Source organism: Chlorocebus sabaeus, chromosome 4, assembly GCF_047675955.1.
Source record: "Chlorocebus sabaeus isolate Y175 chromosome 4, mChlSab1.0.hap1, whole genome shotgun sequence".
Taxonomy (NCBI): Eukaryota; Metazoa; Chordata; class Mammalia; order Primates; family Cercopithecidae; genus Chlorocebus; species Chlorocebus sabaeus.
In genome coordinates this window covers 93,700,165-93,942,716 of record NC_132907.1, presented here as the reverse complement: position 1 = coordinate 93,942,716, position 242,552 = coordinate 93,700,165, and the positions used below count along the sequence as shown (strand labels likewise).

The window sequence follows — 242,552 nt, the reverse complement described above, 5'->3', positions numbered from 1 at the left end:
GTAGCCAACATGGTGAAATCGCATCTCTACTAAAATTCAAAAATTAGCTGGGCACGGTGGCAGGTGCCTGTAGTAATCCCAGCTATTTGGGAGGTTGAGGCAGGAGAATCGCTTGGACCCGGGAGGCGGAGGTTGCAGTGAGCCGAGAGTGAGCCATTGCACTCCAGTCTGGGCAACAAGAGCAAGACTCTGTCTCAAAAAAAAAAAAAAAAGAATTGTCAAATTACCACCCCTAATGCCCTGGTTCTCTAACCTGTGTAAGAGGATCACCTGGAGGGACCCCACCCCAGACCTTCCGATTCAGTCCTGGCGGGACCCCACCCCAGACCTTCTGATTCAGTCCTGGCGGGACCCCACCCCAGACCTTCCGATTCAGTCCTGGGGGGACCCCCACCCCAGGCCTTCCGATTCAGTCCTCGGGGGACCCCACCCCAGACCTTCTGATTCAGTCCTGGCGGGACCCCACCCCAGACCTTCCGATTGAGTCCTGTGGGGATCCACCCCAGACCTTCCGATTCAGTCCTGGGGGGACCCTACCCCAGATCTTCTGATTCAGTCCTGATTCGGCCTGAGAATTTGCATTTCTAACATGTCCAGGGACCACAGTTTGAAAACCTCCAATGGCAGACATGGTCCAATAAATGAAGGAATAATAACAGGTGGCAACCTCAGACAGCTTCCTCCCAACCAGTAAGAAAGTAAATCCTTTTGTAAACTAAGAGGAAGTATTAATATGGACGTTTGAGCAGACATTTAAGTGTCAGGACAAAGAATTAAAAACTAGCACAGGCACCCCTGAAGCATGATAGGATGGCAACAGAAGGCTGATTTAGTTTCCGAGAAATAGCTGACAGGCAGTGTTGTGTGTGTGTCTACTGCTTAGGAACCCAGAACAAACCTTCAGACCGTTTTCATGAGTACTGAGACCAAGAAAACCACTGGGCAGTGGGTGGTCTGGAAATGGAAATGTTTATGGTACTCCACTCATGAGTCGTGGAACCATGTTTCATACCGAAAACGTTTTGTAAATGTGGGCTTCAAGGTTTCAAAGTGAACCCATATGTGTTAGGAGAAAGGACACACCAAAGACGTAAAATAATTGGGTCAATATAAAATGAAAGTAGAATATTGCCCAGAGAGAAGATGTGGGTAATTGCTAACACGGATCAAAGGCACCAAAAAGCTGAGCTGTGTTTAAGATATTCAGACCCGCACCGTCCCGAGCAGCAGACACGGCGGCCGCTGTGTGTGAGATGCTCAGACCTGCCCCGTCCCGTGCAGTAGACACAGTGGCAAGTAGCCTCCGCACTGGAGAGTGCAGCTATGGAACGATGCTATCACCGGAAAGTTCCATCAGCCAGCACTGACGCAGACCTTTGCAAATGCCCCCTCACACCGAACAGCACCTATTTGATAGATTGTCCACTACTCAGTGAAAAGCCTGTGTTAAAAGCGGTATTTGGTAGAAGAGCAAAACGGGAAAAATTAAAAGTGGCAGGTCATTGTCTTCCATACTGAATTCTGGCAGAAGAATGTTGCAAGGAAGACGGGAGCCACAGGAGAAAGTATCCTTGTCCCAAGACAGGAGGGGGTGCCAGGCACGGTTGGCTCTGTCCCTGGAATTCTATGGCCGGAATCTGGAAAAAGGAAAAGTGACTGGAAAAGGAAAGATTCTGTGTGCAAATGTCATGATGCAGCCATCAGTGATCCTGAGAAAATAAGTGAACCAAAGTGGCTTTGGAGGGATGCTGCTGGATACATGTACAGATACAATGTACACTTGCATATGCTTGTTCACACAAAGGACAGGATGGTCATCCGCTCATTCAACAAATACTTGTCAAGGGCCTATATGTGCCAAAGACATCAGATGCACAAGAGGGTGCACTGTGGAACACATGCGCCCAGAAACGCTTAGAAAAATTCTAAGGAAAACAGAAAAGGCATTTTCAAATTAGAGAAATGAGACCACAGTAAAGACTGACCCAGTATTTGGATACATTATGTGATTAACCTTAACACAGGGAGGAAAGTGTTATCTTTCAGTTAATTTCTCAACTTCTGGAAAGCTTAGAACAGACCTGGCTAGGAGGAAACTGAATCCGAGGCAGGTGAGATCGTGGTGCCTGGATGCTTCCAGTGATTGGGTCAGCAGAACCAGGGGTGGGAGACGATCTCTCTTTTTGTTGGCAGATGGCGGTCTCCGCTGTAGCTTTGTCCCTGGTGACGGGACTCAGGCAGCATCCCCCATCAGTGGCAAAACCCCCGCCTCTGAGAATGTGGAGAGGACTTGTGAAGACAATGTTGTCCCACGCAGCACAGCCCAAGTGCTGGCAGGATTCAGAGCTAGAGGTTTCTTAGAGGGCAGGGTTGCGGAAGAGGCAGGGACTGCAGCTGCATAGTTTGTGTATATATCAGGCCAGTATCTCTTGTTCTAGACACATCCATTTGTGCATTCGTATGAGTATGCACGCAGGGTGTTTTTTCTTCTTTCCTTTTTTTTTTTTTTTTTTTTGGGAGATGGAGTCTCGCTCTGTCACTGAGGCTGGAGTGCAGTGGCGCCATCTTGGCTCACTGCAAGCTCCGCCTCCCAGGTTCATGCCATTCTCCTGCCTCAGCCTCCCGCGTAGCTGGGATTACGCTAATTGTCTGTAGTTTTAGTAGAGACGGGGTTTCACTGTGTTAGCCAGGATGGTCTCGATCTCCTGACCTTGTGATCTGCCTGCCTCGGCCTCCCAAAGTGCTGGGGTTACAGGCGTGAGCCACTGCACTCGGCCAGGGTGTTTTTTCTTTAAACCTTAATTTCATAGTAATTAACTTCCCTTTCAAGAGTCAGCTGTGCTGCCACTGAGATGAGGTAGAAAAGGCACAAAAGGATCTGGGCTTGAATCTCCTCTTACTGCATGCTTGGCTTTAGGCAAGTTACTTTCTCAGAACTATAATTTTATCTTCAGTAAAATGTGGATGTGGTGCCTTGGCATGGTGAGGACTAAACAAAGTCACATATTTAAATGTTAGAGTGGATTCTAGCTGGTTGCATTCATTAAGTATGTCCTCTCTTGAATGAAGGCATTTTCTGCCCCTAGAACTAAGGGAAAGCATCACGGAACACTCCTGGGTGCCATGGGTGATGACGGCTGTGGTACTCCAGGTTGGAGACTCGGCCAACAGTCAGTACAGCCCAACTCACTGTTGGGATATGGAGGCTGAGGCCTGCTGCAGTCACTGAGATGCTCCCCACTTTTTGAAAATTTAAAATAGCCCAAGCTAGTCTTAAAGTTCTGGCCTCACGCGATCCTCCCACCTAAGCCTCCCAAAGTGCTGGGATTATAGACGTGAGCCACTGCATCCAGCGCTGAGCTGTTTCTTGCTGAGGTGTCCCTGTAAGAGGAACTTCCAGATTGGGTCACAAAATCATAGTTGTTAGTATTTTCAGAGTTCTGGAGAACAAAACAGGAGCCAGTGATGGGAAGGAGAATAAAGATGGACTTCAGAAACTACAGATCAAAGAACTGTGGAAGATTCTAGAAAGGATTCTTCAACAAGTGATATGAATACTTTGTCAATGAAAAGACTGAAACTCTGTGAATACTTGCAGAGATTTATTCTGAGCCAAATAGAGTGGCCACGCCCATGACACAGCCCTCAGGAGGTGGTTGGGGTGCAACTTGGTTTTACGCATTTTAGAAGGTCATGAGACATCAATCAAATCTATTTAAGATATACCTTGGTTCAGCCCAGAAAGGCAGGACGACTCGAAGTGGGGGCTTCTGGGTTATAAAAATGTTCTGATTGGCAATTAGTGGGGGCTTCTGGGTTTTAAAAATGTTCTGATTGGCAATTAGTTGAGAGTTATTACCAACAGAAAGGAATGTCTGGGTTAAAAGAGGTTGTGGAGACCAAAGTTTTATCAGCAGATGAAGCCTTGGGGTAGCAGGCATCCCCTGAATTCCAAAAGGGGGGAGGGCATAGTCAGCCATGTCCCACCCCCGCTTCATGGTTTTCAGGTTAATTTGGAGTGCCCTGGCTCAGAGAAGGGGTCCATTCAGATGGGTGGGGCCTTAGAATTTTATGTTTGATTTACAACTTTATGAAGAGAACACTAGAAACCACTTGAATTCACTACATCATGAAAAAAAAAAATCCACATTGTAGAAGAGGTTTGTAGATTAACACATTAAGTGAATGCCAAAGCCACAAAATACCTAAATTTCTTTGAGGAATTTGAAAACTCTCAGGTATATGCCTTGTGGACAAGAGAGACAGAAAAATGGGACAGAGGTTGAGATGGTTTGGAGAATGGATAGCTGATCAGATCTATAGCTGTGCCTAGAGTGCTGAATAATGGATTTGCGTCCACAGGGAAGAAAGTCTCAGGTGCCACTGATAAAAGACCACGTCGTTGGCTCTGGGTCCATTCAACATCTTGGCAGGCAAATTAGTAAAAATTCGGAGACAACGCTTGGAACTACGAGGATGAAAAGAGCATTCGTGGAATGAGGCATTGAAGAACCTGAAAAGCTGGAAAAACCCCACGAAGAAATGAGAATAATTGTAGTATCCTGAACCAGGGATGGACACAGGACACAGGACTGGGGTGGAAGGCGGCAAAGACCCAGGGATCAGTGGCCCGAAGCTGGGCACTTCCCAATTGCGGGGATTGGTGCTACAGGCACTCCAGGCTCCACCGCAGAACTGTGTCCAGCACGGAGGCAGTGCTGTCTCGGGGGAGGCAGGGCCGCACCACCACGGGGCGGGAAGGGACCTGGCAGGGAGGCGCCCAGTGTTGCCAGCTGCAGGGCGTCGGGGGCGGCGCTGAGGCAGAGCGCGGGGGCGCAGGTTAAACCTAAAGGAGGGAAGCTTTTACGGGCGGAACAGACAACCGAGAACGCTGCACACTGTTCTTCCCACCCGAAATGCGTTTTCCCTTTTTTTTTTTTTTTGAGACGGAGTTTCGCTCTTGTTGCCCAGCCTGGAGTGCAACGGCCTGATCTCCGCTCACTGTAACCTCCGCCTCCCGGCTTCAAGCAGTTCTCCTGCCTCAGCCTCCCGAGTAGCTGGGAATAGGCGTGCGCCACCACCCCCGGCTAATTTTGTATTTTTAGTAGATACGGGGTTTCTCCATATTGGTCAGGCTGGTCTCGAACTCCCGACTTCAGGTGATCCACCGGCCTCGACCTCCCAAAGTGCTGGGATTACAGGCGTCAGACACTGCGCACGGCCTGCTTTTTTTTTTTTTTTTTTTTTTTTTTTGGCAGAGTCTCGCTGTCCACCGGGCTGGAGTGCAGTGATCTCGGCTCCCTGCGGCCTCGACCTCCTGGGCTCAGGCGATCCTCCCGCCTCTGCCCATGGAGTAGATGGGGCCACAGGGGCCTGCCACCACGCCCGACTATTTTCTGCAATTTTTGTAGGGATGGGGTCTGGCCACGCTGCCCAGGCTCGTCCGAACTGCTGGGCTCAAGAGCTCCGCCCGCCTCCGCCTCCCACAGCGCAGGGATCACAGGCGTGAGCTAGCGCGCCCCGCCCAGAGTTTCCGACTGTTAGCCTGAATCACATTCACGTCAAAACTTCTCTATATACAAGAACTGAAAGGCTAACTAACTCCCTGCTCCATCACTTCCCGTCCTGGGTCGCGGAGCCAGACATTTTCTCCAAGCACCTTCCCAGCACCGCTAGCCGGCTGCCTGCTCCAGAGCTCTGGCTTTCTCCAGGCGCCCCGGACCGCACAGGCCCCGCAGGCGCCAGGGCGTTGCTTGGCAACTGAGCTGCGAGGGGATTGGCCGCGCAGGACCCCGTGACCATCCCGGAGACTACGCATTTCCTGCGCCCCCGGAAGTGGAGGTAACGCCAGGCCCTGCCCCCTGCAGAGCCGGAAGCGGAGTCGCCCTGAGAGGTCGCACGTCTAGTAGGCGCCTCAGCCCAGCCGCGCGCCTTGGCCCATGGCCGCCTACTCCTACCGCCCCGGCCCCGGGGCCGGCCCAGGGCCTGCTGCGGGCGCGGCGCTGCCGGACCAGAGCTTTCTGTGGAACGTCTTCCAGAGGTGCGGCCTGGCACCGCCCCAGCACCTCCCGCCTCCGCTGCCGCCGCCCCAGAGTCCTGCCCCCACCGCCGCGGACCTGGTTCACTGCCGGTTCCCCCGCGGCCTTCTCTGTCCCCTGTCGGGTCCCCCGCGGCCTCCCCCGTCCCCTGCCCCGACCCCCGCGGCCGCCCCCGACCCCTGCCCCGACCGTCGCGGCCTCCCCCGTCCCCTGCCCCGACCCCCGCGGCCGCCCCCGACCCCTGCCCCAACCGACCGACGCGGCCGCGTCCGTCCCCTGCCGGGTCCCCTGCGGTCTCCCCCGCCCCCTGTGGGCCCCCTGTGGCCGCCCCCGCCTCCTGCCCGGTCCCTGTCCTGTGCGTTGGGCCCTTCCAGAGGTGCAGAGCAGCCGCTGCAGACCCGAGGTCGCGGCCACCGGCTCCTGGGCTAGGCCCTTTTTCTCGCCTCAGGAGCCGCCGGGTGGAGGGTCTCCAGGGGTGCTTGTTCGGGGAAAGCGGAAACGGACTGCCTGGGCGCTGTTAAGTGTCAGCAGCCGAGGAAGCAGCAGCGACCTGGCGTCTGCTCGGGGCAGGTGACCTTTACGCGGCGCCTTCTGTCCCGGGTCGCTTTTCCACGGAATGAATGACCGAAACTGTAGTGACTCATGGCCAGGGAATGCCTTAGTTATCTGAGGGAATCTTTTCTTGTTTGTGAAAAAGGGAAACTGGTGCAAATGTGAATTCAGACAGGCCAGGAGAGGAAGGAAGGGAAGGATTGAGAGAAAGATGATTGGCCTCTTAGGGGAAGACCCCGCTTGGACGTGGGCTCCGGGGGCACTTCCTTGATTCCCGTGTCCTCCTCAGCGGGATGGGAGAGGCGGGGGTTCCCGGAGGCTCCGAGCCTTCCAGAGTCGGTGCAGGGTTGACAGGAGACGTTTGTTTTGCTTTTCCTGAACTTTGGATCGCCAGCTTATTTGGTCTTCTTGATGTTGTAGGGTTGATAAAGACAGGAGTGGAGTGATATCGGACACCGAGCTTCAGCAAGCTCTCTCCAACGGTGAGTGGGCCAGTGGGACCTGGGTCCGGATCCAGAAGCCTGCTCTGCTCACAGTGGATAACTTTCTTTCTGAAGTTCATTTTCCAAGGACAAAGGGATCATTAGGACAAAGTATTATTACTGCTTCATGGTGGAGATGCTTCTGGTTTGTGTTGTGGCTGCCGCTGTTATTGGAGTGTCTCACCAGGCCGGCTAACAGCTGCGTGCATGGGCACAAGGAAAGGCTTCTTGAGAAATGAAAACTAGGTTGTAGGTTTAGGAGGGGAATAGGAAGCTTAGCTCTGTACAGCCGGAAGCCTTTTGGTAAGCTGGGGGTCCTTGAATTTCCTCGGTAACTGCATCTTGGTGACTTCTCTGAATAGACCTTCGAGGGCATTGGGGGGTGATTGTTGGAGGGCTTGGGGAGCTCAGGCAGCACTTGTGTGGGAACGTGGCTGTTACAGGAGCCGCAGAAACGGGGACTGCATTCCTGGGGAAAGGATTGGGGGTGCTAGAGGCGCTGGCAGGGGAATTATGAGGAGGTGTTCTTATCAGTGTGCGAATACTGGGCGTTCAGGCGGCGGGAAATCCGGGTCCTTGGGTGTTGTGAGCTCCCTGGAGTTACCTTCTTGCCAGTTTCAGCTCAATTGATCCCCCCTCCCCTGGGAAGGTCACGTTTTACTTCATTGAACACCTGACTGCCGCCTTTTCTGTAATCCCTTGGGGGCAGTCATCTTTTCTGATTCTGTGTATAGTTTCCCTTTCCAGATCCGTGCCATTTAAGCTCGAAAAGGGGTCGGTTTTGAGATGTTGTGAAAATGTTGAAAGGCTCCTCGTTATTAGTGGGAAGTACCTGATGTTGCCAGAGACTGGACTGGGGCGCGGGGAGCACTAGGGCTGCTGGACACTGCCTCACTGCGCTGTGCGTGGGGGGATGCTTCATTCAGCCTTACTGCCTAATGATTTGTGAGGATTTGTGTTTTCACAGTAACATGTTTACCTTATATTCTGACATCAGTTCCTGATATGTGACGTGTGGGCCACAGATGCTGGTGTATTATTTCACATGCATTTATATAGATTGTTTTCAGGGAATTCAGAAATTCTATTATTGGCACTAGTGATTGTGCTTTCTTGATTTTTCTCTTTTCATTATTCTTAAATCCTCCTTTTTTAAATTTGCATCTCAGTTCCTTTATACTTGGGAAGTGCAAGACATGGCTACTGGAAAAAGATGTCAAGAGAACCTGGAATCCAGTAAGCTACAATTTGGCAAATCTTAGCTTAAAACGTCCTAAATGTTGACCACAGTGGATGCAGATGGCTCTGTGCATCATCTGTGAAATGTGGTCAGACGACCACCCAGGTTCAAGTGGTTTGTCACCAGGGTGATACAAGCCACACAGAGTGCCCTCCCCAGAGGCCATGTTGCAGAGACATTTATTTTGAGTGGTTTTCCAGTGAGTGATGCAAGGTTCATGATCCATTTTAACAGCCTGCTTTCTGTGCGTTTGCTCAGGTTTTTAGCTTTTAGGTTTAGTTGTAGGTTTTCTGTTAAACTTGCTCACCTAGGAGTGGTGGTCAAATACTGGACCTCATTAGCATGAAAGCCTGCCCACCTTGGCAGGCTCCACTGGAGTGCTTTGGGGCCTGCCTGGATTCCAGTCCTGGCTCTACCAGTTTTGTGTCCTCTCTGTTACTGGGAGGGAATATTGAGGAAATGCATGCGAGGTGCTTCCCGTGATCCTGGCACGGAGCGAGTGCTCAGTGACTGTCAGCTGCGATTATTAGTAGTGGCTAATACATGACCACTGTTCTTGGCCAACAAGCCCGCTCAAAGCTTTGATGGTTTTCCGTCACCTAATGATGGTGATGGTTTCCACTTACTGAACACTCACGTGCTGGGCTAGGCACTTAACCCAAATCCAGGGTCAGCATTATTGTTTGGGGTTGGGGGCAGACACCTCCTGCTCTGACTTGTGTGTTTGGGTTCCCGTATTTTCACCAGAGGGTGTTAGTCCTGCCCCACTTCAGCTGGTCCTCAAAGCATATATAGCTCTTTAATCATCAGCAAGTATCTGTCGGAACATAATGTTGGTTTCAACTGCTACTAAATATCTACCAGGAGCCTGCTTGAGAGAGAGAATTACCTGACAGGTGCTGAGTCCACCATTCCTGAGATACTTTGAAATCAGTGTCTGGCTTAACCCAAGCTGTGCATGGGGACCTCTCACTGTGTTCCCAATGGAGTCACTTTTCTTAGGCACCCCCCTTTACCTTGGGCTCTGAGCTTCCTCTGCCTTTCATCTCTGTAGGGTGAAGCCCACATGCCCTTCAGGATGCAAAACCCTCTTCTCTAAAGTGCCTGCCGGGCCAGGTGCAGTGGCTCACGCCTGACCTCCCAACACTTTGGGAGGCCAAGGCAGGGGGATCGCTTGAGCACAGGAGTTTGAGACCAGCCTGGGCAACATTGTGAAGCCCTGTTCCTTGAATTGCCCTGGGAGATTTCCTCAGCTTGTGCTGGGGGCATGTGGCCCCATGAAGCCCGTAGTCACTGTCCACCCTGAGGGACGCTGGCTTTGGGGCTCACATGCCTGCTGCGGGGCAGCCCCAGGAGATGGCCGCCCTGTTCCTCCCTGAAGCTGGAGCTGCACTGTGTGCTCAGCAGCTGTGGTGGCTGTTCTGTTGTTTTCATCTTATAAACCATTTACCTGATTACAGTTTCCTCTTCAATTTAGCTGCTAGAAAATTTAAAGTGCGGTTGGTGGCGCGCCAGTAATGAGAGTTTAGAGTAGAGGTAAACTTTGTGACAGAGTCTTAGACCTCTTCACTTTCTCCTCAGCCAACATGGTTAACATTTACTGTATTTTGCTGTACTGTGTCTTTGTGTTTCCTGAGTTCTCTCTGGAATAAGGCAGGTCATTAGTAAGCACAGGTTTCTGGTCGTCTCACAGCCTCAGGCAGTGGGCGGTGCTGTCCGTGCTCCCTTTCTGGTTGCCTGTGGTAGCTCTCAAGTTGCAGGGCTGCGATTTGAAGCCTGATTCAGTGCACCGTGTTTCTGTCGTGTTCTGTGGTGGTTTGCTCCTCACGTGTGAGCAGTCACCCTGTGGCCCTGTGTTTTTCCACCACACCCCTGCCTGGTGGCATCCTACTGGATGTCTCAGCCGAGCCACTCTGTTCTGGATGCCCTTGTCCCCAGCCCCTTTGCTCTGGGCTCTGAGCTGCTTCTGCCTTTCATCTCTGTAGGATGAAGCCGCACCCGCCCTTCAGGATGCCAGCCTTGGCCACATCGTGAGACCCTGTTTCTACAAAAAGCCAACAAAAGGAACCCAGTGTGGTGGTGCACGGCTGTAGTCCCAGCTTCCTGGGAGGCTGAGATGGGAAGATCACTTGAGCCTGGGAGGTTGAGGCTGCATTGAGCTGAGATCAAGCCACTGCACTCCAGCCTGGGAGACAGAGCAAAACCCTATCTCAAAAAAACAAAGAAAGTGGATGTGTGCTGCCCCTGCCACTGGGTCATCGCAGCATTTTTCTTTTCTCTGATGCACACCTTTTTCCTCATCGTGGGGTCTCATGTTTTCGTAGTTCCCTCTCACTACTGGATTGTGAGCTGCGTGAAGGAAGGTTCATAGTTGTGTTGTATGTACAGGCACACACAATTTGTCTTTGGACAGACACATATCAATCCGCTTCCTTCTCCTCTCTGAATTTCTTTATATAAAAAAAAATTAGAGATGGAGTCTCACTGTCTTTCCCAGGCTGGTCTCAAACTCCTAGGCTCAAGCGATCGTCCCGCCTCAGCCTCAGCCTATACTAATATGAATTCCTCTACTAATGTGATTGAAATTAGTGTGACTTCTATAAAAATTGTTCTCCCAGATTGGGCTTCTGTTTTGATAGTAGAAGTAAATTATTAGGCTATTTCACGAAATTAATATATTACTGGTAGAAAAACTGAAGCTACAGAATGGCCGGGTTTCTCACTTCAGTTAAATTTGTGCTTCTGAGTGTTTGTATTGTAGGTGAAACTGCACTGAGAAGGTATTTGTGGCCCGTACACTGATTCCTTGATGAGACTTGTTTGCACAGGAGAGCTGCTAAAAATTACTGCTCTCAGGGAGGTCTGTGGTAACAGGTATGAAGAAGAAAACTGTTCTCTGCCCTTCTTTTTGCAATAAAATGTTACAAACTATCTTGAGTTCAATCCCTTTCGGGTGTTTGGGTTTTTTTTTTTAAAACATTCACATATTTCTTGGAATCATAAGAAATTAACTTTGTGCTTCTGAAGTAGGTTTGCCTTAATATAACACTGATGTATTTGTAAGGGGCATTTTTAAAGCTGTACTTTAAAAAATAATAATTCTTACGTTCTTTTGAAGGTTTTTTTTGTTTGTTTTTGAGACGGAGGCTCGCTCTCTCGCCCAGGCTGGATGCAGTGGCGCGATCTTGGCTCACTGCAACCTCCATGTCCGGGGTTCAAGCGATTCTCCTGCCTCAGCCTCCTGAGTAGCTGGGATCACAGGCTGCCACCATGCCCAGCTAATTTTTTGTATTTTTAGTAGAGACGGGGTTTCACTGTGTTAGCTAGGATGGTCTCGATCTCCTGACCTCTTTGCCTGCCTGCCTCGGTCTCCCAAAGTGCTGGGATTACAGGCGTGAGCCGGGGGCCAATATGGTGAAACCCCATCTCTACTAAAAATACAAAATTAGTCGGGAATGGTGGTGTGCACCTGTAATCCCAGCTACCTGGGAGGCTGAGGCATGAGAATCACTTGAATCCGGGAGGCAGAGGTTGCAGTGAGCTGAGATCGCGCCACTGCACTCCATCCTGTGGGACAGTGAGACTCCATCTCAAAAGAAAAAAACAAAAAAAAAAAAATGGAATAACCCTTGTTTAGGTGTTACAAAATCCAGGCCAGACAAATCTAAACTTAATCTCACACCCAGTTCCTAGATTAGTCCTTTCTCCAGCTCAGGTTTGGCCTAAGCCTCAGGGGTCCTTACTTGGTGGGCGCCACCTGCTCCCTTCCCCACCTTTGTTCCTGTTTTTCCTCTGCTGGCTCCTCCGGGGTTGGGTGTGTTCAGAGGTGGAGACAGGCTAAAGGTCTTTGGCTTTTAGGTTCTATTGATGGGTGAGTTCCAAATACTAGCTTTCTCTTGTAGGATATTTCATTTAGTTATCTATTAAAAATATTTATTTAGAACACACCATTCATGTGCCAGACACTGTTCCAGGCGCTTAGGGATAGGGTAATAAATGAGATCAACAGAAACACCTGCCCATGTTAAGCTCCTGTTCTAGGGAAGACGAAAAAGAGAGAAAATACACGTGTCCTTAGTACGTTAGAAGGTTCCAAGTACTGTAAAGAAAAATAAAGCAGGCTGGACTCAGTGGCTCATGCCTGTAATCCCGGCACTTTGGGAGACTGAGGTGGGAGGATTACTTGAGCTCAGGAATTTGAGACCAGCCTGGGCAACATGGCAAATCCTGTCTCTACCAAAAAAAAAAAAAAAAAAAATTAGCTGGGTGTGGTGACAGGCATCTGTAGTCCCAGCCACTGGGGAGGCTGAGGAGGGAGAATTGCTTCAGCCCAGGAGGTGAAGGTTGCAGTAAGCCGAGATCGTGCCATTGCACTCCAGCCTGGGTGACAAAGCCAGACCCTGTCTCAAAAAAAAAGAAAGAAAATGAAAAAAAGAAAGCAGAGATGGGGCAAGCAGGGGAGAGGGCTGGGGACACAGGGGAGGGGTTGAGAACACGGGGGAGAGGCTGGGGACACAAGCTTGCCTGAGTTCCCACAGTTCTCTGCCCCTCTCCTGTCACACAAGGCGTGCCCCCTGGGGCTTGTGGTGGTTTTGCGCCAAGCTAATATCTTGTTCTTCCCAACAGACAGAGGCCCGCTGAGGCTTCTCTCTCCTCCACAGGGAACAGCATTGGCCTAAACCTGCAGACACCATTGCAAAGGGAAGTCAGCTCAGGCGAACCCGCTGGTGAAGAATGATTCCAATGTGGGGACACAGAGGCCGACATTTCTTGCCATGGGTGATTTAATGTTGGCCCTCAATTTTTCACTCCCCTGTAAGAGTATGACACAGCTCACAGCTGCAGCCTAGCCAGGGCCCGAGGGAGGGTGGACGGACTTATCATCCCATAGGTGTTGCTTGTGGCTGGGTGACTTGCTTCTGCCAACGAGATTTGCACGGACACAGCACAAGCAGAAGCCTTGAATGTGCGGGCACTGCCAGGCCTGCCCTCTAAGGCTCTTGATTTTCCCCACGAGATGCGTGTGCCCCGGGGAACACCGGCTCTGGCTGCAGGATGAGAGGCGTGTGGAGCACACATGGTTCCCACGCTCAGCCTGGAGTCAAGCCCAGACTAGATCAGCCTAAGCCCAGCCACGCCACAGGTGCAGGAGTGAAGAGCAAATGCTAACTGTCCATGACAGTGGCTTTCAAAGGGGCATGTCATGTGCCTCATCCCAGCAACGGTGACGGCATTTCTCTGTCAGTCAGTCAGTAAGTGATTATTGACAAACAGTGTGCTGGGAAGCTGGAGTGATTTGAGTAGATTTGGCCTCTGTTCTCATGGAGCTTCCTTTCTAGAGGGGAAGGCAGATGATGGATGAATAAATATAAATGATTCTAATAGGTTGGGGCAGCAGTCATTAAAAGTAATGGCAAAAAAAAAAGGGAGGAGCCAGTGCTGCAGTTTGTTAATAGTAATGGCAAAAACCGTGATGACTTCTGCACCAACCTAACACAGTAATCATGGGTGTGCAAAATGTGGCAATGGGGAAGTTCCAAGTGCTAGGATGGCATCTGGCTTCCTGGTGTCAGGAGATGGGTTGGCAACCTAACCAAGGTTAAGTCCCAGTGCGGGGGTGGGCAGGGAGCGATATTTCAGTGGAGACTCCAAGGATGAATGGTATTTAGAGAGTAAACCCCGATAGTGAGAGGGGGAGTGTGTCTGGCACAGAGAAGAGCCTGTGCCAAGGCTGGTGGGGCGGGAGGACACCATGTGTTCATCCACCTGAGGGGCGACCAGCAGGCTGGAGCTGAGTGAGTTAAGAGGAGGATGTGGAGCTGGGGAAAGGCACCCCAGGCAGAGGGCACAGCAGGGGAAAGGTCCGGAGTCAGGCCTGAGCCTCTGTGGTTTGGGGAACTGGCAGAGGCCTGTCCGGGAGGAAGGGAATGGCAGAGGGGAGAGACCTTAGGCCAGAGTAGACTGCAGGGCCGTGCCGGGCACTGTGGGCTCTGGATGGGTGCTGGCATTTAAGAGGGGAGACCATAAGCCAGGACAGGGGGGTGAAGGGCCGTGCCGGGTACTGTGGGCTGTGGATGGGTGCTGGCATTTAAGAGGGGAGACCATAAGCCAGGACAGAGGGGTGAAGGGCCGGGCTGGGCACCAGAGTGAAGACCATAGGCCAGGGTAGAGGGCAGGGCCGTGCTGGGCACTGTGGGCTGTGGATGGGTGCTGGCACGTAAGAGGGGAGTCCACAGACCAGGGCAGAGGGCAGGGCCATCCTGGACACCTTGGGCTGTGAATGGGAGCTGGCATTTATGCTCGGGTGATGGGAACATGTTAAAAGATTTTAAGGAGGGGAGTAACATTTGGGATTAATGTGTATTCTGGGAATCTCAACAAAGTAAATTCATAGTTTGAATTTTCACAAGACTTCTGTACAGGCAGAGAGAAATAAGATCGCGTCTACGGCTGTGTGTTGATTATATTAAAAATATTTCTAAGTTTTTAAACGTCATTTCAACTGGTGTGTTTGTCTCACATTGGACATAAGTAGATTACAAGGTTAATGGAAAGTGGAAAAGTTAAGTCATGAACATAAAAGATACATCGATTTGAAAACAAAACATTTATTCATTTACTTCCGCTGCAGTTTTCTTGACTGCTGAATTTCGTGAGAAGGGATTGTTCAGGGAGGGTTGTGGGGCTGAAGACCCGGACAGGAGCTGGTGCTACCGCTATTCAAATCTGAGGGTGGTGGAGCTGGAGCCTTGGGGAGGAGCCGACGCTGCCTTTTAAGTCTAAGAGTCGTTGAGCTGGAGGTCCACGGAGGAGCTGGTGCTGCCACTGATGTCTTAGGTTGTGGAGCTGAAGACAGTGAAGGAGCTGGTGTGGCTGTTCCTCTGTGAGGGTCGTGGAGCTGGAGATCCAGGGGGAGAGGTGATCTAGTTTGAGGTTCATGCAGCTGCAGACCCAGAGAGGAGCTGGCGTTTCTTTAGTTTGAGGGTTGCGCAGCTGTAGAACCCAGGAGGAGCTGGCATTTTTCTAGTATTAGTGTTCTGCAACTGGAGAGGAGCTCATGTTCCAGTTTGAGGGCCGTGCAGCTGGAGACCCGAGGGGGAGCTGATGTTCCAGTTTGAGGGCTGTGCTGCTGTAGATCCGGGGGGAGCCGATGTTCCAGTTTTAAGGTCCGTGCAGCTGGAGACCCTACGGGGAGCTAATGTTCCATTTTTAGGGCCATGAAGCAGGATACCTGGCAGGGAGCTGATGTTCCAGTTTGAGGCCATGCAGCTGGAGACCCGGCGGGGAGCTGATGTGCCATTTTGAGGCCGTGCTGCTGTAGATCCGTGGGGAGCCGATGTTCCAGTTTGAGGGCCATGCAGCTGGAGACCCGGCGGGGAGCTGATATTCCAGTTGGAGGGCCGTGCAACTCGAGACCTGACGGGGAGCAGATGTTCCAGTTTGAGGGCGGTGCAGCTGGAGACCCGGGAGAGAAATGATGTTTTAGTTTCAGGGCCGTGTAGCTGGAGCCTGGGCGGGGAACTGATGTTCCAGTATGAGGGCCCTGCACCTGGAGACCTGGGGGGCAACATCAAACTGGAACATCAGCTCCCCTCCTGGTCTCCAGCTGCACGGTTCTCAAACTAGAACATCAGCTCTCTTGCCATGTGTCCAGCTGCACGGCCCTCAAACTGCAACATCAGCTACCCCCGGGTCTCCAGCTACATGGCGCTCAAACTGGAACGTCAGCTGCCTGCCGGGTCTCCAGCTGCACGGACCTCAAACTGGAACAGTTGGAACTCGGTGGGGCAGCTCCTATTCCAGTTTGAGGGCCGTGCAGCTGGAGCCCAGGGCTGAGCCGATGTTCCAGTTTGAGGGCTGTGTAGCTGGAGACCCAGCAGGGAGCTGATGTTCCAGTTTGAGGGCCGTGCAGCTGTAGATCTGGGGGGAGCTGATGTTCCAGTTTGAGGGCCGTGCAGCTGTAGATCGGGGGGAGCTGATGTTCCAGTTCGAGAGCCGTGCAGCTGGAGACCCAGGGGGGAGCTGATGTTCCAATTAGAGGGCCGTGCATCTGGAGACTCATCAGGGAGCTGATGTTCCAATTAGAGGGCCGGGGAGCTGGACACACAGGGGTAAGCTAATGCTTCAGTTTGAGGGCAGTGCTGCTGTAGACCCAGTGGGGAGCTGATGTTCCAGTTTGAGGGCCGTGCAGGTGGACACACGGCAGAGAGCTGATGTTCCAGTTTGAGCACCATGCAGCTGGAGACTCAGCGGGGAGCTGATGTTCCAGTTTGAGGGCCGTGCAGCTGGAGACCCGGTGGGGAGATGATGTTCCAGTTTAAGGGCCATGCAGCCGGAGACCGGGTGGGGAGCCAATGTTCCAGTTTGAGGGCCGTGCAGCTGGAGACCCGGTGGGGAGCTGATGTTCCGTTTGAGGGCCGTGCTGCTGGAGAACTGTGGGGGAGTTGATGTTCCAGTTTGAGGGCCGTGCAACTGGAGATTCAGGGTGGCGCCAATGTTCCAGTTTGAGGGCGATGCAGCTGGAGACCCGGTGGGAGCTGATGTTCCAGTTTGAGGGCCCAGAAGCTGATGTTCCAGTTTAAGGGCCATGCAGCTGGAGACATGGCGGGGAGCTCATGTTCCAATTTGAGGGTCGTGCAGCTGGAGAACTAGGGAGGAGCTGATGTTGTTTTCATTTGAGAGCCGTGGAGCTGGACACCTGGAGAGGAACTGGTGTTCTAGTTTGGCAGTTGTAGAGCTGGGGATGCAGGGAGGAGCTGTTGTCTTTATAGTTTGAGGGCCGTGGAGCTGAAGACCCTGGGAGGAGCCGTTCTAGTTTGAGGGTCTTGCACCTGGACACCCTAGGAGGAGCTGATGTTGTTGCAGTTTGAGTATTGTGCAGCTGGAGATCTAGTAGGGAAAAGGTCCTGCGATTCGAATCTGAGGGTCTTCGATCTGGAATCTACAGGAAGAGCCAGTACTGCCTCTCATGACTTAGGCTGTGGAGCTGGAGACCTGGGGAGGAGCCGTTGTTGGTGTTTCTCATTGAGGGTTGTGGAGCTGGACATATAGGGTGGAGCGTTGTTTTCTAGTTTGTGGGTCGTGGAGCTGGAGACCCGTGGAGGAGCCGGTGGTGGTGTTTTGCGTTGAGGGTTGTGGAGCTAGAGATATAGGGTGGAGCGTTGTTTTCTGGTTTGTGGGTTGTGGAGCTGGAGACCCGTGGAGGAGATGGACTTGGTGTTTCTAGCTGAGAGTCGTGCAGCTGGAGATCCATGGAGGAGCTGGAGTTGGTGTTTCTAATTGAGGGTCATCGAGGTGGAGATGGCGGAATAGCCACTCTTGGTGTTTTTCCGTGAGGGTCGTGGAGCTGGAGATACAGGGTGGAGTGTTGTTTTCTAGTTTGTGGGTCACGGACCTGGAGACCCGTGGAGGAGCTGTCGATGGTGTTTCTGGTTGAGGGTCGTGGAGTTGGATACATGCGGAGGAGCCATTTTTGGTGTTTTTAGTTGATGATCGTGGAGCTAGATACCCGCGGAGGAGCCGTTGTTAGTGTTTCTCGTTGAGGGTTGTGGAGCTGGAGATACAGGGTGGAGCGTTGTTTTCTAGTTTGTGGGTAGTCGAGCTGGAGACCCATAGAGGAGCCGGTGGTGGTGTTTCTCATTGAGGGTTGTGGAGCTGGAGATACAGGGTGGAGCGTTGTTTTCTAGTTTGTGGGTCGTGGAGATGGAGACCGGTGTAGGAGCCGGTGGTGTTGTTTCTCGAGGATTGTGGAGCTAGAGATACAGGGTGGAGCGTTGTTTTCTGATTTGTGGGTCGTGGAACTGGAGACCTGTGGAGGAGCTGGAGTTGGTGTTTCTAGTTGAGGGTCGTGGAGCTGGAGACCCATGGAGGAGCCGGAGTTGGTGTTTCTAGTTGAGGGTCATCGAGGTGTTGATGGCGGAATAGCCACTGTGGGCGTCCTTGTTTGAGGGTCGTGGAGCTGGAGATACAGGGTGGAGCGTTGTTTTCTAGTTTGTGGGTCGTGGAGCTGAAGACCTGTGGAGGAGCTGTCGTTGGTGTTTCTGGTTGAGGGTTTGGAGTTGGAGACAGCGGAGGAGCCATTGTTAGTGTTTCTAGTTGAGGATCGTGGAGCTGGAGACCCACGGAGGAGCCATTGTTGGTGTTACTTGTTGAGGGTTGTGGAGCTGGAGATACAGGGTGGAGCGTTTTTTTCTAGTTTGTGGGTCGTGGAGCTGGAGACCTGCAGAGGAACCGGTGGTGGTGTTTCTCGTTGAGGATTGTGGAGCTGGAGATACAGGGTGGAGCATTGTTTTCTAGTGTGTGGGTCTTGGAGCTGGAGACCCGTGTAGGAGCTGGTGGTGGCGTTTCTCATTGAGGGTTGTGGAGCTACAGATACAGGGTGGAGCGTTGTTTTCTAGTTTGTGGGTTGTGGAACTGGAGACCCGTGGAGGACCTGTCGTTGGTGTTTCTGGTTCAGGGTTTGGAGTTGGAGACAGCGGAGGAGCCATTGTTAGTGTTTCTAGTTGAGGATCGTGGAGCTGGAGACCCACGGAGGAGCCATTGTTGGTGTTACTTGTTGAGGGTTGTGGAGCTGGAGATACAGGGTGGAGCGTTTTTTTCTAGTTTGTGGGTCGTGGAGCTGGAGACCTGCAGAGGAGCCGGTGGTGGTGTTTCTCGTTGAGGATTGTGGAGCTGGAGATACAGGGCGGAGCATTGTTTTCTAGTGTGTGGGTTGTGGAGCTGGAGACCCGCCAGGAGCCAGTGTTGGTGTTTGTAGTTGAGGGTCGTGTTGATGGAGACCCGGTTAGGAGCCGGTGTTGGTGTTTCTAGTTGAGGTTTGGGGAGTTGGAGACCCGTGGAGGAGCCATTGTTGCTGTTTCTCGTTGACTGTTGTAGAGCTGGAGATATAGGGTGATGCGTTGTTTTCTAGTTTGTGCTTTGTGGAGCTGGAGATCCGCAGAGGAGCTGGTGGTGGTGTTTCTCGTTGAGGGTTGTGGAGCTGGGGATACAGGGTGAAGCATTGTTTTCTAGTTTGTGGGTCATGGACTGGAGACCCGTGTAGGAGTCAGTGGTGGTGTTTCTCGTTGAGGGTTGTGGAGCTAGAGATACAGGGTGGAGCGTTGTTTTCTGATTTGTGGGTCGTGGAGCTGGAGACCTGTGGAGGAGCTGGAGTTGGTGTTTCTAGTTGAGGGTCATGGAGCTGGAGACCCATGGAGGAGCCGGAGTTGGTGTTTCTAGTTGATAGTCATCGAGGTGGCGATGGCGGAATAGCCTCTGTGGGTGTCTTTGTTTGAGGGTCGTGGAGCTGGAGATACAGGGTGGAGCGTTGTTTTCTAGTTTGTGAGTCGTGGAGCTGGAGACCCGTGGAGGAGCTGTCGTTGGTGTTTCTCGTTGAGGGTTTAGAGTTGGAGGCACGCGGAGGAGCCATTGTTGGTGTTTCTAGTTGAGGATCGTGGAGCTGGAGACCCGCGAAGGAGCCGGTGTTGGTGTTTCTAGTTGAGGATTGTGGAGCTGGAGTCCCGCGGAGGATCCGGTGTTGGTGTTTCTTGCTGAGGGTCATGGTGCTGGAGACCTGTGGAGGAGAAACTGTTGGTGTTTCTAGTTGAATGTCGTGGAGCTGGAGACCCGCCAGGAGCCAGTGTTGGTGTTTGTAGTTGAGGGTTGTGTCGCTGGAGACCCGCAGAGGAGCTGGTGTTGGTGTTCCTAGTTGAGGTTTGGGGAGTGGGAGACCCGTGGAGGAGCCATTGTTGGTGTTTCTCGTTGTGGAGCTGGAGATATAGGTTGATGCGTTGTTTTCTAGTTTGTGGTTTGTGGAGCTGGAGACCCACGGAGGAGCCGGTTTTGTTGTTTCTAATTGAGGATCGTGGAGCTGGAGACCTGTGGAGGAGCCCGTATTCATGTTTGTAGTTGAGGGTTTTGGAGCTGGAGACTCGCAGAGGAACTGCAGTTGGTGTTTCTAGTTGATGTTTGTGGAGCTGGAGATACAGCGTGGAGCGTTGTTTTCTAGTTTGTGGGTCATGGAGCTGGAGACCAGTGGAGGAGCTGTCGTTGGTGTTTCTAATTGAGGGCAGTGGAGCTGGAGACCCATGGAGGAGCCGGAGTTGGTGTTTCTAGTTGAGGGTCCTTGAGGTGGAAACGTCAGAGTAGCCGCTGTTGGTGTTTTTGTTTGATGGTCATGGAGCTGGAAATACAGGATGGAGTGTTGTTTTCTAGTTTGTGGGTCATGGAGCTGGAGACCTGTGGAGGAGCTGGAGTTGGTGTTTCTAGTTGAGGGTCGTGAAGCTGGAGACCCATGGAGGAGCTGGAGTTGGTGTTTCTAATTGTGGGTCATCGAGGTGGAGACGGCTGAGCTACCGCTGTTGGTGTTTTTCTTTGAGGGTCGTGGAGCTGGAGATACAAGGTGGAGCGTTGTTTTCTAGTTTGTGGGTCATGGACCTGGAGACCCATGGAGGAGCTGTCGATGGTGTTTCTGGTTGAGGGTCGTGGAGTTGGAGACACGCGGAGGAGCCATTGTTGGTGTTTCTAGTTGAGGATCGTGGAGCTGGAGACCCGCGGAGGAGCCGTTGTTGGTGTTTCTCGTTGAGGGTTGTGGAGCTGGAGATACAGGGTGGAGCGTTGTTTTCTAGTCTGTGGGTAGTGGAGCTGGAGACCCGCAGAGGAGCTGGTGGTGGTGTTTCTCATTGAGGGTTGTGGAGCTGGAGATATAGGGTGGAGCGTTGTTTTCTAGTTTGTGGGTCATGGAGCTGGAGACCCGTGGAGGAGCCAGTGGTGGTGTTTCTCGTTGAGGGTTGTGGAGCTAGAGATACAGGGTGGAGCGTTGTTTTCTGATTTGTGGGTCGTGCAGCTGGAGACCTGTGGAGGAGCTGGAGTTGGTGTTTCTAGTTGAGGGTGGTGGAGCTGGAGACCCATGGAGGAGCCGGAGTCTGTGTTTCTAGTTGATGGTCATCTAGGTGGCAATGGGGGAAGAGCCACTGTGGGTGTCTTTGTTTGAGGGTCGTGGAGCTGGAGATACAGGGTGGAGCGTTGTTTTCTAGTTTGTGAGTCGTGGAGCTGGAGACCCGTGGAGGAGCTGTTGTTGGTGTTTCTGGTTGAGGGTTTGGAGTTGGAGACATGTGGAGGAGCCATTGTTAGTGTTTCTAGTTGAGGATCGTGGAGCTGGAGACCCGCAGAGGAGCCATTGTTGGTGTTTCTCGTTGAGGGTTGTGGAACTGGAGATACAGGGTGGAGCGTTGTTTCCTAGTTTGTGGGTCATGGAGCTGGAGACTTGTGGAGGAGCTGTCCTTGGTATTTCTGGTTGAGGGTTTGGAGTTGGAGACACACGGAGGAGCCATTGTTGGTTTTTCTAGTTGAGGATCGTGGAGCTGGAGACCCGTGGAGGAGCCATTGTTGGTGTTTCTAGTTGAGGATCGTGGAGCTGGAGTCCCGTGGAGGATCCGGTGTTGGTGTTTCTTGCTGAGAGTCATGGTGCTGGAGACCTGTGGAGGAGAAGCTGTTGGTGTTTCTAGTTGAATGTCGTGGAGCTGGAGACCCGCCAGGAGCCAGTGTTGGTGTTTGTAGTTGAGGGTCGTGGAACTGGAGACCCATGGAGGAGCCGGCGTTGGCGTTTCTAGTTGAGGTTTGGGGAGTTGGAGACCTGTGGAGGAGCCATTGTTGGTGTTTCTCGTTGACTGTTGTAGAGCTGGAGATATAGGTTGATGCGTTGTTTTCTAGTTTGTGGTTTGTGGAGCTGGAGACCCACGGAGGAGCAGGTTTTGTTGTTTGTAATTGAGGATCGTGGAGCTGGAGACCTGCGGAGGAGCCCGTATTCATGTTTGTAGTTGAGGGTTTTGGAGCTGGAGACTCGCAGAGGAACTGCAGTTGGTGTTTCTAGTTGATGTTTGTGAAGCGGGAGATACAGGGTGGAGCGTTGTTTTCTAGTTTGTGGGTCGTGGAGCTGGAGATCTGTGGAGGAGCTGTCGTTGGTGTTTGTGGTTGAGGGTTTGGAATTGGAGACACATGGGGGAGCCATTGTTGGTGTTTCTAGTTGAGGATCGTGGAGCTGGAGACCCACAGAGGAGCCATTGTTGGTGTTTCTAGTTGAGGATCGTGGAGCTGGAGTCCCGTGGAGGATCCGGTGTTGGTGTTTCTTGCTGAGGGTCATGGTGCTGGAGACCTGCGGAGGAGAAGCTGTTGGTGTTTCTAGTTGAATGTCGTGGAGCTGGAGACCCGTCAGGAGCTGGTGTTGGTGTTTGTAGTTGAGGGTCGTGTCGCTGGAGACCCGCAGAGGAGCCGGTGTTGGTGTTTCTAGTTGAGGTTTGGGAAGTTGGAGACCCGTGGAGGAACCATTGTTGCTGTTTCTCGTTGACTGTTGTGGAGCTGGAGATATAGGGTGATGCGTTGTTTTCTAGTTTGTGCTTTGTGGAGCTGGAGACCCGTGGAGGAGCCAGTTTTGTTGTTTCCAATTGAGGATCGTGGAGCTGGAGACCTGCGAAGGAGCCCGTATTCGTGTTTGTAGTTGAGGGTTTTGGAGCTGAAGACTCGCGGAGAAACTGCAGTTGGTGTTTCTAGTTGATGTTTGTGGAGCTGGAGATACAGGGTGGAGCGTTGTTTTCTAGTTTGTGGGTCGTGGAGCTGGAGACCTGTGGAGGAGCTGTTGTTGGTGTTTCTGGTTGAGGGTCGTGGAGTTGGAGACACGTGGAGGAGCCATTGTTGGTGTTTCTAGTTGAGGATCGTGGAGCTGGATACCCGCAGAGGAGCCGTTGTTGGTGTTTCTCATTGAGGGTTGTGGAGCTGGAGATACAGGGTGGAGCGTTGTTTTCTAGTTCGTGGGTCATGGAGCTGGAGACCCGTGGAGGAACTGTTGTTGGTGTTTCTGGTTCAGGGTCGTGGAGCTGGAGACCCGCGGAGGAGACGGTGTTGGTGTTTCTTGTTGAGGGCCCTGCAGCTGGAGACCCACGGAGGAGCCGGAGTTGGTGTTTCTAGTTGAGGGTTGTGGAGCTGGAGACCCACGGATGAGCTGGAGTTGGTGTTTCTAGTTGAGGGTTGTGGAGCTGGAGACCCATCCAGGAGCTGGTGGTGGTGTTGCTAGTTGTGGGTTGTGGAGCTGGAGATACTGGGGGAGCGTTGTTCTAATTTGTGGGTCGTGGAGTTTGAGACCCGCGGAGGAGCTTGTGTTCGTGTTTCTAGTTGCGGGTTGTGGAGCTGGAGACCCACGGAGAAGCCTGTGTTTGTGTTTCTAGTTCAGGGTTGTGGAGCTGGATACCCACGGAGGAGCGATGTTGGCATTCCCAGTTGAGATCTGGAGATATAGGGGGGAGCGTTGTTGTTCTAGTTTGTGGGCCCTGGAGCTGGAGACCTGGGGAAGAGCTGATGGTCTAGTTGAGGGTCGTGTAGCCGGAGACCCAGGGAGGAGCTGGTTCTTCTGTTGTGTAAATCTGAAGGTCGCCGAGCTTTAGATCCAGGGAAGAACTAGTGCTGAGGTTCAAGTCTGAGAGGCTCGGAGCTTGAGCCCCTGGGAGGAGCTGGAGCTGCCACTGTCTTAGGTTGTAAAGCTGGAGACCCGAGGAGGAGGTGGTGTTGCTTTTGTAGTGTGAGGTTTGTGGAGCTGGAGACGGGAGGAGCTGGTGTGTTTCTAGTTGGATTGTCGTGCAGTTGGCGACCCGGGGATGAGCTGATGTTGTCCTAGTTTGAGTGTCGTGGAGCTAGAGACCCACGGTTGAGCTGGTGCTGCTGCTGTTTAAATCTGAGGGTGGTGGAGCTGGAGATCCGGGGAAGAGCTGGTGCTGTGGTTCAAGTCTGAGGCTGTCAGAGCTGGAGCCTCCGGGAGGAGTAGGTACTGCCACTGATGTCTTAGGTTTTGGAGCTGGAGACCTAAGGAGAAGGAAGGCTGGTGTTGTAGTTTGAGGTTCGTGGAGCTGGAATCCTGGTCAGGAGCCAGTGATGCTGTTTAAGTCTGAAGTTCGTGGAGCTAAACATGCAGCTGATGTTGGGGAAGTAGAGAGAGAGAGAGAGAGAGAGAGAGTTACAGTACCCCACTTGAAACTGTACATGTAGCTGAATCCCAAGCAAGTTAAGCCTGGGAGCTTCTCAGTCCTCGTGATCATTACATTCCTTTTTCTTTTACACAGTTTGCATTTGTTTTCTGTCTCATGAGACAGGAAGACCCGGATTAATACCCTCAGGAATTGAAAAGCTTAAAAAAAATTAAGTGATTTTGCTATAATCGTAATAATAGAAATTAAACTATGATTATCATGACAGACAAAATCAGACACCACACACAATATATATCTTTTCAATCAGTTAGTAAAATAAAATATAAATTGAAAAATAGACCCATGCAAAGCTATAAAAATTATTTCTTGGAGAAGCGATGGATGACAGAGATTAATCTGAGAGTTACTATTAATGGAGAAACTTAGAACTTACCATTTTTCCTGTGAGGTTTCGGTGCTGATACTGATACTGTGTGAGTTCTGGCCGCTGGGTCCGTTTGCACAGCCTGGCGATGCAGCAGGTTCACAGAAGGGCCCTGTCCCAGCTGCTCCTGCTCCAGTATGATGGTGCGGCCTCTGCTCTGTGTCGTGAGGGGAGACCAGGCCTTTGATCACAAGCGTATCCATGGTGAGGTTCTGTGGATGGAACCTCATGGATGTTCCTTCCTGATGTTCATCGGCCATCTTGCTATTTAATGCATCTTGTTTATAACTGTCTTCTAAATATTGAATAGAAATAAAGCATTGGTACAATATGGGTAAAATATAAAGAATATCGACACATTGGACACAGAGGACCTCCACCAAGTTTAGGGAATAGAATCTGAAGAGACATAACTTCAGATATTCCCTGGAGGCCCTGCCTGAGTCCCAGTCCCTTCCCTTCTTCTACAGAGGGAATCACTTCCTGCTTTAATCTTTATTGTTCCCGTACTTTTCTTCACAGTATGTTTCTTTCACCGCATATGTGTACATTCCAAAAAATATGCCATTTAGTTTTTGAACTTTCTGTTTTCTTTTTGAGGCAGGGTCTTGCTCTGTTGCCTCGGCTGTAGTTTTGAACTTTGATGTGAGGAAATTCTCCTGTGTGGCTGCTCCTACGCTGCATGGCTCTGAGCATCTGCTCAATGTCTGTTTTTGTCTTCCATTCTCCCCCTGAGACCTACCCACACTGATGTGGTTCATTTTCATTGTGTGATCTCCCATCTCCATTCTCCCCCTGAGACCCACCCACACTGACGTGGTTCATTTTCATTGTGTGATCTCCCATCTCCATTCTCTCCCTGAGACCCACCCACACTGACGTGGTTCATTTTCATTGTGTGATCTCCCATCTCCATTCTCCCCCTGAGACCCACCCACACTGACATGGTTCATTTTCATTGTGTGATCTCCCATCTCCATTCTCCCTGAGACCCACCCACACTGACGTGGTTCATTTTCATTGCTGCGTGATCTCCCGTCGTCTGAGGGGAGCACGGGAAATGTCTTCATTTTCCTGTGGGTGTTTGGCCAGGTTGGGGCCCTTAGGACTGTGTTTTGCTAGGAACGTTCTTGGGCATTTCTTTTTACACACGTACAAGTTTCTTCGGGTCAGTAGCTTTCAAGTTTTAAAATTTCATCCCAGGTAAGAAATGTAATTTTCCTCATAACCCACAACACACCCCCTTTCATATACAAGCGTAACAAAAATAAATTTCATAACCATTCTTAGCAGTGCCTGGTGTTCCTGCTACTCTCCATTCTCCCCAACACTGGCATTGATTGGGTTGTGGGATTTCTGCCAGTCTGGTGAGTGTCACATGATATCTCCCCGTTAGGCTGAGCCCCTCTTCGTGTTTTCATTAGCCGTTCTTCCACATCTCCTCTTCTGTGGAGGGCCGGTTCAGCTCTTTTGCCCGGTTTCTGTTAAGTTGTTTGAATTTTTGCACTTTTCTTTTATTATTCCAATTATTATGTTTTTGAGACAGAGTCTCACTCTGTCACCCAGACTGGAGTGCAGTGGCGTGATCTCAGCTCACTGCAACCTTCACCTTCTGGGTTCAAGTGATTCTCCTGCCTCAGCCTCCTGAGTAGCTGGGATTACAGGCACACGCCACAACACCCAGCTAATTTTTGTATTTTTACTAAAGATGGGGTTCCACCATGTTGTCCAGGCTGGTCTGAAACTCATGACCTCAGGTGATTCTCCTGCCTCAGCCTCCCAAAGTGCTGGGATTACAAGCGTGAGCCACCATGTCCAGCCTGCCTTTTTCTTTTTCAAAAGGACTCTTTATAGATTATACCTATTCATTCTGGTGACTATCTGTGTGGCAAACATGGGTTTGAATCCACCAGGATGAACATGGAGGATCTCCTCTCTGGTGGCAGAAGAGACAGAAAGGGATAGGAGGGGAGGGAGAATCAGAGCCAAGAGGAGGCTGAGTCAGGTGGGTGTTGCAGGCTGCTGTGAGGACTTGGCTGCTTCTCTGAGTCGGGTGGGATTAGCAGGGGATTTAAACAGAGGAACCGTGGGATTTCCCCTGTGCATTTCTGCCATGGTTGGCTCAGCTGAACACACCTCTTGAACAAGACTTGGCCTTGGACACCCAGAGGCCCTTGGGTGAGGGTTTACCTCCTGACCTGGCCACTGACACATCCACGTTTGGCGCCCACACGACTGGGCGGCCCCGAGACCTGCTCTGCCTGGGCTTCCCCTTGGTGGCATTTCTCACGTTTGTCCCCTCTCAAGTCTGCCCCATCCAGAAAACCAAACACCTCTCTCTCCTACATGGAAACCCCGTCAGAACCTCCCCGACTCACAGCATCCCGTCAACATCACAGTCCCGACTTTCCCACACGGACAAGCTCAGCACCTCCCCGACTCACAGCATCCCGTCAACATCACAGTCCCGACTTTCCCACATGGACAAGCTCAGCACCTCCCCGACTCACGGCATCCCGTCAACATCACAGTCCCGACTTTCCCGCACGGAGAAGCCCATGGGACCCCCTGATGGACCAGGACAGCGTCAGCACTAAGACACGCCCTGAAACTCACAGAAAGAGCGGACCAAGAAGACGGGAACTGCACGGGGCACTGAGAGCTGCAAACACCCAAGATACTGTCAGAGACGGAAAAAGGTATGGCCGTGGCTGACACAAAATGTTACTCAACATTTATCACAGGCCTAAATGGAGAACATAACACTATAAAACCATTAGATAAAACACAGGGGAAAATTTGTATGGCCTGGGGTTAGGTGAAAAGTTCTTAGACATGACACCAAAGGCATGATTCATAGAAGACTGACAAATTAAATTTAGTCATAATTTAAAATTATAATTCTATAAAGCAATATAAAAATCTTAAAAGAATGAAATGCAAACTATGGGCTAGAAAAAAATATTGGTTAATCACACATCTCACAATGTACTGGCTGGCACGCAGAATATACGAAGAACCGTCAAAACTTAACCATAAGAAAGTAAAAACCCCAGTATTAAAGAGAAGGCAAATATTTTAATGGAGCCCTCATCAAGGAAGGTATAAGGAGGGCATATTGCCCGAGAAAGAGGCTCAACATCATAGAGATGCTGGAGAAATGCCAGTCAACAGTACCTCTGCAAATCTATTAAAATGGCTAAAAACAGACAAAAACCACGGGCCAACCCAGCTTCTAGTGACGATGCAGAGGAACCGGGACCCTCATAAGCGGCAGTGGGAATGGGAGGGATCCCGCCATGCTGGAACGTGGTCCGGAGTTTTATTGAGTTAAGCACATCCTTACCACGTCATCCAGCAACCCGACTCCTGAAATTTCCCCCAAGAGAAAACTTAAACGTGCACACACAAACCTGCACTCAAGTGTTTAGGCCTCATTGCTCATTGCCAATAACTGGAAGAAAACAAATTGTCCATCGGCAGGAGAAGGCGTGAACCAACACGGATGCTTCCACACAGGGGGCACCAACCAGCAGTGGAAACATGCACCCAAAATGCCCCAGGTCTCCCAGGCCACATGCCTGGTGAAGAAAGCTAGTTTTGGTGGGCACAGGCCGAAGGATGCCGCCACATGACACTTTGGAGAAAACAGTGCTACCGTGTTGGGAAGCAGGGCAGTGGTTTCGAGGGGCTACGGGTGGAGGGGCAAATGGAGGTGCTCTCTGGGGCGAAGGCTGAGCACCTGCACCTCACCGTGGGCTGCGGCTGAGAGGCTGTACAGCAGACACTGGCTTCAGTACATGCAGACTGAAGGAGGAAGGTGCCCACAAGTCAAAGACAGAGGGTGTCACCTCCATGAAACAAAAACATTTAAAAAAAAAACCTTCTAAAATTAACAAAAAAACACAAAAAGTATTTCTTAAGCACGTTGGACTTTGAGTTGACACAATCTGCCTGGGAGCATGGAACAAACCACCGGCTTGGCGACCCCGGAGGGAGAGGGTGGAGGGTTTAGACCTCAATTGAAGGGCTCAGTACCTGGCTATAGGAAATAACAGATTTCAAAAGCAGCAGGGAGGAAATAATTTCTGCTGATGAGATTGCATTTCCCCAGATAGCTGGCAGAGTAAATTAAAGCAATATTGTAAAACAATGCACATCTTGATGGAATCTCAGGATCACAAGGTTGTGTTGAAAGAGATTTGAACATGTCCAGGAAAGAAGACAAATGAGCTGAATCTTGCAGCTGCCCTGCAATGGGGGCATGGGCCGGGTGGCCGTGATTCTCCGTGACATTGCAGGAATTCTCCTGGTTGGGTCTTCAGGAGCCTTTTCTTCTTGTCCACACTCACCTTTGGGGGTTGGTGTGGGTCCTTGGTAGTCATGACTGCACTCGGGGCCGGGGGCCTGCTGAGGCTGCTCTCCATGTTTCCAAAATGCAGGGGTTTGTTCCAGATCCTACTGCTCAGCACACAGAAAGCCAGTCACTGAGACGATGGTTACTGCCAGTGAAGAAGGCGTGCATCAGGAGCTGCAGGCTAGGAGATGGGAGGTCAGCCTCAAATGCATTTTCCTGACTGACTGTATAGCAGGGAAGAAATGTGACTATGTGTAAGGAAAACAGGAATTAGGGGGAGAGAGGAAGAGGAGTTGGTCAGGAGGAGGCAGGTGGCTGATCAGGCACTCATGATGGGTGAAGGGTTTGGTGTCTCACTGACCAGATGCCGTGATCTGCTGAGTCTCTGTTCCTTCACACTACCCGGGAGGCCTGATGGTCAGTTTCCTGAGAAAGGAACTCAAATAAGACACATGTCACATTCTCAAGTTTCAAGACCACAAGGATCCATTTCTATGTTATTCAGAGAAACCATGAACATCAGTTCTCTGCGACAATCAGGTCAGTTCAACACCAGACCCGATCTGCCATGACGCCTGCTGCTCGGCCCTCAGATAAAGTCCAGAATCCAGTGTCCTCTCTCCAACCCCAGCCTGGTCCCACACCCAGACCTCCCCGCTACGCCCTGGGCCTCATTGCTGTCCCGCCGCAGAGGGGTCAGGGAGCTGCACACACCCCGCGTGCACCTGGGCATGTCGCATATTTCAGATGCACCTGGTGTCACTGTTCACACAAACCGGAGTGGGAAGAGATCCAAATGCTCGTTCACGGCAGATGGGTGAGGACGTCCCAGCAAGTCCGTCAGGGGAGTCAGCCAGCGCAAGGCGAGTGAGGGACCTCCGGAGACATGAATGGGTCTCAGACAGTGAGTGAGTGGACGAAGCAGCAAAAACACACACTGCTAGTTCAGTCAGTTCTGTTGAGCTCAGAATAGTCCACATCACGTTGATGTTTCTAACCTGGGGCTCACATTCTTCATTCAGAATATGGCAAGGACTTTAGAAGTCATCTAAAGTATCAATAATTTGAAGTCCTTTAATACAAAAAGTATAGAATATTACCTTTGTCACATAGCAACAGGGAAATGAAAAAAGAAAATTGACTTATGTTCTTTAATGGCTAGAAAATGTTCTTAAAAAGGTATTTCAAGCACAGGTGAATCTAAGAAATGACCAATTTCTTTCTTTACATAGATAAATATAAGGTTCGATCCCTGTAAATAAATGAAGCCATTAAGGGTAGAGTCCCACAGATCACAGAACTGACCCAGCATCCAGCTCTGCTCACGATTTCAGGGAGTAATTTCCAGGCACAGGTCGAGCTGGAGAAGCTGGGGACCCTTGTGGCCCCACTGTCCTTCCTGCCTCACAGGGTCTCTGAGGGGTGCCTGGAACATTTCCTCTTGGGCTTTGAAGATCATTTCACTGAAACGCGACATTTTCCAGGTGCCATGGGCCTGAGCCCAGAAACTTCACCTGCGACAGTGGCTCCCCAGGAGTGAGCACCAGGCACTGTCAGGGGTTCTCTCCCAGCACTTTTACAAGGACTTGATGGGTTCTTCTTCCTTCAGGAGCAATCCCAGTGGGCAGAGGGAGGGGACGGGAGGCCTGGTAAATGCTCCTCCCCAGCTCCGTTCCGAGCTCCATGGGGCTCTGGCAGGCCTGACGTCTCGTGCAGATGAGGGATTAGGGTTCCTCCCCTGCCTCACTGCTCTCAGGCCCTCATGGCACCCTCCCCACCCCCGCAGCCGGCGGACCCTGCTCCCACCCAGCTGTTCTCAGGACTCTCATCCTTCCAGGACGACGCCCTACCTGGAGCACCCGTTCCTGTGGCGCCCCCAGTCCTGCACTGCAGCATTCACCCTGTCACCTCCATGGCGAGACCATCCTGGAACCGTGATCAGCCCATCGGTGTCATCCACTGTCCTCCTAGCCCATTTTCTGTGCTTGTTCCTCATTCCCAAAACATCCTGAAATTACAAGAAATTAACTTTTTTCAAGTCTCTGTGCTTCTGAAGTAGGTTTGCCTTAATATAACATTGATGTATTTTTAAGGGGCATATTTAAAGCTGTACTTTAAGAAATATTTCTTACATTCTTTTGAAGTTTTTTTTTTTTTCTTTAAGACGGAGTCTCACTGTGTCTCCCAGGCTGGAATGCAATGGCACGATCTTGGCTTCCTGCAACCTCCACCTCCCAGGTTCAAGTGATTCTCCTGCCTCAGGCCTCCTGAGTAGCTGGGAATTACAGGTGCACGCCACCATGCCCAGCTAATTTTTGTATTTTTAGTGGAGACGGGGTTTCACCATGTTGGTCAGGCTAGTCTCGAACTCCTGACCTCATGATTCATCTGCCTTGGCCTCCCAAAGTGCTGGGATTACAGGTGTGAGCCACCATGCCTGGCCGTTTTTTTTTTTTTGTTTTTTTAAATCAAATACAGTTGAGGCTCTATTGGAGATCCCACATTAAAAAGAACTGAGACAAATCAGACCTCAGAGGCAGGACAGTGCCCTGTGAAGCACATGTCCAGTCCCATCACTGTCCTTCCCTCACGTGGGCCCAGGGATGTGGGTGATGGTATTTGTTGCCCCGGTGATGGAGCAGATTTGATCTGCCTGTGTGGGAAGGGGTTAACTCAACAGGCCTGGATTGCTCAGACCCTGCATGTTCCCAGGAGGGGCCCTTGACTGGCTCCTGGGAACTGAGCTCTTGCAGTGTTCTGACTGATGAGAGAGACTTGAGCCATGTTGCACTTCTTTGCCTGGGTAGTAATTGACCAACAAGGTGCTGGATGGCAAACACCTGCTTTCCCTGTGGGTGGCTGGAACTTCCCTGACTGACCCCCAGGTTCAGGAGAGCCTCCCTGGTCCGCACCACGGCACTAGCTGTCCCAGCTCCTTAATCCGGTGCACCCTGTGTGACTCCGCTGGGAGGGCTCTGGAAGCGCCTGGCTTCCCCAGCAGCCCTTTCCCTTGGCTGGTTTAGTCTGTACCCTTTCAAGTTGGAGGGTGGTCTCAGGGACCCCCATGCAGTCTTTCATGCTTGCTTTCGCCAGAAACTCACCTTGGCAGGGCTTCAGGGGAAGGGTTGGGATTTGGTGACAAATGACTCCATGGCCTGGGGCCAAGCACAGCATCTACTTAGGTTTTCAGGCGGATGCCCAGGTATGTCTAGCACCTAATGTAACTGAGGCATGAAATGTCTGTGCGCCACGATGCTTCAGCTTGTTACGGGCAGTTAGGCCTTGTGGTTCTCTCTTGGTTTCTGTGGAGAAGCCAGACCCTGCTGTGGTTGGCAAGGAAGGTGAGTGGAGATAGCAGGAGTGTCCATCCCTCAGGAGCCCTTTCTAGTGGAGCGGCTGCCTCTCTCTGATCCTTGATTCATCCCAGGGCAACCTCTGCTCTCCTGGGCAGTTCTTAGAATACTCCAGAAGACCCCAGTACAGCTGTCCGGTTCCTCCTGGACCCCAGCTCTCAGGAATGCACCATCTCTGCACACTGCATGTGCGCCCATCCAGACGGCACCTGAGCTTCCCCATGCCTGCGCTGCAGGGTTAACATCTTGCTTGTGTTTTAACCTGTGTTGCTTTGGTTTAAAACTTGTTTGGCCGTGTTATTTGCTGAGATGGCCCAGAGAAGCTTCTACTTATGATCAGGACACCTCACAGTGCAGCCTTCACTTGAGGACTTAGGTCTCATCCAGGTCCACACAGTCCAGGGCCACGGACGCAGAAGACAGAGGATTGATTGCCCAGGAGGCTTCCAGGGCTTTGGCTCCTGGGGCTTCTTGTCAGCGCTGGGTCAGAGCAGGTCACCCTTGTGTGCAGATACTAGGTTCCTGTACACAGCAGTGAAGAATGGGGGAAGACCAGATGGATTTGGGTGAAGCAGGGATGCTCCTTGGTGTTTAGAGTTTTCCTCTTTCTTTGCCTTGTTGGTTCTCTGTAGTTTATCTTTGTTTTTTGTAATACTAGTTTCCAGTAATTCTGACCTTTCCGAATACCTCTCTCTATATATATGCCTGCCTACTCTCCCTCCAGCTACCTGTAAAGCCTACCGAAACGTATTCCTGCAGATTATCACTCTATTCAGTCTAACAGATGCTCGTGGAGTGTTGCTGTGTGTGTGCCATGGGTTCAGGGTTCACATGCACCTGCCTTTGTGGGAAGAGCACAGCTTCCCTGCATAACAGCTGGAGGGTGGGATCTTCCCAAGGGGAAGTTGGGAGGTGCTCAGGCAGAGTAAATGGATTTAACTTCTGGGCTGGGAGAACATGGTACCCCCGTGGAAGGCTCCCTGAGGAAGGAAAGGAAGGAGCTGGAGGGAGGGTGTGTGCGTCTTAGGAGGGGATGCACTTCAGGTGAGAGCAGGCATGGCACTAGGAGGAGCCCCATGAGCCCAGAGTGATGACTCGTAGAGGCCTAAGGGACCATGCCAGCAGACCCCACCACCTGTGCTCCACCGGGAGCCTGACATTGTTCTCTGAGATCGGGGGCTGTCTCTGTGTGCTGCCCCGGACTGTGGCAATTTTGTGTATAGAAAAAACAACTGTGTGTCTAATACAGATGGGGTATGAGGAGAGCCACTGGTTTTTCCTGACATTAGCAATATGTTTTTAGTTGATTTTCAGTGAGTATGGAAGTTATTGAAGGTACAGATCACTCTGAAAATAGGCTCTTGTGTGTGAAGGTCATCAGTGAATCTTCACCCTCATAGTTGGTAAATGGTTGTGAGCCCTCAAGGGTATCAGATTCTACAGTGAATCCGAGGATAGCACAGCCTTCCTATTCAGTTTCAGGGAAAATCATATAAAGCCCAGACCGTAATTTGTCAGGAATGTTTGCAGTGTGGTGATAGATGTCTTCACCGTGCTTTGGGATGATTGCTGAGGGAGAACGGAAGGAGGGGTCTGGTACTTGCACCTTTCGGTAGAATTAGTGTGAATGCCACAGCGACCGAGCTGTGCTCAGGTGTCTGCCGGCAGTGGTGGCCTTGACGATGGATTTTCTGAAATGGGAATTTGTGAGGTTCTCTAACAAAAGTAAGTGCGAACTTCTTAACTTGGCTAGTGGCTGCATCCTTGAAAAATTCTGTGTGTAAAATGATACAGAACCATTTCTCAGTTATCTGTTAAATAAGAGTACGCGTCCAGCCACGATGACTGTGGACGGCCATGGAGGTCTGGCAGGCCACGGAGGACTCCCATACTCAGCAGGGTGTGACCCCACCAGACAGTGCTTTGGCTCCTCCCAGGAGTCATGGCAGCTGACACGTCACCTGGAGTGTCTAGAAAACCACTACCCTAGATCCCCTACTGCCTTTCCCGGGGCCTCCAGCTATAGATCAGGAACTCAGTGTCCCAGAAAGATTTTCCTTTTACTTTAACTCCTGTTGTTTGTTTTCAGGCACGTGGACTCCCTTTAATCCAGTGACTGTCAGGTCGATCATATGTAAGTATCAGCAGATGGACACGCCTGGGCTTCTTTGTATCTGACCCGCTTGGGTACCCGCTTGTATTTCCTTTGTCTGTGGGTCTGTATCACTTTTCTCCCTTCTGGAATTCCGCTTAGATGAGCGTAGGCCCTTTCATCCCTCTCCCCCCGTCTCTGTACCTTTTCATGTCTCTCCGCGTCTGTTTGCTTTATTCTTTATTCTGATTATTGTTAATGTACTGTTTGTTTAACCTGTCCTTTCAGTTTCTAATTCTAAAGATGACATATATTTAAAATTTCTAAATTATTAGTTACTTTTACATCTTATCTGGGTGTTTCTGATAGACATTGCTTATTTATTTTTGTGATTCCATCCTTTATTTATTCAAAAAAAATTTTTTTTTTTGAGATGGAGTCTCGCTCTGTCTCCCAGGCTGGAGTGCGGTGGCCTGATCTCAGCTCACTACAACCTCCGCCTCCCGGGTTCAAGCAATTCTCCTGCCTCAGCCTCCTGAGTAGCTGGGACTACAGGCGTCTGCCACCACTCCTGGCTAATTTTTGTATTTTTAGTAGAGATAGGGTTTCACCATATTGGCCAGGCTGGTCTCAAAATCCTGACCTTGTGATCCACCTGCCTCAGCCTCCCAAAGTGCTGGGATTACAGGCTTGAGCCACCACGCCCAGCCGTATTCAAATATTTCATATGATAGTCTTCAGTTTTAAGAACATGTTTTTATTGAAAAGTGCTAGATATTTGTGACATGGAGCTACCTGACAGTGTGTCTGAAGTCCTTGGGAGGGTGGTCTACAGCCGATTGTTTCTCCTGCTCAAGCCCACACAGAGTAACCAACTTCCTTGATGTTTCTGTAATTGTTTGTTTTATGGGTTCATGTGTAGCCTTAATGTGAGGGTCTGCATCATTTCTTTGGGTCCAGGGTCTCCCCAGCTGTACAGGTAGCCGGGTTTTTGCTTGTTTCTTTTAAGAGACAGGGTCTCCCTGTGTTGCCCAGGCCTGGTCTGGAATTCCTGGGCTCAAGCAATCGTCCTGCCTCAGCCTCCCAAAGAGTGGGGATTACAGGTTTGCACCCCCATGCCCAGACGGTAGCTGGGGTGGGAGCTGCAGCTCCAGGGGCAGGCAGGTATTCAGGAGAGTCGTGCTGTGTCTCCATCCCCCGTAGCCGGGTGGGAGCTGCAGCTCCAGGGGCAGGCAGGCTTGGGATGCAGGTGTTCAGGAGAGTCGTGTTTCCATCCCCACCCCACTTGATTTCTGGAAGGTTTCCTTTGCTGGGAGGTGCAGCCCCCTTCACGCCTCTTTAATATGGAATCCCAGGTTCAGTTCTGCCTCACAGGGACCACAGCAATGTGTCTCAAGGTTTCCCAGAGCAGCCTGGGGCTTGTTCCTTCATCTCCCATCCATGCACGCGTTTTAGTCTTGTGAGGATTCCCTGAGTTCCTTGCGAAGCCCGTGTGTGGTAAGGCGTCTGAGTCCTAGTGCTGGTGTAGCTGGGGGGCTTTTCCAGATGGTTGTGCCCTGCTGGTCATGCAAATGTCGCCACGTCACACTGATGGAAGGAGAGAAAACTTGGAAGCATAGTAGTGGCAGGGCTCAGCTTTTAGTGCTAGAAAAGGTGTTGATAGATGGGGAGCTACCTCCCCCTCCAGAGAGGAAGGGCCTGGGAGCCACTCCTCTGTGTAACTCTCACCCTGGTGTGCAGCTCACCCAGCACCCTTCCCTGCTGGTGTCTGGTGCACAGTGGGTCCTGCACGCACCAGCATCGTCCACACACACCGTGCACGTTGTGGAACGGTCCTGTGAAAAACAGCCCCTGGTGGCACACGGGGTTGTGGACTGTTGGAAGGAAGCATCGATGCTGTTTCTCATATGATTTTTCATCCTGTGGATTTTCATTCAGTTGTAACATATTTCCAATGAAACCAGGAGTGGTCGTATTGCAGTCCTATATTAACCTCTGTTCTTGAAAAGAGACCACGTGATGTATCGTTTTCTCTGCAGCAGTAATTCAGATTGAATTTTTCTATGGTTTTTAACCATATTGCGACTACGTGTAAAGGTAGTTGCAGATTGTTTTGTATTTGTACCTGGAGTTAGACTGAAAGCAAATAGGATGTAGGCGAGGGTCTGTTTCTAATTAAAGCAGGTTTTCCTGACAGGGCTGTTCCGAGCCTCCACCAGTGCTGTGGGTCCTGGAGAGTCGGAGGGTCAGCTCTGGGAATTAGATTCGTGTTCTAGGCCGAGGCCCAGGAGCCAGAGGAGCTGGGGCCACTCACCCTCCGTGCGCCTCGGAAGCTGAGTGTGAAGCTCTGCTCTTCTTTCCGTCGTGGCTGCGGCCGGATTTCCTCGCACATCCCATAGCATGGCCTGCCTCACAGCTGCAAGCGCACCTTCTCATGGGACTTAGGGGGCCAGGGCTGGGGGACAATCCCTGACACCCCCACCCAGGGCGAAAGTGACAAGACTTTTAGGGATATCGCCCCTATTCACAGACAGGCATGCATTGCCCAGCCCCTGGGTAGTGATCAGCAGTGGGCCCCGCCAGGCTCTGAGGGCTGAGGTCTGGTGGGAAGCCTCGAGTGAGTTTGCTGCGACTGATCTTTTGTTGCTTGACTGTTCCTCTCTGTCTCAGCCATGTTTGACCGTGAGAACAAGGCCGGCGTGAACTTCAGCGAGTTCACGGGTGTGTGGAAGTACATCACGGACTGGCAGAACGTCTTCCGCACGTATGACCGGGACAACTCCGGGATGATCGACAAGAACGAGCTGAAGCAGGCCCTTTCAGGTTTCGGTAACTCACTCATCCTGGCTTGTGTAGCGTGTTTCATTTTGGAACCTAGGAGCCGCTGAAGTTTTTTAAACCTTGTTGAACTTAACTGATTGTCTAACCAGGCTATGTAAAGTTTTTGTTGACATCATGCAGGTTCGTATTTGATATTGCTCATGTCGGAAGGCGATCCTTGACACGGATACGTTTGTGCAGTTTTTTGTCCAAAATGAGATAAGGGCTATGCAAGCCATTCGTCTTTTGTGAAGTGGAATGATGTTATGAGCAAAACTGAGAGTGTGGCTTTTGAAATCATTTAAAAGTGAATCCGTGAAAATACCGTGGGGCAGGGCAGCTTGTATTTCATGATAGATCAAAGCGTGTTGAAAAGGTGACAGTCAACCTAAGAAACAGCTGTCAGTCACCAGGTCCAAACCGTGCGCCTCAGAAGGGGCGTTAGGCAGAATGCGTGCCCATTCTCAAGTGTGCTCGGCGTGTGTGCTCGGCGTGTGTGTGCACACACGTGTGCCGTGCACCTCAGAACAGCATCAGAGAGGCGGAGCACGTGATCATTCTCAGGTGTGTTCCGCAGGTGCGTACTGTGTGTATGTGTGTGCTCAACGCGTGTGCACACGTGTGACAGTGTGCCGTGGGTCTAGGAGTGTTTACAGGGCCCATCCAGAGTGCGTCCATAGGGCCTGTCCCCGGGGCTTCCTGTGCTAGTCTCAGGTCTGAGAGGAAGCAGGAGTTCTATTTACAGAGGAACAACAGACATGTTTGGGGCCAGCCTGAGGCTCTTGGTGGCTGCACCAAGATTCTAATCCAGGCGGATTTCATCTGGCCCCTGGTATGAAGCCGCTTCCGTGATTTACTTAAAAGGCTCCTTAGAAACAGTGAGGAAGATTCGATTCTACTTGAGTACCTCTGAGATAACTGGAGTCTCACTTACCTAAGCACGCCGCCTCTCCTCGTGTTTCCTCCCAGCATGCACTTTATGGCTGCCTTTCTTTCTCTTCTCTTTCTCACCTTACAAGCTTGTCCACAGGGCTGGCTATGCACACTGGGTCTCAAGAAGCAGTTCTGAGCTGACCAGCTGCGAGCCGGGATTTGGGCTGGATGGCTCTGAATTGGCCCTTGGAATGCAGCTGACCTTGCTATGTCCTTGGGTGGGGGAAGTGGAGGGAACCCTGGCTGGCTTCTCTTCCCTGGGGCAAGTATGGAAGGGCTGGGAGGGAAGGATGCCACCCTCCACAGCGGTCCTGGGGCAGGGAGGCCAGTGCTACCGAGTGCGGCCAGGGCCACATGGACTTCAGGACCAGCCTGGAGTTATTTTTAGACAAGCGACCTCTGGTGCCACAGACATCTTTTCCTAACCTTGTCAGGCCCCGGAGCTCCCTTTGCCTCGGGCCGGTGACCACCGGTTCTCAGAATGCGCAGTGGAAGTTGCTACGGACGGTGCTCCCTGCTCTCTGAGGCCCTCTTCGTCCTGGTCTGGCTAAGGACTGCCCAGAAAACTGTGCTGAGCTGTGGTGGGAGGCACGGCCGGTCACACAACCTTCCTCGTGCCCCAGAGCGGGCAGGCCTCCTTGTGTTGCGCGGTGGCAGAACCCTTCCTGACTTCCAGGCTTTTCCTGGGGCGCGGTTTCCCATCGCGGCGTTTTCTCTGGTTACCCTAGCAAGTGTCCTGCGTTTGGTTCTTGATGTCCAGGGCCATCTCCCACATCTTCCGTGGAAAGGGGCATCGTCATCCTTTTTGTATTTTGATTATTTCAAAAGATTTCCTATAATAACTGTTAGGAAGTCGGCCCCTGAAGCAAAAATTCTTCTTTTGTCTTGGCCCTTACGAGCAAGTGTTCTGCTCTCAGATGAAGCAGGGAGGCTGCACTTGAGCTCAGTGGCCGGCACGAGGGAATCACCAGGTGGTGGAGCCTGCGAGATTTCTCCCCAAGTGTCTCTGACGGGGCCACGTGTGGATTTTATAATCCAGCCGTTCGTTTTTTTAAGCCTTTATTGTTAACATCAACTGTGTGCCACGCTCAGAGACCGGAAGTGAGAAGGTGAGGAAGGCGTCCGCACATTCGGGCACCCATCACCCCGCACCGGGCCGGCCGACTCAGCACGTGCCGTTAGGTTGCCGTAAACAGCCAGCCAGATTCTCCCTCTGGTGGGCGGTGGGTGTCTGAGAAAGGCAGGTGGGCGGAGAACAGTTCCTCCACCGTGGCCCTTTGCCACGGTACCAGGCCGCCCAGAGCTGGGGGAGCCCCAGGGAGCCTCATCCTGTTGAGTGGGGGCAGCTTGTTTTTCCTTGGAGGTGGAATGGATGAGATTTCCAAGGAGGCCACGGCTCTGCTTGCTCGTTCACAACATTTCAGAGAGTCCGAAAGAGGAGAATGACCTTGGAAACGGGTGTGTCGGGGGCAGGCCCAAGGGTGCTGGTCGTCTCACATGGGCTGACTTTCATTAACAGAAACTCAGAAGCAGTTGCGGTTGGGTTTTGGCTTCTCAAATAAACATTCTTCTTGTAGTTCGTTTGTTCCTCCCTCATTTTACTAGTCTGACTTTGCCTTTGTTTTCCCTTCACTGTTACTGATGACCAAGGACGCTGGAAGTTAATTCCAGAGGCAGCGGGGTTGCTCCTGATGTCTGTGCAGACTGAAATTCCTGTGCCTCTGTCAGCATCTCCGCTGTCCTTCCCCAGCCTTGGCAGGAGGCCAGTAATGACCTCTGTCCCCTGTGCACCCCTTGTGATGGCCTCTGACCCCTTGTACCCCAGTGATGGCCTCTGTCCCCTGTGCATTCCCAGACAGGGGTGTCCCTGTGGCCGTGTCCCAGGCTCTGTTCTCAGCAGGCCGGGCTCAGCCCCGGTACAGGTGCAGGGAGTGAGGAGGTGGGAATAGTAGGGACCAGAAGAAGTGGCAGCTGTTCACAACTCTGCCATTTCTTTCTGAATGTAACGGGAGGTCCTGTCTTCTCAGCTTGCAGGGAGGGAGGGTCCGAAGCAACTCCGCTGTTGCACGTTTAGGGACCCCTGAACTTAAATGGCAGAGCGCCCTGACCACTCTGGAAGGCACTGTGTTCCTGTGTGTGTGCTTGACTCTTTATCCGTGAAGGGGCTGTTTGTGCAGATGATTAACTGTGAGATTCAGACAGTAGGTGCACACATCCCTGCAGAGATTCCAGCAGGGCTGAAAACCAGTAAAAACAGATCAGCACCTGGATCTTGCCTCCTGAGTCAGTAAGGATGCCACAGTCACGAAGGCAGTGGGATTTCGAGGGAGGGAAGGGAAGGAGGCAGGCGGGGTGTGCTCTCCAAGGTGCCCGAACACACCTGCTGCCTCCACACGTCTTCAGAGCCCTCTCCCTGTGGGAGGCCTTTTTCAGGACAGGCTCGGTGAACTGGAAACGAAATCCTAGTCCTTGGTGGCCCTGCAGTGACTTGGACCTTTCCGAGGTCACCCTGCCAATGTGCCCATCAGTCCCTCATGGCACATCCCCCAGACACTCCCATTTCTTGACATTGACACTTTGTATAACTGGAAACCTTCTGTGAAATTTTAGTTTTCAAAGCATTGTCTGGTGACAAGCAACCCAGGGTGGCGAATCATTCAGAATTTTCTTATCTAGGTTAATAAACATAATAAAATCAATAAGGACTTTGAAAGAAACTCCACTGGGTTCACGAAACTGAGCGTGGCCGCCCTGTGGGGTGGGGTTGGTGAGTGCTTCCCTGGGGTGAGTAGTTAATTCACGAGAGTGACTGATGGCAGCGTCCCACTCACTCCTCCTTCCAGGGTCATGGTCTCGAGGGGTCGCTCCATGCACTGCAGATGTGAGCCCATTATCCAATGACATATTCGGGAAGCGTCTCAGTTCTGAGTGCCTTTGAGTGAATTTGCACTTCCGTTCGCACCCAGCCTTGCATCGTGTGTGTTAGAGGCTGTGGGCCTTGGGAGGGAGGGGTGGGCGTTGGCACATACCTCCCGTCTCTCCCAGCCCTCTCTGACTCCGACTTTCACTCTTCAAGGCTACCGACTCTCTGACCAGTTCCACGACATCCTCATTCGAAAGTTCGACAGGCAGGGACGGGGGCAGATCGCCTTCGACGACTTCATCCAGGGCTGCATCGTCCTGCAGGTGACGGAGTGGCTTCGCCTGGGTTTGCTGTGGTGGTGGGAGGGGTTCGCTTGCCAGCGTGATGCACCTGACCTTCAATCCAAGGAGTCAGGCGTATGTAGACTTAGTTTTTGGAGCTTGTAAGAGTGAGTCTCATCTTTGGAGAAGTAGCTGGTTAGTGGAAGTGTAGACAAACATGTTTTCCTCCCCTTGGAAATGGCATAGAGCAGCCCATCTGGGAGACGCTGTTTTTGCAGTATCCAGTGGGTTAGTTACACGTTTGTTCTGGTGTTTTGATTTTTTTTTTTTTTTTTTTTTTTGAGACCGAGTCTCGCTCTGTCACCCAGGCTATGGCACGATCCCGGCTCACTCTCACCTCTTCCTCCCGGGTTCAAGCGATTCTCCTGCCTCAGCCTCCCCAGTAGCTGGGATTACAGGTGACACCCAGCTAATTTTTGTATTTTTAGTAGAGATGGGGTTTCGCCATGTTGGCCAGGCTGATCTCAAACTCCTGACCTCAAGTAATCCGCCCGCCTTAGCCTCCCAAAGTGCTGGGATTACAGGCATGAGCCCCTGTGCCTGGCCAATGATGGTGTATTTTTGCAAAAACTTTTATTCTGAGAAAATGGGCACATTTTCTGTTGTGGTCATCACTGTGTCCTGCCGTCTTTGTGTGCGAGGTCAGCTGTGGAGCCTGTGGGCACTCGGGCAGCCCTCAGTGGGGTCTCCGAGCTCTTCCTGTGCACACCAGTGTCTGCAGGAGCTTGTAATGCATCCTGACCTGCAAGGCAAGCTCTTTGGTGACGTCTCTCCTGCTGGGCTCTCTTTGAGACCCACGGAGATGGGGAGGAGGGCTCAGGGGACCCGCCTGGGAGCTCCACACAGACCCCTGCTGCTGTGTGCAGGTGGAGATCCTGGTCTCTACCCAGATTCCTCAAGGTCCTGCCTTGGTGGCCTCGCAATTCCGTGAGAGATGGGAACAGCATGGGGTTTTTAGAAATAATGGGGAAATTCGGAAAACGTTCCCAAATTGTTTATTCTGTGTAACAATTAAAATGCTAGATCTGTAAAAGTGAGTTTCCTCTGATTTATGGATCCATCAGTCCCTCCTCTTCAGGGATTTGTTGGAGAACCAGGTCTGTGAACATGGAAGCTTCAAAACTCGACGGTGGGGGAGCCTTTCCTGCCCTGCCTCTTGGGGTTCCTGCCACGTTGGATGACATTTTTACAGTGTTCTCTGAACACTTTCAAAAAAGTGTAGGCTGGGCCTGGTGTCACCTGCCTGTGGTCCCAGCTACTCAGGAGTCTGAGGCAGGAGAATCACTTGAGCCTAAGAGGTGGAGGTTGCAGTGAGCCAAGATCACACCACTGCACTCCAGCCTGGGTGACAGAGCCAGACACTGTCTCACAAAAAAGAGGGAAAAGATGCAGTGTAAAATCTCGTTATGTACCGTGACTGAATTGCTGTAGGATTCAGATCTTCATTTGAGACTGTGTTCTGTAAGTTAACGTTGATCTTGTGTGAGCTTTCGGTAGCTGGAGTAACACTGGCAGCCTCACAGTGACCTCTCCAGCGCCTTCCAAGGCACATCCGCAGCAAGCGTAGCTCCTCCTGGGGGGTGCTGCCTCCCCAAGGCCCAGCTCCAGACTGCGTGGGGAGGGCCTGACAGCCAGTTCCCATGCTGTCCCCACCCTTGGAGAGTGACCCTAAACACTAGACAGATGGGGAATGGGAAAGAAAAGAAAGCTGCAGACCACAAGTTAATTCCCTCAAAAACGTTTTGATTCATCTGCTTTTTCCAAAAGGATAAAGGCTTTTCGAAAATTATTTTTTAACAAATAATATGAACACTTTTAGAAACCCTAGACAAAAGTATTCAAAATAGAAAGAAAAATTACCCATTATTCTTTAAGCCAGCATTATCCATTGCAGGTGTTTTTGGAGTTCGGTGAGGCCATAGCTGCTGCTAAGTCCAGGAACCTGGTGTTGCTGTGGCGTTCCTGCAGGGTTGTTTTTTTTTTTTTTTTTTTTTCCTTTGAGATGGAGTCTCGCTCTGTCACCCCAGCTGGAATGTGGTGGTGTAAACACAGCCCACTACAGCCTCGACCCCAAGTCTCAAGCGATCCTTCCTCCTTGGCCTCCTGAGTAGCTGGGATCACAGGCGAGAGTCACCACACCCTGTCCACGTTCTGATATGCGAGGACTGCTGTTTTCTTCCCTTGTCACATTTTCTTCTTCTTCTTTCTTCTTCCTTCTTTCTTCTTCTTCTTCTTTTTTTTTTTTTTTTTTTTGAGAGACCCTTGCTGTCTATCACCCAGGCCTGAGTGTGGTGGTGTGAACACGGCTCACTGCAGCCTCAACCCCCAGGCTCAAGGGATCCTCACGCCTTGGCCTCCCAGAGTGCTGGGATCACAGACGAGAGTCACCATGCTGGCCTGAATCTTCGTGGTATTTTACGGCTGCCCCAAGTCCATCATCTAGAAGTGGCACTTACTTAACCATCCCTGTTAGGAGGGTGTAGGCCGTCACCCTGTCTCTGCCGCTGACCTGGCCTGGACCCTCGGCTGTCAGAGGGAGGGGCGGGCGGGGCTGGAGGAGCCTGAAGCCCTCGTGATGTCACAAGATCCCCCGCTGTGTCCTGAGCTCCACATGGCCCAGGTGGCCCCACAGCAGAGGCGAGCCACTGGGTGGAGGGCCTCCACGGGACGGTGTTAAGGGGCAAAGGAAGGGCCCAGGCCCCCAGGAGACTCAGGAGACCAGGGCCTGGGATCAGGGGCTCGGTCAGGGGCTCAGCCAGGGCTGGACGTGGTGGAGCCAGCCTTGCACCCCTGTGTTCTTCCCACTCCCACTGTCCATGTGAACAGCTCCAGCCCCACCTGTGCCTCCCTGTGCTGGGCTCCATCAGGAGATGACATGTGTGCTTCTGAAATTGGGTTCCTAAATGCCTTTGTCCCAGTGCACCTTGCTCCTTCTGTTTACTATTGAGATTTAAATGCGTGTTTTCTCCCCAGAGGTTGACGGATATATTCAGACGTTATGACACGGATCAGGATGGCTGGATTCAGGTGTCGTACGAACAGTACCTGTCCATGGTCTTCAGTATCGTATGACCCTGGCCTCTCATGAAGAGCAGCATGACATGGCAAGAGCCGAAACGCCAAAGTTCCTGCCTGTGAGGGAATGGAACCCAGATGCAGTTAGATGCTGTTCTTCCTTTAGATTTTACCATGTGGGGACCCAACTGTACATATGTGGATAAGGTGATTAGTGTTTTCCAACTGTGATAGTAGCTGCATCATAATGCAGACATTGGGTTTGGTGACTGTCTCATTGTGCCATGAGGTAAATGTAATGTTTGAGGCATTCTGCTTGCAAAAAAATCTATCATGTGCTTTTCTAGATGTCTCTGGTTCTATAGTGGAAATGCTTTTATTAACCAATAGGAATTTTAAAACAATATGGAACTTGCACAAAAGGCTTTTCATGTGCCTTACTTTTTTAAAAAGGAGTTTATTGTATTCATTGGTATATGCGACGTAAGCAATAAAGGGAATGTTAGACCTGTGGTCTGCCTTCAGCTCTTCAAATCAAATAGGTCCAAGAACCAGGCCCCACGCCCTGGTCCTGCAGACAGTCGCTGCGTCCGATGTGCTGGCTCGTCTGGGACCTCCCAGGGTCCTGGGCACCTTCTGGGACATCGTCCAGCCCAGCGTGCACAGCTCTGCTTGTGAAAAGCCAGAGGGACTCTCACTCTCTGTTCAAGAGGCTACATTTCATAAAACTGCTCCGTTTAAAGAAATCCAATTTGGTGTAGCAGGTTGCGCATTTCCATCATTAATGATTTAGCCACGCTGTCTCCGCACGTGGCCTACAGCACGTGGCCCCCAGCGCATCCCCCTGCTCACCTCGGTCCACTGCCAGTGCTGCCCGGTCCCCCTCCCTGCCTCGCTGTACAGCGCCGGGCCCCCCTGGGTTGACACTCCTGAGCCCCAGCCTCATTCTCTGGACGCTTCCCTTCCACGGTGATGCGTCTGGTTTCGGGGCTGCAGCCTCTGCTCAGAACGCCTGCCTTGACGCTGCTCGTTCCACACAGTTCTGCACGTCTTTTCTCTGTTTTGGTCTCTTGGGATCTGCTGCCTGCTCAATCCCTGCTTGGTGTGTTGAGGGGTGAGGGGCAGGGGGCGTGGTTTCCTGGAAAAAGCCCCAGTGTCTTAATGCTCGGCAGGTGTGTGCTGTGTGTGTGGAGGGGTGGGGGGGCTGGGCTGCATCTGTGCTCCAGGTGAGATCTCCCCAACTGCCCACCTGCACTTGGCCTGGGGCCTCTGGATACGGCTCCCTCTGGAGCAGGCGCTCCCGGCTCCCTGGGGATGGGAGGAGGAGGGATGTGGGCTTGGGGGCCTGGCTGCTCCCTCTGGCTACACCGCCCATCTGTGCTGGCCCCTTCTCAGGTGCCCAGGCCCCATGTGGCCCCCGGGTTGGTGTGGGGCCTGCACTGCGCTGTCCTCGTCTGCTCCTGGTTGGCTACTCTGCCGGTCGCACCACCTGCCAGGCTGCCGGGGGTCCTTTCCCACAGCCGTCTGTGCTGCCTGTGGCCTTGTGGTCTGTCCTGCGGTCCTGGCTGGTGTGTGTGTCCCCCGGCAGCACCTGCAGCGTTGCTCCCTGCATCCCCTCACAACCCCCACCCCTCGCGCTGGCACATGGCCTCCCCTAGAACCTGAAGCCAGAGCTCGTGTGGGAGAAGTGGGTGGGGTATTCAGATTTCAGATTTGGGTTCTGGTGGGTGTCACTGATAAGAAAGTGGGGATCTGTTGGCCTGTGCTGGCCACGGGTGGGGCCTGGCACCGTGGGTTTCCCATCTGTGGTGCCCGTGGTTAGTGGATTAGAACATCACTGGACAGGAGGCCCGGGTGTGGCAGGGTCAGGCCCAAGGTATGTAGGGCTGGGACTGACCTTGTGACCTCAGTCATGGGGATCCCAGGGCAGTCTCTGAGGATCCCCAGCCATCCACTGGGTGCCTTGCTAGACTTGACACCCCATGACTGCAGCAGATGGCCCCAAGCTCCACTCCATGAGGTCAGCTGCCTTGCCCAGGCCCCAGGCTCCCAGTTCCATGAGGTCTTCCTCACCCAGGCCTCCACGGCCAGGCGCCCAGCAGCTTCTCCCTCGCCTCACGGGCACCTGGACTCAGTGTCAGGCCTCCATGGCCAGGCGCCCAGCAGCTTCTCCCTCGCCTCACGGGCACCTGGACTCAGTGTCCAGTAGCTGCACCCACCCCACCCTGGGAGCTGCCCTCACTCTTCTTCAGCCTCAGGCCTGTGAGGTCTCCGTGCTTGGGGTGAGGGCAGCTGCTGTGGCCACCTTGCAGCCCTCCCAGCCACATCTCCAGGCCCTTGCCCGTGCTGTCTCCCTTTGCAGTGAACAACCCCCACTCCACACCTGCAGCTTCTCTGGCCTCTGGATTCCTACCTGGGTCAGGGAAGCCAATGCTACTCCGAGGAGCTGCCAGCCCTGGTGAGACACCTGCCTACAGGTACACGATCAACGTTTGTCCTCCATGGATGATGCGGGCCAACAGTTGATGCTGAGGCCAATGTGCTCATCCTGTGTATCAGCTGCTGGGGAAGGAATGTTGTGTGTGTGCGGTTAGCTCCGTATTCCTAGAGAGCAGGCAAAGGCAGGTGAGACGGAGACTTTTACAGAGAAAAGGTCAGATTGTGGATGAAGTTTCCTTCCTTCCTTTTCGCAGCAATGAGATGTTCCTGATGGTGATAAAGTGTTTCTCAGCATGTCACGTGTGTGGGACAGACGCACAGGTTTGTGGTATGCTCAGGCGTGTGGCAGATTCACAGGTGTGAGGTACACTCAGGTGTGTGGTGCAGGGACCCTCGGCTACTCTGCACATGGCTGCCATGGGGGCTCCTGATCTGCCGGCAGACTCTGGGAGGCTGCCTTGGAGAGGGGCCTCCATGAAGACTCACGAGAACAAAAGCCGCTGAGAATTCGGGAGCACAAGTTCTTCAGCAGAAGGTGAGGAGGGCGGTGGGGCCGCTGCACCGCATGCTGGGAGGACCAGCAGGGGTAGCACGCTGGACAAACGCATGTCAGGCCGGCCTGCTGGCAAGGAAACCCCCGGATGCAGAGCCTGTGTGGGGCTGGTGGGCTGTGGCTGTCGGGAGGGGCATTTCCCCGGGACTCCCAGCCACCAGGAGTCAAGGGGAGGCCGTGAGGAGCATCTTGCAGTGGAATTGTGGAGGGGGAACTCCCCTGCTCTCCTGGTGGGAGTCACTGATACAAAACTGGGGGTCCCTGGAGGCCAGTGAGCTCACAAGTTGTGAAGGATTCTCTGTGGAGGGGGTGCCGTGCCCCCTGCCAGCCACACTGCCAGCACAGACCCCATCCTCAGGCGCCTGCAGGGAGAGCCCATCAGCTGCACACAGCCCCGGCCACGTGGGGGCAGTGCGGCTGCACCACAGGGCTCCGGGAGCTGCTGACTGACCGGGTGGACCTGCCAGACACAGCCATGGCATTTGTAGCTACAGAGAGACCACAGAGAGAAGGGCCTTCACCCTTTCAGCTCTCCCTTGTCAGGCAGGCTGTGCCCTGTGACCCTTCAGAGCCTGGGTTTGGGGGTGGAGGGGGTGGACAGCTGACCAGGTGCCTGGTGCAGGCCCAGCATGGTGAGGCTGGGTCTGGGAGGCCAGGCCAGGCCAGTGTCGCTTGACCCCTGGTCCCAAGACCCAAGACAGCAGGACATGGTGGCACAGCCATCTCTGGGGGCCGCTACCTCCCTCCGCTCTGGGTCCTCACAATCATCGGTGCAGACGTGGAGGCACAGGTGCACGCCGTCGACCCTCACCTGGGGCCCCTGGCCTGTGCCTCCCCACGCTCCCTACCCTGCATCTCCCCACACAGTCCTGCACTTCCCCCATCCTGTACCTCCCCACTTCACCCTCCACCTCCCCCCGACCCTGCACCTCCCCACATCCTTTACCTCCTTCCTTCATCCTGCACCTCCCTCTATCCCTCACCTTCCTCCTCACCTGGCACCTCCCCCCATCCTGTTCCTCCCCCCCTCACCTCCACCTCCCCCCTTATCCTGTACCTCCCCCTCACCCTGCACCTCCCCCTCCCCCTCCCCCCTCACCTCCCCTGCTCATCCTCCACCTCCCTCCCACACCCTGCACCTCCCCCCCCCCGCACCTCCCCTCATCCTTCACCTCCCCCCGCTCACCCTCCACCCCCCCACCATGCGGCAGGCAGAGAGCTGACTCCAGCACAGTGAACTTGGAATGATGGAATGCACCCTGGAAGCAGGAGCTCTGACGGGCGCCACCGTGACTGTGCCCAGCAGGGAGCTACCTGGTGGTTTTTAACAAAAGACAAAATTCCCCAGGTCCTTCTCTGTCCTCCAGGAGAAAGTGGCATGGGAGAGGGAACCCAAGCATGACCAGGGCTGCCCACACGGCTCCCTGTGAGGCATCAACGCTGGGAGCCACAGCTGTTGTGGGGAACCCGGGAAACCTAGCCACTGTCAGAGAGTCAGAGAGCCACAGGCACCTGCACCGGGTCCTGGCCCAGACCGAGGGGTCCATGCACCCCGTCTGCCTCTGAGGTCAGGGCCCTGGGGTCCTGGCCTGGTCTGCCTGTGGGAGGCAAAGGTGTGGCCAGGAGGGGGCAGTGGTGGTCACCACTCCTGGAGGCCCATGAAGAGCAGCTTTGCCCCCACACTTCTGGGAAGCCAACTTGGGTGTGTTTGGGAGGGGCCTGGCGCTGCAGCTGGCCGTGGGCACCTGCCTGTGGCCGTCCACTGGGGGCCGAGTCCAGCTCAGATGGCTCTAGGGACCCGCTGCACCCACGACTCCTTTGTGGGTGTACCCAGAGCTGGGGGTGGCTCCTTGGAGGCTTCCAGTCCTGCTCCAGCTGCCATCCCTGCCAGGTGTTAGTCCCTCTGGTTCAGAGTCCCAGGAGGACCAGTGGCCCAGGAGAAAGGGGTGTGTCTCCAGCTGCTGGGAGTGTGGGTGGGAGCCAGAGGGCTCAGTGACAGTGGGGACGGCAAGTCCTGACTGGAGGGAGACCTCCTGAACAGGGTCCCCAGCACAGAGGCAGAAAGGAGACTGAGTGGGGGTGTCAGCTGCATCTGGACCTTCGTAGTGGGGAGGCAGGCACGCCTGACAGCCCATCTGACCGGGAGGCGGCTCGGGGATCCCCCATTGTGCGGGTGGGGTGCCCAGAGACTCCAGGACTCCACGTGGGGCTCTGCCTGCTGGACCCTGAGACTTTAGGGGCAGTGCCTCCCACAGCAGGGTCATCCTCTTTCTGCACAGTCCCACTGGCTGCCCCAGGTCCTGCAGAGACCTGAGACTCTGGGGACAAGCACAGGGGACAGGTGGGCGTGGACGGCCTGTGCCAGTCGAGGGCAGTGGGAGGGAAGGAGGAGCCGTTTCCTTGTGTACTCAGAGTAACGAAGTGTCTCATTCCAGTTGGTTCTGGTGGGACAGGGTAGGTGGAAGGGACCCGTGCTTGCCCTGAGACATGGGGGCGCTGTCTTCCTGTGCAGGGGGGTGTGGCTCACCACCATCACATTCCACCCACAGCTTCTTATTTTAACATCACAGAGGTACTATGTGCTTCTTGCAAAAATTTACAGGAATTGTAGACTTTTTAAAAAGTAAAAAGAAATTAAAGTTCACCTGTAACCTCACAGTTATCCAACTACACATTTCCTGTGCATAATTCACTTTACAAAAATTGGATCCAGATACAACTAATGATTGTTTAAAATACAGCAATATAGTTGCGCATTGTTCCATATCAAAAAATAAATGTGTACACTCAGGGCTCCTGGCTGCCCCAGTGGCACAGTGGCTCATGCCTGTAATCCCCACACTTTGGCAAGCCGAGGCGGGTGGATCACCTGAGGTCAGGATTTCGAGACCAGCCTGGCCAAGATGGCAAAACCACATCTCTACTTAAAAAATAAAAATAAAAAATTAGCCAAAAAAAAAAAAAAAAAAAAAAAAGCTGAGTATGGTGGCGTGTGCCTGTATTTCCAGCTACTTGGGAGGCTGAGACATGAGAATCGCTTGAGCCCTGGAGGCAGAGGTTGCAGTGAGCTGAGATCCTACCACTGCTCTCAGGCCTGGGTGATAGAGGAAGACTCTGTCTCAAAAAAAGCCCATTTACTCAGCCCACATTTTTGAGCCTCTGCTATTAGGAACCAGAGGTGAGCAGAGCCGACCTGGTGACCCTGGGGACGGAGCAGGAGAACGCAACAGCTCCGGGCTGCCCTGCAGGAGCTACAGCCTGGGAGGGGCGGTGGCCACTTGGGGGCAGGGGGGGCTTCTCAGCTGCGCCCACCCAACCTTGGGAGCTGTGTCTGGGAAAGAGACTTCTCCTGAGCCGACAGCAGACAGAGTGCGAAGTCCCCAAGGCCCGCACGCCTCATTCGGAGAACAGCGGGAGGCGCGGGGCGGGTTGGGGGCGTCAGGGAGACGGGGTTGCACTGAGAGCCTGGGGAGCGCCAGTGACAGCCTCGGCCGCGCTGCTGAAAACCGACCGTGCGGGATGGGGGGGCGCGGATGCTGAGGAGCGGACTCCAGGGACCACCGAGCGAGCGGCCGGGAAAGGAGGAGGGGCGGACGGCCCCATGGCCGGCCCCAGCGAGAGCGCGAACGGGTGGAAGCCGGCCAGAGTCTGGAGACGTCGGGGTGCGAGGCCAGGCTGAGGGTGTCCCCAGGGATCCCCGGAGGGTACAGGGAATTCAGCCAGGGCCTGCGCGCCGGGACGGAGGACTGGAGGGGGCCAAGGACCTCCGGGAAGGGGAAGGAGAAGGCGCAGCCCGAGGTAGGAGGGGCCGGCGGGCGCTCAGAGCGCGCGGGGTGAGCCCTGGGGACCCGCAGGGAGGACCCGGCTCTCGGTCGCGTGGTCCCAGGTGCCGACCGGCGGGGTGGGCGGGGCTGGGGCGTCCAGGGCCGCGCACCTGCCGCGTGGGACCCTGAAAAGTCCAGGACGAGGAACTTCGCACGGGCGACCCTGCGGTGCCTGGCGCGCGTCCGCTTCCTGGGAAGCTCAGGATCCAAAAGTATCTTAATATTCTCTATGATTCACAAAAACCATGACTCCTTTTCCATTTTCGAAACGACCTCATGGCGCAGGCGAGGGGCCTCGCTCTCCTCAGTTTACCTGTTCGGGTCTGCACCACCCGGATCTAGGGCCAGCGGCTCAGCAGAGCCCGCGGCGAGCGCTGGGGAGGGGACGGGGGCGCGGGGAGAACCGGGGGGGCCCTGGGCGCACACAGACCCCGGGGGAACGCAGGGCCTGGAGGGGCGCAGGGCGCGACCCCCGCCTCGGGGCACGGAGACTCCGGGGGATCACTGGGACGCGAACGGCGCAGGGCGGACCCCGGGGGAACCGGATGGCGTCTCGGGTTCGCTAGGGCAGCTGGGGCAGCCGGACCCCAGACAGCCGACCCGCGGGCGCCCTCTGCCGCCTCCCGGCCCTGGGTGCTGCGGGGCGGGGCGGGGCGGGCGGCTCGCGTGCCGGGGTGGGGCAGTCCCTGGAGCCGCCGCGGGTCCCCGGGATGCGAGCGCCGGCACCGCCGCCACAGCTCCTGGCCAGGGCGCGCTGCCCCGCGGGTGCGCCTGAGCCTCCGCGCCCCGCCGGCCCTGGGTAAGTGTCCTGGGCGCCCCGCCGGCCCCCGCCGCGTGCCGCCCGCAGTGGAGACGGGATGCGCTCCCGGGTGCGGGGCTGAGGGGCGGGCGTCGGCGTCGGGACCCTCCTCACGCCGCATCCTGGCGCCGTCAGGCCCGGCTGCCCCGGGACGGGGCGGACACTCTGGGGTGCGGCCGGCGGGTCTCACTTAAAACTCGGACCTTGGAGGGAGCCGCGGCGCGTCACGGTTCGTGGTCCTCGGCGCCCCCTCGGGAGTGTTCTGAGCCTCACTCCGGGGCGTTCCGTGCGGGCCGCGCTCCCTGGGGCTGGGCGGGTGCGGGCGGCGGAGCCGGGCCCCGCTGTCGGGCCGAGGGCGCCAGGCCCGGGGGTCTCAGCCCTGGGAAGGGCCCACGTTCAGACTTGGTTTCAGTAGCACCTAGAAATGTGTTCACTGAAGTCTTACTCTGAGCGGCCAGAATCCCACCCGGATGCCCTGAGAGCGATGCGGAGCCTGAGTCGATGCTGGGACCCCTATTGGGAGGGGTCGCCACGGGCGCGTGACTGGCAGGGGCCACCCTCTGACCTCTTCTGGGAGGCCAGGGGCCTTGTGCAGAAGCGTCCACGGGCCCGTCCCACGGGCCTGTCCCACGGGCCTGTCCCGCTGTGGCCTCCGGGATGTCAGGGGCAGGCAGGGAGGGGCTTCCTCCCGGGACCTCGGTGCGGTCGCACTGGCTGTCGTCTGCGGGGCTCTTGCAGGAGGGTGTGCGCGCGCATCCTCCAAACGCCACCCCCACGGGGCCCCACAGCCGCCCTGGCCTGGCAACTGTCACCCATTTTACGAATGAGGACATCAAGGCAGGTCACTCATCCAGCCTCTCAGAGCGAGTGGCCGGTGGCGTCTGGACTCGGGCCGAGTGTGTCATATCCATCCCGCACAAAGCCGGGGCTCGATGCGGCCCCAGAGTCGCTGAAAAGCCATGAGTAACAAGAACTGGAGAACAACATAGGATGCTGACGGGGCGGACACCGCCGCCTGGGGAGGGGCTTCGACGTGGCGGACACCGCCGCCTGGGGAGGGGCTTTTATTTTTGTTTTCTTACTTACCTGTATTTTCTAAAATGAACAGATATGAGTTTTACCACAGGAGAAAGGTTCTTATGAAAATTCAGATTTCTCAGAGAAATGCTGTCAGCTCACAGCCTGGTGGGGTTGGGAGGCCCATAGATGGCCCCTCTGTCCCGTGTGGGACCTGCCTGTGAGCAGCACCCAGGAGTCTGTCGAGGCCCCACCCGTGATCCCCAGCTGAGCCCCTGACTGCAGTGGTAGGGTCCTTCCCTGTCCCCCAATTGCCTATAAGGCGTCTTTGACCCGTGTCCCAGGTGGAGAAGAACACTGCCATCAGGAGGCGGGGGATACCTGAGTCTTGTCTCACAGGGCCATTTCTGTGGGGAGTTTGGTCCAGTCCAAAGGAGGCTCCATCTGGTGAGGTGAGTTCATGAGTATTTTGTAAAATGGGACAACCTATTGCGATAGCATCCATCCTCCTGTATTTAGGCTACATAGGGCAAGAACTGAGACACGCTTCCCTGCCCCCCCCTCGCATCTCCACCAGTAGGGCCAGGAAGTTCAGATATGCTCAGGTGACCACCTGAACACCATGAGGCTTTTCCCTGAAGTATTATCAGCAACTATTTCTCAAACTACTTTATCTTGATCCTTGTGCCAAATTATTTATTTCCGGCAACTGTGAGGCCACCTCCTTCATGTGGCCTGGTGTTCCCAGGAGCAGGCCTTGTGATCGGAGGGAGACGGCTTGTTGCTCAACAGGGTCTTCCCACCTCATTCACCCGTGCTGGGTGCTGAGACGCCGGGGGAGGGGGAGGCAGCTGTGGTTCTAGCCATCGTCATTTGCAATGCAGTTGGAGAGATGTGACTGGGTGGCCCTGACCAGTGTTAAGTGGTTAATACGACACAGCAGCGGGAAAGCATCATGTGGTCTGGGGTGATCAGGCATTGAAGACTCAACGGAGCTCCTTGAGGAGAGTCGCCTCATAGACAGGCAGGAATGAATAGGCCTATCTGGCAGGGGCTGATGACTTGGGTAGGAAAGACTTGGAAGCCCTGAAACATCTTGCCCAGCTCGTTCTTTCTCTCTCTTTCTCTCTCTCCGTCTGTCTCTTTCTTTTCTTTCTCCCTCCCTCCCTCCCCCCCCTTTCTTTCTTTCTTTCTTTTCTTTCCCTCTTTCTTCCTTTCTTTTTTTTTTGAGACACAGTCTTGTTCTGTCACCCAGGCTGGAGTGCAATGGTGCCTTCTTGGCTCAGTGCAACCTCTGCCTCCCGGGTTCAAGCAATTCTCCTGCCTCAGTCTCCCAAGTAGCTGGGACTACAGGTGTGTGCCACCACATCCGGCTAATTTTTGTATTTTTAGTAGAGACAGGTTTCACTATGTTGGCCAGGCTGGTCTTGAACTCCTGACGTCGTGATCTCCCCGCTTTGGCCTCCTAAAGTGCTGCGATTACAGGCGTGAGTCACCGTGCTCAGCCGCCTAGCTGTTTCAATGCGATGAATTATAGCCAAAGGTGCTTCTGCTTGGAAATTTTTTTTTTTAAATAAAAATATATTCATTTATATATATATAAAAAGAAACTGAGGCACAAACAAAAACCTGAAACTGGGCCGGGTGTGGTGGCTCACACCTGTAATCCCAGCACCTTGGGAGGCTGAGGTGGGTGGATCACCTGAGGTCGGGAGTTCAAGACCAGCCTGACCAACATGGAGAAACCCTGTCTCTACTAAAAAAAATAAAAAAATTAGCCGGGTGTGGTGGTGCATGCCTGTAATCCCAGCTACTTGGGAGGCTGAGGCAGAAGAATTGCGTGAACCTGGGAGGCGGAGGTTGAGGTGAGCCAAAGTTGCACCATTGCACTCCAGCCTGGGCAACAAAAGTGAAACTCTGTCTCAAAAAAAAACAAAAAACAAAAACGAAATTGGTTATTCGGGGGTCACTGGCTGTGGGGAGGAGGCAGGCAGGCCGGCTCCTTGGATTTCCTCTGGGCCCCTCCCCTACACCACCCACAGGGAATATTTACCAGCTCCTGGTGATTTTTACCAGAACTCTTGATTTTAGGGCCTTTCCAGCACTGAGCTGGAGACACCCAGGAGAACGTGGCTTTGCCCGAGCGTTGCAGAGCGAGTAGTCACTGGTGTGTGAGGCTGAGGAGGGCAACGAGGCTTCCGTCTCAATTCTGGCTACTCGGAAGGGAGTTCGGGATGTTGGGGACAAGAAGGATCTGCACTAGCCCCACCTCTGACAACATCCCCTGTCCCCCTTCATCTTCCCAGCTGTCCTGCCACCCCCCGGCCCGCTCCTGCCCTGTGGCTCTGCACTCATTTGGGGACGAGGGTTAGTTAGGCTGGTGGTGCCAGGGCTCAGGGTCTTCTGGGGCTGGTGTAGGTCACCCTATCCCCTTCACCTTCCTTGACCTCAAGGGGTGGTCGAGCGGGTTTGCTCTATGCCCAGCCCGCCTTGGGGTGCTGGGAACCGTCCCTGGTCTATTCTCCCCACCAGGCTGGGGCCAGGCTTGGGTGCGGCTTGGGAGTTTCCTGTTTGAGTCGAAAGGCCTTGCAGTTCTGATGGGATGGCCTTGCACGCTGGCCTCCAGCCACCAAGTGCCCAACCTGGTTTCTCGGAGAAGTGCACTGGGCCAGACACGTGGCCATGACGGAGGGGAGGCTGGGCATCCCACACCACCTCGAGGGGAGGGTCGGACCCTTCCGAAGCATCCGTCCCACCCGCCCGCACTGCTTCCACCCACCCACGGGCATCTGTCCCTGCTCCAATCTGCCATTTGCTTTCTTTCTTAACATTCCAGAGATTTTGCTTATATTTATTTGTAAATTTGTGTTCTATGTGTTACGTGGTGTTTGTTTTTTGTTTCTTTTTTTTCTCTTTCTTTTTTATTTTTTTCTTGAGATGGAGTCTAGCTCTTGTTGCCCAGGCTGGAGCGCAGTGGCGCGATCTTGGCTTACTGCTACCTCCGCTTCCTGGGTTCAAGCGATTCTCCTGCCTCAGTCTCCCGGATAGCTGGGATTACAGGCACCCGCCACCACGCCTGGCTAATTTTTGTATTTTTAGTAGAGATGGGGTTTCACCATGTTGGCCAGGCTGGTCTGGAACTCCCGACCTCAGGTGATTCCCCGCCTCAGCCTCCCTAAGTGCTGGGATTACAGGTGTGAGCCACCGCAGCCAGCCTCTATGTGTTTTCTTGTTGAGGCAAAAATGCGTGTAACATCAAATTAACCATTTAAAAGTGAACAGTTCAGGCGCATTTAGTACATTGACAAAGTTGTGTAGCCACCACCTCTCTCTAGCTCCAAAACATCTTCATCACCTCTGGCAGTGCCCACCCACCGAGTAGTCACTCCCCAGTCCCCGCTCCCAGGTCCCGGCTGCCATGAACCTTTTAATCTGAGTTTGCCTACTCTGGATATATCATGCAATGGGGTCAGCGTGTGGCCTTCTGTGTCCGGCTTCTTTCACGCAGTGCAACATTTTCAGGGTCCCTCCACGTGGCAGCATGTGCCAAGGCTTCCTTCCTTTTCACAGCTGAATAATATTTCATCATATGAAGATGCCACGTTCTGTTTACTGGTCCCTCAGTTGATGGACATTTAGGTTGTTTACATTTTTTGGCTACTGTGAATTAATGATGGGCATTTGTGTGCAGGTTTCTGTTAGAACAAATGCTTTCACTTCTGTTAGGTATGTACCTAGGAGTGGAGTTACTGGATCATATAGTGATTCTGTGTTTAACTTTTTGAGGAAACACCACACTTTTCCACAGCAGGTGCACCATTTTACATTTTCACCAGCAATGCACCAGAAACAGTTCCAATTTCTCCATAGCCCCACTGACACTTATGTTCCATTTTAAAAAAATGATAGCTGGCCCAGCGCGGTGGTTCACGCCTGTAATTCCAGCACTTTGGGAGGCTGAGGCAAGCGGATCACCTGAGGTCAGGAGTTTGAGACCTGCCTGACCAATATTGTGAGACCCCATCTCTACCAAAAATACAAAAATGAGCCAGGCGTGGTGGCACGCGCCTATACTCCCAGCTACTCGGGAGGCTGAGGCAGGAGAATCTCTTGAACCCAGGAGGTGGAGGTTGCAGTAAGCTGAGATTGAGCCATTGTACTCCAGCCTTGGCAACACAGTGAGACTGTCTAAAAAAAAAAAAAGACATAGCCATCCTAGTGCTATGAAATGGTATTGAATTTTGGATTTTTGTTTGCTTGCATTTCCCTAATGATTTACAGTGCTGAGAATTTTTTCATGTGTTGACCATTGTGTATATTCTTTGGAGAAATGTCTCCTCAGGTCCTTTGAACATTTTTTAAATTGTACACATTTATGGGGTACATGTGTAATTTTGTTACATGCATAGATTGCATAGTGATCAAGTCAAAGTTTTTAGGGTAGTCATTACCCAAATAATGTACACTGTACCCCTTAACTAAAATCTCATCAGCCAGGCCCCTGTCACCCCCTCATCCTTCCAGGTCTCTGTCGTCCATCATTCCACTCACTACATCCGTGTGTATACCACTTCAGCACCTACGTGTGAGTGAGGACGTGTGACATTTGACTTTCTGTGCCTGGCTTGTTTCACTTGAGATAATGACTTCCAGTTCCATGCATGTTGCTGCAAAAGGCATGATTTCATTCTTTGTTAATGGCTGAGTAATATTCAATTGTGTATATATACCACATTTTCTTTTTATTGATCCACTGATGGACACCTAGGTTTATTCCATCTCTTCGCTATTGTGAATAGTGTTGCAATAAACATATGAGTGCAGGCGTCTTTTTGATATATTGATTTCTTTTCCATTGGGTATAGACCTAGTAGTGGGATTGCTGGATTAAATGGCAGTTCTGTTTTTAATTCTTTGAGAGATCTCCATTCTGTTTTCCATAGAGACTGTACTAGTTTACATTCCCGCCAACAGTGTATGAGTTCCCTTTTCTCTGCATCCTCACCAACATCTGATTTTTTTGTTTTTTGTTTTTTTGAGATAGCGTCTCCCTCTGTCACCCAGGCTGGAGTGCAGTGGTGCAATCTCAGCTCACTGCAGCCTCTGCCTCCCGGGTTCAAGTGATTCTCCTGCCTCAGCCTCAGAGGTGCCCACTACCATGCCAGCTAATTTTTGTGTTTTTAGTAGAGATGCAGTTTCACCATGTTGGTCAGGCTGGTCTCGAACTCCTGACCTCAAGTGATCCACTCACCTCGGCCTCCCAAAATGCTGGGATTACAGGCATAAGCTACTGCACCTGGCTGTCTTTTTAATAATAGCCATTCTGACTGGGGTAAGATGATATCTCATTGTGGTTTTAATTTGCATTTCTCTGATGATTAGTGATGTGGGGCATTTTTTTCATATACCTGTTGGCCATTTGTATCTCTTCTTTTAAAGTGTCTATTCATGTCATGTCCTTTGCTTACTTTTTAATGGGATCACTTGGGTTTTTTGTTGTTGTTGCTGTTGTTCAACTGTTTGAGTTCCTTGTATATTCTGGTTACTACTCCCCTGTTGGATGAATAGTTTACAAATATTTTCTCCCATTTAACAGGTTGCCTTGTCACTCTGTTTATTATTTCTTTTGCTGTGCAGAAGGTTTTTAGTTTAAATCCCATACTATAGTCTGTGGTGTAATTTGAAGTCATGTAGTGATACGGTTAGGTTTTGTGTCCCCACCCAAATCTCATCTTGAATTATAATCCTCAGGTGTTTAGGGAGAGACCTGGCGGGAAGTGATTGGATTATGGGGGCAGTTTCTTCCATGCTGTTCTCGTGACAGTGAGTGAATTCTCAAAATATCTGATGGTTTGATAAATGGTAGTTTTTCCTGCACTGACACACACCTCTCTCTCTTTTTTGGTCCTTATGAATTTTAGGATTATTTTTCTTTTTCTCTTTTCTTCTCCTCCTCCTTCTTTTCTTTTTTTCTTTGAGACGGGATCTTGCTTTGTCACCCAGCCTAGAGTGCGTTGCCACAATCATAGCTCACTGCAACCTCGAATTCCTGGGCTCAAGAGATTCTCTCGCCTCTGCCTTCTGAGTAACTGGACTATGGGTGTGTGCCACCATGCCTGACTAATTTTAAATTAAAATATGTTTTTGTAGAGATGGGGTCTCACTGTGTTGCTTGGGCTGGTCTCAAACTCCTGGCCTCAAACAATCTTCTTGCTTTGGCCTCCCAAAGTGCTAGGATTATAAGTGTGAGCCACCATGCCCGGCCTGAGATTGTTTTCTCAAATTCTGTGAAAAATTACTTTGGCATTTTGATAGGGATTACACTGAATCTGTAGGTTGGTTTGGGCAATGTGGTCATTTTAATGATGTGAATTCTTCTGATCTATGAACATGGATGTTTTCCTGTTTGTGTCATCTACAATTTTCTTTCATCAGTGTTTTGTAATTTTCCTTGTAGAGATTTATTCCCATGTATTTTTTAATGGTTATTGTAAATGAGATTGCCTTCTTGATTTCTTTCTCAGCTAGATCATTATTGGAGTATAGAAATGCTACTGATTTTCGTATGTTGATTTTGTATTCTACAACTTTACTGAATTCACTTATCAAATCTAAGAGTTTTTTTGGTAGAATCTTTAGGTTTTTCTAGATACAAAATCATATTGGCAGATAGGAATAATCTGACTTCCTCTTTTCCAGTCTGAATGCCTTTTATGTACTTTGTCCTACCTGATCGCTCTGGATAGGACTTTCAGTATTATATTGAATAGGAGTGGTGAAAGAGGGCATTTTTATCATGTTCCAGTTATTAGGGGAAATGCTTTCAACTTTTCCTCATTCAGTATGATGTTAGCTGTGGGTCTGTAATAAATAGCCTTTATTATTTTGTGATATGTTCCTTCTGTGCCAATTTTTTTGAGGATTTTTATCATTAAGGGATGCTGAAATTTATTAAATGCATTTTCTGCATCTATTGAGTTGATTGTATGGTTTTTGTCCTTGATTCTGTTTATGTGATGTATTATGTTTATTAATTTGCATACATTGAACCATCCTTGCATCCCTGATACAAAGCCTACTTGACTGTGGTGTATTATCTTTCTGACGGGCTGTTGGATTCAGTTAGTTAATATTTTGTTGAGGATATTTTTTGAGACAGGGTCTCACTCTGTCACCCAGGCTGGAGTGCAGTGGCACCATCTCTGCTCACTGCAACCTCTGCCTCCTAAGTTCAAGCAATTCTCATGCCTCAGCCTCCTGAGTAGCTGGGATTACAGGTGCACACCACCACACCCTGATAATTTTTGCATTTTTAGTAGAGATAGTATTTTGCCATGTTGGGCAGGTGGCTGGCCTGGAATTCCTGGCCTCAAGTGATCCACCTGCCTTGGCCTCCCAAAGTGGGATTACAGTGTGAGCCACCGTGCACCGCGGAGGATTTTTGAGTCTATGTTCATCAGGGTTATTGGTCTGTAGTTTTCTTTTTCTGTTGTGTCCTTGGCTGATTTTGGTATCTGGGTTATATTGGCCTTCTAGAATGAGTTAGGGAGCATTCTCTCCTACTCAATTTTTTTGAACAGTTTCAGGAAGATTGGTCTTAGTTCTTTTTTTGTATGTTTGGTATAATTCAGCTTTTTTTTTTTTCCTTTTTCTTTCTTTCTTTTTTTTTTTTTTTGAGACGGGAGTCTCGTTCTGTCACCCAGGCTGGAGTGCAAGGGCGTGATCTTGGCTCACTACAAGCTCTGCCTCCTCCCGGGTTCGTGCCATTCTCCTGCCTCAGCCTCCCGAGTAGCTGGGACTACAGGCATGCACTACCACGCCCAGCTAATTTTTGTATTTTTAGTAGAGATGGGGTTTCACCATGTGGGCCAGGATGGTCTTGATCTCTTGACCTCGTAATGCGCCCTCCTCAGCCTCCCAAAGTACTGGGATTACAGGTGTGAGCCCAGCTGGTTGTGGGCTTTTCTTTTGGGGGAGGTTTTTAAATTACTGATTAAATCTGCTTTTCATTACCTATCTGTTCAGGTTTTCTATTTATTCCTGGTTCAATCTTGGGAGATTGTATGTTTCCAGGAATTTATGCATTTCCTCTAGGTTTTCTAATCTGTGAGCATATAGTTGTTCATAATAGTCTCTGATGATCTTTTGTATTTCTGTGGTGTTAGTTGTAATGTCTCCTTTTTCATTTCTGATTTTGTTTATTTTGTCTTTGTTATTTCCTTTCTTTTGCTGATTTTGGTTTGGTTTGTTCTCGCTTGTCTAGTTCCTTGAGGCACATACTCTTTCTACTTTTTTGATACAGACATTTAATGCTGTAAACCAGGGGTCCTCAACCCCCAGACCTCATCCCGGCACCCAGCCATGGCTTGCTAGGAACCAGGCCAAACAGCAGGAGTTTGGCCAGTGCTGGGATTACAGGTGTGAGCCAACGTGCCTGGCCAAGACTTGTTTTGTGGCATAACATATAGTCTATCTTGGAGAACGTCCCATGTGCTGATGAAAAGAATGTATCTTCTGCAGTTGTTGGGTAGAATATTCTATCATGTAAATGTCTGTGGAGGCCTAAAGTCCAGTTGAAATCCCATGTTTCTTTGCTGATTTTCCATCTAGCTGATCTGTCTAATGCTGTGAGTAGTGTGTTGAAGTCCCCACTATTACTGTATTGCTCTCTCTCTCTAGTTCTAGTAATATTTGTTTTAAATCTGGGTGCACCAGTGTTGGATGCATATGTATGTAGAATTGTTATATCCTCTTGCTTAATTGATCCCTTTATCATTATATAATGACCTTTGTCTTTTTTTTTTTTTTTTTTACTGTTTTTGACATAAAGTCTGTTTTATCTGATATGAGTATAGCTACTCCTGTTTGCTTTTGGTTTCCATTTGTGTGGAATGTATTTCCCCTCCCCCCCCACTTGACTTTCAATCTATATGTATCTTTTTAAAAAAATAGAGACAGGGTCTTGCTATGTTACCTAGGCTGGTCTCAAACTCCTGGCCTCAAGCAATCCTCCCATCTTGACCTCCCAAAGTGCTGAGATTACAGGCTTGAGGAACCATGCCCAGCCTATGTGTGTCTTTAGCGGTAAAGTGAGTTTCTTGTATGCAGCAGATAGTTGAATCATGCTTTTAAAAATCCATTCTGCTAATCAGTGTCTTTAAAGTGGAACATTGGTCTGGGCATGGTAGCTCACACCTGTAATCCCAGCACTTTGGGAGGCAGAGGTGGGTGGATCACTTGAGGTAAGGAGTTCAAGATCAGCCTGGCCAACATGGTGAAACCCCATCTCTACTAAAAATACAAAAATTAGCCAGGAGTGGTGGTGCAGGCCTATAGTTCTAGCTACTCAGGAGGCTGGGGCAGGAGAGTCACTTGAACCTTGGAGGTGGAGGTTGCAGTGAACCAACATTGCACCACTGCACTCCAGCCTGGGTGACAGAGTGAGACTCCATCTCAAAAAACAAAACAAAAAACTGGAGTGTTTAACCTGTTTATATTCAAGGTTAATATTGATATGTAAGGTTTGGTTCCTGTTGTATTGTTAATTGCTTCCTAGTTGTTTTATAAGTTCTTTGCTTCTTTCTTTTCCTCTGGCTGTTTGTCATTGTGGTTTGGATGAATTCTGTAGCAGTGCCATTTGATTCCTTTCTCTTCGTCTGTGATTGCTTTATGAGTGAGTTTTATACTTTTGTGTGTTTCCATAATGGTGAATGTCATCTTTTCACTTCCAAGTTAGGGCTTCCTTGAGCAGTTCTTGTAGGACTAGTGATGATGAATTCCCTCAGCATCAGCTTTTCTGGGAAAGACTTTATTTCTCCTTCATTTATGAAGGTTAATCGTGCTGGATATCAAATTGTTGGCTGAAAGTTTTTTTCTTACAGCGGTTTGAATATGTCACCTTATTCTCTTCTGGCCTGCCAGGTTTTTGCTGAGAACTTCACCGTTAGTCTGATGAGGTTTCCTTTATAGGTAACTAGATGCTTTTCTCTTGCTGTTTTTAGAATTTGCTCTTTCACTTTGACTTTGGACTGATTCATGGTGCACTGTGGTAGTGTCTTTTTTGCATGATGTTTTCCTGGGGATTGCTGAGCCTCCTGTGTCTGGATACTTAGATCTCTTGCTAGACTTGGCAGGTTTTCATGTATTACTTCGTTAAATAGGTTTTCTAAGCCTCTCAATATCTCTTCACCCTCAGGAAGACCAATAACTTGTAAATTCAATCACTGTATATAGTCCCAGGTGTCTCACAGGCTTTGCTCATTCTTTCTCATTCTTTTTGCTTTGTTTTTGTTTGATTGGATGATTTCAAAAAGCCTGTCTTTTAAGTTCTGAAATTATTCTGCTTGGTCTAGTCTATTGTTGGAGCTTTCAGATGTATGTTGTAATTCTGTTTTTGTTTGTTTGTTTGTTTTTTAAAATACATCTATCTCCTTGGTAAACATCTCATTCATATTCTGAAGTAATCTTCTGAGTTCTTTGTATTGATTTTCAGACTTCTCACACATCTCATTGAACTTCTTTAAAATCAATATTTTGAATTCTTTATCTGGGATTTTGAGGTTTCTTTTGGTTGAGATTTATCTACTGCTGGAGAACTGTGTTTCTCTGGGATTGTCATATTACCCTGCTTTTTCATGTTTCTTGTGTCTTTATGTTGCTTTCTGCACATCTGGTATAATAGTTGCTTTTTCTTATTTTGGGGTGTACTTTTGTTGTTGGAGGGCACCTTTTACTGGAGATGTGACTGGGATGTTGGTTGGGTAGGGCCCTTTGGATTTACTTCTGAAGCATGCAGCAGTGAAGCCTCTGTATGATTTATTTGGCTATTAGCAGTGTTAGTGGTATCTGTGGCTTCCTTGGTTAGGGTGTAGTTATTGGTGGCGGCTGTGGTGAAGTTGTGCTGGGGACTGGGATGCTGGGTGGGCCCATCTTCAGGCTTCAGTGGTAGCAGTTGTGGGCTAACCATGTGTATCCTTGTGCCCCATGGTGGCACACACTGGCACCTGTGTTGGCAGTACCAGGCAGGCTGATTCTTGGGCCTCTGGGTGGCTTTCTCAGAAGCTGGTTATAGTAGCAGTGTACCGTGCAAGTGAGCAGACTTCCTAGTTTCTGGGCAGCCAGAGTGGTGTGGGCAATGGTAGTGGCAGTGATAGTGAGATGCACTTTTGGGTCCCAAGCTGTGTGCATGTGTTGGCAGTGGTTGCAATGGGCTGTGCTGGCCAGCCTCCAGGCCAGCAGCTGGCACTTGCAGGTAGATGCCAGCTGAGGTGGTAGTGACAGGGTGTCCCCTGGAAGAAAGGCTCAGTGTCCCAGGTGGTGGACTGGGTTGTGGATCCTCCTGGTCCCTGGATCCTACACTCTGTCTTGTGGGCAGGCTGGGGAAGGGGGATGCTGGGCAGAGCTGGACCAGGCAAGCTTGCTCTAGCCCCCTGAGTGCATGTACCAACTGTGACAGGTGCCACTGGGTGATTTTCAGGGCCCATGGCAGAATGCCTGGATGTGGGCAGCTGCCACAGGGAGGGTGGGGCCAGTCCCAGCAGCCAGAGCCTTGGCCATGGATGGAAGACCTGCATCCCTTTCATGCCCCAGTCGCCATGTGGCTTGCTCCACCATCCTGGCTGTTGGAGACAAAACCTGTTCCATCAGCCTTGGCAGTTTGTGCCTGGCCCACAACTCAGCTCCAGGCTGTAGGCCCTGCACAGCTCAAGACCAAGCCCCCATGGCAACTCTCATCCTGCTCAAGTCCTGGGGGTAGTGCCTGCTTCCAGTGCTGGGAGCTGCAGCCCATGCCACATTTGCCTCTTAGTCCTGGTCCACTCTCACACCTCAGTTCCACAAGCAGCAGTCCAAGTCCAAGTTTCCCTAATGCCTCGGATTGGCACTGCTTGTAACAGGAACATGCACCGTCTGCTAAAAACTGGGATGGAGAACGGTGTCTTGCTCTAGCTGCTTAAATTTCAGAAAGGGTATGAGACCCAGGGCATGTTCCCTCCCGGAGCACTTCCTTCTTGGTCTCCCTAAATCCGATGCAGAGATTGGGAGGGTGGAGTTGCTCTCCTGTGTCAGGGACTGCATGAATCTCGAGTGGGAAAGTGGACTGCGGGAAGACCCGCCCTCACCCTCTCATACTGGGGAGTCACTCCCAGTTCCTAGCTGCTCTTGGCCACATAGGCTGCCTGCTTTCCTTCTTCCTAAGTTTTGCTTTTTCCTGTCACTTTCCTGCTGAACTCCCATGTTGTCTCTTGGAAAATAGATTCAAAGTGTGATCATCTACACATTATTTTGGTTCTTCTAAGTGGATGAGATGTGCTTGAAATGCTTCTAGTCAACCATTTTTTAAAAAAAGCCTTTGCCCATTTTAAAATTGGGTTGTCTTTTTGTTGTTGAATTGTAAGAGTTATTTGTCTATTCTGGACACTAGACTCTTATCAGATATATGATTTGTAAATGTTTTCTGCCATTCTGTGGGTTGCCTCTTCACTTTCTTGGTAACGTCTTGTGACACAAAAATTTTTAGTTTTGATGAAGTCCAATTTATCCATTTTTTTTTCTCTTATTACCCGTGCTTTTTGTGACAAATCTAAGAATTCACTGCCACATTTAAGGTCATTATCCAATCAAGGTCATTAAAGATGAATTCTTATGTTTTCTTTGAGAGTGTTATATTTTTAGCTCTTACATTTAAGTCTTTAGTCAATTTTAGGTTAATTTTTTCATATTGTGTGAGGTAGGGATCCAACTTCACTATTTGGTGTGTGGCTTTTCCCACCCCCACCCCCCAACCCTTAGAGACAAGGCCTTGCTTGCTATGTTGCTCAGGCTGGCCAGTTATCTCAGCACCATTTGTTGAAGAGATTGTTCTTTCCCTGTTGAACAGCCTTGGTGCCCTTGTGGAAAATCAACTGGTCATTGGTCATAATCAGTTAGTATCTCTATTCTTATGCCACAGTTTCTTTCTTTTTAATGTTTTTTTTAAAAGCCAAACATTTTATTATGGCACTTTTCACATATTTTACAAAAGTGGAGAGAGAATTATATAAAGAGCTCAGTATTTTCATCAGCTGGCATAGGTAATCAACTATCAATATTGGCTGATTCAGTTTCATTTAAAGTCCAGTCTGCCAGTCTCAGACCATTTAGACTCCACTGTCCTCCCCACTTCATAGAGAAGCAAATCCCTAACATGCCATTTATTTCATATGTGTTTTAATGTGTATCTCTAAAATGTGGATTTTAAAAAAATCAGCTCTCTCTCTCGCTTTATGTGTGTATATATATATATACATACATATGCATACTGGGTCTTGTTCTGTCACCCAGGCTGGAGTGCAGTGGTGTGATCTTGGCTCACTGCAGCCTCGACCTCCCAGGCTGAAGCAATCCTCCTGCCTCAGTCTCCTAAGTAACTGAGACTACATACATGTGCCACCATGCTTGGCTAATTTTTAAAAATTATTTTTTGTAGAGATGAGGTCTCACCGTGTTGGTGTTTTATATTTTTAATTTGATTTTTTATTTGAATTGAAAAACTTTAATATTAAGAAGTATTGATAGCAACAGTGGCGCAGCTATGGAGGGTGGTGGAGAACTCTGGATGGTGCTCTGGGGCCCCAGAGGCCCCTAAGGAGCGCGCTTGGAAGGGAGCTCCCTTCCCAAGGCTGGGGCTCGAGCCTCATTGGAGGAGGTGTAGCTCCGTCCCCTGGAGGGCAGGGAAGTTTGCTGAGTTTCCCTGTCTATGGCAGTGGTGAGCAGAAACACAAAAAAGTGGGAAGCACTGGAACCAGGAGAGTCTCCTTCTTCCTGCAGGGCTCCTCCAGGGCCGTATTCAGGCCAGTGCAACATCATGCCCTCTATAGGAAAAAGTGCTGAAAGACTGAGGCTTATTAATGCAGAGCAGGCAGGACGGGGGGTCTGGAGCCTAGAGGCAACAAACGGGCAGCTGGCACAGCTTCTGAGTACTGTCACCCCACTTTGTGAATGCATGTCTCCCCTCCTGGATCTGTGTAGCTGCCATATACTTTATGTCCACGTTTGTTGTGAACCCCACAACATGCTGTTATTATTGCTGAAATAGTCACTTATCTTTTAAAGATATCTAAGCAATAAGAACAAATTATGCATATTTAACCCTCTAGTAGTCAGTTCCTGCGCTTTTTGTACCACGTTGTAGACACATTTTACAATCTGGTATCATTTTCCTTTGGCCTGTAATATTTCTTACAGTGTGCGTCAGCTAGTGATGATTTCTTTCAGCTTTCGTGCATCTGAAAGCTCTTTATTTCACCTTCACTTATGAATGATGTTTTCATAAGATGTAGAATTCTAGGTTTCAGGGTTTTTTCTTTCAGCTTTAAAGATGTTGCTCCACTACCTTCTTGTTTCTGATGAGGAATCTGCTGTCATCTTATTTTTTATCCTTTGTACCCAATGCCTGTTTTCTTTGGCTTTTAATATTATTCTAGGCCAGGTGCGTGGCTCATGCCTGCAATCCCAGCACTCTGGGAGGCCAAGGTGGTGGACTGCTTGAACCCAGGAGTTTGAGGCCAGATTGGGTAACATGATGAAAACCCATCTCTACAAAAAATACAAAAATAAATATTATTCTACTTGTTATTGGTAATGAGCAATTTGATTATGATATACGTTGGTGTAATTTTCCTGTTTCTTGTGCTTGGAGTTCACTAAGCTTCTTGGGTCTGTAGGTTTACAATTCTCATTACATTTGGAAAAAATTTCTGCTGTTTCTTACATTTTTCTCTTACCTCCTTTCCCCTCCTATTCATTAGGGGTCCAGTTACACAAATATTAGGTCTCTTGAAATACCTATTTTATTTTTATTGGGGTGCTATTGTAAATGATACTGGTTTTTAAATATCTGAATTCTAGTTGTTCATTGCTAGTATCTAGAAATACAATTGATTTTTGTGTTATCATCCTTTTACTGTGTGACCTTGCTGGTCTCAGTAAATAGTTATAGATGATTGGTTTTAGTAAAATTTTTGGAATTCGCTCTCTCTAAGAGACAGGGTCTTGTTCTGTCACTCAGGCTGGAGTGCAGTGGTACAATCACAGCTCACTGTCACCGCAGCCTTGATGTCCTGGGCTCAAGTGATCCTTCTGCTTCAGACTCCTGAGTAGCTGGGACTACAGGTGTGTGCCACCACACCTGGCTAATTTTTTTGAAAAGTATTTTTTGTAGAGATAGGGTCTTCCTACATTGCCCAGGCTGGTCTCAAACTCCTGGGTTCAAGTGATTCTCCTGCCTTGGCCTCCCAAAGTGCTGGGATTATAGGTGTGAGCCACTTCACTCAGCCTTTTTGGAATTTTCTACATGTAAAATCATGTCTGCAAACAGATAGTTTTATTTTATTTTTATTTCCCAGTTTTATGACTTTTATTTATTTCCCAGTTTTGAGACTTTTACTTATTTTCCTGACTTATTGCCCTGGCTAGTACACAAATAATTTTAGTGGGAATGGGGATACAGCACAGCTTTGCCTTGTTCATGGTCTTGGGGGGAAGCATTTAGTCTTTCACCATTAGCCGTGATGTTAGCTATAAGCTTTTGTAGGTGTTCTTTATCACGTTAATTAAGTTTCCTTCTGTTCCTAGTTTGATGAGAGGTTTTTTGGAAAAATTATTATGAATGGATTTGGATTTTGTCAGATGTTTTTCTGAAAGATTGAGATGATCATGTGCATTTTCTTTTTAGTTTATTATTATAGTGGATTACAGTGATTGGTGTTTGGATGTTCAAGCTGCCCTGAATTCCTTGGATAAATCCCACTTAGTTGTGATGTATCATCCTTTTTATATATTGGTGGATTCTATTTGCCAATACCTATATTTAATTGAGGATTTTTATGTCTATGTTCATGTAGGATGCTGGTCTTTAGTTTTCTTTTCATGCAATGCCTTTGGTTTGGCATCAGAGTAATGCTGAATTCATAAACAAGTTGACAATTAAAAAATTTTTTTTGATATTTTTTGCCAAGGATTGCAGATAATTGGTATTATTTTTTTACATTGGTAGATATACCAGTGAAACCATTTAAGCCTGGGTTTTTTGACATTGTTGGAATAGATATAGAGCTATCCAGATTATCTGTTTTTTCTTGAGTTTTGATAGATTGCGCCTTTCTAGGAATTCCTCTATTTCATCTAAATCATTTAATTTTTCGGATAGTATTTGTCTTATTCTGCTTGGGCTTCCATAACAAACTACCATAGACTGGATAGCTTAAACAACAGAAATTTATTTCACACCATTCTGGAGGCTGGGAAGTCCAAGATCAAGGTGCTGGCTGATTTGGTTTCTGGTGAGGTCTCTCTTCCTGCCTTACAGATGGCTGCCTTCTTGCTGCATCCTCACATGGTGGAGAGAGAGAGCTCTGATGTTTCTTCTCTTTTTATAGGGCACCAGTTCTATAGGATTAGGGCTCCAACCTTATTATCTTAATCACTTATGAGGGTAGGGGCTCTATCTCCAATACAGTCACATGGAGAGTTAGGGCTTAACATAGGAATTGTGGGTGGACACATTCAGTTCACAGCGGTATTCTCTCTCTCTCTATATATATGTGTGTGTGTGTGTATGTATATATGTGTATATATATGTGTATATATGTATGTATATATATACGTGTGTGTGTATATATAGATACATATTTTTTTTGAAATGGAGTTTTGCTCTTGTTGCCCAGGTTGGAGTGCAATGGTGTGATCTTGGCTCACTGCAACCTCTGCCTCCCAGGTTCAAGCAATTCTCCTACCTCAGCTTCCCAAGTAGCTGAGATTACAGGCATGTGCCACCATGCCCGGCTAATTTTTTGTATTTTTAGTAGAGATGGGGTTTCACCATGTTGGCCAGGCTGGTCTCTAACTCCTGACCTCAGGTGATCCTCCTGCCTCGGCTTTCCAAAGTGCTGGGATTACAGGCTTGAGTCACTGCACCCAGCTTTTTATTTTTCTTTTCTTTTTCTTTTTTTTTTTTTTGGCCAAGTCTCACTATGTTGCCCAGGCTAGAGTGCAGTGGTGTGATCTCGGCTCACTGCAACCTCCGCCTCCCAAGTTCAAGCGATTCTTCTGCCTCAGCCTCCCAAGTAGCTGGGACTACAGGTGCACGCCACCATGCCCAGCTAATTCTTGTAATTTTAGTAGAGATGGGGTTTCACCATATTGGTCAGGATGGTCTCGAACTCCTGACCTCAGGTGATCCACCTGCCTCAGCCTCCCAAAGTGCTGGGATTACAGACGTAAGCCACTGCGCCTGGCCTCAGCTCTGTAATTTTTCTTTTAATGTCTGTGGTATCTGTAGTGATGTCCTCTCTTTCATTCCTGATATTGGCAATTTGTCTTCTCTGTTTCTTGATCAGTATGGCTAGAAGTTTATCAATTTTGTTAATTTTTTCAAAGAACCAACTTTTGGTTTAATTTATTTTTCTTTCTTTCTTTCTGTTTCTTTCTCTTTTTTTTTTTTTTTTTTTTGACAGTCTCACTCTGTCTCCCAGGCTGGAGTGCAGTGATGTGATCTTGGCTCACCGCAACCTCCATCTCCCAGGCTCAAGCAATTCTACCTCAGCCTCCAGAGTAGCTGGGATTATAGCCGTGAGCCACCAAGCCCTGCCAATTCTTCTTTTTTTGTGTGTTTTATGTCTTATAGACTTATTTTTATTATTTCCATCCTTCTGCTCAATTTGGGTTTATCTTCTCTTCTAGTTACTTGTTAGAAGCTTAGATTACTTATTTTAGGCCTTTTATTTTCTCAAATATAAGCACTTAATGCTATCAGTTTCCATCAAAGTACTGGTTAGCTGCATCCCACAAAGTCTGATATGTTTGTATTTTCATTTTTGTTTAGTTCAAAATATTTTTAAACTTCTTTGTGACTGCCTCTTTGATCCATGCTTGTTTAAAAGTGGGTTGCTTTCCAAATATTTGGAAAATTTCTGGATATCTTTATAGTTTAATTCCATTATGTCAAATAACATACTTCATACAATTTCTGTTTTTTTTTTGTTTAAAAAAATGTTAAGGATAGCTTTAAGTCCCAGAAATATGGTCTACCTTGGTGAATGTTACATGTGCAAAAACCAGATACTCTTCTGTTGTTGAATGGAGTGTTTTATAGATTTCCATTAATTCAAGTCTGTTGTTGTTGGATATCCTTACTGATTTTATTTACTTGTTCTATTGATTACTGAGATAGAAATGTTAATGTCTGCCATGAATTGTCCTTTTTGGTTTTATTAGTTTTTGCTTCATGTGTTTTGAAGCTCCATTGCTAGGTACATTTACCTTTAGGATTGTCAGATCTCCTTGGAAAATTGATGCCTTTACTATTATAGAACATACCTTTTTGTTTCTGGTGATATTCCTTGTTCTGAAGTCTCCTTTGTCTGGGACTCATGCAGCTGCTTCATTTGATTAATGTTTGCATGGTGTATCTTTTTCTATCCATTTACTTTATCTACCTAAGTCTTTATAGTCAAAGTGGATCCATGACACATTTTTGACATTTTTATGGCACTTTCCCACCAGGTGGATATTGTGTGAGTCTGCGTCCTCTTCCAGGCTGCACTCACTTCAGGTCAGGTGAGGGCTCCTTAACTTCCTCCCCAAGGCTTTTGGCCCAGAGCCTGGCATACGATGGTTACTGCACACAGGTCTGCAGGACATTTGTGAGGGCTCAGCTGCACCCATTGCAAGGAAAATCAAGATTCTGTGAAAAGAAGGGTGATGGCCTCTCTAAGATGGGTGACAGGCGAGCTGACCAGCCTGGGCACAGATACTGGACTTCTCCTCAGGGGCCCCGCTAGGAGGCACATGCCTGTGTCCAGCACTGTTGGTGGCAGCTGGTGGGTGAGTCAACTGGACTCAGGGCGCTGTGAGCTAGTGACCTAAGTGGAATCCCAGGACTACAGAGTGGAGTAGAATTTTACATAGAAAAGGGGAAGCCTGTTGGCCTAAAGCAGAAGGCTATCAAGGGCAGAGATGAGAAGAGCAAGAGCTGCTACAAACACCACAGGGAGATCACACCACAGAGAGGAGATTATGCTGCTGCCCTGCATGTGCTCTTGGGGATGATGGGATCATGTGGCCCTGTGTGTCCTCTCCAGGTGACAGGAACATGGGACCTGAGGACCCTCTTGGGGGTGACAGAAACACGGGACCCCACATACCTTCTCAGGGTGATGAGAACATGGGACCCGTGTACCCTCTTGGGGGTGACAGGAATGTGGGACCCCACATACCTTCTCGGGGTGATGGGAACACAGGACCCACGTACCTTCTTGGGGTGACGTGAACGTAGAACCCCACATACCCTCTTGGGGGTGACAGGAATGCGGAACCCCACATACCTTCTTGGGGTGACGGGAACACAGGACCCACGTACCTTCTTGGGGGTGATGGGAACACGGGACCCCAAATATCTTCTCGGGGGTAACGGGAACACGGGACCTGCGTGATGAGTGTTTCGAGGCTGCAGGCTGCCCAGGCCTTGGCCGCGCCCCGCCCGTGCGTGGCTTCCTCGATGGCTTCCTCCTCAGGACGTCTCCCGCCATGGCGCCCTGAGCCAGGCTCCAGAGCGGGCCGCTTCTCTGGGGGAGGCCGGGACCCGCCTGCCACCGAAGGGAGGCCCAGGCGTGACCCAGCCCCGGTGCGTTCTCAGTGCGGGGTGCTGGAGAGCCGAAGTCCCGGGCCAGGGGGTCCCACGAGGAGGAGGCGTGGGGGCCTCGCGGGGTCGCGGGTGTGGGGCTCCCGGACCGCGCTGAGGGGCCCGGGGCGTCGCGGCGGGACCAGGGCGCATGTGGCGCTTTCCGGTGACCGGGTGCCCCGTGTCTTCCAGGCCGAGGACGATGATCCCGCCGGGGGAGTGCACGTACGCGGGCCGGAAGCGGAGGCGGCCCCTGCAGAAACAGTAAGTCTCCCGCCTCTGCTTGTGTGGGTTATTTTACCCATGGAAGGGGAGGCCTGGGGTTTGCATTGACAACGGAGTTTTAGGAACAGAGCGAACCAGGAAGGCTTCGGGAGCCTGGCGGGCCGGGGCCGCGCTCTGGCGCGGGGGAGGAAGGCGCGGGCGGCGCCGGAGTGCTCACCCCGCAGCCTCCCGGTGCCGGGAGCCCCCAGCGAGGCTCGTCCCTGCGCCCTCGGGGCCCTGAGCGGTGGAGCGAGGCGGCGGGCACCGTGAGGGGCTGAGGCCAAGGACGCGGGCGGAGCTCTGGGCGGCGGAGGCGGAGGCGGCGGGCCCATGGCAGCTTCCCAGGCTCCGCAGGCGAGACCGCCACCCGCTGGGACGGAGGGTGTGGCACAGCTGGGTGTGTGCGTGTGTTGCGAGGCTATGTGAGGCTGTGTGTGTGCGGGGTGTGTGTGGGGGCTGTGGGGGGGGTGTGTGTGAGCCTGTGGGGGGGCTGTGTGTGGGGTGTGTGTGTGACTGTGCGGGTGTGCAAGGCTGTGTGAGACTGTGTGCGAGTGTATGGGGGCTATAGGGAGCTGTGTGGGGGGGTGTGGGGGGTATGTGTGAGACTGTGCGGGCGTGCAGGTGTGCAAGGCTGTGTGAGACTGTGTGTGCAGGTGTGTGTGGAGGGCTGTGGGAAGCTGTGTGTGTAGGGTGTGTGTGTGAGGCTGTGGGAGGCTGTGTGTGGGGTGTATGTGTGTGAAGCTGTGTGTGAGGCTGTGTGTGGGGTGTGTGAGGCTGTGGGGGGCTGTGTGTGGGGTGTATGTGTGTGAGGCTGTGTGTGAGGCTGTGTGTAGGGGGGCTGTGTGTGTGTGTGGGAGGTGTGAGGCTGTGTGTGTGCCGGATGATGTCCCTGGCTGTGTGTGGGGATGTGTGTGTGGGGGTGTGTGTGTGGGGGGTGTGTGTGTCAGATGATATCCCTGGCTGCAGGGGCTGTAGGATTCTGTGCAGATTCACAGCAACACCGCCCTCACCACCCTGATACCTGCTGTGATGCTGAGGTTAGGCCCCTGGGTGCCTGGATGTGTCAAATGCTGGGCCTTAGTGTGCGGCCATGGTGCCTCCAAGCACTGCAGGGCCCAAGGAGGAGCTGGGGCTGGGAAACGGGGAGGTAAAGCCTCCCTTGGGAAGGAAGGACCTTATTTACTGTTTACATCTTGTTTAGGTGTCTTGTTACAGTAAACAATAAAGAGAGCCCTTGTCCCACAGGGAGACCTTACCTTGTCCCTTAAGGCTGCAGTTTGCGGCCAAGGCCTCGCACTCTGTGCATCAAACACCAGCATGCAGTAGGCTCAGTGCCCAGGCTAACGCTGGCCCAGCAGTGAGCACATGTGCAAAACCACGCATGGGGCCAGGCACTCAGCTGAGGCCGGGACCAAGGGCTGCAGAAGAAACACAGCACAGCCCTGCACTGATTGCAAACAAGCTCTAGGGTGGACGGCAGTAGATACGGATGCTGCAATTCATATATAAAGGGAGGAAACATAAATACTGTGCATGCATATTTGCTAGTTTATTCACAAAATGTCTCCGGACAGAGTCACAGAAAACTTAAAATCAGCTGCCTCCAGGCAGGGAGCCAGCCTGAAGACACTTTCCTCTGAGTTTTGAAATAGGTGAGCACGCTAGCCATTCAGAACACCAATACATAAAATGCAAAGGCCTAAAAACTCCTTTCTCAGGCCTTTGCAGTGGAATAAAAACACAATCAAAGCAGGAAATTTAGTTCTGATTCTTCCCTAGACTGCCCTACCATGGGGACTGCATTTGTAGCTGTGTGGCAAAGCTATTTCCTCTCCTTATTTAATGTGCCAAATACATCTGCTACCCAAATCTCTCAAGTGCACAGACTCAGGAGCACATCCCATCGCCCACCCCTGAGGAACACAGCTATAAAGCGTCTCCCCCCTTCCGGCTCCCTATGTACACCCCGCTTCATCCTCCTTGGCCCCTAGGGATGGCCGCCCTTCACCTGCAGACCTCGGCCTCCCCCTGTAAAAAGTTCAGTCTTCCTTGGTTGCTACAAGAACCCACTGCACATGCAGCGTCAGCCAGGATGCTTCCACATCCCCCCGCGGGACTTGGGGACCTGGGTGAATGATGAACACGTGGAACTCACGTGGCTTGCTGTGCCCTGAGTTGTAAGCCCTTTGTCTCCGCCTCCGGGGTCTCATGTCTTCTTCCAGGGTCCACGAAACAGAAACGAGTTGTTAGCTTGCAAGAGGTAAAATCAAATCCCCCACACTCACATATTGGGAGGATGAAAACCTAGATGTGGAATCGCTCAGCTAAAACATGGACATTTGTAATTTCAATAGTTGTTCCCAAACCTCCCAGCATAAGAAGTTAGGGTTAGAGTTCCTCGTCAGTGCCTCCTCCCCAGGCCCCAGCACTTAGTGTATTTCAGATACTGGTGATTTTAATTTGCATTCTCGTATCATAAGTGAGGTTTAAGAGTGACTTGCATCTCCTTTTCTGTGAACCGTGTTTACATCTTTTGCTCATTTTTCTAGTAGATTGTTTATGTTTTGTACCTCTTGATTTGTAAGAGCTTGCAAACTAAGGAAATTAATTTTTGAATGGGTTTCAAATATTTTACCCCAGTTTTGATTTTACATATAGTGTTCTTTGCCATGCAGGAAAATAAATGAATTTGTATGAAGTTGAATTTGTCAATCTTTACTTTTTTTTTTTTTTTTTTTTGAGACGGAGTCTTGCTCTGTCGCCCAGGCTGGAGTGCAGTGGTGCCATCTCAGCTCACTGCGAGCTCTGCCTCCTGGGTTCACGCCATTCTCCTGGCTCAGCCTCCCGAGTAGCTGTGACTATAGGTGCCAGCCACCATGCATGGCTAATTTTTTTGTATTTTTAGTAGAGATGGGGTTTCACCGTTAGCCAGGATGGACTTGATCTCCTGACCTCGTGATCCGCCTGCCTCGGCCTCCCAAAGTGCTGGGATTACAGGTGTGAGCCACCGCGCCTGGCCTCAATCTTTACTTTTGTGGCTAATTTTACATCACGATTAGGAAGATCTCCTTTACTTCAAGTTTATAGGAGAATATTCCCATTAGTTCTTCAAATGCATTCCTTAAAACATATGTATTTACGTTTAAAACTTTTTAGCACTTAGGGAAGAAAGAGGAAAAAAGAGGGAAAAAAGAAAACCAGTTGTAATTTGAGGGGCAATGAAAGACAATGAATGACTTGAACAGTCATGAAATGTTTTCCAACTCAGACACACACACCCACTGCACGCACACACTAGGTAAGGTGATGGAGGCTGGCATGTCCAAGCATGGGCATCTCTGAAGGCTACTGTGTCTTTCTCCATGGAGGGGCTGCTGGGCATGTGCAAGGGTCCTGGGAACCCCTCTAGGGACCTGCTCTGGGAAACTGGAGGTAAAACACTGTTTTGATGTTGAGTCTGGGCACCCATCCTGCACCCCCTGCTGCCTGCTGGGGTGGGGACCCCCTCCACTCTGGCCATCCCAGCTGTGGCCCCTGATGCATCTGAGGGCCGTGTCCAGAGCTCTGGTCTGACTGGCTCCTCTGCGGTGGTGGGGGATAGGTCTGTGTGTGGCCCAAATTTTGTTTGGAAGGGGTGGCTGGTAAAGGCCGTGGAGCATGCCATTGGAGGTGGAGTTGGTCTAGAACCTGCCCCTGAGAGGCCCCCGCAGGCACTGAGTGCAGAGGGCAGCTGATGTGGGGAAGCTGGGCAGCCGTCTGAGACAGCCCTCCCCTTGGCATTGTCCTTGACTCCCCGCAAGCCTCGGTATCCTTTGGGTGACGTGGGTGATCCTGAATTCACAGCACTCTCCCAGGAGTGAATGCCCTGTGCCACCAGAAGCCTGTTTGATGCTCCTTGTCTTTTGGGATTCCCCGGAGTCCTCAGCAGGGACAGCGCCTTCAGCTCACGACACTGTGGAAGCCACAGGGATTCCTTTTTTTTTTTTTTTTTCCCCTGCGTTTTGATGTTTATTGGGTATAATTGAAGTACACGTATTTCAGCTGACCTGCACTTTTAAGGTGTGCAGTTGGGTCCGTTTTGACATCTGTGTACATCTGTGAAGTCATCACCAAAATCGAGAGGAAGCGTTTCCATCTCTCCAGGAGCTTCTTTGTGGCCCCTCGTAATTCCTCCCTATAGCTCTGCCCCAGGCAACCTCTGATCTGTTTCTGGTCGCTGTAGATGGTTTGCTTGTCCTAGCATTTTGTGCAAATGGAATCACACAGCTTTTTGTCTGTCTGCATGCACTTGGCATAAAGGTTCTGAGATTCATCCATGTTTCTAGCACCAGCCATTTGTTCTTTTTTATTGCTGCGAAGTGTTCTGTTGTATGGATAGACCAAATCTGTTTATTTACCTGCGGATGGAAGTTCAGGTTGTTCTCCGTTTTGGACTATTACAAATAAAGCTACCATGAACATTTTTGTATAAGTCTGTATGTTTTTATTTCTCTTGGATAAATACCTAGGAGTGCAGTTGCTGCGTGACACAGCAGGTGCGTGTTTAACTGTTTCCAAAGCAGTGGTGTCATTTCCCATTCCCAGAAACTGTGTGTGAGAATCCCAGTTTCTCTGCACCCCCACCAGTGCGTGGTGTGCTCAGCCTTCTTGGTTTTGACTGTCCTCATGGGTTGGTGGTATCTCATCAGGGTTTTAATGTGCATTTCCCTAGTGACTAACGGTGTTGAGGGTATCTTTATGTGCTTCTTCACCATCCATGTATCTTGTCTGGTGGTGTCTGCTTAAATAATTGCCTGTGTTCTTATTGGCTTCTTTGTTTTCTTATTATTGAGTTGTAAGAGTTCTTCACATGTTCTGGATATAAACCCTTGTTGTGAATATTCCAATCTAAGGCTTATCTTTTCAATTTTCTTGATACTGACTTTCAAAAGACATTTGAAAACCTTTTGAGGAAGACCAACTTGTGAGCCTTCTGTCATTTTGTGTTCTAAGAGTCCTGTGACTACCCGCAAGGTCTGAAGGATTTTTTCACATTTTCTTGTAAAATTTTACAGTAGTTTAAACCACTGTGAAGTCTAGACTCCTTTTCTGAGTTAATTTTTGGGTATGACATGAAGGTAGAGCTGGTGTCCATTTGTTTTCTTGGATATACAGTTGATCCAGCACCATTTATTGAAGAGATTTTCCTTTCCCTATTGAATTGCCTTAGTATCTTTGTGAAGTAAATTGTCCAGTGAAGACCCAAAGAAGACCCAAAGAAGTCTATTTCTAGACTCACACCATTCTTTTCTATTCATTTATATTTCTATGTTTTCTCTAATACCCACATCATCTTTAATATTGTGGCTTTAGAGAGGGCTTAAACTCAGTAGGGAAGGTACCCAGCTGTGCCCTTCTCTTTAATTGGCTATTGTAGGTCTTTTGCATTTCCATGTAAATTTTAGGATCACCTTGTCAATTTCTGTAGAAACTCCTGTTGGGATTTTAATATGATTACATTGAACGTATAGATCAGTTTGGGAAGAACTGCCATCTTAACAATATTGAATCATCCAATCAAAGAACATGTTATATCTTTCTGCGCATTTAGATCTTTACATTTTTCTCAGCTGTGGTTTGGGTGTCTTTTGTTAGGTTTGTTCACAGGCATTGCATATTTCGGGGCCTCTCCTTCCGCCTGAGCTGGCTTGGGGCTCCTCCAACACCTGTTTCTGTGCCGGCGGCCTTGGTGAATCCTCCTGCAAGTCTCCTCTGCTCTGGAGTGAACTGGAGCTTCTCCTGCATGCCCTCAGGGCTTCGAGACTTCTCGTATCCTGTTGTGCCCTGCGTCCTCCTGGCTGTCCTCTCCCCACTGCCGCTGGCCATCTCTCCCATCTCTCTGGCGCCCCCATTCTGTGGCCTCTCCCAGCCGCTGTCTGCCTACTAGGGGCTCCCCTTGTTTTCTGGGGAGGCCGTGGGTGTCCTTCAGTGACAGGTGGGCCCCTCCAGCCAGGGGATGCCACTGCACACAATTGCAGGTCCAGGTCATCCCCAATTCTTCTGCCTATTTACATCTTGGCTGGCAGCGTGAGTAATTTTTGGTGGGTGTGACATTAAAAAAAAAAAAAAAAAAAACAGCAAACCAGAAAGAGGAAAGGTAAGACACAGAATGGGAGACAATAAATACAAATCATATACTCAGTAAGGGCCTGGTATCCAGAGTATTTAAAGAATCCTCACAACTCAAAAACAAAAAGATAAACAACCCAATTTAAAACTGGGCAAAAGACTTGAATAACCATTTCTCCAAAGAAGATATGAAAATGGACAACAGGCATTTGAAAAGATGCTCAACATCGTAAGTCATTAGAGAAATGCAAATCCACACCCACCAGAATGGCTGTAATCAAAAAACAGAATATAACAAGTGTAGGTGAGGATGTGGAGAAACTGGAGGCCCGCTACGTTGCTGGTGGAAAGGAAAATAGTGCAACCACCATGGAAAGCAGTTTGGTGGTTCCCCAGAAAATGAAACAGAGTTAACATATGACCCAGCAACTCTACTGCTCAGTATATGCTCAAGAGAATTGAAAGTATATATTCAAACAGAATCTTCTAGATGAGTGTTCACTGCACCGATATTCACAGCAGCCAAACAGAGGAGATGACGCAAACGTCCATCAGCGGGTAGACAGATAAAGCAACGTGGCCTATCCATACACGGGAATATTACTCAGCCCTGAAGAGGAAGGAAGCACGGACAGCTGCAGCAATGTGGATGAACCTTGAAAACATTAGGCTGTGAGAAAGAAGCCGGCCACAGAAGGCCATGTCTTGATTCCATTTCTACCACATGCCTTTAGTAGGAAGGTCCGTGCTGAGAGCTGACTGGGGGCTGCCAGGACTAACAGAAGGGGAATTAGAGAGACTGCTGATGGGTAAAGGGTTCTTTCAGGGCTGGAACTAAATAGAGGTGAGGTTTGCACGGCTTAGTGGCTGCCCTAAGCAACATTGAACTGTTCACTTTTAAACAGTTACTTTCATGTTATGTGGATTATATCTCAACTGAAAACAATAGCTCTGGGTTTGGCGCTGTCAGGCTACTCTGTGACTGGTTTACAGCGTAGGTCGTTAGACAATGAGAAATGGAGTTTGTGCCGCGGAGTTCCTGACAGACCAGATTGTTTCAGACTTACAACTTGCATGTGTTAGCTCACTCATAAGTGCAAACACCTTGGAAAAATAAGGAACTCCTCGACAAAAGAGACCCAAACCCCTGTAAACAGCAGGCTCACTCCTGTATGTGCCAAGGTCCCAGGAAAGGTTAGTGTGGAAAGTCAGGTGGCTGCATTCCTGTGGTCCTGCTGGTCACTGGCCCCGCTCAGTCTCCCCACGCGGTCCCAGTGGACTCCATACTGTGCCATCCTTTCTTTCGGATGATTGCATGTGGACATGATGTCTAGAACAAGATGTCAGTTGAAGTGGCTTCTGTGCAGTGATGGTTAAATGGGTCAGCCGTAGGGGACGGTCACTCTGAGGTTAAATGGATCAGCCGTAGGAGACGGTCACTCTGAGGTTAAATGGGTCAGCCGTAGGGGACGGTCACTGTGAGGTTAAATGAAATGGATCAGCCGTAGGGGATGGTCACTGTGAGGTTAAATGGATCAGCCGTAGGGGACGGTCACTGTGAGGTTAAATGAAATGGATCAGCCGTAGGGGACGGTCACTGTGAGGTTAAATGGATCAGCCGTAGGGGACGGTCACTGTGAGGTTAAATGGATCAGCCGTAGGGGACGGTCACTCTGAGGTTAAATGGATCAGCCGTAGGGGACGGTCACTGTGAGGTTAAACGGGTCAGCCGTAGGGGACGGTCACTGTGAGGTTAAATGAAATGGATCAGCCGTAGGGGATGGTCACTGTGAGGTTAAATGGGTCAGCCGTAGGGGACGGTCACGCTGAGGTTAAATGGATCAGCCGTAGGGGACGGTCACTGTGAGGTTAAATGGGTCAGCCGTAGGGGACGGTCACGCTGAGGTTAAATGGATCAGCCGTAGGGGACGGTCACTGTGAGGTTAAATGGATCAGCCGTAGGGGACGGTCACTGTGAGGTTAAATGGGTCAGCCGTAGGGGATGGTCACTGTGAGGTTAAATGGGTCAGCCATAGGGGATGGTCACTGTGAGGTTAAATGGGTCAGCCGTAGGGGACAGTCATTGTGAGGTTAAATGGGTCAGCTGTAGGGGACGGTCACGCTGAGGTTAAATGGATCAGCTGTAGGGGACGGTCACTGTGAGGTTAAATGGGTCAGCTGTAGGGGACGGTCACGCTGAGGTTAAATGGATCAGCCGTAGGGGACGGTCACTGTGAGGTTAAATGGGTCAGCCATAGGGGACGGTCACTGTGAGGTTAAATGAAATGGATCAGCCGTAGGGGACGGTCACTGTGAGGTTAAATGAAATGGATCAGCCGTAGGGGATGGTCACTCTGAGGTTAAATGGATCAGCCGTAGGGGACGGTCACTGTGAGGTTAAATGAAATGGATCAGCCGTAGGGGATGGTCACTCTGAGGTTAAATGGATCAGCCGTAGGGGACGGTCACTGTGAGGTTAAATGGGTCAGCCGTAGGGGATGGTCACTGTGAGGTTAAATGGGTCAGCCATAGGAGATGGTCACTGTGAGGTTAAATGGGTCAGCCATAGGGGACGGTCACTGTGAGGTTAAATGGATCAGCCGTAGGGGACGGTCACTGTGAGGTTAAATGGATCAGCCATAGGGGACGGTCACTGTGAGGTTAAATGGGTCAGCCGTAGGGGACGGTCACTCTGAGGTTAAATGGATCAGCCGTAGGGGACGGTCACTGTGAGGTTAAATGGGTCAGCCGTAGGGGACGGTCACTCTGAGGTTAAATGGATCAGCCGTAGGGGACGGTCACTGTGAGGTTAAATGGATCAGCCGTAGGAGACGGTCACTCTGAGGTTAAATGGATCAGCCGTAGGGGACGGTCACTGTGAGGTTAAATGGGTCAGCCGTAGGGGACGGTCACTGTGAGGTTAAATGAAATGGATCAGCCGTAGGGGATGGTCACTGTGAGGTTAAATGGGTCAGCCATAGGGGATGGTCACTGTGAGGTTAAATGGGTCAGCCGTAGGAGACAGTCACTGTGAGGTTAAATGGGTCAGCTGTAGGGGACGGTCACGCTGAGGTTAAATGGATCAGCTGTAGGGGACGGTCACTGTGAGGTTAAATGGGTCAGCCATAGGGGACGGTCACTGTGAGGTTAAATGAAATGGATCAGCTGTAGGGGACGGTCACTGTGAGGTTAAATGAAATGGATCAGCCGTAGGGGACGGTCACTGTGAGGTTAAATGGGTCAGCCGTAGGGGACGGTCACTGTGAGGTTAAATGAAATGGATCAGCTGTAGGGGACGGTCACTGTGAGGTTAAATGGATCAGCTGTAGGGGACGGTCACTGTGAGGTTAAATGGATCAGCCGTAGGGGACGGTCACTGTGAGGTTAAATGGGTCAGCCGTAGGGGACGGTCCCTCTGAGGTTAAATGGGTCAGCTGTAGAGGACGGTCCCTCTGAGGTTAAATGGATCAGCCGTAGGGGACGGTCACTGTGAGGTTAAATGGGTCAGCCGTAGGGGACGGTCCCTCTGAGGTGAGAGGGTCACATCAAGCTCCTGTCATTTTAGGGTAGGTTGGGTAAGTGGGGTCAGCTCCCTCCCTCTCTGGGCTCCGTGGTGTGGAAGTCCCACAGGGTGGTCCCTTTTTGTGGGTAGAGCAGGCTGCCATGGCTTATTAGGAGAATTGGGTAATGGCCCTCACTTCCCCTTTGTGGGGCCCCAGAGGGGCAGGCACCCGGTCTCATTTGCCCTGGGGGGTCCCTGAATATTCTCCCCTCAGCCCCAACATGTACAGGAGAAACCAAAGCTTGGAGTGGCCTTGGGCGCCTCGAAGTGCAGGCCTGGCAGCTGCACGCCCCGGCTGATGCCAGGAGGACCTTTTCATGTTTCCTGGAATGTGTTAGGTTTTGTTCAGACACCGAGCCAGCTGCGGCCAGGCATCCTCCTCCCTCCTTAGGGATCCGTAGTGGAGAGGTGGAGAAACGTGCCCGTCCCACAGCCAAGGGTCGTGCCCTGTCTCTGTGCTCTGAGCTGCGGTTCTCGGGCTGGTTTGCTCCTCCTCTCTGTGTCCCCTCCAGATACCGAGCTGTGCTTGGCTGCCGTGCACTGTGGTGTTTAGTGTCTACGTCTTGAGGCACGGGTGAGCTTTAGTCCGATACCGAGCTGTACTTGGCTGCCGTGCGCCATGGTGTTTAGTGTCTGCCTCTTGAGGCACGGGTGAGCTTTAGTCCTCTTCCCGCTTTTGTCCTGGCAGCAGCTTAGATGCTCCTAGTAAGGTCACTGCAGAGGATGGTGTCCGCCCCAAGGGGCCTGTGGCTTCTGGTGGAGAAGCCCACCTGACCCAACCATCTCCCCACAGGAGGCCCGCCGTGGGGGCAGAGAAGTCCAACCCCTCCAAGCGGCACCGGGACCGCCTCAACGCCGAGTTGGACCACCTGGCCAGCCTGCTGCCGTTCCCACCTGACATCATCTCCAAGCTGGACAAGCTTTCTGTCCTGCGTCTCAGTGTCAGTTACCTCCGGGTGAAGAGCTTCTTCCAAGGTAGGACTCTCACCTGTGCCCACCCCTTCACTTGAGTCGGGTTGTGTCTCCCCTGAGTCCACCTGGGGCCCCTGTGGCCAGGTAAAGTGCGTCTGCTGGGTTGCACCGTGTGCACGCCCTTCTTCCCCCATGCTACCTACCCCCGGACTTACCTGGAGACTTGGTCCCTGGCTGGGCTGTGGATTTTCCCTGGTGCCAGGTCTGGCCCTAGCTGTCCTCGACACTCTCAGGGTGCCGCAGTTTGCTGGGATGGGCCAGTTTGCTCCTTGGGTCCTTGGTTCGCTGAAGCTGCGCAGCTCCTGTGGGAGGGGCTGGGGCTGTTCCTCCCCATGCTGGGCCTCACTGGGGCTTCCTCACAGACCGCAGCTCTAGGGAATAGGGGGTCGGCTTCGTGGATGAGCAGAGCTGGGCATGGTCAGGAGGCTGAGGCAGCTGACTTGGCGGGACCTGGAGGCTGCCCTGGGGTGCCGGGCACCTCCCGCTGCCCATGCCAGGCCCTGCCTGGACACAGCTGCTGGGGCTGCCCTCTCGTGGGGAGGGGCTTCCAGGGCTCCTGCATCTCGGGTGGGGCCTCCCCAGGCCTGTGCCCCGTCTGTCCTTGGAAGCGTGGCGTTTCCTTAGATTTCCGGTTGTTGCTGCCCTGGGAGCTGGGATCGCTCCAGAGAACGCGCAGGTGTAGACCGTGGGGCCTTTGGCGTTGCGGGAGGGTGGGAGAGAAGCTGCTTCCATCTTCGGTGTTGGGTGACGTGCCTGCACGTGGTTTGATTGCAGCACTTCTAGAATTAAAAACGCTGTGACCAGCAGTGTGTGGCAGTTGTGCCCGGCGCCTGCACTCCTGAGTTTGAGTCACGGTGGGGGCCTCCTCTAGGTGGGGGCATCTGTCTCAGCGTGCGAGAGGCTGTCAGTGCCTGGACCCTGCAGGCCTCTGCGCACCCTCAGACACCCCCAGGGAAGGACGCGGCCCATGGGACGCCGAAAGGAAAGCCACGGTGACACTCAGCATCACCCCGCATCCTGCTGGTGCCGGCCCCACACTGAGGGTCCTCCTGGGTCCTGGCTGGCCGCAGCCCCCATGGAAATCGAATCCCACAGCTTATCTGAGTGGTGAGGTCACAGCAAGTGTTAGTTTTCCATTCCAGGTTTTCTAAGTTGATGTTGAAAACTATTAATTTTATATTTATCTCCGTTCCCAATCTGGGCCTCCCGGTGCTCGGGGCTGCTGGGTGGTGTTGGACTCAGTTTACCCGAGAGACCCGGGTTTGCCACACGTGCAGGATGGCAGCTTTTCCAGGAGGGTTAAGATGTGGTGCGGTTGGTGTGGTCTGGTGTGTGGAGCGGGCACCACCCTGCACGCACCCGGGCATGGGCGCCAGCGTGGAATCGAGGGCAGGCTCCCAGGTTTGCCTTGTGGGGCGCGCCTTTCACGGATGGGGCAGTGTGGCTCAGCGGCGCCAATGGCAGGGGGCAGTCCCCGTGTCTGGACAGCGCAGGAAGGGCTGGGGCAGCCGGTGGGGAGGCTGTGTCCAGAGCTGAAGACGTGGTGCATCGGCTTCCTGCCACCGACACCGCACAGCCTCGCCCTCTCGCTGGGAGGTTGGAGAAGAGGCCAGGTCACTTCCTCTCCGCACGGGTCCCACTGTGCCCAGCCAGGCCAGGGCTTGATGGCCTCAGAAAGCCTTCCATTCTGATGTTTTCAGCAAGTTTGGATGTCTGGTTCTTCTTAACCTGCCAGTGAGTGAGCTTCCCATCCTGCGCCCCGAGCCGGGGCGACGGCACTGGGTGGCCATCCTGTGCAGGGGCACCCTGCATGCTTCCTGTTGCCCTGCCGGGAGGTGCCCACCTCTGCCACAGTTGCAGTGACTCTCAGGGAGCCACCGGCTTACAAGAGTGCTGCAGCTTTCACAGGGAAATAAACTTCCTGATTTTTCTACCAAGGATTGTGATTTTTGTGATCCCCTTCAGGCTGTACATTTTAGAGGAAATTCTAAAAACTTTTCTGAAGTCATTTCCACTGTATAATTAGAAACAAGTCAAGCTATAAAAGTTGGATCTTAAACTATGCCTCTTGACTTAGAGATTACGGCTGCCATAAAAAGTTGCCTTTGGGAAGGACATGAACCAGGAGCTTTCACCTCAAAGGGTGATGATGGCCTGAGCATTTGCTTATGATGTTTAATGTTGACCTTCGCGACTTTTTAGAATGCAGTGGGTTTATTTTTGTTTGGGGATTGGCACTTTAAGTTATAAAACTCTTAGCTTCTACCCTTCTCCTGGGTGACTGTTAAGGTTGGGATTTTCCACTCTTGGGGATTTTACTATTCACACCAGGGGAAGTCAGGCACAAAATAAGAGGGAAGGAGGTAGTGCGGAGGAGACAGTGGCTGCCGCCTTGAGAGAGCTCTCTGCCCTCCTGTTGTGGGGCAGGGAGGGGAGTTGGGCCCATTCTAGGCTGAGCCCTGGTCACAGCCTGGGACGTGGGACCCTAACACTGACCAGGAAGGGTGCAGAAGCCCCGGCTCTGTTGCTGAAGCCCAGCTGTTGGTCAGGCCACCCTCCCAGAGCTCCTTGGGGGTCCCTGCATTTCCCAGGACCCCTGCATTCAGCGACTGAGGAAGAGTGCCCGGGAGTGGAGGCCCTCAGGCACGGAGTCCATCCAGGCCTGGCATGGGGCTGTGTCCACCTCTCTGTGTGGGAGCTGGAGCGCTGACAGTGCACAGACGTGTGTGTTCTTGTTGCTGTGTAGAGAAGTGTGGAGTAGAACAGTCCCAAAAACAAAGCGGCAAGGAGAGAAAGTGGCACAGCCTCACTGTGAAAGCCTGGGGATTTTCCTTTCAGGATGACACTGCCCCCTGCTCCCTCCACTCATCACCCGCAGCGGCATCAGAGTCCTCTTGTTCCTTTGCATCTGCCGTGCTCCACTGTGGGGCCTGAACACACACCTGTGTCCATCCTGGAGCCCCTCCTGGGGTCAGTCCTGGCTCTGAAGACCCCCGGGCTGAACGGGCACATCCGCTTCACCCCACCCTGGGTGGGCAAGAACAGAGGCCCCACAGCGCCATGAGGTGTCCTGGGATCCTGAACTCTGGAATCCCACGCTTGCTAGTAGGTCAAAAGTTCTATGGTCCTTGAGATTATGAGTGAGTGTGTAAACCGAGGCTTGAAGTTACACGTTATTAAGCCAAATCGTGCTGATTTTCAGCTTTCGCTGAAGATTTGCCTTTTCCTTGATGATCGTTTTATGGACTGGATGTTTGTCTCATTCCTTCACCTATTCATATAGTGAAACCCTAATCCCAGTGTGGCTGTATTTGTAGGTGGGGCCTCTTAGGAAGAAATTAAGGTTAAACAACGTCATAAGTGGGGCGGCCCTGAACTGATAGGACCGGTGTCCTTAAAAAGGAGACACAGAAGAACCCTCCGTCCACCTCTGTGCTGAACACCCCCAAAGAAGGGCTGTGAGAGAACACGGGGAAGGCGACTGTCTGCAGGCCGGAAACAGCCCTCACCAGAGCCAAACTAGCTGCACCCTGATGACAGGCTTTTAGCTCCAGAACTGTAGGAAAACCAATTCCTGTTGTTTAGGCCCCCAGGCGGTGGCGTTTTATTATAAGCAGCCCAAGCAGAGAAGTGGGGTGCCCCGCGTTACATACCACATACCTAAGAATGTGGAAGTGACTTGATGGGTGGAGGCTGGAGGAGTTTTGAGGTGGGTGCTAGAAAGAGCCCCGATGGCCATGAAGCAGTTGTTGGTAGAACTATGGGTGTTAAAGGCGTTGTTGGTGAGGGCTCAGAGAGAAGAGCATTGTAGGGAGAGCTGTGGTCGTAGAGAACACACGTACCCCACGAACAGAACACTGGTAGAAACGTGAGGATTAAAGCCGATCCTGGTGAGGAACGTGCCTGTGGAATGCAAGGAAAGTGATTCTTGTTATAAAGTGGCACGTACTTGGCTGGACTGAGTTCCAGCATTTTGTGGGAAGTGGAACTTGCGAGTGATGAAATGGGATGTTTTGCTGGTGAGATTTCTAGGTGTTGAAATCCTTGCTTCTCCTTACTGCTTATAGTGAAACGTGAGAGGAGAGAGATACATTGAAGGAATTGCCAAAAGAAAAGGAACCAGAGCTTGAAGATTTGGAAAATTATCAGCCTATCCACATTGCAAAAAATGAGAAAGTGGGCCGGGCACAGTGGCTCACGCCTGTAATACCAGCACTTTGGGAGGCCGAGGCGGGTGGATCACGAGGTCAGGAGTTCAAGATGGTGAAACCCCGTCTGTACGAAAAATATAAAAATTAGCCGGGCATGCTGGCGGGCACCTGTAATCACAGCTACTTGGAAGGTCGAGGCAGAGAATTGCTTGAATCCGGCGGGCAGAGGTTGCAGTGAGCCAAGATCTCGCCACTGCACTCCAGCCTGGGCGACAGAGCAAGACTTTGTCTCAAAAAAAAAAAAAAAAAAGAAAAGAAAAGAAAGTGTCTGGACGGACTTGCATGCGGTGGAACCATTTGATGGGGAGACTGGGTGTGAGCCAGGAGCCCAACCAGGAAGCCTCCTCAGCAGAGGCCAGGAGTGGGGACGGGACCAGGCCCGCAGAGACACTGTCAGCTTGGCCTAAGGAGAACAGAGGTGGTGCTCTCCAGCGGCTGGCATGCTTCATCTTTCCAGAAAGGGGAGAGTGCCTGCGGGTGATTCAGAGGTAATTGGGTAACTCTTCCACCACAGGCACAGGGCAGGGCTGTCTCCTCCTGGGTTTCGGCAGGTGGGGCCGCTGAGAGCTGGGAAAGAGGTTGGGCCTCTGGGCAGAGCATGGAGCCGAAGAGGATTGTCCCCAGGCCTCCAGGTCTCAGGGGCTTTGTCTTGCTAGATGTGTGACTTGCCTGGGACCCGTCTCCCCTCTCTTCCTTCTGTGACCTGCCTTTTGCAATGGGGAGTTCCATCCCATGCCTGTTCACCGCTGGATTTTAGAAGATCGTGGCTTGCCTGGCTTCGCAGCTTCTTGGCTGGAGAGCAGGTCTGCTTTAGGAGAAATTGTACCTTGAGTCTTACCCATTTCTGATTTAGACGGTAGTTAAATGAAACTCTGGCTTAGACTTTAGAGTTGATGCTGGAATGGGTTAAGACTTTTGGGGCTGTTGGGATGGAATTAATGTATTTTGCATGTGAGGACATAAATGTTGGAGGCTAGGATTGAATGTTATAAACTGAATGTTTGCGTCCCCTAAAACTCATATGTTGAAGCCTTAGCCCCTGGTTTAGTTGTATTTGGAGAAGGGGTCTCTAAGGAAGTTAAGTTTAAGGTTAAATGCAGTCATAAGGGCAGAGCTCTGATCTGATGGGATTAGCACACATATAAGGAGAGACATCAGAGGAAGCACAGCAGGAAGTTCATGTCCACAAGCACAGCAGGAAGTTCATGTGAAGATGCAGCAAGAAGGTGGCTGTCCACAAGCCCAGAAGAGAGCCCTCACCAGAAACTGAATGTGGTGGTACCTTGATCATGGGCTTCTAGCTTCCAGAACTGCAAGAAAACAACTTTCTGATGTTTAAATCATTTTGTCACAGCAGCCCTAGAGGCTAAGGCAAGCCCTCATGGCAGGGCCACAGGTCTGACACTTGATTTTTCTCATCCTGCGGCAGGCATGAGCACATGTGGGTCGTGTGCCTTCCAGCTCTCCAGGCTGTGCTCCAACCCTTTCTCTCGCCCCCTTCCTCTCTGTCACTGGTGCCTTCTGGAAGATGGCTTCCCCTTGGGGAGCATTTCCTGCAAAGACTCCGAAGTTTAAAATAACTTACGGTATTTCTCTGTACTTGAGAGCCAGGAGAGGATAAGAGCTGGTCCTGCCCTGATGTTGTGAGGCCACTCCTGCCTCAGACCCTGAGGCCCTCAGGAATGGTTTCCCGAGCACTGTTGTAGTTGTATGACAAGATCCCTCTGATGATTTTAGGAGCTGATTTTACTTTTCCTACCTCTTTTAACTGCTTCCAAAAGATGAATCTGGCCAAGAAGAGCAGGGGCTCATTCACTCATCTACTCACTCATTCCTGGTGCTTGAGTTTATTCCTGAAGGAAGCTGGCCAAGGGTTGAGAGAAAACAACTTTGATTTTTCTCATGTCTGCCCAGCAAACCTCCTTTGTGGACTGATTCTCCTTCTGTGCCTGGAAGAAACCGGGATAATCCCAGAACTTTTCTGGTCCCTTCTAGGTAATTCAGTGTCTTCCACTAATGTGGCCCCAAGCAGGCTGGGCTTGTTGATTAGTATAGGTCCAGCAAAACAGTTAAAACTCTACTTGTCTTCCGCATGTGAACCTCTTCCCAACCTCACCTGGTGCTGTGGCAGGTGGGAGGCTGGGTGTCAGGCTGGCTGCTGCCCCCTGGGTCCTCCTCCACTGGTAACTATGGCTTCCAACCCTCTGGTGGGAAGAGCAAGAGGGATAAAAGGTAAGGACAGGAGAGGTTCTGTATGGCTGGCATGGCAGAGAGCTGGCACATGAGGCTGGCAGGGAATCCAGGGGGCTCCGGGGGCATTCTCATGGTCTCCTGAGTGACCACCATACCCTGGAGTGTCTCTGCCACAATTGGCCAACTCAAGCAGTGCATCCTCTCCAGCTGGTCCCTTATACTCACTTCCTTAGCCCCAGGTGGCCGTGGTACCTCTAGCCTCTTGCCAAGGTCTGCCCTCACATCTCCAGGAACCCTTCTGGGCAGGATTTAAGACATCCCAGGCCAGTGTTCAGGCAGTACGACCCCACCTGGTCCACAGGAAATCTGCACCTTTGATCCACTGGGTTAGCATTAATTTCTACATGCAGCCCAGTTGCCTACTGGGAGCTCCAGGAGTCTCCTTTTGCCCTTTGCATTTCTTGAGTGTAAGAGGGACACCGGGTCTCAGTGCCCCCCACCAGCCTCAGGAGGCTCACAGTAGGCACTTGCAGGCCTTGTGAAACCCCTCTTGGAATGAAGTGAGGAGAAAGTTGCCCATCCCTCTCATGGTGCAGGTGGGGTGGGGACAGACTGAGAGTGCAACCCCCCTCTCCCAAGGAAACCCTCCTGTCAGACTTGAACTTCTCTCATCTTCACCTCCTCTACCTAGGTCACCCAGGATTTCACTTGGGAACAATTGGCACTTCTTGTCCTGGGGCCTCAGCTAAAATTCAGACTGGAAAAGTTCCATATTAATATCCTGTTCTAATGCAAGTAAAAAAAGAGCTGCTATGGTCTTTGCTTCCTGGCATTTAGAGTCTAGTGGGAGAATATTGACTACTTAACACAGTCTCTTCCATTTTCAATATGTAACTGAGGCATCCTTCTACTGATAACAGCCAAAACTTCAAGATAAAATATTTTAAGCCTTTAAAAATACATTTATGGGCTGGTAGTAAATTAAGGAATACTCAGAGACAAAAACTAAGTGAAGCTGAGAACCCAGAGATAACTTTATTAAAGGACATTATTAAAGATACACTTCACGCAGAAGGAAGAGAATTCCAGGTGGAAGATTTGAGATACAAGCGGGAATGAAGAACAAGAAGGTGGTGACTATGTGGGTAAATCAAGTCAAACACATTGTGTAAAATAATAATGGTGATATAAGAATTTTAAAAAGATAAGTATATAGTCATAATATCATACAAATTTGAAGAGGATGATGAGTTAAAAAGTTCTAAGATTCTTGTAGTAACTTTGGAGGATGGTTATCTAATTGATAATAAAATTTTCAGGATAATCAATCGTAGAAATGGGGTTGAAATTTCAAACTAATGGAAAGAAAAAAGAGTGAGAAAATGTAATCAGTCAAAAGGAAAAGACTAGGAAGGGAAGGGAGAAAAGAAACACAAAAGAGGTGGAACAAAAGTCCAAATATATCAGTAACTACAATAAATGTAAATAGAATAAACATAGCAATTAAAAGATAAAGATTATTAAAGTGGATTACTATATACTGTTTACAGAAAACACATCTACACTCTCAGGTACAGAAAAGATGAAAGTAAAAGGATGGGAAAGGGTATACTGGGGAAATATAAACTGAAAAAAATATGATGAATCTATATTAAGTAAAAAAATTGATTTGGGGGTAAAAAGCACCACTGGAGATAGAGAAAATCAATACATAATGATTAAACAATTCATTTCATCAAGCAGATAATATAATTTTGAATTTTTATGCTTTCCATAACATAATTTCAAAATCTATAAAGTAAATATTGACAGAACTATAAGGAAGAATATATAAATTCATCATCAGAGAAAAATATTTTAAATACTGTAACTCAGGATTTTATAGAAGAAGTAAATAAAAGCCAGTAAAGGTTATAGAATGTTTGAACAATGCAAAGGAAAAAAAAGGTTAATTTAGTGGACATACATAAATCAGTATACCCCCAAACTACAGAATTCATGTATTTTCAAAGCCCACATGGAACTGGTAAATATATGGAAACCTTATTGGCCAATAAAGCAAGTCTCAGTAAATTTCAAAAGATAAAATATTGAAGAATAATGAGGTGGGAACTCAATGCAAATGAACTAGAAATCTGTAATAACAAGATAACTTGAAAACCCTTATATTTGGAAATAAATAAACACACTTGTAAATAATGCATAGGTCAAAGAAGAAAACATGATGTAATTTAGAAATATTTAAAATGTGTGGGATGTAGCCAAAGCAACACTTAGAAATAAATAATCTTAAGTGTTTACGTATAAAAGAAGAAAGGCTAAATATTAATGAGCTAAGCATTCAATTAAGTAGTTCTGATAAATAACAGTAAAATAGAGAATCAAATAAGGAAAATAATAGAAGATATTGATGAAATGGAAAAGAAACATACAATAGAGTTCTTTTAAAATGATAAACTTTACAAAGATCTGGGAAACTGATCAAGGAAAAAAGAATAAGGAATATTAGGAATATAAAGAGAAGCTCTTATGAACAAATAATGCCAATAAATTTGAAGTTTGAAAACATAAATGAAAAAATTCCTAGAAAATATAACTTATTAAAACTGACTCAAGAAGAAATAGAAAACCTGAATGTCAGAGGACCATTAAAGAAATTGATTTAGTTGTTTAAAATCTTTGCACATAGAAAGGTCTAGGCTCAGATAGCTTTAAAGCAATTTCTACCAAATAGTAAAGAAAAAAATAATTCCATTCTATCAAATCCTGTGATGTTGAATTGGAATTGGAGGTATTGGTGTGAACTCATGGTTTTCAATATATAAAGAGAGACATGAATATGTATGTAAAATGTGTGTACACTCACCCCCCCGGCCCCCCCACACACACTGTCACCTGAGAGGGCCTCGGAACAGTGACACCCCAGCAGCAGCAATTATGCTTAACGTTCAGATGTTGGTTTCTAAATGCTTCTTGCCATTAAAAGGAACTAGGGCTTTTGGGGGCTCTTTCAAGAGCTGGAGCAGACGAAGTACAAGGTACTTTATACTTACCTCACGCCAGAAAGCAAGGCAGTGGTCACCAGCGATGAAGATGTGTCACAGGACACAGAAGCCATCTTGAAGGGGCTCCCACTGGCCATGTCTGGGACAATTTAAGCATTAAAATGAATAATGATAGTAAAGGGCTATACCCAAGTGAATAAAATACGATTTTATAAGGTCACACTTATATAAATGAATGAATAAATAAGTAAATAAGTTTTTCCTCACAACAGGCTAATGAATAACTATAAGAAGAGAGATGACTATAGAAAGAAGAGGTGAATTGCAAATCAAATTTGGTAACCACTAGAGTCATAATTCAGGCAAGAAATATCAATTAGTGCTAAAATTGGTGGTGAAAATGGGGTGAGACAGAATTTTTGTAGTCTCGAACAAAATATCTATTAATTATGAAGCAGAAAAGCCCAGCATTCACTGTCCTAAGTGATCGATCTGACGCTGCCAATAATGGAATAAACCGGCATTGCGCACCACGCAACAGGATAAGTGGAGCACGGCATTAATGGAATAAGCCGGCATTGTGCATCACGCAACAGGATGCGTGAGTGGAGCACGGCATTAATGGAATAAACCGGCATTGCGCATCACGCAACAGGATAAGTGGAGCACGGCATTAATGGTATAAGCCGGCGTTGCGCATCACGCAACAGGATGAGTGAGTGGAGCACGGCATTGCTTTGCTGATACTCCCGCTGGAGGTGCATAACTTCAGTCAAATCACGAGGAAAACAGACCCAAACTGAAGGGCAGTCTGCAAAATAACTCACCTGTAATCTCCAAAAAACCCGGCAGGCCATGAAAGCCAAGGAGATACTGGAAGGGATGGAGAGGTGGCAGGGACTAAGGCAGCATGGCGATGGCTCCTGCCGTGGTCCAGCACCACCTTGGCTAAAAGGATGTTATTGGGACACTGGTGAAACTCATCCGTGCACAAGGGCTATCTGGGTGCTTTATATTATTCTTAGAGCTTTTCTGTAAGTTCGATACTGTCTGAAAGCATAACCAGGAGGAACAAGGAAAACTAAAATGGAGAAGTTGCAGGGTGTTCACATGAGCTCTGAAGTGAGTCCCTGCGGGGGCGCAGCAGAGCCCCGGCCACTCCCACCCGGGAGGAGCTGGGGGGAAGAGCAAGTGCCCAGAGAGGCGGGGGAGAGCGGGAGGTCGTGGGCGCGCCATGGCCCTTAGCATAGCCAGATGTGGGACAGCGTGGTGTGTATTTGCATGTTTGTGAGGCAAGTCACGTCTTTTAGGGGCAGTTGTCATGTTGGGCAGCTGGGCCTTTTGCAAAGAGAAAAACAAGAATAACCAACACCTTCCTCAGCGCCCATCACGACCACCCTGCCCCATAGACACGGGTCTGAGCCGCAGTGCGTGGTCAAGGGCACAGAGGAGTGGGCAGCACTGGCCGTGGGGACTGGAGAAGCCAGCCTGGTGGGGTTGAATATGGCACGGCCAGGCAGTGATGCTCTGTGGGCCTTGCTGGGGGCAGCATCCGAGGCTTGGCGCATCTGTAGCTTTTGAAGGCCATGCCTCCTTCTGGGTCTCTTGTCTTCACCCCTCAGGAGGTCTTCCCCGGCCTCATTTTTAACATCACAGCCTCTGCCCCTCTGACCTGACACTGCCCCCTCTGCTGCTCGTTCTCTCCTAGTGCTTAACTTGTGTGGTGCTGGGCTCTGTTCCCCTCCTTCTCTGTTGTATGCCCAGGACAGGGGTTGGCAGTGGCAGATCCTGAAGACGTGGATGACCACGCAGGCGAACGAAGGCCCATGTCCTTCAGGAGGCCCCAGACATTGGACACCAAAGGCCCTGAGACGTACTCAGTTCGGTCTGCATCTGTTGATGGTAAATATTGCAGGACTGATGGCCACAGCCTGCCTGTAGTGATGTGTGAGGACCGTGAAGGCAATGGTGATTCTCAGGCAGCTCAGTCCCATGTAGGTGTTAGTTGTAAATTCATAGTTACATAACTTAATAAATTTACTTACAAATTCGTTATTTATAAACAAATCAGAGACTCTGACAGCTGAGCTGGCACTCCTCGTTGATGTGAAAGTTGACAAGCGAGGCAGCATCCATACCTGTGGGTAGACGGCAGAGGACTCAGTGAGGGTTCGGCGCCCTCTTCCGCGGTAGGAGAGGCCGGCGGGGCTGCTCGTGAAGGCTCCCTGGGCGTGCACCACGGCACTGTATTCTGCCTGAGGGTGTGGGCCAGGGCTCTCTCCGGCTGCGGCTGCATGGGGTCAGCGGCCTGCAATGTTGCCTGCTCACTCGTCTGTACACCTGTGCACTGCACACTGATTCACTGAACATTTGATGGTTAAACAGCACCGGCACAGTTTTTTGGGTTTTGTTTTACAAAATGTTTCTTGAACCCTTGGCTTGTCCCTGCTGTGCTTTTCTTTGATATGTTGAAATGTAACAAGAATGCCCAAATAGTTTGCTTGTGCCAGATGTTTTGCATCATGAAGAGAATATGGATTTGCAATGTGTGCAAGTATTCTTTTTTCCCCAAAGAGCTATTTTTGGTTGCATCTTCCACGATAACATGGGGTTCCAAGGCCAGGGCGTGTTTTCCTCTGCAGGACGAGCGTGCGACTCTGGTGACTGCAGAGCCCCCCCGAGGCCCCCGGGTTCTGTGATCTCAGAAAGTGGTTAGAGGCGCATTCTCTTGACCAGAGAAATGCGTGGGCACTGCCAGCTGCAGCCTCCCCAGTCTCCGCGGGCTCAGAGGAAATGCATTTTTTTGTGGTTCATTTTGCGCTGTAAGGAAGTGTGAAATCTCTAAAGCTCTCCGATGCTTTTTGAAAAATCTAGAAATTCTTGCTATAGGAAATTCAACAACTTGACGCAGTATAGGTCTTACGGGTGCCCCCCGTTTTATAAATATCGTGTCTGTGAAATCAGTGTGTTTATTTATACTCCTGATGCTTTTTCTTGCTGAGGGGAATTTGGGACTTTGAAGGGCATTTTTAACCCCCTCTGCCACACAAGTTGTAACGAAGGATTTCGGAAGGACACTCGCCCACCCAGCACTCACTTGCTGGAACCCCTTCTCACGTGCTGCTTCTCTCTGCCCACAGTGAGCACCTCGAATGCATTCCCTCACACTCCATTAAATATACACCCGCCCGTGTGTCAAGAGCAGCACGGCACAGTCATCCACTTCTCACACCCTTCCTCTCACCCTCTCTCTTCCTGGGCATTCTGTCTTAACCCCCCAGCCTGGTGCCTGCTGTCTTCTGGGATGCCTGAGGGCTCTCCGGGACCCTCACAGTCCTGGTTCCCTCCTGCCCACAGCCTGCCGGGGCAGCTTTGTCCACAGGGTGGACTTGCCTGCTTTGCAAGGCTGGGGTGCAGGCTCCTTGCAGATGAACAGACCCACATCTAGGCAAGCACACAGCACAGCCCGACTCAGGAGCTGAGGCCTCCCACGGCATGAGCCTGAGCCCCCTGGCTCCCTGGGCTCCCTCTGTGGGCATTTGCTTTGCTCTGAGTGTTTCTCACCTGCCTGAGTGCTCCTGATGCCTCCTGGGCCACTGGGGAGAGCCGTGCTTGTCCCACGCTCCAGCACAGAGTGTCCGTCCCAAGTGTTTCCTCTAAACCTTTCCTGTACAGAAGCTGGGACAGAATTCTGTGCATCCCAGTGCAGAACACACCTGTTCAGAAAGTAACTGGGTGATACAAATACAATTTGAAGCCATCAAGAATCGCTGAATGACATTTTCTTCCAGAATGTACATATTACATTTCATCTTCAAAAGGCCAAACGGTTTTGTCATCCAGTTCTTGAGAAGTGAAGGAAGGGGGAGTTTGAATATTTGAAAGCCTTGAGGCTGTGGTCCCCTCATTTGATGTAAAACTTGCAAAGGCATTTGTAGAAACGGTTGGGGTGTGGCAGCAGGGGTCAGAGGTGCCCTCCTGGGAATGTCTTGGCTCTGAGAGCACTGCCCTGTCCTCCCGGGTCCTCGCTGGTGCCCCGTCCTCCCGGGTCCTCGCTGGTGCCCCGTCCTCCCGGGTCCTTGCTGGAAGCCCCGTCCTCCTGGGGCCTCGCTGGTGCCCCATCCTCCCGGGCCCTTGCTGGTGCCCCGTCCTCCCAGGCCCTTGTTGGAAACCCTGCTCATTTACTTCCCTTGTTACTGTTGTGCTGCATTTCCTGGATTCACAGTCAGGTCAGGCAATTCTGGCGAAAGCAGGCATCGGGGAATGGTTGGGTGGACGTCCCAGGCTTCTCAGAGCATCCCATCCAACTCCTTCATCCAACTCCTGGATGGGAGAGTGTCTTAAGGATCTTCAGGAGGGAGCCTGAGCAGGGAGCAGGGGCAAGTGAAATCAGGTTCAAGGGAAATTTTCATCAAGGTTATCTACCACCCCCAGGACCCTCAGAGTCTCACAGTGGGTACGGCCCCAGGCAGGTGGTGGTGCCCAGGGGACAGCCCCCAGGAAGGTGCAGGTGATGGGAGGACAGTCCATGGGAAGGCAGGGGTGATGGGGGGACAGCCCATGGGAAGGGGGGGTGATGGGGGGAGAGTCCATGGGAAGGCGGGGGTGATGGGGGGACAGTCCATGGGAAGGGGGGGTGATGGGGGGAGAGTCCATGGGAAGGCGGGGGTGATGGGGGGACAGTCTGTGGGAAGGCGGGGGTGATGGGGGGACAGCCCATGGGAAGGGGGGGTGATGGGGGGAGAGTCCATGGGAAGGCAGGGTGATGGGGGGCCGTCTGTGGGAAGGCGGGGGTGATGGGGGGACAGCCCATGGGAAGGCGGGGGTGATGGGGGCACAGTCTATGGGAAGGTGGGGGTGATGGGGGGACAGTCCATGGGAAGGCGGGGGTGATGGGGGGGACAGTCCATGGGAAGGCGGGGGTGATGGGGGCACAGTCTGTGGGAAGGCAGGGGTGATGGGGAGACAGCCCATGGGAAGGCGGGGGTGATGGGGGCACAGTCTATGGGAAGGCGGGGGTGATGGGAGGACAGTCCATGGGAAGGCACGGGTGATGGGGTTGGGGACAGGTCTTGGGAAGGCACGGGTGACAGTGTGGGGTGGAGGGGCAGCCCACGGAAAGGTGCAGGTATCCGTGGGGGGAGGGGGACACGGAAAAGTACGGGTACGTTCCCATCATGCTTGTCCGACCTCCCTGGGTGGCTGGAGGAGGAAGTGATCCAGAGGAGGCCTGCCTTGGAAGTACCCAGAGCACAGAGGCCGGGCCTAGTGCGGAGCTCTCGGCTGACCTTGGGCCCGGCTTTGCGGGGCATGTCAGTTAGGGCTCTGCAGTAAAACACAACCGACCGGAGACAGATATGGGGAGGCTTATTATGAGCAGGTGGTTCAGACAACTGCGAGCTGGAGACCCAGGAGAGCTAAGGTGTAGTTCAGTCCAAGCCCAGAGGCCTGAGGGCCACGGGCGCTGGCATAAATTCCCGCCCGTGGCCGGAGAAGGGGAGATGGGCTGATCCGGCTCAAGCTGTGAGTCAGGAAAAGGGGGTGACTCCTCCTGTCTAGTTGTCTCCAGCCCCCCCACGGACTGCCCAGCCACACTGGGGAGGACTGCTGGCTTCCAACACAGCAGGCAGGATTATTTAATCAGAGCACCTGGTGCTGCAGGTGGTTGACGTGTGACGTCGGTCAGCACACTGGGCCTGTGTCCTCATTAGCTCGAGGGCCGGCTGTGACTGCCAACAGCAGCTGCTTGAGTCGGGGTTTCAGCCCAGCCCTGCTCTAGGCTTTCTGAGGGAGTCTCTGGGGCTTGCAGGTGGTGGGAATCCTGCGTCCCATTCCCTGGGCAGGTGCAGCAGGGGCTGGCAGGCTGCCTCATGCATGGGTAAGCCCTTGTGTGTCCCACAGTAGGACTGAGCATCTGGGCCCACCTGTCCTGGGCTGACCTGTCCTGGACTCACTGTCCAGGACGGTGGAACCGACTCCCGTGGTCGCTGTTGAAGCCCTCTGTGGTGAAATGCTCCCAGGAGCTGCAGATTGCCAGGCAGCTTTACTTAGGACGATTCCCTAGAGGGAGTCCTAAACCGAGTCAGCCTGGGGGCCGCCTGCTCCCCTCTCCCTTACGCCCCTGTCTGTGGACTTCTGTCCCTTCGAACGAGGATGCTTAGGGTCGATGTGCCTGTTAAGGACTGGGTGAAAACGATGGAGAAGAAAGGGATCCCGGGCCTTCCTCTCATTTGGCCGCTTTCACCACTCAGGCCCTGCTGAGGGCTCTGCGGAGAGGCGGGGCAGTCCTGCCACTAGGGACCTTCATGAAGCACCCACGTTCCTTACCACCTTCTCCAGCCCTCACAGGAAGGAAGCGGCAGGGTTTCTGCTGGTTGAGCTCCTCCTCCAGGCTTCCTGGATAGGAAGCAGTGGTGCTGCTCAGCACACAGCCCCTCAGGGCCTTCCCTCTTCCGCCAGGGCTGGGGTGGGCTGGGGGGGCCACCCCTGCTGGTCCATCCCTTGGCTTCTGGGCCCAGCTCCCCTGACTGCACAGGGGGGATTGTGGAGCTGTGGACTGGGGCCTCACGGAGGCATGTCCTTCTTCCCAGCCACGGTGCTGGGATCCTGACTGTCACCTGCCCCAGATCCAGCCTGGGCCCTGTCCACCCTGGGGTGGGTCACAGGAGGCCTGAGAACCGGGTCCAGGCTGCGGTTTGGGTGAAGGACAAAGGGACGTCTCTGCCCGCTTTGCCTGTTCTGCTTCTTCTGTTTCTTCATCTCTCCTCCTTTTCAGCTCCCCCTGGGCCCAGCTCCCTGTCCAGCACTGAAGACCTGAAATGGACCTTACTCAGCCCTGCACACAGCAGGAAAGTTCAGCCGCAGTCGCTGCACAGGGCTGGGGTGTGTGATCTCCAGTTGCAGGGCTGACCTCCTGCCCTCCATCTGCACCGCCTCCCCCGCCCCTACCAGGGAATTGGCTTCAGGGGACTGGGAGCAATGTGGCTTCGTTTCTGCGCATCACGGCATCACCCAGACACAGAGCTGGACCCGCCTTCTGGCTTCTCTTTCACCAGGGACAGTGGGTCAGACCGAGTCACAGGTCCAGGTGCCCATGGTGAGGGCCAAATGAGGTGGCCTTGGGTTCCCGGTGACACCTTGTTCTCAGTCTCCTCTGCGTGAAGAAACAGAGAGCCCTGAGCAGGACCCCATGGGAAGCCTGAGCCTCCAAGGGAGCCACTCTGCTCCAGCCCTTGCTGTGGGCACAGGGTCACCCGAGGCCTCGGTGCTGACTTCACATTCTCACTATTCCAGATGAGCCCCTTCTTGGTTGCAGTGAACTCTGCAACAGTGGGGGAAGGGCTGGCACTGGCCCTGAGAATCTCTAACTTGGCTGAGGTTCTGCGCAGTAGGCAGAGTGCTGGCAGGACACAGAGGGTGCCCAGGCTACAGATCCGGGTTCAGGCCCAGCCGTGTGGCCTGTTCACCTCTGAGAGGGCGGCCCTGCCCAGCGGCCCTGGCCCTGCCCGTGCCCGGCTCGGTCTCATCTGACATGCGGCCCTCCAGCTTCTCACTGCCCGCAGGGCGGGCCCTGGGAGTGGTCCTGGCAGGGCCCCTCTCTGTAGACCCTGCAGGACCAGCAGGCCGGGCGGTGGCTGGGAGGCAGGGGACAGGTTGGCCTCTGCAGTCTTGGGTGCACAGAGCTCCTCCCGCCCTGGCCCTGTGGCCCCCCGCGCTGGCCCAGCTGTGCCTTGTTAGGGCCACGGTGATGGCCCATCCTTCTCACCAGCCCCCAGGAACACCACCACGCTCCCAGCTCCCTTTTTCCCCAACCCGTCACCATGGGCAACTGCGGTGGTGTGGGTTGGGGGGAGTCTCTCCCTACATCACAGAGGAGGAGACTGGGGCTGGAGAGGGGGGGATGGGAGCTTCCTCCCGGGGCGGACCCTCAGGTGGGACCCCCAGGCGCAGGGAGGGCGGGGGGGACCTGGGGAGGCCGCGGGGACCTGGGGAGGCCGCGGCCGGGTCCGCCCGCCTCGTGTGCACCTGGAGCGCCCGCGCGGACCCGGAGCCCCCTTCCCCGCCACGCGCCTGGCGCTCCCGGCGCTCCTGGGGCTCCTGGCGCCCTGCCCGGGCGGGCGGGGGCGGGAGCGCTGCTCGCACGCGAGGCCTGGCGGGGCCCCATCGCGTGACGGCGCCGGCGGCTGCGGGGGAAGTGGGGGGAAGTGGGCGGGCGCCCGCGGGGGGCACGCGATGCCGGGAGAGGCTCGCCCCCGCCCCCGCACGTAGGAGTTTCTCGGGGAAAAGGCCGGGGCAGCCGGTCTGCATTGCTGGTGGGGCGGGGTCGGCTCTGCTGCGGGAGCGACCCCTGCAATGGGGTTTGGCTGCACCGGCCGCCTGGGTGGTCGGAGTCTGTGCGCGGGTGACAGAGGCGTGCGCCCCCAGCCGCGCCGCCCCAGCCCCCTGGACCTCGCGGGGAGCGCCGAGGGCCAGCACGGGGGTCACGCGGGGCGGCCCCAGCAGCTTCTGCCCGGGTCTCTCCCCGGGCTCGGGGTCATCTGCTGGGACATCCGGGGTGCCTCTTGCGCTGGCTTCTCCTGGGTCTGCACTTGGGAGAAAGATCTTGGTTTTCATTGTTAAAAGCCTTCAGCTTTCTGAACATGCATGTTGTATGAACTGTGGAGTCTCTGGCTGAGCCTGGAGGGCAGGAGGCTACGATGCTGGGGTTTCCAGGTGGGAAGAGGCCGCCCCTACCCCAGGACTGCCCCCACCTCGGCGGACTGTTCATGCCTCCTCGGAATAGTCCTGCTTTGCGGCAGAAGAAAAGGAGCCTTTCTTGTTACATTTAGTGCAGTGAACAAAAATCCAGTTTTTACCAGCTACGGCAGTTCAGGGAGAAGTGAGGGCTCAGAGACCAGGGAGGGAGGGGGACAGAGAGACCGAGTCCCAGGGACGCCCCGTGCCACTGGCTCCTGGCTGCCTCACCGCCTCACTCAGGCCCTTGGCCCCCAAGGACACCTTAGCTTGTCAGCATCCCTGCAGCTGGCACCTCAGATTCAGAAGCAGTGGCTCCCAGCATGGTCTTTCTGGTGGAGGGTGGGGTGGTAGCCCAACCCAGCAGCCGGTTCCGGGGTCCTGGCCTGATGGGGAGCAGGTTAACCCAGCGTCTGAACTCCGCCTGTGCTCACCACGGCCTGGGGACACCACAGACACTGGTCCTGAGGGTCTGGGGGCCCAGGGACTGCGGGGTGAGGAGAGCTCAGAGGAAAGTGTGAACCACGTTGACTAGCAGGTGGATGCCTTCATGGAAGTCCAGGAGGATGACCAGGAGCAGGAGACAGTGACCCAGGATGAGGTTCAGGGCACAACATTTCAGAGCACTCTCAGGTGAACAGGAACATGACCAGGAGCAGGAGACAGTGACCCAGGATGAGGTTCGGGCCGCAACATTTCAGAGCACTCTCAGGTGACACAGTGCCGCTGGGGCTGGAGAGTGGAAGTCCAGCCCACCCTGAGTGAGACATTAAGCTTTTATTCAAGTAGTTATTCTATTTCTTAAAATATCCAGCAGCCTTACGTCGTTTTGGGACTGTGATGGGCTACAAATAGACACACATGCACTTTTCGATGAGGCTGTGCCCCTCAAACTTGATTTTCTGTCTGGTTCGGGCTCTTCCTGAGCAGTGGGGTGGAGGCAGCCAGGAGTCTAAGCCTGGCGCAGTGGGGAGTCAGGGTGGTGGAGGGGCTGCTTTGGAAGCGGCTGTGTCTCCCTGACCCATGGAAGTGGGCGGATCCAGTGAAGAATGGCTGCCTGGGCTGTGCCACACCGGGGACCAGCCTGCCCTTGAACGGGAGCCCCACGCAGCCTGCCCACCATGAAGGATGGCGTGCTGGCCTTTAGGTGCCATCTCAAGGTCAGAACCCGTGGCAAGGTCGCATCTTCCTGAGTGGATACCACCTGGGGCTTCAGCTGAGGATCCGGGAGACATGGGAGCGGCAGGCGCCCCCTGGTCTCGCTGGGGTGTGCTTTGGTCCACGCACTGGGGCCAGCTGCTTGCCAGGACACCCTTGCCCCTCGGTCCTCTCAGAAGCTGGGGAGGGGCATCCCTCCCGTGTCTCCAGTGCTCATGAGGACACTGAGTGGGCAGTGGGCACCTGCACGGGGCTCAGAAGTCAGCCCTCAGCCAGCTGGGAGGTGAACATGTCATCTGTCCCCTTCTGCACCCGAAAATGGAGAATGCACCATCCTCAGGAGTGGGGGTGTCCTTGGGGGCTGTGTGCAGTCACCAGGAAGGGGGTGGGACTGGTGGCTGTCCTGGACCTGCCTTTTCCTGCCCTGCAGTGCTCTGCAGCCCCTGGGGGCGTGGGGCCTGGCCTGCTCCTTTCCAGGGAGGGGGCTGCGGGGGCTCCACGAGGCAGAGGTGATGCAGGTACAGCCCCTGGGGGCTTGGGGCCTGGCCTGCTCCTCAGGGAGGGGGCTGCGGGGTTCCAGGAGGGAGAGGTGATGCGGGTGTGCAGGGCACAGAAGAGCCAGGTGGATGCAGGGGGCCTCGACCCAGCCCTTAAAGGGGTGCAGCCCAACAGTGCCGTGGGTCTCATGGGGCCGCAGGGACCCCCTGGGTGGCTTCAGGGGGATCTGGCAGGAAGCTGGACTTTGTCCCAAGACTGGATGTGAGGTCTGGGGAGTTAGGCAGGAGGGGACAGAGAGCAGTTTCTGCAGAACAGAGTGGGAGTGGGGGCGTCCTCAGGTCATTCTCTGCCTCCACGTCCTGGTGTCCACCTGCCCCTCCTGGCTGACCTGGGACCTGTGTATTGGCTCCTCCTGGCCCACCTTGGACCCTCAGGACTGTGCTGTGGAATGCTACGTGGCCTGCAGAGGGGTCAGTGCAGCCCAGGCCAGCTGTCAGGCGAGAACTGTGGGGTGAACGTGGGGAGGCACAAGAAAGACGTAAATGAAGAAGCATGGCCAGGCCGGGGGTTGGGGGTGCCTAACGTGTCTGTTCTTCTCTGACAGTCGTACAGGAGCAGAGCTCACGGCAGCCAGCGGCCGGTGCCCCCTCGCCCAGAGACAGCCGTCCTCTTGCAGGGTCTGCCGTGCTGGAGGGAAGGCTGCTGCTGGAGGTGAGTGCCACCCTTGGTACCTCAAACGCTTGACACTTGGTACTCCGTGTCACGCATGCTCAGACCCTCACCCAGGAGGCCCTTAGGTTGTGATCTTCATAACTATCAGGACAAGTAGGCTCCAGAATGTGTTGAAGAGGGGTGTCCCTGGGTCGGAGTCAGCCTCGGGTGTGAGCCTCGTGGGCTGGGACAGGGAAGGCAGCCCGAGAGCTCTCGGCCCTGTGTGGTGCATCAGAAAATCATCCTCATTCTGCACCATCTGCTTTTGCTTGTCAATGAGAGAACCTTGTACAAAATTAAGCCTTTTTTCCCCCTAAAATGAAGGATATGGTAAAGTCTGCATTGGGCTTCCCTGGTGTGGTTTCAATCTCGGGGTGGCCTGTGTGACACCCTGGAAGCTCTGGGCCTGGGCAGGAAGCTCCGCGATGAGGGGGCTTTTCACCCCATCTCCCCCATCCCCCCGACTCTGAAGTGCTGGGTTTTCCTGTGCTGTAACGCGGGGACTGTTACTCCTTTGGGAGGGGAGACTGGACCATTTTCCTAAACAACATAAGATGGTGGCGTGGAGCCTCCGGGGTGAATCCATTCGCCGTTTTGAAGATAAAGAGGGTTGCTGCCTCCACCAGTGGCTGGAGAGACGTGGGGCTGGGTGGTCCCAGGATGGGGCTGGGTGGACTTGCAGGGAGGAAGTGGGGACAACATGGCACTTCCTGGGTAACAGGGTGGGCTCCAGCCAGAACTCAGGACCCCTGGGTGAGGCAGGAGGGCACCAGCCAACCTGCTCCAGATGAGGGTACTGGCTCCCGGATGGCAGGCTGCCCCACAGCCAGCAGCCTCTGGTCTCCCGCGGAGCTGTGCACCCCTGGTGCGTGGGAGAGGCTGCTCGACCCCCGCTGCAGGTCCTCCTGTGTGTCTCCAGGTCAGTTCACAACCCCCAGCTCGCTCTGCCCCACCCTGCTAGTGAATGGGTCCTAGCTCCTGGGGCCTGGGAAGCCTGGAGCCTGGGGGAGGGAGGCCTGGGCCTGGTTCCCTGCTGCTGGACTTCCCGTCCTGCTCCCAGCAGCGTGGGATATTTTGGAGCTACCCTCAGGGCGGACTCTCCAAGAAGGCTTTGGAAGAGGCACGGAGGGTCAGGGTCAGGGTCCGCCTGCCCATCTGCTCCTGGCACTGTGGCCCTCCTGCTGCCCGGCCTGACTCCCCTGCCTGGCCAGAGCACTGGTCACTCTCACTCTGTTTTGGGGGAGGTTGAGTAGTTCCTGAAGTCTCAGTCCACCGCATCTGGTTCATGTCCTCTGGCCCACAGAAGTTTCTGGAGGTTTTCTAAGATTGCATCTGGTAGGTTATACGGTGAGGGTTCCTCACTGCATTGCTAGGGCAGTGAAAGGGATTATATGCTCTTTTTGAAGCTTAAAAGTATTCAAACAGGGCAAAATAAGCAAAGCAAGCAACAGCAACAGCAAATCCCAGCTTTTAATTCTAATCTTCAATCTCTTCACAATAAACTAAAAAAAAGGGAAGTTTATGGCAGGGCACCCTAAATCCATAAACAGCCTTGAGCTGGCACAGGCTTCAGGGTGCCTGTGGCCATGGTCTGTTGATTTAAGATGAGGCAGTTAAGGATTGGAGCCACCAGGTGCCCTTTGGGGCTGAGCTGGACCCAGCATTTCTGTTTATTTATTTATTTAGTTAGTTAGTTATTTAGTTATTTGAGATGCTCTACACATTCAGAGAAACTTTAGTAATGATTTAGAAATGACTCCTGAAAGTGTAGTCTGGACCCGGCGTTTCTTTGTCTTGAGTTCACTGGCTTGTCCTCCAAGCCCCCGCCTTCTCCAGGGAAGCCAAGACAGATGGGCCACAGCCTGTGGCTTCCCCTGGTGCACATCTTGGTGCAGGTGCCAACAGTGGGAGGATGGAGGAATGGGGAGAGGTGGGAGACTGGAGAGGGAAACAAGGGGGAGGGATCCAAAGAGATGTGAGCACCCAGAGCAGGCCCCGAAATGCCTGTATGATACGAGTCAGAGGTTTTCATTCTATTTTTTAGGTGGGCTACAGGGCTATTGGGTTTAGCAGGACTCACTGGTGCCACGGATGTGGTCTGTCTCAGGCTAGGATGCTGTCACTGACCGCTTAACTTCAGCTAGAATTCAAGTGTATGGTTACTGCAGGGGACATTTTGTAACACTTATTTAAAAATTTACATACACTAAAGTTCATTCTTTTCAGCATTCAGTGGGATGTGACTGCCACTGTCATGAAGATTCGGAGCCATCCCATCCCTAAACATTTCTCGTCTGCTGCTGTTTTCAGTCACAGCCCCCTGCCCCTGGCCACGGCTGATGTGTGCTCTGTCCCTGCAGCTCTCCCGTGCCTTTCTGTGGATGTCCTGCACACGGAGTCACACACATGGCCTTTGGAGGTCAGCTTCACTCAGCACAGTGCTGTTGAGATTTGCCCACGGTGCTGCGGGTCACCAGCTGGTTTCTTGTTATTGCTGTGGGTTAGGGTTAGGGCTCATCCACGGTGCTGTGGGCTGCTGGTTTGCTTCTTGTTATTGATGAGGTATGGACCGACTCCATGTGTCATTCAGCTTTTGAGGGATATTTGGGTTGTTTTTAGGTTTTGGTGTTTATGAGTAGAGCTGCAGTAGACATTCACATACAGGTGTTTCTATGAGCACAGGTCTTCGTTTCATGAATAGTAAGCATGTTTTTAACTCGTATCCCCCAGCAGTGAATGAGTGTTTCAGTTGCTCAGCGTCTTTGGTTTTGCACTTGGTATTACTTTTTTCAAAGCCATATTAATACTGGAATCTTCTTAGGGCTTTAGTTTGGATTTCCCTGTGACTAACAATGCTGTGTATCTTTTCATGTGCTTATTTGCATCCATGTGTCATCTTTGGTAAATGGTCTTTCAGATCTTTTGCACATTAAGAAAACCAGGTCATTTGCTTGTTTTCTGTACAGTTTAGAGAGCTCTTTATATATTCTGGAAGCATGTCCTTTCTCATATGTATGATTTATAAGTATTTTCTCCCAGTCTGTGGCTTGTCTTTTTATTCTCTTGACAGGATATTACAGATAGTGAAAGTATTCCATTTTGATTAAGTTTAACTTATCAATTTCTCTTTTTGTAGATTGATTTTGTTGCTACATCTCATTACCTAACCTAAGGTTACAAAGATTTTTCTTTTATGCTTTATTCTAAAGTTGTATAGTTTCATGTGTTACATTATGGTCTATGATCCACTTTTTGTAACTTTGGTATAAGATGTGTGAGGTAGGGGTCAAGATTTATTGTTTTTGCATGTGACTGTCCAGATGTCTCAGCACTATGTATCAGAAAGACTATCCTTTCCATACTGAACGGCCTTTATACCTTTGTGAAAAATCAATTGCCTGTATTTTTGTGGATCTGTTTCTGGACTCTGTATTCTGTTCTATATATCTGTATTTTAAATCTTTCAGTAATACCACATTATCTTACCTACTGTAGCTTTAAAATAAGTCTTGATATCAAATAGTGTGAATCTTTCAATTTTGTTCTTCCTCAGAATTGTTCTGGCTATTCTAGTTCCTTTGTTTTTCCATACAAATTTTAGAATTAGCTTATTGACTGATATCTACAAAAATCCCTGCTGGGATTTTGATTGAGATTGTGATATATCAGTAAATCAATTTGGGGAGCATTGACATTTGAATAATACTGACTCTCCCAATCCATGAACATGGTATGTGTCTCTATTTAGGTTTTCTTTAATTAAGTTCATCAGTGTTTTGTAGTTTTCAGCATACATATCCTGCATATTTATGTTAGAGTCATGTTTAAGTTTTATATTTTTGTTCTTATTGTGAATAAGACTTTTTTTTAAAATTTCAATTTTTAGTTCATTCCTAGTGTATAGAAGTACAATTTATTTTTCTAGGTTAACTTTGTATCCTATGACCTTGCTAAACTCATTAGTAGTCCTTGGAACTTTTTAAAATAGATTCCATGGAATTTTTTAAAACATAGATTTTATTAGGAGTCTCCAGAGAGACAAAACCAATAGGTTGTATGTGAGGGGCCTTATTAAAGGAATTGGCTTACAAGATCACAGAGGCAGACAAGTTTCACAATAGGCTGTCTGCAAGCTGGAGAACCAGAGAAGCTGGTAGTGTGGCTCAGTCCAAGTCTGGAAGCCCCAGAACTAGAGAAGCTGATGATGCAGCCCCTAGTTCAAGGTCAAAGGTCTGAGAGCCCCCAGGAGGCCACTGGTGCAAGTCCTGGAGGCTAAGAGCTGAAGAGCCTGGATTCTGATGTCCAAGGGCAAGAGGAGAAAAAGGCATCATTCCCTGGAAGGGAGAGAAAGAGAGAAAAGAAGGCAAATTCTCCTCTCCTTGTGCCTGTTTTTCCTAACTGGGCCTCCAGCCAGTGGAATTGACCCACATTGAGGCTGGTTCTTCCTCTCTCAGTCACATGCCAATCTTCTCTGGAAACACTCTTAGAAATAATTCTCCACCAGCCGTCTAGGCATCTCTCAATCCAATCCAATTGACACTTGAAATGAACCATTACATAGATTATAACTGTTGTCTGAGAATAGAGAGAGTTTTATATTTACTTTTTCAATCTACATGCCTCATTTTTCTTTCTTATTGTGCTTATAGGATGTCCAGTACAATGTAGAATAGGAGTGGTCAAAGGGGCCATCTGCCTTGTTCCTAATTTTAGGGGGAGACCTTTAGTCTTTCAACACTCAATGTATTTGCTTAGATTGGTTTTTTTTTCTTTTTCTTTTTTGAGACAGAGTCTCACTCTGTCACCCAGGCTGGAGTGCAGTGATGCAATCTCGGCTCACTGCAACCTCCACCTCCCGGGTTCAAGCAATTCTCTGCCTCAGCCTCCCAAGTAGCTGGGATTACAGGCATCCGCCACCACACCCAGTTAATCTTTTATATTTTTAGTAGAGACGGGGTTTCACCATGTTGGCCAGGCTGGTTTCGAACTCCTGACCTTGTGTTTCACCTGCCTCAGTCTCCCAAAGTGCTGGGATTACAGGTGTGAGCCACTGCACCCGGCCTGCTTTTTTTGGTTTTGTTTTGTAAATGCCTCATATCAGATTAAGAAATTTCTCTTTTATTCCTCGTTTTCTGAGAGTTCTTATTGTGAATGGATACTAAATCTTGTAAAATACTTTTTCTGCATTTATTGAGATGATCATGGTTTTTCTTCTTTAGACTGTCAATGTTGTGCATTACATTGATTTTAAAATGTTGAACTAACCTTGCATTCTTAGGATAGATCTCATTTATATTTTGCCCAATTCAATTTGCTAATATTCCGTGGGGACTTTTGTGCCTATGCTCATGAGAAATACTTTTTGTAGTTTTCGTGTAATGTTTTTGTTTGATTTTGATGAGTTTGAATATCATGGTAATGCTGGCTTCTTAAAATTAATCGAGGGTTTTCCCTTCTCTTCTATTTTCTGGAAGACATGGTGTAGGAATTGGTATGATTTTTTCCTGACATGTTTGGTACAATTCATTAGTTAAAACATCTTACCTGGGAGTTTTCTTTGTTAGAAGATTTTTAAACCATGAATTCAGTTTCCTTGAACTGATGAAGTTATCTATTCTTAGGTGCATTGTACTAGTTTGTGTCTTTCAAGGAAATTGGTTCATTTCATCTACTTTATTGAATTTGTGATCAGAGTTCATGACATTACTATGTTGATCTTTCGATGTCTGTGGTTCTGTGGTAATGTCTCCTCTTTCATTTCATTGGTAATTTGTGTCCTCTCTCACTTTTTCATAGTCAGTTGAGTTAGAGGTTTATCAATTTTGCTGATTTTTTTTAAAGAAGCAGCTATTGGTTTTATTTTTTATTTTCAATTTTATTGATATCTGTTCTTATCATTATTATTTTCTTTTCTTTGATTGGTTTGGATTTAATTTCCTCTTCTTTTTCTAGCATTTTAAGGTGGAAGCTTAGATTATTGAATTTGTCTATTTGTCCATTTGCCATTTCATTAATTTCCACTCTTCTTGTTTGTAATTTATTTCCTTCTACTTGCTCTGGTTTTAAATATTTTATTTTTCTTTAGATACTTAAGATGGAAGTTTAAAACACTGATTTTTTTTTTTATTAACCATTCTTACTTGATAATGTAAGCATTTAATACTATGAGCTTCTTTAAGCACATTTAACTGTATTACCCAAATTTTGGTATGCTCTGTTTTCATTTTCATTTAGTTCAAAATGGTTTCTAATTTTCCTTGGAACTTTCTCTTCAACTTGTGTTGTTTAGAAGTATGTTGTTTAACTTACAAATATTTGGACATTTTCCAGGTATGTTGATGCTATTGAATTCTGGCTCAGTTTTTTTATGGTCAGAGAATATACTTTTTAATGATTTCTATTCTTTTATATTTGTTAAAGACGATTTTAATATGGTCTGTCTTGATGACTGTTTCACTGCACTGGGAAAATAGGAGTATTCCACTGTCATTGTGTGAGTTGTTCTATAAGCATTAATTATATCCAGTTGACTTGTTGTGTTCAAGTTATCCTTGATTTTCTGTCTAGTCTCAACCTGAGAGAAGAATGTCAGCATCTTAAAGTACAATTGTGGATTTTTATATTTCTCTTTTTGGTCCTTTCAGATTTTGCATTATGTATTTCGGAATTCTGTTGTAGGTTACATACTCATTTAGTATATTACTGTGTTTTCTTCATGAACTGACCCTGTATGTAAAATGCTTCCTTATTCCTGGTAGTTTCCCTTGTTCTGAAGTCCACTTTGTCTGGTACTAATATAGCATTCCAGCTTTCTTTTCTTTTCCCTCCCTCCCTCCCTCCCTCCCTCCCTCCCTCCCTTCCTCCCTTCCTCCCTTCCTCCCTTCCTCCCTCCCTCCCTCCCTCCCTTCCTCCCTTCCTCCCTTCCTCCCTCCCTCCCTCCCTCCCTCCCTCCGTCCCTCCCTCCCTCCCTCCGTCCCTCCCTCCCTCCCTCCCTCCCTCCCTTCCTCCCTTCCTCCCTTCCTCCCTCCCTCCCTCCCTCCCTTCCTCCCTTCCTCCCTCCCTCCCTCCCTCCCTCCGTCCCTCCCTCCCTCCCTCCCTCCCCCCCTCCCTCCCTCCCTCCCTTCCTCCCTCCCTCCCTCCCTCCCTTCCTCCCTCCCTCCCTCCCTCCCTCCCTTCCTCCCTTCCTCCCTTCCTCCCTTCCTCCCTTCCTTCCTTCCTTCCTTCCTTCCTATAAATACAGACAGGGTCTTGCTCCGTCGCCCAGGCGGAAGTGCAGCAGTGTGATCATAGCTCACTGTAACCTCAAACTCCTGAGCTCAAGAGATCCTCTCACCTCAGCTTCTTGAGTAGCTGGGATCCAAGCATGTGCCACCATATCCAGCTAATTAAAATTCTTTTTTATAGAGCTAGGGGTGTGCCTTATTGCTCAGGATAGTCTCAAACTCTTGGCCTCAAGCAGTCCTCCCACCCCGGCCTCCCAAAGTGTTGAAATTACAGGTGTGAGCCCCCACACCCACCGCCAGCTTTCTTTTGATTAATGTTTGCTTGGAGTATCTTACTCCATCTTCTTTCTTTTAGTCAATTTATGTCATTATATTAAAAGTTTGTGTTTTGTTGGCAGTGCGTGAGTTGGGCCTTGATTTTTTTTTAATCAAGTCTGACAATCTCCGTCTTCTAATTGGTGTGTTTGGGTCATGTATCACGTGTGCTGACCCTGTACGTAAAACATCTCCTTATTCCTGGTATTTTCCCTTAGTAATCATTGATATTATTGGATTTAAGTCTACTGCTTTATTATTTTTCTATTTTTTTGTTCTCCTCTTTCATCTTTTCTGCCCTCTCTTTGCTTATTGGAATATGTATTGGTATTACGTTTTAGCTTATCTATGGGCTTTTGGGAGTATGTTTTCTTATTTTTTAGTAGTTGCTATAAGGATTATAATATATAAATCCTACTTTTAACAAAGTTAAAATTTTACTACTTCAAGTAGAACCTCAAAACCTTAAGCCACATAAATCCTCTTACACTTTTGCCTTATATTTGTCATATGTATTATGTCTATATACATTAAATCCTCCAGACAATATAATTTTTTTTGAGATGGAGTTTTGCTCTTACCACCCAGACTGGAGGCATGATCTTGGCTGATTGCAACCTCCACCTCCTGGGTTCAAGGGATTCTCCTGCCTCAGTCTCCCAAGTGGCTGGAATTACAGGCATGCACCACCACACCCAGCTAATTTTCATATTCTTAGTAGATGGGATTTCACCATGTTTGCCAGGATGGTCTTGAACCCCTAACCTCAGGTGATCTGCCTGCCTAGGCCTTCCAAAGTGCTGGGATTACAGGTGTGAGCCACCATGCCTGACCCAGACAATATAGTCAGAAATATTTTAAATAACTTGAGTTTAAAATAGTATATATATTTTCCCAGATATTTGCCATGTCTGTTGTTCTCCTTTGGTTCCTGAGGTTTTACATTTCCCTCTGTAACTCTCTTTAGGCCGGGTGCGGTGCTCGTGCCTGTAATCCCAGCACTTTGGGAGGCTGAGGCAGGCGGATCACAAGGTCAGGAGTTCCAGATCAGCCTGGCCAACATGGTGAAACCCTGTCTCTACTAAAAATACAAAAATTATCTGGGTGTGGTGGCGCACATCTGTAATCCCAGTTACTCAGGAGGCTGAGGCAGAATTGCTTGTACCCGGGAGGCAGATGTTGCAGTAAGCTTAAAAAAAAAAAAAAAAAAAAAAAGAACTCTGTTTAGCACTTCTTATAGTGCAGGTCTGCTGTTGATGAGTCTTTTATTTATCCTTGTTTTTCTTTTGAGACAGGGTCTCACTCTGTTGCCCTGGCTGGAGTGCAGTGGATGATCATAGCTTACTGTAACCTTGAACTGTTAGGCTCAAGAAATCCTCTTGCCTCAGCCTCTCAAATAATTAGGTGCACACCACCATGCTCAACTACTTTTCAAATTTTCTATAGAGATACAGGGTTGCTGTGTTGCCCAGGTCAGTCATAAACTCCTGACCTGAAGCAGTTCTCCTGCCTCAGCCTCCCAAAGTGCTAGGATTACAGGTATAAGCCACGATGCCCAGCTTTGCCTCTATTTATGATTAATACTTTTGCTGGGTATAGAATTCTGGGTAGTTATTTTTTGTCTAGCACTTTAAATTTGTTGTCCACTATCTTCTGGGTCTCTATGGTTTCTGATGAGAAATTCACAGTCATTCAAATTATCATTCCCTGTGTGTAATGTGTCATTTTTCTCTGGTTACCTTTGTGACTATTTCTTTGTCTTTAATTTTAATTTTGATGCTTAATTATGATGTATCTGAGCTTAGATATTAGAGATTGTCCTGTTTAGGGTTCACTGATCTTCTTGAACCTGTTCATTTATTTCACCAAATTTGGGAAATTATTCTTTATGTCACCCATCTTTTTCTTCCCCTCCATTTCAGAGACTCAGTTGATGAAAATGTTAGACTTTTTAATATTTCCTCACAGATCTCTGAGACTGTGTTCGTTTTTTTCAATGTTTTGTTTCTCAGACTAGATAATTTCAGTTGAACCGTCTTTAACTTCACTGATTTTTTTCTCTGTCACCTCCATTTGCTATTAAACGCATCCAATGAAATGTTTACTTCATGTGTGTCACGCAGATGTCATCAAGCAGGTCCTGAGGTGGGGAGATTATCCAAGTACGTTCAATGTAATCACAAGAATCCTTAAAAGTAGAGAACCTTTCTCACTGGGCCAGAGAAAGAGATGTGGCAACGGAAGGGTCAGAGTGATGCTGCATAGCTGGCCTTGGCCCTGAGCGAATGTGTGACGCGCAGGCAGCCTCTTGAAGCTGGGAAAGGCAGCAAGGTGGTTCCCCCAGACCTGCAGAAGGAGCACAGCCGTGGGGCTTCTTGCTTTAGCCCACGGAGATCATTTCAGGCTTCGGCCACAGGCCTGTCGGGAATGTGTTTGTGTTGCTGGAAGCCATGAGTGTGCAGTAATGTACTACAGCAGTAACAGGGAACTAACCCAGACTTCATCCCGGACACTTTTCACCTGTGCCCTGAGGCTCTGGGTCCCGCAGCACCGTCTAGGGAATGTGGGTTATTTTTTGTTTTGCCTTAGTCACAGCCAGCCCAGTAGTGAGGCTCAGCTTGCAGGTTCTCTCTCCTTCTGGGAGCCTTGTTTCCATATTGGTTTGATCGTCAAAGCCTGTGCTGCACTGGGTGGGTCGGCCCGTGACAAGCAGTCCTTGGGGCCTTGGGCACAGGTTCACGTCAGTGCAGCCCAAAGTGCTTTACGCTGTGTCTCTGGTGTGTTCCACACCTGCAGCTTGGGGTGAGCCAGGACGCACGTCAATTTGTACACAGAAGCGGGGTCCTGTCTCCTGCTGTCTCCTCTGCTTACGTCCCCCACCCTGCTGCCTCCCGGGGACTCCTCCTGATCTTCTGATGAGAAAGACGATGTTTCTCGTGGGGTCGTAGCGGCCATTCCTGCTGCGTGGTTCTGTGCAACAGGCTTGCTGCCAGGGCAAAGCGGTGAGAGAAAGGGAGGAAAAAAGAACGAGGATTGCTCTCTCCTTGCACAGCAGGGACCCCATTTCGGGGGTTCTCTATCCACAGGGATGGATTTTCTCTCCAGGTGCTTGTGTGCACACAAACCCTTGCCACGGCAGGCACAGAACGTCCCTCCGCCTGCCTTTCACCCTGTCTGCTGAGGGATGAGGCCCTGTTGGAGGTCCTGGGCTAGGGGCCTGACCTCCTCAGCCTCTTCTGTGGCCTCTGACAGCAGCAGTGGCAATACCGGTAACACATAGTGGTGATGGTGGTGGACGCTGGTGTTTTCTCAGTGTGATTGTGTGCCCAGACGCTGTACCTGCCGGAACTCGGTGACACCATGTCAGCTTCCTGGGGCAGCCTTCATGAATGACTGCAAACCACGTGTCTCAAACAATACGGGTTATTCTTCACAGCCTGGAGGCCAGGAGCCAAAACCAGCGCCACTGGGCTGCAAGCGAGGTGTTGGCAGGAAGGGCTCTTGCCGAAGGCTCTTGGGGAGCGTATACTCCACACCCCCTCACTTCTGGAATGTTCTTCATGTGAATCTCTGCATCTCCGTCAGTGTGTCTGAGTGCAAATCTCCCTCTTATAAGGACAACAGTCATACTGGATTTAGGGCCCACCCTAATCCAGTGTGACCTCATCTCGGCTTCACAACGTCTGCCGCTGTCCTATGTCCCAATACAGGAAGGTCACATTCATGGGTTTGGAAGGAAATGAATTTTGGGGGACACCACTCAACCCAGTACCACTGTGCTTACCTCACAGCTCTATCATACCAGACAGGGGAAAGCTCAGGTTGGAAGAGCTCAGGGTTGGGGCAGAAACTCAGGCTTCCCCCACCTCCTGAACCCAAGCCCTGAACTGCTGTTGTACGCAGAGCTCAGCCCTACTCCGCCTGATGCCGCCTCAAGACCGTGAAGCTCATGGACTCACGCAGCCATCGATGACCCGGCGGGGAGGGCACCTGCCATTACCTCTGCTTATGCATGGGGAGACGGAGGTGCTGTGAGGTGGTGTCTGTCACACCTCGTAAGGACGGAGCTGGGGTCCCCACTGCTGCTTCTCTCTCAGGGGGAGCCTAGAGGAGCAGGGTTTTGACTCCTGGCAGGTCTCTTCCAAACCAGGGCATCCGTGGTGGCCCTGAGCCGAGGCTGCTTCATGCCAGGCAGCCCTGAGGGGCTGAGCAGACTGGAGGGGCACAGCCTGGCATGGGGCTTAGTGACGAGGGGCAGGGGTGTCAGAGCCAGGGGCACCGTCCTCCCATCAGCCAGGACGAGGACTAAGCTGTGACTCCTCTGGGCCCTGAAGAGCATTTCGGGGGACTTCAGTTTCAAACCTCGAAGCCACTGGGCAGAGGCTGGGTGGCAGTCACAGAGACCTCAGGTCCCGCTGGCCGGACGGAAACAGGAAGCTGGCAGGAGGACAGTGTGTCTGGGCCAGACACCTGAGGACGCAGTGCTCATGACAAAACCAGCAGGTGCAGAGGGTTTCCGCCGGCGCCTCACACAGGAGAGAAGAGGGAGCCAAGTGGAGGCCCAAGAGCGAAGGGCCCCAAGCAGTTGTCACCTGAACGGAGGGCTGGCTGGGCCTTGGGGCTGTCCTGGGGGCCCTGCTGGGCCAGACGCCCCATGAGCCACATGGCACAGTCTGGGCGTGATTCTCGCTCCTCAGGCAGACTGTCTGGGGCAGGGACCAGCCGCCCCGTGAGTCAGGTGGCCGTGCTGACGATGCCCTGGTGGAGGCGAGCCCGGGGGTCCAGTGGGGTTCTGGGGTTGTCGAAGGCGGGGGTGAGGGAGGGGGGCGAGCTGGGGCTGGACAGTGATCCCAGGCTGCAGCAGACGCAGCTGAAGGAACAAACTTTAAGGGAAGAGGCTGTGAACCTCTTCACAGGCATGAGGCAGCATCCACAGGGCATGAGTCCACGTAAAGCCCTGAAAACCAGAGAGATCGCTGGGAAGTGGCACAGTGGCCACTGGTGCCTGAGCGACTCGGGTCGTGTTCTCAAAGTGAATCAACGACACCAGCATCAAGCCACATTCAACGTGAGGGGCCACGTGCTGCGTAGCGGGAGTCCCTGTGTGTGCACGCAGCTGGACGTGCTTCGGAAGCTGCTGAACAGGCGAGGAGTCCTTAGCCACCCAGGCCCCCATTCTGTGGAAGAGCTCGAGGGGGTCTTCCTCAGCCCTGCAGAGGTGGCAGCTGGGTGACTTGGACCCCATGCCTGGGCCCTTCCCCCAGACCAGCGTCAGAGCACTGGGCCCCTCCACCGCAAGGCTTCTAGGGGGTCTGACGGCCCAGAGAAAGGACCGGGGCACAGATATGGAGGCCCCCAGGACACACGGCACAGGCTCACTCTGGCACCCGCGCCAGCATTGCTGGGTTCTTAAGGAAGGAGGCCACCATGAAAGACAAGAGTGAGCCAACCTGAGAAGGTGAGCTGGAGGGAGCAGAGATGCACGGAGTGAAGAAAAGACAGAGGCCAGAAAGGATAGAGACGTGCAGAATGAAGAAAAAACAGGGAAAGGAGAGGGGAGGGGAGGCAGAGGCAGGAAAGGGAAGGGAAGGGAGCGGAGGGGAGGGGAGGGGAGGGGAAGGGAGGGGACCGGAGGGGAGGGGAGGGGAGGGGAAGGGAAGGGAAAGGCGGAATGAAGAAAAGACAGAGGCTGGAAAGGACAGAGACGCTTGGAATGAAGAAAAGACAGAGGCCCGGCATCTGTGGCACAACGCGGGGACTGCAATCAACGGTAACTTAATCGTACATTTAAAAATAACGAAGAATGTAATTGGATTGCTTGTAACACAAAGGGTAAGTGCTGCGGGATGGACACCCCATTCTCCATGGTGTGACTGTCATGCGTCACACGCCTGTATCAAAATGTCTCAGGCATGCCATAAATATATACACCTACTATGTACACACAAGCATTAAAATAAAAAAATTCTCTTAAAAAGAAAGACAAAGACAGCTGACATCAGGATCTTCGGAGACCAGTGAAAGCACAGCACTGGCCACGTGAAAATCAGTCGCTGCAGAAAGGAAATTCAGACATGAAAATGGCTCAACAATTAAAAACATGAGAGCAAAAGCTCTAACAATCCCAGAGAAGGGTTTGACGTTAAAGCTGAAGAGGTCTTTCCATGAGTAAAGGAAAAAGAGGAGGAAATAATAAAGTCAGGAAAATGAGCAGAGCCCGAGACACGCCAGGGGTCAGAGCTCCAGGAAGATCGGAGGCGAGGGAGTCATCGAGGGGGAGGCTGAGCTGGCTTCCCAGAGCCGAGGACATGAGTTTCCGGGTTGGAAGTTCCTGCTGGGATCTCTGTGGGATTCCAGACCCTCGGGGACAAGGAGAAGATCCTAAATGCTCCCAGAGAGGAGGGGCGGGTTTCAGGGAAAGGATCCAGAGACCTGGACGCAGGAGGCCGGGAGGAAACGCACAAGCACCTTCCAGCCTGGAGTTCACGCATACCCAGGGGCCTGGTCTGAGGTTTTCTTCTTTCACGTTGTTTCTTGGGGAGCCCCCGGGGGGCTTCTCCACTGGAACCGGCCACAGAAGGGGTTGGGGTGGGGATGGGAGCCCCTCCAGGAGGCGGTGGGAGAGGTGGGACCCACCCCCCCGGCAGAACGTCCTCAGACAGAGACGGGAGAGGCCCCAGAGAGGCTGGATGGACAGGAACCAGGGCAGAGAAGGTGCGTTCAGCTGAGAGGCTTGTGGGCTACATCAGTGGTGTGAGTGAGCACCTGGGAAAACTAAGTCAGCAAAGATGCAGCAACTCCAGGCCCACAGAGCGGCTCAGGCAGAGTGGGGGATTCACAGGCCATGCACACCCGGGTGACAGGAGCTCTGCAGGGGGAGCTGAGGCGGTCACGACACAGCCAGATTAGGAAGGTGGGGCCAGAGCGTGCTCAGGAGCAGGGCAAGGCGGGCACAGGGCAAGGTGGGCGCAGGGCGAGGCAGGGCCAGAGCGTTCACAGGCACAGGGCGAGGTGGGCGCAGGGCGAGGTGGGCGCAGGGTGAGGCGGGGCCAGAGCGTGCACGGGCGCAGGGCGAGGCAGGGCCAGAGCGTTCACAGGCACAGGGCGAGGTGGGCGCAGGGCGAGGCAGGGCCAGAGCGTGCACGAGCGCAGGGCGAGGCAGGGCCAGAGCGTTCACAGGCACAGGGCGAGGTGGGCGCAGGGCGAGGCAGGGCCAGAGCGTGCACGGGCGCAGGGTGAGGCGGGCTCAGGGCAAGGTGGGCACAGGGCGAGGCGGGCGCAGGGCGAGGCGGGTGCAGGGCGAGGTGGGTGCAGATGCGGCAGGTGCAGATGCGGCGTCCACAGCCAGGCCTAAAGACGGTGTCTGAAGCTGGGGAAACCCGGCAACGACTCGTTACATAAGCGTGTGACTTAGCAAGACAGAGGAAAATGCCCAAACCGCCGGTGAGAAGGACTTAAAGCAGCCGCTCAAAGCAGCAGGAAGTTATGTGGTGGGAGGCTGGTTTTAGGGACAATGGCTGGGTTTCGGTGGAGGTTTGCATGCCATGTTACTCTTCAGACCTGGCACAGTTCACGTCGACTCTCCTTGCCCATTGCGTTCATTTCGTCAGACCTTACAGTGGTTACCCCAGGCTTACTTTGGTTCCTGGCTGCTTGGACTGTCTCCCCCATCCCTTCATTTTCAGTGTTTCCTTCTTGGTGTAGGTGTCTCTTGCAGGTGGCGGGTCAAGGGATCTCCCCCAACACCAAGCACCTTCTTTCACTGGGTCCACCTACTTCTTGTGATTCTTTAGGAGCTGATTTCTGTCATCCTATTTCGTATTTTCCATTTACTGCACGTCCTTTGGTTTCTTTTTTTCTCCCCCTAACCCTCTGTTAGATAAATTGAGCTTTCTTGAACTAAAGGTACACATTCTGCTTTTGTTCTCATGGGGATGCCTTTGAAATGAGAGCTTTGAAATGAGAATCAGGTTGATTTGCTACTTCTCAGGCTCTTCTGTCGTGATGTTCCTGCAGCAGGGCCTGTGCTGGCACAGACACGTCCTCCGGCTCTCCCCGTGTTGGCAGCACGTTGACAGTGTCTGAAGCTTAATCCCGATGTCACAGATTCTTGTCTTTGCACCTAATGTTAGGTGTCGCCTGCAGCCTGGGGCACCGGATCACGTCACTCACTAACCGATCGTTCCTCCTCCTGAGTGTTCCTCCAGCGGTCTGCTGTGGGCCTCACCGTGAAACCTTCTGGACACCCTCGCGAGTGGGAGAATGCTGCTGTGTCTTCACGCGTGGACGGTAGCGGGCTGCACGTAGAGCTCCAGGCGGAAGCCTGTCCTGGTGTCTGCAGGGCCACGTGGCCTTGCTGCTGAGCCTGGTGGGTCTGGATCTGCTCTTTTCTTGCTCTCCTGGGAGCTGTTGCAATGGTTTGTTTGTTTGTTTGTTTATTTATTTATTTATTTTGAGATGGAGTCTCACTCTGTTGCCCAGGCTGGAGCAGTGGTGCGATCTTGGCTCACTGCAAGGTCTGCCTCCCGAGTTCAAGTGATTCTCCTGCCTCAGCCTCCCAAGTAGCTGGGATTATAGGAGCGTGCACCACCAGGCCCGGCTAATTTTTGTATTTTTAGTAGAGATGGGGTTTCACCATGTTGGCCAGGCTGGTCTCCAACTCCTGACCTTAAGTGATCCACCTCCCAAAGTGCTGGGATGACAGGCGTGAGCCGCTGTGCCCGGCCTGTTTTCTTTCTGGTGGTCGAGAGTTTTGCGGCAACATGTCCTCTGGTTTTCCTGCTGGCGGCTCTGTGAGCTCTTCCCAGCCGAGGTCTCTCACGTTCGGTTCTGGACGTTCTGTGTCTGTCGCTGCACTGGTGGTGTTCCTCTCCATTCTTGGTTTTATCTTCTGGACCTGCGGTTATCCAGGCAGGGTCCTTCTGCAGCCACCCTCCTGGCTCTGGGTTTCTTGCTGGCTCCGTCTGGGTGGCAGGAGGGAGGCCCTACAAGGAGCCTCCAGGCTGCAGCTTTGTGCTCAGCCTCATTCCTGCTGGCATGCTTTTCTCTGCCCCGGGGTATCTCCCTTCCTCCCTGTGTGCTGGAACCCTCTTGTCTTTGCCCGTTGCTTGGCTCCACTTTCCTGGCTGTGGCTCCTGCGCTCTGGTCCCCGTGGGCACAGGCTCCGATTGGGCCTGTGTGGGGCCGGGCAGGGCTGGCCCTGGTTGCATGGAGGGCAGAGGGGAGGGCAGGTGGGCAGGGCTGGCTCCTGGGTGAGGAGTTTACCTCTGAAGGGAGCACCATGGGGGGGACACTTTTGCCCCCAGTCCTCCCCAGCCTGGAGGTTTGCACAAGAGGAGGAGGGTGGGTGCTGGAGCGGGCAGTGCGACTGTGTCAACCTCTCGCGTCTCCAGATCTTGCCCCTCAGGGCCCTGCCCCAGCGTCCTGCTGTCACCCCCCCAAGCAGGGCTGTCCCAAGGCATCTTGGGAGGGCAGAGGCAGAACAGGAAAGTGATTTCTCCCACCTGTGTTTTGACTGGGACCCCCAAGCCCCTGCCCTGGGCTGTGGCTCCCAATCTCCTCCACACCCTAACCCCAGATAGCCCAAGACTCCTAGTATTCCCTTGGCTTTTCTGGGGATCCTGTCCTCAAGTCCCCCTCCTGCCAGGTGGCCGACACTGGCTGCCCTGCATCCCCGTGCCCTGAATGACACTGGTGTGGAATGCAGGCAGAAGTGGCCTGGGAGACACGAGCTCTGGTGGTGGGATGCAGTTGGCCAAGCACCAGGCTGAGCAGGGTCCGAAAATTAGGGGAATAAAAGTCCCAGGAGAGGACGAGGTGGCAAACAGGAAGGGCAGCTGACTCACCAGCCCAGAGAAGGGGAATCTCACCAGTTCCCTGAAACGGAGCTTCTCAGCCGGGGCTGGACGAGCAGCTTCCCAGAGGCCACTGCAGGCCAGGTCATCAGAGGCGCCTGCTCCAGCTTCCACCCTGCCCTGTGCCCAGGGGCAGCCGAGCAGGGCCTCACAGAAACAGCTGTGAGAACAGCCTTGCGTGTCTGGAAGCCCCAAGCCGCTCGGCAGACGGTCACCGGGCCGCGCTGCTGCTCTGGTGTGGTTTCTGGAAAAGCATCCGCAAATTCCTGAGAAGTCCCCAGGAACCAGAGTGTCCAGCATTTGAAATTTAACAAGTGGGGAGATGCTCCTCTGCTGCAGGCTGCTGTCCTAAAGAAAGGCCTAGAAGCCCTTCTGGCTAGGGCCGTGCACACGTTCCTGTGAGGGACACTTTGGGAGAGGATTGAGTGAGGGGGACAGGAGGTGAAGCAGAAAGGACGAGGGTCCGCTTCCTCCAGCTTGCTCCACGCAGTGATGCTGCCTGGCTCTAAGGGGCCCCTGATATGAAGATTAGGAGGCCATGGGTCGTCCAGAAACTCAGGCCAGAAGCGAAGGTATGAAACACCAGATGGTAACACAGGACCACGACTCAGAGGGCTCTGGGAGCACAAAGCCGGGGTACAGGGGAAACCAGGCCAGGAGGGTAAGAGAGGGATGGGGCAGTGGGGCCCTGCAGCCCGGGATGGGGAGTCCCAGTCCCCATGACAAGGTGGCAACCCAGACAGAGAGGCCCCGGGCCGTGGGCCTGTCCTGGCCGGGACAAATGCAGCATATGCCCTCCTGCCCTGCCTCTGGGCCTGGTACCCCCGTCCTCAGGGGAGGCATGGGGGCTGGAGAGGATGGCCGTGCGGGGACAGCAGGCTGGGAGGGGGCATCCCACACTGACTTTAGAAGTGATGGGGGTGGTGAACCGAGCCCACATGCCATGGCTGGGGTCTGCGTGTCTGGGGGTACTGAGGCGGGTGGCCCCAGGCTCACCCTGGCACCTGCCAGCCACTGTGGAGAGAGCTCCCTGACGCCCGAGCCTGCTCCTGGTTCTGTTCTGGGCACTGTCCCACAAGCCCCACAGGACACACTCGGCCTCATCTCCTGGCCTGGCATTTTCTGCTGCTGCTTCGGCCTTTCTGCTAAGAGAAATCCACGTTTTACCGTCTGTTGTCGCTGCTGGGCCCTGATGTTCCGAAACTCCTCGGAAGTGGCTTTCATTTCAGGAGTTCATGAGATGTATTTAATAAACAAAGGTATAGCCAGAGGTTTCACCAGGGAGGAAGTGTGCCGGCCCTGCAACTGGCCTGAGAGTGGGCACAGTGGGAGGGTAGCCCAGCTCCCCTTGCACCCTCCTTCCCACCCTCTCCCCGACCGCCACCCGCCTCTCCCACCCATCCACAGCCCAGGCCAGTTCTGGGAGGCTGGGGACCCTTGCCCAGCTGGGTCAGAGTGCCCGGCTCCTTGCCCCCCTCGGAGGCTGCTGCAGGTGTCCGGGGCGCACATCGGGCTCTCTGTGACTTTTACATCCCCAGGATTCTCCACCATTTACCCCTGACCATCCGCATTAGCCCCTGACCGTCGCGTTAGCCCCTGACCGTCCACATTAGCCCCTGACCATCCGCGTTAGCCCCTGACCATCCGCGTTAGCCCCTGACCGTCCGCGTTAGCCCCTGACTGTCCACGTTAGCCCCTGACCGTCCGCGTTAGCCCCTGACCGTCGCGTTAGCCCTGACCGTCGCGTTAGCCCTGACCGTCGCGTTAGCCCCTGACCGTCCGCATTAGCCCCTGACCGTCGCGTTAGCCCTGACCGTCGCGTTAGCCCTGACCGTCGCGTTAGCCCTGACCGTCGCGTTAGCCCCTGACCATCCGCGTTAGCCCCTGACTGTCCACGTTAGCCCCTGACCGTCCGCGTTAGCCCCTGACCGTCGCGTTAGCCCCTGACCATCCACGTTAGCCCCTGACCGTCCACGTTAGCCCTGACCGTCCACGTTAGCCCCTGACCGTCCACGTTAGCCCCTGACTGTCCACGTTAGCCCCTGACCGTCCACGTTAGCCCCTGACTGTCCAGTTAGCCCCTGATCGTCTGTGGTCACTGAGCCAGGTACACAGAGTTCTATTCAGTGGTGTTCACTTGGCCCCTGCTCTGCCCTCAGCTCCGCTGGGCTTGGACCTTTGCATCCCAGGCTCCGCCCAGCGGGCGACTTCAGCGCAGGTGAGGGTCCTGGGCCTCCCTGGTGGAGGGAGTGTGTTTGTGCCAGCCCGAGTTTCAGGTGCCATGCGCTGTGAGCGGGGGTCGCACCCGCTTGGCTGTGACTCCGTTTTAAGCTGCCGACACTAGGAGGAGGCAGTGCCATTGTCACGGATGGGCTCGTGTGAGAAGGGCTGGGGCTTGCAGGGCCTTCTGCCTCCAGGCCTGGGTCCTGCAGGCTCCGGAGGCTGTGAGTGGCCCTCAGTGAACTGTGGGTCTGTGTGTGGCCCTGGCTTCAGCAGCCGCCCCAGTCTGTTCTGGGTGGATTTTCCCCACCTGAGGTCACTGGTGCACCCAGAACCCGCCCGCCAACCTGCTCAGCACCACCGTGGCGTACCTTGTTCCTCCCGAGGACCAAGCAGCCGCAGCTCCCACTCAACGCCCACCTCTGGGCCTCACGGCAGCTGTCCTGCCATTGGTTTCCTACCAGGTGGTTCTTATCCCCATGCCACCTTCCTTGTCTGCTCTGAGGCAGCCAGGTCAGCACGGAGCCCCCTCGGGCTCTCCTGGGTGTGGAGCCACGAGTGCAGAGGGACGGCCCAGGCCAACTCTGGCCCCAAGGTCTCCGAGGCCAGGGCTGGTGACGCAGGACACACCCAGGGCGCAGGGTCCCAGGCTTAGGGATCAGCAGGGACGGCTCCCTGACCACCAGGACCCCGGCAGGATGGGCCTGGAGCTTCCGCTGGGAGATTCGCTGTGGAAACGTCAGCTGCATTTGTTTATGGGTTGTGACTCTGCTTCTGGTGAAGTTTCACACTCGGGTGTTTGCATTCAGAAAGCGGATCCCAGTTTTAAAATCCTAAGTTTTGTTCTCTAGAAAATGACATCAACTTTAGACATCAGATTGCCTGCCCAGCACAGCTGTTTGCCCTCCAGTCACAGTGACAGCGGGTGCTGGCCTGATCACTGGAGGGTGCCTGGTGCTGCTGCTCACCGCGCCCTCACAGACGCTCACTGTCGCCGTTCTGTCTTCCACAGGAGGAAACCAAGGCCCAGAGAGGTGAATTAACTGGCTAAGGGCCCACAGCACAGGCGAGGGTGGAGGCAGCGTCGGCACAGGCTGGTCTCCCTCAGGCAGAAGGGGGCCCAGGACACTGGGTTAATCGAGCAGGGCTGCGGTGGGCGTCAGGAGGGACTGCCCGGGGGCCGCTGTCTGCCTGCTCTCCCAGGGCCCCGGGGCTTCAGTCGGCCTCCCGCTCTGTGGCCGTCCGGCCATCCACCAGCTGCATTCTCAAGAACTGTTTTCAAACGCTGGAGCTGCTCAGTGGAAGAGTCAAGGCTGCGTTTACTGTTTGTGGGATCTATAAACAGCCAGTTATTCAGCTCCCCAAGCCAGAGCGCTGCCTCGCACGCACGCAAGCCCCATGGAGCGGCCCCTGCGAGTGATCTGGCTCCAGGAGGCCGGGCCAGCTGCCCCGACGCCCGCCCGGTGCCCGCTCGCGTGACTAGCCGCCGTGTTGTGGCTCCGTAACCGTGGCAACGGCTCTCAGGGGAGCACAACGCTCCCAACTTCCCTTTACTCCGAGGAGGGGCAGCCAGGGGGCTGTGGAGGGTTGTTCCTTTTTCCCTCATTTTCCCTCTGCCATGACCTTGACAAAAATAATCTTTGAAGTACTTGCCGGCTATTTTTTTCTGCCCTGGAACTGGAAGAGATCAGGATATTTAAAGGGTTTGACAGAGGAAGTCCCGGCTTTCTCAGAACATTTGCCCCGTTCCCTGTGGTGCCTGGGGAAGAGCGCGGCTCCGGCCTCACCTGCCCCGGCCTCACCTGCCCCGGCCTCACCTGCCCTGGCCTCACCTGCCCCGTTCTTGTGAAGTGGCAGGTGTGCCGTTTCCTGATGTTCAGTAACAGCACATAGATGTGATCTTTTTCCCCTTAAAAAACGTGCAGCCTTAACCTTAGAGCCAAATCCTTTTTTCCATTTGGAAAAATGATCTCATTTTCCATGGACCATGTTAAAAAAAAAAAAAAACTTTTGTAGGATTAGAAAGGCAGGGGAAGAGAAAACAAACAGACTCTCGAGATGCATATTTGAAAGATGGGCCCACATGTGTAAAAGTATTTGGCGTGACAGTGCTGGACCAGAAGTCAATCTGATATTGAATCCATATGACACAGCAAACAGCATTTTATGGTCTTTAAAAAAAATTCTGCCTTGTGAGTTAAAATTAAGGTTGCTTTTGGTTGTGACTAATCTCATAAAATCTTTTTCAAGAAGACATTTTATATACTCAAGCCTTGAAAATGTCTTTGGTCTTTGAACTATTATTAGTAGGACATCATCAGTATGTGGCAACCGCTGAATTGGGAAAAGCTGTAGCAGGAGCTGGCGGGCACAGACCCTTCCCGGCAGTGCCAGGAGGGCTGGGGGCGGAGGACCCGAGGCCCTGTGCACCCCCCACCAACCTGTGCAGGCCGGAGCAAGGCCCCTCAGTGTCACCACTGCCCGGCTCAGAGCAGGCGGCTGATAGCAACTCCGTTCCCTTTCAGCAGACACCCTCCAGGCCACACGACCACGGCTGCTTCACGTTTTCACCTGTTTTCTAATGACCCCTTGGCGCACCCCACGTCATCTCACCCTGTCTCTACCTCAATCCCAGGGGAGGGAGGGGCTGCAGGGGTCTGAGGGGCGGGTGCCAGCCTGAGGGGCCAGCCTGAGGCACAGTGGTGGTTTGGGTCCCCCAGTTCCGGACACAGCTGCTGACCCCTAAGATGGGAGCCGCCATACAGAAAGGGCGTCGACGCCCTGGGTGCTGGCTCTGGGCCAGGCTTTCTGGGTTGCCCGGTGTCTGCATCACCACATGGGAAGGGGGTGGGATTGGCCCATGGTCCCTCCATGGCCACAAAGTCCGTGACCTCCATTGGCACCAGCCCAGGGCCTATATCTTGCTGAGCACAGGCAGGGATGATCCTGGGCCCTCGTGGATACTCCCCACGGTCATCTCCAGGCAGGACAAGAACTCTAGGAGTTCCAAGGTGAAGCTGTGAACCCAGCACAGGCAGGTGCGGTGGCAAAACGCAGGTCAAGTGTGCCTGGCACCATCATTCCACAGGATGCCAGCTCTGAGGGACACAGAGTGTGATTTAACCCTCACCACAGCCTCTGAGTCACGTTTTATCCCAGGTGGGGATTGCAGGGAAGAGCGAAGTGTCGTGAAGTGATTTCAGCCTTAGATATCTTCCTTCTGGAAATGCAGCCGCAGCAGCAGTGTTCCCAGCCAAAGCAAGGCGGCAACCAAGCCTCCGCCGACAGGTGGGCGGGTTGGCACGATGTGGTATCTACCTACAGAGGGGAGTGTTCAGCCTTAAAAACGGTGGGGCAGTGAAAGAGAACTACACAGACAGGACTAACCCAACTGAAAAACTTCTGCCCAGCAAAGGGAACCATCCACAGAATGAAGAGGCAGCCTACGGAGTGGGAGGACGCATTTGCCAACCAGACGTCTGACAGGCGGGACAGACCCCAAACACATAAGGAACGCAGCCAACTCAAGAGTAGGAAAACAACCCGATTAAACACCAGGCAGAGGACCTGATAGATGCCTCTCCAAAGGAGACACAGAATGGCCGGCTTGTACGTGGAAAGGTGCTCGGCATCACCAGGCACGGGGAAGTGCAAATGGAAACCGTCAGCGAGCTCATCTCGCACCATCAGGACGGCTGTTTCAAAAAGATGAAGGCAGTCGTTGGCGAGGGTGCGGAGAGAAGGGGACTCGTGCCCTGCTGGCGGGAATGTAAATTAGTGTAGAGCGATGGAAGGCTGCATGGAGCTTCCTCGAAAAATTAAAAATGGAACTTCCGTGTGACCCAGCAGTGCCTCTGCTGAGCATTTACCCAAAGGAGCTGAAATCAGAATCAGAGACTCCCGTGCCCCCGTGCTTGTCGAAGCAGTGGCTGCAGTAGCCAGGACGTGGAGACAGCGTGCACGTCCACCAGTGAATGCATAGGTAAAGAAAATGTTCTGTGTCTACACCGTGGAATACTATTTAACCAGAAAAAGAAGGGAATCCTGGTATTTGCAAACCACGGATGAGCCTGGAGGACATGGCGCTGAGTGAAGTCAGTCATGGACAGACAGTTCTGCGTGATCTCACTCATATGTAGAATCTGAAAAAGTGGAACTCATAGAAACAGAGAGTTGATGGTTACCAGGGGCGGGGGGTGGGGTCGGGAGGGGGCTGAGAAAGGAAGGAAGGAAATGGACAGTCGCTGTGGCTCGGATCCACCTAGAGGACCCTGCAGAGTGAAACAAAGTCAAAGCCTGCTTGATTCGGCTCAGATGAGGTCCGCAGTGGAGGCAAATTCACAGAGGCAGAAAGCGGGTGGGACGCGCGGGGCTGGGGAGGGGAGTGGGGGCACGTGTTTAATGTGACGGTTTCGGTTTGGGAGGGTGGTTTGGGAGGGTGGGAGTGTTCTGAAGGTGGATGGGGAGGGGAGTGGGGGCACGTGTTTAATGTGACAGTTTCGGTTTGGGAGGTGGGAGTGTTCTGAAGGCGGATGTCATGGCGGTTGCACATCGATGTGAATGTGCTTAAGGCCACTGAGCTCAAAAGGATTGAAATTTAACCACTTAGGTCAGGCACGAGGGCTGACGCCTGGAATCCCAGCACTGTGGGAGGCCAAGGCGGTGGATCACCTGAGGTCAGGAGTTCGAGACCAGCCTGGCCAACATGGCGAAACCCTGTCACTACTAAAAATGCAAAAATTAGCTGGGTGTGGTGGCGCAGTGCAAACCTGTAATCCCAGCTACTCGGGAAGCTGAGGCAGGAGAATTGCTTGAACCCAGGAGGGGGAGGTTGCAATGAGCCGAGATCGCACCACTGCACTCCAACCTGGGTGACAGAATAAGACTCTGCCTCAAAAAAAAGAAAAGAAAAGAAAAGAAAAAAGTACCACTTAACCACTTAAAAATGGTTAAAATTGTATTTTTTTTTTTAACTTTCTGAAGCATATTTGTCTTTATTAAAATTACTGATGCAGAACATTGGATTCCTTATCATTTCCATGGTCTTTGTTCAAAGTGTCTCTTTCCTGGGTCTCTTGAGTTTCTTGATACGCCTTCTCTTCCTTTTTGCTCAAAGGACGAAGAACGCACATTAAAACTTTTCCTCCTTGAACAGCTCGTGGTCTAGATGAGAATGGAGCTATTCCAGGCACAGTCTGGAGTATTTGATGAAATATCCCCCAGGCGCGGTCTGGGGTGTTGGATGAAGTATCTCCCAGGTGCAGTCTGGGGTATTGGATGAAGTATCTCCTCCACTTTATTTTCTTTTTCTTTTTCTTTTTTTTTTTTTTTTTTTTTGAGACGGAGTCTCGCTCTGTCACCCAGGCTGGAGTGCAGTGGCGCGATCTCCACTCACTGCAAGCTCTGCCTCCCGGGTTCACGCCATTCTTGTGCCTCAGCCTCCCGTGTGGCTGGGACTACAGGTGCCCGCCACCTCGCCCAGCTAATTTTTGTATTTTTAGTAGAGATGGGGTTTCACCGTGTTAGTCAGGATGGTCTCGATCTCCTGACCTCGTGATCCGCCCTTCTCGGCCTCCCAGAGTGCTGGGATTACAGGCGTGAGCCACCGCGCCCGGCCCTCCACTTTGTTTTCTGACTCATCTACATTTTCTCCTTTCTTTATAGTTATTCGAACTTGGTGTTTTTATTAATCCATGGCTGAATCTGTTTAGTCTTTGCATCCAAATCATGTTGTCCAGCATTTGAAGAAATAATCAGTTCCTTTGTCAGGGCTGGTCCAGTTTTGGGGTTACCGTTCTCCATCTCACTCAGCCTCCGCCGTTCCTGGTGAGTCTGCATTCCTGTCATGAGCTGGTCTTCTGCAGGCTCCTTTGAACCCGTCGCAGCTCTCGCTCATCCATGAGTCTAATCACATCTGCTCCATGCATGTTCCCAAATCATTGCCCTTCTCATCAAATACTTGAATAATTCGCTAATTCTTCTTCCAGTTACTAAAAGCTGTTTCACTCTTTTTTTTCTTTTTTCCTTCACTCTGGGTGTCTTCAGTGGTACTAAAGGCTTTTGCATGATTTAGGAAGGAGAGTCTTGGGGCAGAAGCAATAGGGGACCACTGTGGGGTGCTGTCTTTTGCACACTGTGTTTACCAAAACATCTAACACAACTATTTTCAGACTTTACGGTTTGTAGCGTTAACCTCTTTAGAAAAAGAGCAGCCATCCTGTGCGGGGCAGGCGATTGGTACTAAAATGATCATTTTTATGTTATGTATATTTTATTATAATTTTAAAACTTTTTTACAGTTTGGAAAAAACTGTCATAAAAATTCACTCTCTTGGTTGGGTCAGTAATACGAGGGACATGGAAGTCTGGCCTTGGGGGTCCCAGCCTGGTCACATGAGCTAAAACTAAAGTCCCCAAAAATCCTCCAAGAAAGATTTCTTCCAGCTGGCGGGAGGCTGGATGAGAAGGTGTTATGTTTTTAGGTGAAAATCCGAGGCAGCACAGGACATGGTGAGATGATTATCCAGCTTGCTAATCTGCCGGCAGGCACCACCTGCCATTCCTCCTCCATGCCTTCGAGTAGCGGGCTCAGTCCGTTTCGGGGAGGCTGGCATAAGGCTGTCTTCACACCCCCTGCGGGGTCCATTTCATGTCCTGCTGATTAATCCAGTCACTGGGAGGAAAACAGTGATTTCCTTTCTGTGGATCATCCCATGGACGCATTGGATCCTTTATTCAGTGACATAAACAGCTAAGTCTCAAGTGTTCCATAGCTGCCTCCCCCAAAGAAATGCAGCGGGTCTGAGAAGAGAGCCCCTCGGGGAAATCTGGGCAAACCGAGAGCTTGTAAATAGCCCCGGACGGGTCCAGGCAGATTCACTAGACTTTCTGCTCATGACCCAAAGACGTTAGTGTGGAACCAACCCTCTTCCTCGGAGCTGCACGGGAATGAAATGTACAAATACCGCAGTTTGTGGTAGCTCCTTAGAGGCTCCCGTGGATGCAGATTTCCCTCTCTAGAAACATGGTGGAGTTCAGGGTGACTGGTAACGACGGGCTTCTTGTCTGACGCCAAACCATATAAAGCGTTGGCCTATTTTGTCATCGTGGAGCAGCCTACGGTGTTGCCTGCTGTTTTGTTGTGACAGCTGGGCAGGGGCTCCCTGACGTCTTCCCCCGAGTGGGAGGTGCTTTGTGAGACTCCGGTTTCTTGTTCAGACGCTCAACACAGAGTTCAAATCCCACTGTGAAGTCATCACCTGGCACCTGCACCTCTGTATCCAGAACCAAGCGGGCGGCACACCCTTCAGGTCGGTGGGAGAGAGGGCCTTCGGGTCGCTGGCACCTGACCCTGCAGCCTTGTCCCGCCACCTGCGACCACCAGCTCCTCCACTCTCTCCGTCGGTCGTAACATCTTACTGCTCCCCTCACCCACTGTTGAGTTGATCTTTGACAAGTGTTTATTTTGTATTTTCACGGCACCTGTGACTTTTCTTTTTGGAGACTTTACTGATTGAAAAAGCTCGGGCCGCTGCAGTTACAGTGGTCGAGGAGTAAGGTGAGACTCCGATGTTGGGAAATACTCATAAAATTAACTTAGCAAATTAATATACTAAAGGAGGAGAGTGGCAGCTTGTAGATGATCCTGATTAAACAGGCAATAATAACGTTTCTTAATATAGTACCAGTTATTGAAAAGCCTATCTCTGTCCCAGATGATTTGAGGTGACACCTTTTTCATGCATCAAATTTCCATTTGTGCTTGGACCCATTTCTGGACATCCCATTCTAGTCCATTGATTGATGTGTCTGTTCATGCTCCATGATTTAATTCTAGAGGCCTGACAGTATTTCTTAGATGTTGAATAAGATGCTCCTGTCTCCTGGCTTTTTTTTTAATTCCTGTGCTTTTGTAGCTATCATTGCATATTTATTTTCATATTTAGTATAAACCTACCAGCTGCATAATCAGTTTGATGCTATGTTTATTAATTAGTATTACAGCATATTGATAGATTCAGGAGGAAAAGACATCTGTAGGATGTTGACTTATCTTGTGTACTGAGGTGTGTCTTCCCATTTGTTCAAATATAATTTTTTGTGCCTCTGGAGATGTTCTGAAATTTTCTTCATATAGGTTTTGCACGTCTCAAGTTTATTTATAAGTACTTTAGCTTCTTTGATGTTTTTGTAAATGGGGCTTTATCTACGATTGTGTATCCTAATCTGGCCATTTTCTAGTTTGTAAAGGTTATGAATATCTGTATGTTAATTTTGTACTGCATTATTTTATTGGGGTTGTTTTATTTTATTTTTTTTTTTTGAGACAGAGTTTCACTCTTGTTGCCCAGGCTGAAGCACAGTGGCACGATCTCGGCTCACTGCAGCCTCTACCTCCCAGGCTCAAGCCATTCTCCCTCCTCAGCCTCCCTAGCAGCTGGGACCACAGGCATGTGCCTCCACACCCAGCTAATTTTGTATTTTTAGTAGAGACAGGGTTTCTCCATGTTGGCCAGGCTGGTCTCGAACTCCCGACCTCAGGTGATCTGCCCACCTCAGCCTCCCAAAGTGCTGAGATTACAGACGTGGGCCACCGTGCCTAGCCTTATCTGGGTAATTTTATCATAGATTCTCCTGGGTTTTCCAGATGTACTATGATGTTGTCTGCAAAGAGAGACAGTTTCACTTCTCCCCAATCGTCGTACGTCCTGTTTTTTTCATGTCGAATTGCATCAATCCATACCTGCAATACCATGTCCGATGCCGTGGGAGGGAGTTGGCAGGCTGCTGCTTTAAAGGCCCACGTGGTGAGTATTTTAGGCGTTTTGGGCTGGGCTGTCTCCACCACTTTGTGGTTGTCGTACAAAAGTATCCATAGACAATGAATAAACGCATGGGTATGGCTGTGTTCCAGTGAGGCTCTGTTTACAAAAGCACGTGGCAGGCCATAGTGGGTGCCATGCTGGGGGCCATAGTTGCACCCTTGTATGGGTGGTGGTGGGCCTCCCTACCCTGTTCCTTGATCTTACTGGAAACACCTTGAGTGTTTCCCTATGAAGTCGCTGCCTTAGGAATGAGGCGCACACACATACCTGTTACCTGTGAAGAAGGTATTCAGTAATTCCTATTTTCTTGAGCCCTTTTTTTTTTTCAGGAATAATTGTTGAATTTCATTGAGGGCTTTTTCACCATATTTGGAGATAATAATTTTTCCCCTCAGATCTGTAAATATGGTCTATTACGTTAATGGACTTCCTAATACTGAACCAGCCTTTCATCCTTGGATGATATCTGCTTGGTTATTGGTGCATTATTTTCCTAATGTGAAACTAGAGTCTATTTCTGAATATTTTGTTTAGCTCATTTGCATCAACATTCAAAGGATATTGGTGTGTCATTTTCTTTTTTACTTTACTCTCCATATCAGAGTTAAGTGTCAATGTTATACTTCTTAAAAAGGACGAGAAATTTTCCTTCACTTTCTGTGCTCTGGAACCATTTACGGGGCATTGAAATTATCTGATCTTTGGCCGGGCGCGGTGGCTCAAGCCTGTAATCCCAGCACTTTGGGAGGCCGAGACGGGCGGATCACGAGGTCAGGAGATCGAGACCATCCTGGCTAACACGGTGAAACCCCGTCTCTACTAAAAATACAAAAAACTAGCCCGGCGAGGTGGCGGGCGCCTGTAGTCCCAGCTACTCCGGAGGCTGAGGCAGGAGAATGGCGTAAACCCGGGAGGCGGAGCTTGCAGTGAGCTGAGATCTGGCCACTGCAGTCCAGCCCGGGCTACAGAGCAAGACTCCGTCTCAAAAAAAAAAAAAAAAAAAAAAAAAAAAGAAATTATCTGATCTTTGAAGATTTGGTGGAATTCCATGTTACAACCATCTGGACCAGGTGCATTTTTGTGGGGTAATCCCTTGATAACTTTCTCTATTCCTTCTACAGGAGTTGATCTTTTAAGCTTGCTGTCTCTAATGGAGTCAATTTTTATAAACTATGTTTTCCTAGGGAAATACATACTTTAGGTTTTCAAATGTATTTGTATATAGGTCTTTCTCCCACTTTTATTCAATCACTTGCCCTCTGCCACACCCAGGGAACCACTTTCTAATATTTATTACTGTAGATTAGTTTGGCCTGTTCTTAGGTGTCATATAAATAGACTCTTAAGTTAATGAACACTTGCATCTGATTTTTATTTAACGTAGTGTTTTTGCGATTCATCAATGTTTTTGCATAATCAGTAGGTTTAAAAATCTTTTAATTGTGTAACAGTATTCCATTTTATAATTATTCTGCAATTCATTTATCCATTATCCATTATCCATTTGATAGTTGCTAGAAATAAACTAGCTATATTTCTAGCTTTTGATTATTATGATCAAGGCCACTGTGAACATCCTTGTTCCAGGCTTTTTGTGAACGTGCCCATTTCCCTTGATGAAATACTAAGGCTGGAACTTCTGGGTTGTAGGGCAGATGTACACTTGCCTTTAGGAGAAACAGCAGGACAGTTTTCCAAAGTGACTGTAGCATTTTACATTCCCACCAGTCACACTCTCGCCCTTACCAGTATTGCGTGCTGTCAGTCTTTCTGACAGTGGCCGCCCTGGAGTGTGGAGCAGCATCTCGATGAGGCTTTAACTTGCACGTCCCTGGTGGCTGAGGATGCTCAGTGCATTTTCATGTGTATGGTGTGGGTGTTACTCTGTCTCTTTGGTAAAGTGTCTGTGCAAACATTTGTCCCATTGTTTAACTTTTTCTTTTTTAATTGTTGATTTGTAGCAGTTCTTATAGATTCTGGATAAAGTCCTTTATCAATGTGCTGTGCATATTTTTTCTCTGTGGCTTATCTCTTCATTTTTTACAGACATTTTAAAATAAAGCCCAATTTATCAAGTTTTTTCTTTACGGGTTAGGGTTTTTGTATCCTACCCAGATCCACCGACCTCAAACTCGTGAGGGCATTTCCTGGGTTTCTTCTGGAAGCTTTGTGGTTCTGGGCTTTGTGTTTGTGTCTGTCATAGGTCTTGAGTTAATTTGTGTGTGTGTGGCATGAGATAGGAGTCGGGGTTCATTTTTCCGTACGAATCTCCAGCTGTCCCAGCCACGCTGTTTCAGACCTTCCTTCCCCACTGACTGACCTAGTGCCTTGGCTGAGGGTCAGCGTGTCTAGCCTGACCTTGTCCTGCTGACCAGAGCTTTATAGGAAGCCATGAAGTCAAAATAATTTCCACAATTTTGTTCTTTTTTTTAACAGGATTTCTTTAGCAAGGCTAGTTCTTTTGCAATTCCATAACTATTTTATTATTTTATTATTGTAGAGACAGAGTCTCACTCTGTCACCCAGGCTGGACTGCAGTGGTGTGATCTCAACTCACTGCAACCTCAATTTCCCAGGCTCAAGCAATCCTCCCACCTCAGCCTCCCAAGTAGCTGGGACTACAGGTGTGCACCACTATGCCCAGCTAGTTTTTAAAGTTTTTGTTGTTTGTTTTTTGTGGAGATGGGGTCTCACTATGCTGCCCAGGCTGGTCTTGAACTGTTGGGCTCAAGCAATTCTCTCACCTTGGCCGCCCAAGGTGCTGGGATTACAAGCATGAGCCACCACGCCCAGCCATAAAAATTTGAGAATCAGCTTGCCACTTTCTATAAAAAGAAAAAAAAAAACCTTTAAAATTATGATTGGGATTGCATTATATCTACAGATCAATTTAGGGAGACAGGACAATCCTAACTACACTGAGCCTTTCAGTCCAGGAACACCATATATCTCTTAGTTTATTCAGGTATTTTCTCAGTGATGTTGCATTGTTTTCCGTATACCAGCCTTGCACATCTTTTATTAGATTTATTCCTAGGTATTTTATGTTTTTTGATTGGGGCCTGGAGTTTTCTTTGTGGGAAAGTTTTGATTAGAAATTCAATTTATTTAATAGATATTTAATAGATATTAGGTTATTTAGTTTTTCTAGTTTAGTTTTCTAGAAACTTTAGTTTCTAGTTTAGTTTTTCTAGTTTAGTTTTTCTAGTTTAGTTTAATTCTTCTATCACTTTTGTTAATTTGCATATTTCAAGGAGTGTTTCCTGTTTCACTTAAATTGTTTAATGTATTAACTATCATTTTTAGTATTTTCCTACTATCCTTTTAATATTTGTAGGACCTGTAGTGATGTACTTTTAAACTCCTGGTGTCAGTGATTTGTTTTTTTTCTTGGTGAGTCTTGCTAGCAGATTATCCGTTTTATTAATCTTTTCAAAATTTTCAAAAATTCGAGTTTTGGCTCTGTTAATGGTCTCTATTATTTGACTGTTCTAAGCCATTTTCATGGATTTTTGACTCTTACCTTTATTTTTTCTTCCCTTTTCCTTACCTTAGATTTAACTGACTCTGCTCTCTCTAGTTTCCTGAGGAGGGACTACATACTTTTGAAAGAGTCATTTTAAGCTCACTGGGATTTGATGCTGACTCTTCTGCAATTGGAAGTTTGTGACACTTCCTGTGTCCTCATTCTGATGCAGTTTTGGGTCTGTGTAGCCGCACTTGTTCTTACCATTCTCCATCATTTTGTGGAATGTGGGGGGGATTTGGATTTAGGTAACTGCCATTATCCTTGGCTGCCTGGGAGTCTTCAATACCGGTATTTCAAAAGCTCTTAGAAATTGATATTTATAAACCCTAATAGAAAAATTAGCACGTGACATACATAGGGCAGTTTACCAAAGAAGAAATACAGGTTACCAGTGAAGGTAGGAAATGTGTTTCAATCTCATTAGTAATCAAAGAAATGAAAACTATAACGGTAAAATAATTTATCTCTTTTCAAAAATAATATATCTGTTTTCAAATTGGCAAAGATTTCAGAAAAAGAAAGGAAAACAAAAGTACCCAGCATGGTCCCGATTTGAGGAAATTGGTGTGTAATATACGGCTGATAGCCACAAACATCATGGGAGTCTCCGAATGTCTGTGTTTTAAAGACACAGATGGAAACGTTTATGAAGCCGTGTCCAGGTGACTCTGCCCCTCGCCCCTGCCTCGCGCAGGATGTGAGACTGGGCGAGACATTCCACCTGGTAGCCTGTGCTTGCTCGGTGCCAGCGGCCGTTGCTGCCGTGGACAGATCCTGCGGCTCAGAGGCCACCGTCTTTCCCGCATCCTCACCAGTGACGGCCCCGGGAAGCTGCTGCAGGGTGGGGCTGGCTTCTCAAATAAAGGAAAACGTCACATCAAGCACAGCACAGCCACATCCTTGCCTTCTCCATCTGTTCCCTCCAAAATCCCACAATAATTACGGCTGTAACTAAGATGTAATAATCATACAAATATTGTGAATAACATACACGGCTGAATTTAATATCAAAATGAAATGAGTTTCTAGAAAGTATTTTAAGATGCCATAGTTAATGTAAGAAAAAATAAAGAACTTGCATACAGTATAACAATAAATAAATCAACGTGGTGTTAAAATCTGCCCCGTTTCATCTACCATCTCCGCAAAATGTGCCCACACTAGAGGGTCTTCAGAGTGAGGTGGACCAGGCCTTCCAGAAGCACATCACCCTCATCTTAAGTGGGTCCAGAGAATGGAAGGAAAGGGGCAGGAGCGACTCATGTCTTGATGGTTGTGTATACCGTGTGCAAAATACACAGAGAAACTATAGGCCAAGTTTAAACATAGATGGATAACCCCTAAGTGAGGTTAATCAATTCCAAGAGCATATTAAAAAGTCATGATCAAAGAAGCTTACCTCATAAAGTACAAGAATGATGCACCATCAGAAAATCTATCAATCACACACAAAATAAAAATTGTGATTGTTTCAGTAGATGCAGAAAAACACCTGATGGAGTTCAATATTTTTCTCTCTCTTTTTTTTTGAGACAGAGTCTCACTCCATTGTGCAGGCTGTAGGGCAGTGGCGTGACCTCGGCTCACTGCAACCTCCACCTCCCGGGTTCAAGCAATTCTCCTCCCTCAGCCTTCCAAGTAGCTGGGATTACAGGTGTGCACCACCACACCCAGCTAATTTTTGTACTTTTAGTAGAGATGGGGTTTCACCATGTTAGCCAGGCTGGTCGATGGAGTTCAACATTTTTCATAATAAAAATCCTCAGAAAAGCAAAGGGTATTCCAGACAGTGTGTAGAAGAAGGTACATGGGCGGAAACGTCTGCAGAGGAAAATGGAGAGCTCCTGCCTTGTCTTAGGTACCAAGTCTCACTGTCGCGCCAAGACAAGCTGCATATTTTATAACACATAATTTTATGTTTATTAGAAAAGGGGCCGTGTAAACCATGGCTACCTTCTCATGTTGCCTGTTAACTTGGAGCCTGTGACAAAATGGTAACAAATAAACAAAAAGTGGGCGTTTCTAGAGGTTATGAATATGGACTACAAAACAGAAGAATATTGTTGAAAATTTAAGCAAATGATGCTTGCACTTTTTCATTTTCGTTGAGCCAATTTGATTTTTTTTTTGTTTTTTCTTCTAGTCTCTTAATGGCTTTGCTCTGGTCGTGAGTGCAGAAGGGACGATATTTTATGCGTCAGCAACGATCGTGGACTATCTGGGCTTCCATCAGGTAAATGAAACCAGAATAGCCCTCCAGTCTGTTAAGTGCTGGGTTCTCTTCCCTTCGTAAATGTTTGTTGTCTTCAAGGTTTGACAAATGTCTAAAGTTGGGTTTTTCCTGTCACTGAACTCGTATCAGATAAAGATCTCCGCACTCCAGCTTCGTCCAGGGCAGTGTTTCTCCCAGCCTGGGTTCGGGGTCTCGGTGTGAGGCCGCTCAGTGTCGGGGTGTTCTGGTCTAAGGGAGCCGCGGCGCCCGGACAGCGGCATGGTCTCCTCTGGCTCGGGCACTCTGCTAGGTCCCCTGCCCCACCAGCGCCATCCCATTCATCCACTCCCAGTCAACGTCTTAACGTCTTCCCGGTGCACTCAGGACACAGCTTGTTCTGGAAATGCCCTTCCTGACGTGCGAGTGGTTCGCTTGGAATGCTGCCCGGTCAGCCCCAGGTGGATGACTCCAGACTTCCAGGCCGAGAATGGGGTTGAGGCCTCGTCAGATACCGAGCCCTGGAAGGGCAACTCACCCAGGAAAAGGTGCGATAAAAAATCCCACCCGGTCAGGCGCAGGGACTCACGCCTATAATCCCAGCACTTTGGGAGGCCGAGGCGGGTGGATCACCAGGTCAGGAGATCGAGACCAGCCTGGCCAACATGATGAAACTCTGTCTCTACTAAAAATACAAAAATTAGCCAGGCGTGGTGGCAGCCACCTGTAGTCCCAGCTACTAGGGAGGCTGAGGCAGGAGAATAGCGTGAACCCGGGAAGCAGAGGTTTGCAGTGAGGTGAGATCGAGCCACTGCACTCCAGCCTGGGTGACAGAGAGAGACTCCGTCTCAAACAAACAAACAAACAGACAAACAAACAAATCTGACTCGAAGCCAGGAGGGGAGCAAGGGAGCTGTTTTTCTGTCTGGAAAGGAGCTGGGGTCCCTCACGGAAAATCAGATGCTGGTTGTAGAATTAAGATTTCTCCCACTGCACGGCAAGGACTCCCAGGATCTGGATCTCAGGCATACTGCAGACTGATGAGATGACTGGAGAACCCAAAGAAGCAAAAATGGGGCCCTTTATCTGCACTTTCACAAGCCACTCCCACAAACATGCCCACCCTGCAGATGAGCTCACGGTGCAAGTAATAAACCCAAGGAAGCCATAGATGGTGAGCAGGAGCCAGCAGACAGGTAAACAAACCCTGATTCCTGGAAGAACTTAAGGAACAAAGCCGTCCAAAGGAAACTGGCAAACAAACAGATTTAAAACAATAAAAGATAAAAGCAGCAGTATAAAGAAAGCACAGCATATGATGAAAAAAAGAACAGACATGTTTGAGAAAGATCAAAACAAAACTTTGAAAAATAGAGAGTAGTTCAGTCTGGAGACAGAAACTGTGCAGAAATTTGAACAGTTTTATAGAAAGACTTACGATGGGTTTAGCGTAAGGAAGTGTTAACCAGTAGCACTAGCTCAGCAACAAAGGACTAAAAGGACTCTGAGGACACAGATACAGCAACAGAAGGGCAGCAGTGTGCACAGGGCCCAGGCAGGGGCCGTCTTGGAAACCCCAGCTCCACTGAGGCTGAGAGCCAGACCCACGGTGGCACAGGGTGGGGCCATGACCTGGGCAGTGGAGAAGTTCCCAAGATGTTCAGGCCAGGGCTGGCTGGTAGGAAGCTTCCCTTTGGGACCCAGGTGAGATGCGCACCTGGAGGCCGCTGGGTGCTGGAGGAAGCTGTGACACTGCGGGGTGCACACCAGTGGAGTGGGAGGCCCCAGGGGAAGCCCTGCCTCCTGCAGTGCCCAGCACCTCTGCCTGTGAGGAAATGGTCCCAGATCCAGCATTCACGCTGAGCGAGAGGCAGCACATGGGGTGATTAAAGTGAAAAATCTCCCTGGTCCGGTGGGAAGCCTAGGGGCTGAATCTCCTGGTCCGGTGGGAAGCCTAGGGGCTCCATTTCCCCCCCCCCCGGTCCGGTGGGAAGCCTAGGGGCTCCATTCCCCCCCTCCAGTCCGGTGGGAAGCCTAGGGGCTCCATTCCCCCTCACGGTCAGGTGGGAAGCCTAGGGGCTCCATTCCCCCCCCGCCCCGGTCAGGTGGGAAGCCTAGGGCTGAATCTTCTGGTCAGGTGGGAAGCCTAGGGGCTCCATTCCCCCCCGGTCAGGTGGGAAGCCTAGGGGCTCCATTCCCCCGGTCAGGTGGGAAGCCTAGGGGCTCCATTCCCCCCGGTCAGGTGGGAAGCCTAGGGGCTGTGCAGGGCAGCAGTCAGTGGAAGCCACGAACCGCCCCACTCACCCATACTAGTCCCTGACAAGTCATTAGAATTCATGTCTGCCCAGGCCCTGAGGCTGCACAGAGTTCTATCCAGTTTCCATGAGAGCCAGGATTCTGAATTTCCCCACAGCTGAAGTCGCTGCTGCCTTGCTGGTGACTCTGCAAAGCAGCTCTTCTAGTCTGCCCCTAAGTCCAACCTCCCGCCCCTGAGCCCAGGCCGGTCTCCCTGTGAACTGCAGGGACCGCGTGACCGCCGGGCTCATTGCAGTGAGCTTGTTTTCTGCACCACAGCTCTCTCTGCACACTGGATGCCTCCTCCTGATGGCCTCTCCCCCAGCGTCCACGTGAAGGTGCAGCTCGTCAGCACACCTGGGCCGGCCCTGGTGGAGGACGCAGGGGGACACGGCTGTGTGCAGGGAGAGGAAGCACCGTGCAGTGGGCATGGCTGCCAAGGGGTGTCCAGGCCACTGTCCTGTTGGGAACGCAGTACCGGGTGGAGACACAGCTCTGCTGTCCCAGCAGCGACCTCAATGGCCCTGAGCCTCATTTCCTGTGCCCACACCATGGCCAGCAGCGGTGTCTGCCTGCCAGGCTGTGGCCAGACCACAGGGCCACTGAGCAGGGGAGTGCTGGAAAAAGCCCTGGTGCGTGGCGCTGCGTCTCCCACCACAGAGGGACATCACTCTAGGCGGCTGCTGTTGACACCGCGTGACTACAGGCTTTGCTGAGTGTGCCCTGGAGTCTGTAGTTGGGGACTTTCATCTCCTGACGTGCCCTATGAGAGGGGACCTGGAGTGACGGCTGGCGGGTCCCTCATTCCCACAGATGGCACGAGCATCTGGGTGGCCACCCGGCATCCTCTTCATCTCCATCTTCTGTGCTCCAGTCCCATAGAGCTGCCCGGGGGATGCTTCCTTTACAGGCGGAGAGCTGTGGAGTGGGTCCGTATGCATTTGCTGGGCCTTGGTGCATCCTTCACTGAACAGGGGAGCACTCGAAGGACAGGACGTGGGCAGACACGAGGGTGTGGCTCAGTGACTCTGTCAACCTCAGCAGAGCAGCTTCGGCGTGGTCTGTGTGTGCAGGGCCTGAGTCTAGAGATGGCCCCTTGCTCTGCCTTTTGCATGCTCAGAATCACCGTCAGCTCTAGTCACTGCATCCTGAGCTGCCCTGAGTTCTCCAGTCGCACCTAGAGCCGCTGCCTTTAGCCATGGCTCGATGGTCTCACTCCGGGGTTCGGCTCTGGGGACAGGGGCAGGTGCTGTACAGAGCAGCTCTGATTCCAGGTCAGAACTTTTGCTAATTGGGCTTTCTGTTTTCTTGGCGCTTGGTCATTTTCCCCCAAGCATAAGTTAAAAAAAAAAAAAAAAAGTTTCGCCTTGATTATGAGGAAATTGGTTCCAAATGCCATTAAATCAGGCATTGCCTCTAGTTTATGCAAAATATCTCATGAAAATATTAGAACAGCTTTGTGCTTGTGTGAGTTTATTGCGCAAAATGCTTTACAAAAAGTCAGGAACCAATTATTCCCAGTCACAGCGTGAGTGCATGATTTCAGTGTCTTCAAGCTCAGCAAGCTTAGTGAGGAATAAATGGCTTTAGGTGTATATTTTAGTTGCCATTGACATTTGTTGATTCAATAAGTTGTTCGTTCTCTCAAACATTAGAGCTCGTCAATCAGAGCAGTTAGAATCCCACAGGCATGGTTAGCTGACGTGTGCAAGCTTTTGCACAAAAAGGTAAAAATGTTAGCTGCTAGAGTGAGCAGCATATTAAAATTGGAAATGATTTTATTCTAAACTCCCTAAGTGGTGGTGTAAAGCTAAAATAAAGACTGTCTTTACTTGATGAAAGGAGGGTTTGTTTTTGTACGATTTGGATAATTTTAATGTCGTGCTCTCCCCCTCCCACTTCTCCCAGCGTGTATCTTGATGTCACTTTGTAGGAATCAGACTTTAAAAGATTAAGACAGACTTAGGGCAGACATGCCACACTGATGATTAAAACACAGAACTTTGTTTCCTCAGCCTAAACAGGATTTACATTTCACCCTGTCTTCAGATTTGCCTCAGTTGGAGAACTCTTTCCCGCTCTGCTACACGCGCCTGTCTTGAGCAGCAGCCCTTTCTCACTTGTTGAATTCCCCTTTCGTTACCTGACTGCGGGGTTGGAGATGATGGATGAGGCACTCGGGCAGGCCTGGGGCTGCTCAGGGAGGGTGCTGGGGGTTCACCTTCCAGGGGCCTACAAAGCTCAGGGTTGCTTGTGGAAACTAATGCAAGGAGCATTTCGGTGTGGGGCAGCGTGGGGTGGCCAGGGCAGGGCTGCGGCTGCTCCGGTGCAGGAGGCGGCGCACTCCGTGGTGAAGAACTGGAGAGAGAGCGAGCTCCGGAAGATGCAGGGCCTCATGATCTGGTGCAGCACCAGCTACTGTGAGGACAGCCGGGTGCCCATGCAGCAGGTGCACCCAGGCCTCCAGCACTGCCATGTGCCTCTGATGCAAGCCCAGGCCTTGGTGACTGGTGAGTTGGAGAAGTCCCAGGACCGCCGGGCTTGGGGCACCAGGCCTTGCCATGACAAAGCCAGATTCCCAACATGCAGGGAGTGAGAGCTCCAGGTAAGCAGCAGCTGCCAGCCACGTGACCATGGTTGCAGATGACCTCGTGTGCCTCACCCTGACCGTGACCACAAAGATGAAGGAGTCTCTCTCTTCTAGTGGGAAATAAGTCTTTGCCTGTGGCCATTGGGGCTGAGGGCAAGCATCTATTTTTTAAAAGGAATGGGAATTTTTTTTTCTTTTTTGTTTTTTTGAGACAGAGTCTTGCTCTGTCGTCCAGGCTGGAGCGCAGCGGCACAATCTTGACTCACTGCAACCTCTGCCTCCTTGGTTCAAGCAAGTCTCCTGCTTCAGCCTCCTGAGTAGCTGAGATTACAGGTGTGTGCCACCAGACCTGGCTAATTTTTGTATTTTTAGTAGAGACAGGGCTTCACAATGTTGGCCAGGCTGGTCTTGAATTCCCAACCTCAAGTGATCCGCTCACCTTGGCCTCCCAAAGTGTTGGGATTACAGGCATGAACCACTGTGCCTGGTTGGGAGTTTTAGTCTTTTAAGCAGCATTTATAAATGAAGAAACTAGGGATGGCAGCAAGTGCAAGGGGAATGTCGGTTGCCTCTGGACACTGGTTCCTCTGCGTTTCAGTTTTAAAAAGCTGGCACTACAATGTGTCAGAGCTCACACAGGAGTGTTTGGAGCCGTGTTTCCCATTGTCCTGGCAGAGCCGGGGCCCTCCAAGGTGCCCGGCTCTTACTGCAGGGGACCAACAGGCTGGCCGGCAAGAGCTGATGGGGTTGGTGTTTCTGTTCGTTGCCAACCCCATTTACCGGAAGTGTCCCCACACCATTTTCCATAAGCTGTGAAACAAACGTCGTAAGATCTCTAATTCAGAAGGGGAAAGAAACCTGGGTCTTTGTTTCCTTGGTTTTGTGTTACATATGCCCGGGTGGAACGTGGATTTGAAGATGTGGAATTGGGAGGTAGAGTGGTTTGGATAAGAACTCTGAAACGTTCCTTGTGGATCCCCTTTTCTGGCCATCGGGATGTGGATGTGTATTTGTTAAACTTCTCACACTGCATCCTTCAGCCTGGAGACCCTGCGGAAACACGAGAGGCAACGCCGCTGTAGGGGACACCATGGTGGTTATGTAGCTAAGCTCCCTCTGAGGGGCCCTGAGGCTGCCGCCATAGAGCGGCGGAACGGTGCAGTTCCTGGAGGAGAAGCGGGTTTTGACTGCAAAATATTCCAGTATCCGGAGTGAACACTAAAGGAGAAGCTGTGGCTACTTGATGATAAGAGAGCTGTGAAGTCCCGGATTTGGGAAATCCTGTTTTTGTAGAACAGGATGGGATGGAAGCCTAAACCCAGCATTGCTTCCTAGCCCCTGTTAACAGAGCCCTTCGAAGACACTCCCCTGGTAACAGAAGTCAAGGAGAAAGAGGGAGCCCTGAGGCTGGGAGGAGTGCAGACTCCCTCCAGCAAAGGAGGGGCGACCCCCGCCCTCACCAGACACTGGCTGCAGGGGCATTCGCAGCTGAATGGAGGCCGCATCCCTGCAGGAGGAAGCCGGTCTTGAGCCCTGATTCACACCACAGACAGCTTCAGGGCATGATGGAAGTTTCCAGAAGATAACAGAGCAGAGCGAGATCTATGAGGAAAGATTTTCTCAGGAAAAAAGCCCTCCCCACGCAGAGAGGACAGATGGGTTGGGCCTCGTGGTGTCCATCAGGAGGGCAGGATGGCAGCGGGACACCTTGCATGAAAGGCGGCCCACAAAGGACTGGGCAAGGCAGCTGGACCGCTGAGTGGGGATTCCAGAAAGAGACACGTCTGGCCGCAGGCACGCGCCCACGGAGGCACCCGGGCACGCACCCACGCACGCACGCGCCCATGCACGCACCCACGCACGCACGCACTCACGCAGGCAGCCACCCACCCACACACACCACACACGCCGGCCCCGCTGAACACCTGAAATATACAAGATGGTCCTTCTTATGGTTCAGGACCTGGAAAGTTGAAACCGTAGCAAGAAGCATGGCGTATCCACCAGTGACTAAAAGATAAAGAGGAAAAGGACAAACACTGGCCAGAAGGTGCAGCCGCTGGAGTGTTCCAGCCTTAACTGGAAGAGGAGCTTCCCCCCCCCTCCGGGAGGCTGCGGCTGGCGCCCGGCTGTGCCAGTCAGGAGCCCCCTCCTTGTCCACAGCGCCCATCCCGCAGTTCAGCAGCTGCCCTCACGGTCGCGATGCGGGCAGGGGGATGCTGGCGGGGCCCTCCCTCCACGTGGAGTGCGCGGTGCAGAACCAGCCCCCACACGGAGGGCGCCCGACTCAGAGGCAGAAACAGCCTTGCGGGTGCCGGCGGCGCCCTGTGGCCTCATCTGGGTGGGGTCCCGCGAGGTGTTTTCTTGAAGGTGACTCACCCAACTGTGTGTTTGTGATTGGGCGCTTTTTGGCCTAGGTTACCCTCCAGTTACCAGTCCTTAGGAAGGCACGGAAGGCAGAGCCCCTAGGAGTGCGCTGGGGGGAGGCTGGCGCGGCCCCTTTCACCTCGAGGGGTCTCTGTTCCTCTGTACGCCTCGCCGTGACAGCGCATTCTCAGAAGGGAACTGCAGAGGCACAGGCGGTTGGAGTCCAGGCCCTTGAGTGAGGGCCTCGCCCTGCCCTCCTGAGGCTGTGTCTCCTCTTGTTCCGGGAGCTCCGTGGGTCCTTCCCACTGGGTTGCCTGAAGATGCTCGTCCCTTTAGGGTGAGTTTATTACGTTCCTCTGAAGTCTTGATTCTTAAGGAGCTTCCCCTCAGTTAGGAAGAACTGCTTGGTTATTATCATGATAACAAATGCCACCTAGAATTAGGTCACCCTGAAAGAGTCCTGAGGTTCTAGCAGCCCCTGGCAGGGTTAATTATTCGGGGGCGGGGCGGGGCGGGGGTGTGCGGGCCAGGCTGCAGGTGCAGATGCCTGACTTTCTTCAGTTAGGAGAAGGCAGAGGGTGGTGGGATGGCCGGCCTTCCTCAGGCGCAGACACGCTCACGGGCAGTGGTGACAGTTGGGTCCCCCTTGAAGTCAGTCTTCGTGGCACACAGTGTCAGCCTCTGTCGCCGGACATGGACCCTGGGTGCCTGTGAGGGTCAGCCTCTGTGTCAGGGCCCAGATTTGCTTCTGAGCAGGTGGAAGGAGAGCGGACTAAAGAGAGGCCTGTGAACTGGTCCTTGAGACTTCATGAAAGTGGTTGAAGGTTGAGGCCTGGGTGTCAGGAAGGAGGAAATCACCAACCATAAGATGTGAAGTGATGGGAAACGGAGTCACAAAGAGTCTAAGTCGACAGGAAAGTGGATGTCTTAGCCCCACGGTGTCTGTGGCCCAGAAGATGCCCATCTCTTAGCCTCCCGCCTGCCCTCAAAGGCTGGATGTGGGCACCACTTGGTGGGCAGAAGGATGGGCAGGTGCTCCAGGCAACTCAGACAGACGTCTTCCCAGGAGGGAGCGGGGGCCCGGGGTCAAGTGCTGTCTTTTCAGTGGGATTCTTTCCCTGTGGCTGTGACTTGCTTAGACAAGTGGAGTGGAAATTTTTCGGTTACTCATCAGTGGGATAAAGTGTGTAAAGCCACTTGGGGTAAGGCTGAAATAACCTTGCTGCGCTATTTCAGACAGACGTAATGCACCAGAACATTTACGACTACATCCACGTGGACGACCGCCAGGACTTCTGCCGGCAGCTCCACTGGGCCATGGACCCTCCCCAGGTGGTGTGTGGGCAGCCCCCGCCCTTGGAGACAGGTGGGTGTCTGGGGTCCAAGTGAGTCACCAAAACCTAGAGCAGGTCACATAACACGTCACTGCCTCTGGAAATGACCCTGTCGTGCCTTCTTGGTGTGCTTTGCCTTCCACATTGACCTCAGCGCCACATCTCACCTTTCTTCAGAGACCTCCTCCTATGTCCCTCATTATCCTCTGATTGGGCTGCACCAGCTCCGTGTGGCTCCAGTGTGCTTCACTCCTGGTTGCTTGCCTGGGCTCTGCCAGGCTTGAGGTCACCGCCATTCTTGTCACCTCATCATGAGCTGCAGTCCTGGCCTCTTGTTTTGCAAACTCCCCTCAAGTCTCATGTCTGCCAGGAAGTTTCTTTGCTTCATACTAGAGTTATCCGATAAAAGTCCCTGAAAGATGGTTGCTCCTCAGAGTCGGTGGCCCCTTTTCACAGAAGACCTCGGCACAGGGCTTGCCCCCAACCTCCCTGTGGCGCTGACTGGTAAGATGAACCCGGCAGGTGTGGAGCTCCTTGACAGGCAATGACAGGCAGGGGCTCTGCTGGGACAGTTGCATCTGGGCTCTGAGGAGAGGCGACACCTGCCCGGGGTCCTGTGCAGAGGGTGACTCCTGGGTTCTCTCGCACATATCCACAGAAGCCTAAAATAATTCACGAAAAGTTTCCACCACCACCTCATGTGACAGTATGATTGACCTTAAATCAAACAGCAAAGCCCAGGCACCTACATGGAAGACCCTTTTATAAAGCTAAAAACAAGCAAGATGAAACCATCGGTCCATCGTCGTGCATGCGCATGTACTAAAAACGATGTTTTTAAAGGCAAGGGATGGTGAAGGCAAAATTTGTCCGAGCGACATCTAGGAGGATGCTGGGCGCAGGAGGAGCGCACGGGGATAGGGTTTACGTGACCTTGCATATGAGAGCCATGGGTGTGTTTGTTGCGTGCTCTGCACATGCAGTTGTGCGTGTGACCTGTGTGTTTTGGCTTCTCCCACCACCACGCCCCTTGGCCACTGTGGTCTGCAGGAGATGACGCCATCCTGGGGAGGCTGCTCCGGGCCCAGGAGTGGGGAGCAGGCGCGCCGACCGAGTACTCAGCCTTCCTGACCCGCTGCTTCACCTGCCGTGTGCGCTGCCTGCTGGACAGCACCTCAGGCTTCCTGGTGAGTGTGTGGGCTCCTGGCAGGGGGCTCCCGACATCTGGGGTGCATTCTGCCCTGGGGCGGAAGGAAACAGAGGGCAAGAGGAGGTGGGGGCATTAACCCACGTGTCCCTGGTAGAGGGGCAAGGGCTGGCACTGAGCTCTGTGCACGCTGGGATGGTATGGGGCCTTGACGGCTCTGAGGATGCGAGGGGATGCGTGATGAGTCAGCTGTGAGGCCTGCTGTGGTGGACAAGCCAGGTCGATGAAAATGTAAAACTGCAGTAGGTTTGTACTCTAGTAGTTTCTTTATTTGTAACTTATTAAAATATTTTTTAAAATGTGCCCCACCTCTGCCAAGGGCTGGCAAGCTGGGAGAGCCTCTGGCTGTGGCTGGCATGAGTGGCTGAGCCCACGGCTTCTGCCGAGCTTTTTGGTTTCACCCTCTTCTCTTGCAAACAGATACTTGGGATTTTCACTTGTGCTATTTGACTATTTCTTCTTCCAGCTCCTCATTGAATCAGAGAAATCCTCCCCATTGGACATGTCAGGGCAAAGGCCTCCCACCCTGTCCCAGACCCCTGCCCACCTTTCAGACCCCTGAGGCACTGTACTTCCCCTGGGTCGCAGCACAGTCAACCCTGGGTCACAGCCCCTGAGAGGCCCAGTGGTGGCCCCTGCTGTCTCCTGGCTGCAATTCAATGCCACAAGGTTGTCTCACCCCAGCACCCTAGCTGGGCAGGCCCCTTGGGCTCAGCTTTCCACCCATATGTGGACCCATGACCTCCTGGGGACCTCGGGTGCAGACCGTCCCCACAGCAGAGGCACCTGTGGGTCTGCCTGTTTCTGTCTCTTTCCCATCCACTGGGTGCCTGGTGGAAGGACCAGCTCTCCACAGGCCCTAGGTCTGCTGCCACAAACATGCCCCAGGGCACAGCTTTCATTTAGATAACTAGTGACAATAAAGTTTTTTTTTGTTTTTTTTTGTTTTTTTTTTTTTTTTTTGAGACAAGAGTCTCGCTCTGTTGCCCAGGCTGGAGTGCAGTGGCGCGATCTCAGCTCACTGCAAGCTCCACCTCCCAGGTTCATGCCATCCTCCTGCCTCAGCCCAGCCTCCCGAGTAGCTGGGAGTATAGGCACCTGCCACCACGCCTGGCTAATTTTTTTGTATTTTTAGTAGAGACGGGGTTTCACCGTTGGTATTTTGTTCTATATTTTGTGGAACTTAGGATACTTACTTTTATTGGCTAAGGAATGTTGTTCATTTTTAAAAATTATATAACCAATTCCTGGTTAATTAAAAACTCTTATTTATAGATGACACAAAATTGGAAGGATTTTACTGTGCAGCCAGTGGAATATAGTTTAAAATGAAATTATCTTTTTTTTTTTTTTTTTTTTTTTTTTTTGAGACGGAGTCTCGCTCTGTCGCCCAGGCTGGAGTGCAGTGGCCAGATCTCAGCTCACTGCAAGCTCCGCCTCCCGGGTTCCCGCCATTCTCCTGCCTCAGCCTCCCGAGTAGCTGGGACTACAGGCGCCGCCACCACGCCCGGCTAGATTTTTGTATTTTTTAGTAGAGACGGGGTTTCACCATGTTCGCCAGGATGGTCTCGATCTCCTGACCTTGTGATCCGCCCGTCTCGGCCTCCCAAAGTGCTGGGATTACAGGTTTGAGCCACCGCGCCCGGCCTAAAATGAAATTATCAAAGAACTGAATGGAGGAAATAAGCCAGAGAAATTAGATTGACGCTAAAATGTTGCAATGAGATTTATACGAATAAGTGTCTGATTCTGTTTTCCCATTAAAATCCATTCATCCACCGCACCGTAAAGGGCTCCTGTATTGACAGAGAACATACCAAGACCCTGCAGGGCCTCACAGCTCTTCCCAGCTTCCACCCTAAGTGGTGCAGTCTGGGCAATGTGGGTGTCATGGAAGCTCCCTCATGCCACAGGGCCAGCTGAAAATGGTAGTCTTTGAGATTCGGCTGAAATTAACTGGGGAGCTTGAAGTCAGCAGTGTTGGGAATATTTATACTAAAGAAATTGGCAAACACTGCATATCTGGGAAGTTTTCCCCCTGGAGAGCTAGATGTTAAACATTTTCCAGCACACCACTGCCTTGAATCCCCCACACCAATCGTGTGAGTGCTACACAGCAGGTGTTTATTATTTCTTTAATATATACATGGACAGATGGAAAGATGGATGAATGGATGGGTGAATGGTTGGATAGATAGGAAGATGGATGGATGGATGGATGGATGGATGGATGGATGGATGGATGAGTGGATGGATGAATGAGAAGATGGATGGGTGGATGGATGGATGGGAAGATGATGGATGGATGGATGGATGGATGGATGGATGGATGGGAAGATGGATGGGTGGATGGATGGACAGATGGAAAGATAGATGGATGGATGGATGGACAGATGGAAAGATAGATGGATGGATGGATGGATGGATGGATGGATGGATGGATGGATGAGTGGATGAGTGGGTGGATGGATGAGAAGATGGATGGACGGATGGGTGGATAGATGGATGGACAGATGGAAAGATAGATGAATGGATGGATGGATGGATGGATGAGTGAATGGATGAATGGGAAGATGACGGATGGATAGATGGATGGGAAGATGATGGATGGATAGATGGATGGATGGATGGATGGATGGATGGATGAGTGGATGAGTGGATGGATGGATGAGAAGATGGAGGGATGGATGGTAAGATGGATGGGTGGCTGGACACATGGAAAGATAGATGGATGGATGGATGGTTGGATAGATGGGAAGATGGATGGATGGATGGACAGATGGAAAGATGGATGAATGGATGGATGGTTGGATAGAGAAGATGAATGGATGGATGGATGAGTGAATGGATGAATGGGAAGATGACGGATGAATGGATGGGAAGATGATGGATGGATAGATGGACGGATGGATGGATGAATGGGAAGATGGATGGGTGGGTGGACAGATGGACAAATGGAAAGGTGGATGGATGGACGGATGGATGGATGGACGGATGGATGGGTGGGTGGGTGGGTGGATGGATGGACGGATAAATAGACGGATGGGTGGATGGATGGCTAGACGGACAGATTGATGGGTGCATGGATGGATGGGAAGATGATGGATGGATGGATGGATGGATGGATGGTAGATGGGAATATGATGGATGGGTGGAAACACGGATAGATGAATGGATGGGTGGATGGATGAATGGATGGGAAGATGAACAGATGGATGGGAAATGGATGGATGGAAACATGGATGGATGGATGGAAAGATAGATGGATGAAATAAGGATAGAGAGAGGGTGGAGCCACATTGTGGGGTCATTCTTCCATAGAAGGCAGTACCCCTGAAGGCCTTTGGTAAACAAGTAAATTATACATCAGCCTTCCGTTTGTAGAGATATATTTTATTTTCTTTTATAACAAACTCCTAGGTTACTTGCTGGTTTTTAAAATCACACTGTACACCCTAGATAAATAAAACCAAGTTGTGCCTAAATTTTGTCATTACAAGTGAAGAATTCATAATTTGTAAATGGCTTGTTAAAGCTGAAACAATCTTTGGAGATAATCCACTCCTGCAAATTCCTGCCAGAGGGTTGGCCGCTGGCCCGGCTGTGGGTGGGTGGCAGGTCCCGCAGGCGCAATTCATGCCCCCCTGTGCATGGCGTGGTGCACATGAACGTGCACAAGCACACACGCAGGAATGAACCGGTCAATCAAAGGCAGTCGCCACGACTCCAGAGAAACTGGGAGTGGGGGATGGTTTCAGGATGACTCAAGCACATCGAATCACTGCGCAGGCCCCGGGGTCGCAGGCTTGGCAGCTGCTGCTCTGCTGTCCCTAGCTGCTCATGGTGAGCTGCCTCCCTGCGAATTCCAGCCACTGTCACATCCTTGAGTTCTGTATCCTGTGACCACCTTGCCAGGGCACTTTGTGAACACACCTTCCTCTCTATCTTTAAAACACCAGACGATGCAGTTTCAAGGAAAACTGAAATTCCTGTTTGGACAGAAGAAGAAGGCGCCGTCGGGAGCCATGCTCCCTCCGCGACTGTCGCTGTTCTGCATCGTGGCGCCCGTTCTCCTCCCCTCCACAGCAGAGATGAAAATGAGGAGTGCACTTCTGAGGGCAAAGCCCAGGGCAGACACCGTGGCCACCACGGATGCAAAGTGAGTACGACTCGCCCTTCACAGCCGCATGGTGCCTGCTGGCAGCCACCACAAAATGCCTCCATGCTCAGTACTTTCTATGTCTTCTTTCTTCATTTCCAGCCAGTAATAAAGTAAGTTTCGTGTTGTAAAAGTCATTACACAACATAGGCAGCAACGATTAGGTGAAACAATGTTTTCCAAACTCATTTGCAAACTGGCACCAAACGTTGCCTGTATCGATTCATTCCTAAATCGTCCTGTTACAGAACCAGTTTCAGAATAAGTGGCCTGACCCTGTGTCCTCAAGGGAATGGGAAGTTTGCTGTGGCCCCTGCCTTTCTCCACCTCTCGGCTGCCTGCTCTTCGCACTGTCTGTCCGTGGACAAGCGGAGGTGGTTCCTGGCTGCAAGAGATGCCGGAGAAATGCATCCCTGGTGGGCAGGTGGAGGGTCAATGGCACAGCTGCCCTCCAGCTGGTCCTCATCCCTGGCCAAGCCAGTCCTGTCCCACAGCTTTCTCAGCCTTTCAGAAGTAGAAAACACCCTGTGGGTCCCCGAGCTGCTTGGTACTAGGGACCAGTTTGGTGGAAGACAATTTTTCCACGGACTGGGAGTGGGGGGATGGTTTCAGGATGATTCAAGCACATTGCCCTTACTTACTGTGCATTTCATTGCTGTTTTATTACGTTGTAATATATAATGAAATAATTATACAACTTGGCATAATACAGAATCAGTGCTAGCTCTGAGCTTGTTTTCCTGTAACTAGGCGGCCCCATGGCAGGGGGTGATGGGAGACAGTGACAGATCATCAGGCATTAGATTCTCATAAGGAGCTCGGACCTAGGGCCCTCCCTCACATGCACAGTTCACTACAGGGTTCACGCTCCTGTGAGAATCACGGCCCAGCTGAGCTGACAGGCGGCGGAGCGCCAGCGGTCATGCGAGCAATGGGTAGTGGCTGGAAATACAGATGAAGCTTCGCTCGCTTGCCCATGGCTCACCTCCCGCTGTGTAGCTTGGCTCCTAGAGGCCATGGACGGGTACCCATCTGTGGCTGGGGGCTGGGGACCCCTGCCCTCGGGGATTCATGTCTGCAGTTTCCTAGAATGCGTTGTCTGTCTTGCGTGCTGGGAGAGATGTAAATGCTGTGTGTATAGAAACTGTGTGTTCTGCCTGCTGGGAAGACACCAGTGAGGTAGGGCTGGGGCTGCCAGGATGCCAGAGATCCAACTTCCTCTCAGAGAATTGTGCAGGACACCTTCCCCGGCCACCTGGGCAAGTCGCTGCTCTTGCCACTTCCTCCTGGGACAGCCTGGTGGGGTGGGGGCTGAACGCAGGGCGGAGGGGTGATCTGGGCTGGCCCTGCCCCCTGGCCCCTGGCCCTCAGCCCCCGGGTCCTTGGCTGTTGGTGAGGTGCTCCTGCTCTGTGACTCCGAGACCCCCCGACTTGTCCTACTCGGCGCTGCAGGCCCAGGCCCTGGTAACCAAGCGCAGCTCAGCCTGCCCTGCGATGCTGCAGCCGCTATTGGGCAGCCCGCTTTGTTCATGGCCTCCCCACTCTGTGGGTAGCAAATACCGAGTGGGAAAGAAATCTTAGCAGGCATCGAATTCAGCTCCCCAACCCAGTGGGAATCTCTGCCATAGCCCCCAGGAGTGATTGGCTGAGGCTGCACAAACCCCACACAGAAAACATTGCTGGGTCCAGACAGAACCTTGAGAGCAGATTCTTCCTGGTGTGACTCGAATCTCACTGCCTGGGGTTGCCACGGCCCTGTCTTGGCTGAGCGCGCTCTGCTCTATTTGCCTTGCCCCTGGTTTATGGTTTCCAGGTATGTCCTGATTCCGGTGCTTCTCCTCCGCGCGTGGACAGCACCCGGGATGCTCACAGCAGCTGGAGCCGTGCGGACTGGAGACGTCCCCGCCCTGTTCTGGGCGCTGGCTTCACTGATGTGCCTGCTGTGGCACGCGCGTTAGGGCCATCCTAAGTTGCAGTCACGTGCGTGGCCTTGTAGTCTAACTTTGGATTCTACCTACATTCCTTAATTTCCGTTAGTATTAAATTTCATTCTTTTAGATGCAGTCTTGATTGACCTTGTCAGAGTCCAGGCTCCCGAACTAGTTTGAGATCTGGGACTCAGCAACACCCAGCACGCTGCCGTCCCTCCTGTTCTTTGGCACCTTTGATGGGCCAGTGCATCCTCTGTATTCACACCCGTGCCCTCCATGGGAGCCCCAGGACCCACCACTGCGACCCCTCTGGGAGGACCCCGTCACACACCTGCCGGCTTCCTGATGCAGAGGATATGGCCGAGGGCCCTTTCTCCCCTGGGTGCCTGCAAAGGAGGACCTTGGAGGCTCTGGGACCGCCGGCTCAGTGTCCAGGGTTGACCATGAAGGGCTTCCATCTGCAGGCCCCGAGGCCGCCTTCCCGGCACTCACAGTGCTCTCTGTTGTGGGCGTGAGTTCCATCCTCACCTTTGACCGCTCTAAGATAACCATTTAGACAGCTCTGCAGTCTGACAGCAGCCGCCGTTATTTGAAGGTTTTCACGCTGCGTTGGTTTCCACGTTCGTTATTCATTTCTGCTCATGAGCGGCTTCTGCCTGGGCCCTGCCAGCCCCACCTCACTGCTGCTGTCTGAGGGTGGACAGAGGGCAGCTCCAGGGATGGCCAGGACATGGGCCAGCCTGCTGAGGCCCACACATCTCTGCAAGGTTTTAAATTAAATGCATGTACCTTATTTTAAAGGATGGAAATGTAAAGTGCAAGAGATAAAGGGAAAAGAAGTAAATGCTACACAGGCACACAGAAAGCCCTGGGGTCCCTGCAGGGCTCAGGCCCAGGTCCTCTGGCACCTACAGGGACCACCCAAACCCTGGAACACTGTCCTCTGCTTACAGTCACCATGGAGTTTCTGCTGCACATGTGCAAGCCTGGTCTTCCCTGGGAGTTCCCAGCCATGGAAGCAGAGGGGACGCAGCCCCCTGGTGTCAGAGCCAGGCAGGGCAGGCCTGGCCCCACCGCAGTGTGTGTGCGCACAGCCCTGTCGTCCTGGCCCTGGGGTGGAGCGTAGGTGTGGGATTACAGGCACAGGTATGGGGCCGAAAGTCATAGCACTCCTCCAGCGACCTGGACGACGAGAACCCCTGTGGGGCTGTGAGGGCAGGGTGGAGCCCAAGGCACATAAAGCTGGCACACAACTTCAGCTCAACAAACATGTTATTCAAACTCAGAAAGGGGAAGAAAACCAAGAATACTGACTCCCAGGCGCTGAAGGTTTTTGGAATTCTCCCCACCCTGCTCTGAGCTGGATTCAGAAGCCAGCTTTCGGGATACACCTTGTGGTCCACCAGTCCTGAGCGCCACAGTGGTGCAAGATGCAAGGTGCATTCTGCAGAATCGGAGCCCTGAGGCAGCGGCAGCAGCCCCCAGCAGCGGCCCCCAGCGGCGGCCCCCAGCAGCCACCCAGTCTTCCACAGCTTTTCCCACAGGGGTTTTGTGACATGATCTTGATCTCCCTGTTCCTGAAGCCCATTCTGTGAATTCCTCTGCTCACCGTAATTCACTGGGACCCCCACGTCAGCACACCCTGTGCTTTGCAGCAATTCATGGACATATATGGGGCATTGTGAGTCTCGTGTTATACCTGGTCCCCCACTCATCTCTAGTCCCGGCCCTCCTGGAGGTGCCGAGAGGACAGAGAGGAGGGCAGCGCAGGGGCTGTGGCTGTGGGGCCAGTCAGATGGGTTTGAACTCAACTCTGGGACCTGCTGGTGGGACAGTTTCACTTACTGTTTCTCTTTTGAAAAGCAAAAGCAAATAGAATCTACCAGGGTGAGTTGTTGGGACTTAAGATTCAGATCAGTGTGATGCGTATGTGGGTACACACACATGTCCCGTGTGAGTTGGCTCCAACTCGCCTCAGTGTTCACTTTCTGGAACATTACTACCTGGAGTCATAAGAATGGACTGTATTTTCTTTCTGGCCATCCAGGAAAAAAATATAAGCTCTAAAAATCATCCTATGATTTTATCCTTCCACTTTCTGAAGCAAATTCATTAGCCCTTCATTGGCCTGAAAAGTGACATGACTTAGTATTTTCAGTAACTCTAGAGCTGAGAAAATAACTTTCTGCAGTGTAAAGAATTAAACAAGAGCCAATTATTGTGTCTGTCTTCACTGCTCAGGGGCAACAGCAATACCTATCCTTACTAATTTCTACCATCGACGCGTGTTTAATCCATACGTCATCTTGCTGTTATCTGTGTTCTTCACAGAGTAAAAGCCACCACCAGTCTGTGCGAATCGGAACTGCATGGAAAACCCAATTACTCAACAGGTACTTAGAACATTTCTTATCTGATTTTTTCCGCGTGGGTAAAATGTGTTTCTGCCCCTTGGAGAGCTTCCCTGCCCAGTGGAGATGTCGGCGTATTCCATGGAGAAGCCATTTTGCAGAGATTTGGAGTCTGTCCTGCTGTGGACAAGTGCTGTTCCTGGGCTCTGGTCTGTGCGTTTCTGAGGAGCCGACGGGTCCTGCCTTGCTGAGAACAAGCAGCCGTCTTCCAGGAGCTCCTCAGCTCGCACCGTGACAGCTTCCTCCCCCTCTAAACCCCAACAGGAAGGAGCAGCAGAGAAAGTGGCGTTTTGGTGCTCAGGGAACAGACTGACGCTGGCCGATGGGCACAGGTTCCCACCAGGGCTCCGTGCCTGTGCCTCCGGGGCGGCCCTGACCTTGTCCTCGACCCCAAGGGGTGCTCAGGGTAAGTGGCGCCAGGCAGCCTCCCCCAGCCCTGGCAGCTCCTAAGTCACCATGGAAGCCAAAGAGCAGGTGGGGGAGTGATTAAGAAGAAAAAAAAAGACGGCGGCGGCCTTGACCACCACGTGAGCCACAGCTAACCTTGCTCTCTGTGGAGCTGCCCACGAAGCTTCCTGGGCTGGAAGTCACGTGTATCGCTGGGGACTGACCCCGGGGAGCAGTGGCCCAGGGATGATGGGACCGAGGATGCCCCGTGGACTCTGGGACCCGCACTCACCTGTCGCCTGGACCCCAGGTCACCCGACTCCATCCTGAGCTTGCCTTTGCTCAGAGCCCTCTCTCCTCCCTCTCCCTCCCCAGGGCCTGCCTACCGCCCAGGTGGGCCTCCTCGCCTTTCCTGACCAGCCCAGCTGTGCACCACAGGTCTCTCCCCACCCTCCAAGTCACCATCTCACAGTCATGCAGTGCCAGTCCCAAGGCATGTGGCGTCCTGTTGGTCAGCAACAGAGCCTGGCCACAGAAACTGCTGGACACGGTGTTTTCTGCTGTGCAGTTCCATGGGGCCATTTGCACCGCCCTCCCCACCCCTAGCGCTAGTGACTGGTGTGGCTGACACTGGACAGCTGGCATAGGCCTCAGAGACACCTCCCTGAAGCCTGCACCCTCGCCCCACCCTGGGCCCTCCTCACTCACCCCAGGCACACAGTGGGGGTGGGGGTGGGGGTGCTGGCACAGCCTCCTGGGCTGCTGGGTGGGTTAGAAGGGACAGTGCAGTGTGGGGTCGGTGTAGCAGCCCCCGCAGATTCAGCATCATCCTAATTTAGTAACCTCCCTTAGAGACCCCACCCAAGGCAACCAGACCTGGTGTCCAGCTCTGTCGAATGGGCCCCGCCTTTTCTCTGCAGGGACAGGGAGGAGGAGCAGCACAGGATGCTGAGCAGGGCCTCCGGAGTGACAGGGCACAGGGAGACTCCAGTACCCATGAAGCCCCTGCCCTGGACGGCGGGAAGGCATGTTGAGGATGGTGCCAGGCCGAGGCTGCAGCCCAGCAAGAGTGACCCACCCTGCCTGCGCCCCACACCCCGCGGCTCCTGCCTGCCCTACTCCTGTGTCCAGGGCACTTTCAGGAACTCGCCCATCTCTCACCCGCCGAGCCCATCCCCCAGTGCCTACTCCAGCCGGACTAGCAGACCTGTGCGGGATGTCGGTGAGGACCAGGTGCACCCTCCCCTCTGCCACTTTCCCCAGGGGAGCCTGCAGCACCGGCTCCCTCAGCCTGGAGCTCAGTGTTTTGCCACGAGGGGCTATCCCATGGAGGACGTGAAGCTGCAGGGTGTGCCGATGCCTCCGGGGGACCTGTACGGTCCGACGCTGCTGCTAGATGTGCCCATCAAGATGGAGAAGGACTCTGGGTCTGAGGATGCTGCAGACGGCTGTGTGCCCAGCCAGGTGTGGCTGGGGGCCAGTGACAGGAGCCATCCAGCCACCTTCCCTACCAGGATGCACCTGAAAACAGAGCCAGACTCTCGGCAACAGGTGCACATCTTGCACCTGGGGCACGGCGTGCGGGGGACTCAGCCTCATGGCAGGGCCACTGTTGGGCGCAGCAGGGAGCTGACCCCTTTCCACCCTGCACACTGTGCCTGCCTGGAGCCCATGCATGGCCTTGCCCAGCCAGAGCCTCCCCACCAGCTCTGTGCACGGGGCCGAGGCGAACAGTCCTGCACCTGCAGAGCTGCTGAGGCCGCCCCTGTGGTCAAGCAGGAGCCCCTGGACTCACCCCCGTGGGCTACTCACAGCCAGGGAGCGGTGCCTGGGATGTTTCCCAAAAGTGCCTTGGCAACGCTGGTCCCGCCCCAAGCTTCAGAGTGCACGTTCCTGCCGTAGCACAGTGAGCACCGTCCAGGCCCAGATCCATCCGTCTACGCTCAGATGTGTCAGTGGCTGGGCTGCCCTGTGCCTGGTCAGGCCGGAGCCCATCCTAAGACGCACTTTGCAGAGCTGTGCATGCACACTCTGCTAGTCTGTGTGTGCAGGATATGCAGTAGCGTATCCTGAGTTTTGTGAAATATCCCAAAAGTTCTTAAATGCGAACTGGCCATAAATCTGTTCAAGCATGACAGTATTTCTCTTTGAGGAATTAAAATCTTTAGGAAAGTGATCACAGCTGGACAGCATCATCCCATCCCACGGCCGCCAAGTCCACAGTCGGGATGAAGCGGTTGGGTGACCTACCTAGCTCAGCCCTCCCAGGCCACCTGCAGCTCCCGGCCTGTGCTGTGCAGGCAGAGTCAGCCCATCGCCACAGTGTGCTGCAGAGGCCAGCACACTGCAAATTAGAAATACAACTCACGGAGAAAGGATCTGTGAGCCCACTCATGGAGGAATCTAGAAAGTTCCAGGCAGCAGAGGCTGGCAGCATGGGTCCCACACTGTGTGGCACCATGACGGAGGGTGAGGCCAGACCTGGGCTGGAAATGGACAGGATAGCCCGTCCCTTCTGGACATCTCCCGAGTTCTCAGTGGGTCTCTGCAGACGGTTCTTACTAATCCGCCTCTTGGTGCATCACGTAATGCCGAGTTCACAGACTCCGGGCTTGGAAGTACGGAGAAACACACAACGTAGAGAGAAGACACAGGAAACTGCTGTCTGTGGGGGTTTCTCTCTGGCTGGCTGTCTCTACGGTTCACTCAAATGAGGGTTCCCATTGCCATCCTAGGAGAATAATTAGGGACAAGACGGACAAGTATTAACAGCATTAAAACAGTGGTAAAGGTGATATATTCTGAGAGGAAGAAATTTGGATACAAAAGCGTTAAGTCAGAAAGTGAAAGTCACCAATCCACCAACCCGAGGTAACTTACAGCTGCTGGTGCAGTCCAGGCTTCTTCCGTGGTGTGGCCTGGAACCCCACCCGGCTGGTGCAGGCATCGGATCAGGGTGTAGAAGTCACCGCCGGGCAGTGAGGCCCACCTGTGTGGGGGCGGGAAGGCCCCTCTCCTCAGGGACAGGGCATCAGGCCCTGACGTCAGCTCCACTGGGAGTGGCAGGAGCCACGGGAGCCGGTGGATGAGGGAGCCACTACCCTGTCGCACTGTGCATTCTGCCTCCCGTGTGGACTCCTGCTATGTTGTCGGCGGCTTTGGGGGATCTGTGCTTACTTAGCCCCTGGTTTAATGCTGAAGCCATTTGATAAATGCACCTTCAGTTTGTCAAAACCCAGGTTTGGTTGGCAGGACTGGGTCTTCTGCCCAACGCCAGGTGCCTGCACCTCTCAGTGGTCTGGTTCTTGGACAGTTTGCCCCCATGTGGCAGGGATAGGGATAAGGATCTCCTCTCAGAACTGAAAGAGAACAGCCAACCACCTGAGCCCAGAGTCCCAGATCCATGGTGGCCTCCTATGACCCCCAAGCCCTGCCGAGGGGACACTCACTGACTGCTTAGCCAGGGGGCGCCTTTCAAAGCTGCCCTCTGTGCTGTGCTGTCGTGGGTGTGAGACGTGCTCATGGCTTTCCACCACCGTCTCTCCCTTATCTGATGCCTAACTCATGATGGGACAGAGCTACCCAGGGGCCAGCCATGGGTGACCAGCCACTTAAGGGTCAGTCACCTGTGGAGAGCAGGCACCTGTGAGGACCAGGCACCTGAGGACTGGCCCCTACTTCCCACTTTGGCCCTACGCTAGCACAGGGCCCCTCTTTATTCATTTCTCATGCTGAGCATGGCACACCTCTGGCCTCGGGGCATTTATGGATTTAAGACCAGGATGGTATTTCAGAAGTTTCCCACTTCCTTCCTATTCTAACCAAGTGCTCAGCTCCTTTGCTGATGATGGAAACACCCTTAATAATGAGACCTGCAGGCCAGGCGCAGTGGCTCATGCTTGTAATCCCAGCACTTTGGGAGGTCAAGGTGGGAGGATTGCTTAAGCCCAGGGGTTCGAGACCATCCTGGGCAACATAGCAAGAACATATCTCTACAAAAAAGAATTAAAAATCAGACCTGCTGTATCCCTGAAAAAGTCTCAATCAACATGCATGTTCCACTCTTGGAATTCCCTGTCCTGAAGGCCAGCCACGTCCTGTGTCCTGGAGCTCAGCCCTCAGCAGCTCCCTTCAGCCTGGGCGCTGCCTGGGTCCCAATTGTGTCAGCTGCTCTTCCAGTCTCAGGGCCGAGGAGGGCAGGGAGCTCAGTGACTGAGAGTCTTGTGTATCACAGGTCTTGAGTGTCCTGGAGCCAACAGCTGTCACTGGGAAAAACACCAGGCCCCAAAGATCGAATCAGAGACGTGGCTGTGTGTTTGCCGATTATAGCCGGGCCCTTCAGTGCCATCAAAGGAGCACCGGGGCCTCCTTAAGCACAGACGGCAGCCCCTGCCCAGGAGGCTCCTTCACCACGTCCTGCCCTGCAGCCTCCCAGACCTTTAGACGCGCCCCCACCCAAGGCCCTCCTGGTGCCAGGTGCCAGATTGAATGGTGGGTTGCTGCCGGGCAGGCCATGCCGTGCTGATGCTGCACGCAGCACATGGGTGTCGGCTCTGCCGGTTTTGTGGTGTGGGGACCCCACATGAGGCTGCGGCCCTGAGAGCCTGGGGTCAGCGAGGTGTCCAACATCCCTTCCCTGGTGGCAAGAAAAACTCCCAAAGTCAGCACTTTTGTTATTTTATAGCCACAACCCTCTTGGAAAACAGTGGGGAAGACGATGGAACATAGAAGGTGTGGACGTGTCACTTCTCTCTAAAATGTCATTGTTAGCACTAATTACAGGTTCATGTTTTTCTGTTTATGTAGCTTTTCCCTATATAGCTGAAAAAGTATTAAAGTCAAATATAAGGTGGGAATGGGATGGAAGGAAGATCAATACAACTTATATTTTTGCAGTTTCTACTGGAAGAAAAAAGTTTTCAATACCTAGACCAACTTGTTGAATTTTTAAAACCTATGCACTATAAATGCAACTCCCTACTGCTTTCTCAGTGCCTTTAGGAAGCTTTCAAATATTTTTTGTACTGTGGTTTGTATTAAATTTGCAATATTGATGTAAAGTACATGACATGCTAGTACATGTTTAGCAAAAATTGAAATGTCTGCGAATGTCTGTGTGATTTTCCAAATGAAGTCACTTTATTTCCTTTAAAGAGTGTGCTGGTTAATCTGCATTCTAAGACAGCCTTTCACCACTAAATATAAGGCAGCAATAAAAATAAAACTCTAGAGCTGCAAGCCTCGTGAAGGAGGAGAAAATGCCTGCCATTTCCCTGCTTCTGCCCAGCGGCACTGCATCTAGAGAGGGTCTAGGCACTCCTCCCATGTCACTGAGGGTCAGGGCCCCTCCCGGGTGCTCTCAGGACGCCCCAGACCTGACCCATTCTGTAAGAAGTGAGGAGGGTAGAGCTGAGAGCACTGTGGGTCCGGGGTCATGCAGGGTCCGCCCTGCCTGGCACAGGGCCTGCATGACAAGCCCATGGGAAGGGGGAAGGGGGTCACTGGCCCAAGCAGATTGTGGACAGATCCCCCAATGCCATAAAAAAAATGCTGGGGTCTAATTAAGCACAAATGGCAGTCCAAGGCCCAGGGAGCTGTGCTTTTGTTTCCTTTCAGGCAACTTTAGAGTCTGCGCAGCCCCTGCCAGACTTCCGTCACACCCTGCAGCCCGTCAGCAAAGCTGTCCTGGTCACTGGTGTAAGACTCCCATGTCCTCCCCAGGGACCAGGCCAGCCCTCCCATCTGTGGCCCCACACCTTGCCCCACCCCGCCCCCCATACCCTCTGCTCTGTGCCCTCAGGCAGGCAGAGTTCCTGCATTTTCACTCCTCACCCCCAGTCTGGCTTCTGCTGAGTGCGCCTGTGTGGAGTTAGGACGCGTACAATTCCTTTTTATTTTTTTTGAGATGGAGTCTCGCTCTGTTGCCCAGGCTGGAGTGTGGTGCAATCTTGGCTCACTGCAGCCTCCTCTTCTCAGGTTTAAGTGATTCTCCCACCTCAGCCTCCAGAGTAGCTGGGACTACAGGCATCCACCACCACGCCCAGCTAATTTTTGTATTTTTAGTAGAGACTGGGTTTCACCATGTTGGCCAGGCTGGTCTAAAACTCCTGGCCTCACGTAATCAGCCTACCTCGGCCTCGCAAAGTGCTGGAATTACAGATGTGAGCCGCCATGCCTGGCTGGACGCACACAATTTCATCTCACTAGGCGCTGCCCAGCATCCTCCAGAGGGCTGCACCCACTTGGCCTCCCTTCTACCAGCCACACCTCCTGGGCTCCTATCCTACCCCCCCCACTGGGACCTGTATGGAAAGACTTTTTCAGTCTTGGGCTTCTGAAGGGATGAAATGGCAGCTGTTTTATGTACATTTTGTTGATTCATTCACTCAGCATTATTTTTTTAGTCCATGTTGAATATCAGGCCCTGGGCCAGTGCTGGGGATCCATTCAGGAGAAAACGATGCAGACATCAGTGCTGTCCCAGAGCTGGCGTCTGCACTTGTGTGGTATGTGGTGTGCGGTGTGTACCCATGTGCAGGGGGAAGGGGTGCAGGCAGCTGAATGTGACCATGAGAACTCTGTGAGGCATGGAGAGGACCGGTGCTTTGCAGGTGCACAGAGCTGGGGTTAGGGGTGGCCCAGGTCTTTGGGGCAGTTTTATGTGGGACGTATGGACAGCTGGAGCTGAACGGCGAGTGGAGGCGGCGGCACGGCCGCAGTGAGGTCCGAGTGACAACAGAGCAGGGCCTGGGTGGAGACGGCCTGGCCATGGCTCAGAGGCTTGAGCAGGGCCCCGTGAGGAGGGTGTGGGGACAAGGTCTCCCTGATGAAGGCCGAGGGAGGCAGCTTATTCCCTGGAGCCAATGCCTCTTGTCCTTTACCTGTTTCTTGTTGCACTTGTTTGCCCTTTTAGATTAATTTGCAGGAGTTCTGTTTTCATTCTGGATAGCAATCTTTTTGTCAGTTACAGATGTTGACAATGTTTTCCCTCAGTCTGTGGCTTGGCTTTTCACTTAAGGATTTAAAAAATATATCCCACAAGAGTTTAAAATTTTAGTATAGCAACTTTTCTATTTTGTTCTTTATGGACTATGCATTTTGCATCTTAGGAAAATAACTATCTTTGACAGTGGCTTTTGACCAAAAACCCAGGTTGTTTGATATTCATATCACCACACCAGCTTCTCAGGCCTCGCTGACCCACGTGTGAAAAGCCCAGTTCTAATTGTTGTTTCTTGATGCTTTAGATGTTCTCCTATGAATGTTTCCATTTCTAATCCACTTACTTCTGTTCTCATTACTGATACATCTGAACACAGGGTCCTCCTCATCATCTTCCTACAGTCTCTGTGGTGTTGCCTCCATTTTCTCTCTTCCTGTTTCTATTTCTGTAGTGGCTAACCTTAATGTGGGTATTTAACAAGGTCTAAGCAGGTGTTAAGCACGGTCTGTCTTCTCCCACAGCAGGGCCAGGACTGTGGGCGCTTCAGTGCCCCTACCCCCACCGCCCCTCAAGCTTGCTCCTGTCAAGGTGGAGGATCCCTCTAGCAAACCCTGGGTTGGCTTCTGCTGAGGGCTGAGTTTAGGAACAGTCTCCAGGCTGTTGTTGTTTTCCTAGTCCACCCTTTCACTGAGGATGCACCCCCTTGCGTATCTGTGCTTCACACAGGAGTTTCCATTCACCTTCTGCCTGCTGGGAGCCTTAGCTTCATCAGCTGTCCTGCTTCAATGTAAAACCCAACCCCTGGGCCGCAGGACTCGCACCCTACCCACCCACCGGCCTGCTCTAGGATGGCAAGCATCTCTGCTTCTGACGTCCTCTCCCCTTTCCACGTTTGTCCCTGGTCACGTCCTTGCCGGTTCGTGAATCCACTTGTGCAATCAACATGATGCTTGTACTCAGCAGTGCCCCTGGGTGTTCGCACAATGTGGTCTGCCGAAAACAGAAGTCAAGAAACATCTTTTTTTTTTTTTTTTTTGAGACAGAGTCCCCCTCTGTCGCCCAGGCTGGAGTGCAGTGGTGCCATCTCAGCTTACTGCAATCTCTGCCTCCCAGGTTCAAGCCATTCTCCTGCCTTGGCCTCCCAGGAAGCTGGGACTACAGGCATGCACTACCATGCCTGGCTAATTTCTGTGTTTTATTGGTAGAGATGGGATTTCTACCAAAAAGACCACGTTGTCTAGGCTTGACTCAAACCCCTGGGCTCAAGGGATCTGCCCTTCTCAGCCTCCCAAAGTGCTAGGATTACAGGTGGGAGCCACTGTGCCCAGCCAAGAAAGACCTTTTTTTTTTTTTTTTGAGATGGAGTATCACACTGTTGCCCAGGCTGGAGTGCAGTGGCACAGTCTCGGCTCACTGCAAGCTCTGCCTCCCAGGTTCACGCCATTCTCCTTCCTCAGCCTCCTGAGTAGCTGGGACTATAGGAACCCACCACTACGCCCGGGTAATTTTTTTTTTTTGTATTTCTGGTAGAGATGGGGTTTCATCATGTTAGCCAGGATGGTCTGGATCTCCTGACCTCGTGATCCACCCGCCTTGGCCTCCCAAAGTGCTGGGATTACAGGCGTGAGCCACCGTGCCCCAAGAAGAAAGACTTTTAATGTTAAGAAGTTACTAGACAGTCCATCCAAATTCACTACCAGACATTGAACAATAGTATGAGTCTTTAGTTCATAATACTCAATGTTACTATATTTTGAAGAGTCCTAAAAGCTTTGGTAATTTTGGCCATTTTTTTTTTTCCTTCATTAGTTTCAAAATTAGTCATAATTTCTAACATAATTTTAACTTTTTTTAAAAAATTTTTTTCATTGCTCAACTTGCTAGATTTTCAGAAATTACAAGGAAAAACTGAAATAACAGAGCCAGGGTGTTAGCATCAGCAGGGCACGGGGCAGGGCTCCTTGTGGGAGTGGCAGCGGGGGCTCCCACAGCTCCATCTTCATCCTGTGTGACCCCGCCCCATGCTGCTGCCACTTTCCTTGTCTCTGCTGGCTTCTCTGCCACCTTCCAGACCCTTCCTTTTGTGTGGCCGATTTTCAGGAGGGGCCGGGGCACAACCTAGCAGCTGCCACCTATGAAAGACTTTCTTGTTAGTTGGTGCATCGTTTATCAAACAGACAAACCCCGAATGCTGGTGGTTTAGCACGTGCTTTTTCCTCCTGGTGAAGCCAAGTGCTGGCCATGGGCCTCTCTTCCAAGCAGCGACTCAGGACCGGCCCTCTGCAGCAGCGGCCCAGGGACACACATTCATTCTCCAAGACCGCGCCGCTGGCCCTCTGAGGGGCCCCAGAAACATCCCGTGGCCACCCACCCCAGGGCACTGTTCCCACATGGGTGCCGATGACTGCGCTCCTGGAGGGGCTGAGTTCGTGTTTGGGTCCAGGGGGTACCCAAAGCCGCTTGTCTGCTGGTGGCAGGCATGACAGACGCTTGGTTCCCAACTTTCCCCGCTTTCGTTTCCTCGTTTACTGAATGCTCGGCGCCCACCTCAGTTCGAGGCAAAGGCGGGACGCCCCTGCCACACTGCAGTGCGGACGGCAAGGCCAACATAAAGACATGAGGCGTCAGCAGAGGACGGAGCCACAGCGGCTCTGGGGCTGTCTTCTCTCCGGAGGTCGGGAAGGGAACGGAGAGAAAACGCAGGCAGCCACGCTGGGCGGAGGCTTCCAAGACTGCGCCGGCCCTGGGGAAGGGCGCACGCGGGGGTCGCCGGAGGCAGCGAGAGGGCCTGAGTTGGGGGGGCTGGGACGGGCAAGGAGACCCCCATCCCGGCAGTTACCATGTCCTGCTGGGGAGCGGCCACGGGGCAGGTCCCCGAGCTGAAGTCGCTCGGCCAAGAGGCGGGTGCTCGCCCCGCCCGGAGGGCCGGACCCCTGCTTCCGGCGCCGTTGCCGGAAGCGGAAGTACCCGTTCGCTGTCCACTTCCGGGACTCCGGAGGCGGCGGCGGCGGCGTAGGCTTAGAGGGTGAGTCGGCGGCAGGTTCTGACGGCCCGCGGGTCCGTAGGCGGTGGTCGCCGTGTTTCATCCTTGCTCTCCCTGTCTGTGGCTTCCGCGGGGGCGCGTAGGGGGAGGCCGGACCGGGACCTGGAGGGCAGGGAGGCCGTTCCGGGTCCCGTGGAGTATCCCGCTCGTGCGAGTGTCCTCGGCGCAGGTGTTCCCTCGGCGCAGGTGTCCTCCCCGGCACATGTGTCCCCCCCAGGCGCAGGTGTCCCCTAGGCACATGTGTCCCCCCAGGCACAAGTGTCCTTCCTGGTGCAGGTTTCTCCTTGTCGGTGTCTCCCCCGCAGCAGGTGCAGGTGTCCTTCCTGGCGCAGGTGTCCCCCCTTCGGAGCAGGTGTTCCTCCTTGGGGCAGGTGTCCCTCCAGGCACAAGTGTCCTTTCTGGCGCAGGTGTCCCCTCGGCGCAGGTGTCCTCCAAGGTGCAGGTGTCCCCTCAGGCACAGGTGTCCCCCCAGGCACAAGTATCCTTCCTGATACAGGTGTCCCCTTGACAGTGTCCGCCCCCCCAGGCGCAGTTGTCCTTCCTGGCGCAGGTGTCCCCCCTTGGACCAGGTATCCCTCCTCGGAGCAGTGTTCCTCCAGGCACAAATGTCTTTCCTGGCACAGGTGTCCTCCAAGGTGCAGGTGTCCCTCCAGCGGAGGTGTCCCCTCCGTGAGGTGCCCCCCAGCACAGGTGTTCCCCTCGACGCAGGCATCCCCCCGGTGACGTGTCCCTCCCGGCGAAGGTGCCTGCCGGGCAGAGGTATCTCCCTGGTGCAGGTGTCCCCCTGGGTGCAGGTGTTCGCCTGCCGCAGGTGTCCCCCTGGGAGCTGATGTTCCTCTCAGTAGGGTGTCCCCCCCCTCGGTAGAGAGACTCACAGCAGAGCCAGCACGAGGGAAAGGCAGTCAGAAAGACCCTGGTAGGGGTTGAACCTGGGTCTCTGTTGGTGGCTTCTGAGTTCCTCTTTGGCTTCTTGACCCAAAATCTTTAGTCTTCAGGCTGGGATGAAAACCTCTGCATTGTGTTTTTTAACTTAAGGTTTTCCCTTTTCCCACATTAGTAGCTTTGTTCTGAGTCCAAGATGAGCCTGCTTCTGCTTCCCAGCTCTCCACTCACATCGCCTTGGCTTCCACCCACAGCGTGACAGACTTCACTCCAGCCTGGAGATGGGCCCAGTCACCTCACTGTGTGCACCAGCAGAGTGGCTGGGTGTCCACTTCTTGGGTTGTTATCCAGCCCTGTAATCAAAACCATACAGACTTTAATGTCAATGGAAATGCTGATGATAATATCCAAATAAAATAAGAAAACAAAAGTGTGCACCTACAAAGTCATAGAAGCAGTGGAATCTTAGCTTTAAAAGAAACTCAAAGGGAAAAAACTGGAAGGAAACAAGCCCTGTTGGAGGGAGTTGCCCGAGTGTCAGGATTTAAGGGGAGTTGCCCGAGTGTCGGGATTGAAGGGGAGTCGCCCTTGAGTGTCGGGATTTAAGGGGAGTTGCCCCCGAGTGTCGGGATTTAAGGGGAGTTGCCCCTGGGTGTTGGGACTTTGTATTTTTGTCCTGTCCAGATTTTGTACATTGTATGCCTAATTTCGTAATCAGAAAATAAAGAGAAAGGAAAGGTTGCAATGTAGGTCCAGATAAAAAAGGAGAAGAGAGGGGTCTGAAAGCATGTGGGCACGGAGAATGAAAAATTCCAGGAGAAGGCGAATCTTGTTAATATTCATGAAGATGAAAATCGAACAGCTGAAATCAAGGGGAACAGGTGTATCAGATTCCTGCATTGACCAGATGCTCACCAAGCAGCTGTCTTAGCTCCCCGAGGAGGACGATGGTGGAGGGAGTATGGAAGGCAGGCTTGCCTGCCATCTGAGCACCTGTGGTCTGCATCGGACCTGCATAAAGGAGGGAAGCGCAATGTTTTCTATGGCAGTTAAAAAAGGGGGAAATGGGGTTTTGGATACCCAAGACAGTAATGAGGTTTTTTTGTTTTTTTTGTTTTTTTTGTTTTTTTGAGACATAATCTTGCTCTGTTGCCCAGGCTGGAGTGCAGTGACGCGATCTCAGCTCACTGCAAGCTCCACCTCCTGGGTTCATACCATTCTCCTGCCTCAGCCTCTCGAGTAGCTGGGACTACAGGCATGTGCCACCATGCCTGCTAATTTTTTTGTATTTTTAGTAGATACAAGGTTTCGCCATGTTAGCCAGGATGGTCTCGATCTCCTGACCTCGTGATCCACTCGCGTCAGCCTCCCAAAGTGCTGGGATTACAGGCGTGAGCCACTGGGCCCGGCTGACAATAGTAACTTTTATAGGGAATTGTGGGGCTTGTGCTGGGCCTCCAGCTGTGGTACCTGTTTGGGGGAGATGTCTGTGCTGCATTTGTCTTCACTGAGGGTCCTGGTACAGCTGCCCACAGGCCTGGCCAAGGTGCTGGGGGAAGGCTCCCGAAATGAGAAACCAGCCCTATCTTGGGGAGAGATGTGCCTTGGAGACTGACATCTACATGGTGGGTGGTTTGGGACCCACATTTAGAATCTTCCAAATGTCCATGTCTCTCATGCCTATGAAACGCACCTGCTCTCCCCTTAAAGGTTTAACTTCCCCAGGTTTGTGTTACGAAGGTTTGTTTATCTTATCAAGGAGTTCCTCATCCTAGTTTAGCTTTCTTTGAGGTTTCCTGGATTAATGATCTCAGACGCTCTCCTTGTAGCTCCATTGTGATCATCTGATTGTTTGGGGGGAGGTTTTGTACCTACCATTTCTAACAACCTAACAACCCCTGCAATGCACACAGAATACCTCTAGCATGAACACTGTGAGGATTCCACCTGCTTTTTGACCATGAAGGAGACAGACCGGGAGGCTGTTGCGACAGCAGTGCAAAGGGTGGCTGGGATGCTCCAACGCCCGGACCAGCTGGACAAGGTGGAGCAGTATCGCAGGAGAGAAGCACGGAAGAAGGCCTCCGTGGAGGCTAGATTGAAGGTGAGGCCACCTGCTTCACTCCCAGGCAGCACAGAGCCATCTGTCTTGGGCTTCAGGTTCCTGCTTGACATCACCATGCTGATTTTGCTAAACTAGCCTTTGTGCTGATGTGCAAGGAGGCAGAGCTGGACTTTCTTGAGCAGTTAGTTACTTTCAGCAGTGCATTACCAATCAGTAGCTTTGCTTAGAAGACAATGGGAATGGTGAAAACAGCAAAGGAACAACCTTTTAAACACCCTGAGGCTGGGCACAGTGGCTCATGCCTGTAATCCCAGCACTTTGGGAGGCCGAGGCGGGCGGATCACATGAGGTCAGGAGTTCAAGACCAGCCTGGTCAACATGGTGAAACCCTGTCTCTACGAAAATACAAAAATTAGCCAGGCATGATGGCGGGTGCGTATAATCCCAGCTACTTGGGAGGCTGAGGCAGGAGAATCGCTTGAACTCAGGAAGCACAGGTTGTGGTGACCCGAGATTGTGTCATTGCACTCCAGCCTGGGCAACAGAGTGAGACTCCGTCTAAAAAAAAAAAAAAAAAACAAAACAAAACCCGAGAAACAACAACAGAAACACCACCATGAAAGTAACTATTAAGTGTTTAACACCAGAGGAATGAGAATTAGTCTTATTTAAAGCTCTTCTACAGAGCACCACTGGAGGGCATTTTGTTTAGATTGTTTTAACTCACCTTTAACACAGAGTGGATCTGAAGCTCGGGTGCCGATTCTGTCCTGTGGGTCAGCTGTCCTGAGGCCAAGTATGGTCCTGGCTGAACAGCAGGAACTCCCCGCCCCAAGCCAGTGAAGTCCTGACCGTTCTCTCTGCCTAGATGAGACCTCTTAGGAAACTAGGGTGCCTGGGGAGAACATGGGTGACATCCTTCTGAAGGTATCATAGCAGGCCACGGCCCAGGGCAGACCCGTGGTGGTGTCCGGTATTACCAGGTGTGAGGCTAGACGAGGAGCGTCCTGACGTTTTCTCATCAAAGCTTTAAAATGCATCATTTTTCTGTTCCCAGGCAGCAATGAAACAAAAAGTTACATTGTGAATCAATTAAATCCTTGTTAATTTTATTCTCTTTTCTGGGTATTGACTATTTCCTGCTACTCAGTGGCTGTTTCCTGAACTTGACCCTCCCGGGGAAGATTTGTTCTTCAGGAGGCATCACATGGCTGTCACTGGCTTTTCTCACCCATGTGGCGTCTCTCCTCAGGCCGCCATCCAGTCACAGCTGGACGGGGTGCGCACAGGTCTCAGCCAGCTCCACAATGCCCTAAATGACGTCAAAGACATTCAGCAGTCGCTGGCGGACGTCAGCAAGGACTGGAGGCAGAGCATCAACACCATCGAGAGCCTCAAGGATGTCAAAGATGCCGTGGTGCAGCACAGCCAGCTCGCCGCAGCCGTGGAGAACCTCAAGAACATATTCTCAGGTACCAGGCAGACGCTCGAGGCACTTGCCATGCTCACACCTGTCTCTGCATGACTCACTGAGTGCTCTGTGTGCAGTGTGCTTTGCAGCCCGCACTGTAGACCTGTAGATGGTAAGTGTGACTCTTGTCTGCTCAGCGTCTTTTTTTGAACATGGATGGAAGTGATGAGCTGAGCACGTAAAGGCTAGAAGAAGGCTTGTAGTTCAGTGTCAGGACAGAGGCCCAGCAAACGCAGTGTAGAGGGAGTCCCTGGCTGAGTGTCGTTGCCTTGCCTGCGATGTGGCTCTTAGACTCTGTGAGTGCAGAAGAGTGAAGGTGCCACGGCCCATGCTTAAAAGAAGCTGTGGGAGAAGCTGCCCTGCACATGGGACAGAGCAAGCAGATTCCAGAGCAGAAGGGATGAGGCGAGCAGCAGCTCCCAGGCGGCAGGAGCATGTGTGCCCAGGCCAGGGCAGAGCTGGGGCTCAGTGCCGTGGGGGCGTGACCCTTTCAGTCTTCTCCCTGAACGCCTCAGAAGGATGCCAAGGGCCCAGTAACCTGTCTCTGAAAGGTGCCAGCTGGCCCTGGGTGGTGGCTCCCAGCATTTGTGTTCACAGTCTCTTCCCGCTTGCTGTGACGGGAGCTGCTTCCACAGCCTCATCCCTCGCCTTGGTCCCCACTCTGTGTCAAGGTCAGCAGCATCCTTCAAGTCCCCAACCTCAGAAGCCTTGGCAAGGTCTGATTCTTTCCCTTTCTTTGTTCCTATCTGGCCTCTTGGCAAGTTCTTCCTGTTCCTCTACCCAACGTCTCTGCCCTGATGTCTGCATGACACTTCCCCGTCCGCAGCTGTCACGGGCCCCAGCTCGCCCTCCACACTGGCTGTGCTGCATCATCTGATGCTCCTCAGCTCCCGAGGCCACGTGTGAATTGGCACGGTTCTCCCTGGCTGCCCACAGCACACCTTGGTAACCTGTGTCCTGTCCACCCCGTCCTCTCCGCCCTCCTCTTATGCTTGTGGCTGCAGCATTGCTGAGCACTTTGTCCCGTTGCTTTGTGTGTGCCCTTCTTCCAGGGCGTGATCCGCAGGGTGACATGTTTGGCTGTGGTCTGCATCTCTGTGCATGCCCAACACAAATGCCACAGTGCTGCCAACTCAGAAAGCAGCTCTTCTTGGTGACTGTGGACCACCTGGAACTGGAACAGAGTCCCTCGACGGAGTCTCCTTGGTGATGCTCAGCTGGCACCTTTCTAGTTCATTTCCTCTTATTTCGTATTGGCTGGCTACATTTCCTTCTGGTCTTTTAAACTAATGCCTAATGACAAAAGGTGCATTACTGGAATTAGTTTTTTGTTTGTTTGTTTGTTTGTTTGTTTGTTTTTGAGACGGAGTCTCGCTCTGTCACCCAGGCTGGAGTGCAGTGGCCGGATCTCAGCTCACTGCAAGCTCCGCCTCCCAGGTTCACGCCATTCTCCTGCCTCAGCCTCCCGAGTAGCTGGGACTACAGGTGCCCGCCACCTCGCCCGGCTAGTTTTTTGTATTTTTTAGTAGAGACGGGGTTTCACCGTGTCAGCCAGGATGGTCTCAATCTCCTGACCTCGTGATCCCCCCATCTCGGCCTCCCAAAGTGCTGGGATTATAGGCCTGAGCCACCGCGCCCGGCCTGGAATTAGTTTATCTACAGCAGTTGGAAATAATTTCCTTTCCTTGGTGAACAAATGAGCCTATGTGGTATGCATGCTTTTTGTTACGGATACATTTTCATTGAGAAGATGTGCTTTGGGTCCCTTCAGACTTGTCTCATTGCCTATAATTCAGTAATGCGGTGTACACAGCTCCCCTCCTGCATTCTTTCTTGTGCTAAAATGCACATACACAGTTTGCCATCTTCACCATTTTTAAGTGTACAGTTGGGGACTATTAAGAACGTTCACATTGTTGTGCGACCATTGCCACCTCCATCTTCAGAACTCTTCATCTTGCAGACGTGAACATCTGCACCTATTAAACACTGACTTGGCACCCTCTGCCCAACTCCTTTTCCCCAACGTTCTGCCTTCTGTCTCTGTGAACTGGATGACTCTGAAAACCTCATAGAAGTGGCATCACATATTATCTGTCTTTCTGTGACATGCTTATTTCACTCAGCATGATGTCCTCAGGGTTCTTCCATGCTGTAGTATTGTAGAATTTCCTTCATTTTTAAGGCTGAATAATATTCCGTTGTATGTATGGACCGCATTTTGCTTCTCCGTTTATCTGTTGGTGGACACTCGAATTGCTTCCACATTTTAGCCATTGTGAGTAATGCTGTAGTGAACATGGGTGTACAGATATTTTAGTTTTATTTCTTTCTGGTATGTACACACAAGTGTAACTGCTGGACCGTGTGGTCATTTATGTTTAAATCTTTGAGCAGCTGCCAGACTGTTTCCTCCAGTGGCTGCAGCATTTCAGTTTTCCACCAGGAGTGTGCGAGGTTTCTGATTTGTCTGCATTTTCATTCTTCTCTAAGTTTTTAAAAATGTCCCTTATGGTTGGGCGCAGTGGCTCATGCCTGTAATCCCAGCACTTTGGAAGGCTGAGGCGGGCAGATCACCTGAGGTTAGGAGTTCGAGACCAGCCTGGCCAACATGGTGAAACCCCATCTCTACTAAAAATGTAAAAATTAGCCGGGCATGGTGGCGGCAGGTGCCTGTAGTCCCAGCTACTTGGGAGGCTGAGGCAGGAGAATCGCTTGAACCCAGGAGGCAGAGGACACAGTGAACCGAGGTCATGCCATTGCACTCCAGCCTGGGGGACAAGAGCGAGGCTTTGTCTCAAAAAAAAAAGTCTCTTATGTTTCCTTTTTTGCCTCATTAATTGTTTAAGAGTATGTTGTTTAATTTCCATAAATTGGTGAATTTTACAGTTTTCCTTCTGATACTGATTTCTAACGTCATCTGCTGAGTTTGGAGAAGGTACTTTGTATGATATTTATCTTTTAAAAACCTGAGTCTTAATTTGAAGCCTAATCCATGGTCTGTCCTGAAGACTGTCACATGTGCATGTGAGAATGGTGTGTGTTCTGTTGTTGGGTGTTCTTTCTGTGTCTGTTCAGTCTGGTTGGCTTGTTGCATTGTTCAAGTCCTCTCTTTCCTTGTTTAGCTTCTGTCTACTTGTTCTGTCCATTATTGAGAGGGAGATATTGAAGCCTCTTTTAGCTTCTGTCTGCTTGTTCTGTCCGTTATTGAGAGAGAGTTATTGAAGCCTCCAACTGTTACAGAAGTGAATGTTTCTCCCTTCAGTTCTATCCATTTTTGCTTCATGTATTTTGATGGTCTGTTAGTAAATGCAGAAATATTTGTAATTGTTACATCTTCTTGCTGAATCTTCTATTAATACATTATGGCCTTCTTTGTGACTAGTTTTTTTTTTTTTTTTTTAAGTCTATTTCATATTTATTAGTATAACCACTCCTTTTCTCTTTTGGTTATTATTTACGTGGAATATCTTTTTCCATCCTTTTACTTTCAACCTATTTGTGTCTTGGGCTCTAAGATTAGTCTCTGGTGAACACGCAGAGTTGAATCATGTTTTATTTTTTAAATCTATTTTGTCCACTTCTTCTGATTGAAGAGTTTAATTAATTTTGCCTACCTCTTTTGATCGAAGAGCTTACATTTAAGTGATTACTGATAAGAAGGGACTTCTGTCATTTTACTGTTTGTTTTTTATATGCCATATAACATTTTTGTCTCTTATTTCTGCATTTCTTTTTATTTTGTGCTTTTGATTATTTTGGTAGTAAACATTTTGATTCCCTTCTTGTTTCTTTTGTGTATATTCTATAGCTATTTTCTTTGTGCCTACCATAAAGATTACACTTAACATCTAACATTATCTCACTTTAGTTTGAATTTATATCAGCGTAACTTCAGTAACACACAAAAATTGTCCCTATGTGGCTTCATCTCTACTAGCTTTGGGTTGTTCATTTCACAGAATTACATCTTTATACATTGTGTGTCCAAAAACATAGACTAATAATTGTTTTTTAATGCATTCGTTTTAAAAAATTAGGTAGAAAACAATGTGGAGTTAGAATCCAAAGTTACAGTGTTACTAGCTTTTAGACTATTTTTAAATGTATTAGTTTCTTTTTTATTTGCCCCTTTCAACCAGAAAAATATTAGTCTCTTAAATCATGTAGAAAACAGAGTGATGAGTTAAAAACTGAAGTGTTAATAATACTAGATTTTATGATTGTCCATGAATTTACCTTTTTTGAGACCTTTACTTCTTCACATGGCTTCCAGTTTCTCCCTAGCATTCTTTCTTTTCAACCAGTGGGACTCCATTTAAGCATTTCTTGCAGGACAGATCTTGTGGTAACAAGCTTTTCAACTTTTGTTTATCTGGGGATGTCTTAATATCGCTGTCACTTTTGAATGACAGTTTTGCTAGATTTAAGGTTCTTGGTTGACAGTATTTTTCTTTTAGTGCTTTGAATATGTCATCCCACTGCCTCTGGCCTCCAAAGTTTCTGGTGAGAAATCTGATCTACTTATAATCTTATTTAGGAGCCCTTGTTTCTGACAAGTTGCTGCTTTCAAAATTCTTTCAAAAGTTTGATTAAGTTGTATCTTAGTGTGGACCTCTTGAGTTCCTCTTGCTTGGAGGGCATTGAGCTTCTTGAATCTTCATATTCATGTCTTTCATCAAATGAGGGGAGTTTTCAGCTATTATTTCTTCAAATAATGTATTGCCCATTTCTCTCTTCTTCTTCTAAAAGTCCCACTAAGCATATGTTGGCCTGCTTGATGGTGTCCACAAGGTCGCTGAGGCTCTGTTCACTTTTCTTCAATCTTTTTTCTTTCTGTCCCTGATACTTGATATTTCCCATTGTCCTGTCTTCACTTTCACTGATTCTTTCTTGCACCTGCACAGATCTGCCTTTGAATCCCTTCAGTGAATTTTTCATTTATTGTACTTTTCAGCTTCATATTTTCTTTTTTGTTTCCTTTTGGATTTTGTCTCATTATTGGTATTTACATTTTGCTCATACATGTTTCTTTCTTCACATCTTTTAGTTCCGTACACATCTTTAAATAGTTGTTTTAGAGTCTTTGTCTAGTAGATCTGCCATCAGATCTTTTACAGGGACAGTTTCTTATGTTTTCCTTTGAATGGGCCATACTTTCTTCTTTCTTTGTGTGCCTTGTGATGTTTTTGTTGTTGAAAAATGGACACTTGAATCGAATAATGTGATAAATCTGGAAATCAGATTCTTTCCCCTTCCCAGGTTGATGATTCTTGTCTTTGGTTGTTGTAGGCTGTCTGTGCCAAGGCGCAGCCTGAAGTGTGCACTTCAAGGTCGTCTCAAGTCTTTTCTGAGCCTGTGCCTTTGCCTGGGCATGCATTGGCCACTTCTGAATTTTTCCTGTAAATGCAGTTACTTTTGAATGTCTTTATTTATATATAAATATCTGGCTTTCAAAAAGGGGGACAGATGAAAGAGGTGGTGAAGACATTGGCCCTTTAAAATTTCCTGGAGGTGTGCGGGGGCGAGGAGGGGCCTGTGAACAGGGGAAGATGCAACAGTGGCTGCTCACCTCTTCACACCTCTGTGGTCAGAAGCAGCAGTCAGTGATCAGAGTACAGATCTCTGGTGTGGAGGACAGGGTTCTTTTTGCCCAGCTAGGCTGCAGACTGTGTTCAGGCAGCTCCAGGAACACATCAGCAGATGCACAGCTGCCTGCAGGGCAGGACGTGGGACCTGGGTAGCCACTGCCCAGCTGAGAGCTGCGAATGCCCAGTTAACCACAGTTCACAATTTATGCCTTCAGTATACTCCAGAGTTCCAAAGATAGTTACCTCAGACACATCCTGCCATTGCAGTTGTTGTTAGCTAGGGAGATGGCTTCCTGCTCTGCCGTGTTCCCAGAATGCTGCATGCAGGCAGCCTTTTATGTGGTGGTGGTGGTGGTGGTGGTGGTTTATGTTGCTGTCTTGTGCCTTTTTCCTAGTGCCTGAGATTGTGAGGGAGACCCAGGACCTAATTGAACAAGGGGCGCTCCTGCAAGCCCACCGGAAGCTGATGGACCTGGAGTGCTCCCGGGACGGGCTGATGTACGAGCAGTACCGCATGGACAGTGGGAACACACGTGACATGACCCTCATCCATGGCTACTTTGGCAGCACGCAGGGGCTCTCTGATGAGCTGGCTAAGCAGCTGTGGATGGTGCTGCAGAGGTCACTAGTCACTGTCCGCCGTGACCCCACCTTGCTGGTCTCAGTTGTCAGGATCATTGAAAGGGAAGAGAAAATCGACAGGCGTATACTTGACCGGAAAAAGCAAACTGGCTTTGTTCCTCCTGGGAGGCCCAAGAATTGGAAAGAGAAAATGTTCACCATCTTGGAGAGGACTGTGACCACCAGAATTGAGGGCACACAGGCAGACACCAGGGAGTCTGACAAGATGTGGCTTGTCCGCCACCTGGAAATTATAAGGAAGTACGTCCTGGATGACCTCATTGTTGCCAAAAACCTGATGGTTCAGTGCTTTCCTCCCCACTATGAGATCTTTAAGAACCTCCTGAATATGTACCACCAAGCCCTGAGCACGCGGATGCAAGAGCTCGCATCGGAAGACTTGGAAGCCAATGAGATCGTGAGCCTCTTGACGTGGGTCTTAAACACATACACAAGGTAAAGCTAACCTGGTGCCTGTGTTGTCTCTTAGGTAGAAGCCGTGTGTGAGAGGGGTTGGCAGCTACTTGCCGGAGAGCCGACCACAGGGCATCACTCTGGGCAGGTGCTCCGGGCCCACAGCCTTGGTTTCTGGCCAAGGGGCGTCTTCTTTCTGGTCCACCTGCTGGTGCCCAGCCTCTGGTGTTTGAACACTGTTGTGCTTGGGAGGGATCTCTGCTCTTGGCCTCCAGCCCCGTTGAGCTTGACAGGGTGCAGCTCCGGGCTGGGCCATTATCCTGTCTCACCATGTGCTGACTTGTTTCCTTGCGGTGACACCCCGAGGCAGGTGTGTTTTTGCCCATTTTACAGGTGAGGACACATGGTCCCAGGTGGGGCTGGGACTAGCACATGGCCACCCAGCTGGGGAGGAGACCACCACATCACCTCCCTGGCTTCCAGCAATCCTGAGTTTGGTTTCTCTTCACCAATATCCTATAGCAGTGAGTCTTTCAAAAATAAACAGTTACAAGATAGTTCGAGAAAACTCTATCATCCTTTTTGTATCCTAGCAAGAGGCTTTGTCACTTCACATAAGGGAACATGAACCACTCTGTGCATGGATTAATTGGAAGTAGTGTTGAAAAATGGTGCAGTGGTGGGGGTATTCTGAAATTCTTTTTTTTTTTGAGATGGAGTCTCGCTCTGTCGCCCAGGCTGGAGTGCAGTGGCCGGATCTCAGCTCACTGCAAGCTCCACCTCCCGGGTTTACGCCATTCTCCTGCCTCAGCCTCCCGAGTAGCTGGGACTACAGGCGCCCGCCACCTCACCCGGCTAGTTTTGTATTTTTAGTAGAGACGGGGTTTCACCGTGTTAGCCAGGATGGTCTTGATCTCCTGACCTCGTGATCCGCCCATCTGAGCCTCCCAAAGTGCTGGGATTACAGGCTTGAGCCACCGCGCCTGGCTCCTGAAAGTCTTTAAGATTAGATAGCTGCAATGAAAATTTATTTCAATTTTCCATGGTTTCATAGATAGAAAATAATATTAAGTCATGTATTGGAATTCTTCTTTTTTTTTTTTTTGCCTATCTTATCACTGCAGTGGAGAAATTGAATAAACCTCTTTTTTTTTTTTTTTGGCAGTAAGGCATTTTTTTTGGTGCTTTGTTTGTTTACTGGTATCTGCTTATAGAGAATTTGCATTTCAATACAGAAAGACAGAAGAGAAAGGAAGCATCCCCTGCAGAGAATGGTCACCGTGGCTCTCTGCACACCGTGGCTCTCTGTGCAACCATGGCTGTCTGCAACTGTGGCTCTCTGTGCACAACTGTGGACTCACCTTCCCTGGCTCTGCCACTCATCCTCATGGCCGCCCATTCTGTAGCCTTGACCGTGCAGGCCTCCCGCTTCGTGCCTGGTGTGTCAGCAGCCCCATGAGGCAGGAGGCAGGGGATAATGTGCCCAGGTCACACAGCCAGTGAGTGGGAAGCTGAATTCCAATCCTGTCCCTGGACCCTCCCCGGCCGTGGCCACTCGACTAGGCCGTGCATGGGAAGCTGGATTCCAATCCCGTCCCTGGGCCCTCCCTGGCTGTGGCCACTAGACTGGGCTGTGCGTGTGTGCACCTTGCACAGTTTGCGTCTTGATTTTGTCTTTCCACGTTGTGTTTTTCTGTCCTTGGGGAGTCTTGTGAGTTCCATCACCCCGGCCTTTCTCAGGGGAGGTTGAAGTGCTCCCGCTGGAAACATTCACACACGGAATTGAGGTTCTTGGGCAAAAATAATCCAGATTAAATAAAAGTCTTTTAAAATGTGCAGAATTTTAGGAAGCACTTTTTTACTCAGGAAGCTCTTGGATTTCTTATAGTGGACTGGCCCTTAATCATTTTATTCAGTGTTACTCTGAGAAAGTATTTAGGGTACATAGCATGAGGCATGTTAGTTGAATTTTCTGAGTGGTCAAACCTTAAACTTAAAAAAATGTTTTAATTTTAATTTTTGTGGGTATATAGTAAGTATATCAAACCTTAGCCTTTAAAGAGCCCAACCTCATACACAGATAATAACTTATTTATTTATTTATTTATTTGAGACGGATTCTCACTCTGTCGCCGAGGTTGGAGTGCGATGGCGTGATCTCGATTGACAGCAAGCTTCGCCTCCCGGGTTCATGCCGTTCTCCTGCCTCAGCCTCCCAAGTAGCTGGAACTACAGGCGCATGCCAACATGCCCGGCTAATTTTTTTGTATTTTTAGTAGAGACGGGATTTCACTATGTTGGCCAGGATGGTCTTGATCTCCTGACCTCGTGATCTGCTCACCTTGGCCTCCCAAAGCGCTGGGATTACAAGCGTGAGCCACCATACCTGGCTGATAATAACTTTTTAATGAAAACTTTTCCTGAAGGGTAGCACGTATTTTCTGTCTTCTGGGCAGTAGACTGGATATAGTTTAGGCTGTTCTTGCAGATACGTTTTTATCAGTAATGTCCTGTATTCTGCGTTCCAGTCATCACCCTCTGCAGAGCATAGTGATGTTGACTGCAGTGGCTTGTTTCCAAAGTACAGCACAGCTGCCCCTCCATACCCAACGGGGAGGGATTCCAGGAGCCCCCTTGGCTATCAAAATCCTCTGGAGCCCAAGTCCCCTTTATAAAAGGGTGTAGTGTTTGCATGTAACTTGTGTACATTCTCCTTCCCACTCTAAATCATCTCTAGATTACTTATAAACTTAAATACAGTGTAAATGCTATGAAAATAGTTGTTGGACTATATTTTTTGAAATTTTTATTATTTTTTATTGTTGTTTTTCCCAAATATTTTCAGTCTGTGGTTGGTTGAGTCAGTGGACATGGCGCCCACGGCTGTGGGGGGGCTGGCTGTGCTTGTTGTTGTTTTGACTGAGTGCGTTTGTTTATTCAGTGCCTCCTGTTTGCCAGGCCCTGCCTTGGCTCTGAAAGTGCAGTGAATAGAACATATGTCTTCCTCACAGGGAAGTCTCTTCCGCATTTGAGCCCTAGCACCTTATGAAGCTGGCACAGCAGGGTGAGGCTGGGGTTGGAGGGACTCACGTGGTCTCGCAGCCAGTGGGTGACGCCACGGAGACCCCAAGGCCCTCGACCCCTGCCCTGCACTTTCCCCTGAGCCGTGGGCCGGCTGTGACCAGGAAGTCTCCAGGCTGGGTGGACGTTCGTGTGTCAAGTGAAACAGCCTCGACACACTTGGATGTGCTCTTCTATGTCTGTCGTGGTTTATCACTCACATTCCTGGTTCTCCCATAGTACGGAGATGATGAGGAACGTGGAGCTGGCCCCGGAAGTGGATGTCGGCACCCTGGAGCCATTGCTTTCTGCACACGTGGTCTCTGAGCTGCTTGACACCTACATGTCCACGCTCACTGTGAGTAGGGCCAGCCTGCGTGCCACAGGCCACCGTGCTGGTTGTACAAGTAATTGGGCTTGGCAGCAGGCAGGAGGCAGGGTGGGAAATGCCTTCGCGTTGACTTCCTAGGGGACGTTGCTCAGTTGCCCAGGCTCTGCTTCCAGGCCCTGACAGGTCCGTTTGCTAGAAGAGGAGAATGGCCCCTTCTCTGGGCCTGGATCCGAAGCTTGTCCTCTGCTGGAGACGTGAGCCTGTGCCGTCCTCGGCAGGCTGGCCAGGGCCCAGGATGTCTGAACCGTGTGTGGCGGCACCTGCCAGCTCTCGGCTCTGAGTCCCAGGGTCGGGGGGGTCAGTCAAGGACCAAAGGGCAAGTCCGTTTGCAGCCTGGTGACCACCAGGTGGTCTCAGAGTAAGAGGAGGAGGTCAGCAGGGTCTGCTTCTTAGACAAGGATGTGTCCACCTAGCAAGGCAGCATTGTGACCAGAAGCAGAGGTGTCCTCAGGAGCTGGGGAAGGAGCGCTGTCTTCTCTTGGAACATGAGCTGCTGTGGTTGCTGAGTCTGGGCAGAGGAACAGGCCTGACCGGACCTGACTGGACCTGGTCGGCCTCGTTCTCTGTACACCTGGACTCAGCGGCCTTGTCCTCCAGCATGAGGTGCAGCCAAAAGGGCATCTAGTTTCTTCTCCCTCTTTATCTGTACAAAGGTTCCAGTTAAATCCCTGCAGGCTGCTGTAGGCCCTGCCTCCCATGGGGGTGGCTCCTGAATCCCTGCTCTGGAGTCCTCATTTGGGAACGAGGACTCTGGTGCCCTGTGTCTGGTTTCTGGAGCTGTGCATGCAGCTGACCAGGTGATTGGCATGACCCTCAGGCACCTGCTCTTCTCTCTTCTCTTCTCTTCTCCATCATGCTGAACTTCCCTTAGTCAAACATCATTGCCTGGCTGCGGAAAGCACTGGAGACAGACAAGAAAGACTGGGTCAAAGAGACAGAACCGGAAGCCGACCAGGATGGGTACTACCAGACCACACTCCCTGCCATCGTCTTCCAGGTATCAAATGCAGGGGATTGGCACAGTTCCGTTTCCTAGTGGATAGTAGGACCTATAGGTTTTACAGAGTGACACAGATACCCGGGATCTTCATCCACAGAGTGTGGTGAAAATATTGAGAGCCCTGCCTGGTGCATCTAAGTCCTCTCCTGTCTCTGTCTCTTTCTCTCTGAAGCTGCAGAAACCTGGGACAATACTTACCAAATAGTTTTGCCCAAGGTCACTTTACTTTTCTGACCGGGTCTTTATGGGTTTGGACTAGAGCCTAATTATATGTTATTTATGTGCGACTTTCAAATGTGAGTTTGGTTGATATCCAGGATTTGTCCTAAAAAATGGCACATGATTGAGTCTAAACAGGTAGATTTTGGGAGCGTCCATTATTTGTTTTGAGTCATAGTCTCACTCTGTCGCCCAGGCTGGAGTGCAGTAGCACAGTCTTGGCTTACTGCAACCTCCACCTGGTGGGTCACGGCGTCCGTTGGCTTTTAAAGTTGCTTTCCTGTTCGTTGGTTAAGGTTCTAAGTATTAGACCCACTTGCATTTTTACCACAGATTCACTTTCCAATGCCCGAGCCTCACTAGGTATTAGACCCAGTGTGTTCTCACCACGGATTCACTTTCCAGTGTTCGACCAACCTGTGTCCTGGTTTTCTTGCTTTTTTTTCTTTTGGCTCATGTGTTTTAATTTGAGTGGCATTGCTGAGGGACGGAGCCCAGTTGTGTTAGAATCCTCACTCAGGACTCTGGTCAGGCAGGAGTGAGGGCTGGTGGATGACATTTCTGTCTGAATGATACCATTGGTTATTGACAGGCTAGTCCAAACCCATTCCTTTGTTTGGAAACGGATGCTGTGAGAAACTCTGAGGAGAGCCCAGTGAGCTCTGTCTCCTTGTCCTTCCTCTGCCTGTGTCAGCTGCTGGCAGGGCCTGGCACACCCCAGGTCCAGATTCTTAGGAACTCTGCATCATGACGGTCACAGGGCCAGGGAAGGTGAGTCAGGCGCCTGAGGGGCGCCATCCCTGGTGAGGCTTCACTCCACACATTAGAACTCCAGTCACGTAGTGTGAGGACAGACGTGGCCCCCATGGGAGAAACCAGTTTGCCAGGAATTAAGAAATGAGTCACTTGGTACTTTCCCAGGTGAGAAAGTCGTTTTTGTTTTTTTGTTTTTTGTTTTTAAGACTAACTTTGTTATTTTTCAGGTGGTTTCATTTTTTTTTCTCTGAATTTGTACTATCCTAAATGCCAGTTAGCAAACGGGGGTTTTATATAACAGCAAACCTGCACTCTTAGTACGCTCCTGTAAGATTATACCAGAATTAATAAGTTCTCCATTTTTAGATGTTTGAACAGAATCTTCAAGTTGCTGCTCAGATAAGTGAAGATTTGAAAACAAAGGTACTAGTTTTGTGTCTTCAGCAGATGAATTCTTTCCTAAGCAGGTATGTCTTTTTGCCAGTGTGCTAATGCACAAATTGAATGTTTTTAAAAATTAGAAGCAAACATTTTTTGATCCTACTATGCCTGTTATTAAAAAAAATTAAGCCTATAGATTCCCCACGTGTCACTCCTGTGTTCTTCAAAAGCAAAGGGAGGGAGCGGAGCTTCTGGATCATCTTCCCCTTGAGTGGACCACATGCCTCCTTGGGCTCCCAGAGCCTATGGGTTGTGACGTCCTTAGCGATGCACCGGATGACACCAACTCTGTTGGAGTCAGGCTCCTCCCGTCGCCTGTTCTGAACTTCCTCGGGGTAGGGGTGGCGACTCCTGCTGCAGTGCCCACTTCGCAGTGGGGAGGGCGTCCTCGGCCGAGCTGGCCTTCCTCAGAAGGGTTCCAGGCAGCCATGACCTGGCATGCCACCCTCCCCATGAGTTGTTGATGATAATTTTCAAACCTATACATATGTGGAAAGAATGGTGTAAAAAACTGCTGTGTTCACCATCGTGCAGTCCAGAAGCCATCCCCTCCAAAGCCCCCTTGCCTAATCTGTTCTCCCCTGCCCATTCTGCTCTCTCTGCTGAAATACCTTGAGGCAAACCCCAGGCACTGTGGCATGGTATTTACGACCCTCTCTCAAGCCACTGCAGTGCCATCAAGTCAGAGACACATGCACAGTGACTCCACGGAGTCATCCAATGCCAAGTCTGTGTTTGGGTTTTATCTCAAATGTGTCTTTCGATAGTTGTGAATCAGATCAGACTGCATCGCATGAGGGCTTAGGGTTCCTAGGCCTCTGGTACGCAGAACAGCCCCTTCCCTCCTTAAGCTGCTGCTTGTAGATCTCTGTAGAGAGATGTCCCTCAGCCTCATCCTCAGTCTGCCATCAGCTCCCGAGCCAGACACTGGCTCCACAGGCTTGGATCCCACTTATTGGCAAGTGTGTCTTCCACGATGTGGCACATCAGGAGACATGGCATCTGTAGGTCCTGTCCTGGTGGCTTAGGTACTGCAGCCACACTGCTCACTCAGAGTTCCCATCTGCCATCCATCGATGGGGGTCATGCCCAAGTCCCCACTGGCAACCCATCAACGGGTCACAGCTGAGTCCCCACTGGCCCTCCATCCATAGAGGTCTTAGCCAAGTCCCCACTGGCCAAGTCTTAGCCAAGTTCCCATTGGCCGTCTATCCACAGAGGTCATGGCCAAGTCCCTATTGGCCATCTGTCCATGGGGATCTTGGCCTGAGTTTGTTTTTTTTGGAGGTCATTGTCATTTATGAGGTTAGATTCTTCTATAAAGAGACTGTCCCTGATCACCCTCAGCTTTTTCATGACCTGAACCCCACTTTGGACAGAAATGCTAACTTCTTTCCCTTTAATTGCCAGCTTTCAGTTTGCTCGTTTCTTAATATCTCTTAGAAATAGAAACGGTATTTGTTGTACGATTCTTCCACTCCCATATGTGCTTGAGAATGCCCACAGTAAGTTTAAAAATAGAGCGGGTCACTATCTCTGGGTGTTTTCTTGACGTTTCAAGTGTTTTTAATTGGATGACTTCAGGGACAGTTTCTGAAAGGGACATTTTACCTGACATTTGATGATATTCCTAACACCGTGAGTTTCTAGGTGTACAGTAAATAAGATAAAGCTTTCCCAGTTCCTCACAATCAAATATGTAGTATATTTTTATAATCAGAATGCTGAACCATGTTTTTTCTTCCTCCTTTTTTCAGTTATTTTTTACCAACTCCTCAAAATTTTTATATTTTTAAATTGTTTTTTAAGAGACAAGGTCGGCCGGGCGCGGCGGCTCATGCCTGTAATCCCAGCACTTTGGGAGGCCGAGGCGGGTGGATCACGAGGTCAGGAGTTCAAGATCAGCCTGGCCAATATGGTAAAACCCCGTCTCTACTAAAAATACAAAAATTAGCTGGGTGTGGTGTCCACACCTGTAGTCCCACCTGCTTGGGCGGCTGAGGCAGGAGAATCACTTGAACCCGGGAGGTGGAGGTTGCAGTGAGCCGAGGTCGCACCACTGCACTCCAGCCTGGGTTACAGAACAAGACTCCGTCTCAAAAAAAAAAAAAAAAAAAAAGAGATAAGGTCTCATTAGGTTGCCCATGCTGGAGTGCAGTGGTAGCTCACTGCAGCGCATCCAGCAGCCTTTGACTCCTGGGCCCAAGTGGTCTTCCTGCCTCAGCCTCCTAATGAGCCATATTTTAAAGCCTGAGGTGAAGTTATTTTTTGATCCATTTAAGTGATCAGCCTCTCTGTCCTTCCATTAGTCTGGATCGTCTAAAGATTGTTTTATTTTTAGAGGATCATCCGGTCAGATGTTAGTGATGTGAAATATCAGGCCAGGCATGACGTCAGCGTGGCGTTTGAAACAGCTCCATGTTGCCCTTAGTGCTGTTTGACCGAAGCCTGTCTGTCCTCAGATATAAGGATGAAGCGCAGCTGTATAAAGAAGAGCACCTGAGGAATCGGCAGCACCCACACTGCTACGTTCAGTACATGATAGCCATCATCAACAACTGCCAGACTTTCAAGTGAGTGTGGCTGGGTGCTGTGGTGGGGGACCAGTGGAGGCTGGCCTGCCCAGCCACTGTGTTGAACCTGAACCATTTCCTTGCAGAGAATCCATAGTCAGTTTAAAAAGAAAGTATTTAAAGAATGAAGTGGAAGAGGGCATGTCTCTGAGCCAGCCCAGCATGGACGGGATTTTAGACGCCATCGCGAAGGAGGGCTGCAGCGGTTTGCTGGAGGAGGTCTTCCTGGACCTGGAGGTGGGCCTGGCTCTTTCCTCCTACCGTTTTCGGGGCCAAAGCATGGTGCTTCCTGACTGCCCTCTGGGACACAGGCTGTGAACTGTACCGTGCGGACGCCATCCAGGGAGCCGGGCTGTGCACTTGCATTCAGGTCAAATCGCTCAGAGCGCCTCCATTTTCTGTGATGCTGTGTGCTTCGTATGATGCAGGGTCCTTGTGCACAATTCAGTAGGTTCACCCAGTAAGTATGAGAGACATCAGACGATTTAGTGGATTACAAAATAGAAACAGATATGTAGGGACCTGTCAAAAAGTCAAATTGAGAGTGCATACACACACACACACACACACATCATCATCTCCCATAGATCAGTTTCACTTTTGAATATAGATACACAAAAATCATTAATAAAATGAATTTAATATTGTATCAAAGGCATAACCTACCATGAAATGTGGAGGTTATTTCAGAAACATAAAGATGGTTTAACATTATTTAGATGTATTGGCAGAAGTCAGAATATATTTTAAAAATAAGACCATGTAGGCCAGGTGCGGTGGCTCACGCCTGTAATCCCAGCACTTTGGGAGGCCGACATGGGCAGATCACTTGAGGTTGGGAGTTTGAGACCAGCCTTACCACCATGGAGAAACCCCGTCTCTACTAAAAGTACAAAATTAGCCGGGTGTGGTGGCGCATGCCTGTAATCCCAGCTACTTGGGAGGCTGAGGCAGGAGAATTGCTTGAACCCGGGAGGCGGAGGTTGTAGTGAGCCAAGATCGCGCCATTGCACTCCAGCCTGGGCAACGAGTTAAACTCCATCTCAAAACAAAACAAAAATAAGACCATGGCCATCTGGTGGTCCTGCTGGAAAGGGGTTCCTGGGATGAGGGGTGGGATTGGTTGCTGATTTCATCAGTGTCTGGTTGTGCAAGAGAACGGAAATGTGTGTGGAAGTGTCCCCAAAGAGGCAGACACTTGTAACTTTCGCAAAAATGACTTAGAAAGCAAGAAGGAAATATTTACATTTGAAATTATTTCAAAATTTAAAAAGAATATATAGAAAAATGGACGAAGGACATGAACGGCCACCTCACATTAAAAGCAACACCAGTGTCCTCACCATGAAAGTAGACACCCAGTCTTATCCTAGAAGCAATGAATGCTCAACAGGACCTCCTGCTCAGTAGGATGGCAGGAGCCCGAGATGCAGATGCCTCTCAGGCTTGTTGAGGGCGCGGGAGAAAGGGGCTGTTTGGATTCTGTGTGGGCCTGAACTGGGTTGGGTTTTGGAGGGCAGCCTGGAAATACAGCCATGGTAGTTTTAATTTGTAACTTTTACTAGAGTTTTAATTTGTATACTTCTATTGGAGTTTTAATTTGTATACTTTCATTGGAGTTTTAATTTGTATACTTTTATTGGAGTTTTAATGTATATACTTTTTGACTGAAAAATTCAGCTTTAAGGAATTTCATCAGTAGAATTATACAGATTCACTGTTGCATTATTGCAAAATGTGAAAAAAATTTAAATGCCCATCAATAGAGAATTGGGCAAATAAATACAATAAATATATGTAGCCGTTAAAGGTAAAATGTATACATGCACAGATATTTCCATCTTTAACATGTCATTTTGTGAAGCTCATCACAGAAATTGTAGTATAAATCTCCTATACTTAAAGTACACATTTGCAGATGATATAATCGAATTTTTACCTGAGTGCGCATTGCTGTTGTAATTAGAAAGGCAGTGCCATGTAGCAAAGGCGCACCGCAGTGCGTCCCTCCCACACGCACTCAGCCCTTGTGGGACGCTGAGGTGATGATTTCTATGATCTGTTTCTGCTTTTCAGCAACATCTGAATGAACTGATGACGAAGAAGTGGCTATTAGGATCAAACGCTGTAGACATTATCTGTGTCACTGTGGAAGACTATTTCAACGATTTTGCCAAAATTAAAAAGCCATATAAGAAGGTAAGAAGGTGGGACCTAGTCCCCTAGACACCTTCACGGAGGGCTCACCTCTCACCCTGCTCAGAATTCAGCATCCAGTGAGCCCCTCCGTGAGTGAACGTTCACTCGTTGTCCTGTCAGCTCAAGGGAGGCAAGAGGCTCTGCGGACGCCGCCTCCCTGGGACGCGGCTCTGGTAAAAGTGGCGGGGGCCCTGTGGCGCCCACTCGAGGTGGAAGGAGCTGTGGTTCCCGGACAGGCCCGTGTGCCCCATCTTCTTGCCCTTCCACGCACCCCAGGGGTTCTTTCCACTTCAGACCCTCCTTCCTGCAGGACCTAGGTTCCTCTTTCCTCCAAAATGTCTGCCACGTTTGCCAGATGCTGCCGTCGTTATCAAAGGCAGCAGCAGCCACTGACACCGGCCCGTCTGTGGACCGAGTGCTGCTGCGCAGCACGTGCCTCAGCCACGTCTGTCCTGCTGGTGCAGGGCTCCAGGTCACGGTCACTGTTCCCCCCGAGCCCCCGCTCCTCCTCTGCGGCGAGTTCCCAGAGCCGTGGCGAGCGAGGAGTGGGCCCAGCCTCCGGGGAGCCGCTGGCAGCCCCGACCTGGGTTTAAATGGAAGCGCTCGTGGCCGCCAGAGCCGTGGAGCCTGCCGCTGACCGCGTGTTTCTCCCCAGAGGATGACGGCCGAGGCGCACCGGCGCGTGGTGGTGGAGTACCTGCGGGCCGTCATGCAGAAGCGCATCTCCTTCCGGGGCCCGGAGGAGCGCAAGGAGGGCGCTGAGAAGATGGTGAGGGAGGCGGAGCAGCTGCGCTTCCTGTTCCGGAAGCTGGCGTCCGTGAGTGTCGCGCCGTGCGGGGTGGGGAAAGCCCGCCGCCCCGCCCCGCAGCCCCGTTCGGCCTCCGCCCCGGACTTGGAGCCCGTAGTTGAGAGTGTGTGTTTCTCAGGCGGGGGCCTGGCTCCAGGTCCTGCCTGAGCTTGTGGTTGGACACCAATGACCGCGGAGGCAGGCGCGGCGCCGGCTCCCTGAGGGACGCTTCCGTCTGTCCCGTGCTGCGAGGCGCTGGCCGCCTCCCACTGACGCGCCCTCACCCCAGACCCCGGCCCGTTCCTGAGCTTTCAGAGTAGATCTGAGGAGTCAGGGGAAGAGGGAGGTTCCCGGTCAGGAAGGGGCTCAGCCAGAATCCGGCCGCTCCCGGGGCGGGGGACAGCCCAGGGCGGCTCCTCACATTCCTGCTGCCTTCCAGGGTTTCGGGGAAGACGTGGACGGATACTGCGACACCATCGTGGCTGTGGCCGAAGTGATCAAGCTGACAGACCCTTCTCTGCTCTACCTGGAAGTCTCCACTCTGGTCAGCAAGTATCCAGACATCAGGTAAGGGATGCACGTGTGCCTTAGAGTCCTGGCGTGGAGCGGCAGGTCCTTCCTTCCGTCACAGGGCGGGTGAGGCTCCCGGTTGGCGAGGTCAGCCCTGCAGCACGGCAGGGGTTCAGGTGCGGGGACCAGAGCGGCTCCTGTGCTGCCTTCCGGGCCTGGGCTGCGGTATGGGTGGGTGGAGCTCGCGGGGCACACCCCGGGTGGGGACAGTGGGGGCAGAGGTAGGGTGGGGGCAGGGCTGTGACAGCTCTGCTGTGTCTGGTGGGGAAGATTTGGCCTGTGGAGTGGCCTGAGCGGGGCGAGTTTAGGAAGTTTCCTCTGTGCTCATGGTGGACTCAGTAGGGCCCAAGTGCCGCTCAGACCGGACACCCTCCGAGGACGTGATTACAGGGTGGTCCCAGTGCCAGGCTCAGGGAAGGGGACCCACGCACGTCCCCCCTCTGCCATGCTGGCTCCAGGCTCCAGGCCAGCTTTCGCAGCCCCTGTCTCAGGGCACCTGCCACTTCCCCAAGGGGCCACTTCCGTGGCTGCAGCTGTGCCACCTCTGTCCCATCATCTTGCCATTTCTGGTTAAACGTGGAAAATGGGGTCTTGAGCTCTCCACAGTCTCTGCTCTGGTTGGGCGGGAACAAAGATGTATAAAAGCAGTGTTGAAAAATCTTTCTGCAATTGGATTGAGAAAAGGCAGAGTAAGATGAAAACGCAGGCTTGTCTCCCACTGAAAAGGGAGAGGCGCCGTTTGTCTGCAGCTGTCCTCACCCCCTGCGTTCTGTGGGCTGGGGTGGTGAGGCCGTGAGCCCCTGGCAGCGTGGCGCATCATGGGGGTGCTAAGCGGGCATGGGCTGATGTCTCCCCATCCCCAGGGACGACCACATCGGTGCGCTGCTGGCTGTGCGTGGGGATGCCAGCCGTGACATGAAGCAGACCATCATGGAGACCCTGGAGCAGGGCCCGGCGCAGGCCAGCCCCAGCTACGTGCCCCTCTTCAAGGACATTGTGGTGCCCAGCCTGAACGTGGCCAAGCTGCTCAAGTAGCCTCCGCCGGCCTGCCCTGCACGCCTGTGCACAGCCCCAGTCCCTGCCCTCAGAAGCGCGGGAAAGCCCATTGCTCTCCTTGGCCACATGTGCTGCTTTCAGCTGCACGGCCTGTGCTTAGGCGCCAGCTTGATACACCGGGTGTGCGTGGAGTGAGCGTCCCGAGGCCACGTGCAGAGGCCCCTCATTGTGCTCTCAAAGCCCTGTGTGTGCAGGGCTCTGCCACATAGCCTCTCTGGGGTGCTTGTTTGTTGTAGTGGTTGAAGGCGTGTGGGGTGCAGGGGACGTGCACCTCTGTGCCCCTCTCCTCCCTGGGCCTTCACCGCATCTGCTGTAAGTGCTCGGAACCCTGTCACCTAATTAAAGTTTCTCGGCTTCCTCGGAGAAATGAAAAGGCCACGCATTCTCTTTTCTGGTGAAGGTTTTCTGACTAGTGATCTAGCAGTGCCCAGGAACTGTGGTCAAACACAGTAAAAGTCTTCCCTCAGCTTGGAGGGCACCCTCCTGGTCTCCTCCTGTCTGACATCCCCAGACTTACTCCTTGGGTCCTTTGAGAGATGAGACACTCACCAGCTGCACCCAGGAAGCCCTGTCCCCACCCTTAGGTGAGCAGACCTCTGGCACCAGTTGGTGCCAGCCAAGTCAGCCGTACCTGGTAGACGAGCAATGGCAGGAGTGTAAATTTTAGTAAAAGTAAATATGAAAGTGAATATTTACTTGGAGTACATTTCAAGACCTGTGAATCATGCTTTTCCTGATACAGAATCCTTTAAATTCTCTTTTCCAAAATGTACCCATCTCTCTACAGCATCTGCCTTCAATGGTAGCATCATTTTGCATGTTAATCTTTTTTTCCAAAGCTAATCAAGGCATTATCCCAGAGGCTGGGTGCAGTGGCTCATGCCTGTAATCCCAGCACTTTGGGAGGCCAAAGTGGGTGGATCATTTGAGATCAGGAGTTTGAGACCAGCCTGGCCAACATGATGAAACCCCATCTCTACTAATAATACAAAAATTGGCCAGGTGTGGTGGTACATGCCTGTAATTCCAGCTGCTTGGGAGGCTGAGGCAGGAGAATTGCTTGAACCCTGGAGGTGGAGGTTGTAGTGAGCCAAGATTGCACTACTGCACTCCAGCCTGGGCGACGGAGCGAGACTTCGTCTCAAAGGAGCGGGGATATTACCCAGGATGAGCAGGGAGCCCTGGGTCCTGGTGTTCAGAGGGGCAGACCCCTGTGCTTTCTTAGTTTACAGAAAAGTATTGATTCGGTTGAGTGAGTGAAAGGCATTGACCTTCATTCCTCCTCTCACCTGTGTATACAGCACCTTGTTCCCTGCATCCCTGTCTCAGAGCCCCAGGGACTCGCAGGTGAGAGAGGTGGGAGTGTCAGCAGGCCTATCTGTTCCTGTGAGGACCCCGCAAGTCTGGCAGTGCACCTGGGTGTGAGGACCTCCCTCGGCTGCCCACGGGCCGCAGGTACTCCAGCCTGAGGACACGCTTTATTAGCTCTCAAGACGTTTTTGAGATGGAAGAGTTGACATTTTACTTTTTTTCATCCTCACAAGATGTGAAAAATTCACAAATAAGACTTTTTCTTGAAATAATCAAAACTTAAGTGGAGTTAAGTAACCGAGGAGCAACAGGGACTCAGAAGGGGGTGCTCTTCCGAGAACATCCAGCAGGCGTGCTGTTCCATGTGCCTCTTAACCCAGCTTCCCACTCAGCAGCAGGCCTTGAGTGCACCTGGCATACAGTAAGTGCTCAGTAAATTCGTATGAATTAATCAAATTCATAGTGTTCACAGTCATCAGAGTGCCCCTTATAAGAATGAAAAATGTGTTTATTTTCCCACTGCGAGGGAATTCTTGTTACTTCTGGAATGAGTGCCCAGGGCGAACGGTGGTGAGTGTGCAGCCCTCACTGGTGTTTTGCTCTAATTCTGTGTGAGGGTCACCACTGGGCCCCACAGTCACTAGTCACTGGTCACATCTACTTCAGGGGTGCCTGCAATAACAGTGAACCAAGCATTTGGCTCCTCGGCCTCGGAGGCCAAACTGAAACCAGACAGCAAGTTCTGGGACCCCTGATGTGCATGATTTGGGGGACAGGACGCCAGCCAGAATGTGCGGGAAGGTGTGGGGATGCCTCTGGCAGAGGCAGTGGTTGGTGCCTGGGCAGTGGGTGTCCAGCCTGATACCAGGGGAAGGTTGTCTCCACCCCACGCACTACAGGACGCCGGGGTGAGGCCTGTGGCCACCTCCTAGTAGGAGAGCAGTGGCCACCCAAACGGAAGGCCGGTGCCTGCTGCCTGCGTGGGAGCGTCTGGTTGCAAAGTGGCCATCAGGGAAGTGGATGCACAGGTAGGGCTGGTGTGGCTGCAGCTCATCCCTGGGACCGTGGACCCACGCCCCTTCCACCGGGTGCGGCCTCCAGGCCACTTAGCCCTTGGTCGAAAGGGTGTCTTTCAAGTTAGGGCAGCTCCCTGATCTCCTCTTACCCGGGGGCAGGTGGGAGGTTTCAGTGAGGGATTCCCATGTCTCTTTAACGATGAGGCTCTGCTGCTGTTCACGGACTCAGCCCCCACGTCTGTCGACTGCAGTCTCAGCTGCTGTAAGGGCACCCCCAAAACGCAGGGCCCAGGCACATGGGGTCCCTTTTTGTCCAGAGGAAGCTGGCAGGCATCGCCTTCCCACCTGGGGAATCCTGGTTGCCCCCAGCCCCCAGAAGGGTCAAGCCATCCAGGCTCTAGACTCTCAGCCTACCTCTCTCCAGCCCCAGGCCCACCTGCTCTAGGCCACTTGAGTATCTCAGGCACCTCATCCTCCTGCTCAGGCCTGGGTGAGCATTGTTCCCACCACCCGAATCCCAGCCTATGCCTTAGCTACTCCCTCACACCCTCCCCAGGGGGCTCTGACATCTGTCTGCACTGGAGGGGCTGTGCTCAGATCCAGGGGTCGCTCCACAGCCATGTCCAGTGGCTTCCTCACACCAGCTAGGAAGGGCAGCAACAGCACACGCGCACATGTGCACACACACGGGCACACACGCATGCACACGTCTCTGTCAGTGCTAATTTTTGGGCAAAGTGATGTCTGCCTACAGGAAACTGCTTCTTAAATTCTCGTAGGTAGATGATTTCTCATTTATAAACAAAATTTGCACCCAAAATGCCTTGAAATGTTTTTAATAGAATTGGTCTAGCAATCGTTCAGGATTTCAGTGATGGGCCCTCCCTGTCTGGACACTGCCAACCCACAGCTGAGGGGCATTTAAGGCACGTCATTTTGTGATTAGAATTACACAGTTTGATTAATATTACAGCTGCAAAATTAACATACACAATTTTCACTCATTTAAAATATTTTGTTTTGATGAAATTCTTTGCTTTCACAATAGATCAATAGTACACAGTATATTAACTCTGTAACAAAATTATTTTTGAGAAAATACAGAAGTGAGAAATAGTGATTTCCTCAATTTGTTTATAGTCTATTACAAAGTAGGCCAAAGTTCAGTATTAAATAAATAGATATCCTAATAAAAGTTTTTTACAAGTTTTCCTAAGGAAATACATTCATAAGACTGTTTACCTTCTGTTTGACAGCAGTGACAGGAACGTGGGGATTCCCACTCATGACGAGTCCCTAGCACTCGGCTCCTGGCACCCACGGCCCAGGCGCGCTGCATCACCCGGTGGGGTGCAGCCTGGGCTTCTGCGAGTGAGGTTTTCTCATTGGAACTCTGGTTCCATGTTTGTGCTTAGCCTGTGTGCGGTTCTCGCAAACACAGAATGCCTGCCTGCCCACCCCGGGTGTGAAGACTGACCGGTCAAGGAGGGGTTGGTGAGACTGTTGTGTTCACCATGTGGAGATCAGGTGGTGATTACCGCATCTTCTCTGCTGACTTTGGTAACTGGGTGTCCAGGGGGGAGCGACTGGGAGTGGCCAAGCTGTTGCCTGGACTCAGCTTCTGACTCTGCAGCCGGAATTCAGATACAGGCCCAAGGGTCCAGGGGAGTTGTTCAGCACCTGGAATCATGCACTGCGCTGTGGGCCACGCGACGCTTCTGGCTTGTTCTCCCAGGCACAGACAGGCACTTGGAAGGCAGCTTTGCTCCTCTGGTCACCCGGAGACCTCCTAGCAGTGCAGATGGGACAAACTGGGGGCCTGTGGGAACACACACTCATGCCCGGAAGGCCAGGCCCCGGCCTGCTCCGGTGAACGTCAGGATGGTGGCTGCAGCAGGGAACCAGGGCTGGCCTTGGATCTGTCCAGCAGGGTCACTGACCGGGCAGGCTTTGCTGCATAGAGGATGGCTGCATTTTGTGCTCAGAGTTGGTTGAAATGGCTGCGAAGTGTGGACAGTGACCACTGAATCCCAAAAGTCACTGCACTTGATCTGATCCAAATACCAGTGACTGCAGTTAGGGTCGAGAGCTTCTCCAAAGCAGGCGTCATGGAGGCTTTTGTGTGGCTGAGGCTTCCCTTTTTCACACAGTAAGAAGCTATCAATGGGAAACTGTGGACTTTTCCCACCAGGGACTCAATGTGCAATATTCAGTCAACATAAAACTCTTAAGAACTCCTCCTTACTGGTGACTGTCAACACTGGATCTAAGACGTGAATAGTCTAATTTTCCTGAGCAAGGAGCTGCGAGTCTGGCTTTAGAAAAGCCCTTAGGAGTGTCCCACCTCCACCGCGCAGGCAGGTTTTAGGTGGGGTGGACACTGTGGGACTTGCCCTCTGAGGGATGGATGGACTCAGAGCCCCTCCCCGGCTCAGCACCCGCGGCCTCCGCCCACTCAATGGACTGCGCCTCCCAGATCTCACGCTGGATGATCTCCCTGCAGAGGACCAGAAGCTCTGTCCAAGCCCTCGGCCTGGGATGCTGGAAGGGGTGGGAAGGGTCCGGGGTCCAGGACAGGCCCAGGGGTCTCAGCAGGTCCTCCTTGGAGGGCCTGAGCCTGGTGAGGGGGACGGTGCCCTGGGCCCCTCCATGCCCCCTTGGTTCGCCCTGCTTTGTTAAGGGGGCCAGAGGAGCTGCTGGGCCCCACAGTCCACTTAAGGAATGGCCGTGATTCTTGGAAAGCGCCGCCCACCAGGCCACCTTTCACCCAGCCAGGGCCCCCGGGGCGACCTCTGGGCCAGGTGCGACAGCTCAGGCCAGAGACCTCGTCTGTGGGGGACGGGCAGTGCCCGCGGCCGCCACCCTGAGACCTGGCGCGGGCAGGACGGAACCTGGAGGGGGAACGAGGCAGGTGCTGGCTCTAGGAGTCTAAATCCCCAAGCGCTGAGTAGACGGAAGACGTTCCCGCCACTTTACCTGCAGCTCAAAGACCTGGCGAGGGCCTGGAAACGGCGCTCGGCCAGGGCCGCTTGCGGGGCCGGGCCTGCAGCCGCTGCAGGTCTGGCCCTGAGTCCTGGCGCTCGGGAGGTCCCTGAGTCGGTCCCCGGGGAGAGGTGCGTGGCTCGGGGGTGGGGGCCCGGAGCCTTGGGCTGGTTTCACGCAAATCCGTTTTGGGCGAGCCTCGGTTTCCCGGCAGCGGTGGGAAAGGGCGCGAGCGGCCAGCCACGGCGCGCGGGCCCTTCCCGCCGGCGGCTTCACAGCGGCGTCTCCTCCTGCTCCAGCGCGTGCGGCGGTGCGTGGCACGAGGGCGGCAGCGACGCCAGCTTCAGCAGGGCGGGGCGGCGGCGCGCGCGGGGCCGCTGGAACGAGCGCCGGCTGTGCACGCGGCGCGCCGCCGCCGAACGCGCGTGCGCACTCGGCAGTCCCCGGCGCTCCGGCCCCGGCCCAGCCCCCGGTGCAGGCCCCGCCCCCGGCTCGCGCTCGGGCGGCTCTGCGGGCGCGGCCGCGGAGCTCTCGGGGTTCTGCGCAGGCGCGGGCGGGACGGGGCTCGGGGCGCGCGGCCGCTGTAACCGCGCGGGGATCAGGGGCTTCTCCGGGGCGGCGGCGGCCGCGGCTGGCGGCCCGTGGCGTGGGGACGAGCGTCCGGTCAGCGGCGTGTCGGAGCCGGTGTCACCTGCGGGAGAGCAGGGCGTGAGCGGCGCGCGGAGCCCGGGCGCTAGGGCGGGAGGGGTGTCTCCGGGCGGTTTAGCTCTCCCCGAGCCCGGCGGCTCTCGCCTCCCCTCCCGCCGCGCACCCGGGGCTCGGCGTCCACCGGGGCCACCTCCCAGGACCCGGTTCGCAGGGCAGAGGCGGAAGCAGCAACAGCGAAGCCCCACCCTGGCCCAGCCACATCCCACCGCCGGGGGTCCCGGACAGCGGCCTTCTCCGTGCAGGAAGGTCCCGCCCCTCGACCTGCAGCGCGGGAGGTCAAGGTCCCCAAGGGGGAAACCTGCTTCCTCCATCTCAAACCGCCCTGGCGTTCCCCGGGTGCCTCCCAGGCCCCCAGAGGGAGCTCACAAAGCCCAGACCCTGTGGCGCGCCCTGAGCTGGAGGCAGAGCCCGGGTCTGCGGGGCCGGCCCTCCCTGTAACCCTGTGGGAGGATAGGGGACCCGGGGCGTGTGGCTCCCCCTAGCCCTGCTCTCAGCTCCCTGGGAGCGCAGGAGTTGGACTCGCGGACTAGCTTTCGGAGCCACCTAAAGGAAATCACAGCCGGCCTTGGGGCCCTCAGCTCCGTGGGAGCAGCAGAGACGCCAGGGTCTGTCCGGGCTCCTGAGGGAGGTGCGGCCAGCAGGGCGCTAGAGGAGGAAGAGGGGCTGCTGGAGAGAGAGAGCGCCAGGTTCAGGTCCAGGGAGGAGGAGGAGAGAGAGCGCGAGGCGGAGACCTGGAGGGAAAGGAGCTGCGGAGAGAGGGGTTAGGTGGCAGGAGGCCCGGGAGCGTTACATGTGTGTGGACTCGGGGAGGGCGGCGGGGGGCCGCTCCTCGGGGCCGTCTGCCTGCAGGAAGGAGTCCACCGACTTGCTGCTGAGGCGGAAGGGCGTCAGGCGGCGGAAGGTGCTGGGAGAGTGGGGAATCTGCGTGCGGGCCCTCTGCGAGGGGACCACGGTCTCCCCGGGAGACAGCCAGGGCGGCAGCCTGGCCAGGAGGCTGCGGTCCAGGGCCTCATCCGGAGAAAACACAGGGTTGTCAATTCCTAGGAGAGAGGGCAGCGGCCGGTCAGCCTCCTGGGAGCCCTGCGGCGGCAGGGGAGGCCTCGCGGGGGCTGTCACCTGCTGCGTGCCCTGGAAGGTTAAAGTCACCTGGAATAGGATCACCGGGAAGGTTAGGGTCACGTGCCTTTCAGGTTGCAGGCCCTTGCCCCACATCCATGACCCCACACACCACAGGCAGCACAGGTGAGGTCTCCCTTCCCTCAAGACACACCCCGTCTGCTCCCTGCCCGGCCCATGTCTTCTGGGACAGCAGCCTCCGAGTTGGTTGAGGAGGCACTTGAGGTGCCAGGCAGGGCCCTTGAGAACCCACAGGAGATCCCCCCCCACCAGGTCCCAGTGCCCCTGGTCCAATGACTGAGCTCCCTCCTGGGGCAGCAGGAGCTGCCCCTCCCTGGGCCACGACGCCTGTGCCCTGTCCCCACCTGCAGGGGAGTCGGATGCTGTGTCCTTAGTGACACTGGCCAGGAACTCGATTCCCCCACTCATCTCCTCATCATAGTTGGGGTGCTCCTCGGTGTCTGAAAGTTCCAAGTCTGGAGGAGACAGGCTGGGATGAGGACTGGGGTCACTAGGGGGCTGTCCTCACAGCCGGTCAGCCGTGTCCATCAGCTCTGTGCCCAGAGGTGCAGGGGCTCGGGACCCACAGAGAGAAGGGCTAAACCGCAGGGCTGGGGGAGGGCGAGGGGGGACCCCACTTGGAGGGCAGCACCCCTGGAACCCCATCCTGGGTGGGTCTGCAGCTGGGGCCCTGACCGTGCCTCCCTGCCTGGGTGGCTGGAGGGTCCTGAGAGGGGAGGGCCCCGAGAGGGGAGGGCTGGGGCTGGGAGGTGGTGGCTCCCAGCATTTCCCACAGGGCCCCCAGCGCACCTTTCTCTTTGATGGTGAAATTCTGCACAGGGTTCTCCATGGGCAGCTTCCCATTGGGGATGCTGCTGTTTCTCTGTGGGGCAAACGTGAAGCTGCTCACAGACCCTGACACAGCCACACCCAGCCCGGACTGCCCCCGCTCCAGGCCCCCGCCGCGTCGAGCCTCCTGGTGACCCGGCCTCACCCGCTTCTGGGCACGCTCCCGCTTGTACATCTTGGCTGCCTTCTTGTTCTGGTTGAGCCCCAGCTTGGTCGACTTGAAGGACTCCAGGCGCTTCCGCATGGTCCTGTGGAAGATTTCCCGGTCCTGCTTCTCGTCCTCCGTGGGCGTGAGCTCGTGCCGGCTGTACAGATGCTTGTACTGCAGGGTTGGGCACGGAGGTCACAGCTGTGCCCAGCACCGGACACTCCCGCCCTCCTGCCGCAGGGGCTGAGCGCGGATCCCCCATGGTCCTGGGAGGGGACCAGGAGGCCACCCTACAGCGGTCCCTGCGGGCGCGTCCAGCCCCCAGCCTGCGGGGCCCACCTCCTGCCGCGGCTTGTACAGGTACTGCTGCAACGTGTGGTGCGTGACCATGTCCTCCGCGTCCCGGATGCTCCGCCGCCGCTGCTCCAGAGACTGCATGTCCAGGCAGACGGCGCTGACATTCTCTCTCCTGCACGGGGACCAGCGCTGAGCCACACAGGCTCCCTCAGGGTGGGGTCTCCTGCCCACCCCTCGCCTTCCCAGGGCGGGCATCCGGCTGGGGCACGGGGCCACCTGGCCAGCCCCTTCTCCCCTCGGGGCTTAGGCTGACTCCCCACGAGACCTTCCCGGCCTCCTTTCTGAGGTGGATCCCCCTCCTCACTGGTCCCCCTCCGAGCCCTGGCTGTAAGACTTGGGGACCCTGGCGTCTGCACACCTGGCAGAGAGGACCTCCCGTGAGAACTGGCCGTGAGCTGTGGAGCCCATGGCTGGAGGGGCAGTAGGGGTGGCATGGGGACCAGGACAGGCTGCTCCTGGCCGGGGGCAAACACGTCAGGCCCGGCCCCCAATCCACTGCTGCCCCTCCCTTTCACCTTGCCTCCAGCACTAAGGGAGTCTGGCCACCGCATAACACAGGGGAGCGCTTGCTGGAGGGGACACCCAGCCCCTCTTTCTGCACCCCTCCACTCCCCCATTGCCACTCCCAGGCCAGGAGCCACCCCAGCCCCTTCCGTGACTCTCAGCTGGGTTCTTCCCCAGGGAAGCTGCATGACCCTGGCCACGTACAGGAGGTACGAGACAGAGGCCTCCACGGTGGATGATCGTGGCGTGAAGTCCACGTTGACCATGTTGTCAGTGCTGGGGGAGCGGATGAAGGCCAGGGACCCACGGCGCTCTCCCTATGGTCAGGAAGCAGCCCGGTCAGTGGCCTGAGCAGCCAAGCCCTAGGTCCAGGACCTGCAGCAGCTGCTGCCGTTGTGTGCCCTGGGGGAAGCGGGGAAGTGCCCAGAGCTCGGGGCCCAGGGAAGGCCTTGAGACCTGAGTCCCGGGTTCTCCCCTCACAGCTGCAGAGGGGAGGAGATGCCAAAACCAGGAGATCAGATTTTGAGCCTCTGTCCATCTGTCTGAGGCCACAGCCAGACCGCTGCCTGAACTGGGCAGAGGTAATGCTTGTGGGAGGACACAGTGGTCTGAGTGTGAAGGGGTAAAGCTGCCTAGGACTTGGGGGGTGTCTGGGGAAACTGTTGATATGCAGAATCAGAAGTGGCCCCTGTCCCTGCCAGAGGCCCTAAAACCCCATTGGCCTCATGTCCAGAAATGAATCAGTTCGAGGGAACGGAGCAGAGCCTGATGGGGCACAGAAGCCGCACAGCCGAGTGCCAGAGGACGGGAGTGGGGCCGCCTGTGTGTCCTCAGACCCCACCCACCTGATGGCAGGGCCTGGAGAGCGTGAGGCTGTGGAGGAGTGCAGGGCAGGGTGGGCGTGTGGCTGGAGTCAGGGTCTCCAGGGCCAGCGGGGGCACAGGTGTGGAGGGAACGTCAGCTCACTGCGCTCAGACCTCGCCAGGTGGGCACCCGCGCCGCCTTGCAGCAGCAGGACGCTCCCAGGAGAGCCCCCGGGGTCGGGTGGGGGCCGCTGCTCCCACTGAACATGTGGCCCCCACTTCACTGCCCACTCTGGGGCGCTCTGCCTGCTATTTTGCTTCTAAATCCAGCGTCTTCTGTATGACCTTTGTCCCTCTGTCCCTCTCCTGCCACCCCGTGAAGACACGTGAGGGTCGGGGGAGCCACAGTGCCAGCTGCCACTCTGGGCAGGCACAGGCGAGGGCTGGAGCACCTGGGCACATGGGGTCTTTGGAGGGGCTGTTCCCCACACCACTTCCCCTGCCCCTGCCGAGCCCCACACTGTGGGGCAGGGGGGCGCAGGGGGAGAGAGCAGCTGCCCTGTGTGAGAGCCAGGAGGGACATCGGGCAAGCGGACGCCACCCCAGGTGTGGAGACCCAGGCTACTGAGTGACCAGGAGGCACCCACGGGCTCCCCACATGCAGCTGAGCCCAGGGTCGTGGTCATGGGTCATGGGTCAAGGATGGTGGCTGGTGGGGTTGGGGGAGAGGTTCAAGGCCCGCCTACTGACCTTGTCACCCATGTGGGGGTGAGGGAAGCCTGCCAGAGGCTAGAGCCCCCACTGCCCCTTCCCACTCTCCAGCCAGGCTCCAGGCCTCCTAGGCCAGGGTATCTGAACTTTCTCTCACTTGCCGGTCCTGTGGTTTGGGGGTTTGTGTGGAGCCTGGTCCAGGGGCCCTCCTTCCTGATCTGCACTGGCTAGCCCTCCTGACAGCCCCAGGCCCCTATGCCCTCTGCCAGGAGGCGCCTTGCCACGCGGCGTGGCCCCAGTCATGGGTGGCACATCTGGGGTGAATGCACGTCAGTAGAGGCAGAATCATCCTATCTGAATGAATGGAGTTTCCCGGCCCCCGCCGGCCCTCTGTGTGAGGGTCTGCAGGGTTTGGCAGGCCAGGCCTTTCCCTCTCACGAGAGCACCAACCCCCACCGGCTGCTGGACGAGGGCACCAAAGCTCGCTAGGGAGGACTCTGTCCTTAGGGAGGAGCCGCAGGGCCCAGAGGGAGCAGAATCCCTGCAGCTGTGCCCCAGGCCCTGCGTTGCGCAATTCCTGCAGCCAGAGCGCCCCTGGGGAGGTCAGGGCAGGTCGGGGAGGCTGAGGCCCACCTGCCATGGTAGGCAGGTGCAGGAGCCAGTGGCAGCAGTGGCCCCGGGTCTGGGTGGGGCCCCTGGCCTCTGGTCTCTGGAGCAGATGGGCTCAGAGTGGACTGGGAGATGCTGGGGCAGCCTCAAAGCCACGGCCGGCCCACAGCGGGAGACAGCCCTGCTGCTGCCCCTCCGCCTGTGCTTGTGGGTCTGTGGGCACCTGTGTGTGCTGGGGCAGGCCCAACTGTGTTAGGACCAGGTCCCATAACAGCCTGCCTGCTTACCGTCCACTCCCATCTCCAGGGAAAGCAAGAGAGCGCAGGGTCCTAGGACCTAACCTCAGCGCTCACCCCCCACCAGCGCCGCAGTCACCAGGACTCTGTGACTCAGTTTACCCCACGTGACAGCCAGCTGGGATTCCCAGGGCATCAAAGGCCCATCAGCCTCCTGTGAACTTCTGGGGTGGGCCTGGCCTTGGGACACCGGTGCAGGGGCCTCTCCTCACTGCCCCCGTGGCGCCCACAGCCAGTGCCCGAGCCTGCTGCACCCCGACCCGACAGAGGGAGCAAGCGGCTCAGCTACCTCAGCCACGTAGCTGATGGCGTCCTTCAGGTTCAGCTCGTGGAAGACATTCAGGATCCGGTCTCGAGACTTCTGGGCCGACCGTCTCATGAGGACCCTGCTGAGGAACTTTCTGTCGAAGTGGGACCACCTGTAGGGACAGACCTCAGGTGTGAGCCTCAGGCAACAGGCGCCCTGGAGCCCAGACCGTGGCCGGCCACTTCTCTCCTGAATTGTATTTGCTGTAACGACCCTGCAGGCGCATTTAAAATGAGGGAAGCAGCCTCTGCCACGCGCCCAGGCATTCCACTTTCCAGCGGCCGCCTCCTCCAGAGGGTGGCTCAGGAGAGGGTGGGCATCAGGCCTGGTCGGGCAAGGGGGCTCCAGCCACGTGGGGGGCACTTTTCAGCTGCACAGGAGGAAAGGCAGGGGCAGACAGACGCCCTGAGCCCTTAGACTTGCGAGAGCCAAGCTGACCAGAGTGAGGTTTTTTAGCCTAACAGAATTAGAGTATTTGCCGGTTATCCGGATCAGAAGGGATGGTGGCCTGACTGGACGTAGAGGAAACTCTGGCGCACAAGGAGGTGATGCCTGTCACTCTTGAACATGGGCACAGCTGCCAGAGCTGCTCCCCGGGGCAGAGGGTGGGCCCCGGTGAGCTTGTGTGCTCACACCTGGGCAGGCCCCGTGGCAGCAATGGCAGCTCTCCTGTGCAGGTTGAGTTTCAGCCACACCAAGAAGTCAAAGCTAACTGAGGCCTGCCTTCTGAGACCCCTGGGATGGCCCCTGGGAGGCCAAGGAGTCGGGTACTGGGTACCTGGAGCAGAGTCACTGTGGCCACGGAGAACCGCAGCTGAGCTTTGTGAAGCCACGTGGCCACACCTCCCAGTGCCTCCTCCCCCACCAAACACAGACCACTCAGATAATAGGAACCCAGGGCAAATTGTATGTGCTACTTACTGGGTTTATTATAAGTGTCAAATGTATTTTATAATAAAACATAGGTGATTTCAGCTTAATGGACAAAATCTTTTTTTATTTTGAGACGAAGTCTCGCTCTGTCACCAGGCATGAGTGCAATGGCACAATCTCAGCTCACCGCAGCCTCCACCTCCCGGGTTCAAGTGATTCTTGTGCCTCAGCCTCCTAAGTAGCTGGGACTACAGGTGCCCGCCACCACCCATGGCTAATGTTTGTAGTTTTAGTAGAGACGGGGTTTCACCACGTTGGCCAGGCGTTTCTCCAACTCCTGACCTCAAGTGATCTGCCTGTAAGTCTCCCAAAGTGCTGGGATTACAGGCTTGAGCCCCGCCAGACAAAATTGTTTTAAATGTTGACTGATACTAACACTATTTATGACATGGAGGAAATAATCTATTTTCCTGACTTTCAATTCCTACATAACTTAACAATCTGGAATTAATTGTGCCACATGAGAGGGTGTCTCTATTCCCTGGAAGGAGCACAGGGAATTCAGCTTCCATCCCCTCGCTCGGTGGCCCCGACTGCTGCCACCAACTCCTTTCGGCAGCACCTGTGTGGGGGCACACCTGGCACCTGGCCTCACGGGGCACCTGTGTGTCTAGGGGCACACCTGGCACCTGGCCTCATGGGGCACCAGAGCCCTCACCAACCCTGGACTCAGACAGCTACGCATGTGGCTTCCGGCTCTTCCAAGTGGAGGATGTTCCCAGAAGCCGGGCTGTGTGGCACAGCCAGGGCAGTCCCAGTCACTTACTTGTCTCTGAGATAATTGTGCCCTATCTGTCCCGATATGTCCTCGATGGCCGAGAGGATGTGGTCGAAAGCCTTTCAAGAGAAGAAAGATGGGAGCATTTGGGGCGGCCAACCGGGGAACATGACATGCCCCCCTCCCTTCCCGGCCCAGCCCCGAGGAACCCACCAGCCCCACTCACGAATCCCCCAGCCCCAGATGCAGCCTCCCCTCCCCTCCCGGCCCAGCCCTGAGGATTATGCGGTGCCCCTCGCCATCCCCCGAGCCCTGGACGTACGCGGCCATGCAGCTTCTCGTTGAGCCGGGGTTCCCGGTGCTCACTCCTCTTCACCTTCAGCCACTGCACCAGGGGCTTGATGGTCAGGCCCTGGAGGACGGGGTCTCGTGATCCTGGTGCCAGGCAGCCCCCCACATCCTGCTGGCCCCACTGGGTGCACCACACAGAGCTGCCTGCCCCGGGGCTCGCAGATGCCTTCCCTGCACTCCGGGCGCCCAGCAACCTGCGCCCCTGCTTTGCAGAGGAGGAAGCAGCACCCGGGGCCTCATCCACCAGCGAAGGCTCGGGAAGAACGTTTTTAGGACAATTATGCTTCCTCCCCAGTGGGGCCACGTGAAAACCTACAAAACGGCTCCCAGTTGCTAAAATTATAAAACCCAATTAGGGTCTGGAGCCTGGAAATGCTCGTCCTGAAGTGCAGGATGGGTCCAGGCGCCCCTTGCGGGCGGGGCCGAGACCCCAGGGCTGGCTGGGCTGGGCCTCACCTGGAAGATGACAGTGAAGAACACTACGATGATGGTAGTGCTGACAAACAGGTTCTTCTCCTTGACCTTCTCTCCATCCAGAAGCACCACCAGGGCAAAGGCCACGGCCCCACGCAGACCCCCATAGGACAGGACCACCTGGTCAATGGGCTCCAGCTGCACCATTCGGTAGCGGTTGAGGAGCCAGGTCTGCAGGACCACACCTGTGGGGGGATCACACCTGTGGATGGGACCACACCTGTGGATGGGACCACACCTGTGGGGGATCACACCTGTGGATGGAACCACGCTTGTGGATGGAACCATGCCTGTGGGCGGGACCACGCCTGTGGACGGGACCATGCCTGTGGGCGGGACCACGCCTATGCATGGGGACCACGCCTGTGGGCGGGACCACACCTGTGGATGGGGTGGCACTCAGCTCCCCGGCCGCCCTCCCAGCTGCAGGACCCCAGCCCGTCTGGGACAGCGTCTTGGTGGCCAAGCGTGTGCTGATGAAGAACAGCGGCAACCCTAGATACGGCGTCCCCATGCCACGTCCCTTGTCACCATCCACCCGGAGCCACACGCTGCCTGGCGTCTCCCCCACATGCTCTGTGCATCACACACACGGGTGCTGGGGGATGGGGCTGGGCGGGGGCAGGGCTGTCTTGCCTCCTGTTCCATCTCCCAAGCCACTGACCCTGTCTTGAGGCACATCCAGGCTGAGTCAGTGGGAAACCAAGTGGTTTCCCTTGGGGTTCCAGAGCCTTCCACCCCAGCCCCGAGGCCACCACCATTGGTCCTCCTCTGCCTCGCGTGGGGCTGCGCCTCCATCTCGCTGGGCCCAGTGGAAAGCCTGCACCTTCCCGGAGATGGTGCTGGCCCATCGGTGGCCCCACGGCCGCAACCCAGCCCCGCCTCACCGATGGCCCGGTACACGGAGATGAAGACCAGCGTCAGGAGCACGAAGGCCGTATTCCAGGTCCAGATGAATGGGTTCACGGCCGAGATACCCAGGAACATGAAGATGATGGTCTCAGCGCCGCTGGCCAGCATCTTCATGGTGTAGCGCACGGTGGTGGCCGACTGCTCCGAGATGTTGGCCTTCACATACTTCTGACAGCAGATGCCACAGAAGGTGATGCTGCAGGGACAGACGCGCTTCAGGACATGGCCACCTGGCCCGGTGCCCCAGGCCCCTGCATCCGCCCAGCCCCCCACGGCCTGGCGCCTGCAGGCAGAGTCACGGTCATCTGGTTACAGGGGGGCCTCTCCCTCCCAAGCCAGGCTGGGCCGCCAGGGTTCCTGCCCACGGCTCTGCAGGGCCACAGGCAGCTGTCGTCATCATGCAGATATGGGCACCAGGGCTGCCTGCCAGCAGGGATGGCAACAAAGGGTTCCAAAGTCCCTCACTGCCTGACCTGTCTCGGGGTGGGTACTGCTGTCAGCCCACGGACAATTCAGTGGAAACGCCAACTCCTTATTTTAAAATTTAAATAAACCAAATTCTTCGCCCCACACTGAACTCCCAGTCAGCTTGGGAGCACCCGCAGAGCGGGCGAGACGACAGACGGAGGGCGGGGCAGGCCTTCCACTTCCGCTTGCTGGGGCTCATGGGGAACTTGGTGATGCGGAGCCTGGGGCTCCTGCCATGCACATCCCCCGTGTCCACCCAGCTGGCACCGCCCTCCGCACCTGGGTCCCCGTGGCTGGCACCGCCCTCCGCGCCTGAGTCCCCGTGGCTGGCACCGCCCTCCGCGCCTGGGTCCCCGTGGCTGGCACCGCCCTCCGCGCCTGGGTCCCCGTGGCTGGCACCGCCCTCCGCGCCTGGGTTCCCGTGGCTGGCACTGCCCTCCGTGCCTGGGTCCCCGTGGCTGGCTCTCCCCGCCGGGCCCAGGAGGGCGTGGAGAAGCTCGCGTGTAGGGGAGGGACTCACGCAAGGATGGCCGACAGCGACAGCATCTCGGACGTCAGGTAGGACAGGTAGGAGATGACGAACACAAAGCCGGGTTCGATGATGCGCACGTGCTTGGTGAAGCGCGTCACCAGTGACAGCAGGAAGGCGAAGACCACCCCCACCAGCGTGCCCCCCAGGCTCACCACGAAGAAGGACACTGGGGAGAGGATGCCCTTTGTGGCCGTGTTGGCCTTCCGGGCCCTTCCTTGCCAGGGGCCGCCTGGTGACTGCGCAGAAGTGCCGGGAACCCGGGAAAGGGGGTGGATTCCTCACTCTCCTGGAGACTGGGCCTGGTCTCAGCACCTCTCAGGGGAGAGGACCCTCCTGTGCCCCCGGGAGCCTGGCCCCAGGCCCCATCCGGCCGTCTCTCCCAGGGAGACCTGGCTGCCCTCATCCCTGTTCCGGGAAACACCCAGGAACCCCCAGGACTGTTTCAAATCGTGTGTGAATCGCTGTGGAAGGGGACGTGACATGGACAGAGGGCCCAGTGCAGCAGCTTTGAGTGCAAAGCTTTTCTCTGCATGGGCTGCGGGCCAGGCGTAGAGAGAAGACAGTCGGCCCCAGAGGAGACACAGCCGCCCACTCCCCAGACCCACGGCTACACACCTATGCCTTTCACGCAGTCCACGCCAGTCACATTGTCACCTCCCAGCGCCACGAAAGATTCAAACACATTGTACAGGACCTGCAGGGACAGAGACGGGCACGGCGTTGGGTGGTCCTTGGTCAGTGCCACCCCCTCTCCGGGGCCTGGGCCTCTCCGGACATGGCCTGAGAGCCCACGGCACCCGAGGCCTTTGGAAGGAAAATCATCACAGGGCAATGGCCCCCAAAGGGGAGAAGGCCAGAGCCCAGAGGCCAGCAGGACACAGGGGGCAAAAGACTGTTCTGGAGGGCACTAGAAGCTTCGGGAGCAAAGCTGGCCTCTTCCTATCCTCTGCAAAATAGGGGCAGCTGCAAAGCTCACCTGCCATTCGAATTCTGAGTCTCATTTACGGAGACAAACCCAGGGTTTCAGTTTGAGTGACTTCACTGCTGTGCTGGTTCCAGCCCCTGCTGTCTTCGCGTGTTTTTAAACCTTAGTCCAGCAAGACCCGGAGATAAAATGCGGGGAAACCTTATCCACACCCTGGGCTCCACGCCGAGCAAAGCGATGATGCAGGTGGGACCTGCCGGGGGCCGTCCTGGGTGGGCCGAGGCCCCTGGGGAGAACCTGGCTCTGCGCCCAGCTCTGTGTCTCTGGCTCTGGTCAAGGTGGGAGAGGACCCTGGGGCAGGCGTGTAAGTTGTGTTTGCAAATGCAGGCTGGGGCGGGGGGGTGCCCATGAGGGTCTCGGGGTCTCTTGGGGCCTTCTCGGAGCTGGGCTTTTTAATGAAAATCTAGCTGGGAGGGAAGACAACCTCTTAGGAGACTCTTCTACAGGGACGGAGCTGCAGGGCTGCAGGGCACACAGGGCTTTCACTGTATTCCTTGTGCGATTAAGTCTCACTTCCCAGATTCCCCTGAGGATATCTTTGCAATCTGGTGTGTGACACCCACAGGACTTTCCTCTTTCCAGAACCCTAAGGGAACATGAGAAGCTGACGGGTTTCTTACAGAAGCCGCAGGCACTTTTAGAGGGGAGAGGAACCTGACCGCAGGCTTCCTTCCGGCTGTGCCTGCAGGGTCCTCGGGGCTGGGGGAGGACGGGTAGGGGTGGCGCGGGGCTGGGGCAGTGTGGGGGCTGCGGTGGCACCAGGGCCGGGCCCAGGGCTGGCCTCACTGACTGTTCCTAAGAGGTCCGCTCTGCACGTGCCCCTCTGGTCGCCCCATGACTCACTTCCGGGAGGCAGTGGCCCCATTTGATGGGATTGGCTTTGAAACGTCACGATTGCCACTGTGAAGTGGCAACCGTGTTCCTCAGGGTTCCTGAATCTTCTCCTGGCCTTGCTGAGCGCTGATGTGGCCTTTGGGCCTCTGTGAAGGCACCATCCCCACCCACCCACCCACCCACAGAGCCTGGCAAGCTCCTGGAACGCCGTCTCCTCGACGGACCACACACCCTCGGTGCTCTGCCGTCAGCACCAGCTGTTTCCCTCCCTTCACCTCTGTCGTGGGCCAGATTGTGCCCCTGAAATTCCCACGTTAAACTTCCCAGGACCTGGGCATGTGAGTGTTAAAGAGGGGAGTACAGCACAGTGAGGTCACCGGGGTGGATCCTGATCCAATCGGACCCATGTCCCTGTGAGAGGAGGAGATTAGGGCACATTCGCACAGGGACGGCCACGTGAGGACACAGGAAGGCACCGTCTTCAAGCCCAGGACCAGGGTCCCGCAGGAGCCCACCGCACTGACACCGTGATCCGGAACGGTGCAAGAATAAATGTCCAAGGCACCAGACCTGTGGTATTTGTTACGGCAGCCCTGGCAGATTACACGGTTCCTATGGGATTTTGTTGTTTGCTTATGCATGTATTTATTTTATTGGAGATGCAGTCTCACTGTGTCGCCCAGGCTGGAGTGCAGTGGCACGATCTCCACTCACTGCAACCTCTGCCCCCTGGTTTCAGGCGATTCTCCTGTCTCAGCCTCCTGAGTAGCTGGGATTATAGGCGCCTGCCACCACCCCCGGCTAAGTTCTGTATTTTTAGTAGAGATGGGGTTTCACCATGTTGGCCAGGCTGGTCTCGAACTGCTGACCTCAGGTGATCCACCTGCCTCAGCCTCCCACAGTGCTGGGATTACAGGCGTGAGCCACTGTGCCTGGTCATTCATGTATTTTTTAGGAACTCAGGAATGGGTGGCAGTAACTATGGGTCCAAAGTCACAGACGCTCTGGGGACCAGGAGGGTGGGATTTCAACAGCGGCATCATTAACCCTGAAGCTATGGAGTGGGCAGGCCAGGCCTAGGAACTGAAAGTCCAAAGAAGCCTGGCGAAAGCCGCCAGTGGTTCTGAGCTGGGAGGAGGGAGGTGGAGGGACGGGACGCCCCCGGGAGGGGAGTTTGGGGACAGAGTTCCACGCCCTCTTTGCTGACTGACTGATGAGGGGTGAGAAGGGGCCCAGGCCTCCCACGGCTTGGCTGCTCTGGAGCAGTCGTTCTGTTGCTCACCACGGTGACTGCGTCATTCAGCAGCGACTCCCCGAAGACGATGATGAACAGGACCTCGTTGACGTGGACCTCCTCAAACACAGCCAGGACGGCCACCGGGTCCACAGCAGCGATGAGGCTGCCAAAGAGGAGGAAGTCCAGCAGCCCGATCTTCAGGTCGCCTGGAAGACAAGCCAGGCCGTGGGGCAGCTGCAGGACCCGCCACCAGAGAAGGAGGGCCCTGGGGAGAGGCTGGGTCGGGGGTCTGAGCCTGTCTGGCTGGCGCTGGTGGCATGGGGAGCTGGGTCGGGGGTCTGAGCCTGTCTGGCTGGCGCTGGTGGCATGGGGAGCTGGGTCAGCCTCCTGCATCCCTCCCACAGGCCCCAGCGCCCTCCAGGGAAGGCTGGTGTCTTCCTAGGGGGCCCATCCCATCCGAGCAAGACAGACAGACAGGCCAACCCTGGCCCTCTCCTTCGTATTTGGGTGGATGGGGGCCTCAGCTGGCACAGCGCAGCCTAGAGAGAATCAAGCCCCTCCCGCCGCAACACCAGGGTTCCCAGCCCAGCAGTGAAGGCGTCTGAGGCAGGTGGGTGCAGGGGGACCCCATGCTGGGGAGGGACGGGGGCCCATCACCTGGAGTGACGTCCCAGGAGGACCAAGTGGGGCCGACCGAGGACAGGCCTGGAGCCGGGACACACAGCACCGTGGGGCACAGCCAGGGAGGGGCAGGTGGGAGGGCTGTTGGGGGTGTGGGGGCAGACTGTGGGGATAAGCAGGGCTGCGGTGGGAGCAAGGGACCTGAAAGACGTGGGTCCACGTGGTCCCCAGCTCCCGGCCGGCTTCCCTCCCTGCACCTGCCTGTGGGCTCTGGCGCCCCTCGCTGGGGAGGTTTTCCTGAAATGCAGCCTCATCCTTCACAAGTCTTTGCCATTCAACCCAGGGTTCAGGCCTCATGGAGGCCATGTGGGGGTACCAGGCTCCAGGGGACCCTCAGGGAACTGAGTGTGGCCGCATGGCCCCGAGAGCCTGCCCTTGTTCACGGCCGCAGGGCTCAGAGGACACTGGGCCTCTCTGCTGCCTTCCCGGCCATGAGGGTCCAGGGACCAGGAGACGTGAGGGTGTGGGAGAGGCCACCCAGGGAGGGGATGCCCCCAACGAGCCCCCCACACACAGCTTCTGCCTCTCTGCTGGGCTGGAGTGGAACCCACCACCCCTCTGGCCTGAGGCCTGGGCTTGTGGGCGGTTTGTCCCTGGAGCCAGACGGGCCCCAGGAGACAGCAGAGTGCAGCCTGACCAGGGGTTCCTTTGCTAGCGCCTGGGCGGGGACGGATTGGGGTCATCTCTGCGGTGACTAAACCCCGAGTTTGCTGTGAGCTCCTAAGCCCCGGCAGCCTCTGGCCAGCGTCACAACACCCCGAGGAAGTGACAGATGCCAGAAGAAGCAGCATTCGGGGAGTTCAAGTCTTCTCGTTGGAATGGGAACCACACAAGCCTTCTCCACCTCCACACTCAGGCCTCAGGATGCGAATCCCCTTCAAGGTCATCTTTAAACTCAGCCTCCTGGCTCTGCCACCCCCAGGGCACTGATGGCCCTGGTGGATGTCCTGGGACTCCAAGCAGGCAGGGGTCCTGGGGTCAGCTGCGTTCAAACTCCCCGGCCAGCAGTCTTCCCGTCTGGGCAGTTTCCCATGTGCTGGCCATGCCAGGAGGGTTCATGCCACCAGACTGTGTGTTCCAGGCCTCTCTCCACCATGTGCTTTGCCTGTGTAAGGGCCTCTGATGCCTGAAGCTCCCGTAGGGCCTGTCCCCGTGCTGCCCGGACAGCCCCCAGGCCAGCACTGCCATGTCGACCCTTTCCCGTGGGGCACATCTGGCCTTGAGACGCTCCACAGGGCTTGGTCAGTCGCAGCCTCCCAGCTCTCTAGGACTCCCAGGAATGGGACAGACCTGCCGGCCATGGGCATCTCTGTTCCAGGACCTCAAGCAGCACCCAGCTTTGACCACCTGGGCCCTGAGGCTGAGTGCAGGCCTCCAGCATCCATGTCACCTGGGGAGCGGCCTCCCTCGAGAGGGCACATCGATGGCCAGGACACGTGTTTCCCACAAGCAGCGCTGTTGGAGGACAATGGAGCCCAGTGCAGCGAGGGGCAGGGGTGGGCCAGGGCCGACGTCCTGGTGTTGGGAGTCCTCCAGGCTTCATGGTGTAGGTGCAGCAAGGACGTCCTCCTCCAGGCTCGGCCAGTCGCACTGAGGACATTCTGCTTCGTACAAGGGAAATGTGGCAGTGTCTCTGGCCAGTGCTAGACGGGGACCATCGGGACCAGCAGCCACAGAGCCATGGCGTGTGCCTGGCTCTCAAAGGAGCGGCCCTGACGGCCAGACTGGTCAAAGGCTACTCTGTCCCACACTCAACACGGCTGGGAGGAAGTGCTTGGCTGGGATCTCATGGGCGAGGGGCCATCTAGCAAGGTAGGCATGAAGGGGCCACAGGTCCAGGAGTCTCTGCTACAACCCCTGAGGCTTTCCCTTGGGTCCGGTGGTGAGGGCAGCTGCCCTGTCCGAGGTGGGTCCTGACACCTATGGCATTGCCCACATGACGGGTGGCACCCACAGCGCCAGCCCGAGCCTGCCATCCATGAGCCTGTCTGCGCCCTCGGCAGCTTTCCCTGGGCTGCGCCTGGTGGGTGATGCTGGATGGCAGGGGCTCCAGGGAGGAGTGAGAAGGCCCCAGGGGACCACGTGCTGGGTAGGGGCGGCCCCAACCCGGGAGCTCCTCTTTCTCCACGATTCTCCGTGGTCTCAGGTTTCAGCCCCTTGATTCCCATGGAGAGGCCGGGCCATGCTCTCCCTTGAACCAGACGGAAAATCGGCCATTCTTGTGAGTCCGGTTCAGCTGGTGGACATGTTTGAGGCTGAATTCTCCAGACAGGAGTGGAGGCCAGCAGGTACCGGAGGCCTGTGCTCAGCCGTGGGGCCCAGCTGGTCAAAGCTGTAGCATCTCCGGCAGCAGCGGCGGGCATCAGGGCTGCTCCACACCTGGCATATTGGGAGGTTCCAGCCATGCATGACCCGGCTCCAGGGTGGGAGGCGGCGCCTGAGAGACGACACACCCAAGACCAAAACCACACAGGCCGCTGTGGCTCCAGATATGGCTGCAGCCACATGGGTGCGGTGGTAGCCGAGCGGCTCCAGCACACAGGCTAGGAGGAACGGGGCCCGATACACCAGGCTCTGCAGTCCTCCTCATCTCTCTGGGACCTGGAAGCCGGCAAGTGTGGACGGACTGTGGTCCTCCTCGTCTCCCTGGGACCTGGAGGCCAGTGAGTGTGGACGGACCCTGACCTCTAGCCAGTTGAGAGGCAGCCCCCAGCCACCTACAGCCCCCCAGACTAGCTGCTGAGATGGGAACACCTCCCTAAACAGAAGGTGTGCTGGGGTCTGGGGACGCGCAGGGGACCGGCCTTGGCCACGAGGGCCTATGGGGCTGCCAGTCACATTTCTCACCCGACACTTACCGCCTGGAGGCCTGGGTGCGGCACCCCGACCTCTCTGAGCTGAGTCAGCCCGGCCCCTCCCGGGCCTCACCCTGAGCCCCAGCCGGGGCAGCGGCGGTGCAGACTCACCCATGAGCCCGCTGAGGAACACGCCATAGAGGGACAGGCCGGTGGTGGCCGCGTTCCACACGGTGCCCACGACGGCGTACAGCAGGATGGTGCCCAGGTTGCCAAAGAAGAGTCGGTTGGGCATGAAGTAGCCGGCGTCCAGCACGATGGGGGGCAGCAGGTAGAAGAAGAAGACGGTGGGCGTCAGTGTGAAGGACGCGATGTGGTCGGCCGCCCAGACGATGCCGCCCAGCACCAGGCCCAGCACGATGAGCAGGGCGCTCTCGGGAACCACGCTGGTGACCTTGTGGGACAGGTGGAACCCTGCGGAGAGGGGAGGCAGGTCAGGGCTGGGCTGCGGGGGAGGGGAGGGAGGTGTGGGGACCCCTAGGGGAGGGGAGGAACGTTGGGGCAGGGCCTGTCAGGGAGGGGAGGGGAGGCAGGTCGGGGGGACTCGTGGGGGAAGGGAGGAAGCTGGGGGGGACCCACAGGGGAGGGGAGGGAAGTCGGGGTGGGACCCATGGGGGAGGGGAGGGAGGTCAGGGTGGAGCCTGCGGGGGAGGGGAGGGAAGTCGGGGTGGAGCCTCAGGAGAGGGCAGGGAGGTGGTGGGAACCTGCGGGGGAGGGAGGGAGATGGTGGGAACCTGCGGGGGAGGGAGGGAGATGGGGCACCTGCAGGGGAGGGGAGGGAGGTCGGGGGGGACCTGTGGGGGAAGGCAGGGAGGTGGGGGAAACCCACGGGAGAGGGGAGGGAGGTTGGGGTGGAACCTGTGGGGGAGCGGAGGGAGGTCCAGGTGACCAGGTCCCACGGGGCTCAGAGCTGCAGGCCCCCCCCACTTTTCAGGGAGCCCAAGAGGGCTGGGAAGGAGGAGGCTACAGGGGCAGTTGCTGGCGCCCCCAGAAGGGAGTCTGTTGGAGGAGGGTGCGGTGCTATGGGGTAGAGTCCTGTGCTGGGTAGACAGTGGGGGGGCCTCTGAACTGCTGTCCCCCCGCCCGGCTGGTTCTGGTCCCCCTGGGTCCCTGATTCGCTCTGTGCCTTGTGCCTCGGTGACCGAGATCTGAGCTCACGCTGACTGTCCCTGACGTGGCCAGAGCCTGCTCCCATTTGAGACTGGCTCTGTTTCAGACTCCTCTGGAGGTTGTCACCTGTCACCCCCTCTCCTCATGCCCCCTCTCCTGGGATCACAGCCCCTGGGTGGGGCCTTCTAGGAAGGGTCTCTGGGTCCCACCAATGATGACCCACTCCACTCCCCACAGGTGAGCTTAAGGGTGGACAGCAGGCCCTGGGGACCCCCCATGGAGCCGACGTGCTTCACCCCATCCCCCAGCACCATCGCCCCTGCCAGGACCTCGGAGTTAGAGGCTCTGCCCTGCCCTGCCCTGTGGGTGGGGGTGCAGGCACCTATCTGGGCCACGTCTCCTGTGTTTTAATTGGACTCAGAAAAAAAAAGGTGACGAGAATTCCTGCGCTCGGCCTGATTTCAAAATAGTGGGAAGGCTGACAGATGAGGTGCATCCTCCGGCTTAGGTGACGTAAGGGATAATGAGCTTCTTCGTTCCCTCAGCGGCTGGTTATTAAGTCTTCCTTGAAATTTAAAGAAAAGTTGCCTCCTGAGATGGCCGAGACCCCATTTAAGCACAGAGCAGCAGGAGCAGGGAGGCTCCCTCGCAGACCACCTGCCTCCGAAGAACGTGTCAGCACAGCTGGAGGCAGCGGCCGTGTCCCCCGCTTCCCGACTGCGTGGCCCGGACGGGCTGGGCCCTCCCTGCCTGTTCTTCCCTTTGTAATTATGGAGCTCTGGCAGGGCCAAGTGCTGCCCCAGTGGAGGGAGGTGCTGTTTTGGATTTGCCATCCCTTCCTGGCAGATGGTCTTACACCAAATACCACGGGCGGCATGGGCCCCTCTGGGGAGGGTGGCAGGCACAAGCCCCACACCTATCCGGCCACCGGCACTGCGCTGCAGTCTCCCAACCCCGTCCCCAGGACAGCAGCTCTGCCTGCTGCTCCAGATTCCAAAACACCAGCTCTGGGAGGGATCAGGGTTCAGAGGTTCCTGCTTTCAGGATCAGAGGTCCGGCTGTGGACCCCTGTCCCCATCATGTGCCCCACAGGCTCTCTGAGGCCCCCGATGGCCCTAACACGTGCCCCGACAGCCCCCTCCTCAGCAGCGCCCTCCCCAGATCTGGGCTCACGGGGCTGGCAGCCCAGCAGGAAAACCGGGGCCCTTCTCCTCCTCTGGGCTCCACAGCCTGGTCCTTGTGGTGGCCGAGGACAGACCTGGCCTCACAGAGCTTTTGGGAAGAGACACGGGTGGCATCTTCCAGGCCTGCGAGAGGAAGGCTGTGGCCTCTGCTCAGGGCAGCCTGGGGCCCTCTCCACACCCGGAACTCAGCAGGTCCTAGGCTGGCCTGGGAATCTGCACACTAAGGGCTCCGAGGCCTTTGGGAGTCCTGCTGGGGGGTCCCTGTGGTGCCGGAAGGCCTGGGGCAGGTGTTCCCATATCTGCAGCCTCCTGATTTCTTTATTAATGTCCAGAGAGAAGTGGAGTTTACCGCCTTCTGTTCCTTCCTGAGGGTTGTAAATCCTGGCCTTGGTATCCCCAGCTGTGTTAGGAAGACCCGGGTGGTCCGTGCCCGGTGCCAGTGCCTGCCCACCCACAGGCCAACCTGCGCCTCTCACATCTGTCTTTGGTGACGTCGTCACCTCCGCTGCTGCCCCCACGAGTGCCTAGCAAAGCCCAGCACAGCCGTGGTGATGGTGACCCCTGGAGGCTGCCCAGCCCCTGGTGAGACCCACCCAGGCTGCTGTTTTCTACACAACGCACATTTTTTGCCTCTGCCCACGTCCCAGGCTGGCTCCTGTAGGAATAACCGGCTCACCTCTCCTCCCCTTTCCAGGGTCACAAGACCCAGGAGATGGTGTTTGTCCAATAGGGCTTGTGGAGAAGCCAGTGGGGCACTCGTGGCCCCTCAGTGCCCGCCGGCATGTGGGCCGCTTTGAGGATAAAATCCAATGACCACAGAGACCGTGCACCCCCAGGTGGGGGCACCGTGGCCGAAGATCAGACCTGGGAAGCAGCAGGAGCCTCGGAGCTCCAGGACGCACTCGCCCTTGGTGGCTGCAAACACTTGGCCCAGGGTCTTTTTGTTCAGGGCTTGGGTCTTTTAGCCACAGTCTTCCAAAATTAGATTCACAGCGATCACCACCATTGTGAAGCTACCCCAGACAACTGCGGGGCCAGCAGGTCAGGGATGCAGGGACCAGCTTTGTCTTCAAAAACAACAACGCAACTCTGTGCCCTGGGGACTCACACCTGGGTGCTCCCCGCACCACTGCGGACCCTCCGCCACGCGGCAGTGTGGCCGCTGGTTACGGTAAAAGCCTGTTAACTGGGACACGGGTGGGTGAGGGACAGGCTGGTTTCAGACCAAACACTCCTGCTCAGAAGTAAGCCCTGAAAATCCACAGAAAACATCCTCTGACCTTGGTAGTCACTGAGAAAATATACAGACATACGCACAAACGCCACGTAGGCGCGACGGCGGTGGTTTCCAACATTCTGCCATCCGGGGTTGGAAAGAGTGTTGGACACGCCTTTTCCCATGTGCTGCGGCATCGGAGGGCAGCTCCTGTAGTCTTCAGGGTGTGTGCGTGTTGAGTTGGGAGCTCACCTGTGTCCTTCTGCATGGGACGTGCCGGTCCCACCTGCCCACGGGGGAGGAGCCACACCCATCCCCACCTTCCGGGCAGGCGTGAGCTGCATCTCCTGAGAGGCCCAGCCTAACAGCCTCTGACAACCTGTGGGTGACGCGTGAGCGATCGCCTGTTCTGTGAATGAGTCCAGTTGACTTGCTCCCCTGCTGGGCACTGATCCTTCCTACTGACACGAGGTTCTTCATCAGCTGGAAAATCCAGCCTTTGCTTATGGGGCCAGTGTGGATGGGGCTGGTATGGATGCGGCTGGTGTAGACAGGGCTGGTGTAGACAGGGCTGGTGCGGACTGGGGCAGTGTGGATGGGGCCGGTGTGGATGGGGCCGGTGTGGATGGGGCCGGTGTGGACACCGGGCTGGTGTGGACTGGGGTGGTGTGGACACGGGGCTGGTGTAGACAGGGCCAGTGTGGACAGGGCTGGGGTCCAGTGTGGACACGGGGCCAGTGTGGACGGGGCTGATGTGGACAGGGCCAGTGTGGACAGGGCTGGTGTGTACACGGGTCCAGTGTGGACAGGGCCGGGCCCTGAGTCCGTCTGCCACAGCCTGTGTGGCTTCCAAACAAGGGGACAAACCTGGGGACATGCAGGCCCTTAGGTAACTGATTGCCGAGGCTGGAGAGTCACAGCTAATTAAGCACACAATGGCTCGGCGGCCTGATGGTTACGACAGGGGACAGACGCTTTTAGTTCTAATTACAAACCCTGTGCCTGGAGGAGGAAGGGCCGGCGCTGGCAAACCGGACATTTCTGGAGTGGGCGCCGGAAAGGGCTTCTCCCTGGGCCCCGGGGGCGCTCAGGAAGGCCACAGCCGACGCATGTCACACCCCTCAGAGCACAGAGGGACAGGGCTTGGTCAGGCCTGGGGCCTCCGCTGCCTCCAAGGACCCTTCAAGGTGACAGAGATTCAGCCGAGTCCGCAAAAATGCAACAGCGCAGTCAATCCTGTGGTTTTACTTTAACAGGAGCATGTCCCGGAGGATTAAACTCTGCCTCCCAGAAACAGCCCGGCTGAGCAGGGAGGGAGGGGGGGCAGCGAGGCCAGGAAGGCGGGCGGAAGCACAGGTACCCACTCTGCAGGGCACAAGCGGCCGGGGCGTTCCACAGGCAGGCGCAGACTCATGCAGGAACACGTGCACGCACAGAGACTCCTAGAGACACAGAGACACAGAGATGCGCAGAGACCCACGCAGGGTCCACCCCATTCTCCTAGCAGAGCCGTGGGTCTGAGTTCTCCGCCACCCGCCCCTACAGGTCCAGCGGAGCTCACCAGTGCACTCTGACCTCAGTTGACCTCAGTTGACCTCAGTATCACGCAGGGCACCGGCGAGGAATCCCAGTAAATGTGTCGGCCGTCAAGGCCGGGACAGAGGTAAAGGTGCTCACGGCGGCCACCGTGCAGCCTGGCAGATGTGCCTGCGTGACCCCACGCGTCCCTGCCTGTGGGTGCGGTTCCCAGTGAGTGCTCAGGTTGGTGTGGGACAGGGGAGCCGGCTCCCGGGGGCTGGGCGGGGACCCCCTCTCTGAGCGAGGCCGGGCCTCCGGGCCGGGAAGCTGCTTCCTGCCAGATGAAGTCCACACAGCACCGAGAACAGCCCGTTCAGGATTGGGCTCCCTGCGCTCAAGTCACAAGGTGTTTGTAGACATTGCACATTTACAACACTCAAGCAGACCTAGTCGGGTTTTAAATGGAAACATGAACGTTGCCAGCGGTTCCCTAGAGAATCAGGAGATCCTTCAATTCCAAACCACCCTGAGCAACAGCGCTGGGACAGAATGAAGGCAGCCTCAGAGCCAGCCATGCCTCTGTCCCAGACGCCGGGAAGACCCCACACCCCTTCCTCTCTGGGACCCAGCCGCTCCGCCCCCTCCGAGACAGCCCCTCCCCGTCTGAGACAGCCACGCCCGCTCTGAGACAGCCCCGCCCCCTCTGAGACAGCCCCGCCCCTCTGAGACAGCCCCGCCCCCTCTGAGACAGCCCCGCCCCTCCGAGACGGCCCCGCCTCCTCTGAGACAGCCACGCCCCCTCCGGGATGGCCCGGGCCCCCTTACTAGCAGCGTGAGAACAGATGAATACAGGCAGGTCCCAAGCTGCCCACAGCAGCGAAAAGACCTGGGATGCAGATCCCAGCTGCCGCCATCTCAGGGCTTTGCTCAAAGCAGCAACAAGCCTCAGCCACCGGAGGCCCAGCGGCGCCTTCCAGGGACCACAGCGGAACACAGGCCCCAGCAAGACACCAGTCCCAACGTCCTGGGGCAACCGGAGTCAGGAGACACGTGAAGAAGAGGGAATGTGGCCCAGCTCAAATCAGAGGAGAACTCAAGATGGTCAGACCCTGGAATCAGCAGACAAGGGCCTAAAACAGCTGCTCAAGGATAGAAAAGAAACGTCCTCATAATCACTTAAAAAGGACAAACCGCAGCGGTGCAGTGGAACAGGGCTTGGCACGTTTTTTCTTAAAGGCAGATTGTCAGTATTTCAGGTTCTTCCAGCTGCCAACAGGAGGATCGCTTCACAACCACTCACTACCACTGTGGCCGAAAGCCACTGTTATGACACAGACGAGCGTCGAAAGCTGCCGTAACGACACAGACGGGCGTTCCAGTTAAACTTTACAAAAACCAGTGGGCAGCCCACGGGCTGTAGTTTGCTGACACCTAAAATAGAACTTATCAAAGAGAACCAAGCAGAAACCCTAGAATCTCTGACATAAAAACTCAATGGACAGACTTACGAGCAGACAGAAATGGCAGCAAAGAGAGTGAACTGGAAGACAGATCAATAGAAATCATCCAATCGGAAAAACAAGGAGAAAAAATACTTTTAAAAGTGACTGGAGCCTCAGTGGTCTGTGGGGCAAAATCAATAGCTGTAGCCGCAGCACTGTGGGAGGCCAAGGCAGGAGAATCGCTTGAACCTAGGAGTTCAAGACCAGCCTGGGCAACATAGCAAAAACCCATCTCAACAAAAAAATTTAAAAATTAGCTAAGCCTGGTGGTTTGTGCCCATAATTGCAGCTACTCAGGGGGCTGAGGCCAGAGGATCCATTGAGCCTGGGGGGGTCGAGGCCACACTCCAGTCTGGGTGACAGACAGAGAGAGGTCCCATCCTCGCCCAGAAAAAGGCCTAATGTATGTGTAGCTGGAGCTCTGGAAAGAAGGGAGAATGGGGCAGGGGAACCTTGAAGAACGAATGGTAGAAAATGTCCCCAGTTTGTTGAAAGACACACATTTATAGGTTTGAGAAATTTTGCAAACCCCAAGCAATGCAAATATGGGGAAAATCATACCTATGGGCACGTCATAGTCAAACTGCTGAAAATCAAAAGCAAGCAGAGAATCTTGCAATGTGTATAATGTGTGTGTGAGTTACTAATAAAGAACTTTCTTCTTGTTCCATGAAATGGGCAAGAAAGGAAGACGTGTCCACTGGAAATCTCATCCACGGTAGTGGTTTCTCCTGAATTGGCGAATCGTCTGCGTGAGGCTGGGGCCTCTGGACAGACACCTGGGCCCCCAGAGCTCTTGGGGGTTTCCCATCTTCACCCGGTGCCTGGATTCTCAGAGTCCCACCCACCCCCACCTTCCTCACCCTCTCTTCTCTCTTGCCCTTTAAAATCATTGATTTCAAAGTAGAAATTATGAAAAACCCTCTTGATCAATCACGGAAGTTTAGCACTTCCTGTGTTTTTGCCTTTGGTTTATCAACAACTAAACAAGGGAAGGGAACAAGCTTCTGTGGAAGCTTCCAGCAAGCGAGACAGTGTTCTATGTGAGGCGCCTGGGGAGGGAAGGTGCCAGAAGCCATTGCTGTGGGGCTTCCTCCAGCTCCGAACCCCGGGGAACCCAAGGGGCACATGTCTCCCCATGTTCTTGCAGCCCCCGCATCCTGTGACCCACCCAGGAGGTGTGACCTGCCCTCTTTGCTTCAGGCTCCCCTCTGTAAAGTGAGGAAATAGCCCCCGGGGCTGCAGCGAGGGCCCAGGGCAGTAGACGTGCAGGGTCCAGGACTGGCTGAACCTTGAGCCGCTGCAGGGGCTGTGGGATTTGGCCCTCAGGAGAGAACTCCGAGGGCCTCCTCTGGTGTGTCCGGTGGCAGTGGCCAGATCTCAGGCTCCCCAGGCTCACAGCCCTACTGGTTCCTCCTATTGCCCCTGGGTGAGCCCAGGGGCTCAGAGTGGGGACAGCAGACAAACCCTCAGCTGCTGGGCAGTGTCTCCCTCGGGGGCTGTGGGCACCAGGACCTGTACCCCTCAGAGCTCTGAGGCTACTGTCTCTAAATGCGGGGGCTGAAGGAGAAGGGGTGTTTGTGCCCAGCTCCTGGCCGGCCACCGACGTGGCCCCTGCATGGGGGCCAGGCCAGAGTCTCAGAGGGCAGGGGTGCGAATGGTTGGGTGGCACACAGCAGGGGCTCACACCTCAGCTAGCAAAGTGGCTCCCAGACCCGATGCCTGTGCCTGGCAGAGCAGCAGATGCCTGCGGGGCACAGCGGCCACGTGGGTGCCACACGGAGCACAGCGCTGAGAAGCAGGGGCCAGCAGCAGCCACCCCTCCCCTGCTTTCCCTGCACAAATGAGAAAAGGCCTCAGAATGGCATGGATGCAGTGACCCCTTTAATAGAAAGAGGGGATGGCGGCCCTGGTGGCTGGAGACCTGGAAAATGAGAAACAGCAGCCTCCTCAGTTTTCAGCTTCAGAGGCTCTTAAGGGAGGGAGGCCGCTGTGGGAGGAGCATCTGGACATGTGCCGGGGGGGTGACCGTTGGAAGGGGCGGGGAGTGACCATGGTGGGGAGAGTGACTGTGGGGGGGGAGAGTGACTGGGGGGGATAGTGACTGGGGGGGGTGTGGGGAGTGACCATGGTGGGGAGACTGACTGGGGGGGGTGGGGAGTAGGGAGTGACCATGGCGGGGAGAGTCACTTTGGGGGAGGTGGGGAGTGACCATGGTGGGGGGAAGAGAGTGACCATTATGGGCGGTGGGGAGAGTGGCCGTGTTGGGAGGGGAGTGACTACCATGGAGATGAAATGAATATGAACCACTGAGGCAAAGGCATGAGGCCTCCTCACTTTGGGGTGGGGTTGGGGTGCAGGTGGAGCCTCTGAAAGGCTTCAAAGAGTTTGCAAATGCCCTGCAGGGGAGCAAGTTCGGGTCTTGCTGACCTTTATCCCTCAGGAGAGGAACTCCAGCGAGGCTGTGCTCTCCGGGGAATTATTTTGTACAGGTCGGCTGTGTGTGAGCAGGTTCCAAGCCTGCTAACTGCTCATGTGGCCACGGACACCACCACTATGAGGGAGCCATCCTCCTCTACCTATCTGTCCACCACTACCCTGCTCGCGAAGCCAGGACTTTGTTACGAGCTTCGCCTGGACGCAGGAGCAGGGGACGGTTGGGAGGATTGATTCTTGACACTGATGCCGCCTGGAGAGGACAAAGGTTGGAAAGACACGCGAAAGGGACCCAGAGGGTGCTGGGGCACACAGCACGGCCAGGGCAGCCCGCACAGGGCACATTCTTACGTGAGGTGTGCCCTGTGTCTCCGTCATTTGCCCCAAAGGCAGGAGGGCCCGGGGTCCTCCCGAGGGCCCCTACACTGCTCCCTGTCCTGTGGGGCCGTCCCACCAAGTGAGGCACCACTCCAGAGCCGGGACAGCCGCAAACCAGAGCCAGACCCCGGGGGTTCCCCACCCTCCGGGCGCTGCTACCAGGGACCTGTCTGGCCACTTCCCAACAGGCTGTTTTAACCCGTGCAGATCTGGTTTCCTCATGGAAGGTGATAATCTTGACTTTTCTGGGCAGTTGTAAAGATTGAAAATCAGACTCCTTCAGAGAGAGTGGGTTGACTTTGTTCTCAAACCCGAGGAAAACGAAAGATAAGACAGGTTACTTATTATCCTTGTTTTTAAGTTTTCGGGTCAGGTCAGGTCAGAAGGAGGGATCCAGCTGCTTCTCTTTTTTTAAAAAAATAATGTCTGGCTCTATTGCCCAGGCTGGAGTGCAAGTATGCAGCCTCCAAGTCCCAGGTTCAAGTGATCCTCCTACCTCAGCCTCCCTAGTGGCTGGGACCACAGGCAAGCACCACCAGGCCTGGCTAATTTTTGTATTTTTCGTAGAGATGGGGTTTCACCATGTTGCCCAGGCTGGTCTCAAACTCCTGGGCTCATGTGATCCTCCAGCCTTGGCTTCCCAAAGTGCTGGGATTACAGGTTGAGCCACTGCACTCATCCTGGGGGGATCCAAAGACACTGGCATCCCATCCCCAACCCCAACACCCGAGTCCCTGCCCCACAGACACCCGAGTCCCCGCCCCACAGACACCCGAGTCCCCGCCCACACCCGTGCGGCTGCAGTTCCCGTTCAGCTTCTTGGCGCCCGCCCCTCACAGCGATGGAGCCAGGGGAAGGGGTGAGGGGTACTCAGCCTCGGAGCCCAGCTACGGAATCACAAGCAGCCCAGAGCGCGCCCGGGGATGGAGACGCCGCAGGGAGACGCAGGCCTCGGCATCACCATCGCCCCCACGCCGTAAGGGCAAGGCCATTCGAGAGGAAGACCTCCCGGGAGGCAAATGTGACAGCTACAGTTTAAAACTCAACAGAGGAGTTGAAAGAGGAGGTTAAGAATTTCTCTCGGCCGGGCGCGGTGGCTCAAGCCTGTAATCCCAGCACTTTGGGAGGCCGAGACGGGCGGATCACGAGGTCAGGAGATCGAGACCATCCTGGCTAACACGGTGAAACCCCGTCTCTACTAAAAAATACAAAAAACTAGCCGGGCGAGGTGGCGGGCGCCTGTAGTCCCAGCTACTCGGGAGGCTGAGGCAGGAGAATGGCGGGAACCCGGGAGGCGGAGCTTGCACTGAGCTGAGATCCGGCCACTGCACTCCAGCCTGGGCGACAGAGCGAGACTCCGCCTCAAAAAAAAAAAAAAAAAAAAAAAAAAATTTCTCTCAGGCTGGACCTGGTGGCTCACACCTGTGATCCCAGCACTTTGAGAGGCAGAGGCGGGAGAATCATTTGAGCCCAGGAGTTTGAGACCAACCTGGGCAACGTAGTGAGACCCCATCTCTACAAAATACCAAAACTAGCCAGGCATGGTGGTGCTTGCCTGTGGTCCCAGCTACTTGGGAGGCTGAGGCAGGAGGATCACTTGAGCCTGGGACGTGGAGGCTGCTATGAGCTGAGATCGCACCACTGCATTCCAACCTGGGTGACAGAGCCAGATCCTGTCTCAAAAAAAAAAAAAAAAAAATTATCTCCAAAGATAGAGAAAAAAGACACATAAAGAAAATGTGGGTCCAGGCATGGTGGCTCACGCCTGTCATCCCAACACTTTGGGGGGCTAATGGGGCTCATGGTGGGGTGGATCACTTGAAGCCAGGAGTTAAAGACCAGCCTGGGCAGCATGGTGAAACTCTGTCTCTACTAAAGTAAATTACAAAAATTAGCTGGGTACGGTGGCGCACGCCTGTAATCCCAGCTACTCAGGAGGCTGAGGCATAAGAATCGCTTGAAGCCAAGAGGTGGAGGTTGCAGTGAGCCGAGTGCGTGCCACTGCACTGCAGCCTGGGCAACAGAGCTAGATGGAAGGAAGGAAGGAGGGAAGGAGGGAAGGAGGGAGGAAGGGAGGGAGAGAGGAAGGAAGGGCTTGAGGGCAGAGTAGGCTGGACACGTGTGGGCTGAGTGTGGAACCCTGGAACTCAGGCGTGGGCAGAAGATGGAGAACCACAGACAGGCACCGCCACAGCTGTTCCCAGCACCAAGCTTGCGTTTCCAGACTCAGTGGCCCGCCAGGGACCTGGCACAGCAGGTGAGGTTAGCTGTACCCCAAAGCACGTCAGGGAGTGAGAGGAGAATGGGGCGCGGGGAGGGGGAGGAGGCCCCCTGCAAAGCAGCAGGAACGAGGAAGGCCTCTGAGTCTCGCACACAGGCCAGAAGAAGCTGGCGCAGGGCCTGATGATTTGGAAGGGAAACCAGTGCCCGCGGCATCAATCAAGCAAAGCAAAGGCGTCTCAGAGGGGCTGTGGGGGCAGCCGGCGTTGACCCCCCTGCAGTCAGCGCTCAGCCACACAGCTCTCAGCTGGCTTCCCAGGGCCTGAGCAGGGATGGGGGAGGCTTCAGGAGAAGAGGGGCTCCGGCGATGTGGAGGAGAGTGTTTTGGGGAGACAGGTGCTGGGCTGGACAGGGGGAGCCGCTGGAGGCCTGGGGGCATTGGAAGCAGGCGGATCCCCAGGTGCTTGGGCCCCTCGCAGAGCGCAGCAGCTTGCCGGGAGCAGAGCCACTTGCTGGAAGCTCAGAGAAGGCTGCCAAGAGCAGCAACAGAGACCATGGTTCCCTCCAGGCACAGCCAGATGCTGTGTGGGGAAGCAAACGTGGCCGTACACTGCCACCAAGCTCTAAGGTGTTCGTGTGGGACGGAAGCGCTGGTGGAAAGGCCGAACCCGCGGGACATACCCCGAGAGCCGGCACCACGCTCAGTCCCGGCCTGGAGACAGGGGCCGGCTCAGTCAGGCTGTCTCCAAGCCCGGGGTGGAGACCTCATTGGGCTTTACTGTGGTGACCGCAGGGGAGCAGGGTCCAGGGGACAAGGTGGGCATAGACTGCTGTTTTCTCGAGTGAACCCTAGAACCACTGGATTTTTCCTCTGACAAAGCTAACCGAGGAAAAGATGAGGCCCATGGATGCATGAGCTCTCTGCCTGGCAGGCGAACATGCCCAGTGCATTTTCAGGTATTTGCTGAGGGCCCGCTACCCACGGGCTGAACAGACGCAGCCCGGAAAGGCCCAGGCAGGCGTCCGTGGGTGCTATCTTCTGTGAGTCAATGGGTTCAGCTGCCTGGGGAATCCTACGGGGGGAAGGCAAGGGAAACGGAGGTGAAGGAGCCGTGGGAAAGGCCAGGGCTGCTGGGTGCAGGGGTGGGTGGGAAGACGCGCCAGCAGCACACGCAGCTTTCTCTGGGCACTGCTGTGCTCCGAGACCTCCTGTGGCTCACACTGTCTCAAAGCTGTGCCTGGACACCTGCTGTCCCACCAGGTCTTCCCATGTCTCCCCTGGCCTCGCCCTTCTTCCTGTCTCTGCAGGTTCCACCCTGCATTCTTGTAACCTCCCATCACGATTCCCTCCAGCCTCCTAAGGGGTCAGATACCTGCCTATCCACATGTGAGATCCTAAAATATCCAACACGCACCAGCAAAACTGTGAGCCACATGGAGAGCACTGTGGCCCCATTGGCCTTGCTGGGCAGAGGCAAGAGTATCTGACTGTTCTCGGATGGCAAGGCTGGCATTTAAGTGTACAAAAGACCTAAATGTAAAACACAGAACTATAAAATTTCTAGAAGATAGCATGGAAGAAAAGCTACATAACCTGGGGTTTGGTGATGAATTTTTTGATCAACACCAAAAGCATGAGCGATAAAAGAAAAAATTGATAAATCGGACTTTTAAATTAAAAACTTTTTCTCTGCAAAAGAAGATATCTGCAAAACACATATCTCCTAAAGAGTTTATAATTCAAAACACGCAAAGGACTCTAAAAACTCAATAGGAAAAATAAACAACCCGCTGAGAAATGAGCCAAACATCTGGGCAGACCCCTCACCAAAGACAGGGAGACGGCAGATGAGCCCCTGAAATACGCACAGCCGCCCATGTCATGGTGGAGCTGCAAATTAAAACACACGGAGACACCGTCACGCCCCCGTTAGCGTGGCTGAAACCCAGGACACGGATAGCACCGAAGGCCGGAGAGGATGTGGGGTCACAGGAGTGCGCCCTCAGCACTGCTGGGGCACAGGGTGGTGCAGCCACTTGGAAGACAGCACGGCAGTTTCCTACAAACCTAAGCAGGCCATGACCACACAACCCAACGGTCAGGCCCACAGGATTGAAATCCTCTGTCCACACAAGAGCCTGCACATGGAGGTTTATAGCAGCTTTATTCATAATCACCAAAAAACCCTGGAAGCGACTGAGATGTCCTTCAGTAGATGGATGGATCCAGACAGTGGAATCTCATTCAGTGCTAAGAAGAAATGAGCTGTCAAGTCATGAACAGATACGGAGGAAACACAGATGCAATGAATAAGTAAAAGAAGCCGCTTTGAGAAGGCTGCACGCTATAGGTTTCCAACTACATGACATTCTGGAAAAGGCACAACTATGGAGACAGTGGTTGCCACGGGTTAGGGGGAGAGAGGGATGAACAGGCAGAGCACAGAGGATTTTTAGGGCCATGAAGTTCTCTGGATGAGACTGTAATGCTGGATCCATGTCATTGTACCCGTGTCCAAACCCACAGAAGTGCAACACCAAGAATGAGCCCTGATGTAAACTGTGGACCTCAATTAATAATAATGTATCAGGAGTGGCTGCATCATGACAAAGCTGTCACACCGATGCCGCCTGTTAGCAGTAGGGGGGACTGGGGGAGGGAAGGGCTGGGGTGTGGCTAGAGGGAACGTTATACTATCAGCTCAATATTCTGTAAATCCACAACTTTACTAAGAAATTTAAGTCCATTCATTTTCTAAGAAAGGGTGTCCCCGAAGCTGTGGGGGGCACTCCTTTTGGGGTGGGCTGGAGAGGGCCAGGCTGAGGGGACGAGGACAGCATTCCAGGCAGAGTGTGTGTGCGGTGGGCAGGCGGAGCCCAGGCCGAGGCACCCCTGGAGGAAGGGCCAGGCGTGCAGAGGCCCGGCGGCCAGTCTCCTCCTGACCCACCTATCAGTTCTGACTCCACGGTGCCGACACTACTGTCCGGCGTTACCAAGATCAGACCAAATACCAGTCTCACTTTTCACTGGAAGATAAAAGGGGCAAAGGCGGTTACAGAGGTTTCCACTGCAGCAAAACCCAAGAGAGCGGAAACTGAGGCTGGAGAATTGCCTCCTGCAGCGACACTGAGACTTGGGAACCTGGACACCAGGAGGGTGAGGGAGGGGGGTGTGCACCTACTGTGGGCTGCGTGGTGTGGGCTGGGACCACTGAGACCCAGCTGCTGAGACTCCAGCAAGCCACAAAGCCAGGGATGCTTCTGGAACACGACAGTGGCACTGGTTACAGCCGGGACTCGGCAGCTCCTTTGGGGTTTTGATTGGCAACATTTACCTCGGGCAGTATCTGGGAGCTCCATTTTGTTGATGCTTTTTGGGGAGGAGAAAGACTGGGAGGAAGGCTGGTGCATGGCACAGCCGCTGTGCCGGGACACAGGTGCAGAAAGGCTGGGAGGAAGGCTGGGAGGAAGGCTGGGAGGAAGGCTGGGAGGAAGGCTGGCGCATGGCACAGCCGCTGTGCCGGGACGCAGGTGCTAGATGAGCCCTCACACACGGGAGCCCTCACCCCCTGCTCTAACAGAGCCCAAGTGCCCCCTAAAAGCATGTGGCCCCTCCGAGGATGCGGAGTGGGATGGGAGGAGAGCGCCAGGCGCACGAGTGATGCCAGGGTCTGTCCCGCCGGGGTGTGTGGGCAGAGAATGCGTCAGCCCCGTGGGCAGTTGGGTGGGTCCTGACCACGGGGTTCCTGAGACACAGTGGATGCTGAGACGGCCACGTCTGACTTCCCAGCACACATCTGCCGCCTCCATGCAACACGTGCTCCTCAGGGGCCCAGGGACAGCTCTAGTGGGCAGACAGCAGCCCTGGGCCCCCCTCGCCTTCTCCCCCTGTGATGTTGGTACACAGTAACGCAGCTCTCCCATTTGTCGGCACCTCTGGCAACAGGGCTGCACCCGAGGGCTCCTCTCCCTCCGAAGGCAGGCGGGCCACACACAGCCACTGGAGCTTCTCTTGGGAGCAGCGCTCAACCAACCCAAGCCAGTTCCGCCTGAAGAGACTCCCCCGCTGTGTGCTGGGTGTGGGCAGTGGGCAAAATCCAGAGATGCAGAGACGATGGCGCCTGGCAAGGCCCCAGCCCCGGCTCGGGAGGGCACCCTGCTTTCTGGGAAGAGGTTACTTCCCTAATCACAGTTGGCTCTAACTAATCCTAAAATTAACCTTCAGATCTTGAGAAAACCAGGATTAAGACAGAAACCTGGAAGTGGCGCTTACATGGGCAAACCCTCGGGGAGGCGTGCTCAGGCAGTCCCGGTTCCGGTTCCCAGACGCTTTACACACACTCCCTCTTCCTCCCTGACCTGCGGTCTCCCAGGCTCTGTGCCACCAGGGCTGTCAGTCCAGGGGCTCTGTCCCTTGGGGGGCTCTGAGGCCCAGCCTCCGGCCTGCACCCTCCCTCCCCAGCTCCGCAGAGTCACCCAAGACCAGTGGCCACTGGCTCCACCACTCCTGGGGCCCACCCTGCCCCCCGAGGCCCATTGGGCCTTGCCTGTTGGGGGCTTTGCTCACTGTGGTCCCTCGGGCAGCCCTGCCCAGTGGGTCCCACAGCCGGTAGGTGGGGAAGGAGTGCTACGGCCCACTGAGGGCCTTCTGAGGACCGGGTTCTAAGGGGAATCTGTCTTCACTGTCTGGTCAGCCCGGTGTCCTCTGCACCGAACATCTGGCGCTGAATCTGAGGACAGAGCCCCCAGGAGCTGCTGTTCTTCCGCACTTTGTATCACCCCCAAAGTTCTTAGAAACAGGTGTTTTCAACTTTCCCATTCAGACTTGCAAGAAATCCTTTCCCAACAGAGAGCTCAAACCCTTGGACTTTGGCATGGCAACTCGGCAGGCGGTGAACTTGGAAGTTCCCTGATCCAAGGAGGAAGGAGAAAGGAGGAAGCTGCCGGCGCCCCGGGCCCCGCTCCTTCCCTCTGCCCTAGCCCTGCACAGTCCAGAAGGGGAGCCTGGCTTTGTCCCTGCCCAGGGATGGCTCCCAGAATCAGATAGGGGGGCCCAGCTGGGATGGCCCAGCACAAAGCCCTCAGGGAGGCACTCAAAGGCCGCCCTCCAGGGACCAGGGTCTCGGCACGGGTCACCTGGTCTTTCCCTAAGGCAGAGCCTTCCATGAGGAGACGTGGGGAGATTTCTCGGCCCCCCACCACCCACCCCAGAGTCCATGCCATCAACCTGGAGTTGCGGTCGCAGCCCTAACCATCCTCCCCAGCACAGCAGCACCAACGGCCAGGCCCACTCCCAGGATGTGCCCCTCCCGTTTGTGGAATTCCCGCTGCCCAGGGCAGCTATTACAGCCCCTCCTGCTCTGCCCGCCCCTCCCTCCTTCCTTTCAGGCCCCTGTGGACGGTGCACACATGGGAACCCCTTGGGCACCCCGGCTGCTCTCCTGACTCCGCCTGGGCACGGCCCCAGGCTCCATCTCAATTTTTCCTAGACTGACATGAAGAGGCTTTGGAAATGGACTTGACACACAGCCAGCCCCAAGGGAAGGCCGGCAATCAGACAGGGCAGGGAGCCCAGAGCTCAGGCTGGTATAGGCACTCGCCAACGTGAGGGAGCCACCCAGAGCTCACCCCAGCTCTGAACAAGGTCATCACACGGCCAGAGTGCAAGGACCACCTTCCGCTTCTCCTCCACGGGTTCCCCTGCTCCCTAAACACACACACCCCCTGCTGCTCCTCAAACACCCACACATTACTGCCTGCCACTCACACACCCATGCATAACCCCACCACTCACACACCCACGCACTCCCCCTGCCACTCACACACACACACACACACACTCCTCCTGCCCCTCATACACACACACTCCCCCTACCCCTCACATACTCACACTCCCCCTACCCCTCACACACACATTCCCCCTACCCCTCACACACACACTCCCCCTACCCCTTACACACACACTCCCCCTACCTCTCACACACTTCTCCTGCCCCTCACACACACACTCCCCCTACCCCTCACACACACACTCCCCCTACCCTTCACACACACTTCTCCTGCCCCTCACACACACTCACACACTCCCCCTGCCCCTCACACACTCACACACTTCCCTTGACCCTCTCACACACACACACTCCCCCCTGCCCCTCACACACTCCCCCCTGGCCCTCACACACACACACACACTCTCACACACTCACCCCTGCCCCTCACACACACACACTCCCCCTACCCCTCACACACACACACTCCCCCTGCCCCTCACACACACACACTCCCCCTACCCCTCACACACACACACTCCCCCTGCCCCTCACACACACACACTCCCCCTACCCCTCACACACACACACTCCCCCTGCCCCTCACACACACACACTCCCCATACCCCTCACACACACACACTCCCCCTGCCCCTCACACACTCACACACTTCCCTTGACCCTCTCACACACACACACTCCCCCCTGCCCCTCACACACTCCCCCTACCCCTCACACACACTCCCCCTACCCCTCACACACACACACTCCCCCTGCCCCTCACACACTCACACACTTCCCTTGACCCTCTCACACACACACACTCCCCCTGCCCCTCACACACTCACACACTTCCCTTGACCCTCTCACACACACACTCCCCCTGCCCCTCACACACTCACACACTTCCCTTGACCCTCTCACACACACACTCCCCCTGCCCCTCACACACTCACACACTTCCCTTGACCCTCTCACACACACACACTCCCCCTGCCCCTCACACACACACCCCGCCCCCCGGCCCTCACACACACACTCCCCCGACCCTCACACACTCATACACTCCCCCTACCCCTCACACACACACACTCCCCCTACCCCTCACACACACACACTCCCCCTACCCCTCTCACACACACACTCCCCCTACCCCTCACACACACACACTCCCCCTACCCCCTCACACACACACACTCCACCCTGCCCCCACACACACACACACTCTCACACACTCACCCCTGCCCCTCACACACACACACTCCCCCTACCCCTCACACACACACACACTCCCCCTGCCCCTCACACACACACACACTCTCACACACTCACCCCTGCCCCTCACACACACACACTCCCCCTGCCCCTCACACACTCACATACTTCCCTTGACCCTCTCTCACACACACACACACACACTCCCCCTGCCCCTCACACACACACCCCACCCCCCGGCCCTCACACACACACTCCCCCGACCCTCACACACTCATACACTTCCCCTGCCCCTCACACACACACACTCCCCCTACCCCTCACACACACACACTCCGCCTACCCCTCACACACACACACTCCCCCTACCCCTCTCACACACACACACTCCACCCTGCCCCTCACACACACACACACTCTCACACACTCACCCCTGCCCCTCACACACACACACTCCCCCTGCCCCTCACACACTCACATACTTCCCTTGACCCTCTCTCACACACACACACCCTGCCCCCCGGCCCTCACACACACACTCCCCCTGACCCTCATCCACACTTTTTGCCTCAGGCACTTGACTCTGGCTATTCCTTCCCTGAACATGCTTCCCCCAACCCACAGGGCTGGCTGCCGCTCTGCCCCAGGGATGGCTTCTTGGCTGTCTTTGGTCCTTGGTGTCCTCCCAGGAGTGCTGCCCCCTGGGATATTTGGGTCTCATTTGAAGTGGGATCCCCACTGCCTATAGGGCGTGGTGGGCACTGAATGTTTATTGAGTGAATATTAAACTGGAGAGCGCTCCTCTATTGCCCAGAGCTCTGGCTGCTGCAGAGTCCTGCTTGACTTTGCATACCTAAAAGTGGTTGGTATGCTAAGGGTATTGGCTGCCTGTGACCCAGGTTCCACTCTTTGTCCCAGGAGGGTGCCAGGTTGGGCAGTCCCAGCACCAGGTCAGGGCCTGCCCAGGGTGTGTCTGCATCTTCCCAGGCCTGGCAACATCAGGATGGGGCTGGGTTTGTCTGTCTTATTTCAGAAGGCATAGCTAAGGCATAGCTAAGATTTCAGCTGACAGTAGAGCATGTTTTAGGCCAGGTGAGTGTGGTTTCTCTCTGGGCACATGACCCACTCCTGGGAAAGCTCTGTGTGGGGCCGATGGTGCTCACCACGCTGAGCCCAGATCTGCCAGAGCGCTCTGAGCCGATGCTGCAATTGCTTGTCAATGATCCCACTTTGCAGGTTAAGTCTGCCACTCCTTGGCAGGCGGCGCCTCTGAAGCCATTGTCATCCGGAAGTAGGTGTGCTGCTCACTGGAGGCGCTGTGGTAATTTAAGGAAATAGTTTAGCCAAGGAGCTGAGACAGCCTCTTCCTGGGCCCAGTGTCCAGATGGTTTTGGATGAAGCTTACACATGGTAAGCCAATGTTTATCCCTCCACTCCTTTACTCTCCCATGCGTGCATTCATCCATCCATTTATCCATCTACTCATTCATTCATTCCTCCTTGTGGGTGCATCCATCCATTCACCCATCCATCCATCCATCCATCCATCCTTCCACACATCTACCCATCCATCTGCCCATCCATCCATTTACTCATCCATTCACCCATCCACTCACTCATCCATCCGTCAATCCACTTATCCATCCACCATCCATTCAGTCATCAGCCATCCACCCATCTGCCCATCCATCCATTTACTCATCCATTCACCCATCCACTCACTCATCCACCCATCCATCCATCAATCCACTCATCCATATATCCATTCATTCACTCATCCATCCTTCAGTTCACTCACCCATCCATCCTTCAGTCCACTCATCCATCCATCCATTCACTCATCCATATATCCATTCATTCATCTGTCTATCCATCCATCCATCAATCCACCCATCCACCCATCCATCCATTCACTCATCCATCCATCAATCCACTCATCCATCCAGCTATCCATTCACTCATCCTTCCATCAATCCACTCATCCATCCATTCACCCATCCATCTATCCATCCATCCACTCACTCATCTATCCATCAATCCACCCATTCACTTATTCAGATAGCCATTTATCCATCCATCCATCCATCCATCCATCCATCCATCCATCCACCCATCCATCCATCCATTCACTCATCCATTCACCCAAACCATCCACCCATCCATCCATCCATCCATCCATCCATCCATCCATCCATTCACTCATCCATCCATCCATCCATCCATCCATCCATTCACTCATCCACCCTTGCATCCATTTACTCATCCATTCATCCATCCATCAATCCATGCATTCATCCATCTATCTCTTCAGTCATCCATCCATCCAGGTGTCCATTCACATGCTCAGATCTGCAGGGCCCTGCTGGGGACAGGCACTGGGGACACAGGAGGAATAAGACAGACAGTCCCTGCCCTTGTGGCACCAACTTGGTTGAGCCAAAAGACCTTGGAGGAGGAGGTGCCCTCAGGAACTGCGAAGAGGAAGGCTCTGAGCTCAGGAAAGGAGGGGCAGGAGAGATGCTGAGTATGAAGGGATGAAGCTGGGGTGAGTGCATGACTTGGGGGAGGGTGGAGTCTGGCACCCCAGGACCTGGTACCCTGAGACCTGGCACCCTGAGACGTGATACCCCAAGATCTAGCACCCTGAGATATGGCACTTCATGACCTGGCACCCTGAGACCTGGCACCAAGACCTGGTACCCAGAAACCTGGTATCCCAACACCTGGCACCCTGACACCTGGCATCCCAAGACTCTTGTCTCAAGGGTAGATGGAGAGAGCCTTGGCAGCTTCATCGTGCACTGAGACTCCTGGGTGTGGGACTCGGCCCAGACGCTGGGCAGATGATGTGCAGGATGGGAACCCCAGCTCTAAGCATGCCCCAGTGCAGCCCCTGGCTCCTGGAGAAGCCGGCGGTAGGGGCGGCCACACTGGGGGAGTTCAGCCATTTCTGCGGTAGACATGAGACTGCTTAGGTGCTGGAGCTTGGGCTCAGACAGGCATCTCAACAAGCCTGTGTGGTCACAGGGAGCGCCACACACGCCCAGAGGCGGGGAGCTCCCAGGGTGGCAGGGAGGGGGTTGGGGGGGCTGGCAGCCAAGAGTGACTCACCATCCCTCTCTCTCTCTGGGCCTCTGGCAGAGCTGCCAGGTACCCACAGGGAGCCCTGGTGGTTCCTTCCCTGCCCCAGATGCTATCAGCACTTCCCAACCTTTGCCCCTTTCCTCAGGATTCTCCTGGGCGACACCTTAGCTCCAAATGCCATGGATTGTTTTACAGCCTACAGCTGATTCTCCTGTGGGCAGCTCCTGGAAAATGAGACTTCACCCCTTCAGGGCCAGACCCTCCCCTGTGGAGATTCCTGGGAGAGTCCTTGCTTCCAGGCCTCCTGTGAGGGCTCCTGACTCCAAACCCACTGAGTGCACATCTCCTGCCAGGACTGGGATCCACAGAGCCCTCTCACTGGTCCTCTCCTGGGAGGTCGGGGTCCCCTGGGGACTCTGCTGCCCACCCTGGCCTTCTAGGCCGTCCTTGTCCCCAGACCCTCCTTTCCTATGCTTCTTCAAGGAGAATCTAAGGGCAGTTCAACTGGAGTGGGTAACAGATATGGTGGGGGGTAGGCGCTGTGCGCATTGAGGGATTCCTGCCTCCAGGACCAGAGCACGTGCAATAAAACCATCCACCCCAGGAGGTGAAGATGACCCCACAGCTGCCCTCACAGCCTGGGCACCGAGTGCCTGGTAGAGGGCTGCACCTTGGAGAAATCCACAGCTTAGGCAGGTGGTCTAGGCAGTATCACACCCCCAGTAGCAGAGGCTCCCTGGGACACCCTGGGTTAGACAGCGGGGGTCCGGGATCGAGTGCCGGGTTAGGGCGACCTCCTGCGCCCCACTCAGACAGCAAGGAGGCACCTGGTGCCTCAGATTTGGGACCCAGAGCAGGGAATCTGGCGCTCAGGGATCTGGGTCTTGAGCCCTGTCCAGTTAAGGAGGAGGTACTGCAACCCCAAGGCTGAAGCTCCTGCGGAAAAGCATTCCCACGCTCCCACAGGAGAGCTGCACCGCTCAGAGATGGGGAGGCTGCTCTTCTGACCCTGCACCCCAGTGTCCTCCCGACCCTCCTATGGCTGTGCGAGGCACTGCAGACTCCAGATACCTGTCTCGCTCCCACCCGCCCTTCCAGCCAGGGCTCATCAAGACGTGGGGCAGCCTGGGCCTCCCCCCTCAAACCCCCTCAGCAACACGAGCTCCTCTTCCAGAGCCCGCCCCCACCCAGCCCCACTGTCCTGGTTTCCCCGTGGGCCATCACTGCCGCTGCTCAGGTCCTACCCCCTCAAGGCGCCACCTCCCTGAGCCAGCGCTGCCCAGCTCTGGAGTTTGGGTCCATGAGATGTCGGCTCCCACACCTCCTGTACGTCCACAACCCAAGGGGTCCCCACGGCCAAACACTTGGGGACAAATGGACGCAGCTGGGCCTAGAATCCACTCCCGGCCCCAGCCCCTCCCCAGTCTCCAACATCTCAAAATTTAACTCCCCCAATTCCTTTTTGGTCGGGTCCTGTTGCTCGTGTGTGGCTGTGCTGCAAGGCGAGGTCAGTGCAGCAGAGTCCCCCCAAGGGTTGAGAACAGGATGAGACTGGGAGATCTGGCCCCTGCTGTGTCACTGATGACCCTGTGACATTTCCACCCCTGCCCCAAAGAGGCCCTGCGGTCCACCGCCCTGATGCCCAAGGGAAGCTCCCCACTGTCTTCCCAGAATCTCCCCAGTGAGATTCTCTGCCCCATGGCCAGTCGTCTGAGAACCCAGATCTGACCACATCCACTCCTCACCACGACACTAGGTGGGGACCAAAGTCCTCCAAGGCTGTAGCTGAGTTGCTCGGGCCTCCCCCTGCCTCCCTCTGCTTCCCCAGGGACCCTCCTTGGGCCTCCCCTCTGGCTTCTGACACCCCCATCTCCCTCTCCTTCCAGGGGCCCATTCCTGGCAGTCCTGACACCTGCTGCTGCCTGAATCCCACCCCAGGGCCCCCAGCCAGTGCTGCCAGGCCTGGCGGTCTCTGCAAGGCGCAGCCTCAGCCCCCAGAGGAAGCCCAGGAAGGAGGGAAAGCCTGGCCCAGGGTCCCCAACGCGGACAGTGCAGGGTGAGGCGGGGATCTGGTGGGCATCTAAGGCCTAGAGTGACCCTGGTGTGGGTGGCTACAGGCTGGGGGCCCCCAAGGGGCACAGGAGGAAGCCCCCTCACCCTGCCTGAGGCAGACACTAGTCCCTGCCGCCTCCACTGCTAAAGACTTCCTCATCCTCTCAGTCCGGGAGGTCCGTGCTGTGACTGGCTCTCTGGCCTCGGCCCCTGCCTCCCCTTCTGCATTTTAAAAAGATGCCGTAACAGGCAGGGGAACCCCCAGTGCACACAAATAGGGGACTTGCGGGAAGCCCCTGCCGGAGCCCAGACACGCAGCTTGAGGCTGGTGGGCCAACAGCAGCACCGGTTCCTTGCCCCGGCACCTGGGCTACCTGCTGAGGCCCCAGCCCCAGCATTTGCTTGGGGCAGCTCTGGCCCTCTAGCCATCCTCTGTCCCAAGCTGCCTGGAGTAGAAGCCTCCAGGGATCAACATTGCTGTGGGTTTCAAGATCCCGGGACTCTTATTTCCCCAACTAGGTTACAAATTGAAGAAGCCTGGGGCTGTGAGTTAGAAACACTCAGGACGTGTGAGAAATTCAGCAAACGTTTGGAAAAGCAACAGGAATGCAGCTCTTTTCTGTTGGAAGAGACATTTCTGTTTGTGTAACTTGAGACTGAAAGAGTTTGGCCAATCCCTGACCATTTTAAACAGCAAAATGTGCCAAGCAGTTTAGTAGGTTCAGACCCTGGTCTGGGGGCTGTGGGCATGTGAAGGAGGCTGGGTAAAGTGGGAGAAGTCCCGCTGTGGTGCAGGCTCAGGCCCCGGCGTCTGTGAAGGCCTGGATGTGAGGGTCCTCTGGGAACACAGGTCGTGCGCCTGAGGCTGGCTGCACAAGGAGGACGGTCTGGGCCAGCAGAATCTGAGAAGTCCAGAGTTCACAGGGGAGGGGTTGGGGGAGGAAGCACACAGGGAGGGCCAGGGGCTGTGTTCAAGAGGTGTGGCTGGCAGAGAGGGGATGGAGGGTGGGACAGCCTGGGGGCCAATCAGGGCAGACCCAGGGCAGACCTCAGCTGTCACTGCCGGGGCTGCAGCGTGGACAGTGGGTTGAGGGGATGACAGCGAGTGTAGAGGGCAGGTCTGGAGAGGTCTGCGCCGGTGGGATGCTTTGATGAGCTCTCACAGCTGCGCAGGGTGAGGCTCTTGCCTTCCCAGGTGGGGCCAACAATCCTGGGACAAAGACAGCCGCTCCGTGCTATCAGGGTGGGCCTTCGTAAAGGGCCAGCTCCCCAGGAGATGCATTCTGGGACCGCCCTGCCCCAGGGACTTGCTGCTGGAGCCGGCAACCTCCTTGCCCTCAAGGACATCTTTCCAGAACCAGTCCAAGTGTCTGGGAGACCTGAAGGCTTTTCCTGGTGAATAACAAACTCTGAGGCCAGGCAAAGCCCCGGTCAGTGTGCCCTCCCTGCGGGCTCCCAGATGGGGCTGGCTGGTGCCTGGTGGCTGTCTTTGGACCTTCCGATGCCAGATTCTGACTCTGTACACGGGGCTGAACTGGGAGAGGCCCCAGCTTGTACAGAAATTACATATTCAGGACCGGGCGCGGTGGATCACGCCTGTCATCCCAGCACTTTGGGAGGCCGAGGCGGGTGGATCACCTGAGGTCTGGAGTTCAAGACCAGCCTGACCAACATGGAGAAACCCTGTCTCTACTAAAAATACAAATTAGCCGGCCTTGGTGGCAGGCGCCTGTAATCCCAGAGAGGCTGAGGCAGGAGGTGGAGGCTGCAGTGAGCCGAGATCGCGTCATTGCACTCCAGCCTGGGCAACAAGAACGAAACCCCGTCTCAAAAAAAAAAAAAAAAAAAGAAAGAAAGAAAGAAAAGAAAAGAAAGAAAGAAAAGAAAAGAAAAGAAAAGAAAAGAAAAGAAAAGAAATTACCTATTCAGTTTACACCAGCGGGACACGCCCGTCAGAGGAAAGCAGGGTGAGCTTTAGGACTGGGCATCCGCAGAGCCCAGGCTGAGGCTGGACCTCCCTGATGCCCCAGGGGACCTTCTCAAGGAAATCACCTGTAGGAGGCAGACAGCCTCAGAGACTCCCCCACGGCCACCATCGCAAGCCCCCAGTGGAAAGCACAGCGAGGCCAGCGTGAGCCCGGAGAGCAGGCAGCCCAGGCCGGGAGCTGAAAGACACCGGGGTGAGGAGGAGGCTGCAGAGAAGGGAGGAGGCTGCAGAGAAGGGAGGGGGCGGGAGGGCTCAGAAGAGCACTTAGGAGACAGAAAGCAAACACTCAAGGGGCCTGAAGGGGAGGGGAGACCCTGGCATAAATAGGGCAAGCGGCAGGCGTCACTGCAGGAAAAGGCACCTTCTCCAATCAAGCCTGCTGGGCGTACCAGGTTCCACCAAGGCCAAGGTTCTCTCAGCTGTTCTCCCCGAAGCCTGTCCTTCCCCTGTCCTGCGTGGGCGCCCCTCCTTGGCCCCAGCATCCAAACCGCCGCCCCCTCCCCACCCCGCCCCAGTCCAAAGCCGCTCTGGAAACCTGCGGCGGCGCCTGCTGCTCTGATCTTGCTTCTCCTGGCCCCGCTCGGGTCCCCTAATCTCCCCTCTACACAAGTGACCACCTCTCTGCCACCCCTGGAGAGACCCTCCCCTGTGGGCCAACACATGAAACTTTGATCCCCACGAGCTCCTCAGGAAGCTGACCTTCCTGTCACCTTGCCAGGAGCTACCTGCCGTGCCCACATTACTGGTTCATTGGCGCAAGTTAAGGAGAAGAGAAATCTGACCGACCGGGATTTTCCAAAAAAAAAAGGAGGCCCGCCAATGGGAACGCTGCGCCGGTAGGGAGGATTCTGCTGGGTTTCATGCGGGTAGCACCGCTTTTCCCTTCTGCCCTTGTAACGCACGAAAAAGCGCCATCACTCCAAGGACGTTTCTCTAAAAAGATTGAGTACCCCGAAGGAAACCCGGCCCCAGGGACTCCCCGGGCGCGAGCAGCCTACAGTCTGCGGGGCTCGGAGCGGAGGCCGGACGGAGACCCCACAGGGACCCAGGAGCCTGGAGCCGGGAGCCAGGGGCTCCGAGGCTGTGCCCCCGCCGGGTAGGGGAGACCCTCGGGACCCGCAGGGGCGGCTTAGCGCGGCCAGAGTCGCTCCCGAGTCTCGCTCTGCTGGACCCGAGAGCCGGACTCTCCCGAGCCGCGGCCGCCCGGCTCCGACCTGATGGGCGCGGCCACAACGAAGCCCCCAGACCCCGCAGAGGCGGCCGCAGACCCCGCGGGCAGACCCGGAGACCCCGGGGCCACCTACCGATCTTGGCCACGCTGGCCACGAGGATCCAGAGCGCGATGACGTAGGGATCCTGCACGTGGGCCCACTCGAAGGTGACCACCTGGAAGCCCCCGCTCTCGCCGTGCGCGTCGCCGGGCTCCACCTCCACGCCCCCGGCCCGCGCCAGCCCGCCCAGCGCCAGCGCCAGCGCCAGCAGCAGCCCCCGGCCGGGGCCCCGGGACCCGAGTCCCCACATCGCCTCCTGCTTAGCGCGGGGCTGGGACGCGCATGTCGCGGGGGGTCCCGGCTGGGCTCGGCCGTCGCGCGGGGCTGGGACCCGGCGAAGACCCGGCGCGCTCCGGTGCGGGTGCCTGCGACAGTCCGATCCCCGCCCGCCGGGGTGGCCTTTAATCCCGCGGCCCCCTCCCGCCCCGGGGCGGAGCCTGCCCGCCCCCGCCGCGCACTCGCGAGCGCAGACACCGCCGCAGCTCCCGGCACGCCCGCCCCGCCCGCGCACGCCCACCCGGCGCTCCCCTGTCCCCACCCTTCCCCGAGCCCGCGGCCTGGAGGTCTGGGAGGTCGCGGCAAGAGCGAGCCCGGGACTGCGCTACCGCCTCCCTGGGGCTGGGGGCGAGGGGAGCACAGCGCTGGGCGGCGGGACAGGCGGTTCCCCCCGCCTCTCCGCGTCCGCGCAGCTCGTGGGGTGCCCGGGCAGCTGCGGGTGCGCTCGCCCCAATCGGTCATAAATGCAGGGCCTGGGGCTGCGCAGACCTCACAGGGCGGCCCAAGGGTGCACAGGGGCCCCCGGGCCGCAAGTCTCGCTGTGTCTTCAGCAGAAACCTGCATTCCGCAGCCGGACCGGCCACTTACCAGAAACCGGGGACGCCCAGACCCGGCGTGGTGCGCTGGGAAGTCTCTCTGCCCCTCCCCTCGCCGGCCGCATCCCCCACCCCAGGCTCTGTGGCCTCCACGCCCCGGCCCCTGCCTTCTGACCTCCACCCAAAACACTTCGATACCCCCAGGGCTTCACACTGATGCGGGGCCTCTGCCCACAGCCCACTCTGGCAGCACTGGCTCCCTTAAGCATCTCAGGCTCCACTATGCAAACCACGCCCCTGTTTTCCTCCAAGCCCACCCTGCAGCCTTCCAGCCCCAGACCTGGGAGGCACGCGGCCTTCTTTCCCTCACCAGGGGTTTCCAAGCTCTTAGCATATGTGCTCTACCTTCAAAATTCGCACAAAACCAGCAGCTGCTCGGAGCCTGCCTGCAGCCACTTGCAAAGCCTCCTGCTCGGCCCTTTGCCTGCCCCTTCAGTCCCTCTTATTGGGACCCTGCTTCTCAGAGGAAAGACTCAACTTCCCCCAGGAGCTCTGACCCCAGCCACTGCCTAACACCCACCCTCATGCACGCCACAGCCCACACCAGCAATCGGCGCCTCTCGAGGCCTTTGCACACCCTGCTCCCTCTGCTTGGACAGCTCTTGCCTGCTCCCTTCCTTGGCTCCCCAGGGGCTTGGCTCCAATGCCACCTTCTTGTCCCACCCCCCACCCACTGAGCTCACAACTGTGGCTGCTGAGCTCCCGCCTCCCCTGCTTACTCAGCCGGGGCTCAGCTCATCTCTCAGCCCTGGGGACTGCTGGCTTTGACCTTGAGCTGTCTGCCCTCACCCTGGGAATGTCTGCTCCACGAGCAAGGGGCTCACGCATGCATCCCCTGAGCTTAGAAGAGAGCTGGGCACACAATAGCACTCGAAAGATAGTGGCTGAGTGGATGGATGATAGGTGGACGGAGGGCAGGTGGGCGGTAGGTGGGTGC

General features: G+C 53.3%; 4 protein-coding genes, 3 long non-coding RNA genes and 1 pseudogene across 14 annotated transcripts; 3 read left to right on the top strand and 5 right to left on the bottom strand.

Annotated features, from left to right (window-relative positions):
- Positions 1-5,826: 5,826 nt before the first annotated feature.
- On the top strand, positions 5,827-44,975 carry PDCD6 (programmed cell death 6). 5 transcript variants are annotated; one of them, XM_073014877.1, is made up of 6 exons: positions 5,843-6,040; positions 7,011-7,072; positions 34,489-34,533; positions 37,162-37,320; positions 41,321-41,430; positions 44,422-44,975. In XM_073014877.1, the coding sequence occupies exons 1-6, from the start codon at positions 5,940-5,942 to the stop codon at positions 44,518-44,520; spliced, it is 576 nt and encodes a 191-aa protein (XP_072870978.1). In that variant the 5' UTR covers positions 5,843-5,939; the 3' UTR covers positions 44,521-44,975. The 5 variants fall into 5 exon arrangements, with proteins under 5 accessions (XP_072870980.1, XP_072870981.1, XP_072870978.1 ...); XM_073014878.1 differs by having other exon boundaries at positions 5,847-6,040; positions 37,162-37,314; XM_073014881.1 differs by lacking the exon at positions 5,843-6,040 and adding an exon at positions 6,419-6,608.
- LOC140711538 (uncharacterized) lies at positions 21,615-33,340 on the bottom strand. 3 transcript variants are annotated; one of them, XR_012092829.1, is made up of 4 exons: positions 32,148-33,340; positions 30,897-31,054; positions 29,042-30,509; positions 21,615-24,984 (listed from the first exon to the last, which is right to left on the bottom strand). It is a non-coding gene; the product is annotated as an uncharacterized lncRNA (long non-coding RNA). The 3 variants fall into 3 exon arrangements; XR_012092831.1 differs by lacking the exon at positions 21,615-24,984 and having other exon boundaries at positions 29,162-29,270; positions 29,408-30,509; XR_012092830.1 differs by lacking the exon at positions 21,615-24,984 and having other exon boundaries at positions 29,236-30,118.
- A 6,979-nt stretch (positions 44,976-51,954) lies between the features above and the next one.
- Positions 51,955-162,176, top strand: AHRR (aryl hydrocarbon receptor repressor). The gene is made up of 11 exons (XM_007961068.3): positions 51,955-52,078; positions 72,945-73,016; positions 83,480-83,661; positions 104,061-104,167; positions 138,277-138,366; positions 146,831-146,960; positions 147,979-148,115; positions 152,095-152,294; positions 156,557-156,618; positions 156,901-157,042; positions 157,944-162,176. Exons 1-11 carry the CDS (start codon positions 51,990-51,992, stop codon positions 158,923-158,925), a joined length of 2,193 nt encoding a protein of 730 aa, XP_007959259.2. The 5' UTR covers positions 51,955-51,989; the 3' UTR covers positions 158,926-162,176.
- LOC119620799 (uncharacterized) lies at positions 62,675-73,451 on the bottom strand. Its single transcript, XR_005237352.2, has 2 exons — positions 72,492-73,451; positions 62,675-71,816 (listed from the first exon to the last, which is right to left on the bottom strand). It is a non-coding gene; the product is annotated as an uncharacterized lncRNA (long non-coding RNA).
- On the bottom strand, positions 128,512-130,830 carry LOC103214900 (translation initiation factor IF-3, mitochondrial-like; annotated as a pseudogene).
- Positions 152,273-191,478, top strand: EXOC3 (exocyst complex component 3). 2 transcript variants are annotated; one of them, XM_073014876.1, is made up of 13 exons: positions 152,273-152,294; positions 169,805-169,995; positions 171,209-171,428; positions 177,414-178,095; positions 181,354-181,471; positions 182,376-182,501; positions 183,846-183,946; positions 186,383-186,493; positions 186,580-186,730; positions 188,570-188,692; positions 189,348-189,509; positions 189,919-190,046; positions 190,913-191,478. In XM_073014876.1, exons 2-13 carry the CDS (start codon positions 169,852-169,854, stop codon positions 191,082-191,084), a joined length of 2,238 nt encoding a protein of 745 aa, XP_072870977.1. In that variant the 5' UTR covers positions 152,273-152,294; positions 169,805-169,851; the 3' UTR covers positions 191,085-191,478. The 2 variants fall into 2 exon arrangements, with proteins under 2 accessions (XP_072870977.1, XP_007959252.1); XM_007961061.3 differs by lacking the exon at positions 152,273-152,294 and adding an exon at positions 166,914-166,991.
- LOC103215232 (uncharacterized) lies at positions 165,601-167,721 on the bottom strand. The gene has a single exon (XR_005237351.2). It is a non-coding gene; the product is annotated as an uncharacterized lncRNA (long non-coding RNA).
- A 6,430-nt stretch (positions 191,479-197,908) lies between the features above and the next one.
- SLC9A3 (solute carrier family 9 member A3) lies at positions 197,909-240,993 on the bottom strand. Its single transcript, XM_073014903.1, has 16 exons — positions 240,777-240,993; positions 213,914-214,216; positions 210,312-210,472; positions 207,826-207,904; positions 207,199-207,376; positions 206,186-206,406; positions 205,281-205,483; positions 204,796-204,885; positions 204,522-204,592; positions 202,805-202,934; positions 200,301-200,413; positions 199,575-199,704; positions 199,233-199,409; positions 199,049-199,121; positions 198,604-198,714; positions 197,909-198,162 (listed from the first exon to the last, which is right to left on the bottom strand). Exons 1-16 carry the CDS (start codon positions 240,991-240,993, stop codon positions 197,909-197,911), a joined length of 2,511 nt encoding a protein of 836 aa, XP_072871004.1.
- Between the last annotated feature and the right edge of the window lie 1,559 nt (positions 240,994-242,552).

Excerpts from the sequence above, each read along its gene's own strand:
- PDCD6 (XM_073014877.1), top strand. The coding sequence starts at position 5,940 with ATGGCCGCCTACTCCTACCGCCCCGGCCCCGGGGCCGGCCCAGGGCCT. Across the intron at positions 6,041-7,010 it reads CTGTGGAACGTCTTCCAGAG|GGTTGATAAAGACAGGAGTG; the intron begins GTGCGGCCTGGC and ends TTGATGTTGTAG. Across the intron at positions 37,321-41,320 it reads GCAGGCCCTTTCAGGTTTCG|GCTACCGACTCTCTGACCAG; the intron begins GTAACTCACTCA and ends TCACTCTTCAAG.
- AHRR (XM_007961068.3), top strand. The coding sequence starts at position 51,990 with ATGCGAGCGCCGGCACCGCCGCCACAGCTCCTGGCCAGGGCGCGCTGC. Across the intron at positions 52,079-72,944 it reads CCGCGCCCCGCCGGCCCTGG|GCCGAGGACGATGATCCCGC; the intron begins GTAAGTGTCCTG and ends CGTGTCTTCCAG. Across the intron at positions 73,017-83,479 it reads AGGCGGCCCCTGCAGAAACA|GAGGCCCGCCGTGGGGGCAG; the intron begins GTAAGTCTCCCG and ends ATCTCCCCACAG.
- EXOC3 (XM_073014876.1), top strand. The coding sequence starts at position 169,852 with ATGAAGGAGACAGACCGGGAGGCTGTTGCGACAGCAGTGCAAAGGGTG. Across the intron at positions 182,502-183,845 it reads TCCCTGCCATCGTCTTCCAG|ATGTTTGAACAGAATCTTCA; the intron begins GTATCAAATGCA and ends CTCCATTTTTAG. Across the intron at positions 188,693-189,347 it reads TTAAAAAGCCATATAAGAAG|AGGATGACGGCCGAGGCGCA; the intron begins GTAAGAAGGTGG and ends GTTTCTCCCCAG.
- SLC9A3 (XM_073014903.1), bottom strand. The coding sequence starts at position 240,993 with ATGTGGGGACTCGGGTCCCGGGGCCCCGGCCGGGGGCTGCTGCTGGCG. Across the intron at positions 202,935-204,521 it reads CACAATTATCTCAGAGACAA|GTGGTCCCACTTCGACAGAA; the intron begins GTAAGTGACTGG and ends CTGTCCCTACAG. Across the intron at positions 198,163-198,603 it reads AGCATCCGACTCCCCTGCAG|GAATTGACAACCCTGTGTTT; the intron begins GTGGGGACAGGG and ends CCTCTCTCCTAG.